The sequence below is a fragment of the Dermacentor variabilis genome, chromosome 8, assembly GCF_050947875.1.
Source record: "Dermacentor variabilis isolate Ectoservices chromosome 8, ASM5094787v1, whole genome shotgun sequence".
Classification (NCBI taxonomy): Eukaryota; Metazoa; Arthropoda; class Arachnida; order Ixodida; family Ixodidae; genus Dermacentor; species Dermacentor variabilis.
The window spans coordinates 131,761,356-132,049,713 of NC_134575.1; the positions used below are offsets into that span (position 1 = coordinate 131,761,356).

Consider the following 288,358-nt stretch of genomic DNA (forward strand, 5'->3'; position numbering starts at 1 on the left):
AACCACCACATGCTTAAAAACATGCTGAACGATTGTTTCTCTGTTTAGGTTCGTATTTTCTGTGTACCATTTGTTTGTGTTAAGGGTGTTGGGAACCAGGAAATGCAACATTTGGGAGCCATACATTGTGCGGAGTCAGGGTAGATGCCAGTTCTTTTTGCGTCTGGTGCTTGTATGAGTGTGCGTTTGAGTCACCGATGAGAGTCGAATTATTTACTTAGCCCGAGGTAAGCTCAAGTTATTCCAGGCGCGAGGAATGGTAAATGACACTAGATGATGAATGGGAGACATTCCATGTTTAATAAACAGTGGTCAGGTAGGAGCTAGGTAATCCGAGCCAGAAACTATGCAGATAGCTTTTTTTGCAGAAGTAGTGGTTGGTTTAGATGCACGCGAGCCGCAGTTCCCCACACAAGACGACAGTAGCTTATTCGAGAACGAAATAATGAATTATATATTAATTTTTTAGCTTTCATGGGAAACAAGTCGCGACCTCGTGAAAGAGCTCCTACAGATTTCGACAAGCTCAGAGAAAGATGACGGAAGCAATCAGCCCATTTAAGATGTTCGTCAAATATAACGCCAAGAGATTTATATTTACTTACGATTTCGATAGCGTAGTCTGCAATAAGCTGTGGGATTAATATGGTTACTTTCCGATTTATCGAACGAAAAATAACCGCCTTTGTTTTATTATAATTATTATTTAAGCTGTTTACATGTGGTCAGTTATGGAGGCTTTCTAATATGATGTTCGCTGCAAATAGGAGTTCATTCGATGAGTTTCCAGATAAAAATAATCTAGTGTCGTCGGCATATATTATAAATTTAGCCTTGGAAATATGGATCAGATGGTTTATATATATACGTTAAAGAGGAACGGACCTAAGATACTGTCCTGTGGTACTCCGCATCTTATATATTCAAAACTGGAGCTACAACCATCGACAAATACAGATTGCTGCCGTTTTTCAAGGTATGACCTTATCAACTTAAGCGGATTGCCTCTTATACCGTATGCATAAAGTTTATCTAAAACAACGTTATGATTAATGCAGTCAAATGCTTTGCTGAAATCGACAAAAATGCCAAGTGTTGGAAGTTTATTTTCAATGTTTTGCGAAATTAGTCCTTTTTGTTTAAGTAGCGCAGATTCCGTACATAGACCTTGTCTAAAACCAAATAGGGAATCTGTGAAAAGGTGATTATCATTAAAGTAAATTTCCAAACGCTTAAGCAAAATTTTTTCTAGTGGTTTCGAGAAAATTGGCAGAATCGATAATGGTCGATAGTTCTCCATGTCTTGTGTCGTCCCAGATTTATGGATAACAATCACTTTGGCTAGTTTTAGTATGTCTGGGAAGGCAGAGGAAGATATCGATAGGTTAAATATATACGATAAGTGAAGTGCAAGAAGGTCAGCTACAAATTTTATTGGTTTTACTGACAGACCCTCTGCGTCAAGGCTGGAGCTATTATTCAAGGCCATTAGTGTAGCAAAAACTTCGAATAGGTGCGTAGGGTGGAGAAAAAAGGAGTCGGGTGTCTGTACAGAAATTAGGCAGGTAGAATCTTTGTTGTAGTCTGTTTTAAGGAGACCAATAAAGTGTTTATTAGTGCTATACGCTAGTTCAGTACCACTATGGTTACACCGGTCATTGTAGGACCTCCTATAGAATTGGAGGGCTTGGGCATGTTAAGGACTGCGTTTATTGTTTTTCAAGCTAATTTTGCATCACAGCGCCCGTCTTTCTTAAATATATTCGTATAATATTCCTTACGCGCCTAGCGCAACTCGCGGTTTAATTTATTTCTGAATTGTTTGAAGGCAGTCAGGTCGGCCAAATCTCGGCTGGATAAAAATTTTTGAAACATCTTCTCTCTTTTTTATCTGTTTATAAAGAGACGACGTAATTCATGGTTTTCTCATTTTTTAGATTGGCGCTTTGTGGACCACGGGAAACATCCAGCATATATTTCACGAAATATATTTATAAATATATTGCACGCTTCATCTGCACTGCTATTTCGGACCAGTCAGCACTGTTTATCATTTCTCTGAATTTATTAAGATTTGTGTCATTAATTGACTGATAGGTAGTAAGGGCTTTTCTAGATAAAGGTGAAAGTTTTTGTACAACCGACAAAAATTCGACATTGGTCGCTAAGGTCGGACGACAACGTACCAGCGCATTCCACAGTAGTGTCTGCATTCACGACATATAAATCTATAGTTGTCTGGCTGGAAGCAGTAATTCTTGTCGGAGACACTATTAAGCTTGAAAAACCATTGGATTCAATTATGTTGGTAAAACTAAGTGACGTGTAATTATCTTCAGTTATATATATATTGAAATCGCCACCCAAGACCACTGTATAATGGTTAATAGAACAGAATTCTAGAAATTTGTTTGCCTAATTGAGAAGCTGGTCACACTTCCCGCTCGGAGGCCTATAGATTACCGATAAGATTTGATGGTTATGACGTAATGTGAGAATTTCATAGTCATTTGTTATAACTGAAAATTCTTCAACAAGCTCGAATGCGTAACAAGATTTAATATAGACTGCCAGGCCGCCCCCGCGGGTCCCTCTGTTCAAGAAAAAGCGCGAGAATGATTCCATCGAAATGAGATAATTTTCTTGTGCGCACCATGTTTCAGTAGACACAAAACAATCAAAAGATACCGGAAGATTATGCATCAGCTGATCTAATTGCTCGTGTTTGTGCCTCATTGAGTGAATGTTTAAATGCAACGCTGAGAACAAGCCTTTCTTTTTCATACTAGATCCCAGTTCACAGGGGCAAACAGGTTCAAAATACCGATTGACTGTCATCAAGAAATGATAAGATGAATAAAGTACCTGACCATACGGAAAATGGTTGGCAAACGCAACATGTGTAGCTGCAACGCCGAGTTCTTGTTGACATATGCAGATATCTCTAGTACAGTAACAATAACCACGTGGGACTGTCAATTTGTACGATATAAACTTGGGCAATCAAACTGGATGCTTCATCACAACTGAAACTTTATAGTGTCATCCTTAAGCACAGGGACAAAGCAACGTAATGTGACGTAATTCGTTTCGGGTACAATATCCTTACAAGTGATGTACGAGGGTATGACAAAACTTCTACAGAATAAACATGTCGCATGGCAAGTTCGCTTGGTTTCAGAAGCATAGACATGCGACATGTTTTCAAACGTTACCATTTCTGAGCAAGTGCCACCTTTTGCTTTAGACACTATCTGATGATGCAGTGAGTTTTGCAATGTCCTCTCTGCATGCAATTCTGATTGTGGGCGTATCGTCGGTTTGACGAGCAAAGATTTTACCATTGCACACCCAAACATGCTTCCATTTGGCTTGGCACTTCTGCGCAGTTGCCTCGCCCAGAATGCGCTTGAGTTCAGGGCAAAGGTGCTCATTAACAAAAATGCGCATGTCAGAATGAAAACCGATGTGGGAGCATACGAATTTTGCAGCGCTTGCTTTCTGAAGAAAAGCGGCACGGACCTGCCTCCAATTGAACTGCACAAGTATATTTTTTACTGCCGAGTTTGCTGGCGAGACGCGGTGGATTACGTCAATGCCAGTAGGCAAGATAGAGGCATTCACTTTTGCTGCAATTCTACCTATTATTTCGGTTAGGTTCTCTGGCATGTTGGAAGGAACCCCTTTAATTTCAACATTTGTGTTTCGAGAGTATTGTTCGGCACGGCATGGAGGAGACGACTATCATGAGCGTTCAACTGCTGTGCCAGGTCACTACACCGACTTTCAAGTTGAATGTTTCCTCTTTCAGTTCTTTGTTCTCCACTTTCATTTTGTCATACTCTTTACTAATGAACGTCAGGCTGTTCTTCCACCTCCCTCATTTCTTCCCCAAAATCTCTCTCAAACGTATCTCTAAAATCTTTAAACTCTGCATGAAGTTCATGTTTCAGTTCCTCGAAGAGCCCTGATTTCTTTAGACATTGCAATGCAAATACACCGTGGCAGCTGCAGCAACAGCAGGAAACCAAACGAAAAAATAAGTTCAGTAGTGCAGAGCAGCCTAGACCTGCGTGGAAGAAGCACACGATTGTGAGTACGTCGTCGCTGTAGCGTTGCCGCTGCTGCCAAAATAAAACCTTGAGCGGGAGCGCTCGCCGATCTTGTGGTAGTCTTCTCTTCGAAGAGCCAATGGAAATTATAGTGCAGGTTACGTCACAGGCCTTCAGCAGCACGTGTCATACCGCCAGGTGACGAAGCTTTGCTGATATGACGAGCTAGGTGATCAGCTATGTTAAGTCGAAGAAACTTGATGTGGAACAGGCCTGTGTGGAAGAAGCACACGATTGTGAGTACGTCGTAAACATGGACAGCAGTTTATAAAAACAACCCTATACATGACAGCGTTCGGGGAGACGCATTCCGCGGCTAAGTATGTCGCAGAATATAGTCTCCAAGGCAGTCTCCTGAAACGCCCGAGCGTCAAAGATGTTAAGGCGATGGAGAGTAAACAGCATTTCTTTTTTGGCCTACTGTTATACTGACAAATCCAATAACTGGCACCGACGAGCCATCGGCTTGCGGCCGTAGAGTATTTCAAAAAAATTAGTTGAAGAAACTGCTCAACTAGCGTCTACGGGAGTAGTAAACATGGCAACTGCGATTTGTTAGTGGAATAGCCATATAGTATAATAGATTTGCCTAAAAGTCGTCCTGAGCCCTCAAATGGCTTTCTGACTTTGAAAACAAATAATTTTTAGCAATATATTTCATCAGAATGCCCCTATTCACAGTGGCTATGAATGCGCACCTACTACTATTGCCTCCTTGCGCGTTTAGATAAATTGGATTGCTGCAACATTTAAGCTAACTAAGCCAGATAAACCAAACTAAACAAAGCCACAAGAGCAGCTCAAGCCAAATGAACGAAAGTCTAACAAATGTGTGCACTAACCGTCATTCCTGTGCTAGCTGAGCGATTGCATGGCCAGAGTTCACTCTAGTAACTTTAGCAAGAAACCCCATGCTCTAATCCTCCCGTTGGGGCCGTCGGATTGCGGCGCGTTGCTTGCGGGATGTATGCTCCGGCGCCGTAGTCGAGCATCACTTACATCCACTGGCGCCTGTTTCCTGTCATTATGTGGACTAAGTCCGGCTGCAATGGCCAAAACCACACCGACGCAGAAGCCGGCTAGTCAGCACCAGGACAAGCCCGCTTGGCACTAATTATCTTCGGCGTTATGTTTATGTTCATGCTCAAGCCACTTCATGCGAAGAGCACACAAGTACGCTCTAAGATCTCCGGTGCAGCCGTACACCTTGCTGCCGCGGGAAGGCTAGTCTCGTTATTTGCTTACAGCGGATGAGCACGCATACTTGCGGCCTGCGACCAAACTTGCAGACACTATGCATAGGCTGTGGGCCCCACAAAATTCACGTATCAAAGTCGTTGAAAATGACGGTATGGCAGTAGTTTTTAATGTCGAAAAAAATTGAGACTGACGGGTGAGAAACACAATGAATAAATATTATTACAATCGGTGTGACACGCGTTTTTTTCCCGCTAATTTACATAAACGTGTGTGCCATTCGCCGAGTGGTTAAAGACGCTACATAAAGTCTGTCGAGCAGATTGGAATTTATGTCACCCAGTATAATCAGCTTGAGATAATGTTGCCTGAATGAAGTTTTCTCCTAAAGTGCTTATTTCTGTATGGAAGATATAAGTGACACATAATTCTCCTGATGAAGGAACCTGTTATACAAGGTTTTTCGGCGCTCATCACAATTCATCACATGATGCTCATCACATCAAGGAAGACGTAATAAAGCGTTAAACATGGGTTGAAGTTCACTGCATAAGCATAACCAGTGAAGACTCGCAAGAAATAGTATCCCCGCGCTGTCTACAACTAGTTAGCCTATTGTCCTTTACGACGAAGGCATGGTGGTATCCTTTTGGTTCTGTCACTATGTTAACAGCGAATCCATGCTCACTCGTGGAAACAAAAGAACCCTTAATTAATACTCACAGGAAGATCTACCTCAATGCAGTTGCATTTGTCTAATGGTGGCATTAGACTGCTGCCTCAAACTAAATTAAACCGGTATGCTTGCTCTTGTATTTCTGTGCATTTTGTGGCAACAAAGTAGCAACATTCGGAATAGTCATGCAATGCAACCGGCTTTTGTACGTCCACTGCGTACATTGTAACAAGCTTCTCCATTTGTGGGGTCCTTACATCTCAACACAAATGAGTAACAATTTATTGCTTCTATAAAGAACAACTGAAGTTATGAAAATGCACCATAATGCATCATCAATACAAATACATGGTTTTCTAAGGATCTTGTGCAGTTTTTTTTTCTTCAAGGAGGTAGCAGCACTCAAATCTTTAGCATCTTAGTTGCTAGTGCAAACTTTTACAGCGGAGGTGTTAAGCTTTTCATAAGTCCGTTTCATGCTGACAGAAAACTCGACCCAGCTATGCTTGGCCGAGCCACGCAACCTCCTCGCATCACACACGTGTGTTTGGCACAGTCTTTCCTCTCTCTTCCCTCTCACGACCTTTGCCCACCCTCTCCCGAGCTTGCTCCCGGCTTTGGGTAGCGCTGCTCTCTTCAAGACTGACGGCCCTTCAGGACGCAGGATCCTCAGTATCTCTGCATTGGCTACCGTCACACGTGGGGATCCCGGGGAACGAAGAGGCGGACGCTCTGGCAAAAAGTGCCCACCACTCAAGCGCCCCCCTCAGCCCTGCTGTAACGGCCGCAGACTTCTCGAGACACAGGCTGCGCCGGCACATCATCGCCTGCCACCCGGACAAACGGGTATCCTCGGCCGGCCTCTATGGCCTCTTCCATAGCACGGCCTCCTACGAAGGGATGCCTCGTTGCTGCTCCGACTGCGAGTTGGCTGATACTGGACGGCAGCCCGCCGGCACCGCCTTGGGAAAGCCACCTCGCCAGCCTGTGCCTCCTGTGGTGAACCAGAAAGTCTGGAGCACCTCCTCCTGGCCTGCCCTGCTCACCCGCAGCACCGCGGTCGACTTCTCCAAGAGTTCCACCGCCTGGGGCTCCCATGTTCACGACAGGAAGATATCCTCTTCCGCTGTCGTAATCAGCTACCAGCCTTCCTAAGTGTCGTCGAGTACCTCGACTCGTCGCGGCTCTCGGCGAGACTATAGGACATTTCCCACCACCTCGGGCTTCCTGATCGGCCACTACTTTGCTTCCATCTCTACGACCCTCTAACTTTCTCCCTCCTACCCTCTCTCTCTTTTAACACCATCCCGTCCACGCTGCTGGCGCTGAGCAGTGTTCCCGCATGGGTTGCAGAAAATAGCGCTAGCCTTTTCTCCTTCCCCACAAGAACCACTTCTCTCTCTCTCTCCCGAGAAAGGAGAAGCATGTGTTCGCTTAGCCGTGACGTCACTGATATGATAGAAAGGTCTGAGCAGCCCGCGCGCTGACAGACGTGGCGCCTCTCTCGTCCAATAAACAAGCGTGAGCAGCTACCATGGGGCGACCGAAGAAACGCAAGACTCTCGAGAAAGGAGTCGCCTACAAGGAAGCGCGGCTCAGCGGGACTACGATCTACGGAGGAGAGTCAATCCTGCTGATAGCGCCGAAACGAACGCTGCCGGCTGAATGTTCGACGCCGCCGGGAAGGGGTTCTGGGCCTCCACGTCACTGAGAATTCCTACGCCAAGCCCGCTAATCCATGGGAGGTGCGAACGGCCGATACCAACGCGAATTCTTTGGCATAGAGTTCCGACACAGTTTCCGCGCCTGTGATTGGCTCTGGTTCGACGTGAATCTCTCTACGGTGAGCTCCGTGCATAACGCAGACGGGGACTTCAAGTTTCACCACGGCTCCGCCAATGCCGATGCCAGCCTCGCCCAGGAATTTGAGCAACTCAAGAAGTACCCGCTTCAGACGATTAGCTGAGCCTGCCGAGCTGAGTAGCACAAGGTCGGCTATGAGGAGTTTACGATCACTTTGCTGAACTTGAAGTCGATGCAGAGCCATGGTTTGGATGTGAACCACGAAGAATTACTACGGAAGGCCACTCTGACCTGCATTGCTGAAACGTAGAATAGCTGCATACAGGTAGATATACGGATACGTGTGCGTTGCCGACGAAGACAACTTGGATCGGATTGCCAGGGGCTTACCATGTATGCCAAAGACGGAGTCGATGTGCCCGTCGAGCGGTTAGAATTTGCCAAGGGAGGTGCATTTGAGAAGGATTGAAGCCTTGGCACTGCGATTGTACGGCTCGATCACACTAGTCCTTAAGTACATATCCCCCAAGGCTACCTAGAATGAGGTCAGGCGATTCGTGAGCACAAAATTTCAGAAAATATACGAGCAAGCACCGGGAGCTCATACGGGTGACTTCATTGTAGACGTCAGTAAGGAGAAGTGGCTTCTCGAGTAAATGTCTAGCTTGTTTTGGATGGTCTGTTTCACGCAGAAGCGTGGCTGCTATCCCCCGACGATTCACAGGACTTGCATAGATTTGATCTTTGCTAACTTTCATACGGAGTGCCTTGCCAAGCTCTGTAGGCCACTTGCGATTTACCACAGGGATCACAAGGCCGCGTTGGCCAAGATCAGCAAGAAGCTGGCTTGGGACGAGGCCACCGTGCGGCGGGGTGACTCGCTAAATGCAATCATGGAGAATTCGGTGCAGGGCTACAAGTGCGCCCTGCCTTGCCTCGATAATGTGCAGCTGCAGCCCGGACGGCTGGTAGAGTAGCTGGATGACGAGGTCGTGGAAATCTACAAAGGGGAAGATGTGCTTGCCGAAGACCTACCGTTTGCCCGTAACCGGTTGGACATCGAGGACGAACACCGTATCGAAGATGATGACCGACTGGTACTGAATCACTGTATGTAAATAATTGTGATACACGTACTGTGGCTTGTATGCGTGCGACTTGCTCGGGCTTGCGTGATTTACCGGCCTGCCCATGTATACCTGGCAAAAACTTGGCGAAACTTAGCAAACCTTGGTGACACATAGTATGACGACAGTTAAGCCAAGCATAACCTCGTAAGACTTAGCAAAACCTAGCAATGCTTGGTATGAGCCTAGCCATGCCATGCATAAGATCGCAAAACTTAGCCAAACCTAGCAACAGTAAGTGTCAACTTAGTCAAGCCATGTATAACCTCATAAAACTTAGAAAAACCTAGGAACACTTACCAAAAGCAGGAACTAGCGCCGCTGTGACCCAGCCTTGCACTACTAGTGCAAACTGCCCCCATTTTTCTTTTCACTGCGAAGCTGTATACCTCTATCTCCATTGCATTTGTTGTATCGATGGGCGAAAATGGGGGCCAATCCAGTATGCACATGTACATTCGTACGCCCATTCAGTCGGTCGACCTCAACGCGCCCCTGCGTTACCAATAGGAACTGCTGGCATAGCTACTTTCTGTGCTAGGGGTTCCTAGGGTCGTGGGAGTGCACCTAGCTCCATTGAGCCCCCTAGCCTCCATCTACAGCGAAACATCACAGACGTCACCTGCATGACCCAGGCAATGCCTAGCACTATTTGGAATCGAAACGAAGCAATACAAGGTGGGACAGTGCGTTTGTGTAAATCGACTTGTGTGTGCGACGCGTTTGGGTGCGTGGATAGCAATACGACCAACGAATCGATACAACGTGGGACAACATGCTTGTCTAAATCAAGTTGAGCGTGTGTAATGCATTTTTGTGCCCGAAGATCATGATGACGACCTCTTTGAAGACGATCGTTTTCCATTGCGGTCGTGCGAGCGGATTTTTGGGTGCTACACGGTTACTAAACGAACGTTAAGTAGAGAAACTCGGGATTGTGGCGTTTTCAGCAAACGTGTGGAACTGTGTTTAAACCCAAACAGTAGACGAAGACCGCGTTGAAGACGATGGTTTTCTACTGCGGTCGTGCGAGTCGACTGTTTGGTTCTACATGGGTATAGAGCGGACACTAACTAGAGAAACACGGGAGTGTATATAGAAGGACTTTATAGAACGAGTGTATACAGGTGTGCTTTTGATTACAAAGACGCGATTGCGACACGATCAGCGACAGTGTATGCCGCCGTCGTCGTACGTATGCTTCTCCCATGTGGTCAATGCCCAAACGACGACAGTATTTGTCAAACCACGTTTGGTGAAAGTACTGGGTAACAATATGTCTGTCAAAACAAGAAAACAGGAGAAAGAGGCGAGGAAAGTTGTCCGCTTTAAAAAGTAACAAAAATCTGCAGAATTTGTCAGTGAGTGAGATAAAAAATGTGCAGTGGCGTTCTTCTTGAGGTCCGCGACGGTCAACAGCGTGGAACACTCTCCAATCTCTTAGCATACCCTAATGTGGCTGTCACTGTTACCCCCCACCAATCATTGAACACGTGTAAAGAAGTCATCTCTGATAAAGATCTCTTCAGCCTGAGCCAGGAAGAGCTCCTGGAAGGCTGGAAAGAACACAACGTGATTCAAGTGCAAAGAATAAAGATCAATCGAGACAACAAAGATATTCCAGCTAAGCATCTCATCCTCACCTTTGCATCAAGCGTGCTACCAGCAACCCGAGCAACGGGATATACCCAAGTTCGAGTCAGGCCTTACATCCCAAATCTCCGAAGATGCTTCAAGTGTCAGGGGTATGGCCATCGTTCACAAAGCTGCTGTGGCCGACTGACCTGTGCAAAATGTGGCAACCACGAACACCAATTCTACAACTGAAGTGGCACACTCCGCTGTTCCAACTGCAACGGTGGACTGCAACTGCAACGGTGGAAAAAAAGAAAAAGAAATATACACAATGAAAATCAAAGATCACATCTCATTTCAAGAAGCACGGAAACCTGTTCCTTTTTTCATACCTCAGGGTGTGCTGACGCGGCTCGCAAGGTGGCAACGTCGCAGCACACTCCGGTTCCGGTCCGGCCCACAAACAGTGTGGTAGCAGCCGTGCCATCAGCCGTGTGTCTTACCAGTACGTCAGTACTGGTAAGACACAGCTGTTATACACTTTTCTCTTGAGGGATAATGGCAACCTGCTGTTCGTGATCTGAGAATGCCTGCCAAATGCTCCCCAGCCCATTCTTATTTTTCTCATTATTTCACTCTCATCATCCGGATCCGCAGTCAATACCTGTCCGAAGTAGATGTATTCCCTTACCACTTCCAGTGCCTTGCTACCTATCGTAAACTGCCGTTCTCTTCCGAGACTGTTAAACATTATTTTAGTTTTCTGAAGATTAATTTCTAGACCCACCCTTCGGCTTTGCCTCTCCAGGTCAGCGAGCATGCATTGCAGTTGATCCCCTGAGTTACTAAGCAAGGCAATATCATCAGCAAATCGCAAGTTACTAAGGTATTCTCCATTAACTGTTATCCCCAATTCCTCCCAATCCAGGTCTCTGAATACCTCCTACGCTGTGAATAGCATTGGAGAGACCGTATCTCCCTGTCTGACGCCTTTCTTTATTGGGATTTTGTTGCTTTCTTTATGGAGGACTACGGTGGCTGTAACGCCGCTATATATATCTTTCAGTATTTTTACATACGGCTCGTCTACACCCTGGTTCCGCAATGCCTCCATGATTGCTGACGTTTCGACTGAATCAAACGCTTTCTCGTAATCAATGAAAGCTATATATAAAGGTTGGTTATATTCCGCACATTTTTCTATCACCTGATTGATAGTGTGAATATTGTCTATTGTTGAGTAGCCTTTACGCAATCCTGCCTGGTCCTTTGGTTGATAGAAGTCTAAGGTGTTCCTGATTCTATTTGCGATTACCTTAGTAACTACTTGTAGGCAGCAGACGGCGGTCGTAGGCAGCGGTCTATAATTTTTGAAGTCTTTGGCGACCGCTTTCTTATGGATCAGGATTATGTTAGCGTTCTTCCAAGATTCCGGCACGCTTGAGCTCATGAGGCATTGTGTATACAGGGTGGCCAATTTTCCTAGAACCACCTGCCCAACCATCATCATCATCACCATCATCATCATCTGCCTGGTTACGCCCACTGCAGGGCAAAGGCCTCTCCCATGTTTTTCCAACTACCCCGGTCACGTACTATTTGTGGCCATGCTGTCCCTGCAAACTTCTTAATCTCATCCGCCCACCTAACTTTCTACCACCCCCTGCTACGCTTTTCTTCCCTTGCAATCCAGTCCGTAACCCTCCTTCTGCACAACCATCGTTCAACAAATATGCTGTTACCTGATGCTCCCCATCTGCATTCCCTTTGTGCATACCATTGCTCCCAAGGCTGTCTTCAATTCTTCGGGTATTACTTGTGGGATGTCAAATTCCTCTAGACTATTCACTCTTTCATTATCGTCGTGGGTGCCACCGGTGCTGCACAAATCTCTATAGAACTCCTCGACCACTTGAACAATCTTATCTATATTAGTAATGATATTGCCAGCTTTGTCTCTTAACGCATACATCTGATTCTTGCCCGTTTCAAGTTTCTTCACTGTTTTGGGCTTCCTCCGTTCCTGAGAGCATGATCAATTCTGTCCATATTACACTTCCTTATGTCAGCTGTCTTACGTTTGTTGATTAACTTGGAATGTTCTGCCCGTTCTATTCTAGTTGTAGGAGTAGAGGCTTTCATACATTCGCGTTTCTTAATCAGATGTTTCGTCTCCTGCGATAACTTACTGGCATCCTTTCTAACTAGGTCACCAGCGACTTCAATTGCACATTCCTCAATGATGCCCATAGATTGTCGTTCATTGCTTCAACACTAAGGTCTAGTTCCTGAGTTAAAGCCGAATACCTGTTCTGTAGCTTTATCTCGAATTCCTCTATTTTCCCTCTTGCCACTAACTCATTGATCGGCTTCTTACGTACCGATTTCTTCCGTTTCATCCTCAAGTCTAGGCTAATTCGAGTTCTTACCATCCTGTGGTCACTGCAGAGCACCTTGCCGAGCACGTCGACATCTTGTATGATGCCAGGGTTAGCGCAGAGTATGAGATGTATGTCATTTCTAGTCTCGTCAATCGGGCTACTCCACGTGCACTGTCGGCTATCCCGCTTGTGAAGAAGGTATTCATTATCCTCAAATCATTCTGTTCTGGAAACTCTGCTAATAACTCTCCCCTGCTATCCCTAAAACCTATGCCACATTCAACCACTGACTTGTCTCCCGGCTGCTTCTTGCCTACCCTGGCATTGAAGTCGTTCTTCAGTATAGTGCATTTTGTTTTGACATTACCCATCGCCCATTCCACGTCTTCATAGAAGCTTTCGACTTCCTGGTCGTCATGACTGGATGTAGGGTAGTAGACCTCTTCGACCTTCAATTTGTACCTAATAAGTTACAGAACAAGACCAGCCACCCTCTTGTTAATGCTACAGAATTCCTCTATGTTACCAGCTATATCCTTATTAATCAGGAATCCGACTCCTAGTCCTCGTCTCTACGCTAAGCCCCGGTAGCACAGGACGTTCCCGCTTTTTAGCACTGCATATGCTTCTTTTGTCCTCCTAACCTAACTGAGCCCTATTATATCCCACTTACTGCCCGCTAATTCCTACAATCGCACTTCTAGACTCGCCTCACCGGATAACGTTCTAGCATTAAATGTTACCTGGTTCTGATTCCAATGGCGGCCTGTCCGGACCGAGAGATTTTTAGCACCCTCTGCTGCGTCACAGTTCTGACCGCCGCCGTGATCAGTTGCTTCGATGCTGCTGGGGACTGAAGGCCGGGGTTTGATTGTGGTATTCATATAGGAGGTTATAGCCAAGTACTGCACCAGGGTAGCCAATTCTGCTCTGGTGATGAAGTGCGCTACCCGTTCTGTTCACCGCAATCAGGCCGCGCTGCAGGCCTGTTTATGCAATTTGATCAACACGCGGATATTTTTTTTATTCCGGTGAAAAATTGCGCGGCACCGGGATTAGAACCACGGTCTTCTTGCGCGCGAGGCGGATGGTCTACCGGTCTACGTCTACGCCACCGCTGCAGACATAAAGTATATCAAGGTGAAATGCTTAAAATCAATGGACTTACTTATAATTTTATCCCACAGAACATGGGGCAGCGGTAGGAAGTGTCTAATGAATCTTTACATGAGCCTGATTCGATCACGATTGGACTAGGTTGCCGTGATCTACCATTCTGCTGCCCATGGCGCGTTAAAAATGCTATATCCGTTCCTCCAACTAGGGATCGGGCTGGCGCATTGAAATATTATATGTAGAATCAAATGAGGGGTCACTTCACCTACAGAGAATGCACATCATCCAAACATGTTGTCTGAAAGTTCTTCTAGTCCTCAATATCCGTGTTATAATACCGTTGACAATATGGCATATGCTACACTCTTTCGTAATTATCCCTCTGTAAGTCAGCCCTTTTCAATGCGTGTGAGGGAGCTTAACGTTGGAATGGATGCCCCATTCCTCAAACATCACTTAATGCCTCCGGCTAAGCTGCTACCTCCTTGGGAGTGGCAGCTGATACAATGTGATATATCTTTCCTACAAGTTAGAAAGCACGCTCAAGAGATGGAAATCCAAATGCATTTCCTGGAACTCCCGTACAAGCACTTCTGCACGGAGTTCTACACAGATGCATCGAAGTCACACGATGGGGCGTCCTATGCAGCCGTCGGTCCATCCTTCTCGGAATCCGATGTACTGCATCCGGAAACAACCATCTTTACGGCTGAGGCCTACGCACTATTGTCGGCTGCGAAGCATATCAGGAAATAATAACTCCAGAAACCAGTTTTATGTACGGACTCCCTAAGTGTTGTGAAGGCCTTGATGTCATTCTGTATGCACCAAAATTCAGTAATAAATGAACTCTATTCCGTCCTGTGTAAAGCGTATATAACTAACCAGCATGTGATTATATGGTGGACGCCTCGCCGTAGGGGCATCTAAGATAACGTTCTAGCGGACCAGATGACCACATCAATTGCACCGCATGCTGTTCATCTTACCGCTGCAGTCCCTATCGTAGATCTGAAGACCTTGTTACGAAGGAAACTGTGAAACTACTGGCAACGCTTGTGGGACGTGGAAACAAATAATAAGCTGCAAGTAATAAAGCCGCAATTAGGGTCGCCTTCTTGTACACGTTCGAAAAGCCGACGTTTGATTTCGCCTTGCGCGATTTTCCAGGCTGCGCCGATATCGCGGCCTAGGCCAATTTATTCCAATCACATGAGGCGAAATCGAACGTCGGCTTTTCGAACGTGTACAAGATGGCGGCCTAGGTTTCTTGCCTTCTGTAACAAGATCACGCCGAACAGATGTCCTATTCTGTCGTCTAAGAATAGGACACACATTTGGCACCCATAACTTTTTACTCACTGGAAATGAGCCTTCAATCTGCAGTAGATGTGGGGAGAGGCTGACCGTCCTCGACGTCCTCTTGGAGTGTCGGGAAGCGGAATCTGAGAGAAAAAAATCATTTTCCCTTAGCGTACCGGCAGCACATCCCCCTTCATCCTGTAATGTTATTCGGCCCAGAACCACTCTTTGGCACCAACGCTGTCCTAGGTTTCCTGAAGGATATGGTGTTACATGTTATTAGCCCCATATATTCCTTGCGCCTCCTCTCTTCAGAGGATGCCGCTGTGATAGTTCTTTCGTATAGTACATGCCTCTAAGCCCTTGTGTTTCAAGGACTCTGGAGAGGCAGTAGAGCTCTAGGCAATTTTATCATCTCACATATTTTGCATATTGAATATTTCTTTCCCATTGCATTTTAGTGTTCATATTACATGTCAATATTCATTTTCATAATTTTATTACGCGTAGATTTTATTCAATTTACACCAACTCATTTAGGCCCCTTTACAGCCACGTCGCATTAACATCACAGAACCCATCACACCACTACGAACTCATTAACACTAGCACGGCGCTCTTTGGCCCTACCTGGCCCTGCGCCATTAAACATGAAACATCAGTCAATCCTATCACAACTATGCAATGCTATTATTGGTATACCGTTACTTGACAGATTAGCGACAACGTGATGCTCACCTCTCCTTTTGAGAGGCATCCTCGCATATTGATCGGTACAATAAGTCCAACAGACATACTAAACTGCACACATTCCCATTTATGCGACTAGGCCTAAATTTTTCTGTGAAAACACGGTGGTAGGAATGGGTAAATGCAGGAGATCCTTGAACCCAGCTCCTTTATCAAAATATGTTCGGAACGAACTTCTCAATACTACAACGCAGAAAATAATCACTTTGTGAGGAGCAGGCGTCTGCCTATTTCTAAATTATGTGGAAGAGGTTCATTACCTCTTGAGAACTTCTCTGTACAAAACTCGTGCTTCTTCATAGGTCTGTCATAGAACTGACAAACACAGAATAGGAAGGGCGCTGCTGATAAATGGCTTCTGCAAAGCCTAAATGTATAACATGAATAGGTGTTTAATTGAATTTTTTCTTGATCTGTGGTCCAGTTCTGTTAAACTTAAGCATTAGTATACTTGAAACATGCCCATATAGCTGAAACTGTTCCATCTGAGTACCAATATTAGATGTGTATTTTGGGACCTTCGCTGATTTGCTAAAGTTAGATAAAAACTGGAACTGTACGTAGAAGACGACTGTAAACTACCTCGTGCATAAGATTTCACATATTTCACTACATATGATCCTAAACACATGAAAATAAATTTTATAGAACAACGAAGAACAGCCACATTCGATCTCGTTGGCATCATTATTATATCTCCCTGGCATGGGACTTACACGCACTGTAGGAACTACCACGACTCAGGACAGATTGTAATCAGGCGACTGTGCTCACTGGGATTTGAAGCGCTCCTTACAATTATAAGGATTTTCAGCCATGTGATTATTCATTTATGACTCGCCAAGAGCCTTGGCTTCTTGGACGGTCGTAAAGGCTCAGTGCTTTGCTACCTGGAAGTACTACAAGCTTCTCTCTGCTGACAATGGTTGCACAAAAAAGGAACAGAAGCTTGTGCGCCAACAGAACATGACGCCAGATGCCAAATTTTTGCCTCACTGCACATGAGAAATATACACATACTGCTGTGATGCAATGTCTTCTCTGGAATGTAGTTACAGTACGTGTATTGCACTCTCTTTATTACGCTACTTATATTTGTCAAAATATGCCTCTGATGATGTGCGCAATTTGGTGCTGGCAAGAAGTTCCACTAGACAAAGCAGCAAGCACGCATTTAAAGCATTGAATTTGGGGTGTAAATACTGACTAAACACTATTTGTCACCTAGCTTATATTTATATTCCTTTGTCATTGACTAAAGAATCACGACAGAAGAAGAGCAGCAATGCTTATTCTTTCTGTCTGTTTATCATGACCATAAATAGGTTCTGAGGCTGCGGCATAATCAGAGAATAAAAGGTAATGTTCATCAGCTCTGACTGCACGCTTTATCAAACGGCTCACCGGTAGTCTTGGCCCCATGTCACAGGGTGTCATGTCATGACCACCAATGTGCATGAAGACTACTACTAGAGGCGGCCGTTTCGGTAGAAGACAAGGGACGTGCAGACTATAATATAATATACTTAAGCAGGTATTGTACAGTTTACTCGAAACTAAGGATCGATTGCCGTGCAGTCGAGTGTGATCAAAGTCCTTTGCTGCCTTGTCCTTTGGCCCGGTATTCTTTCATGCACAAGAGCGGAACAGCAAATATGAGTAAAAAGCTAAATTTAAACACCTTCCATATGTTTTTAGACGTTTCAAAATTAGGCTTAGGAGTTAGTGCACGCAAATCTGACTTGATATAAGACGTCGTTGAGGTTAATTTCTTTATATTTCTTTTTTTCCTACGTGAATCGAAAATGGCTGATGCCAAATGATGCAGAAGGCGGTCATGTATTTAGGCAATACAGCGTAGTTCCTAATTTATGGAGAAGTATTTTGTCCTCCGTAATATATTACCATTGTCTTTGACAATTTAAGCTGCATTTTAACACCAAAAGGCAGGCTTGAGGAAATGATTGCTGAACTATTGTTGTACCTCGCCTTGCTGAATCATGATTTCAAACAAAACACATGTCAACGACGACTAGGATCAGAAAGTCTAGCTGACGACTCCAAAGTTTTTTACCCCTGATCAAGCAAAGTAAAACTGCTGAAATGAACTATAAAAATAGGGGGTGGGTTTTCTCCGGGACGGTAGCCATTTAAACTTTATGCCATGTAGATCCATTTTTCTACAATATAGGACCAGACACGAAGAGCCCACTATAGCTCCTAAGAGATCATCTGATTACTATATGCTCCTCGATTGTGTATGGGCTGAGGCACACGAATACCGCAGTTACCAACGTTGTCGGCAAGTAGCTGGTGAGCTCGTTTGAAATGATTTGCTTACTTTTAAAAATGTAAATGTGAAAAAATAACTTGAAACATTCATGGGGTATCTTTCTCTCTATATATAATATCTCTAGCGCTCATCAAAATCTGAAAACTGGGCTCACAATACCACGAATCTGTAGTTTCATCATTATGAATTGTTAAAAACCGTGCAATCGCGGCATCAAAAAGTGAGTTCTGCGGGGAATAGGCAAAGCACGAAATTGAGACTTGATGCTCGGACAGCAGATAAGCCAGTAAGAAAAGAACAGCTTATTTCGAGAGGGCTTTCTTTAAATAAATAAAGCGGCGCTCTTATCCGCGCTCTACGTGGTCGATACAATAACAGCGCAAGCTTCACTGCTTCACTGGAACGTCACCGCACGACGTCACTAATGCGATGTCACAAGATTCACAATTTCATATCGACGTTACTCTTTATTTGCACAATTTGTAAAGCTTTATAAGAAAAATGATTAACACCCAGCCAAGTACATATATGAAAATATTTATTGCAAGGTATAACTTGCAATGAATAACTGCATACAAACAGGTTAAACGTGGATGTAAAAAAAATTAGAGAACTTCGATATAAACGAACTCTCGATAATTCAACTTCACTGAAACAAAAGTAATGAGAAAATGGTGTTCAAACTCACAAAATGACTAGCAGTCACAATGCCACAATTATATGTAGAAGCATTGAATCTTATGTAATACGGTAATAATATCACATATTAATGAATGACCAAAAGTGCATGACCTGCATGCCAGCACCTGCTTTTAGCGCCACGAGATTCAAGACAGAAAGCCAGCACTTTGTCACTACCTTCAACAATGTATATCAAACTTGTTCCCCACAAGCATAGATAAAATATTCATTTTGATAGGTAAAGCGCTCAGGCTTTGTCACACCACGAAAGTGCCAAACACATAGCGCTGCTAGATCCTTAGAACTAAACACTGCAAATGAGAAATATCCCTGAGATTTCAAAAACCCTCCAGAAACCAAGCGATACAAATATGTCTGAAAATGAACCACCAGCACGTGGCCCTCGGGGCATTTCTATAAGCGCTCCGGAACGCGAACAAACGTACCACAAAAAGCAGTCAGATGCACAGCTCTAAATTTCTGTTAGAAACAGAAGCGTTCTGTCTGATATATACGTACTTGGGCCATTGTCAGCCGAACAAAAGCCGAAGACACACCATTGAAGCGCATTTCATGATGCTGGCGTGCGCTAAAACTTACACTGCACTTGCGTCGAGGTGCGGTGGCTAGAATGGGGAAGTGCCGCCGTCATTTCCGAGCAAGGCCCTACAGCGCGTTCCTGCCACTGGGGGGAAATGCGGTGCTTCCGTTGGAGCCACCGCCAGCATGTCAGCCTCGTAGGCCACGGTGCTGCCCAAGGTAGCTCTCGTGGTCTATGTAGTGCGGCTCTGTTAGGGTATTACAATAATGCATGAGCTTTTACAGCTTGGCAAAGAACCCCAACGAAGGAAATTTGTCCATATGGTTTTGGGAGTCGTTTCTCCCGGAAAATTAAGAAACAACCTTTGACGACACTGTACTACCTGCCGAAGAAGCAGAAGCGGCACAAGTTGCCTTAGACCATGTGGACTATGTGGAGTAGCACAGCGATGCACGCCTGGTTTATTTCGTTGCAGACTACGTAGCCAGAAAGCGCATAATTTTAACTGATTGCAAGGCATGCAGGTATGGCTTCCTTGTTACAAGAGAAAATGTACCGCACCACTGAAAAGCAGAAGCTTGCAAACAGTGGGACATGGTGCATAAGGGGAGGGGGGGTTCTTCGGTATCCATCAGTCTGTCTGTAAGACCTTATGCAGACACCCGAGGACACACTCACACGTGCAATTAGCACTGTACGGCTGCACGGAAAAGTGGTCAAGGATTTCTTGCTTCTAGCGGCCAATGTGCCATAGATTTCCTACCCGGAGCATTCCACTCCTCTAACAGGATCGGTGTCTAGGTTCTACTACATCACAAGTGTTCGCTTTTTGATCATAAGGATAAAGCAGTCTGCTACTCACAACAAAGTCAAGAGGGTTAAGCTTTGTATTTTGCAAAAATATGATACTCTGCAACGACTGGGCTATTTGCACTAAACTCGTATTAGACCATCAGCGTATTGTACCTTTTAAAATTTTTATTACCACATTGCAGATATATTGGATTAACTAGCGCCATTTAAGGTACTGTTACAATCGCAAATATGTGAGCAATGTGTGGAGTACACATTCAAAGCTGTTCGAACGTGCTGCCCTTCCATGGTGATTGTCATGAACTCTGCTTTCGGTAAGGCATAAGCGCGCCAACCCTTCGGCAAGAGGTCGATGCAAAAGCCCTCACCTACCTGTATCGGCTGCGCGGTCGGTAATCGTAGTTTCTACGGGGAATGAGAGCAGTGAAACACTTCACTAAATTTCGCCAGCATCTACAATGCTGAAAAAAAAATACTTCTCAGCATCTAGAGCATTCAAGCGGAAAAACTAAGCACGACCAAAACATTTCACCGCCGGGAGGTATGCGGACGCCGCGAGAAACTACGGCGCCCCTGCTGGCATCGCCTTCAGGTGGCAGGAACGCGTTTTGGGGCCAGGCTCAAGAGGCCGGTCTTCACACGCCCTCATTAGGATCACCCTAGTCGAGGCGCGCGCTGTATTGTGACAGTGGTGGCATGAAGTCAAAAATATTCCGAGTTGATGCTTCTTTGTTTCTTTATAGTCTGTCGTAATATATGGGCAAGTTAAACATTAGATATCGTTGACAGCGTACTAAAAGATGTACATGAGAAAAAATTGTCTGTGTATCAGAAAAAATGATATAACCGAAACCGAAAACTTGTCGCCTTTAACACGTAGTGTCTAGCAGTGCGTTTAGAGGTTGTGCAAAATTTCTGCTCATAACCACGTTGCGAAAATTAAACATGCTCACAACTGAAGCTCTGGGCTGTAATACTTCTAACTGAATCTTTTCCAAATGAACACATGGATATTTTACAACTCAGAACCTCGTAGGATCTCGAACATGCACATCACCATAAAGTGGGAAAAGTCGACCGCACCGCGTTGCTAAAGAACAAGCATAGCAGATCCACTCAGGGTATTCCTGCCCGAGTGTGTTATCTCCCGCTAGAGGCGCCGTAGAAAGCGCTATTTTAATGTACTTTCTCCCGCACTTATCAAAGCGTTTTCATTACATTTCACAGAGTGGAAAATTATTATTTTTGTATATACATTGCACTATAAATACTAACTATGTTTTCTCGCCATAGTAAACGCAAGATATAGTTCAGCTGTTAAGCATCGTCTACCTCCCACGTGACCTCGAGCTGGATTTAACAATTTTACTGGTATGTTCGTGTGCAGAGCAGGCACAAATTCACTGGTTCTTACACTTACGCTGGTTGCTCGTATGGTGCCAAAAGAAGTTTCTTGCGCTTCGATACTTCTCATTATTTAACTTGACCTGAAATGACGTGTTTGCGAGCGCAGGTGTAAGCACAAAAGCTAAGTTTCGGACGTGAGTGATGTGAAATATGTCTGCGTGGAAAAGGGAGCCGGATCCTGCTGCTACTGAAGACGGCAATACCGGTGAGTCATTTAACATGTTTGATTTGTTAGCTAATATTTCTATCTTTAACTTACACGCGGGGACAAATTAACGAACTAGATGCTGCATTACATATCGCCAGTCAGGATCCCCCGTTGCTGTTTTTGAATCAAGCCGACAGCTTCGTTCGTCCACAAAACCGAATAATCCCTTTATAAATTGAACTGAACGTACAGAAGGAATTATATAATTACACGCAAGATAACGTGATTCACCCATATTTCGTTCTGGTTAGTTCCAAATGTTCTTCTGTTTAGTTTTGTTTACCTTAGAGTATCTATTTTTACACTGAAGTGTTCGCGCAGAAAAATAATGCATCCGTTCTAATAGCTTCATGCCATTCATGTCATTTTCTTGTGGAACTAGCAGTCTAAGCTCTTCTAGTATGTAAATAATGGCAAAAATGTTCTCATTTGTAATCCCAATAATACTTAAGCTGTTGATGCGCAATATATGGGCAGACATCACTTTTATGGACCGTAGTAATACTTCTTTAATTAATATGCTGCTTAAGTGCCCTAGAACAAACAGTGTACGTTTGCGTGTTGTGCAGCCGCAAACCATTACAAATTATATGTCACAACTTCTTGCATTTCATATTGCCAAAAATTACTTTTTTCAGTTTCTGATGCAGTAAAACTTCTGCTCCAGACATGCAGTAAGGAGGACGGCAACAGTTCAAAGCAACGAACTCCGCGAACTAAATAGGAGTTACGGTCTGCTACAACAAGGCCATTGTGTGGACTTTGACTGCTACCACGTGGTAAGCAACACCGGGTTTAGAAATAAATATGCTTAGTATATGCTGTATTCGCTTGCTATTCTTGAAAGGTAATTTCTTTGTAGAAGATGATATGAACATTTGTTCAAAATTATAGCTAAGCATAATTGGTTCAAACACAGAGCCACTATAGATGAGTTTGGTTAATCTGTGCTGTATCCTTTCTACTGTTTTGCCTAAAAAAAGTCTGCACCATCTTGAATACCCATCTACTCCAAGAGAAAAGGGCTGGAGCTGAATTCGCAAGGCTTCTACGCTATCATCAAAGAAGGGGATGCAGAAGACTATGGACGAGATACCAAGTCTACGGAGGACTGTGTCAAACTTAATAGAGACAGCCATCATTCCACCAGCACGAATATTGGTCGAGTTGTCGGGGTACCCCAACAACTCTCTGAAAAATTCTTCGTCTTCAGATAAACCTGAAAGCTCCGAACAAGCATGGATAACCCTGTCCAATAGGGTGCTGTCGGTTTACCATTCTTCAATAAGTTTCCTCGCCTTGCCGAATTCTATTTGTACCAAGTATAATTTCTGTGTTTTTCTGTGAATGCGAGCTTTTAAATTCCCCAGAGTTGTTAGAGGTCATTCTTCTTCCGCATCCAAATATAAAGGTCAACCAATTCGTTATTCATTCTTAACACCACTCACTGTCTTGTAGCACAAGAAATCTGTAGCTGTATTTTCTAGTGCACGTTGCCATGTCCAATTCCTTTCCTGAAATAGCTGATGTGGCATCGACATGTGTCTTGCATTAACCATTGCATCGTGTGCTATACAGAATTTGACTTTTCTTTATGTTTTTTGGCCATCACTGCTCTCAGAGCAGAGTGGCTCTTTTCGTGAACACAAGCTTTCTCATTGTCATATTTAATTTCTAGTCTCGTTCGGGATTGTTCTTTGTTCGATAGCCTGAGTTTCTGCACAAGCTATGGTGAAGTTATTGATTTCAGAGTCTGTTTTCGCTGCTGTCCCAACTGGTCTTGGTCGCCATGTTACGTTTCTCGGATGTGGGAACCTGGTCAATTGCACTGGGAAACAATTTCTTGAGGTACGCACCTGCTCCCTCACTCTGCACAGTGACACAGACTCGCAATTTACACGCACCGTAAGTGGTGCTCCCAATTCCAGCTTCCCTCCTTCAGCCGTGAGCAATTGTCCTTGTGACCTTCCCTAGCCCTGATTTGCGGTGAAGTAAGACCAGCATACGCGATTACATGGTCCGAAGTGTATGAACTTGGGAGCCACGTGGGTTGAAAGGCCCGCAAAAGTGGCTGCCGGACGTGATGCCTACAAAACCGACCATGTTCAGATTGAGACAAAGTGGGCACCGAGTGGGAGTGACCCACCAGCGGCTCCAGAAAGAACAAAAAGAAACGTGTAAGTTGGAAAGGAGGTAACGCTAAAATGCCGGGTTGTCCATGTCGCTGTGTTGACTGCGCCAACAGAGTCCTGCATCAGCCGATTGATTCGCAACGCAAGCGGTTCCTCTTCAATTGTGACTGTCTGTGCAAACAGGTGGAACACTCTTTCGAACCTACTTGCACTGCTGGTTGTGTCTTGCTATCACGCCACTATGTGCAACGAGAGGAAGCACTGCGGCTGTAGTCCGGCAGCTGTCCGCGTACGTGAATGCTCACGGTTGCCATGTGGGCCTTAGTCAATGTGTACTGTATTGTTTGAGCGTGATGCATACAGATTATACAGTACCAGTGGCACCCGCGACGAGAAAGGAAGAGAGAATAGTCTAGAGGAACTTCAAATCCCACAAGTAACGCTGTAAGCAGTAAAGAAAGCCTTGGGAGCTATGCAAAGGGGAAAGGCAGCTAGGGAGGATCAGGTAACAGCAGATTTGTTGAAGGACGGTGGGCAGATTGTTGTAGAAAAACTGGCCACCCTTTATACGCAGTGATTAATGACCTCGAGCGTACCGGAATCTTGGAAGAACGCTAACATAATCCTAATCCATAAGAAAGGGGACACCAAAGACTTGAAAACCGATCAGCTTACTGATTATAAATCGATCAGCTTACTGTCAGTTGCCTGCAAACTATTTACTAAGGTAATCGCAAATAGAATCAGGAGCACTTTAGACTTCTGTCAAGCAAAGGATCAGGCGGGATTCCGTAAAGGCTACTCAACAACAGACCATATTCCCACTCTCAATCAGGTGATAGAAAAATGTGCGGAATATAACCAACCCTTGTATATAGCTTTGATTGATTACGAGAAAGCGTTTGATTCAGTCGAAACCTCAGCAGTCACGGAGGCATTGCGGAATCAGGGTGTAGACGAGCCGTATGTAAAAATACTGAAAAATATCTATAGGGGTTCCACAGCCACCGTAGTCCTCCCTAAAGAAAGCAACAAAATCCCAATAAAGCAAGGCGTCAGGCATGGAGATACGATCTCTCCAATGCTATTCACGGCGTGTTTACAGGAGGTATTCAGAGACTTGAATTGGGAAGAACCGGGGATTGGGAACTGGGGAGAATACCTAAGTAACTTGAGATTCGCTGATGACATTGCTTGCTTAGTAACTCAGGAGCCCAGCTGCAATTCATGCTCACTGACCTGGAGAGGCAAAGCAGAAGGGTGGGTCTAAAAAGTAATTGGCAGAAAACTCAATTAAAGTTTAACAGTCTCGGAAGAGAACAGCAGTTTGCGATAGGTAGCGAGGCACTGCAAGTGGTAAGGGAATACATCTACTTAGGACAGGTATTGACTGCGGATCCGGATCATGAGAGTGAAATAATGAGAAGAATAAGAATGGGCTGGGGAGCATTTGGCAGGCATTCTTAGATCATGATCAGCATAATAACAATATTTGGGGTTGTACGTGCCAAAACCACTTTCTGATTATGAGGCACGCCGTAGTGGAGGACTCCGGAAATTTTGACCACCTGGGGTTCTTTAACGTGCACCTAAATCTAAGCACACGGGTGTTTTCGCATATCGCCCCCATCGAAATGCGGCCGCCGTGGCCGGGATTCGATCCCGCGGCCTCGTGCTCAGCAGCCCAACACCAGAGCCACTGAGCAACAACGGCGGGTATAATGAACAGCAGGTTGCCATTATGCCTCAAGAGAAAGTGTATAATAGCTGCGTCTTACCAGTACTCGCCTACGGGGCAGAAACCTGGAGGCTTACGAAAAGGGTTCTACTTAAATTGAGGACGACGCAAGGAGCTATGGAAAGAAGAATGATGGGTGTAACGTTAAGTGGGGGGGGTAGGGAAGAAGAGAGCAGATCGGGTAAGGGAACAAACACGAGTTAATAACATTTTAGTTCAAATCAAGAAAAAGAAATGGGCAGGGGCAGGGCATGTAATGCGGAGGGAAGATAACCGATGGTCATTAAGGGTTACGGACTGGATTGCAAGGGAAGGGAAGCGTAGCACGGGGCGGCAGAAAGTTAGGTGGGTGGTTGAGATTGAGAAGTTTGCAGGGACAACATGGCCACATTTAGTACATGGCCGGGGTAGTCGGATAAGTATTGGAGAGGCCTTTGCCCTCCAGTGGGCGTAACCAGGATGATGCATTGATTGATTGCAGAATGTCGTTTCATTTATGACAATGTTTTCTTTATCTGGCGTGTCGCTGGTTTTATACGTGAGGGAGTAGTGGAGTACGGCTGCAGAGATGAGGAACAGGAGTTAGAAACGACGGAGTAGATCAAGTGAAGAGACGTACAAATAAAACCCCCATGCTCTTAACTGTGCTTCGTGGTTCCACTGTTAGTGGTAACCCGGGGGGTTACCAGGGGGGTTAGGAGTTTCCTCCTAACCCCCCTGAAACCGGTCAGGTACCTTCTACGGATGTTACAGGAGCTCTAGCTACCATTACGCTACCACAGCTATCGCTTACCATTCTCGTGTTACGGTTCAAACAAGCTGAGGAGTTCTGGAGTCATCGCGTCACGTCGGATTTTCACAAACATGACCTGCTGCCTGAAACTTCCCCGCTGCAGGAAACGGTCGAGATACGCGACATCCCCGTCCAGCCACGTCAGGAAACGACATATACGACAATCAAAGAGATTCTCCTTCGCTGTCTCTTAGCGCCGGCGAATCGGCGCATTCAACAGCTCCTGAACGAAGAGTTTGGTGGCCGACGCCCAGCTCAATGTCTATGTCACCTGCAACACCTCATTGGTGACCAACTCGACTCTTTGGAAACGGCCCTATAAAGTGGGATGTTTCTACAACATCTTCCAGCCAACGTACGCATGGCTCTCGTCACAGCTAAGCGCAAGCGCTTGTCGGAACTCGCCGAACTGCCCGACGATACGATGGACGTCACTCGGGCAGTCCTAAATGCTGTGCGTAGCTCTCCAATTCTTCAACTAGATTCCCTTCGGGAAATAGCAAAAAAAGCTTGCATTTCTAGCCGACGACTTGCTTCAGGAATTCTGCAACACTCGCAACTTCAATGAGTGAGCCTATCCAACGTATCAGTCTCTCCCGCCGCCCTCTATGCAACGGTGTTTCAACAACTTGAGCGCAGTTTTTGATCAGCGCGTCTTCTACTTGCACCGATGTTTTCGCGCCACGGCTCTTCGATGTGTCACCCTGTTCGTGTCGTGCCGGAAACGCTGATACCGATCGTCAATAACAATGGCAGGTGATCATGGCCGTACGTAAAGCCGCCTTTTTCATATAACCGAACGAACCACAGGACGGCCTTTGTTTGTAGTCTCTGGTGCGCAGGTCAGCATAATCCTTGGGACCAAAGCTGACCGGCATCTCTGCACAAAGTCAACCCCCTATAAGCTATCAACTCTTCTATCATTGTAACTTAAGGACAGCAGTCTCTTACCCTCTATCTCGCTCTTAAGAGAAAGTTGCCATGGCTATTTTGGTTACCAGACATCCGCTATGCCATCTTAGGTGCTGATTTCTTGAGCCATTTTTATCTGCTCATGGACATTAGCCACTGTCACCTAGAAGATAGCATCACGGGTCTGTCAGACAACAGTTTTTTGTAGCAAACCACTAATTCAACCCTCCTTTCATCAAACTGTCTACCTCTCCATATACAGCTCTCCACAACGAGTTTACAGAGAATACTACACCATCTCCTGTGGATAAAAGCCCTAAACACACTGCAACACATTATTATTTTACCGTAGGCCCACTCATCCCATGCCGCCGCCGCCGACTCGGTTATGATAAACTTCGAGTTGCCGCAATGAACTTGAACATATGTTGCAACTAACAACCATTCGTCCCTCCTCAAGCTCGTGGTCGTCAGCTCTGCATATGGTGCCTAAGAAGAACAATGACTTCCGGCCTTATGATGGATCGGTCATTGTCCAATGTGGTAACCACTCCCGACCAATGCTATCTATCGAATATTCAGAATCGCACTGCCTTTTTAACCGGAGCAACAATATATGCGAAAATCGATTTTGTGAAAGCTTAACACCAGATCGCCGCTGAGTCAGACGACATTCCAAAGACTGCTATAACTACCCTATTTGGCCTTGTGGAGCGCTTACGCTTGCCTGTTGGTTTTGGCAACGCAGCTCAAACTTTTCAGCATCTTATAGACGATTGACTTTGTGTTGTGTTCAGTTTAATGGCACATAAAAAACTAAGGCCATCATGCGCAAAACGCCAAGGTCCGAATTCTTAAAAAGTTGGGTTACCTCAGTGAGTCCTTGTCTGGGAAGCAACCCGCAGGGTCCTAACAAATTAGCTAAAGACTTCGGCGTTCTCATAGATGAGAAGGTGGATGAGGGGTTCTGTAATATGCAGCGAAGGACGCAGTGATGTCCCAAAGTTTTCTGAGAGCCCCTGCTTTTTTTTAAATGCTAAAAACACATGACATATCAACAAGCGCATTTTCACCTAAAATCAATGTTGGTGAAAAGGAATGTGTTCATTGTAAAATGGAGTAAACAACTCCTTTTTTAGTGAACTTGAAGAAGGGGATACCAGCGAAGCACAAAGGACGCGCACACAAGAAAAAGGCGTTAGACACGGACGGACGCTACACTTTCCACTGTACTCTATTGGAATTGAATTGCCGCACATAACCTCCGACGCATGCGCATCTTCAACTCCTCCCATACATGTGCATAGATAACACCTCGAAACTACACTACCGCGCGAAAACAGCCGACGTATGCGCAACTTCTACTCGTCCCAAGACCCGTGCATCAATGTCAATTTTTTTTTATAATCATCACTTACCTACCCAGCATCTTGCTTGTTTGTTCAACACAAAGCAGTATCACTGACACAATTTTATTTCTCATTTCCAATGTGAAAAGCTTGTAAGATTTCACGTTCGTATGTAGTCTTGCCCCTCTGTAATATGGTAACACGACCGAACAATGGCGCACTTTTTCCACTTATTACAGCCGCGGTAATGAACCGCCATATTGCATCCATAGTCCCCGCTTAAGGATGTATTATGTTCTTGCAAGCGCTTATTAACACACCTGCCTTTCTGGCCTATAGAGACTTTACCACGTGCCAGCGGAATGCGGTAAACAACACCAGTGTTGCACGCGATGAAGGGTGTCACGTGTTTACTTTTACAGGCCTCTCTCTTCGTGCCCTCGTTTCCAATTCTCGCGCACATGCTAAACACTTTGCAAAGTGCGTAAAACACAACACTTACACCTTGCATTCTCGCTACCTTCTTAATGCTGTGGGAAATATTATAGATGTATGGTATTACTTCTAGTGGCTTTCTTCGTTCTGATGTCGGCGACTTGTGGCCGGCTAGACCCTTCACTTCTCGCAAACCGACTTCAGCAACATCCCTAATGACCGAGAGAGGGAAACCTGCTGCAAGCAACCTCTCAGCCTGTAGTTTAAGGCTATACGCCATGCCGTGGCAAGCAGCTCTTCTGCACTGGGTCCAGAAGGCGTCCAACCGCTATACACCTTTCGACCAGTGTAGACTGATTAGAATCATACGGCATGGTGCTTTCCCCGCGGACTAAAAAAGCACTAATGCCGCATGATTCTGATCAGTCTAAACTGGTCTAGAGGGGTGTAGCGGTTGGGCGCGTTCTGCACGCAGTGCAGAAGAGCTGCTGCTGCCACCGCATGGCGTGTAGCCTGAAACAGCAGTTTTCTAAGTGGGGCTTCGAACGATATGGTTTGCTTGTGATGATTTGTGCTGACGATGATAAGCCAATATTTACATAAAGGTCATCGCTTCCATAAGGGTTGTGAAGAACACGTAGTTTAAAGTAGTTAAAATTCATGGAGAGCTAAAAGATAAATGTAAGCAGGTCAAGGTCATTTTTACTTGAGCTCGGAGAGCCATATGTGTTTTTGTGTATTGAGCAGGCAGACATTATTACAACGAATAATATAGTCTAGGAGACAGCCCTTAGTGTTCGCTTGGCCACTGCCTGAAAAGACGAGCAGGCATTAAAATCCCCCAACACTAAATATGGCTCTGATAGCTGTTTAAAAAGTGCTTCTAAATCAGGAAGTTCAGCATTTAAATGTGGTTTGAGATACATATTGTAATTGCTTCAATATGAGAGCGGTCACTGCTACAGCTTCATACTTGATGTGAAGCCTGATTTCATGAGTAAGAACGCATTTTTCTATGTGACTCTGACATTTCTAGAGAGCTTACTCGCATGCTCTCTATCACAATGAAAGATCTTGTAGTTATTAAATGTTCTTAATTTGAGATCCTAAATTACTCTCTTGGAAGCATAAAGCAAAGGAGCAAATTTGTAAAAGCATGTTTTATCTCACTGTAGTTTTTAATAAGTCGACGACAATTCCCGTGTATCAGGAAGGCCATATTTAATTATTTTGTGGGGATGTGGCTAAAAACAATTAAGTTCCTCGTTTGGAGGGCCCCTGATTGTTTTTTTTTAGAAAGCTGTGCATTCGCGGTAGGGGGTGAACTGGTACTAGTCTCAATGGCCTCTCCCTAGATATTGGAGATCCACCGAACCGTGGGTTTGCGTGTTTCAAGCGTCTCCCGTTGGGGCAGAACCCTGGGTGCTGCCGACTGACAGGCCGACGGCCCTGTATGCGCAGGTGGCAGGGCAGCCGGCGCTGTCTGTGTCCAGGGAATGGATGGCTCTGCCGGAGGCCCTGTAACCCTGGTCTCACAGGCGCAAAAAGCTAATGTGGCGGTACGCCCCGTCGCACGACATCTACGAAGTTGCTTCTTCCGTTGAAGGAGAATGTGTTTGTCAGCGCGATGTGCTTTCTTGCCTCCTTGAATGAGATGTCCTGTTTGGTTTGGAACGTTTTGGAACCATCTTCTTTCGTCCAGCATCTATGCATTGTCATGCACAAAAAGCGTCCATCGCCAACTTATGCTCACACGAACAAGGATAACATTTTCCTGCCGTCAAACCTGCAGACACACTGACACATTTTTGTCTGTGTTAACACCCCCCGCTACAACGGTCCTTTCCACGTCGCCAAGCGTTGTGAACACCATTTCATAATCGTGTGCAATGGGCGTGAAGACACAGCTGCTATCGCAAGGATAGAGCCGTCTTCGATTATCAACTCCCCCGCCCCCCATCTGACCACCTCTTCAAGTAAGCACAGCCTTTTGTTCATAAGGGGGGGGGGAGGGCAGTCCGTGGCAATCTTTCAACGCGATAGCGTTAATGGCCCCGTGTCGCAAAAAATCCGGCGTCCGCGTCCTGCGTCACGCGTCCCCTATTGGACGTCGGCACGGCAAATGTAATTTCTAACCACGCATGCCCAACCACGGAGGCCCTCAATGTCGCGCAAGGCAATTACTGAACTAATCGAATGTCTCTAGCTAAAATATGTAGAAAAATAATGTACGACTTACAACCTACAGATATGATAGTGTCGGATTGTAATTGAATGTACGAGAAAAGATAATTATGTTGCGCGGAAACTCAAACAGAAACCTCTTTCAATGCGAGAGCGTTTTCCAGCTGTCATTTCAGGTCTGCCTTAGTAAGAGCGGCGCAGCCCCCTTAGTTCCTTGCACGCCATCAAAAAGAGAACCTCAAAGCTGGCCTTCGTGCAGAGGGTTCGCCTTCAGCGCTTGCCGGTGAACATAACGGTAACATAAGCTGCAGTTGCCGGGAAGCGTGGGAAGCACTCAGGGAGCTTTTAATGCTATCGCGTTCCGCTCTTAATGGCGAAGCGATAGCGTCCTGCAATTTTTTATTCTTCTTCTGACACGTCACTGCTTTTACACGTAAGCGTGTAGTGGGGTACGGCTATAGATAAGAGGAAAAGGAGTTAAAAGCGGGGGAGTAGATCAAGGGATGGGACGTACAAGTATATCACCTGTACTTTTAACTGTGCTTGCTGGTTCAACACACTGTTATCTCACTTAGTTATGGTCCCAGTGTTATGTTTCTCGGATGTGGTGACCTGGTCAGTTGTATTCGGAATCAGTCTGTCAAGGTTAGCACCGGCTCCTGCACTTCCAACTGCGACATAGACTCATTCCCCATTCGTACTTTCCTGTTGCAGCCATAGGTAAATTGTGCTTGTGGCCTTCGTGGGCCACGATTTGGCATGAACGGAGACCAACATACAGGCTTGCATAGTAAGAAGTGTATGAAGCTGATAACCGCTTCGGTGGAAAGGCGCGAAAAAGTGGCTGCCGAAGGTGAAGCCCACAAAATCGACTTGTACATATTGAGACAAAATAGGTCACCAAGTGTGAGTCACACATTAGCGGCTCCCGCAAGAAAGCGGCAGGTTGGAAATGAGTAACGCTAAAAATTCCGGGTAGTCCATGTCACTGTGTTGGCTGCAGCAGCTGATGCCTGCCTCAACTGATTGCTTCGCAATGTAATTCGCTTGTCTTCAATGGTGGCTGCTCATGCAAACAGGTGGGACACGTCTCCCAATAAGGTTTTGATGCTGGTTGACGCTGATGACCAGATCGCCATGTGAGACGACGAAGGTGGGCCGTTTACGTGCTAGCGTTAATGGCTTCAGTGTATCTCAACAGGCAAATTCTATTTCTGCTCTTCTAAAAAAAATTCCACTGCTTGGCTTGTGCCAATAAAGTCGCACGTCCTTTACCTCACTTGTGGCTTGTTTGTATGCGTGTCAGTAGAGGCTCTCTGGTTTCCTGTCAATTAGAACGCACCTGCTGCACTGCAATCAAGGTACTGTGGCGTGTCACAGCGCCAGCAGGGTGAACAGAGCGCATGGCAGCGTGCGCTACTGGTAAAAAGCGGCCATAGTAGATATTGCTGTAAAAAGCTTTCATTTTGCTTCCTGTTTGAGCGGTGCCATCTGTCTGATTCCCACGTAAGTTCCATGCGCCTACACTGTTTATTTTCGTACCACTGTAGAATGTACAGTTTCCCTTCTATAAAGCTGCTTCTTGATTCTTTAATAATAACCGCACAAGAGTGCTAGAGCACGCAACAGCATCTCAACATTAGGCATTATAGGCAATATGCTTTAATTTCTGCGGTATGGTGCGCTCATGTAGTCACAATGAAGAACGTACGCTTAGTGCGTGAAAGCTTCACATTTGCAAGAAATGTCCAAATCACAAAGACATTCGACGTCCGTTGGCAGGCCCTTCACTACCATATACTAACAGTGCATTTTATGGATGTGAACTAAATGTAGGTAAATGTATTGAATATTTGGTCTTTTGTGTCCAATGGATATTTGTGGTTTGCCCAGGGCGCAGTTACATTATGATTTGCGAAGCTTAATCACGTCGTAACACTTTTTCGGCGGCGCACAAATGCCGACAAAGTTTTGACTGGTGTTCTAGAAGTCGGGGGGTGCTGTTTTCGGTGCTGGGTGCTTTTTCTGTCGCGACGATGGATTGGATTTTTTACAAGTACTGCTTTAAGAGGATGCGTGCAACCGGCAAACGGAGGGCTCAGGACACCATACTCGTTTTAACACTGACCACGTGATACAAACAAACGTTTGTACAGTTGCATACACTCGCAGATTGCACCAAAATCCGGTGTCTTTCTAGTTAATGTGCGTTCAGTACCCATGTACAACCCAACAATCGCCTCCACGGCCGCAGAAGAAAATAATCGTTTTCAACGTGGTTGTCGTCGTGCTCTCTGGGCACCATATTTGTCTCAAACACACATGCCGATTTACATAAACATGTTGTCCCACCTTCTATTACTTCGTTCGTCGTCATGCTGTTTGCGCAAACAAACGGGTCGCACACAGAACTCAGTATACACAAGCGCGTTGTTGCACTTTGTATCGCTTCGTTTGATCCCACACAATGCATCGGCGCGACAAACGTATCACACGCGCACATAGGTTTACACAAAGACTTTGTTTCTCCTTGTATCGCTTCCTGTGTCATCATGATGTTTATGCACACAAACGCGTTGTCCCACCTTGCACCGCTTCGTTTGAGCCCAAACAGCGCTAGGCGTTGCCTGCACTCTAAAAACAAAGAGAGTTCCGGGCAATCTCTTTGAGGGAGCAGCTGCTTGTCCCATATTTCACTCTCTTTTCGAGAGTAGATCGACCCTCTTTGAGAGAGAGTAGGTCAACTCCTCCTGACAGAGTTTTGTTACTCCACCGCGTAGGATTGCTAGTACTCTTCCACACAGTGATAATACTCTTCCCACAGGGAGTGCTAGTACTCTTCCGCAGAGTGCTAATACTCTCCCCGCAGGGGTAATAGTACTCCGCCAGACCGAGTACTTCTACTCCCCGAAAACAGAGTGCTTGTACTCCCTCAGAAAAGAGTGCTAGTACTGTGCCCAATACCCTCTTAGCCAAGTCCTTGCCACGCATGCAGGCAGGAAATCCGATCAAATTAGGGCCGGTGATATACTGTTCCCCAGCCGGCTCCTCAGAGACAGTGGCGCAATTCCAAGCGGCCTTCAGAATAGGCGTGAGCAAAGTTATGCAGGATTTTTAAGTCATTTTTCCTGGCTATTTGCTGTCTACCATGAGGCGTGACTGCTCTGAAGCGGCCTATGCGTATGCGTCCCGAACGCCACTACGGAGAAAAAGAAAGCTAATTGACATTTAATCCGCAATTACGTTAGCGAATTTCACAATCTGGAGTCACATACTTATGAGGAATCACAATTCTCTATACATCACGTGGATTCGTACCCGCGTACACTCGCATCTATACAATTCAAAGCACACATCCTAACCATTACACCACAGCGCTACCACGCCCAGTTTTGTTCTTTTAGAGGTTATATATATATATATATATGCAGTGTATTTGAGGAATCTGCTGCGGTGGGTAGGGTTTCTCTGTAGAGTGATTTGCTGTTGTGTACTGGAATACGTTTGCGTTTGCATCATTTCCGTTCCTTGCTACGACTAACGAAGGAAGACAACGTAGACGAGAACGTGAGAACTATTCACGGCTTGTCGTCACTGCAGGAGAATAACAAATGTGCCGTTCAGCTCACGATCCAGTGCTTCTCCAGTCCATGCATTATATGTTCTACGAAAGTACGCGGATACAAAGTATCGCGCCAACCATCCACGTATGTGAATTTAATTCGCGCGTATACTGGTGAGCATTTCAGTTTATTTTTTCCGCCAGTTTCATTCATATATGGTCAACTGCGACGCCGGTACCAGGCATTTCGATGTGCCTCACGTGGCAGTGTAGGCGTTCTTTTCAAGTGCATTAGTTTAAAGTTTGGTTCAGTCCGCTGTGAGTTGTTGTCCTGCATTAGCAGCGGATCGTTAGCGTTTTGAAGCGCATGCATTCCAGCATTTGGAGACTGCTTATGCCGATAGCCGCGTCACATGCATTGGCACGCATATTTAAGTGACTAATGTGTCCACTTGTTACGCGTGCACTACTCGTATCCTGTGGCAGTGCTCGTTCTAAAAGCTTCGAAGACCATCTACACTCATGCGTGTGTTCAATATGTATGCACAGGATGGACTAGCCGGCTAGTTGGTTGAGCATTTTAGAAGAATAAACAGCGCAACACAAGGACGCCGCAAAAACATGGACCACACCACGAAGCGCTGGTGTTGTTGATGCCTTTTTTCGTCCTTGTGTTTGCGCTGTTTCTTCTTCCACGATACACGCACACCCCAGGTACGCGAAAGTTTAGGAGCATAAGGGGTTAACTCTGTTTTCCCCGTTTTCTCTCAGTGTCAATGGCACAGTGTGTTGCCCGGAATTGTGCACGCTTACCCCCATATGCAGAAATGCATCATAACTTGAAGCCCATGCTTGACTTGATCTAAATGACTCAAGTCGTGAACGCACTAAAAGAAAGGCAGTGAGCGTCTGGGGGACGTTCGCACCAGGCGTCGTTTATATAAAGTCAAGCATGAGCTTTGTATTAAGATACATTTCTGAATACGGGGGTTAGTCATCTGCTTCTCACAGAAAATGTCGCAGAAACGCCCACCAAAACCAGGCACATTCGTAAACTTAACTAGGCAATACGAAGCTCCATAGAAAAAAAGAAGAGTGGTATTAAAAGCTTTCAGTATTTTTCTTTACTACAAAATGGTTGCGCTCTCGTGGCTTCAATGTACAGAGATAGTGCAGCATTAGCTAAAAAGCATGGATTTCCGAACTCCATACCAAAATAAGCATGTAAAATTACTTAGGTGCTAGAATCCAGGGTTTGTAGCAATTCTTGAAAATCCTTTATTTCTAGAATGCCATTTTCAAGGCATTGAAAACCCTTGAATATTTAGAAGTACTGGAAGTTCCTTAAACTTGTACACTTGGCTAGACTTAGCAGACATTGCCAAGCGTTTTTTTTCCTTCTGTGACACTCTCTCGCATATCACAGAGAATTGTCTGTGGAGGTAATAGAAGGAAAGCGACATCCTTAAAGTTGAAATTACGAAGGAGCTGCATATACCAGTTTTATGCACATGGAACCGGTGACAAATGTACTTGGAGGAGCAGAAGCAGGAAGCTCTACAGTTGAGGCATTCGAAGAGAAGCCGTGAAGAGTAAATCGAGAGCTACAGACACAATAAAAAGAAATTAGAAATGACTATTGCTTATTTGATGGTGAAAAGCTGAGGGAACAGTTGACATCACATACACTGTCAAACGAAAAAGTATTCAAGAACTGCAAATGTTGCAGGTCCAAGTAGTTAATTGTGCTATTGCAGAAAAACTTCGAGCGCTTTCTTGAAATGCTTCCTTGTGTGCGTTTAGTGATGGGCGACGAAAGGCAAATTAGCAGTCTTTCAAATGTTTGAAATGAGTGAAATGCAATTTGTTTTTTGTTTTCTTGTGTTTGCATTAAAGTTAACGATGTTGTTGAACAAGCTATTGCCGGTCCAAACTACTAAACACATCGCATGAGGTCCTTGAAGTTACTGTGTCGGGGCCTCGAAAGTTCTTGAAAACCATTGCATTTTTTTCTTCAATATTGCTACGAACCCAGAAGAACAACTGTCATGGAGTAAAAACCTTGGCTGAGGAGAGGCTTATACGAAGAGCACAGGAAGACTAGAAATGCAGTAGTAGGCATGGAGGGCCCTGAAAAAAATGTGCCACATCTGCTCGTCTGCATTATGTTTCTGCAGTGACTGTCACATTTTTAGTAGAAGTGCACTTCCTGTTCTACTCACATAAACGCAACATTACCAACTCCAGTGTGGGGCAGTCCTTCAGCCAGTGCAGAAATCTTTCTGTACATCCCAGTCAGTTCTGTGATTTTTCCAGCATTGTAGTACAAGATTTGTTAAAGTGGTTTAGCAGAATATGAGCAGTATACTCTTAAATAAGCTGTTTATTTGTATGCACAAGTTAGGGTCCTCAGTTGCCATACCTCAATAGATAGAAGAAACAATTTTATTACAGTTTAATAAAATCCAAAAAGTAATAATCACAACAATATAATGACATACATTTCTTTTGGTACGTATACAGCCCATGTCTTGGCACTGCATAAATTCAACTATACATCGCAAGTACTGTTTCCTGACCACTATTATTCACATGTGTAAAACCATCACAGCAATTCTTCAACAAAAATCACAGTGATTAGTGACATACACTTTGTAACTGCTTTACATGAGTATAATATATACAAATGGTCCCTGTGTACCTACACATGACTAGTGCCACCCGAGTACTATTACTCACAGGTGTAAAATCAACAAAGCAGTTCTTTAAAAAATATCACAGCGCTTAGTGACGTACATGCTGTAACTCCCTTGTAAAAGATTAATACAAACACGTGAGGACACAGAAAGCTAGCATTGCGCCTACATGGGAATACCACCGCCTCAATACTAATTCACAAGTGTAAAACCAACCAAGCAGTTCTTTAAAGAATATCACAATGCTTAGTGACATACATTTTCTAACCAGCTTATATAAGCTTTATACAAACATGAGAACATACACAAAGCTAGCGGTGCACCCGCATAGAAGTGCGGCCATCTGAACACGATTATTTGCAAGTGTAAGCTCAACAGAACAGTTCGTTATAGTGACGCACATTTTGTAACTGCCTTATACAAGCTTAGTGCAAGCACAAGAATGCAGAAAAATATAAATTAAAAACTTATTCTATGCATACACAAACAGATCAACACAAATGGTAAAAACCGCTTTGAAGACAAATGTGACTGTGGCAAAGCGCAGTGCTGTGCCGGTTGAAATTGCCACCCACAAAAGTATTGAGCAATGCTTAAACCACAGGCAATAAAGTGCTGAAAGACTGCGTCTCTAACGTAACTATTTTAATTCAAATTTCTTGAATATAGGGCTCGCTTGCAGATAAGGCATCTGATCCAACTGACCTGATTTTACACCTGCTACATGCATACAATGCACTCAGATATGACTGGTAATAATAATTATAAAAGTCATTTAAACACTTGATAGTATGATGAAGATGCATGACTAGAAAAGTTGTCCCCCTCGTACTTGTTAAAAAGGTGTAATAAGTACGACACATGTTCATTTCTTCCTCAATTTTTGCTTTAATGGTCACCCGGGAACCTCGAACCCCCACAAAAAAAAAAGATACTGCTATGTTAATATTGTTATGAATAATTTTTGTGAAAGCTTTTTTACAGACAAGTTGAAGTCTTGTTTCTGGAGGTTGAGCTATATCATGCAAAATAACATGGAAAGTGGTCACATGGGAGCATGACACTATGTGATAGTGTTCGTTTCAGTTGACTCTCTTGCCCTACAAGTCGCTGCTCACTGTGGGCAGTGATGCAACAGCGGTGTCTGTGTGATTTTCATCACACTTCTGTCCTATGCCATCCTTACCAGAGTTCGCGGCACATAGATGCCCAAATTTTGATAGTGTTGCTTTCTCAGATGGTTGCTTTTGATTTGGTCAATATCAGTTGGCACTTCAGCTGCATCAAACTTCTTTTTTACCTCTTCAACGACATCAAGAACAATCTTATGACACCTGTGTTGTCCTTCTAGTTGCCTTCAAAGACCAGTCAATCTAGCAACAACACTGACAGTCTCTACTATCTTTTAATGGTGGAGAGGTGTGTCCCACCATGTGTTCCACATTGTTGTCGCTATGTGGGCTGGCTGGGGAGGGAACAACTGTAATATGTTTGCATTTGCATATACTAAAGTGATGCTTGTACTCTGTTATAACACCTAACTTAGTCTTGCACTTGCTGCACAAGAACACTGGCTCACAGTCATGGTGAAAAGCTTTTGTATGTTGAGCAAATGAGTTGTATGCACTACAAAAAAAGTCACAGTGATTGCACACATGTTGCTCTACTAGGCCTGGTGCGGTTCTTTCTGACACTGCTGCTGATGCTGACGCGCTGCTGCTTGCCTGGTAGACTGTTGCAGCTGCAGTAGACACGGCCGTCTCTGCATCTATTGCTGCCGTGTCATCTGTCATGGTAACTTCAGCTGGTATCGAGCTCATTTCTGCAACAGAGATGTCATTTGCCCCTTGAGGGCTCTCTCATCAGGACCAATAATTTCGTAGGCATTGTCTCCTAAATCGAAGAACCAATAAGAACAGCCTGAAATAATAAACATAGCTCTAAAAAGTATGGACATCAAGACTTAACCGCAAGCTTTTCACATCAGTGACCAGGCTTAATGAATAACACTTGCAGGAGGAGTTACACAATTGTGTGTATATTACAGTAAAGCCTCATTAGAAGAGATACTCAAGAGGCACTGGAAACATGTCTCTCGAAACCAAAAATTTTAAAACACTGAGGAGCCAGACTAGATCACTTTATTATGCATCATCACTAAAGTATGTTGAGATATATCTGAAGGAATAATTGATCAGGGTGGCTTAAAGGGCCCCTAAACCACTTCGACATTTTTTGAACATTTCAATTAAACACGCGTATCGAAATATTGCCGTCACAATCAACGATGCCAAACGCCACAGTGCGTAGCACTGCGGGAGCACCACAATATGAAGAAAACGATCCCGTGCCCCTCTCTGGACCTATCTTGCACCCCCCAGTTTGTCCGGACGTCACCAGGCTGTCTCTGATGACGTAACCAGTTTCCGGGGCTGTCGATTGGTCGAACGAAAGTGTACGACTGCCGCACGGCCTGCAAGCAAATACACATACTCCTTCCTCGTCGCGTTGCTCGCGGTGCCATTGTGGGCAGCCAATGGGGGCAAGGAACAGAAATGCTAACAGAAGGGTCTCCCTATGAGGCTCTTCAACACGAGTCACCATACAGTTCCATTGTATTGGCGAGGTCATTAGCGTCACCCCTCGCAGGACGGGCCAGCGCGGCAGCAACAGAGCTCGTTGGTGGTGGCCTGTCCCGTAACATTTTAAGGTGTACTATAGGCGAGGAAAAGACGATACTGTCCAGATGGCGTGTACCAGATGAAAGAGTAAAATGAGCGGGGACTACTTTTCGATAATCAAACACACGTAGCTCCCCTATTACTGCACCATTTCGAAAAATTCTCGTGGCCACGTGTTCGTTGCCTTATCGTGTACAACTGCAACACCGCAACTAAATTTCAACCTCGGTGGTTTAGGGGCCCTTTAAAGAAGACATTCACAGATTTTTAATGACTGTAGATTGTGTTAGCTTCCTTCCCAACTTCTGGAAGTTAAACACTTCACTTTGCAAGCCTTGTTGCTCGCAGTGCCTTTGGGGTGCTCTTAGACGCTCGTCAGCTTCAACTGCGGACACTTTCTGCCATGCACTGTCCTCGTTGCCCTCCTTTTCTAGTTCATGCTTAAAGAGACATGCGCAATTGACTTGCGTGAGGATTTCGTGATCTTTACGCCCTTCGGAGCACACAAGGTGCACGAAGTGAATGTGTCAGGGTTGTGTCCCTTGGAAGTAGTGAATAATTAAAAAGTCATTCTTAGTAACAAAGGTGTATCTTGTATACAGTGTTGTTAACGTGGCAAACATCGGAAAACCAACCAAACCATCTTCAGGTGTCTCTTACAACGAAGTGTATCTTGTAATGAGATTCTACTGTACTGAATATTTTTCATGTATGGATCATCTCCATGTACATGTAGTCAAAAAGACATGTTGTGTGGAATGGTGAATCAGGAAACAGCTCGCACTCTTACTTTTTGTCGCTAACATAAGCAGCTGATAACAATATAACGAAAAAGCAGGCAATGAGGCATGGAGGCAAAGCAGGCATGGAACATAATCCTTCAGCTCTAAACAGTTTTATGGGCCCACATCATTCCATCATATGGCATAAGGAAACAACTTGATTGCAGTAATGGCTGCATGTGATCTGATTTGATTGAAAGAAACAATACGCAAGGTTGTCCTGTATGTAATATTATCAAAGTGCTCTTTAGATGTCCTCCTGGTGATCCTGGCTGCACGATGCTTCTCATGCTTTTTGGCATGATTTTTTTCTTTTCCACTCCACTCTTTTTTTTGTTTTTCTCCCCTTTACCTTCCCCCTTGTGTAACATAGCACGCCTGAAGTATCAAATCTGTTGAATTAACGTGTGTAAAACCTGTTAACATGTGTGCTTCTCTGTGGTCTGTGTTGTATTTTGGCGCTGTACAAGTCAATTCAAGATGAAAGATGGAACATCCCTGCCTTTAGTTTATCTGTATATATATATATATATATATATATATATATATATATATATATATATATATATATATATATATATATATATATATATATATATATATATATATCATGTTTTGAAATATATGTACGTTCAGGAGTGCCCGCATGCTCTTCACCCCTGCTCCAGTGACGAAAAAGAGCGTCTTTTTATGTACCATATTAAAACATTCAAAGGTTTTCGCTGTGCCCATTACATCACTTATCATATGGATCTGTCACGATACAGAGTAGCAGTTGTTTATAATACTAGCCCATCGCAACATAACTATAAATTAGCACATACCGACATGCTGTGAAACAGCTTTTGCAAAGCCGCTGGTGCAGGCAATTTCCGCAGCACTGCAGTGGTACAGCCGAGTGCCACCTGTATAGCGACAAATGCATATGCATGTCAGCAACTCAGTAGTTGCTGATTGTTTCATAAGCTTTACACTACACAATAAAGTAATCTAGACAACTTTGATGGAACAAATGCACATAATTAGGACACCATTTAAACACTAACACGATTAACTTCCCCCAATCTCTCACTCACTAAGGGATAATACTACTGAAACATCGGTGGAGAGCTCAGGTTAACACAGCCCATAAAGGACAAGCTTTCTTTGAGGAAAACAGCTATAACAGCGATTAGTTTTCTTGATCATTTTATGTGCTAGCTCTGATTTAAATGCCATGCAGTACTATAAAATATGAAGTGCCGCATTTCTAGCAGCAGAAGGCGTCGTCAGCCTCATGGTACCACTGATTTTTGCACTTTTTGTGTCATTGAGCCGACACATACAAAGAAAACCGAATTTACACATACATATACTGTGCCAAGTGCACTTCTCCTTCTGAAAACGCAGCCACCAGTTCCAATGCTGCTGAAAGGAAAGGTTATATAGAGTGCGAGACTGCATGCAACTACCACTTATGACTGTAAGTGTAGGATCTGCTGATTGGAGAGGTAGTCGCATGCTATTTGTAGTCTCTTTTAGAAGCATTACTAAAGGATGAATTAAAATCTATTCATAAGTCACGAATTTCACGCATCCACAGTTTGGCTAAATAACTTGTGAGAAAAAGACACGTTTGCCTGGAATAGCAACCTTTCTTCCTGCTGCAAAACTTTCCTTCGAATTAATGAAATAACTTTACAGCGTCATAATAAATTGCGTTTCTCGCAACTGCTTGCCCGCAGTGGCTAGTTACAGTGTTTATATCTGACTCATTGGGCGACAATACTGCCAAACACAAATGCTTCACGAACACGAGAACACGTCCCTCGAAGAGAATAGCAACCATATATGCCTCTGTGAGGCATGGTCGCACCTTTGTGGTCAAAATGTACATTAGAACGACACCACCATCTCATTAAAGACAGCCTCAGTACAAGGCAGTAGCCAACTGCATAATGTGAAATTCCAACTGATGTCTACTTACTGGTGGCCTGTGTTTGAGTCACTTCTGGCAGTTGACTGGGTCCTGAGAAATGCACGTCCTGGGTTGTCCCTATAAAACATACAGGGTTATGTCAAATGTTGAAAATATATATACGCCGGCATTTCATAAGTCGCAAAACAAACAAGTAAACTAATAAACAACTGTAATGTAAACAGATTACACATCATAAGATAGGCTGTCAAGTGGTAATGTATTACGCGAAAAACCTAATGCATAGGCAAGACTATATGTATACACACGAAGCTGACACACAATTTAATTCGCTCTAGGTTTTAGGATGCAATATGATATATTCAAATTATTATGTCTCGTAGTTATAGCCAAATTAGTGTAAATTACGCACTAAATTATGTACCCTGGAAAACTTCTTCAAGATGCACCTGCGCGCGTCGAATGAGTAGCATTGTAAAATTTACGTACATGGCATTTAACATAGTTGCTGAACGTGGATTTCCTTTGCCCTGTGTCGTGTACAGTGAGCTACATACATCTGCCCCCCCCTTTTTTTTTGTACTAGCCATACTGCGTGCCACTGCACCTATATGCATGTCAGTAAACCTCACGACACAGAAATAAAAAAAAGAAGCGCCAATCACCCATGCCTGCATGTTGTACTGGGCCTAACGTAACCAAGCATGGGCTGTTGCTTTTTATAGTACACACAGGCACCGTGCTCATACAAGTATGTGTCATGTCACTAAGCAAATATGCGATTTCATTGTACAACTATTTTTTATCACATGGATGTATCTGTTAGGAGGCAAGACAAAAAGCAGTAACTTTTCAGAACTAATCAGATTTTTTAAACACATTTCTAACTTTTCAATGACACTTGCTGCTATGTGTTTGTCTCCAAGAGCATACTTGATTTGACTTTCCAATCAGAGACATTACATAAATATACCGTGTTAACATGACTGCCTAGAGCACGTCATAATTTTCATCTTGGTGTAACGAACTCTGTCTTGATTTTGTTGACATTTGGTGAAATGGTACACCCAATATACCCACATACTAGTTTTTTTTTTGTCCAAATCGCATGCTAATGTATTTTGATTTTTTGGCATTCGCTCCTCTGCACTACGTGAAGCCGCGCTGCACTGGCTCTTTCACATACTCGTGTCCTCGCAGCTGCCTTCTTGCGTTATATAAAGCGAGTGCCTGAAAAATATTGTGTGCAAAAGTCAACACAAGGGCATGGTGCAAAACAACATCAAGACAGTCAAAGCCTTGGTAATAAAAGAAAGTCTTAGCTCTTAGTCTTCCTAGTGAAACGCATGCAAAACATCCAAATGACGGCAACAGTCAACTGCTAAACCAACTTCAATTTCTAGACTTAAACAAAAAACAAATAACCAACAGTTCATCCTTGTTTGTCACCAACGTTAGAATACTCCTGCTAATAAATAGAATATTGGTCATTTTCAGACGTCATAGTCTGTCATAAGTCTAGTGTATCGCAAACACCACTTGTGACACATCATAAGCAGCTGCCCAGTGTGCCCCCTGCGCCATCCCTGGTTGCGCCACTGCTGAAGCCATAATTTGAGGATCATAGCTGCAAACATGATGCTCAGTAGGGATGAAAATATTGTCCTTCAGTTCAATGGATATATGGATGTGCCTATAAAAAAGGGCAACAAGGCTTGTTATGGCAAGCTTACCTACATTTCAGTACTAACAAGAAAGTTCACTGCGGCCTGCATCTAAGCTTACTAAAAGGTACAAACTTATTTTCATTTATGAGGTGCACAATGGAATTCATTTTTGACAGACTCGACTACTGCTGCAGTTTGAAATCTAGCATTTTAGATTCTTTAAGGCATGTAAAAGTGGCAGTTAAACCGCAGGTATTAGTTTATTAGACCTACTCATTGTTCTGTGTACGACAGATGACTGGTAACACGCAATTAAAGTAACATTTTATTTTGATATTTTATTTTTCTATTAAAAATATTCAAGTGATAAACACATTTTGATCTGCCATGCAGTAGCAAAATGCACACATTACGCTTGTAACCCCCAAAGGAAGGCTGATTTAGCTGTTCATATGACATAACTCTGACACGCCAACTCATATTAGCAAATCCACAGGCGTGTCCTAAACAATAAGCGTATGCAAAGCGCCCCTGCAATTGTAATTCCACGCAGCAGCCGTTATATTCGATGCCGATGCATAACTAGTTGCTCGACAATTCACCGAGTTTGTAGACATAAGCATCCTTTCAGTTTCGCACCGTGCTCGAAAACAGCAACAGGAGACAAAACCAGACCTATAATCACACTATTTCAATGCATGAGGAAAAACCGTTGTCTTAGGGATAAACACTGTGAGAGCGATTTAGTGCGCGACGGCGACGAGCGACGGCTTCGAGTGACAAAACAGGCCGTCGCTTGAACAGATGGCTCGGTTCTGGAAATCTAGAAATCGTCGCTCGTCGCCCGGAAGTGCTATGAGCGACTAGCCAATAGCGCGAAGCTGGAACTTGATGTACATCGCTCAAATACTACCGATTGTCGCGCGGAACGAGCAAATGATTCAATTTTTATACGTGCAAGGATAAGAACCTACTGCAAGACTTCCGGAAATATTTCATGCTACTTTTTATTGTAAAATACATCAACGTAAATTACTAAAGCGCGCGTCATGCTAGTTTCTACGCGTATTTGCAGTCCCCAAACCGGCAACACCAGGGAGGCGCCGCTCAATATCGTCGCTCGCACGGAGTACGACTTGTAGGCGACGAGCGAACGCGACAGACATCTCCATCGCGTCGCTTGTAGCTGCCGCGCGCAAGATCGCTTATATGGGGTTTATACTTTTTCCAGTATAAGGCATGGCTTCCTCACGCGTTTTCAGTGGGTTCAAGATTACGCGCCCAATTCACCTCTTGCAGCATGCAGCTGAATGCCTGCGGCAAAGTTTCTAACTAGCACTGGTGCTGCACGTAACTTCTGTGGTCGCAGATTCCCCCTGGGCGAGACATCGTCAAGCGTGTGGCTTATTTATGACAAAATATGCTGCCAGGAAAATGACGCCTTCTGTTATGTTATTCCTTATTTCAACAGCGTTCCATACACAGCAGACTGCCAAACTGAATAAATTCAAACACACAAAACGCACGCTAATCACGCTCCGCATAGGCTCGGAATCACGGCCGGCTGAACAAACCATTTTAAGCGTCCTCTCGCCTGGCGTCTTATTGAACATACCATAGTTCTGGCAGCGTTTGCGATTTTCAAAGCTCTTACGGATAACGGCAAAGTGATAAAATCCCATGCAGTTATCGCGACGACTGGCTTTTTCGATTGACATCGATAGACACAGCGCGTATGCCTAGTCCGTTGTCAATCGCGTTGGCTAAGCGCAACGACGACTTCTTGGCGATAGCATGTCATATACGCAGAATGCGTACCTAAGTTAGAATTCACTTTCCGTGGAGGATTTGTTGTTATATCGAAGGCATGACGAACGACCGTCGTATTTTCGCGGCGACGCGAGATGGCTGACACGCTATCTCCCTTGGATGGCCTTCATTGCTGCTCGCTGGACGGATCACCTTTCTCCGGTGCTGTGTTGTTCCGCGATCTTGAGCGCGCGCGCGCGCCGTGGAGCAACTCCGAGTGAAAAAGTAGAGCGCTCGCTACGCGTTCCTTTGAACTGCGGCGGCCTGTTCTCTCAGAAGCAAAACGATGTGTTCTTTGCTCAGCGTGTAAGAGTGATACATTGCCATGTTCGGGGCCAGCCACCTACAGTTGAAGCAGACGATTACGCTACGTTTTGTTCTCTATTGCCGCAAGAGTAGAACGGGCCTTCTACTCTCTCTCTGAAGGGGAGAGTGAAAAGCACATTTCACTCTCTCCTTGGTGACAGAGTGAACAATGCATTTCACTCTAGTCGACATTTTGCGGGAGTAAAACAACGCTTTGAAGAGTAAATCTGCCGCTTCACTCCTGCGATACCCTTCCTAGTTTTTAGAGTGTGGATCATGCGGGCGACGTCTGCGATGTTTGACTGGGGACGGGGACTAGGGTCCCGAACGGAGCTAGGTGCGTTTTGCGCAACCTAGGCAACCCTCGAAGAAAAAGCACCTGAATGAGCAGTTCCCTTTGGTGCCGCGCACGCGCGCTGCAGTCAACCGGCAGGACGAGTGTGCGAATGCAAATGCGCATCCCGGAGACAGTGCAATATTGAGCCGGGCTGCCACGGAGGTGAAACAGGCTTCAAGTATTCCGCCCTAATATTAATTATGAATATATACATAAACATACAATAATATAAACAAATGAAGATTTTGAATCAAGATAAGAATGAAGATCTTGTTTGTGTATCAATAACGAAAAAAAGAAGGCGAGCGTGGACCGATCTCTGAGTTAGTGCAACACCAGGCCGACCAGCAACGGAGTAGAAGCAGGCTTCAAGCACTCCGCCCCTAATAATAGTAATAATGAGCAATAATAAATGAAATAAATCATTCAAGAAGGAGAGAGATTATCATGCACCTGAATGTAGCACGAAGCCACAAAGGAAACCCATACGGGTTTCTCGGAAAGATACCAAACCATGAGTGCTATGCAGGATGCGCCGAGTTCCTTGTTTGCATGAGTTTACCCGCGTTTGTTTGACGGCATTGAGTGAACGGAGATAGCATGGAATGGGCAAAAAAGCAGTCGAGAAAATAATTCGGGATATAGCAGCGTATGAAAACATCAGGGCACCCTGCGTGACACACAGCTTCCGCGTTTCAAGCACCGAAGGCTGTGAAATGAAACGAGCCAGCGCCGCGTATTGTTATCAACGTATTGTTGCAATTTAGCAATACCGTGACTGCCTGCTGTCAATCTGTACACTTAGCGTCAGCCACTTGCCTCGCCTTTATAGGGCGCGTCAAGGGTGTGCCTCTTCTTTCGGGCATTATCTTTCTATCCTCTGTCGAATGCGAGCATGGCACGTGTGGCGCACTTTTGTCCCTATGCTTTCCCTAAATTGAATGGATTTAAGAACAACAAATGAAGAAACAAACATTTTCTTTTTAAGCTATTTGTTTTTCCTTTTGAATGCTATAAATTTCTCGTGACAAACGGAGGTTGTGCTCATTATTAAATGTTGCAATTTTTGCCGCGACTGGCGGCAGTGAGGCGAAAGCCTACAAGCGGATACATTCTAGAGGGTCGCATGCACGGGAGAGTGCATGCGGTGAGCAGTCGCAAGAGACGCTGCAATGATATTCTCGATAAAGTCATTCTTCACAATAAACTGGCCATTCTTCATTATTCGCATAATGAAACGCAGCGTTTTGGCATGACTGTTTACCGCAGGAGCTTCACTGATGCCATTAAGGTCGCCGCTTTATCTGCTCAAAACGACACTCAAGCCACAGAGATGGAAGCCACGGTGGTCACTAAAGAATGGCAGTGTGGTATTCAAGGTTCCGTAGTGACACAGCTCAGAGAAAATGTACTAGTTTATCTGTGCACGCGAAGCCTCCACAGTACATTGCGAAGAAGAGCGTGCTGCCCAGCAACACAATTCATCGACTGTGATCGCTTGCCTAGTGAAGGTGCCCCTGTGTGCATGTACGCAGAATTGAAGTTTGTTGTGCACTCCAATGTGCTTGCGGATTTCCTCTGCTGGAGCTAACAGCGATCGCAGATGGATATCGTAACGAACCCGCAGCAATCGCATTTTGCCAGTTGAGGGCTCTTGTGTAGAGTTATGAAATGAGACATCGAGCGGAGGCAGGAGTTGCACGTGTAGTGAGTGCACAGTGCTTGTGACGAAGAAATGCCATTGCGCTACGTGAAGAAAAGCGATCGATTCTTGACGCTGACGGTGTTTACGACACTGCGGCTCGGATACATCACCGATGACAGAGCAGCCATAATAAAGCACAGCTGTGATACGTTGTCCACGATGGCGCAACGACGCCTTGCGAGCAGCTACAGTGACGTGCCGATAATTATTTTCTGTGTGCTTCGTCGCCACAATGCTAGCAATGAAAGCGCGTGTTGTGGGGCCATCACAGCCCGGGAAGACATATGCATAAGCCAGCAACAGCCGACGCTTTTTTTATAGTGGTGCTCACTAAAGCAACAATGACAGCGCGTTGTGCGTGTTTTATTTCGGCGGTCAAGATTGCTTATGCCTCTTAGTTCACCACTGTCTCGCTGTTGACGAAAAATAAGTTGGTTGCGACCCAACCGTGGTAGGTGCGCACACAAGAGTTACATGCCTCGAGCAGGGCGTGACCTAAAGTTTAAATTGATTGGCGAACTCGCGCTAACCTCGTACATCGTGACCACCCCCCGAGTTAGACTCGGGAACATGGCGGCGGCAGCCGCAGCCATTGTCATCGCATCCAGCGACAGCACGCGTCAATATGGGTGTCTGGACCCGTTCTATAACGCGAATGACGTAGAGCTTCAGCAACTTTTTCGCTTTTCTAAAACTTCAGTGCGCCGGCTCTGTGACAAGTGAGGTGAGATGCCCCGTCTGTGGAGACAGCGTGGCGGGCAACTTGCGCTTTCCAAGCACAGATTGGTGTGACTGGGCTGCGGATGAAAAGTTCCTGCGATTGCTACGGCCCGCTCCGGCTCCAAGCCCTGTGCGCCCACTGCGGCCCAGCACCAGGCCGTGTCCGGCGGCGTCATTGGAGTACTGGGGCTCCCGCAAATACGAACCGATCTGCGAAGTCGAAGTGGTCATATTACACAGGAAGACTCAGAATGAACGTCGGGTGGCCTTACGGTGCAAAAGATGCTGAAAATATTTGTCGCGGTTACACGGTACCGCTTCGCAGGGGTAGAGAGGCGAAGGAAGTTACTTCGCCAACACGGGCCGCCTCGGTTATACGAAGGTCCACCTCTCCAGACGGCATGTGATTTGGCTCATGTACTGCGTGACCAAAAGAATAGACCGGCGGCTGTTGAAGAAGATGACCGGCGCCTTGTTTCCTCTGTCGGAGCATGCTATCGCCGACTGGAGGAACTACACCTGTGAGGTTGTGCCGGGACAGCTACTGGCGCGACCTCCGCTCCGTAGCCCCGAGAAGATAATGCAAGTTGATGAGTGCCTTCCTCGCGGCAAGCGAAAGTACAGTAGAGGCTGCCTGATGGTGGGCGACAACGTTCCGCCGAGCCACCAAAATTACGGCGCAGTTACAGATCGTGAACTATGAGCCTTCGGCATGGTCTGCGTCACCACAGGGGAGCTGGGACTCTTCCAAGATGAGACGCGCCGGCGTTAGGCCGCATTATTCAAAAAGCAATCGTGAAAAAGTAAAGCGCCACCTCGTCAGCGGCGGGTGCAGGGTAAATGTATTGCTACTCGAGTCCCACCAGACGTGGGTGTTGTGGCTGTCAATTAACGGCTACGTTCCCCGCAAAGCACCTTCCTTGAGTTTGTTACATGTCATGGATTGCTCGGTGCTACCCAGTATGAAAACTCTTGCCTGCGATTTTTAGAAGTAATCGCTCGGTGCTACACAGCATGAGGGTGCATCACAAAATAAAAGAAAATTAAGCGTAGCTTTTTCACCCTTTGCTTGTATGACTGCTTTCCGGCATTCCTTCGTGTTTACACGGTAAATGCGCGCAAACCACTTCTGCACTAGCCGACCCTCACTTCGTCTCTCAGCGTCACATTAGGGCGAGCAACAAGTGAACTGTTTAAAGCCCAGTGCAAAAACCAGACGCACACAAATATGTACTCGGAAATGTGAGCGCAAGCACGTAGCGAGACTGGATACGCCCACTGCAGGGCTAGGCCTCTCCTATACTTCTCCAACTACCCCGTTCATGTGCTAATTGTTGCCATCTTGTTCCTGCAAACTTCTTAATCTCATCCGTCCAACTCACTTTCTGCCGTCCCCTGCTACGCTTCCATTCTCTTGGAATCCAATCCGTAACCCTTAATGACCAACGGTTATCTTCCCGCCTCGTTACATGCCCTGTTCATGCCCATTTCTTTTTCTTGATTTCAACTAAGATGTTATTAACTCGCGTTTGTTCCCTTACCCGATCTGCTCTCTTCTACCCTCCCCCCCCCTTAACGTTACACCTGTCATTCTTCTTTCCATAGCTCGTAGCCTCGTCCTCAATTGAAGCAGAACCCTTTTCGTAAGCCTCCATTTTTCTTCCCTGTAGGTGAGTACTGGTAAGGCACATCGGTTGTGCACATTTCTCTTGAGGCATAATGGCAACCTGCTGTCCATGATCTGAGAATGCCTGCCAAACGCATAGCGAGTCACGCCAGTCCAATTCAGAAGGAAAAAGGTGGTCCTGCTCCCGTGGTATAGCGTGAAAGGTAATAAATTACAAATTAATCTAATGAGCATTTAGTGCAAAATCTTTCCAACTTTAAAATGCGTATAAACCCCATTAAAGTGACTAATGATATTGTACTAAATGCGTTCGCTTTGCAACTTCCTTATACACGTAATGCACTCGGTGCAATGACAAACAAGTCAAAGAAGGCACCAGCCATGCACTGATGGCATGATCACTTGAAGTCCATTTGGGGACTACTCATAAGGTGACGCCCAAGGAATGATAGCCACCCAAAGTGAATGTAGAATAATGAACGAAGCTGTAGACGTGCCGGGGAGTAAACTTTGTCTTCCTACCATTAGTGCTTTCTTCTTGAAGCGTAGCCAGAGCTCATGAAGATTCAGAATTGCGCCAAACTCGGCAAAGGACAATTTTTTCTTCAACTTCGAAACTTCCTTTCCGAGAAACCAGTGTGCTTTTTCTTGGTAGTTTCGTGTTATGTTCAGGTGGATGACAATTTTCCATTTTCGTGCTACTGCCTCTGCCTTGCGGAATACCGGAAAGCTTATTTGCTCAATCAATAAATATATGCATTGTTTCAAGTCGATGCGTATAGTGGAAAGATTGTGAACAGCACATGGACTCACTACCAGGAGACATTGCCCTGTACGCCAAGGACAAAATGTACGTACGGACATACACCTCTGACTCGCAACAGGGCAACGCCAGTGACTGTGTGGATGTTTGTACCGTACAAGCGAAACAAGGCATTGTGGTTTCCACTGGACATACTACAATTCAGGCACATATCAGTGTCATATGGCTTTGGGAATACCACGCACTTTGCATGCGTTAGCCGTGATGACACTATCCTTGTGATCATCATTGCAGACTTCACTGTGGACATTTCAAAGCCACACAAGAAATGGGTCACTCGGTTTGTGCTAGAAGAGTTTGGTGTGAAGTATCACGAATCTATATCAGTCAACTAGTCAACAATGGTCGTGTGCAGGTATATCTTTGGCCGACGTTCTGTCCAAGGTTGTAACCGAACAAATCAATGTACCTCACAGTAATCACAAAGCTATTGCCACTGTCATTACCAAATAATGAAAATACATGCACTCTTGTCTAACCCTGCGTGATGTGTTACAGTTTCGCGGAACATCCACCTTCACAGAGTAGAATGGCTCCTTAATTTTTTTTTGAAGCGTAACCGCAAGCAGCATGCAAGTCTCTCCTTGTAAGCGCAACATTTAAACGTTTAGCGCCAAATAACTTAGTTTAGTTCATGCAGCCGAAAGACTGTGCACAGGTCAGAGTGCTACATGCATACAAATAGAATGCTTAGAGAAAGAAAGAACAACGAAAGAAAGAAAGGGAGGTTACACAAAGCCACGCCCCTTTGGGCAGCATAAGAATGCTGATTCCCTCATACAGACGCAAGGTTCTGCTTCTTGTGTTATTTCCTCAAACATGTGCATCAATGTGCATAGGACCACGGTGAAATCAATAGCCTAAATATAACGCCGGACACAATGCAGCATCGGCCTCTGCCGCAGCCCAACGTAGGGCGATAAAGTTCTTATCCACGGTACTCTACGTAACACCGAATATTCTTCAATACCTCTTGTCGAGCCTAATGTTAACAGATAATATGCTTAGTAAATCTTAAACAAAACATTGGTATACCACAGGTCTGTTCTACCGTACTCACGGCTCGGGGAATTCCCAAAACGGCAATTGGTGTGGAGTGCAAAGAAATAAGTTATTAGAAAACTGGAGAGACAGCCGAAGTCTGATCAAAAATAACGGAAGTACAGAGAATCCTGTTGAAACGAATTTTCACATTTAGACGTCCGCGTTTTCTCGCTCGAGTGTGTCATTAGTGAGAAAAATGTAACTAGTATATTTCGTTTATCGAAGTTCCTTTGAACAATGACCCTTAATTAAATAGTCTCACTACATCGTGACGCCAGATTTTCTTGGAGTGGCTCAATAACTATCACCTAGAATTACACCTGCGGAATCCTTGAAGTGAATTTCAGTGGCAGATAAACAGCTGTACCGGAGCATCGTTTTAAATATTTTTAAAGCGATGCTTCCTTGGCGAACCATTCCGGACTTTCCTCACCTTGGCTCCGTACTTTTCTCCCACCGAACCGTCCATCGCCTTTTACTATTCTTTACTGCGGAAGCGTTTGCTCTCCCCCTAATATCCCTCAATCCCAGAAGTTCAAGGAGGCTGGCGAAAGTTGAGCTGACTGCTAACTAGCCAATCCTCACACCTGAAAAACCGCGAATCTTCACATTCTATTAAACATGTTTCTTCGTTCCCTTACTTTTACCGCAGCAAGTGATTGCCTCTTCTTGGTACCTCGCTTCATAACTACGCGTTGGAAGGCATCCTGATCGCGCTTCGAGAACTGAAACTCTTATCTTTAAGTTATCATAAATTGCTGCTTTCCGGTTCGCGTTCTTTTAACTCTTAGTAATTGCTCACTCTCCATCCAAAGTTTGAGTAAGGGAGTGATTACTAATTCAGTAATTTTCCTTTTCTTGTTTTTTTCCTCCCTTAAACTCGTTCTCTTTACTACACGCAGAAGCAAAGGAACAGCGCTCGCATTCGATACCATAAATGAGACAATATATATATATATATATATATATATATATATATATATATATATATATAGAGAGAGAGAGAGAGAGAGAGAGAGAGAGAGAGAGAAAATTATCAGCCATAGCACTCGTAGTACAGCCCTCTGGGCCGTTCTCTTTTCGAAAGTAGTCATATGGTTATTCTGATTAGACCAAGGTATTTCACTCTCGTGAGCAGCACCCCTTGGGATAGTTACTCGGGCGAGCTTCCCATGCTAAGCGTGCCACGCTCGCCTAACACCTGCTTAAGCTTTTCCTAGTCTCTAGAGCCGCTCGAGTTCCCTCTCATCGACTGGCGGCCATTTTTTCCAAGAAAGTATGCCTTCCCACCACTAGCAAAAATCGACCATGGCGGACAACATCAGTCTCTTTCTACGTAAGTACCAGCCTCTGGATAGGAGCTATGCCGTTTCAATGTAATCTGGGGCCTGATGGACCAACTGCCTGAGCTATCTCTCCGGGCAACATCCAAGGGTCACAGTTTAAAGCCCCTGTTAACTTCCTTTCTTGTTTTCTTTTTTTTACCTCTTTCCTTCTAGTTTATCCCTATACCAGGGAATTGCATATCTTCGCCATGACCGTCCGCACGGGGACCCTCCTAAAAAAAACTTCTTGAAACATTTGCAAATTTCTTTTTTCTCCTGTATTATTTATGGCCACTCATGTGCAGGTCATAAACTACCAGGTTTCTCCAGTTGAGCGCCATCAAATTGGTCGACCTTGACTGATCGAACGCACCACTGTAGGTTAAATGAGGCGTACAACTCCTGCGGTGGCGAAGCGGTAGAGTATCCACCTCGCGTGCAAGAGCACCGTGGTTCGAATCCCGGCGCCGCGCAATTTTCCAACGGAAAAAAAATCTGCGTGTTGGTAAAATTGCATAAACAAACCTGGAGTGCGGCCTGATCCCGGTGACCAGAACCGGTAACGCCTCTCTCATCAGAGCCGGATTGGCCACCCTGGTGCAGTGCTTGGCCACAACCTCCCATATGAATGCAATATTCAAACCCCGGCCCTGAGTCCCCAGCAACCGCGAAGCAACTGACCACGGCGGCGGTGAGACTTGCGACGCCGCAGAGGGTGTTAAGAATCCCTGGCTACGGACAGGCCGCCATGGGAATCTGAACCTGGCAACGTTTAACGTTAGTACTTTATCTAGTGAGGCGAGTCTAGCAGTCTTATTGGAGAAATAAGAGGGAAGTAAATGGGATATAATAGGGCTCAGTGACGTTAGGAGGACAAAAGAAGCATATACAATGCTAAAAAGCGGGCGCGTCCTGTGCTACCGGTGATTAACTGAGAGACGAGAACTAGGAGTCGGATTCCTGATTAATAAGGATGTAGCTGGTAGCATAGAGGAATTCTATAGCATTAACGAGAGGGTGGCAGGTCTTGTTGTGAAACTTAATAAGAGGTACAAATTCAAGGTCGTACATGCCTACATCCAGTCATGATGAACAGGAAGTCGAAAGCTTTTATGAAGACGTGGAATCGGCGATGGGTAAAGTCAAAACAATATACCCTATACTGATGGGCGACTTCAGTGCCAGGGTAGGCAAGAAGCAGGCTGTAGACAAGTCAGTGGGGGAATATGGCATAGGCTCTAGGAATAACAGGGGCGAGGTATTAGTAGAGTTTGCAGAACAGAATAATATGCGGATAATGAATACCTTGTTCCGCAAGCGGGCGAGCCGAAAGTGGACGTGGAGGAGCCCGAATGGCGAGACTGGAAATGAAATAGACCTCATACTCTGCGCTAACCCTGGCATCATACAGAATGTGGACGTGCTCGGCAAGGTGCGCTGCAGTGACCATAGGATGGTAAGAACTCGAATTAGCCTAGACTTGAAGAGGGAACGGAAGAAACTGGTACATAAGAAGCCAATCAATGAGTTAGCGGTAAGAGGGAAACTAGAGGAATTCCGGATCAAGCTAGAGAACATTTATTCGGCTTTAACTCAGGAAAAGGACCTTATTGTTGAAGCAATGAACGGCAATCTTATGGGCATCATTATGGAGTGTGCAATAGAAGTCGGTGGTAACTCCGTTAGAGAGGATACCAGTAAGCTATCGCAGGAGACGAAAGATCTGATCAAGAAACGCCAATGTATCAAAGCCCAACAGCTAGAATAGAACTGGCTGAACTTTCTAAGTTAATCAACAAGCGTAAGACAGCTGACATAGGGAACTATAATATGGATAGATTTGAACGTCCACTGTTAGGGTTGGCGTCTGACACCACGTGGCGACAGGAATTTCCCCCTACCCTCTACTTAGTCGGAGCCCCCGGGCGACAGGTCGTTCCCCCTACCTTCTGCTAGGCCGGAGCCCACGGGCGACAGGTCATTCACCCGACCTTCCCCCGGATTCGTCAAAGAGAGGATCGACTTCTCCTCCCCATGCTCGGTAATGCAGGAGGAGGGGCCCTCTCTCTGTGCCTATCGCGTGCCCTCGATGGAAGCAAGATCCCGCCCACACTTGTAGAGAGCCTACTTAAGGGGCTCCGAAATGTACTTGTGATATACTTCATACTTCCTGCTTCATGCTTTTCTTATTTTCTTTCAACTACCTTTGAATAAACCGTGCAAGTTTCGCACTAGCAAATCGTCTCGCCCCTGCTTGGTTGCCATGGTCTACCGGATGCCTGCAGCCCGCCGACAACGTCACGCTACCCAATTAGTAATGTCGGTGGAGCTTCGATAGGCAGGCGAAGCTACTTCTCGGCAGCAGTACGGTACGCTACCCTGGAGTACGCAACACCACTCGGGAATGGAGGAAGCCTAAAAGCAGTGAAGCCGAAACTAGGAATAGGCAAGAATCAGATGTATGCGTTAAGAGACAATGTCGGCAATATCATTACTAAATACAGATGAAATAGTTGAAGTGGCTGCGGAGTTCTATAGAGATTTATACAGTACCAGTAGCCCCCACGACGATAAAGTGAGAGAAAACAGTCTAGAGGAATTTGAAATCCCACAAGTAACGCCAGAAGAAGTAGAGAACGCCTTGGGAGCTATGCAAAGGGGGAAGGCAGCTGGGGAGGACCAGGTAACAGCAGATTTGTTGAAGGATGGTGGGCACATTGTTCTAGAAAGTCTGGCCACCCTGTATACACAATGCCTCATGAGCTCGAGCGCATCGGAATATTGGAAGAACGCTAACATAATCCTAATCCATAAGAAAGGGGACGCCAAAGACATGAAAAATCATAGACCGATTAGCTTACTGTCCGTTGCTTACAAATTATTTACTAAGGTAATCGCAAATACAATCAGGAACACCTTAGACTACTGTCAACCAAAGGACCACGCAGGATTCCGTAAAGGCTACTCAACAATAGACCATATTCACACTATCAATCAGGTGATAGAGAAATGTGCGGAATATAACCAACCCTTATATATAGCTTTCATTGATCACGAAAAATCGTTTGACTCAGTTGAAACCTCAGCAGTCATGAAGACATTATGGAATCAGGGTGTAGACGAGCCATATGTCAAAATATTGAAAGATATCTATAGCGGCTCCATAGCCACCGTAGTCCTCCATAAAGAAAGCACCAAAATCGCACTAATGAAAGGCGTCAGGCAGGGAGATACGATCTCTCCTATGCTATTCACAGCGTGTTTACAGGATGCATTCAGAGACCAGGAGTGGGAAGAATTGGAAATAAATGTTAATGGAGAATACCTTAGTAACTTGCGATTCGCTGATGATATAGCCGTAACTGAGGGGACCAATTGCAATACATGCTCACTAACCTGGTGAGGCAAAGCAGAAGAGTGCGTCTAAAAATGAACCTGCAGAAAACTAAAGTAACGTTTAGCAGTCTCGGAAGAGAACAGCAATTTACAATAGGTAGCGAAGCACTGGAAGCGGTAAGGGAATACACCTACTTAGGGCAGATAGTGACGGCGGATCCGAATCATGAGCCGGAAATAATCAGACGAATAAGAATGGGCTGGGGTGCGTTTGGCAGGCATTCTCAAATTATGAGAAGCAGGCTGCCATTATCCTTCAAGAGAAAAGTATATAACAGCTGTGTCTTACCAATACTCCCGTATGGGGTAGAAACCTGGATGCTTACGAAAAGGGTTCTGCTTAAATTGAGGACGACACAACGAGCAATGGAAAGAATAATGATGGGCGTGAGGTTAAGGGATAAGAAAGAGCAGACTGGGTGAGGGAACAAACGCTAGCTGATGACATCTTTGTTGAAATCCAGAAAAAGAAATGGGCATGGGCAGGACATGCAATGAGGAGGGAAGATAACCGATGGTCATTAAGGGTTACGGACTGGATTCCAAGGGAAGAGAAGCGTAGCAGGGGGCGGCAGAAAGTTAGGTGGGCGGTTGAGATTAAGAAGTTTGCAGGGACAATATGGCCACAATTAGTACATGACCGGGGTAGTTGGAGAAGCATGGGAGAGGCCTTTGCCCTGGAGTGGGCGTAACCAGGCTGATGATGATAATGATGATTAATTACTCACAGCCGGTTCCTTTTCCACTACCGCCTCCCATGCGATTGTCTCTGACTTTCTAGCTTTGCGTTTCAGGTTCGTTGTTGCCATGTTGCTTACTATACCGGCCGCATACAGGCTGCTAAGTTTCCTAGTTCTTTCCATCTACTGTAGATCGAAATATGTCCCGTACAAACACTTGAACACTCTCGCGAACCATTTAATTCCATATTTCTCGGTCGTTCTTCGAAATCAATTTTACTCTGAGCTTCCCTCCCGTCAAAACTTCTATTGCCCATAAAACCGTGTAGACCATTATTTCTAGTCTTTCTATAGGCGCCCACTGCGGGGCGTCACACCAACCTTTGGTTGCCATTGTGTCCTGATGGTAACCCTCATATCAAAAAAGCGATAGCACTTCCAAATGTAAACCCTGGAGCCAATACGCTTTTTCACATAACCTGGCGCACCTCGTACCTATTGTGTCATCATAACGCTCTATGTTTCATTATGGCTGCCTTTCTCTACGCTTGCCTGTGGGCCGAGCGTCCTATGTGTCATTTTGTTTGTCGCCGTATCCAGTCCTATACGATTTATTTCAAAAATGTACTTGCTTCGCTATCTTTAATCATTTCCGCATCAAACAAATTGATGATATGAACGAGCCCTGAAGCACCTGTCGCTTACTGTAAGCACGCTCTAAATAGAGATAAACATGCTGAATATATGAGTGCATGCTCCTTTTCTTAAGGCAACGAGAAATTGCAACAGTCATTGCTGCAATCGGCCAGCCAAGTAAACGATTTGTTGTTCTCATACCTTGGCTGGGATCGATTGCTTGTATTCAAGCTCCATATTTATTTTATCTCATCGCGCAAAACCTCATCGCAGCTTTCGGAGATAGACTTCTCAATATAAGATTTCCCGTGGAGTAAACAAACTGCAACTGTTCATTATTTTCATAAAAGGCTTCGTCAAAAGAATACTTTAGCGCCGAACATAACAAGTACTTTAAGCAACAATCACCTATTTGGTTTTTACCCCTCTCCAAGCACAATAAAAAATGTTGGACACGAGAATATTGACATATAGAACATTTATATTACTTCTTTTTACAATGTAAACGGTGTAGCGAACTGCAGAAGTAAATCACAGTTAGTGGTGCCTGGAGTCGAAGAACCTAACAATGAAACTTTTGAAGATTTTGACAGAAAATTAGTGGCTACTCTGCATGAGGGTAGACAACGTATATATAAAAAGTCATCAACGTGTCTGCCTTGCCCGAAAGGCTAAGCATAACAATAATGGTCTGGAGGAAAATTTTGCGGACATACGAATAATACTGGTAACCGTGAAGGCATCATTGCCATAAAGCAACGAATAATTTGCTTTTAGCATCCCAACGTTGAGAGATCATACAAAAGCTATTATTTTGCTTGGGATCAGAAGATGTAACCGTTTGCGTTAAAGAAAGAAATGCAATGTCTAACAACGCTTAGTGCATGTGAGCGGTGATTGCAGCGTGTGCCAAGTAAAATAAGAGTGTTTTTTCTTTAGCAACTGGTTGCGAAACGAGACTCTGTTAAAATTAAAGTCGTTGAAAACATGCATTTTCTATGTTGGATTGTACCAAAAAGGTACACTCCATCTATTATTATTTTTATTTGATTTCCAAATCGCGAGCGCTTTCGCTTCGAGCGAAACTTTGTTTACCGATGTAATAGATCAATATGTGATAATTTTGACCAGCACAAGAAACTATAACAACAATTAAGAGTCACTTAGGTATTATACGATCTGAATGCCTAAGCATTATGACTAGGCTAAGTTATAACTTTAAACTTCCACCTTAATCTATCTTGCTCATATTTGTAGCAACCTTAATCAGCCTTAATCTACTTTAATGCAGCCTAATACACTTATTTCCCCTTTAATCGAATTTTGGAAGAGTGCTACGACGTCCACCGGACGCCGTGGCTGCTGACCGTGGGATCTTGCCGTACAAGCCGCAGCAGGTCCAGCGCCGGGAACATGACGTCATCACTCGGTTACTTTTGTTTTCTTACCATCCAATGTTAACTGCAGACGCTAGCATGATTTCTCGATTCATGGGGCATATAAGGCTTCCAACTTAACAGCAATGCTGTCGTGTTTCTGCTTAACAGTTTTTTGCATGTTAACGATTGCAGGCCCTTCTACATGAGTGTATGATCTGAATAGGTTGTGCCACGAGGGTGTAAAAAGCTGACACCAAATGTCTTTTTAGGCGCACACACCATTCCCTACTACTCTTTTGGAGTAATCAGGTGATTATACGCTCAGCTACGCTGTAGTAAAAAACGATTACTAAATTATATAAGTTAAAAATGGAGTTTTAGGCCATGGGCAAGCTGTGAAGCTCTAAAGGTAAAATCATGGCATGTACACTATACTTTTCTTCTATTTAAACCCGGTAGCAACTATTATTAGATATTATAAATTCATAGAAATGTCGCAGCACTGGCTACCCTCCAAATCTTCCTTACGGCGTAGATGCGAGGCGACTGCATGTTGTGATGCTCAGTTATCGTCACCGTGTGGCAATCGAGGACTATTATTGCAACAATCGCGTTCACTGTCTGGAGAATTATGAACAGGAAATATGACTGCGCTTCCACAAATCGACGAAGCCATGGCACCCGTAGTGCTCACGTTGTGGCTCTCGCGTTGCGGTGTCCGTGGACGCCGGATAAGATCCCAGACACAGTGGCTGCATTTCAATGGCGGCGAAATGCAGAAGTACTCGCGCACTGCATACATGCTAAAAAAAGCCTGGTCGCCGCAATTAATCCGGAGTCCCTCACCACGCCGTGCCTATAATGAAACCATAATTTCGGCAGCTAAAACCAAAGAATGTGATTTTTAAGGCAAAAGCCTTATACACCGCATGACGCCGAAAATCCGGCTAGCGTCAGCCGTTAACATCGGATGGCAAAAAAAACAAAACACAGGTGACCAAGTGATGACGTTACGTTCCCGGCGCCAGACATGCTGCAACTCGCACAGTGGAATTCCTTGATGAACCGCTACGGCATCGGACGGACGCCGTGGTATACACACAAAACTGGGTTAAGGTGGAGTAAAGTTTCTATGAATTATAGCAAGGTGGATCAAGGTGCGTTTTGATGGAGTTTTCATTTAACATAGTAACTGTAGACAAGTCATAATGCTTCCGCATGCAAATAACGTAACAATACTTGAGTGACTGTCAGTTTTATTTAACGAAGACATCCTAACAGGTTTTTGCAATCTTCGATGTCTGTGATGACAGCATTTCCATAAGACGTGCGGCTATTGAAGCGAAGTCTGTAAACGTTAAGTCTGTTTCCTCGGCAACGTGGGCTTACAATCTAGGCTGAGAATCATGGACAATTGGCAATTTGCCATCATGTTTTGCGTCAGGCTTCAAAAACGTTCTAGCGTTATTATAAAATGCCCCACATTCTCATCTTTCGTGCGCACATACGCACACCCATGCACACGTGCAAACACACACAGACAAATAAAAGATCAAGATCCACGTTGAAGTTAAAATGATTGACGCTATCATACAAATGTTGTACGTAGAAGGTGATAATGCAGCAGCAGGTCATGTGATTGCTCCGTTCGCCTTCGAATCTCGGTTCGGGTGTCCAAACTGAAAATCTTCAAGTAAGGCCCGCCATGCGTCTCCTGTGAAAGCGGAGGACAACCGCGATAAACCAGTTTATTGACAGGCTCGGGTATATGTGCACCGCTTTCTTCCGTTCGTCGCAGCACGTAACCAGTTTTCGTCGCAGTACGTAACCTGACAGGTCTCGCGCGTTTGTCTAACCAGGCTTTCATACACTGCCCAATTCTCGCACTGCTTTTGTCTTTGAGACGTCTGCAATAGGTTAAGGACTACACTGTTTGTGGGGCCCTCTGTCTGAAAGGGTTGCACAATAAATGTACCACCTTGTAAAATAAAGGTTCAACACACAAGCCTTGCCTCTCCACACATAAGCCGAAAAAGCAAAGCGAAATAAATGTCAAAAGCGTGGTGATTCGTATAATGCGAATAATTTGCCAATTTTCAGATTTCGCTTTTTTCTCGTTTTATGACCATTCCCTTCTAATGAGATTAGTATTCTATGCCCACTTCAGGTGTTTAGGATCTATCTATCTATCTATCTATCTATCTATCTATCTATCTATCTATCTATCTATCTATCTATCTATCTATCTATCTATCTATCTATCTATCTATCTATCTATCTATCTATCTATCTATCTATCTATCCTTTTACACTGAACCAAGTTGTCTACAAGCTTGGACTACTAAATAAGGGTTCATCACTGTGATGCCGTCAGGCTTGGTACGTCGTTTTTCCTGTTTTGTCATCCTACTATAGTCCTGCCGTCATCGTCCCGCCTTCCAAGCATGCCCAATGGACCGACTTGTCTAACAGCTTGGTGCACTACGTACGTGCTCGTGATTGTGATGGCGTCACGGCCGTTGGATCTTCGTAATTCGAGTTTCCTCAATGGTCTCTCGTAATGCCGTCGTCGTCACCCCCTCGTCTCCATACAGGCTTCTTGATTTAGTCATTGTTACGCCACTGTCACCACACTCTCGACGTCATCCGATAATTATCATACCACTGTCATGCCATCATCGTCACTGTGTCGTCGTTATACAGTTGTCGTGATGAATTGGTTGTCATGCCATGTAGAAAGTACCTGATCTATTGCACAAAACAATTTGCTGGCTCTCTTCAAGGAAGAAAGCTACGTGAGGCTATATTTTAAGTTTTCGAGAAGTCCATGTTGGAAAATGGCCGGATGCTAGAGCTGGGCGGCAAAAAGTGAGTGGACACGATGTTGAAATTCTGGAGCGCGAAAATTCTAGCGCAGCGTGATCTCAGTGGCTACAACTTACTTTAATTTCAACTGTAGAAGCAACACCACTTAAAGTAGAAAAAACACATCATACCCAGATATATATATATATATATATATATATATATATATATATATATATATATATATATATATATAACAACGGGGTCTCACCAGTGCTCGCCTACGGGGCAGCAATCTGGAGGCTTACGAAAACGGTTCTACCTAAATTGAGGACGACGCCACGAGCTATGAAAAGAATGATGGGTGTAACATTAACGGATAAAAAGAGAGCAGATTGGTTGAGGGAACAAACGCGAGGTAATGACATCTTAGTTGAAATCAAGAAAAAGAAATGGGCATGGGCAGGGCATGTAGTGAGGAGGCAAGATAACCGATGGTCATTAAGGGTTACGGACTGGATTCCAAGAGTAGGGAAGCGTGGCAGGGGGTGGCAGAAAGGTTAGGTGGACGGAAGAGATAAAGAAGTTTGGAGGGACAACATGGCCACAATTAGCATATGACCGCCGTAGTTGGATAAGCATGGGATAGGCCTTTGCTCTGCAGTGGACCTAGCCAGACTGATAGCGATGATATATAAGACATGAGAAAAGCGGGAGCTTAACTGGAATATAGATATTCCGTTTCCTACCATACACTGGGGAATCGGTAAGGAGGGACAGAAAGATTGAAAACGGATGGGGGCGAAATGTGAAAACACCCATGTACTTAGGTTTCGGTGCACGTTAAAGAACCCCAGCTGGTCGAATTTTCCGGAGTCCTCCACTATGCCGCGCCTCATAATGAGAAAGTGGTTTTGGCATGTAAAAAACGATTAAAAAAAAGAAAGATTGAAAAAGAGAAAGAAGAAAGAAAAGTGCACATGCAGAGAAATAGGCGGGAGTGTAAAAACGAAAAACAGACACAACGGAACACAGGAGTGTCAGAGTCGTTCAAGTAGGCCTCTTGACCAGACGAACCTCAGTAGCGGCTTCATCGCCTTTTGGTGTGAAGATCGCCTCAGCCGGCACTCCAATATTTTCTGTAAGATGTCCCGATCCGCTTTTATGATCTGGTGAATCTCGATGTGACTTGGCGGCTTTGCCGTTGATCGCGTGTCAAATCCTGCATGGTCTGAGGAAGTGCTCCGCAGCGAATTAAACCAAATAGAAACAACAAATTGATGCCGAAGTTCTCAAGTTTATGATATATGCACTCCAGGTGCATTTTTGCCACAGTCGTAGCTGTGTTCTTCTGTACAAAGCCGAAGTGCGATAGCATCGGTGGCCACGCGCCGTATGCTGTTTGTGCGGGCGAAAGCGTACGACGCTGAGCCGAGTAAGGTGGCTCTGTCTCGCACAAGCAAATGAGAAAGGCGATGATGAAACTCACCGTTTTCCATCGCGCTCAAGGCACCGGTGGGAGGGGCTCGTTTTCCTCCGGTGGCGCCTGCGTATGGCGTGGCTGAGCACTGCCGCGCGGCCCCTATTTCGAAAGCAATCAGCGATAGTGACAGAGTCTATGTGCGTGAAAGCTGTTTGTTTCGTGCGCGCGGTGTCCTCACCATTAGCTCGCGTTGAAGCGAGGGGAAGCACGAAGTTCAATTTGCTCGCTGCGGCCACCGCGCATTGTCACGCTAGGGTTTTGACAGCCAGTGCAATACCGGGCCGACCCGCGTCGGAGGTGTAGAAGGCGTTAAGCCCTCACCATACGTGGGCCGATCCCGGAGATGGTGCAATACCGGGCCGACTGACGGCGGAGGTGCAGTTCACGATTAAGGGTCCCACATACACAGCTTCGCTGGTCATCCTTCTTCACAGAGTGGAAGTTTCCATAATGGGTGAATTCTCAGAATCGATCCAAGGCAACAGTATCAAAGCGCCCAAGCGTTCCCTTTTTGATATTCTCCAATGTTTGATTGGTCTTTGGCATGGAAAAGCTCGGTTATGTACAACAGCAACGCTTCAGCATCGTCGTCCTCACTGAAGTGTCCGATGATGTCACGCTCTCTTCATGAATCAGCCATATATACAGGGTGTTTCAGCTAGTTGTAGTGTGAGTATAAAGATATACCGATGCACTTTAGGACGACGCGAACAAATCCAGCGTTCTCACTTTTGTATGTAGTACGTTATTTTTGCGATAATTATTCAAGTATAGTTAGCCAACTTCTGAAGCAACGAAGTTCGACAAAAAATTCCAACGAGAAAGTTGTAGATGCTTTGCAAAATGTCTTATAGACAAGTTCGCCCTCTCTATCTAATAAGTATTAGTGTTTTTCTGCTTACTGCGCATGCCCGCGAAATACAAAAAATATAGTGCGTGGCATACCCGCTTGCGTACCATGGTTGCATCACTCCCAAACTGTCCGTGTACGAACGAACATAGCATGTAGTAGGGCGTGCTAACGCTTAGAAGGCGACAGGGAAGTGACAAAAGCGTTGGCTGTACGATTTGCGCCACCGATGTGCTTCCCTCGCGACGGTTCATGTTAGCGATAAGGAGACGCAGAGGCAGCACGCCCTGCTAGATGCCGTTCCTTTGTACGCTGACAGTTTGGGAGCGCTGTAATCATGGCGCGCAAGCAGGTATGTCCCGTGGTAATTTTTTCTATTTCGCGGGCATCCGCACTAAGCTGAAGAACACTAATACTTGATAGAAAGTTAGAAACATTATAATATGACGTATTGCAAAGCGATGTATAAATTTCTAATTGAAATTTATTGCCTAACTTTGTTGCGCCGGAAGTTTGCTAATAAATGTTTAATAATTATCTAATTAGGCAAAGCATAATGATGATGATGACAAAATGTATTTATTAAAGGATGGCGCGAAGGCCTATAATGGGCAGTAGGAAGAGGAGGGGGGAGGCGTATTCAGAGCCGTCCTAGGAGCTGCGCGTCCTTGGCGAAAGCCAAGAGCGAGTCCAGAATGGCCCTGTCAGAATCCATCGATTCAGTTGCCGGTCTAATCCACTCCTCGTAGGACGACACTCACACCGCCCTCAGGTGGTGGTCCCGCTGTTGAGCGTGTCGCTGGCACTCCCAAAACAGATGGGCTGCGGATGGCCGCGTAGCCATGTCGCAGTCAGGGCACCTGTGTGGCGTATGGAGCGCTTCTTGGTCCGCGGAGGCTGTGGGATGGCCGGGTTCCTGCGATAGAAGGGAGTTGGGAGACGGAGATGGAGGACGTCTTTCCCGGCGTGGCCGGTACTGTCGCCACCGTTCCAGCACATCGGGTGTGAGGACGACGCCGGAACGGAGCCTATGCTAACAGCACCTGCCCTGACCTGGGAAGACCCGCTGGAAGTGGGTCTGGGTCTGAGGGCACACTCGCACGGAGTTCCCTCTTGCGTCGGTTGGCTGCTGCTCTCAGAGCTCTGTCGGGGTCATACAGGGCTCCATTTGTCGTGTTGCCTGTGCTGGTTGTGAGGGCTTCTGAAGGATCCCGGGAGACGACGCGGTTGGAAAGAAGGGCGCGCGCCGCCTCGTGGGCTCTCTCATTTCCCTCGATGCCCTGGTGACCAGGGATCCAATGAAGCGTTGCAGTGACCCCGTGGGCTTCCGTGCGCCTGAAGGCCTGCTTGACGAGGAGTACTTCCGATGATGATGTGTGGCGCGACTTGCAGGCATGCAGCGCATACTGAGAGTCGGTGTATATATCGATATGTTTTGCTTGCGTGGTGCTTGAAACTCTATCTAATGCCCAGACTATTGCGCGGAGTTCAAGTTCCGTTGGGTCGTCAGCATCAGCAGTTGTAAAGGTAGAATGTGTCTCACAAGAACCCACTACGTGGTAGGCGACTGCTCCCTCGTTGGTGCGTGGGTCGAAAGCTGCGTCAGTGTGCACTTGTTCATGGCTTGGCGGTGCGTCTGCCAATGTCTGCACATGACGCGCAGCGAATGCTGCCCGGCGGGGCGCATGTTGGGCACCCATGTTTCGGAGCGTTGGTGTAGTGTCGACGACAGCAATGTCATCCCACGGTGAGATGTCGGATGGCAGTTGTGGCAAAGTTGATATATCCTTTCCCATGTAGGCCAGTAGAGTCCTGCCTTGTCTGGTGTGCTTCAGGCGTTCCTCGTGTCCTGCCTTCGATGCTTCGATGGTTGCACGGAGGGTAGGCAACTTCGCATAGCGATGCAGCTCCTCGACACGTGTGTGTTTCGGGAGCCCTGTGATAACACGGAGAGCTGATCTGTGGAGTACCTCTAGCTGTGTCTAGTGCCGAGCAAGCAGGTCATAACAACGCGCTCCGTATATCGCTCGGTATGTCAGCAAAGCACTAACAAGCTTTCGGCATGCGTCGGTACCAGCACCGCCCATGCGGAAACATATTCGTTTTATGAGGTGCAGAGTGTTGTGCCATGTACGACGAAGGTCTGCGAGCCACGCATCCGCTGTGCCTGTGCGGTCAATAGGTGTCCCGAGAACGCGCACTTATTTTTCTGCTCGCTGCAGCGTTTTGCCTGCGAGAGCGAGCGTGAGGGCTGCTTCGTCCTGCGTAGAAACCTCGGATCACCACATAGGTTGTCTTCTCTGGAGATGGCCACATGCCAGTTTGTGGCAGGTAGTCGTCAATAACGTAAAGTGCCGCCTGCAGGGTCTCCTGCTGCTCATCAATTGGTCGTGATGCAGTCCATAACGTGATGACATCTGCGTAAATTGTGAAGCCCAGTTCGGAAATAGCCTCCAGTCGCTCAGCCAGGCCTATCATAGTCAAACTAAAGAGGAGGGGTGATAGTATGGAGCCTTGTGGGACTCCCACTATGCTTGGGTAAACATTCCCGACGTCTCCGTCGACCCGTATGGAAAAAGTGCGATCTTGAAGGAAGGAAAGCACAAAGTTGAGGGGGCGGCCCGTGATTCCGTGCCTCTCAGCTGCCTCGATTATTAGAGAGTTTTAGCCCAGCGGGTTTACGTTTCGCTCCGCTCGCGGTCTCCACCGTTGCGCCAGCGGAGCGGCTCGCGAAAAAAGAATTTTAGCCCGGCGGATCACTCACCCGCTCGAGCGGGGAGAGCGGGGCGCTCTGCTTCCCCACCAAGTGGTCCGAATAGGAGTTACTGAGAAATGAATTTGAATTACGCTTGCTTTTATAATGCAAGAAATGTTGAATAAAGATATACTACATGTTCTCAGTACATTATTTGTTAATAATATACTGAGTACTAATGTACGGGTCAGCGCCGCAGTCGCCGTCGTCGACGCAGAAGTGCCGGCGTTCATGTTCGCGGCTGCCATCTTGCATTTCCCATACACGCCCGCGCGCGCTTACGCACGCTCGCGCGCTGCGTATACCCTCCGCTGGGGAGTGCTTTCCAGCGGGCGTAAACGCTGCTCCGTAAAACCGCTGGCCGCCTCAGCGTTGTGCGCATGCGCAGTCGTGTCTCCGCTTGCCCGCTCCGCTCCGCTGGCCGTAAACCCGCTGGGCTAAAACTCTCTATTGCCTCATGCGTCACAGTGTCAAAAGCTTTACGGAGGTCCACCGCCACCAGGACGCTCGGGTGTCGCATTGCGCGACCGACTGTCTTTCGACGCAGTACACCTTCCCTCACAAGTAGGAGGCTGTCATGAGTGCCAAGGTTTGGTCTAAACCCTGTCTGGTCTGGATAAAAGCGACCATCTGTTTCTAGAAAGTGAGATATGCGTGTCAAGGCCATTCGCTCCGCCAGCTTACACGTAATAAGTGTGAGAGATACAGGGCGCATGTTCAACAGTACATCTGGCTGTTTGTTCCGTTTCGGTATGGGTGTGACTATCGAATGCTTCCATCCTGCTGGGATTTCACCGTTGATCCACACTTCGTTAATCTCCTCGAGAAGTTGCTTTTTTGCGTATTCTTCCAGATTCCTTAGAGCCGCCCACGTCACGCCCTCATAGCCTGGCGCGCTGCGCGCGTTGATGGAAGAAAGTGCCTGTTCGAGCTCGAAGAGTGAGAATGGAGCCTGGATGCCCTCATCGGTCACTAGCGGCGTTTTCCGGTAAATGTCGACGTTCGGGGGCGTCGCCGGTTGGGGAAAAAACGTTGTTGGCGGCATCATCTTGGAGTTGGCTGACTGACTGGCTAGTTTTGAGCAAGACGTTTGAAATAGCGCTGCGTGTTTTACGCTGACCTGTCATAGCCTTGAACGTGTGCCACACCTTGTGGAGGCCAGTTCTTTCGTTGAACGAGGAGCAGTGCTGGCTCCAACGTTCCCGATACAGGCGCTTGGCGTATCTTCTAGCGATGGCAGTGCGACGTCGAAGTCACACGCGGTCGCGATGTCGTCGGCCATTGGCTTCGTACGTCAACTGTGCTCGCTTGCGCGCATCCCAAAGGTTTAGCATATGTATGTCCGGCGCCGGAGCATCAGCTCCCACCTCAGTCTCAGTAGTGGCCTTGCGCAGGGCGCGTGACGCCAGCTCCCGTACGGATGAAGTCTTGGGTTGCTCCGCAAATGCTCTCCTGTAGGCATCCCATCTGATCGTGCGCACAGTGCGCCCGGCCGCACGCTTTCGTCCCACGTTCAAAGTAATCCACAGTGGATAGTGGTCGCTGCCCCAGGCGTCCGGATCGCATCGCCAGTCTTTCACGTAGGCGGCTGTGGATAACGTCAGGTCTGGGGTCGTGTTACGTTGTCCACTATGCAGGGCGGCGCGGGTGGGGTAGTCGGTGTCATTTGCGAGCACTACGTCAGCTGACTCCGTGGCATCTGCGAGCGCCATTCCGCGGGGCGTGTGATAGTCATAGCCCCACTGCGGATGCTTGGCGTTGAAATCGCCGCCTATCAGGAAGTCGTCATTTGGGTAACGTCTCCGCAAAGCGTGAATCCACGTGAATGAACCGCGTGTACGGGAGCTAACTTCAGGGGCATGTATACCGATACCAGCACTGCATTTCGCTTTGAAATCTTGCAACGGACAGCCACCACCTCCTGCACGGCAGTCGAGTACTGAGAAGTGTCAATCTGCGTTTGCGGAATGTCTGTGCGGACAAAGACAGCCGCTTGTCCCCGTATTACAATTTCTTCGGCTGCACTGGCGATACCATTGTGCTGCGGGTTTCGGTGTCGTTTCCTGTTTCTATGCTCTATTGACGGTTGGTAATAACCATTGAACTGTCGTAGTGTCCGATCTGTGCCATTAGTTTCTTGAAGTAAAAGCGCAAGGGGGCGTCCGACACAGTCAAACAAGAGGTTCAGTTCTGTCGCACAAGTGCCGAGCCCTCGGCAGTTCCACTGTAAAACGTGTGGAGTGGGACTGTCGAGGGCTGTACGCGAAGCCGGGTGACTATTGACGCGAGGCGAAGAGCTGTTGGAGCAAGCCATATTGTCGTTGGAAGTGCTTCTCCTGCGCTTGGAGGAGAGGGAGCAAAAGTTGTTGTACCAGCAGAGCCAGGTCTGTCTGCTGTGTGGTAGTAGAGGTTGTTTCTTGCGTTTTAGTGAGCTCCTGCGGATTGCATGGCTGCTGCTGTCGCTTGGCACGAACACTTTCGAGTAGTGCTGCATGCCTTTTTTCGTTCTCTTCTAGTTTCCGCCACAGTTCGACGTTCTCTCGTGCGAGTTCCGCAATCTCAGCTTCTACACTGTCTTTCGATGTATCAACCAGCTGCGATGGTGAAGGCAGCATAGGTGTGGTATAAGGTAAAGAGTTCGCCGGTTTGTCTCCACTTGGTTGAGTTCGCTTGGGCGCTGCTGCGTAGTTGAGGTTGCAGCCGTTTCCTCCTGTTGTTGGTTGTACGCAGTTCTTTGAAACAATCTCGTTCACGGCTTCCTTTATGGTACGTGGCTGCGGTGAGATGTTTTCACTTTCAAGTAGCTGCTGCGTCAATTTGACGTCATGGCACGGGACAGTTCTAGTGCGGCTTCTCGATCGGTGTGCGCCGTGCCTTCTACGACGAGAGCGGAGCCTTGAGCGGAGTTTCTTAGAAATTTTCGCGTCGGACTTCAGTTTAGCTGGACACTTCGGGTCAGTCGCCGTGTGACCTTCTTCTTCACAGTTGCGGCATCTGGGCGTCGTCTGTTTGCATTCATTGCCAGTAGTACTACCTTCGTGTGTCTTGCCGAATGTAGGATATACCGCTTCGTGCGGGCAGACATCCTTCTTGTGACCCAAGCGATGACAACGATTACACACGATGCTTTTAGGTTCGTAAATTGAAACTCGGGTGATGCGGCCGTAATACACGACTCTGTTAGGAGGGTGGCGTCCCTCAAAAGTCAGTAGACATGCCCCACGCTTTCCCATTGGGCGCGCGTCAAGGATACGTCGGTGCTCACAGGTCAAGGCTGCCCGGAGTTCAGCCTTTGTTTCATTGCAGTCAACGTTGTATATAACACCTCGACACATGTCTCGTCCGGGTGCCTGATACACTTGTACTGGTATCTGTCCGTGGTTCACGTCTAGGTGTGAAAGTTTGAGAAGCCCGTCTGCTTGCCTCTTGTCGTGAACGAGCAATCTTATGGTGCTAGATGCTGGTTGCAACGTGTACGTCAAAGGCTTGGTGTTGACGGCAGCGGGTGTGGCCATCACGAAGTTGCGGTGGAGGTCCTTGCCTGGTACAGTAGTGAGCGCCACTTTTACCCGTGGTTTCACGACTAGCACAAAAGTTTCTGGCGGTGTTTCCTTCTCGGACCGCGTTTGGTTGTGCTTACGGCGTTGCACTTTCCACACTCCTTCGTCACCATAATCTTCAAACGCGTCCTAGGAGAGGGCTCCGGCGTCTCGAATTGTCTCTAGCTTCTCAGTTGAGTTTGATATGAAAACAGTTCTTGAGACGCGTGCAATGCAGTCTCTGCTTGACGTGGCGTTGTCACATCAGACTGTAGGCTTGAGGATGTCGGTGGTGCTTGTGTTTGCATGTCGTCTTCGTCACTGGAAGGGGCGGACGCGTATTCGTAGGTCGATGACGTGAAAGAGTCGTGCCGCGTTAGTTTCGATACCGCACTGGCCGTCGTTGACAGACTTGCAGAGCGGTCTCTATCACGACGGTGGCGGCTGCGGCTGCGTTCGTTCGGTTCCCTATTGTTCTTTCGTCTTTGGCGTTCGCGTCTATGTGGTTGGACAGCGGTAGCATGCCCACAGCGTTCTTCATGCATCCCAGCAGAGCGTTCTGTGGTAGACGCTTCCGGAACGCCTTCGGGACGTGGCGTAGCCGCTTCCTGGCCGCAGTCTTGGGCAGGCGTCATCAAAGCTGATTGTCCCTGGCGTTGTTCATGGTCGTCAGATGGAGGTAGCTGCGATGACCCGGGCTCGGTCATCAACGCAGTCGTGGCCATGCATTAGGCTTAGCAAGGCCGCCCGCTGGCGCGTAAAAGCGGCCGTAAAACGGCCAGAAAGCAACGCACCTTTCCGAGGCTTGTCTCGACGTGTGGCCGAAGCGACACCGATGAAGAGGATGTGCGACAGAAGATGGTGAGACGCGAACAACACGTGTAGCTGTCGAAAAGAAACGGAGCCTCAGGAAAAGACGTGCGCTCGCATCCGAACCGGAAGCATAAAAAATTGCATGACACACGCCATACAAAAGTGAGCAAAATGCATTTGGTCACGTCTTGCATCGGTATATCGGTATATTTTTATACCGATGCCTGAGTGCATCGGTATATTCTTAAACTCAGGCTAAAGGTCGCTGAAACACCCTATATATATATATATATATATATATATATATATATATATATAGGTTGCATAGGGCGGCAGCAGCTTGTGTTCTAGCAGCTGACGCCTTTTTTTCGGTTTAGGTTTCAAGGAGCCTGTCAGGGGGAACTAATTGTTCGCGTAGCTCCTACATAAAATTCGCTATTAAAAATTTCATCGTCGGGATAGGCATTGTCGAAGACGGGCCCCAATATACTCATTTGCTCTAGCCACGTATAGTTGATAATTAGTAAGTATTTACGGTAACTTCGCTAAGTACGCACGTAAGTGCGGCAATTTCTCTTTATCTAGAGGCCGCCAATCTTAACACTGGAATGGTAAACATAAAATTATCGTGATTTATATTTTTCCTATTTTAGAAATTTGGTGCAGCTAAAGAAAATAAAAACTCCCTGTATATATATTGGCAGGTCTGTTTCTTTACCAGAGTGTTCAGACGCTAACGCAACATCATTTTGCTATATTGGGTTTTCCTTGTCGGGTGCTGGTAATATTACATTCGGCATGTGTCTACGCTTTTGATAGGTTGCTTCCGCAACGCCATCATGTTACCGCTAATCGGTTGTCACGCGCTGGTGGTATCACACGGCGCACATGGCTCGTACAATCTTGTTATCTCTGGACAAACGAACTCTTGTGTCATTATGTTACGCGGACGGTTCAAGATGTTTGTGGTTGGTTCGAAAACGAACCTGATCGCCTGCGCGAAGGCTAGAAAAGGGCACAGGCCGTTGTGGCAGAGGCAGCACAGTCACAGCGCAAGCTGGAGGACCGGCTACATAAAAGCTCCATTTTCGGCACCACGCACTACAGCTCTTCGCGGCGAAGTACCTTCGCCTTTTCACGAGAACGATCTGATCTGTCCGGCGTGACTGGCCATCTGCGGTGTCACGATAAATAACGGACACACGAGTGACGTGTGGGCATCCAGCGTCCGCGCTTGTTACCGTTGTCGCTGTGTTGTTTAGGCGCATCGTGTCGGCGTGCAATCTTCTAACCCTTATTCTGTACACTTCTCCTCCTTGCCAGGCTGCCTGTCTGCCTGCCTTCTTATTCACTGAAGTAGGCGTGTCATGACCAAAAATAAATATAATGTTCTAGACAATTTCGTAGTCGCCTACTTCGCCTTCCGCACTTTTGAAGCGAGCAGTTTACAAAAGTTTACAGTGTGCGAGACTTGAAGACCTTATCGGGCAGAAATGCACGCGCAAAAAAAAAAATACAAACGTAAGCGGGTGTTCTGTGATCTAGTGACTGCTTTCAAGTCAGTCGAGACATTACCATATATCATGTCGAACGTGACGTTCCTATGCCAAAGCACTTCTTGAGGCCTCCAACCACAGCATTGACAAATAGACTTGAGGAGCTAGACATTCGAAAAAAATATGACACGATTCAGGAGTTGAAAAGTGGCCGAAGCTGTATTAACTATTTCTGTCGATCAACAAACCGATAAAGTCCGCAGAAGGGCATTCTACTCTTAAACATCAACCATTTGTGTCGCCATGTCTGATAAAGCTCTTGCTTAAATAGAAACAAATAATTTGTAAACCTTTCCAAATAACATATGTTAAGGTAGCGTACACAAGCCACAGAAACATGCCGAATTAGAAAGCGCCCGCAGTGAAGAGAGCATTAATGATGTTTTGGATAAGGCATCAACGTTTGCTTGCGTGCGCAATTTCTTACTTTCAGATGTCGCGTCTCCTGCACAATCTGGATTGCCCCCCCGCCTCCCCCTTCAATATGCATGAAACCTTCGTTTATGCACTTCGTGTGCCTTATGTTTGTAGGCACATTCAGAGAATCCGGCAGCTTAAAAAGTGCTAAATGATCAGTGAAGCTCACCTCGTCATAACTGTTAACCGTAATCCGCATAGCATTGAATCATTATCGCGACACAAGGAAATGCAACCGTGGAAACGAGTTTTGTTTGACGCGTGTACTGCAACGGTATTTCTCCTCCGCGTTTCCTTCAAAAGATCGGCGCTATCTCATGCCGCCGCCGCTGCCAACCATGTGCGGGACCTCCGAAACGCATTTTGAGCCGATTTCGCGCCGACTGCCGAACTCTCGCGCTTCTTTCTGGTCACGCTGCATCATGTAATGGTTCTCTCGAGAAGTCGGCGCGTGGCCTTCGAGAGGAGAAGCATGGCCTGCGAATGCTGAGAATTTTCATCTCGAAAACCAAAGTTGGCGTCATGTTCATTGAAGAACGGCACATCTCTTGTGGATTCTGGGGCAGCTCGCGAAAGTTTTGGCGTGAAATGCCTTCATTGGAAATTCCACATGTATGATGCATTTGTGCCGCAGGCGCCTAAGGATTCGTGCTGCTGTCCTTCAGAATCCGCTGCGAATTGGGTTTGATTGCGCTGAGCACAACATAAATTTATAGGATGTTCTTACTCATTGTAGAGTCGCACATTTCCAGTGACATGTACATAGCCATTCAAGTTGATCTCAGTGACGTTCATTGACAAGCAGCGCGCACTTGCTGGCACATATCCAGTGCTCCAAGTCGTAGTGGAACAGGTTCTTCCGAGCAGCGGAACCTGCCCATTCCGGTACCTACAGTGACCTATGTTGGCTTGGAAGTGGTTCGATGAAGACTAACACATATGGGCAAATTGCAACATTCTAGGTCACTCAAGTTGGCCCGACGGTTAGTTTCGAACACTGTACCTGAAGCACTGCAGCCTGATGCGTTGCCTATTCAACCACGAACTACCCAGTTACACAGGCAGGCGGGAATACAGTTAGATACATAGATACAAATAGGGAGATACCAACAATCATAAATAGAAAGCTCAATAGCCCTCGGGCAGCACGTGAGTTACCCTAAAAACGCTAAGGCATTAAACGCTCATCATAGTCCACGCTGACACCGGCAATTACCACAAGCCACCTTGTTGGATGCTCAGGAAATGTTGATAAAGACTTTTGCTGCTACACAGGCTTTCGGCTAAACATAAAAACCAATTTCCAGTGGCGGTATTCTTTCATAGTATCTTAAGTTCATATTCTTAAAATATCTAAGATGAGAAACGTTATAGGCAGTAAAGCCAGTAAGTGCATATGACCTCTATACAATGTACAATGTGTGAAAGAATGCCGCAGACGGCCGTCTGCAAAATGTGCTTTTATAAGGAACCAAAACGAATGTTATGTCATGGTAACATTATGAAACAGAGCCTCAATTACAAAGGTAACAGAGACGTCATGAATGCAAGGTAACAGTCTGCATCTGTGCTAGAGTACAATTAGACCAGCACATTGTATACCGTGTTTACGAGCTGTCGAAGCAAGGAAACAATATAGTCACATAGACTCTGTAAATGACCTTCCGTTCTTCAAGAAGCGTATTGTTAATTTAGCAATATGCGGCTAAGTAATGCACGTTATTTCTAATACCCTTTGGCACCACCCTTTTCATAATGAGTGCAGATCATAACGTGATCAGCATTCAAGCAATGCAGTGAGAGACATTTATGCTGAAAACACTTTTATTTCATCACAAGGCTGAAATTTTCATAGACTCGGCTAAATGCATTATTCACTGTTGCTGGCATCGACAGACTTTGTAATGGCACTCGCTCAGTAGGGACTGCTATGTGCATGACCGCACGACGAATATATACTGACGTTAATAGAAGGACGAAGAAAGAATGACGTTGGATGGAACGACTAAGATGTTATCATGAAGATGGCATGACAACAATGGAAGGACAATTTTTTAATGATTATATTACAATAACGACAGCGTGACAACGACGGCATAATTACAATGGAAAGACAAGTATATAACGACAACTGCGCGACGACGACTGTATGACGCTTTGATGACGCCAATGGGATGACGAAGCTGGAATGAAAATAATATCATGGCCATGACGGCACCGTTACGTTGGTGTCGTAACGAATGCATGATGAGAATGGAATAACTAATTATGGCATGAGATCGGTTGCATAATCACAGTTGAATTATGACAGCACGATTACAATGTATTGACATAGAGCAATTACCTTCGATGAAAAGAAAGACGGTATGCCAATGACGGGCATGATGAAAATTGGATGACGGCAGTATGGTGACATTAGCAGGAAGATGACTTTGTTTAAGCCAGTGTTTCATCTGAAAAACTAGGACGACAGCGTGTATAGCATTCTTAGAACGGCAGTCTATAGCCTTTTTTGTGCTCAAATAAATAATAATACCATTAGCATACCTGGCTACTTGATGCATTTTGGACTTATTGGATCTATATTTATATCTATCCCCTTACGCTGACCCAGTGAAGCAAGGCGTTTGCTAGCTTGAGCTACAAATTATCTGCTCGTGGTCGTAATGACGTAGTGGTTGTTCCATCGTCGTGCTTGCTCCTTTCTCATCTGACTCTCGTTTTGCCGTCATCGTCATCCCTCCGTGCCAACCCTGTGATCCAAGTTGTCTAACAGCCTGGACCACTTAATATGCGCACATGGTCATGATGTCATCGCAGTCATTGAATCAACGCAATTTAAATTTCGTCAAGGGCCTCTGGCCATGCAGTCTTCATCATCCCATCGTCGTCACGCTGTCTTCGTCATGCATGCTTTACAAATACGTAGTTGTTATATCATGGTCGTAACAAACTCGCCCTCATCCGATTGTCATTATATCGTAGTCATGCATTTGTTGTCATACCACAGTCATGATGCCGTTGCGGTCAGTCGACACTTGTCAATCTAATTTTTATCATGCCGCCATCATCGTCATCCTACAGTGAACATACGAAATGTAATTGTGGTCACTCTCTCGCTTTACAACCGCCATCACTTCACTGATTTGATCAAATTGTCGTCATGGCGTCGTCGTCATACTGCCAGTGTCTCTCCACCGACGTCAGTCTTTTTCGTCACTCTGTAGTAATTAGGCTGTCATCGTTTAATCGTGATTATCCAGCGTAATTATGCAATCGTCATCACTGCACCGTCTACAGACGGACACTATTATGCGTTTGTTGTCCTACCATCGTCATCGTGCCATTGTGGTCCTGCAAACGTCGTCACTCCAGCTTCATTATCCGAATTGACATGCCGCAGTCATCATGCCATCCTTGTCATACAGTCTTCGGATGCAGTCGTTCGGACGCCATTTTACTCAAACACTCACGTACATTTTTATTGTCCTCATACCATTGTCATGTCATCACCGTCATGTAGTCGTCGTCATGCATGCCAACGTCATCATGTTCTTGTCGTCATACGAAATTCAACGTCCAAATCTCCTCCTGCAGTCGTCGTTATACCGTTGTCAGCAGTTCAGTAACGCCATCCTATTGCTGTCCTTCCGTCATCATTATGCCAGCTTCTTAAATCCATTGGCGTCGGTACTACATCATTGTGCTGTATGTCATCATTCAGTGGTTACTGCATGGTTGTCAGAGTCGCCATCATGTACCCGTAGTCCTACCGACGTGATGCCGGCCTGGTTGTGCCATCGTCGTCATTTCAATTTCTCCACCCTGTTATACTGTCATCGTCGCACCATTGTCATCGTCCACTCGTCGTCATCCCCATGTCCCCACCGTCGTCATTATACCATGATTGCCATTTAGGAATCACCTCATCACGGTCATGCCGTCACCGTCATGCCGGTTATAGTGCTTCGTCGACGCCACGCCTTCATCGTCATTCCAGTGTAATCAGTTTGTCAACGGCACATAGTCTGTGTTAAGCCACCGTGTTCATGGGTGACCTTGGCAAGTTATTGCAATGGTAACATGGTAGTATTACGGAATATTTCAAATATAGGTGAAGCAACGTGTCTTGAAGTGACAACTACAGATGATAAATGAACATGAATTCAGAAATATGGTGCATCGCTTGGCTGCTCGAATGCTAATCGCATTACCATCGACAGTCATCTTTAGAAGAGTTCTGCCGCAATATTTAAAGGAATACTTTAAACTTTTCGCACGATATATTTCGGAGACTATGCATTTCTTCGGCAAACGATTTGTGATTAGCGAAACAAGCAAAGTTCCGATTTTAATGCAATTGTCACTCTATGCCTACTTGAGGCGTTTCGAGCATATCCATCCATCTTTCCTGACTGGGAGCTTACGACTGCCGTTGAAAACACAACTACAACTATTGAATTGCATCGGTGCTGATATACGGGGCAGATGCTTGGAGATTAGCAAGAAGCTCGAAAGTAAGTTAAGGACCATGCACGCAAAGGGCGATGGAACGCTAAATGTTAAACGTAAGATTAGGCGACAGGAAGTGAGTGGTGGGAATCAGATAGTAAACGGGGATAGATGATATTTTAGTCGGTGTTAGGAGAAAAAATGTAGCTGCGCGGGCATTGTAATGCGTAGGGTACGTAACTGGTAGACAATTAGGGTTACCAAATGGATGCCAGCGGCAGAGAGGGAAAGAAACAATTTGGCACCAACATATTTTCTAATTTCCTCACCCAACATATTTCTTTGTCGTCAGCGAGTGTGCTTCCACAACCTGAACTCCGTCGATGAATGCAAGGGTAGGGAAGCACAGTCGTAGACGACACAATATTAGGTGGGTGATGAAATTAGGAAATTTGTCGGGGCCAAATTGGAGTCGGCGAAACATAGGGGTAATGAAGATCTCTGACAGAGGCCTTCGTCCTGTCATAAATACAGTCTGATGATGATGATGACAATGATCTATCTATCTATCTATCTATCTATCTATCTATCTATCTATCTATCTATCTATCTATCTATCTATCTATCTATCTATCTATCTATCTTTCTATCTAGTTTTTAGCCGGTCCAGTGACCTGATTTGTGAGCGACAAGACTAACTACTGCGTAAGTGGTCATGGTCACAATGCGCTCGTGGTTGTTGCTTCAGTCATTCCAGCTTTGCAATACTACCCTCGTTGTGCCATCATCGTCACTCCACTATCGTGGTACACTCGCCAGGTATTCGTTACCATACCACAGTTGTAACGTTGTCGTAGTCGCTCTTTCGCTGTCACTCTAGCTTCGTCATCCACCTCACTTGAAGCGGTCGTTCTCACACCGTAATCGTCATATACTAATGCTCCTCCTATTGTCCTTATACCATTGTCATTGTCGTCATACCATCGTCATTGGGAATACGTGCCATAGTGTCGTTGTGATGCGGTCGTGGTCGTTCCATTTTAGTCATTCAAACTTCATCATACCATTCTCGTTGCGTCATCGTCGTCACGCTGCTGTTTTTCTATAGTCATCACTTCATAAATGTAATCTTATTGTCGACATGCCGTCGTTGTCCCCTTGTGATGAGGTCCTTTCGATTATTTAATCCTGGCTGAGAGACTGCTTCAGCCATCAAGTAACGAAGTCGTTCATTATCACGCTGCAAGCCATTCATTTAAGAACATCCAGCAAAAAGAGGAACAGAAACTCTAAAAACTATTCAAACACATGCACAAAAAATTATGCGCCCAATGAAAGTGTCAAACTCAGAAAACACCTACAGTTTCATGGTCTGCAGTGGAGTTCCGAGATGAACATGAGGTGGCGACGGAGGCAGCCCTCGGAGCATAGAAGCGGTGCTGAAGACAGGCACTGTTGAAGAAAAATCCTGGTCACCCTCAGGCGAACAACCGGGATCCAGTGATGAAGTAGTCAGTCCGGTCGCGACAGTGAGAACAAGGGCAGGTGGCCTTGGCACGGTAGAGGTCTCGACGCCGGACACGATGTCAAATGGTGTCACCTCTCCTCACGGCGCATGGACTTCATTTTCCCGACGTCGCTTGGCATCTCCCTGCGTGCGATCGTGAGAACGTGGTTCATGAGAACGCTATGATATGCCCCTGGAAGGTAGCCCTGGTACAGTAGAGGGCACAAAGCATGGGCCTGACGCCCCACGACTTCACTCCTGCGCCTGGAGCACTGGCGAACTCCTTCCTCCACGCAGGCTTGTTTTGCCTTGTCTTGTATCTCAAACAGCGGCGCATACCCACTATTGGGGATTGGCCAAAAAGCAGGCGGTTTCTTGTATGTTTAGAAGTAAAGCGGAACAAATTTGAATAGTGGAGCATGGGACTACAGAACTGTAATTTAGAAGTGTAATAAAGATATTGTAAAGAATTTTGATAAAATAAGTTAACGAAAAGAAAAGAAATAATAGAAATTACTGATAATTTTAGAAATTCAGCAATGTACTCTTTTTGTGTCTCTAATAAAACTGTAAACTGCAAGAAAATCATCCCTGTGGCTGGATCCCAGTGAAGTCGCTCCAAAAGTAAGAATGTTTGGCGCGGTTAGCGATAGCCCAAGTTTAATAAATCAGACACCAGAGAAAATAATGTCCGATAGTTTCAGCTCCAAAGCTATACCTGTGTAAGACTAGACCCCTGTAAGTAAACATTTAGAGGATCTATACGACATCTCAATATTGTAAAAGAAACTTCCATTCGCCTTGAAGATCACCAATTAATACTCCATGGGAAGCCAAGATGGTGGAATTCAGAAGGCGGTGTTAGCATAGATATTGCAGGGTTTTGAGATATAGAGAAATTTCTGTACCTAGCCTCGGTGACATAAGCTAATGTTGGCAATACAAATATGATAGGGCCGTTGAAGGATGCTCGTGCGAGTGAATCAGCCATTTCATTCAAGTGCAACCCACGATGTCTAGGTACCCAAGCAAACATGCTTTCCGTAAGTACGGAGGTACCATCGAACGAAATGTTCTTTGAATTCTTAAATTTAAAGATACAGTAAGTGATGTACTATCGGCCAAAAAAGTAAACGCACCACGGCTTAGGTGGCCGGAGCGGCTGCGCGGCAACACCAGGGCACTGCTATCGCGCTGCGCGCGCTGACGGCGAGAGTGCCTCGAGTGACGCCAGACTTCGCCCTCACTCTCACGCGGGGCCTTATCCCGCTTGATAAATTTCTAGTGCGCCGTTCGGTTACTCTGGTGCTGACGGTCGCGACGAAGAGGACCGTGCATCGCCAGTAATCCAGCACATGGCGCTGTCGCACAGTAACGGACGGCCGTCGGGTATTAAACTGCGGCATTGAGAAGGAACGAAGGCTCGTTCTGATTGTTGTTTTGCTTATATTCACCTTTACCTTCATATTAGTGCATGTCGCCGATGTCCACTGCTGCTCGATTTTAGGCAACATAACGCAAGTAGCCACAACGGCGGCTACGGTGATAGGCGCTCTTTCACGCCGGTGTGATAAGTTTCAGGTGCCAAGCTTTACTGAGGGCACGGATTTTCTGTCGAGATTACTTTACCGGATTTGTCTCCAGCAATGCGTTCAATATTTATATCAGCAACGCCTCTGAAAACTGCTTTAATTAGCTACTACAATGCGTAGGCCATTATGAAACTTTACACAAGTACGGCCAGGAAGAGATAATTGGGACGACGAATCGGAAAAACTAGTCAGTCGTGAAAGTTTATTTACGGAAGCATTCCATGGCTTGAAGGGGTCCTCAGTGCGACGAAAAGTTGCCGCCGACCGCGATGATTTGGCTTAGTAGCCTTGGCATCGAGAGCGCCGCCGCTGTAGCTTCGGACGTCCGTGCGTGCGTGCAGCGCTTCCCGCACTCTATCGCACCTACGTGAAAGAGCGCGCGTTACCGTAGCCGGCGTTGCGGCTACTTGCGCGATGTTGCCTAAAATCGAGCAGTGGTTGACGCCGGCGACATGCACTAATATGAAAGACAAGGTTAATATAAGCAAAACAACAATCAGAATGGGTTTTCGTTCCTTCTCAGTGCCGCGGTTTGATGCCCTGCTGCCGCCCGCTACAGCACGACAGCGCCATGTGCTGGATTACTGGCGATGCATGGTCCGCTTCGTCGCGACCGTCTGCAGCAGTGCAACCGAACGGTGCACTAGAAATTTATCAAGCATGATGAGGCACCCCGTGAGAGTGAGGGCGAAGTCTGGCGTCACTCGGAGCACTCTCGCCGTCAGCGCGGAGCGAGATAGCAGCGCCCTGGTGTGGCCCCGCAGCCGCTCCGGCCGCCTAAGCCGTGGTCCGTTTACTTTTTTGGCCAATAGTACATACAGATGGCGAGTCCGTCACAATAGAAGCTTATGGGTCATTTTGGGGGAGCTTTCGTATTGCTAACATAATCGCTAATAATTCTGCCTGAAATAGGGGCGTGAAGTCGGGAAGGCGAAGGGAGTAAAACCATTGAAGAGATTCAGAGAAGATCCCCACTCCTGCCTTCTCATTGCACACAGGAGCGTCAGTAACTATTACATTGTCAGTGGTTAGCTAGTGCTGGTGGCCCTGTAAGATATTAATTAAATATCGCCTTGCTAATAGTTTGGTATGATTTGGAAATATGTGCTAGAATTCAATTTTGAGGTCTGTTGAGGCATCATTTCAATGGCAAACTTGGCGTATGGACACATCCAATTTTTCTAACTGTGCTTGCACGAATATTATCTGAGGACTGTGGAATCTTGACCACGATACCTGAACAAACTGAGACGGTTCAGTGATAAATGCACAATGCGTACGTCTTTTTAAAAAGTCACATTTTTAAATATGTATGAACCGCTAGCATGCGTAATCTACAGTCTAGGTTGGGTAAATGAGCTTCCTGATATAAAACAACCTTGGCTACAAATCTAGGTATCCCGAGGCATGATCGTAGAGCTTCTATTTCTAAAAGTATGAGAAATTAAATTTTTAGGAGGGGCCACCGGAAAATATTACGCAATCGAATTCTAATATGGGGCCTAACATACATTTTATATATCATCAGTAAGGCATCCCTGCGTAGTAAAGAGCGATGGTGGCTGAGCCGACGGAGCATAGGTACGGCACGTTCTGCCTTTGTTTTAATATGGTCAATGTAGCTACGCCAGATGAGCTTGTCATCGTAAACAACACCAAAGTACTTTCTCCGTGAACTTGAGGAATGATTTCCTTTCGTAATTGTTAAGATATATGCAGCTGGGCAGTTAATAGTAATACTAATGCTCCACTTTTGCTAATATTTAACGACATACATAACCCGTTTAGCCATGTCTCGAGCATTCCTAAGGAATTTTGCAATGACTATTATAGCGAATGCATATCATTTGCGGATGTAAAAGGTACGATGTTATCCACATAAACATAAACATGTACTTCCGGAATGTACTTCCCTAGACAAAAGTATTGTGCTTAGCAAAATGTTAAATAATATAGGGGAAAGAACAGGACCCTGTCATGCACATCTTGTCTGCTTGTGTTCGGACATCGAAATACCATGTTGGTAACAATAAAACATTATATCCCTTATAAATGCATGGTACCAAGCGGTTATATATCTTGGGAAATTCGTAGGCTGAAGCTTATCGAATAGAATACAATGTTCTACAGAATCGTATGCTTTTGATACATCAGTTTCAGTTTCAGTTTCAGTTTCAGTTTATTGAGCGTTTGAAATGTTTTACAGAAGCAACTCTAGGAGGTCCCATAGTCAAAGACTGAGGAGGGACCTCCAACAAAAAATACATAGAAAAAGTTTACTTAATGCGGTTAACAACAGCAGTAGCAATCCTAGGAACAGAAAGTATTAACAAACAAAGTCGAGTCATAGTAATAACAACAAAGTATAAACACGAAAAGCAGATCCAAGGAGTATTATTCGACATACAGAAGCGTAAAAAATATACAGCGCAATCACTTTCCCAAGAAGTGGTGACGAATTTTCTTCTTAAATAAATGAATGGAAGGAGATGATTTAATGGAGGGTGGTAGTGAATTCCATATTGATGTTGCCAAAAAGTTCGCAGTAAGTTTGCCGTAGTTAGTCCTTGGTTTCGGTAGGAGGTAGTTATTATGGTGTGAAAATCGAGTGCCAGTGAAATGGGGGGTTTGGTCTTTTGATATCAACGAAATTGGTAATTCTCCTCGACAAAATTTATACGTCAGTACACTAAGACAACATTTATTTAAATCCACTACGGACAAAATATTATATGTGCGGAGTAATGGCAGAGCACTACATGAAAAATGGCTGTAACTTATTATTCTCAAAGCTTGGTTTTGTGTGTGTTGCAGGGGAGCCAAGTGAGTTGCGTAAGTATTACCCCAAGAAGAAATGCAGTAAGAGATGTGGCTGTGAATAAATGCGTAATAGAGTGAAATTAATATACGTATAGGAAAATAGGGGCGGACTTTGATTAGTATTCTGATACCATATGCTGCTTTACGCGTTAATAAGGATATGTGATTTGTAAATTTCAAATGATTGTCCAGTTCAACTCCAAGAAATTTTGCATGGTCAACAGCCTGAAGCGAAGTCGGACCAATGTTAATGCATGGCTTCTCCTGTACACTTTTTTGCGCGGATGAAAAAATTACAAATTTCGATTTAGTAGCATTAATACTGAGCATATTATCTCTGCACCAATTAACGATTTTAACCACGTCGGCATTAAGGTAAGATATTAGCGATTCCAAGGAAGTGTTAGAAGAATAAATTGTTGTGTCGTCAGCGTATAAAATACAACTGGAATGTGTAATGTATTCTGGAAGGTCATTGATGTACACGAGGAATAAAATTGGTCCTAGTATTGAGCCTTGTGGAACCCCTATGTTAGTCAGTTTGGCACGCGAATGTGTATCAGAAATAGAGACGATATGTTTTCGATCATGTAAATAACTACGAATTAGGGAAAGTGCTGGACCACACACGCCAACAGCGTTTAGTTTAGCAAAAAGTATGTCATGATTTAACGAATCGAATGCTTTAGAAAAATCAATAAACAAGGTACCAGCCAATTCACCTGTGTCAATGGCTGTTTTAAGATGATCGGTTAAAGTTATGAGCGCTAATTCGGTTGAATAACCAGATCGAAAGCCAAATTGATAAGGGGACAAAATACTGAACTTTGTGAAATAGCTAGTTAAACGCACTACGAATAACTTTTCAATTATCTTGCTGAAAAATGATAAAATAGATATAGGGCGGTAGTTTAATAACGAGTTCTTGCTACCCTTTTTGAAAACAGGAATAACTTTGGCGATTTTTAAGCAGCTAGGAAAGACGCCAGTTTTGAATATTAGATTTATTATGTGTGAGAGTGTGTCACTGATAAGATGAGCTATAAACTTTACATGAGATGAGTTGAAGTTATCTAAACCAGCTCCAGTGTTCTTTAAGCTCAGAATGGTCATGCGCACTTCTTCTGGGGAAACTGGACCGAGAAAAACACTGTGTGGCAAACGATGATAAGCCTTGTCGATGTGAACTGAGAGACGTGGCTGGTCGAGGCAAAAAGAATCGACAAAGGCGTTAGCAATGGCTGAAGGATTATTAAGGGTTTGTTCGCCAACTTGAATAGCAGTTATGGCGTGATTTGGCGATGTTCTGTTTAAAAATTCATTGATAATTTTCCACTGTTTCTTAGAATCGTTGCCAGCACGGTCAATTTCCTTTTCATAATACTCTTTTTTAGCGTTTTTAAGAAGCCTGCTCAAAATATTCGAGTAGCACTTGTAACGAGTGAGCAGGGTCACATTAAATGGCTTCTTTTTTGTTTTTTTATAAAGATTATCTTTTCTGCGCACGTATTTGAGAAGATTATCAGTCATCCACGGACAACGAGGAAAAGCGAACCTTTTCTTACTCGTGGTTATTGTGGTTGATTCGGAAGTAGCGTTAGAAATTATATTGCAAAACGATTCGAAGGCGATTTCTGGATTATTTTGCGACATAACGGGGTACCAATTAACTTCGGCGATTTTCCTAACAAATGAAGTTTTGTCAAGATTTTTTCTTTTAACATGCGTATCTGGAATATTTATATTGGAATTTATGCGCACGAATATTGGATAATGATCAGTTAGTGAAACTTCAATGACACCAGATCCAGGAGTAACCATGAGATTCGACAATGCATGGTCAATTAGTGTATCCGGACCATTTATATTCCGCCGAGTAGGTACAGTTACAAGTGATTCAAGGCCATGTCCGTTCAATGTATCTGTATAAGCAGTGTATGATGAACTGTGAACATCTAAAAGATTAATATTGATGTCACCCATAATAATGATGTTTTTACATTCTAGCGATAGCGTGTGCAAAACATGGTTTAGTTCTAAACAAAAATCATTAAAGGATGACGACGGTGATCGATAAATAGAACCAACCACTAAATTTTTGGCGTCAATATCGAGAAATGATGCTTTCAGCTCAATCCACACTGACTCACAATTTACTTGATTAATTGTTAAGTCCCGACGCCTGGAATATTCTAACTCTGATGAAATGAAGACAGCTGCGCCACCATGACAGCTGTCACTCCGGTGACAGTATTCTGCCGTATAAGATGAAAAAGAGTACAAGTTGTTATCGGCTTCGCTGAGCCAGGTTTCACTAACACATATGATCGAGAAGTGGTGCTGACTGGATGATAGGAAATGATAAATGTCATCAAAATGTTTCCGTAAGCTGCGTGCATTAAAATGTACGAGGGATCGGCAAGGAGGCTTAAGGTAAGAATCTAGTTCGGACGGTGTGAAGTATGAAGCCATAAGAGGTCTGTTGGGGACGGATTGACATTATGCACGTGATTCAGGTTAAGAGATAACAGAAAGGTCCGCTTCACAGTTAATGCGGTGAACTCTGCTGTCTTCGGACTTGCGTGCGTTAATACGGCAATTCTTAGTCCATAGGAAGCGCCATCCTTTTTCTTTCTTGAGTGCTAAGGCCTGAGCAAACAGCCTCTTGTTGTCAGGAGTAAGGTGTTCGTTAATGAAGTTGGGCCCTGCGTTCTCTCCAGAGAAACCAAGACTGCCGGTATCCATCCTCGCCTTGCGAGCCTTTGCCAGGAAATCATTTAGCCAGGAAATCTAGTGTCACAAAAGCAGAGCACTCTCGCTTGCAGCCTGCAAGTTTAATGCGGCTCTCTAAATCTACATGAACGCACCATATGGAGTGGCCGGGACGAAATCCAATCCGACAAGGACTGAGAAAGGTACCATCGTGCATCAAATTTCTTATACGGTCGTGAACAACCTTTTCTATTATCTTGACGACATTGGAAGTAAGAGAAATTGGTCTTATGTTGCCCAACTCAAGTCGACCTGATTGTTTTTTCAATAGTGGAATAATTTTACCTACTCTCCACTCTCTTAAAAACCACGAATTCTTCAGAGAGAAATTTATTATATTTAGCAGGTCCTAAGGCGCATAATCAAACAAAACCTTTAGCAATCCTGTTCTAATTCCATCTGGACCTGGAGCTGACGCCGGTAAAGAACTGATAATGGTTTCAAGCTCTGTCGCTGGTGCTATTACAAAGTCGTCTCCCAAGGGAGGTTTCTTTAGTCCTATTAGCAATTTATGTTTGAAACATTGCGCAAGTCCTTGAGCAAATTTATCAAGTGATTTTGATGATTATTTTGAAGATAGAACGACAGAATCGACATTCACGGGCGCTGGTATAACTTTACGAGATAGAAGAAACTTGAACAGGGCTTTTTATTGTTTTAATTGTTACTTACAGCTCATACATAGACGAGAGACAAAAAAGGATGACGGAGACACGCGCTGACCAAAACCACTAATGGCTTCTTCGACAACAACCAGGAGCGCCTGATGCGCAATTGAATAAAACAAATCTTTTATATCTATGGAAACAGCCTTAAATTGGACGTCAGAATGTTGAGAAAGATAGTGTATAACCTCGAAAGATCCTTTAACCAGAAACGGATCATTAACATCTAGCTTCTTAAGCTGAAACTGAAGCCAACATGAAAGAGAATATTTCCACGTGTATATTTCCGAAATAATGACACGGAAGGGCGTTTCTGGCTTGTGGGTATTCGCCTAGAAAAACATCCGAAGGGCCAACGCTTCCTTGCTGTCTACAGATTTTGCAAGAGTGCTTAGATTCAATTCCAATAATATGCGTATTGCTTGCGATTTTATTCGCTTAATAAAGACAGGATGAATGGAAGCTTTCGCTTTTTCCAAGAAATTGTTTCTAGTTGTGACGAAAAGCTCACCTTATTTGTCAGCTGCTGCAAGAGAAAGGCCATTGTCTGTGAGGTAGGAAAACACCCTTTCAACAGGAAAACGAGCAGGTAAAAGGCAAAAAAGAACAGATATTTGTCCAGTGAAGCACAATAAGAACAACAGTTTTACTGACTGTCGTATGGGTGTGGCTTATAATATTCCCCTTAGCTGTGGCCAGTTCTACGTAGGACAAACGGAACGGTGTATCTGTCAGAGTCTAATGGTCGTTAACATAAAAGGGCGTTAACCGGTGGATTGCCTTCTAATCTTACCCTACATTGCCAAGATTGTAACTGCATGCCAGCGTTAGATGAATGCGCGATATTGTACAGCCATAAGAATGAAGATACGCGTCTTATGGTAGAGGCATGGCATATATATAATGGTGGAAGTGCATGCGTGAGTCAGCCTTCGATTACATTACATAAGGAAGAGATTAAGTGTCTTAACAGTTATCTCTCACGTAGACGGGCACATGTACCCGACTGACACGTGGTGATACCATTCCTGAGCTTGTGCAGATGAGTTTTGTGTCTTCTTTCTTTTTTCGCCTCAGTACTCCATTCAGTTGATAGTCGGCGTTCGTGTTGTCCCCTTCTCTACTCTTGTGTCCTGTCTGCACGACTCACCCCTTTTTTACAGGATAGTCATTTTTTTCTAGCCTATCTTACTGAAAAGGTTTTCCTTAAAAGTTTCGGCGCGTGTAAAATTCCTCCGTGAGCTGCGCGGCCTTCTCTAGGCCTGTCCTGCAGCCGAAGTCTAACTTCCTCTCGAAGAACTCGGTAAAACTGCTCCAGTGTTATGCATTCAAGCACCTTGTCCGGGTTGCCATACACTTCTGCACTTTTGAGCCACTCTTTTAGGTTAGACTTTAACTCGTACGCCAACTCAGTGTGCGACTCGCTGCCCATTTTCGCCTGTCTAAACCGCTGTTGAAATGCATCGGTAGAGAGGCCGTATTTGCGAAAATGCGCGGCTTTTACCTTTCCATGGTTCTCGTAGTCTTCGTTAGACAAGCGTGTCAGAATTTCCGCGGCCTCTCCTGGGACAACCGAACGAAGTTTTTGAGACCAAAGGCTTTCGTCCAGCCCTATCTTTTCACACGTGCGTTCGATATTCACGAGAAAAAGTGCGATATCACCGCGTATCCTGTACGGTAACATCAGGTCCTGCATTCTCAGTTTAGGCATATCGTCTCCACCGGACAGGGGATTTGAACGCGCCGAGCTGACTCGAATTCGCTCTATTTCCAGTTCTCTCATTTTAAGAGTATGATCTCATTCTTCGCGTCTTTTTCTCTCCTCTGCCTCGTCGCACCTATTCTGCTCCTCTGCCTCCTCGAGCCTTTTTTTCTCGTTTCTCCTCTCAAGAATTTTTCCCCAAACCTCTTCGACTTCCTCCTCAGTTACCTCTTGTGCCCTCGGAACGTCAAGAATGGCTTTCTTTCGCCTTGCCGCGGCAACCAAGATGCCCATCTCCTGACAAACATCGAGAAAGTTCTGTATCCGGAGCTTCTCCATCGCGACCTGACGGCTCGTCTCCGGTTCTCCTCTAAATTAGCTTTGCTTCCGAAGCCGGAAATCTATGCAAGGTCTGAAGCGAACCAAGGCAACACCACTACAACCCTTTCAGAATACTTGAGCAATGCTGCTTAGCATTTGCGTGTGCGACCAAAGTGCGGCGATGCGAAAGGCAAATGTCGGGAACTCACCCCTTCCAAGGTAGCTAAAGCAGGTGGTCCTCGTGGCTGTCGTTGAGCGGTGTAGCGGGCGTTATCTGGCTTCGAATCCCACAGCTTGCCATCCACTGCTGTGACTTCGTGGTGGAGGGCGAAAGACGGATTTGTTCCGTAGACGAAGGAGAAACTAAAAGATTTCTACAATATTTACAGATAGTGGATGATAGCGTACAGGTAGCAGTAGGAGCGCATCAGACCGACTGGGCCGCTGCAAGCGACTCTCTGTCCCCACAATGGGCCGGATCTCCCTTAAATCCCTTCAGCGATCCCACGTGGACAGGAACCGGTTTGGGTGCGTTCTCGTCGGCAGGAACCAGGCGGGGCAGGGTGATGACCTCGCCAGCGTCGAATTCTCGATTCGTCGCGGAGATGGCAGGGTGCCGAGGAGATGGCTGGGCATTCCTTGAAGTCGCCTCCCGTGTCGAATTCTTGATTCGTCGTGGAAAAGTGAGAGCTCTCGTTGCCTCGCGGTAGCCACGTGGTGCATGTAGTGTGGCAGCGCCCGTCGCCACGTGGTCGTCACGTTGTCCTCGTAGTATGGCACAACACAGGGCATGGACCGCGCCCGTGTTACCATGCGCTACGCCGGACTATACCAACGTCTTTAGTTCCCCCAATCACGCTCTTTATCTCCATTTGGAGACAAAACGCATCAAGGCTCTGTTCGTTGAACGTTGACAACCGTACAACCGGTTCGAGCGGGAAAATTTTTGTCATTAAATGAACATCGCCGGCGCGGGCATAGCGCACAAAGAAGCTAGCATAGTATACTAACTTTGGCTAGCAGACGTGCGCGACCTGTTCAAGGATGCACGGGAAGGGTACGAGCAAGGGAAGCGGACGACAGAAGTGCTATTTCTCAACAATCTAAGTCGTACGCCCCTTCCAGCGAGTAGTAATGGCGGCCTTTCATTTTTAAGTTTCGGCGTTTAACAAAAATCATAAGACATCTAAGCACTTACGAGTTGTGGAAGCGAAAGAATTAATGTCACATTGAACGAGGCTGAGCGGTGCGTCGAATTATGAACTCCTCGCGGGCAAGCGTGTTCACACTCTTGGCCAACGCACTTTGATCCGTGAGGTCATGGTACCTTGCCCGAATGCCATATAATCTTATGGGGACGCTTCTGAGTAAGCAGCGGTGGTTTTCCCGTCACCGATTTCGTCACGCCGGGTTTCACAATGGAAATATTCGTGGAAGTTGCGTGTACAGAGTGCACAGGCCTGCTGTCGAGGAGGTGCTGTTTTAGCCCAGCGGGTAAGGCACTGGCTTTCTGAGCGTGGGACCGTAGGTTCTAACTTAGCAGCCGCAATGTTTCTTTTTTCTTTTCGAATTTATTCTATTGTGTTCACATAATAATTTCTTCATGGCGATTACCGAGGCGCAGTCAGCACGCGGGTGACAGCTGGTACGAATAAAAAATGAGCGCGCAACACAGGCTTGCGAGAGCGAGGGTGATGTGGCATAGCGACGATCCCCTCTCCCCCCAGGCAACACCAGGCGCGCAAAGGCTACAGAAGGTGTTCCCTTTCGCATACTTTGCTCTGTCGAGGCGCACACCTGATGCGAATGCGCCGCCGATGGGAATTTATGTGCCGTTTCGCCGCTACAGATGCCACCTTTTTCGCTAAATGGACTGTCTGATGCTTTCGCATCAAAGCATCGATGTTTGTGAGTGTTTCGCGATGCACGCACTCGCATTACCAGCCTCAAGCTTTCCAGGAAGCTTTTACTTTATGTCTAAATTATTTCAAACTCAGCCCTTTACTTGGTTGAAAATTCCTTTATAGTTCCTTTTATGCGTCCGTTCTGGAATACGCGCTAACTAGGCCAACTTTGATCTCTAATTCCACTTGATCCTATGACGGTATATTCCTCCGGCCTAAAACATGAGGCCGTCCCAGAGGCAGTGCATTCTAACACACTGCCTTGAAGTGCCAACTGTATTTATGAAAGAATTCGAGAAACTAGCGCGCGACGCACGTGCCAGACATTTCAAACAGCGACCAAGGTAAATATACCTGGTAGCGAAGCTTCCATAGGAGCCCATACGTTCAAAACATGGCGGTCCATCGGCGGTTCATGGGGCTTAGCGCCATCTGTATGTGGTGGGAACACTTCCGGCGGAAGAAAAAATAATGTGACGTTAAAAGCAGAAGTGACGTCATTTTGTTTTCGAAGGTGTGAAATTTGTTTTGTTGTCCTGCCTATGGAGCTATATATTCAAATACCCCGCCATTCAACCTGATAGGCGTTTCGAGCTTTCAGCGTGGAAAGCGGTGCAGGAAAAGGCCAGCCGTACAGTTGCCGGATGCGGATCCCTGCACAGAACATACTTTCTCTGGAGGCCGACGAAAGCTTTAAGTGTAGAGGGCTGATATTATTGTCGGATGCCAAGCTCGTCGGCCAGCGCACTCGCACGAAAACAACTACACAATTATCTGACCGTCGTATACCTCACTACTTTTGACTGTACAGATTAAGAAGCGATAAAGCTACGCGCGTCACCAACTTCAGACAAACTTCGACAATCAAGAAAGCACAAACTGTGAAGGGGGCGTATTTCAACAGGTGAACTTTACGAGTGCGCTTTTCTGCCCTTACCAAGACGTGTATTGCATTGCGAGTGATAGTGGCGCCAACGCCCCGTGTGGCGATGGGCGCTGAAAAGAAATGCATTTATTAATAATAATAAAATTAAATAGACTTGTATTTTGTTAACTCGTCACGAACACATAAAATTGACTAGGAATTTCATTTTCGCTGAATGAATCTAACTGTGTCTCGCTTGAATTAAAAAACGCGTTTTTTTCTTTCCCAATGTTTGTTCCCTCCAAACATAGTGGCGCTTCAATCGCTGCTCCCATAACCCCCCATGCTGATGTCGGTGACAGTCTGTACTGAACCGCTTTTCGCCCGAAGCTTCGCGACCTATTTGAATCGACCTTGCAGCGACTATGGCGCGTGAAAATTAAATTATGGGGTTTTACGTGCCAAAGCCACTTTCTGATTATCAGGCACGCCGTACTGGAGGACTCCGGAAATATCGACCACCTGGGGTTCTTTAACGTGCGCCTAAATACACTAGTGTTTTCGCATTTTGCCCCCATCGAAATGCGGCCGCCGTGGCCAGGATTCGATCCCGCGACCTCGTACTCAGCAGCCCAACACCATAGCCACTGAGTAACCACGACGGGTCACGCGTGAAAAGCATCCGTGCGGTTCTGACCCAATGGTCATTGCGCTACAGGCTTCATGTTTGCAGTGGGCTGCTTCTCTGGAAGACAGATGTTCGATCCCACAATTGGTTGCGCAATACTTTATAGCATTATTGGCGGTCTTTTCCGCAGTGTATGCTTTTGGTGCCGAGGTACGGATTTATTAACTTGGTGCGAAAATCTGTGTTACTTACCGACTTCTGCACCATTTTGGAAGGTTTTGAGATGCCAAAATGTTATTAAAAATTCCTACACACGCTCGAATTGAGCTTTCTCAAATACTAATAATTTTGTTGAAATTGGTGAAGAAGAAGTCCCAAGAAATTATTTTTGTTTTTAATTTTGCATGGGACTAGCCGCGTCGCAGGTGGCCGCGAGCTAAGGCTTTCTTCTAATGCTCAGTCTACTATGTTCTGTTCGTGCGACACCGCAGCTCAAAGGCCTTTGACTTCGTGGGGAAACTTTGGGCATACAATACAGTATTACTCACTCATTCTTTTTTTTAATTTTTGAATACCTTGCGGGCCCTCATGAACTAAATGGGTAAGGAGCGATTACGGTTGCATTGACATAAAACAAGCGCTGTTCAAAACAACAAAGAAGGCATCCGCTTAACATAAGAATTATTCGCGGATCGCAATACCACGCAACGTCAAAACAGTCAGAAAAAACTTAAAGTAACGTGAAAGCTAAGAAAAGGAAAGAAATACACGTGCGACGATGCGTGCAAGTATTAAAAGACGATCACCACACTTTACAGTGAGGAAAAAATGCTAATCTATTCCGCTGCTTCAGTCATGGAAAATTGACGTTGTAATGGTAGAGGAAACTGGTCGTTTCTATGTTACATTAAAAGCTTGGCGTTATGGATTCCAAATTGAACCCGTACACACGAAGGATGTACTTATGTGACCGTAGAACAGTAAACAAATTAAGCGATCCGGCGCACTATCAGCTACTGTAGTTTAGAGAAATGCCCATTCAAAAACTTATTGCTCGACACCGTCGCAACGGAGTATACTATTGTAATAATTTCAGGCAATATAAGAGTTACGCTTCTAATATTGCAAGAAGGGGTGGAAATACCATGATAGTTTGATTTTTTCTAAATTTCGCCCAGTTAGTGTCATGAAGTGAGGTGCTCTTAAAGAGCGGTCTTCAGTACTGGAGTAAAATTCACTAAACTTCGCTTTTCGTACCAATTTTCTTAGCCAAAGTGTTTTTACGCTAAGATAACGGCGAAACCAAAGTAACGGTGCATTTACCTTACGGCGTCGTATGAGAACGAGGAGGATGAAAACCTCGAAATAAGCGACAGCAACTGAAACAAGCACGGTCAACTGATAGCATCATCACAGATCATGCATCTGTAGTTGGTGCTCATTCTTACGCCCAAATCAATGCACACCCCCATTTCGCAGCTCTATTTTTCGGTGGCCTTCCACAGCGACGACAAGCGCCACCACGCTCGCCCGTTCACCGCAACATCGTCACAGCATAGCAGTGGAAATGTCGCGGACTCTTCTCATTTCTGCAGGAGACAGAACAGGTGGGCACATGGGGACACATTTAGGGTAGAATGAAACGCCCAGGTGGAGAAATTGGCGCTCAGGTCTCCCAGGTTAATCCCGCGTTCAGCAGCCTCATCACCACCACCACCATCACCATCCCCACCAACGTATTACAAAAAGAATAAGTGCCTTTCTTTTGATATTAATTAGGGAAAAAAGCAAGGAAGCTCCCTAATAAATAATTATTCTGGCCTCCAAAGGAAAAGTCATCAGCACACGTTCATCGATATGGTACGTGATCGCGATGCACATGGTTGGAGGCGAGGTTCTAATATCGCGCATATATAGGCTCAGTATCAGTTCCCTCGGCAGCAAGTACCCCTTGTAAGGTGCTCGTCGACTACGTCATCGAGTGCCAACAAACGACGACAGGCGCGCTCCTTTCGCATGTGACCCCTATCGAGAGCACGGAGAGCTACGGAAGCAGCCGTGAAAGAGAAATGCTGAAAGAGGCCGTGGTTGCTGACACTCTGAAAATTCTGGCAGATAAACTTCATTGCGTAACATCCGCACGCGCAAGTTTTGTTGCCTAACACACTTTGACGTTACCCGCCGTGGTTGCTCAGTGGCTATGGTGTTGGGCTGCTGAGCACGAGGTCGCGGGATCGAATCCCGGCCACGGCGGCCGCATTTCGATGGGGGCGAAATGCGAAAACACCCGTGTGCTTAGATTTAGGCGCACGTTAAACAACCCCAGGTGGTCAAAATTTCCGGAGTCCTCCACTACGGCGTGCCTCATAATCAGAAAGTGGTTTTGGCACGTAAAACCCCAATTATTATTACACTTTGACGTTGTATCAGCGTTCATTGCTCCTTCGTGACTATTACCGCACCTGATAAAAGATTATGCCACCCACCATGTGAAAAGTTCGTTTTGGATATTCAGGCGGCCGCATTCCGACAGAGGCGAAATGCACAATGGCGCGTGCAGTGCAATATTAGAACCCAGCAACAAATCCCTGGTTCGTGACGTCAAGACCTGGAGCCCCTAGCTGCGGTGTCCGTCACAGCCTAAGGGTCACTTCATAGAAGTCAAGGCTAACTGAATATGCCCACGATGCTCAGCGCCAACGTTTCCATACATTTACCAGCTTCATAAGAACACAGGTTCGAGTGCACACCTAGAATAATGCGCAGCACCGTATGCGAAGCACATAGCGATTAAAGATTATAGCTGTTTTGGGTCAAGTGAGTCCCAGTCATCGATCTTGCGACACTGACGCACTTTCTTCGGAGGCACCGCTGCACGTATACCTCGAGGACAAGGTGGGGTTGCTGGTATCGAAGCGTGGATAGACACCGTTTTGTAAACGTTCGCATACGGCCTATAGCAGTGCGAAGTGATCTGCGCCGAAAGAGCAACAGTGCGTTAAAATGTGGCACGAATTTTGGATGTTTTAACACTTCACCGTTGGCGCGTCTTTGTCCACTGCAGAAGGAAGGATGCTCCCAACGACCTATATTTACCGCTTACCTGCGCTAGGTGATTCCAAGTTATGCCTTCCAATTTGCTCATTTCATCACCGCACCCTCCCTCCCCCCCCCTAATAATTTTCTGGCGTTCTCGACAGCGCTTCCTTTTCCTAAGCACCATCTGCCTATTTCAAATGGACCACTTCTGCCTTATCTTGCCTATACAAATAACGCTGCGTATCCACCTCTATCTTTCCTCTTAATCTTAATTACTGCTATACCTGCTTGCTCTCTCACCACGCCGCTTTTTTCTGTCTCCTAACGTTACGCTGAATAGTTTTCGCTCCATGACTTTTTTGCCCGGCGGATAATTTGTTCTCGAGCTTTCAATTAACCTGCAAGTTTCTGCCTCATATGATAGTATTTGAAGAATGGAACGATTCTACCTTTTTATTTTCACCTTCAGCGGTGCGCTCCCGGTCATGATTTGGTAATGCCGGCCGTATGTGTATCGACCCCATTTTTAATGCTTCCGTAAATTTCTTTCTCATGATCAGGGTCTCCTGTGAGTAAGTGACCCATATTAACGTACTCCTGCGCAGATTCTAGAGGGTAACTGTCTTTTATTAATTCTGTTTCGTTCGACAGGTCTTTCAGTATTACATTTGTCTTCCGCATATCATTCTTCAACCATCCCTTACACTTTCTTGGTTGTCAATAAATTACTGCAATTTATCCTCAGCGTTTCGGAACCGTACAATATCATCGGAAAGCAGGAGGATGTTGAGATTTCGACGTTAATCCTCACTCCTAATCCTTCCCAGTCTTAATAGCTTGATTACTTCTTCTTGGCGTTGAGGGAATAGAATGCGAGAGATTTTGTCTGCTTGTCTGATCCCTTTTTGTTAGGTATTTTTCAACTTTCCTTGCGGGTAATTAAAACAAATGAACCCGCATCAATCATTCAGGCAAAGTCGGAGCGAATCTGATAAATTTAGGATGCTGTTCTATGGCTGAGCGAGATTATGCCAGCTCGACACAAGCTAAACCATTCGTTTCTTTTTTTTTACATGTCAGGCGAATGTAGCACTGGGAGTAGTCCTGATGTTCAGTTTGCTCAGAACTTCACCATCATCATCATCTTCCGCTTCATCATTATCATCAGCCTATTTTATGTCCACTGCAGGACGAAGGCCTCTCCCCGCGATCTGCAATTACCCCGTTCCTGCGCCAACTGATTCCAAGTTTTTTTTCGCCGTGAAACCTAGTCTTCTGTCGTCCTCTACTGGGCTTCCCTTCTCTTTGTACGCATTCTGCCACCCTAATGGTACAACGGTTATCTACTCTATGGATAACATGACCTGCCCGGCGCCATTTTTTTTCTCTTCATGTAAATTATAATGTCGTCTATACCCGTTCGCTCTCTAATTCAAACCGCTCTCTTTCTGTATCCGAAAGTTATGCCTAGCATTCTTCATTCGATCGCTTTTCGCGCGGCCCTTAACTTGTTCTCAGGCTTCTTTGTAAGTCTCCAAGTATCTGCCCCATATGTCAGCAACGGTAAAATGCACTGATTGTATACCTTCCTTTTCAATAATAATGGTAAGCTTCCAATCAGGAGCTCGCAATGTCTGCCCTATGCGATCCAACCCATCTTTAGTATAACCCATATGATATGCACTTAAACCACTGAATACACACAACTGGCCACAGCTTCGTCCCAACCCGCTGAATTCAGTGATCGAACTGCGCGCCACCGGGAAAGCACCGAAGGCAACATAACTGGAGCGACGCAAATGCTGATGTTGCCAATGCGACGTGTTTTAGTGAACTTGCGCTTGGCGTTGGGCACGCTTCCCATTGTTCACTTCGCGATACCAGACCAATGCGGCCGAATTTGCTACGCCGTCATGTTGGCTTTACTACACTACAGGGCAGCAGGCGCGGAACATCGTATAGGGTTCTCACCGACTGGAAGGAAATTGTTGCGCTGAATTCACAAATGCCTACGAATGCTTTGTTTTGTGTGAGGTGGAAAAATAAAACGAGCATTGCACGAAGCGACTGAAAAGTGTGAATGATATCATTTCGCCCAGGACTGATCTTAGTCTGGTGTTCAGTATGAGCATTTCCAACGAAAGGCGATGGTGGCTTTCGTTTGCTGTCGCTGCTTTTCTTTGTCGTCTGTTCTTCCCATGGCCTATTGCCTGTGACTAGCTTTCCTCATGCAAAAGAAAGTTGTAGTATCCGCCGTGGCTGCTCAGCGGCTATAGTGTTCGGCTGCTGAACACGAGGTCGCGGGATTGAATCCTGGCTAAGCAGCCGCATTTTTATGGGGGCGAATTGCGAAAACACCTGACCCCAGGTGGTTTGGCTATGAATTAGTAAAGGCAAGGCGTAGAAGAACAGCGCTCAAGAAGAACAAACACGATAGGACCGGCGCGTGTTCTTGCTTGAGTCCTGTTCTTCTGCGCATTGCCTTTACTCATTCAAGCATGAACCAACTAGCCCAAGCAAGAGTTTTACTTGGCTATGGTGTTGGGCTGCTAATCACGAGGTCACGGGATCGAATCCCAGTCACGGTGGTTGCCTTTCGATGGGTGTGAAATTAGCCGTGTATATAGGTGCATGTTAAAGAACCCCGGGTGGTTGAAATTTGCGGAGTCCACCACTACGACGTGCCTCTTAATGAGATCGTGGTTTTGACACGTGAAACCTCATAGTTTTCAGTCTTTCATTCTCCGTACAGCATGCGACTGGCACCACCTTCCCGGACCAACCGCCGCCATTAAAGACAATTGCCTGTTTCACACTACTTAAGCTAATACTGCTACTTCAGGAACCACCTAGATATGTCAAACACTAAGTTTCGCTGCATTTTCTTCTTTTTCAAATTTTTGTACCCACCCCCTTCTGTAATGCCTTGGCCTTGAGGGTAAATAAATTAAACGAAATGAAAAATGAACTTAAGTAAAAAAATCATAGTGGCATATTTATGCTGCCCATTTTTTTTCACCAATACGAGGTGTCTGCAGCGATACGCGTCAATTTGGTCACATATATACATGTGCGCCTGTGCGTGTGTGTGTGTACGGTCGAGTGTGGCTGTGGGTCGAGTGTGTCCTGGTGCCCCTTGGCTCAACGCAACTGAAGCCTCTCTAAACCCATAGCGCTTATTTGTGGACGGTGCGCACCATAAGTGCGCACCATAAGTGCGCACCATCAGTGCTTCAATGAATAAATGGCAATATAGACATACGGAAATATCATAGGTCTCTGACTAGACAGAAATGTTTGCTTCATTTCATTCAGCCTGTAATCATCTAAATAGCGTGCTACCCTCGTTGTTTGGGGTCGGCATGCAACCTCAATTACCGGACGCCATATCGCACTTAGGCTTGCACAACTAGGCACTGCGTAATTGCATGCCAACAATGGCAGTTTCTACGCCGCCAGCAGTCCTTCTGTCGAGGAGACGGTTGCAGGCCAGGATTTCGAAAGGGTGCGTGTTCGAAACTGAACTTCAATTATTACGTAACGGCCCCGAATAGGAGACCCCAAGTAACCCTTATTTTAGATCCGATACATTCGTTGCGTAAATTCAAATAAATCAGGTCAGCCTGTGTCTGCATAAACCAACATCATCATCTGAATGGATGCGTGCGGTATTATGAGACGTTTCGATTGCATGTACTGAACAAAGGAGCTAGCTCTAGTTATAACCCATGGCTTATGGCCAAAAGGCCTACCCGGACTTTTCAATCCTATATTATCAAATCCATCGAATTATGTAGCTGTCTTTGTAGCTTTTTCAAGCTACCTTTCAATTCTCGCCAATATTCGTTCTTCTCTATGCAACCAGCTGCCATTATCACTCAATTTAATCTCCCCCCCCCCCAGTCGTAGCATAATGTATAGACAAAAAAATATGGCAAGCTGAACTTCTTTTTTCTATGTTCCTGATTACTTCGAAAATGTTGGACAAGATAACCGGATGCATGTCTGTATTCCTGGCATTGTTATTTTTGTGGGCGGTCTAATACATCAGTTTGTGTTATCGTACGGTTTCAGAGAGGGAACGCATTTCTTATTTTTGGGTTGTTTGTGGTTCATATACTTTGCTATTGTGTATATTTATGCATTCCTGCTTGGGCCAGCTGTCCTGCAGTTGTTTCAAAAAGTGTAGAAAGAAACAACAGTGCAGCTTCGGTCTTATACCATTTATTGAGCTTTCTCGCACTGTTACAAAATTTTCGTGAGCAATTTTAGGCGCTCGCCTCTTTTCGCCTTCAGCAAGAAACAGCCAATAAACGAAACCCGCTTCTCTTTGATCCTTCACATCCTGGTTCTTTCCGACTGTTAGAAAGAAATCAATTGAAATAACTCCACATCTTTTCGTTGGAATCTTTCATGTCTGATACTTGCCACTTGAAAATTCTTTGTTATTGCTGACTAAGCCCAAGATAAATTTTTCACTCGCTATTAGTTCAGCCACAGCTTGAATGCTGTCTGTTGCTAAAAGAAATATCCACAAAACGTGTCCTAGGCACCTCTTTGCTCACAACCGCGATTTATAAGGCTATTTAAGCAGTTTTATTTATTTAGAATATTACAGCCACAAAAAATACCATAAGTTTGTTGTCTGGCTGCGCAAATGAAGCTTTACTGAACAGTAACGCAAGCTTAGAGCTACATTCTGAGAAAGAATGCTATCTTGTAGTGCTGCGTTCCTTTTTCCAATTCACAGCACTAAAGTTATCGGTGACGTAATAACACTGCAGCAACTTGTCAGTGCAGTTCGTGGTTCAGTCGCTTGTCGACGTCAGCTAGAGAGCCGAAGGATCTCGAATGTGTAATCTCGCCGCGTAAGCACGGTGATTTGTCCGCAGCGGCGATTGGCAGTAGAAGCTGCGTCCTTCTACTGGCTGCTCGCCTCTCCGCACGTTCTGGTATTCGAGCCATAGACATTATAGGGGAGCAGGGCGGTTCTTCTTTGAGCTACACTCATGCTTTGTTCCAGCCGACTCACTTAAACGAATTGGCTCACTATCGTGTTGCTATAAGTAAACTCTATTCTGGCGTTTCAAAAAAAGGCGCGTGACCACAGGAGAGGAAAAGATTCTGTACATTGCATGCCACAAGGGTCCCGCTCCTAGTATGATCCGCCTAGGCATGAACATGAACTTTAGTATAATTTCAAAATGGATGTGCTACGATATAAAAAAAAACTTGACAGTATCAACGTGTCATTATTCATTGTCTTGTGGTCGCCAAAGCGTCACCTACTAAACCGGTTCTTCTCACCCCCACTTAGTAGCATCTCCGTGGCTAAAGGGACACCTTGCTGGGTGGAGAACGCGAAGAATTGGCCCTTGTGGAACATACTGTAGAGAACATTTCACCATACAAAGGGTTGAACTCGTACGTTCCATATCACAGCATCCAGCCTATGGCCATGTTTCTGAGTGCCATACATTTTGTTCAACAAAGTGCAGCATCCACACTTAATGTAATCACCACTTTCAATGAGAAGGCCATGACACGTCTGCGCCGCTATGCTTCTGTAGTAATTCCTTCAGGCTCCGGTAGTGTTTGTCTGCGCAGACAGAGGCTGCAGCTCACCCACAAACTCATTTCTTGTGTACACCTGCAAATCATCTGCATCACTTCACACACTAACCACTGACCACGCACAAAATACGCGTGACGCCGCGACACAGATAAATGCTTACCCGAGAGCTCCTGGAAGAGATCAGCAATAACCACAGAGAAGCTCGCGCAATGCTCTGTACGGTGGCTGCTAGCCTATTACAGGCAGAAACAACAAGCGTCAGCGGGAAACTCATCCGCAAGGCCACTTGTACGGAAAACATTCTATAATTGGGAGAAAAGCAATACCTTGATTGGCGACCTTAGTTCGGCTCCCTGTAATGCTGCCTCAGAGCCCCAGCGTTTAGCAAAGACTTCAAAGCCGCCTGCCGGCTCGGTGAGAACCTGAGGTGGTTTTTGTAGTAGCAGGGCCTGCTCGCTCAACCATACGACAGTACTTCTGCGTCAGCGTGAAAGCGGCCCTATTTCGTGCCATCACTACTTTCCAATTCCATCAATTTGTTTGGTAATTCGACGTTTCCTGTTATTCGATCACATCTAGTTGTCCTAAAAGAGTTAAATTAAGGGTATTCAACTTCTTCGGCGTCAGCCGATGGTATGGTAATACTACCATTGGCGGCTAACGCGCCGTCCTAGTGCGGTTAAATATCTGAGGCGCTGGTTGTCACAGCGGAGGACGTAGTTGGCGTGCCTAGTGTGATTCAATAGGTGATATCAGTGACATGGCGGAGAACGCGATATGGGCCTGTGTCCCAGGAGGGTAGTTTTTCACAAGGGGCCGCTTTGCGAGTTGATGACCAAAGCCCCACGAGGATGTCGGTCGAAAAATGGACATCACGGTGGCGGAGGTCGTAGCGGGGCTTCTGTTTCTCTTGGGACACTTGCGATATCAACGCCACATGCAACGTCACAATTTGAAGGAATTAAATCCCAGCGGAAGGATCAATGTCTCCCTTATGTTGCCGTGTCCTTCACAGTAAGACAGCGATAGTTTAGATACAAAAACGAACATGTCGGGTACCTACTCATAGCATTCTGCAAAAGCTTAAATAGATGGTTTTACTAACAAAGTTTAAGAAGCCGTCAAAGTGCTCTTCAGTTGAACACAGTCTTCACTTAGAATGGACTATCCGTAGATCGGTACATATCGACACATGTACTGGAGCTTAACCAACCTCTGAAGCCGTTTAGAACCCAGCTTGCTCTTGTTATGCAGCAGCCACCTGTTAAGAGAGGTAGAATAAATCATTTGAAGTGTGAACTAGCTTGGAATGCAAGAGATGCCACGTGAACAAACCCTGTGTTCCTCTGGTGGAGGCAGAGGGCAACTTTATTCCCATTTTTCAACAGACTTAATGAGGCAATGAGTTCAATCAATTGGGATACGGCAAAACAATAAACATGCTGTGTTATAGATACCTTCGTGGTAGACAGCAGATAACACTTACTTATATTGTGCCGAGTGGTGTAATATAACAGCACAAGGCCAATAAACTCTGAACATAGCGTTAAAAATGTTGCAATGGAGTCAATGCGTGCTGTCATAGTGTGTATGATGAGATGCGTGAGACCATCATTTAGTGCTCACGTATCATTGATTGGACAGACTTACACTTCAAGGCATAACATGAACGTGATGTACGTACAATATCGGCAAACATCTAGTTGAAATCAAAGCTTCACGAAGTTAACACTGAACAACATAGTACAGCAGAATTTTTGTAGAAGCAGTGACCGACTCCTTTTTACCTGCGTATAGAGTGCCAACGGCACGATGCATCACGCTGGAGGTGAAACAAGAAATAAAGTGACACAACAGCCCATTCGCTTCAATATTATTAGCTTAAGATAAGAGAAACACGACCCTCAAGCTCCAAAAACTGCTTTTTATCTTATATACAATATATCACTCGTAAACGTCATTAAATTGACACGTAAATAAAATAAATGTGCTGTCACTTGCAGTGAAGAGCTTTCCAGGCGTGAGTATAATTGCGAAAACTTTCGCTGCCACGTTTTCAATTCATGTTGCACAAGCGCCGGAAACAATTATAGTGGGACATACATGGGGTGACAGCACTTTCGCACTGAAATCAAAATAGTACAATGTGTAAATAAAAACAAGTAAAGGAAAGGAAATAGGCGTTGAATTTCATGACAGTCTCAACCACAACGCATCGTGCAATCAGCCCCGGAACTAGCAATTCCTTGTGCGGCACTACAGCATGAACACAGCTACCAATATTAACTCTCTTACTCAACCGAGCCTTCCGGTGAAGGAAAATAATCTATGATACATAGAAGTGCAGGTACCGTTGTGCGCGAAAAACAGTAAGGGTTGGCGTGGTCATATTTCTATGAACTCCGCAGCACGTAAAATATACGTCTCCTGATCACTTCATCGCATGTGCAAATCGTTCATGAAACAGGAGACATTGACGGACCAAGAGGAGCATCGTAGAATCTCACGGGCGCGTCAACACGTTCTAGTTAGTGATTGAGTCAGGTACCACGCAGATAGCAGAGTAAGCAAAGTTTAAGAAGAAAACGAAGTTAAATATAGTGACTGTAGTTGAAGACGTAAGCAGTAACAACGGTGGCTTTTCATGGAAAACCGCGAAGACGAATATATATATATAGGGAGACCGCCTCATAATACACCTCGTGACAAAATACCAAACCTGAACCGGTGCACACTGATCTATAAGTGGCTTGTCCGCTTAACAGGGACACTTATATTTCATTGACAGCATTCAGAAGCCTCAAATAGAAGTAATGGGGCCCAAGATGAAGGTTAAGTAACAAGGAAGCTATGATTTCACTAAAGAGTTCACTTGGCGAAAGATAAGTTTTAAAGTTTTTAAACAAGTAAGGAAAGCGATAATGACGAAGAGAATGGGAGGCCAAGTACATAGTTTGTCCACAATCTATGTACACAGAAACCACACAACGGTCATAATATAACGACACTAAATACTGTATTCGCAACCCTGTTTCGAACACTGCAGGCAGGAGTATTCTTAAGCCTACGACTTTCGTATTTGTACATTAAGCTTCATCTTCGCGCTTTCTATACAATGACCAGTTTTCTTGAATGTCAGTGTAAGAACAATAGGTCTTCCGGACAAGCCATCTGTTTATTAGGTTGCACTCACGCGCTTCGTTTTCTAGTCTGGCTGAACCATCTCCTGCCATAACAGAGGCTTCGCACATCAAAGACAAAGTAGTGAATACGGGTGTACCAATATTTTACGCGTAGATGCTGACCCAGGTGAGGTGGCGACGTATTGTGAGAATGCGTGCGACCAAAACACACTATACTCTTACTACAATGTGCAAATGTATGTTAATCATCGCTTAGCGCAAAACTCGACACAGTAACGTGGCCTTAGTGAAACATATTTCGATTCTTAGTTTTTTTCGGGGGCAATTCAATACCCTAACATTCATGGTGGATTACAGTAGCTGGCAGCGGGACAAATGTTCCCATATTCCCGTAGTGAACCCACGACTAATAATCCAGCTGATGGTCCCGGATATAGAGGAACAAGAAGGTTTATGCACTTGCTGTAGAAAATTGACTGGGCTGCGCCGGCCAGTGTCCAGGCTTTTCCGGCAGCTCGCCACGGGCACCTGTTCCAGCGGCTCCAGAGAGTCGGGTGGTGAGACACATACAACTATTCGCCATAACGCCGTAAATGGCAAGTACGTCTACGTTAACAATCTTTGTGCGATTCTGTACCAATATTTTGCAATGACCTTCTATCTCATAGTGCTACAAAAGTCTAATGGCAACTTTATTTCTGACGGCTGACATGTGCATGGCAGTCTGCTGCAAATGCAATGATGTGGAACCACTACAAGATATCATTTGATATGTTGGACGCCTTCGTGATGCACGTAGCTGTTGTCTCCCTCTCCGTTCGTTCCGTGTCGTCTGGCGTCCGTGTGCGCGCCATACACGATCCGGTCCCACCAACGCTTCTGCCGGAAGCCTTCTTGTAGCAGAAGATGGCCTTGCGGAAGCTCCGGCGAAAGTTGTCCGACAGGAAAGCGTACAAGAACGGGTTCACGCACGAGTTAGTGTAAGCGAGCACCTGCGACGCAATCTGCACGACAATGCGGGGAGGATTCATTGGTCTGCCGTAGAGGTCTAGACTCTTGAGCACCAGCACGACGTGCACGGGACACCAGCACACGGCGAACACCAGCACAACCACCACGACTAGTCGGGTGACGCGCTTCTTGGAGCGAACGCTTTCCGCACTCACTCGTCCCCCGGTAGCGACTCCCAGCCAGAGGCGCTTTAGCATGAGGACGTAGAGGACGAAGATGAGGGCCAGCGGAACGACGAAGGAAGACATAAAGAAGGATATTTGGAAGGCGGCTATGTTGTAGCCTTTGTCGACGCGGAAAGTGCACGACGAGTAGGCCTCCTCGATGATCATGCCGTGGGAGTAGAGCGCCGGTATGCAGGCCAGGAGAATCATGATCCACGTGAAAAGAATGGCCAGATATGCATTCCTCTCTGTTCTTATGGTCATGGACGTTATCGGATGAACTACAGCGAGGAACCTGTCCAGGGACATCAGGACGAGCGTGTAAATGCTCGCGTAAGCACAAACGATCACGAGGTACTGTACGATTCTACACCAGGTGTCGCCGAACGGCCAGTAGTTGAGCGTGTAGTCCCAACCTGTAAATGGCACGCAGAAGACGATGAACAGAAGGTCGGCCATGGCTAGATTGATAATAAGAATGTTGGTGGTTGATCTCATCTGAGGGTTACACAGCACCACAAGGACCACGAGGGCGTTACCGAAAAATCCTATGACGGCGATCACCCCGAATAGGATCGGCACAGCAATGGCAAGCACCTCTTCCACTACCTTGATCTCGCTGTAGTCGTCGTAATCATTCCGATCTTGTTCCAGAAACGACGACTTAGAAACGTTGATCGCTTCATGCTCCATACAAAGTTCACTGCTCATGTTACAGGCTGAAGCGGAGCGAATTGCAGTTAGAGTCTTTTGCATTAGTACAGCGGCTGAGGTCGTCAAGGCTACGCTTGGGTCTGATGTAGGCATTGTGGAAATATTCGTCAGATACGCTGAAGCACTTCTGTTCCCAGGATCTTCTGCAGTTGCTGATATTAAACTCGCAGCCGTGGGTGTCATCACTGAAGGAGGGTCGCACTGTGTTGTTTCTCGTCTTCTAAGTTGAAATACTCTTCACAGCACCATCTGCAAAGAAATAATCAATCATTATTGCTTTTGAAAAGGACTCCAAGTTATTGTTAATTTTAGTATTCTTGCATAGGAAAACGTACTCTTGTCTATGCGATGCTTGAATATATCTCTCCATGAAAATCATTTTTTTTTCTATCGCTTAGTAGAAAAACTGCATTGTAATCTGGCAGAAAAGGCGGTATCAAGAAAAGGATGATCACTGCATAGTCCAGGATGTTACTAATGCTTGTTGCACGTTAGAGAATCATTTATAGAAGCCTGCCAATGACTGATTTAGCCAGTGCACACACATATCTGTACGCGACTCTTTTTTTCAGTCTCTGAAATAATGAAAAAAAGCTATAACGTTGCAGCATGGATAAAAGACATGCTTGCATACCTAATGTGGCTACATTTCAGTTCAGCCTATTAGTATTTTTACACGTGGACATTTTCGCGAACGTACTACAATGTCTGAAAGGGTGTTCAATGTCCAGTATTTTGCTCGCGAGAGAGAAATAATTTATTTTTTTCTCAAATAGGGTCTGCAGCCAATCAGTGCATTGGCGTCTTGTGTAAGGCGGTAACCCGGCTCTTTCAATAAAAAAGGAGACCTCTATGATGTGTAATAAATATATACTTATGTGCTTTGTAACAATGTGCATTGAATAAAAATATATAAGACGTCATATCACTGGGTTTCGGGGAGTCTACAATGCCTTGAGGTATATTTACATAACTTGGACACGCTTGTTGGCTGTCCACCATTATCCACGACTGAACAAGTTTGATATATGCGTAATAATGCCGTATACTTTTAACATGGAGATGTCCATTAATGATGGGTAGGAAGGTAAAAAAAACTTGTCAAGTTGTTGTCGACATTCCAAAAAAAAAAATCTGTCTTTGAAGGGATAAAGTCGACGGGCTACGGCGTCTTCTATTCGCTGATGAGTTATATTATCTTTAATAAGCTATGCTCCATCCCCCCTTTTGGCGAAATGAATTAGCCTGGACCGTTTTCAAGTAAATGGTTTAGCCCCAGAGATGAAGATTATTAATTTATTATGGTCATCGCTGCTTCATTCACAGGCTCGCACAGCTAGCAAAGGTTTTTGGAAAGATATGTTACTTTTTTATCATTTTCCTCTAATTCAAATCAGTGGATACCGCTTTACTGTGCAGTTCAATGTTTAGGCAGAATTGGCGGCATAAAAGTTATTCTGCGATTGATTCTTCGACACGTTTTTAATCCTCTATTTTTGCGAGGCCTGTACGTAATTTCTTCGCGACTCAACCAAATGCGGTCACAATTAGGGCGGTTGGGCGTAATACTAAAATGGTGGTAATTGAAGCATCTAATCGAGCACAATCTGAGCCTGAATTCGATGTTTGTTTGGTCGTACGATAGAAGTCCTACGGCGGATCGCAGCAAATCCTACAGTGATGATTCGTTGATCTGCCCCAACCCAAATTGGAAGTTGCCAGGGATAATTGGCTTCGAGGTCTGGCCCCAAGCCACTAATATCGCTACATGGGCCTTCTCAATTAGCGCAAATCGGATATACGCCTCCTTGCGACACCTTTGTGTCTCGTAATGAAGTGTTAGTGACATAAGCCGTTTCCCCCATTTTTCTCCTCGCGTGGTCGTCATTTTTTCTTAGATTGGGAAGCGTAGCTCCCAACGCTCCTCTGCTGGCTGATATTATGGCGTAAGCAACAAATCTAGGCATCACTGACGCAGACATTGAGAGTCTTTCTATTTGTGCTGTTGCAGCCTCTATGACATACGGTAATGAAAAAGTTGCGACGAAAAAGCACTGTAAAGTTTAAAGCTATGTATAAGTTTCTCCTGGTTTGGCGTTGCAAGATTTGGGAGCGCAAGCGTGATTTCTTACACTGCTCTTTTAAATTAATGCTAATTAAGAAATTCATTCTCTGTTAAATAAATAAACTGTCAATTGTGCATGCTAGCGCGCGCGCGCGCGTGTGTGTGTGTATTCGCGCTTGTGCGTGCCTTTTGCATGACCGTGAACATTTATGTGATTAACCATTCCTTAGTATGCCATACCAACGGAGCCAAACGCCCGCTTTTTACATGAAAGTCCATTTAGTACCCACCAGTACAATAGGGACTCAATGCGTGAAACGCCGCGCGGGTTCTCGAAATTCTTCCTCAGGCGACGTTGAGTTTACTCGGATCTATTGTGGACCGAGTAAAGTTGTTTCACTCACTCACTTCACGGGTCTGCATTTCACACGCCTTCTTCTCCTCCCATATCCACTATTTTCAAGCACTACGGTTTGTACAGCGCTAGTATTCTTTCGCCAAATGCGCAGCTTGCACACTTTTCTAAAATTAATAAACTTCCGCATGCATTCATCGTACATGATTCATTATTCTACTATGTCCAAAAGTTGCTAACTTTTGTATTATCCAACAACGACCTGCAATTCTGGATGAGTCATAGCTATGATACAAGCGTATTTAAAAAGAAAACTCTCCACGCTAAACCAAAAATAAACAAAGAGCTTATAAAATGGCATGGTAGCTTTTGATCGCCAGCGGTGTCCATACTCTTATAAGATATATTTTTGGCAGCATCATAAGATGTATAACGATGGGATTATTGTAAGCATCATTTGGAGCCTCGATAGACGCAAACCTCACGAGTAAAATTAGGCTTGACTAGCGTAAACACAAACACACAAACTGTACATATAATCATAGAATAATAATGCTTACTATTACTCCATTATTATATGGATTCTATTACAGAGAGCCCTTACCCTTGAACCCAAAAGGGTGCACGCATTCGCTGGCGAAGTTTTTCATTTGTCGTGGACCGAGGTGTCCCAGTGAAGCGTCAGAACAAGAGGACCCGCGCATGCAGGCTTATAAAATATCAATACGCGTGTCCTCCTTGCTCATTGAGCACAAGAATTTCTCCCCATACGGGGGCCGATCCCGAACATAGCACAATACCGGGCCGACTTGCCGCGCAGGCGAAGCAGGCATTAAGCACTCCAATAATTTACAAAAATACGTTTTGTATCTTAGGTCCAAGTACAACCCGTATCAGATATTAAGCTGATAAGAACAGAGATAAAAACACTTTGACCCACGTCGGCCATGCCCACGTTGGCACCGCCCTCTTTTTGTCGGCCTTCCAAGCGCTTGCGTGTCTCCTTTCCTTGCGCTCTCCCCTGGTGACGGTCCCGTGAGTCTGCTGCCCGGCCGGAGCGCGAGGCGGTAAGAAATGGTAACCGTTCATAAGGCTCCGATCACGCAAATTTGGAAACTTTCACCGGAGCAATGACGAGGTTTCAGACCGAGTTTGTGGGGAACTAATTCGGTGCGGCTTGTGTTGTGTCTGACCGATTGTGGGTTTCCAGTGAGCCCACAACGATTACTGCAGTGCGAGGCGTTGACCAACGCAGGATCGTGTAGCGTGGGGTTGAACATCCTCCGGGTGAAGGCGGTGGATGGTACAGCCCGTATCTTGCTACTTCAGTTTTGCATCACGTCATGGAAGGTTCAATCGGCGCTGGAGCAACACTCCTTCGTCGTTCGCGGTGGTGTTGGTGAGCTTCGAGCGAGAGGCGTTGAAGTGGCGAAGCGTACGTAACACAGTAGAGGGGGTCGACATTGGCGCAGACAAACGGCGGCTAGGGCGTGAGAAGGAGTCGCGTACCGTGCGGTCAGCGTCGGGAGGAATGCGGTAAGTAGCGTCACCAGGTGATCATGACTTTGGCGAAATTACTGGAAACACTAAAGTAGAAAGCGGAAGTAATGACGTCACTAATGACGCCACACACAGGAAGGTGAGATGATATTTAACTGGCTAATTAATAGAAAACAATTGCCTCCGATTTCGGTTCGTGCTTTGCGTTCACCTAAAGTTAAGCTATAGAACACCAACGCCGAAGTGCGAGTGCCACTAAGAGGTACCTTCTTGAAAGGTTAGTGTCGCCTACCATCTATTTTTCTCTTCATTGTAGCCGGCCCCAAGGCGCCGGCTGAGAGCGCCGATCATAGCGTCCCCGCATTGAGGCAGCGGTGAGAGCTACAAATTCTTTAACAAGGCATTTTGTTAACCTTACATAGCGAACTACAAAAAGACCTGCTACAGATTCAGCAGATGCATGCGAAAAAAAAAGTAATTCTCGTGTTTTGCGTTCAAAAAAGCCGTCCTAATTACGAGGCCTGTCACAGTAGTAGTCTGCGTAATATATTTGACCACATCGGGATCTTCAATGTACGCCCACGCACGGCACACATATTTTTGGCATTCCATCACAATGGGAAGACAGCTGCCGCGTCCGGGACAGAATGTGCGACCTGCCGCTAAGTAGAAAATTCCTTAGAAAATGAGCTTCTTGATGGGTCAGGCTTCTTCTGTGGTGCCGAATTTGGGCGAACAGAATATTATAATTCAAGCAACTGACTAAATGAATCACGATATGTAATTTCAGTGCAATGAATAAAGAAATAAAGCATGAGTTCAATGACTGTATAGCGAGAGCAAAGTACTTTTTTTTTTCAAGGTGAAGTCATGCTTTCATTTACATAAACATCTGGTCACTACACTCGCAAAGACACAAGTGCTAAGAAAAAGAGAGACCTTAGTTCTTGGTTTCATACACATGAAGGCTGCTACCCGAAATTTCTCTCCTATCGGCCTGTTACCGCTTCCTTGTGCCAGAGTACACCTGTATATTTTGTAAATATTTCTATCCGTATAACAGATATTGCATAAACAGTTATATCGACAGGAAGCTGCCTGAGTTGGTAAACGTTAAGGTTCAAAAGTGTGGTGGGAAAGAACATGGATGAAGAGGAATGAACGTCTGTGTTCTCTTGCGAGCGGAGTTTTCTACGCCCAACGTTTGAAACCATTCCACTTCTCCTTATACAAAACAAACGAAAGTTTTTTTTTTCATTACAAAAAACACGTGATATGAGACTTTTAAAGCCTTTGCGCACTTCGGGACAAACACACCAGGCTGGCGTGGTCATACGAGGCATGAAACGCTTATTACATGTGGGAGTTCGCTTGCGATTCGGGCGTGACAAAGAGGTTTGCAAGAGGACTAAATTACGCCACCTATATCCTGCTACTCCCCCCCCCCCCCCAAAAAAAAAAGCCTTGCTTCCCACTGAGGCCAGAGGCCAGTTCTCTGTTAAAATTAAAACGTTATTCATTCATTTCGTATGTTTGTTTTCGCAACAACTAAAAGAAAGCTTTATACTTTTGAACGTGCTTCCACTTTTTGATTGACTGAGTGCATATATTTATTCGTTGAAGAAAACAAGAATCACTGGATTTGATGTTTATTTGGGAAATGCCAAAATACAACTTTTCAGGAGCTTGAAGGAAAAAGATAGCAACAATAATTTTCGCAAGTTTTCAAGCACATGCTCCAATTTTACGCTCCTCAAATCAAGACGCTGGTGTCCTACAACCCTAGTGAAGCTTCAACAGTATAATTCGGTTAAGGGAGAGTTGCCAGTGCATATGAATATACTATGTTCTAAAGTAGCTACGTTAACGCAATATTTGCGTATTTATTCTCATTCTTCAAAACACATATGAAGAACCCACCCACCCATTTATGAGGAAAGCATTTGGGATGTTTTCGTGGGCGCTTATTTGTGGCAATATGTCGCACGATGTGCAATGGGAGGCGCCCCTTTACCACCTTTGTATCCCCGTACGCAGGAGCCCATGGGCACTTTCAGCGCCACTTCCTCAAGGATCTGTTTGCAACCCGACACACAGTCTGTGATCCCCCGGCAGCAAATGCTACGGCGCTGTTTCCAGAGGCTCATGGTCTCTAACGACGTTGTCAGCGTCTTAAACCTCGGGAAACGCGTCTCAACGACAAGTTCTTAAAGCGTTACCTGTCAAGCGGGAAGAACGGGAGAACGCTGCTCTTAACACTGGTCAACTGGCGCTACTGCATAGCGGTGGTACTACCGCTAAAACTACCACCTGTACAACTGGTAGCACAGCACGGTAGTACCGTACTACTGTGACGTTTTCTACCGCTGTGTTCGACTGCACTGTGTACAGGATTGGCGTATGGCAGTAGTTACATAGACACAAAAAAAAATTAAGATTGCGAAAGACAGCTAAGCACTTGAATCCATTTTTTTAGTGAATATTCGATCGGCATCAAGTAATATCGAGTATATTCAAGGGCTAAAATGAAGAGTAGGATATGTATGTGTTTGTCGCGATACATTTCGCTCATTGTCTATCGGGTACTGCAAGAAAGACAGAGACATACTGTAGTTTAAAGATAGAGAGGTACGCCTGAGGACGCGCCTCTAACATGCTACATGATGATGAGGGGAAGTGAACTATTAGGTTTAATGATGATGAAAGAAACAAACTTTTCGCTATACAATGCTAAACTACAGATTAGCAAAAATTATTCAGCTTGCTGTGCAGTTCGCGGTTCTTGCAAGAAAAAAACAAAGAGCAATTTATCCGGATCGTGTTACCCAGAAAAATGCGCCAAGAGGAATGCCGCATACTGACAATGCTTCGGAGTAGCTATGACATCAAGTGCACTTTGACAAAACTAAGGAAAATATTACGTCGTTGCAAGAACATACAATGCCTTACCACGGGAAGCTTTTTCACCGCCACAGCAGTTAGCCTTGAATGACTGATCATAACGGTTGCGTTCTGCTTTTTCTACAATGAAAACACGCCTGCTCAGGAGATCGCATTAAGAAGTTATGACGACATCGCAGTGCCGGCGTTTCGCAGCCGCAAACGTCCGAATCAATTTTCTGTCTCGAACGCGCTTAAACGCTATTCTTAACTGTACATGGCATCCCCTTCGTGCAGCAGCTATGCGAAGTACGCCATTACCACCGCAAAGCTCACTTTTGGCTGCACTTTTTAGGGCCACGTCTTGAGACATTTCGAAATATAACAGCACTCATCTGAGATAATTTCTTGAAAAAAGTTACGGGAGCTACACTTACTATATTGCGATCGTATCTGGGCGTAGGAGCCACTTACCATTTATCTCCGCTAATGCGACACATTCGATAGCAACATCGACTGCCATGCATTCCGCAATAATGTAAGCTGACGGTTACATATAGATGGCGTGACTCCTCGGCGAAGGGGCGCCGCGCTCCGTTTAGAAATCACCAAGCCCTTCTACGACTCTTTATCTGATATGCTGCAACTTATGGAAAGCTCATGGTGATTTAGGGATTTCTTTGAATTTATCTTTGCTGATGTACCACTGTGTCAGCATCTTGAGAAGCGAATCAGACGAGAAAATGTGTATGCTGGAGTTTGCTTATAACAAACGCGCAAGCGATATAGGATGCACTAGCGGCACTTCAGCCGTTTAATATTTATAGAAGGTGTTCCTAGCAACCCGGGCCAAGCTAAGTATTTACGTCATACAGGTGTTCCTATCAACCCGGGCCAAGCTAAGTATTTACGTCGTACATGGATATAACTAGCGAAAAGCGGAAACATTCTTCTTGCCGCCTTTCCTCAGAGTGACATACGACAACGTTTTGCTAACAAAACTGCGTTTCATTTTTGTATTCTGTGTTTGTTTTCTGTGAATATCTGCTTGAGAACATATGCATGCACTCTCCCTAATTCTGGGAAGGAGCTTTTGTTTAATTCACTATTTGTTATACTACATGCGCTCACCGGGGTCGAAAGGACGCAAGAACAAAAAAAAACCAAAACAAAAACCAACCGAACTGACCGGAAAGAACGTTTCCGTACATGTCCTCGCGCCTTTCTTCTCTTGAAATAAGAACCCTGTAGCCGAGCAACAAGCAGTAATACTGCGTCCACTGTTTGTTTGGCATTGACATGAAGTGGAAATGTGTCTCGTTGTTTTTCTTATCTACATAAATCAGTGTATCTAGAGCTTTTTTGCTAACTCAACTTGCAAGACGCTTGAATTCTTACATAAGCGGTATGTTATCCTGGGGAAATATATACAGTTTTTCTCCCTCTAAGCTGACTGTTCTTTTTTTAAACAGACATCAGGGAATTAGGCTCTTTAACAGTTTTTTGGCAATATCGAACCCCGAAATTGTCATAAGTAAAGATTTAAAGCTCTTCTAAAACGTTCAAAATCATATTTCAAAGATGATCGGCATGTGCACATTTTGTCGTCTTCGCAATATTCAGTGAACACTCTGTTTTAAACCGAGCGTTGCCAAATACGTTTGCCCAATAGAACAAATGTAGGCTACACACGTAGGATGTAGCACGTAACCTGCAGAATAGGAATTGTTCAATGAGATTTTTTAAGTGAGGTGAGGTCACTGAGTGGATCAAATAGCAGGGATAGCCACAGACTTTAGAAGATGGACATTGACAAAATGCATAACCAAATACATAACATATCTTGCAGTGTTTGCAATTAGACAAATAAAATGCGCTTAGACTAGTTCTTAGGTAAACCATTTTACTACAGAGAAAGTTTGTTATTTTTATAGACAGGTCAAAAGCAACTATGAAGCGGCAGACGGTTTTAGACCCTCGGAAGGCCAGAACAGTGGCAGAAGTGTTTTCATCTTTATGAGTGGACACAGAAAGAGAACAAACATAATTGCACGAACTCTTCCAACCTAACTTCATCAGAATTAACTATGATATTTATTATATTGTTATCAGTTATTACGTGCGGATATACACCCGCATCCATCCTATGCTAACAAAACCACTGGCAGTAAACGGTTGCGTATAAGACGGTTGAGTTACGCTAATTCGACGTTAATAGCAATAAGACTTACCCGCCGCGATGGCTTTCCGCAGCTAATGACAAGACACGGCCGTGGAGGCTGCATTTTGAAGGAGAGGGGGGGGGGGGGAGCTAGTAGGGGGGCACTCAAGAATGAGCATGTACCTAGGTTAATGTGCCCGATAAAGAGCGCATGTACGTCAAGTATAATTCGGATTCTCCCAATATACTGACTGCCCCGTAGCATATCGTGTTCTTGGCTAGTAAAACTCGAGTAAAACTCGAGGATTTAGTTGAATTGTTCTTGAAATTTATTATTATTCACTCACAAAGAGGGATACCGTACGTCGTACAGAACTTTTTGTGAACCTTTTTATTCTAAGTTTAATCAGATTTGCCATGCGTAAATTTAGTTACACTTAACGCTAGCGATGTCTTTAAAAATATCCTGCACATTCGCCTGTGAAAGAACGTAGCATGCGCATATGCAAGTTACCTCGCAGTGTCCACAGAACCAGATAAATTTGCAAACTGCACGCAGCGTACGCCATGGTTGCAAAAAAAGCTACCATTCGTAAATGTTGATATTGCCCTAGCATCGCCGAAATGCCGCGACAGCCTCGAAATGGCTCACTATACATTCGATTCTCGCAGCTCCGCTTCCTTTGCTGGTTCCAACGAAGCGAGGGAAAAGTAAACTTTGCTTGGAAACTGCTGTTAAAATTTTTCATGAAAAGGGGTAATGGTGGCGCTAGCTATTTCTTCCTGCACGCGCCGTTAACGAGAGTCATTTGTGTCTTTGCCTGCAGACCCACGTCTGCAGGCAAAGTCATATTTTTATGGCTTATTACAGACATCAAAGAGGAAAGTGTTTGGGGATGGAAGAGTTTTGGCATGTTTCTATAACTAAGCAAAAAAAATTCTTGCTATATTGAGGCAAAGTGTAACCTAACTATGAAGCAACAAAATAATCCAAAGAACATGCCGCTTTCCCCAGAAGTCATTTTTCATACACTGATGTCGCGCATATCGGTCAGAGCCGCATTTATGTAGGCGACACCAAGAGCGCCACGAACATTCGTGGCCGTCAAATTGGGCAGAATGTCCGTCTGGTTCTATGGTAATGGATCTTTTCCTTTTTTTGTGTGTTTGTGTGGTTACGCGTGAACGGAGTAACGCTCCGGCTTCATTATACGCAGTCGTCATTTTGATGCCTTCTTACGATAACGCTACCGCGTACACTTATAATGAAGGTCATTAGCGGCTTGGTTGCTGACCGAGCACTTATCGCACTTGGCCGGGCTTCTGCGCTCATGCGGCCCGAAAGCGAAATATCATTATTATGCAACGCGGGTCGACCACTTTTCTCATAACGCGCCATGTAGTGCACAATGGTTTCATCGCAGAAAGTTTGATGCTCTTTTGGTGCCCCACCGAGAGAAATAGGATAAAAAGGCGCAGGAAAGCATAATTAAATGTAGTAGAAGATTGTTATGTGAACTTATGAAGCCAACAGACGAGGAAGCCAATGAAATCAGAGGGTGCAAGCGCATCTGCAGCGTAAACATTGTAGTGCACGGAGTGGAGTGCAAACATTGCAGCATAGTGGGAAGGTACTTATGACAGTGGTTGATTTCACAACAAAAGTGAACTATGAAAGCAGATAATTGCAGAACGATATAGGCGATAAACACTAAAACACGATGCGCGCAAAAAGAGGCAGGCTTAGAGAAATGTTAAACATTCTAGCTGAAATAGCTATAGACCAATTTTCGTGTAAGAGTTAAAGATTACTTACCCCGCAAAAATCATATCGAGGTCACGCTCACAGGCACCCGGGATAATTAGTGCGGTGGCGCCAGATAGCGCAAACTCCATCTGGCACGCGGGAAGTTTTATTAACAAGCAATTGCACCGCCTGGGCTCTTCGCTGCACCTTTGCGTTTCACCAGGGCTCCACCGATGCGATCTTACCCTGCTTTCTCAGCTTTGACAGGCGTACACCCTTTCCAAATAATACTGCCTTCGCTATTGAAATAGCTAACAATGCTCCCTCTGATGTCAGTGGTCTCGCAGAAATGAATAGACACCTTTTGTCTGAGTGTCCTCTATACAGTGTTCAGAGGAAAATGCCCGTACTCCAATAGCTAGTATTCGCGACTGGCTGTTTTTAGAACAAGTCACTTTTAGAATGCCTCCTCACAAGCCGTCACCGCAGAGGGGATAGGTTTCAGCATGTTGGTTATTCGTCGCAATGCAAGTAACATGGCGCAGTAAGGAAGGGGGAGAAGTCGACACAGGACAAGCTCATGGGGGCTTTCCTCTCCTCTAGCGCTTGTCCTGTCTCGGCTTCTCCCCCGTCCTTGCTGCGCTATGTAACTTACATTACGCAGCAGAGGGCTGCGATTGCATTGTTACAGCTCTTCCACGCAACAAACGTGCTCGAGCGACTCTAGCGCTTGCAAAAGTTAGCTGTTATCCTATGCTCTGAACAACATTGACTGATTGCATCTGTTGTTTTTCTCTCTTAATGTTTATATAGCTCTCTCTCAGTCACTTTCTCTACCTTTCTATACAGTGTGATCAAAATTAGGTTTTACGGTTTTCTTAGAATTACGCAATTGGAGTTACCTGAGGTTCACCTCTGCAAGTAAGTATATTGGCCACGGGGACACAGAGTGAGATGATAATTATCGCTGCTTGTCGGCCAATAGTCTGAAATCTATTATTTACATTTTTATTGACTGCAATAAGTGGACATGCTTGTATTGAAAAGTTAGAGGCAGTCGTGATTTTACACCGTTCCACTTGGCATAATTCTGGCCTGCCCGTCTACCGCGGCATCCGGCTGCAAATTTTAATTTCCGTTCGCATGATTACATTACGCCTGCAAGACAGTGGGGATCGGCGGAAAGCTCCTCCATGATGTGAAGCGGCCGTTGCGTGCGGAGTTTAGCCTGAAAACGGGGCGGAAGCATACGCAAACATGATACCTAATCCCCTTTCACTCTCGGCTGGCGAAGTTATGGAATGATTGCCCTGTGTAGCGTCCGCAGTACCCCATTATTCTGTTAGGGCGATCACAGAAGATAATTTGTCGGCGTGTTTTTATATGACTTCAGATCGGACCGGAACACTATCTTATCAAGGCGTTAGCGTGACTACCTTCTACGAGACTGCTTCCGCCATAGCCGAACCTCTAGAAGGACAATCAAGAAGAACCACTTTGCTATTCACTGGTGCTGCCATAGCTGCTACCACCGGAATGAGGTATTCTACCGAAAACAAACTACGCGTGAATGTTGCTATGGCTCTGATGAGTGGTAACGCCTCATTAGCGATTCGGCTGTACGTGGCTCGCCCCTAGGCCACCCACTCCCAACTAAGCCGACCTTCATAAACATCTTTCGGCTCTTTCGCACAACAGACCCAGTCCATCATCACAGAAGAAGATAATGATCTACGAAGACTTCGACATTGACGCTCTAACGTGGGTGGCGTTGATACCAGAAATCAGTATCCGACAAATTGCCGATGAGTGCGGACGCAGCTTCCGATCAGTCGAAAATGTAGTAAAGTAGCATTGGTTCCATCCGTACCATGTTTGCCTTCATCAGGATCTCAGTGAGAGCGACTTTGAAAGATGGCTTGACTTCTGCAAATGGAGGCTGATCAAAATTGATGAAGAAAAAGAGTTCCTGCAAACAAAAATTTGGACAGATGAAGCTCAGATTGCTGGAATGGCAGCGGAAATGTTCACAACGCCCATTATTTGTCCCAAGAAATTCCACACTGGCTGCAGCAACGCACGCACCAAGTTCGCTGGAGTGCGAACATGTGGTACGGCATGCCTGGGAACAGTATCATTGGGTCTTACTTTTTCCAGCGGAAGCTGAACGGAAAGTACACGCAACAAATGCTAAGTGTTCTCGTCGTCAACTTAGTCTCCAATCTTCCCCTGAGTGACATTCGCCACGTATGTTTCCATCATGACAGATCACCGTCACATTTCTCCACCTCTGCAAAGAACTGGTTGGACCTTTATTTTTCATGACCGTGTATTGAGTGCGCCGGAGCGACGTTATGGGCGCCGACATCCCCTGACCTTTCTCCGCTCAGCCTTTTACTTTGGGGCTATGTTAAACATCGAATTTGTGCAATAGAGCCCACTGACATTATTACATGATGAAAAGAATATTAGCTGCCTGTGCGAGCATCAATCAGCCCAGAAGTACTGCGCAAATTTTAGCGCGTGAACACGAGAGAGGTGAATGCTTTGCGTTTCTGTGGAAGGAAAGCATTTAGCTTTTAAGCATTTAGCATTTAAAGCTTACAGCACATCTTATCAGTGACACACTCACACATAATAAATCTAATTTTCAAGACTGGCGTCTTTCCTACCTGCTTATCAGTGACACACTCTCACACATAATAAATCTAATTTTCAAAACTGGCCTCTTTCCTAGCTGCTTAAAATCGCCAACGTTATTCCTGTTTTCAAAAAGGTAGCAAGAACTCGTTAATAAACTACCGCCCTATATCTATTTTATCATATTTCAGCAACGTAACTGAAAAATTATTCGTAGTACGTTTAACTAGCTATTTCACAAAGTTCAGTATTTTGTCATCTAATCGATTTGGCTTTCGATCTGGTTAGTCAACTGAATTAGCGCTCATTGCTTTAACTGATCATCTTAAAATAGCCATTTACACCAGCAAATTGGCTGGTACTTTGTTTATTGACTTTTCTAAAGCTTTCGATTCAATAAATCATGACATACTTTTTGCTAAACTAAACGCTGTTGGCGTGTGTGGTCCAACACTTTCCCTAATTCGCAGTTATTTACATTATCGAAAACATGTGGTCTCTATTTCTGATACTCATTCGCGTACCAAACTAACTAACATAGGGTTTCCACAAGGCTCAATACTAGGACCAATTTTATTTCTCTTGTACATCAATGACCTTCCTGAATACATTACACACTCTAGCTATATGCTGACGACACAAGAATTTATTATTCTAACACTTCCTTGTAATCGCTAATATCTTACCTTAATGCTGATGTGACTAAAATCGTTAATTGGTGCCGAGATAAAATGCTCAGTATTAATGCTACTAAATCGAAATTTGTAATTTTTTCATCCCCGCAAAAAACTGTACAGGAGAAGCCATGCATTAACATTGGTCCGACTTCGCTTCAGGCTGTTGACTATGCAACATTTCTTGGAGTTGAAGTCGACAATCATTTGAAATTTACAACTCACATATCTTTATTAACCCGTAAAGCAGCATAAGGTATCATAAATTTAACCAAAGTCCGGCCGCATTTTCCTATACGTATATTAATTTCACTCTACTACGCATTTCTTCACAGCCACATTTCTTACTACATTTCTTCTTGGGGCAATACCTACGCAACTAACTTGGCACCCCTGCAACACACACAAAACGAAGCTTCGAGAATAATCAGTTACAGCCATTTTTTCATGTAGTGCTCTGCCATTACTCCGCACATATAATGTTTTTCAGTAGTGGATTTAAATAAATGTTCTTTAGTGTCCTGACGTATAAATTTTGTCGAGGAGAATTACCAATTTCATTGATAACAAAAAACCAAACCACCCATTTCACTGGCACTCGATTTTCACACCTTAATAACTACCTCCTACGAAACAAAAAAATAACTACGGCAAATTTACTGGGAACTTTTTGGCCACATCCAATATGGAATTCCTTACCACCCTCCATTAAATCATCTCCTTCCATCCATTTATTTCAGAGGAAAATTCGTCACCACTTGTTGGGAAAGTGATTGTGTTGTATATAGTTTTACGCTTCTGTATGTCGAATAACTCTTAGGATCTGCTTTCTGTGTTTATACTTTATTTTATTACTATGACTCGACTTTGTTTGTTAATACTTTCTGTTCCTAAGATTGCTACTGCTGTTGTTAACCGCACTAAGTGTACTTTTTCTATGTATTTATTGTTGGAGGTCCCTCCCAAGTCTTGGACGGTGGGACCTCCTAGAGTTACTTTTTCTGTAAAACTTTTCAACCGCATCAATAAACTGGGCATCCTCAAGACATGGACATCTCGATGGGTGTCGTGTCTCCATGAAAAGTGAGATTTGCGCATTTGCACACCCGTGTTATTCTTGTACAACAAAATATTTAATACTAAAGCTAAATCTCTTTTGTTCTTGATGATTGCAATAGAAATTAACCATATTTAAAAATTACCGGTCACCTTATTCGCGTTACCAAGGCAGGGAACATGGCCGCTCGTCTAGTCGCTGCTACGCACGCGCACTGCCCTCCGGCTTCTGCCCTCGCGCGCCATTGTCTCGGCATGGCAGCTGCCGCCATCGTTACAGGCTGCGCGGTGGCGTGTTTCGGCACATCAGTTCGCCGTTCTCCGATTTCCGATTGTGCCAGGCGACCTTGCAAGCGGAACGGTTATCATCTTTGCCTGTGCCTTCGCCCCATTTTCATACGAACCGCCGCACGCAACAGTTGTGTCACATCAGGGAGGAGCTTTCGCCGACCGTCACTGTCTTGCATGCGTAATGACGCGAACGAAAATTAAAGTTTCCAACCCGTTATCTTTGTGCACGGGCATTTCACAAGAATTCTGCCAAGTGGAACTGCGTAAAACCCCGACCGTCTCCAACTTCTCGATACGAACATGCCCGCTTACTGCACTCACTGAAAAGCTAATTAGTCAATTTTAGTTAATTGGGTGGCAAACACCGATAATTACAATCTTACTTTGTGTCCTAACCACATTGCTTATCTGCATAAGTCACCTTCACGTGCCCCGCAGCGCCTAATTTTAAGGAAAACATAAAAATCTGCTTGCCCTTGTGTGCGTATATATATATGGACTGTTCTCTTTTTTGTGTTATCCTCAGTGAGTGTTGCTGCATATGGGTAGCTGGCGCTTTGTAAGGCATTTATTTGCCCTTTCGCCAACGTCCACGGGAAATCTGTACATGATTGCGCCCAATAATCACACTTCAAACTTCGATAAATATATATATATATATATTAATATATATATATATATATATATATATATATATATATATATATATATATATATATATATATTATATATACATAAATTCTACGTCTCTGGCCGTCTCCCCCCCACCCCCGCCTATCAGTCTGTGGTACCAACCATTTCTTGTTAAAGATTTGTTAAAGATTTCTTGTTAAAATCCCTGCCTTTCCCTTCTTTCATTGCTCTCTCCCTCTCTTTTCACATTACCGTTAACATTGAACTGGTGCGCTGCATCGGTGATGTGCTGCCACTTTCGCGCCATAGTTGACAGAAACAAATACAGAGCAACCTTATACAGACGCGTCAAGGGGTAGAGTTGAATTTTCAGCTATATTGATGAGCCGACGTCATGTTGTGATGCCATATCAAGGTAGGCTGAGGGTTAACGTGCGCCCGAAATCACCACTGAACTGGTTTTTACAAGCTCGTTGGACGGATTGGACATTGTAAGCACGTCCGACATATTCAGTTGGTTTTCTATTTAATTAGTATACAGGGTGTTTAAAATTAAGCTTTATGGTTTTCAGAAACTTAGGCAATGGGACGCACGCGAAGAGCACCTGTGCAAATAAGTTGTGTGGCTAGGGGGTCAGAAAGTGAGGCAATAGTTATCACTGTCAGCAGCTCAATTAACTAAAATTGAATAACTAACTTTTCGCTGACTGCAGTAGTGGGCATGTTTGTATTGAAAAGTTAGAGGCCGTCGTGTTTGCTAGCGTGTCTGCTAGCGTGTCTCTGCTCCGAGATATCGGACTCGAAATTTTAATTGTCGTTCGCATAATTACGCATTCAAGAGAGTGAGGATCGGCGCAAAGCTCCTCGCTGATGTGACGTGGTTGTCGCGTGCGGCGTTTTGTCTGACAACAGGGGCAAGGCATTGGAAAAGGTAACTGTCCCCATTCCCCTTCGATGCATGCAACTGTCGCATCTGCTTCACTGCAGTAACGCGCGCTTTCCCGGCGAAAAAAATAAAGTAGAAAAAACGAAAACGCGTTCCATTCGATTCCCCTTGACAGAGGGGCACGAAAGGAAAAGATCAATGGTATAGATGAAATCAAATATGTCAATAATGCAATGAAGTTTCGCTACCGATCTGTTTAACTCGTGGGTGCAAATGCGTCCGTGTCACAGCATTAGGCAATTAAGAAAATGCGAAATGCGAAACTGTGATCTGAAAATTCACTAGAAACGTTAAGGAAGCGCAGCTGTTCTCTAAACACTTTGCTCCATGCGGCGCTCTTCAAGTCGCCTTCGGTTTCTATTCATGAAAAGGCACGAGAGATCCTTATGGCACCACTTTCTATGTTGCTCGAAGAAGTTTTTTTTTTACGGTTTTGCGGGACACTGCATTATTCATACCAATTTGGAGACCTCTAACAAAAACTGCAGGGCGACTTACAGCATCGCATGAGATCTCGTGGCTCTGCATACCTTTAAAACAATTTCGTGCCTTGTCCATACACACTCCTTCCTACATTGATGTTGCTTCGTCTATATAAAGGAGCGAGGGCTGTATACATGAGGTTCTCGGTAAACAGGACAGAGAATATAGTTGCAGTAGCTCACTTCCATTATACTCAGTACCAACGTAGCTGACGGCTTGGTTCTTTAACGAAACGTGCAGTATATGATTGTGTCTAATACAGGTAAAGAGAGAGAGAGAGAGCAAATGATAAGGAAAGGTAGGGAGGTTAACTAGGACTGAGCCCGGTTGGTTACCCTACACTGGGGAAAGGGAAAAGGGGACGGAAAGATTAAAAGAAGAGAAAGTCCACCGGTGATATCATTCAGTCACTCAGTCCGGATCATAGTCGCTGACTCAATCCAGTAGCTTTCAAATATCGCAGCAGAGCTTTTGTGGCCTTTTGTAGCTGCGATATGCGAGGCCATGGTCCCAAGATCTTCTTCAAGGTGAACGGTGTTCTATCGAGCTGATTGAGAGCTGTGCAGAGGTCATGTCTTTCGTTTTGAAAAGATGGGCAGTAGCACAGTAGATGTTCTATAGTTTCGTCGGCACCGCAGGCATTGCAGTCGGCGCTATCAATCATTCCAATCAAAAACGTATATGCATTGGTGAATGCGACGCGCAAGCGTAAGCGGCACAGCATTGTTTCTTCATTTCGCAGAAGTCCTGGTAACAGCCGCAGTTGCATAGAGGGGTCTAGGGAATGCAATCGTTCTTGGGTGAATTCAGGTGTGTGCCACTTCTGTAATGTCATACGGTGCGCTACCTTGCTTAGGTGTTGGGCTGCGTCGGTCCGCGATAAAGGTACAGAAACAAGGGTTGCTCCTTCGTGCGCTTTCCTGGCAGCTTCGTCAGCGAGGTCGTTGCCGGAGATACCGCAATGGCTAGGCAGCCACTGAAACACGACGTCGTGTCCTTTCTCTATCATATGATGGTGCACTTCTCGTATCTCCGACACTAGTTGTTCACACGACCCGCGACGAAGAGATGACAGAAGACATTGTAAGGCCGCCTTCGAGTCGCAGAATATTGCCCACCGATTAGCGGGTTGGTTGTTAATGTAATCAACGGCACCTCGGAGGGCAACAAGCTCCGATCCGGTCGATGTTGTCATGTGAGAAATCTTGTATTGGACGCTAATTGATCGTGATGGTATAACCACTGCGCCGGTGGAGCTGGTCTGAGTGGAAGAGCCATCCGTATATATGCGGACTCGGTCAAAGTAGAAAGTGTTCAAACAATCCAGAGCTGCTTGCTTTAGGGCAAAGGTAGGCAGGTCGGTCTTCTTTCTTATACCTGGAACCGTGAGACGCACTCGAGGTTGTTCTAAACACCACAAAGCTGAGGTTGAACGTGCTGAGGGTGTGAAGCCCGATGGTAGACAGGCACGATGGATGCTGACCTCGTTGGAGAAGGACGCCTGTGGTCGTCGTTCTGGCAGGCAGAGAGCTTGACTGCATGCGTGAAACATGACGAACATGGGCCCTAAGCGTGTCGATGCTAATGTAAGTCGTGATCGGATGGTCTCGAGCCATTACAATGGTTCCTGTTGTTGAGGCGCTCCACGGAAGTCCTAGGCAAACACGTAGTGCTTGTGCTTGCACGCTCTGTAGTTCTCGAAGATTTGACTTGCATGTTTTAGCAAGCACGGGAGAACTATAACGTAGCAATCCGATAAAAAGTCCTCGATATAACTGCAGCATGGAGCCCACTGACGATCCCCATGTTTTCCCGGCGATAAACCTGAAGACATGAACCATAGATGTGAGCTTCTTCTTCAAGTGGGCAACATGAGGGCTCCAAGAGAGGTCCCGGTCCACAATGACACCCAAAAACCGATGATTTCTCTTGTAGGAGATAGGCTGGCCATTAATGCATACTGGATAACGAGTCATTGGTTTTCGTGTAAAAGCGACTAACGCACATTTTTCTGTTGAGATGGTAAGGCCTTGTGTGTGTGAAAACTCAGAGTTGAATGTAGGTAAAGGGCACAGGAATGTAGATCAAGAAAAACCGAGATCAGCGTAGATTTTGTGGCAGCAACCTTGACAATTTGCAGTCACTGTTTATTATTGCAAATAAAGAAAAGATCGTTAGGTGGCCGTTTTACTAGTGCCGCGATAAGACATTCGACATGTGCGGTGGATACCTTGGTTGGAAACCAATTCACTCGCTTTTCTTTCATTTCTTTTTTTCTCTTATTATAGCAATTTGTTTGACCTGGCGAGGACCTATTTCGCCCCTTGCGTCTCACAAGAAGGCAAGACGAGAGGAAGCAGCGTTTCTTCACCGCTACCGTACAGCCGCACGCGTCGGACAGTCGGAAGTTTATTGTGCCATCCTTGAAAGCGCTACAGCAAATGTAAAAACAGTGCAACAAACGTACTCATGCTCGTGACATGGCTGTGCAACAGATCTGGCTGTCTACCGGGAGTCAGGACGCACTGGCTCGTGCGATTGCCAAGATGAGATCCCAGTGGCGCAATGTTTTTCTTTTTTCCGCACATCAGGAAACTGTGTCAAAGCTGCAAAAAAACAGAAGGTGCCACGGGAAATCTCAGCTTGGACTACAATGCGGTCAGTCAGCTAAACTACCACAAAGCCACGGCTGTACTTTGCGTGAATGCGGCTTTGGTTGTTATATTGACCACGGCCTCAAAATTGTTCGGGACATTGCAGCATCGTTTTAGTCGATTTCGGAATTTTGAAGGCCGATGCCTTTTTACTTGGCGTACCTACATTGTGCTCTAAACGTTTCTGCTAAAACTGTTTCGTTAGAATACCGAGTCCTCCGCCGCGCTATCACCGATTTACGTGGAAGTGCACTACGGCTCGTAGATTCTACTGCATGGTTGGGCATGATTGTACCTAGCACGCTTAATGACGGAAATGAAGGCGTATATGATAAGCAGCTTCTTACGTGTCCTAACCACGGCACTCTGAAAGTTGCGTGAAGTTCGTAGAATGCGGTTGCTTAAAACATTTTTTCTTAATGACTTCACCGCATCTTTAAAACGACCAGCTGGATTGTGGACACGTACGTCTGACGTTGCTTTAAACACTTCTCAAAACAAAGCCTCCAGAAACAGTTACTGTGTAGAAAGACTCGTTTACTGCAACGCTAAAGCTTCGTAGAGGGGCGCGACGTCTTCATAATATACAACTTGTTGCTTTACCATGAAGGGTTCTAGAAAGAAGTTTATTTCAAAAACGGCAATTCTCAAGCCGCGTTATTCCTTCCGGCCCCTTCTGGCATTTGCCGACAGCGATTATGATATATATTGATCAGAATTTAGATGAAAATATTCCAATAAGAATATATACAAACGAAAATTATACGGCCAAACGTGCTGGTAGAATTTATTTCTTATAACCCTTTTAGGCCCTGGTGTCTTATAGAAAGAACACAAAGATAAATTGTTCTAAATTGTGATGCAAATTGTCAGCAAACTCGAAAAACAATTTGAGTTATTATGCATACATATGCGTCAGCATTGGCGACTGTTTGATCGCCCTTGTCTTCCTCAGAAAGTCCTAGTGGTGAAAACAAAAATGGCGGAAGGCAAGTAAGACGACTGCAGGAGTATCCACGTATTTTGATAATGGTTTGCTCAATACCTACTGTCTTGATGGTGATCATAACTTTATGTATTGTTTCTGATACGCTTCGGGCTGTACATATATCGGGAAGTTTTCCCTGTCATTCGCGCATAATCAACAGCACGCCATGATCTGTGTGTGCTTAATATGGGACACCAGGATTCAGTGGTTGTCAAGGCTCCTACGTGAGTTCAATGTGGAGTGACGGTGCTGTTGTTTGTGACTGCTTCCGACTTCTTGTTTTATTATTCCAGAGGCGATAACTCCGTCTGAACAGCTGTACTCAGTGGCAAGGGGACACCTACATCGAAGAGCATATTTAGGCGCACCTTCTGCACGGTGCACAATCGTTTCTGTACTCGTGCATTGAAATGCTGCCGTGTCATTGGATCGAACATGCAACCTGGAGGCCAAAAGTGCAGCGCCACAGCCAATGAGCTACAGCGGCAGGTCTACATATCGTTTCTGGCAGTAAAGCAAGCGCCCTGTGACATGCAGGCATCCACCCAGTGTGCGCTCCAAACCTTAGCTCAGGCTAGGATGAAACACTGACAATGATGACCATAATTACAAAATATTCTTTGCTTGTGAGCGGCATTAGCATGCTTCTTTTTGGGCGAGAATTCGGGGGGGACGGGGGTGCTCTATAAGTGTCCGCCTCGTTGACTGTTCGTTTCGGCTGCCGATGATTTGCATGTGTGTTGCTTACTGACACCCCTACCCGGCCAATCAGCACTTCTGCAGCAGCTAAAATAGCTGTGTCCACTGGCTGGACACTTACAGAATACCCCCTCCCCTCTAAGGATCTCTTTTAACGCACTGACTGATACTTTTCGTAGATGTTTATTAGATGAAGTGATAGCGGCACACTGGCTATTGGATGCAGGGCTCTGAGAGGCACACTTGTCTACTTCAGCTTCATCGTACAATATAATATACAGCATGCCATCCTTTATCGTTCCCCTAAATCAAAGCACACGATCGTCCTTGCGTTTTTCGGTCATATAAATGGGAGCGCTTCTACCGAGAATGAAAACGACGACCCGCCGTATCCGGAAAAACTGTAATGACGCTGAACGGGCATAGATGGGACTGCCGCCAAGCCTCGAGTGACCATTGCACAACTGTAATCGCGCATGCCTCTACGTCTTCCTTGTGACCTTGTGAGCGGGTTGACATAGGCGTATATAATTTTTTTTGTTATGAACCATATTATTTATCTTCCGTTTTCTCAGAATTGCAAACGCACATTTTCAAGGCACAGGCATTAAAGCCAACGCCGTCCTCATTTTTAATGCTGAGTGTGCAATTTTACTTGACCTAAGCAATAGTTCTGTTTATTTTCCACGATATATATAAAGTGGAAGAAAGTGACAGACTATAGGCAAAGAAACTTTTATGCAAGGACAGAGCAGTAAATGCAATTTTCCTTCCATTAATATCAAATGTAGCCGTAGCGACCTTGAACGATGGCAGAGTAATAGGCGACATGAACAGTCGTGTGCAGAACGTCTAAGTCGTGAAAGAAAAAGCAGGAGCCATCTTGTTTTTATTTTTGGCGGCATTTCCGATTAATATTCTTTCTTTATTTCAGCCACCAAGCTCCTTAGCGGCGTGGTAACTATATGAAACGCCCTGGACGAAGAACTGTTCAAACAGCGACCGAACATATTTGTGCACAGTTAATCCATTGGCTTCTGCGCCCTCAGAATAGCGGATGATAGCGAACATCTTCATTCAGTTGATGACTGTTACAAGATTGAGGATTAGCCTCATTTGCATATTGTCCACGAGTGGCGGCATCCAATATCACCAACCGACTTTTCACAAGACCGTACCCGACGGCCGGGAAAATCCGGCCTGCTTCTACGAGGCCTTCACTTTCACACCACGTTTGAAACTACTCACTGTGATGTTTCGTATACAAATACTTACCTACATGAATTTAAGTGAAAGTAGGCGTTAGCGATACATACCACTGCTTAAAAATAATAGATTGAAATATCTAGACATATATTTCAAAATGTATGTTTTCCACCTGATAAAGTTCCTTACGAATTCAGCCACATGCGCGTTTGCCTAGCATTCTGTTATTATGCAAATAATTGCGTCCAGCATAAAGTGCATTATGTGCTACTTCTATTTGCAAGAAAATTTTTGAATATAAGCTGCTACATTAGCGCCTGAGTAATACTTTGAAGATTCCAATTCATTATCTAAAAGCACCAGTTCATATACATTATAGCAAAGTGCGAGGTCCAAAAAGTGATTATGAGATATTTATTTCGAAAAATGTACTTTCTGGAAAGCTGTTACGAACAGACCACGATAGAAAAAATAACGGCTCGCGCTTTTTTTTAAATGCCAGCAAATATCCGGTTGGTCAATATTAGTTTGTGTACAACTCCCTTATAGACAGAGTTCTGAGGAGTTACAACTGGAAGTTAATCCAGATTTCTTTTTGTTGCAGTAGAGATAATGCGAGCCGTAGCAGTCCAGATATTTCTAGACACTTTCGTGGCCTTCAAATGTTTCTCTCTAATTCTTGCTCAGAAAAATGCGCTTGACTTTATTTTCAAGCTGGTCTTACCATCACTAGCAAATTATTTGAGATGGCAGGCTTCTGCAACTCTGTTCCACCCTTCCTTCATAACACATGAGAAGTGTCCCCACTAAGAGCAGTTGCGGTTGCCATTGCTGGGCAGTATAGGAGATACATGTGTCTTAGATACTATCTTAGATACTCTTTGCGAAGCTTGTGTCGGTATCATAATACGTCTGGCAAGACGCGTATAAATATTTGTGTTTGCGATACGTAAAAGAATGTATCGTGTATATTAATATACAAGATACTGATATTGCAACATCACCGTGCGAAACTATAAATGTTGACTGAACTGCGCTTCCCAAGCTGACACTGCTGCCACTAAGCTACGTGAATAAATTTAAAGGCAGCGATAGTCTTTTATCTGTCCGCTAGAGCCTTCAGGGAGGGCAGGCAATGACGTCAGCGTGTCCCTGTTGGTGGAGTAGAGTCACGTGGTGGGCGCTCGCGTAGTCTCGGCAATAACAAGCGCGCGGAACACTGCACGCGGCCGGCCATTTCTTTTCTTCGTTTTTATTTTGTTTTCAGTTACCTCGGTACAGTGACACGTGCTCATGGCCGCCGTACGCCAATGCGTTTGGCATCATTCCCGCAAATTTTCATGCCGCAATAGTGATGTTATCGTAGCTTCTCTTGCGGGGTGCTTTGGTACGAAGCCTGAAGAATGCAAGAATGGGGTTGCCTGGTGTCTTGTGGCTTTCACACATCAGGGATTTGAAGTGTCTCATGGATGTAAGTTTGACTGTTGTGAACGAAAGTGCGGATGGCACAGCTTTCGGGAGATCTGTGCAAAAGGCAGCCATTTTGTATGCGCGACTGTTTCTCGAAGACATCGAAAACATCTTTTGGACCACGTTACATAAGAATTCTGCGAAATAAGAATAAGCTACGAAAGATGAACATTATTCATAAACTATCTCTTCCTTACACCTAATGAATGTTTCATCTACTCGATTTTTCGTAATCTCGCTCCCTACATAAGAAGGCTATTTTTTTCACTCCTAAAGTGCCAAATTTAGGCAGACAATCCTAAAAAATTAGGTATAGAGTCATCAGGTTGGGACAATACAAGCCACGTGCCGATCGCACTACATTTGGCATCGGAGAGGTTGTGTTCTAACGATTCTTCCAGCATTGCTTATATAAGACCTACTCACGCAAATAACCGAGCTAGAACTTGCTCTCTGAAATGGTCGTGACCAGCGGGCGTAAATTATTGTTCACTTCAAACCACGTATGTTATGCAGCGAAAGCAACCCTTAAAATTCTTTCCGAATTAAAACATTATACTTAGTGCAAAAAAGACAAATATACGTTTCATTCAAATGGAATAAGGTTGTTCGGAGTTAAAAATTTTCAAAGCAAACGTTCTTTGTGCTTACGCGTTTGCCACTACGTTATATAGATCTACGATAAGAAACTTGCGAATGTATCGAAGTATGGTATAGGATACAATAATTGCGGTAGTATCTTGTATCTGTATCTGAAAAATTTGTTGCCCCAGTATCTTGTACCGTATCATGATAGAGTGGCAAAGTGCGTTTACCCAGCCCTGGCGGTTGCTAAGATCCCAAGTTTTCTTCAGATGAGTACAATAAGTTTGACGGTGACAGCTTCACAAAATAGTTGGTAGCGAAGTCGTACGTCTAGCACTACATTTTGCTTACAGTGTCCAATTGTATGGCTGTACACCGCTCGCTCATGTAACCATGCAACTCATGTAACCGCGTTTGTAATAGCAGCAAAACTCATGTGTCCACAGGATCAACGTCACTACCTTCTATGGCATTTGGAAGAACAATGTTATGGAAAAGCAGCATCTGGCCTTACTATTGATCGAATCATTCAAGAGTTCAAGTACAAACATGGATTTCGTATCAGCACAAGAAACCTTTAGTTTCTTCGAGTACTACTGGCGGAGTTTGAGATATTCTAGAAAGGATTTTCAGTCCCTAATTCAAAAGCTTTTCAAAGCATGTTTGTCTTGCAATGAAAAGCCCCACATTTCGTCCAAGAAATCGTCCGACAGGCCTATGGCCGAAAATATTACTGAAGAGGCTAAAATTCCTACATGTAAGGCAATTATCGTATTGGTGGCAACATCGTCGGCCTCTCTCATGCAACATTGAACACAGGCGGCTCCACGGCACTGCGGTGCCGCGACAGCGAGATATTTCCAAGCGCGTGTGCTTGATAGATATCTCGGTGAGCAGGCGGTTGCGGCCGCAATATAAAACAATTATTTTTTTTGTGTGTGCAAATATATTCTTTTCAGTTACCTTGAATATTATTTTCTTTCAACCGTCGCACCTAACCACCGATCCACGTGTGACAGCGCCACGACCTAAATCAAGAAAATTATGAAGCACGAGAAAATGGAGCATGAAAACAATCATTACAAATAACGACCATTATACACTTGGAAGGATGCGCTTCTTGCCGCTGGAGAGAATAGTGTCATGTGGTAGTGATGGTCAAGAACACAGTAGTAAAATCACGAATGGCGAGGCTAACTCTTTAATGGGCGAACCTGTGCCCAGAAAAAGCTACACTTAAAGCAGAATAGCGGTGAACACCGCTATCTGCTTTATACAAGCCCATCTGCTTTTATACAAGGGTCATCGAATATTACAGAGTAATCGCTGGTGCCCGCGTGTGTTCCATAAAGTACTACACAATTCGCGTCACGCATAAAATTAAATTACACAGGCGTCGGTGACAACAGACAGCGGATAGAGCCATCGATAACATTTGATAACCTTCCGACACATGGGCACACGTCCTGTGCTGAGTATGAAAAGCGATAAGCCGAGAAAGATAAGCAAATACTCGTGTCAGTAGTTGGGAACACGTTTTTACAGCTGCGTTTAAAGCGATGCAGACGTACATTGCTTTCATACTATTGCTATCAATTTTCCTCGGTTTCTAAATACCCATTCCAAATCATTCAAGTAAGGAGAAGAATTTCAGTGCTACATACAACGTGCGCCATTTTCGCCATTAACAAATACGTCACCTACTATCGATAACTACAAAAGCATTTACGAAAACAGAGACAAATAATGCTGTTCAAAAATATGCAACGCATTATTCAATAAGGATGAAGGTTCGCGAAAGGAGGAAATCGCAAATACAAAAATAAATTAGAGTGTATCACGGACCGATTCCAAGTCTGAATATCTGAGATATCTTATAGCAGGGAAAATTTACACTAATTTCGACTTACCAGTGTTGTGTAACGTATATACCGAAATAACTGTGCGCGCACATGAATCATTGATCAAAAATGCATCACCCTTAAGCTGCTACTGTTGACTGAAATTAGTTTTTGTACATTTCTTGTGCATGCATATCGGCTAAGACATTGCAGTGCGCGTATTTCCCTCCTACGCGTTCTGTTAGCGGCACTTGAAACAAGTTTTTCAAGTGATAGCGACGCAGGATATCTCCTATTTGTGATTCTCTTGTCCCGTTGACGGCATTGTTCTTCTACTTGAACCAAAATTATTTATTCCAGCTTGAGGCCTTCATACATAGCGTGCTTGTTTATATATGTTTTTACCCTTGTTTGTCTGCAGTGAAAGCAGATGTGGTTCTTGTATAAATGCTTGTCTCATTCGGTGCGTTTTCTACGGAGGAAAATGAAGTACGAAAAAATGAATCTAGAAATTATTCTTCGCAGTGCAAGCGTTAGAAGTTTGCCCTACTAATGCTCATCTGTAATTTCGGCGTGCCTTCCTTTCTCAGAGTGCATAATTCGCGCAGGCACAAACGCTGGATTCGCTCTACAGTTTACAAATGATATGCTCTAAGGTGGTGGCCCCACATTTCGTCTGCATACTCGAGAGTGTGCCTGCCCATAGATTTATGCGCATTTAAATTTAACCTAGCGGGTGCTTGAGTTAGCGAAAGCACGTTACTAGAAATATTGTACAGCAAAATTAAACCGAAAACTGCACTTGACAATAATCTACATTAATTCACGTCAGCAAGAAGCCGACGAATGACCAATACCTTCCAATTGTTTCCTTTTATCACTAAGTGCAGTTCTAATGCGTATTGGTAGCGTGTTAGACGTTGTCGCAGTGATTCGAAAGACTGCACTGGATTACACGAATATCTGAATAACAAGAAAACGGTCTCTTATGGGCGAGAAAGTTTGTAATGCACTTTGCCCAGCCTCAATAGTGTACATAGGAGGAATAAAAAGTGCTGCCGCGCATCTTTTTATTTAGTAATCCTTAAGTATGGTGCAATATAGTTATCTCAACTTTTAGTTCGCTGCTTCGAAATTTGCACTAAAATAAGGCAAACCGATCTAGGAGCCGCGATTAATACGATAAATTCTAGAGGCCGCACCAATCAAGTGCACGCCTCTCGTTCTTCGAGATGCGTAGCGTTAACACCCGGGACGTAGCGGTCATCGCTAACCGGAGGCTTTCCCACAAAGTACACCACTCCCGCGAAACGTCAGCGCAGAGCCTATATAGAACTTTATTTCGCTACAGCTCGGATTAATGGAAAAAGTGACATGGTGCTCTTTAGATATATTTATAATAAACCTTTCATTTAGGAAGTTATCCACACTAATGGATAGGGGACTGCAGTGCTGGTAAAGCATGTATAAAATAACAATAATAGTTTGAGGAAAAAAGCAACATAAAGTATTAACCCAGTTTGCATTATGTGGATTGTACGTCAAGACATACGTGATATATTCAGCAACATACCCTTCTTTAGAGCTGAGGAACATGGCGACCCTGCAACCTCATATAGTCCTACTTGTGCACGATAAAAGGTTGGTTTATTTACGAAACATTAGTTATTTATTACGGCTGTGGTAAACCGTCCAGATTTATGCTGCCTGCAAAGAGAGGCAATGGTTTTTGCTTACTATGTTCAATGTGGCCCTCTTTTGTGGTCCACTGAAAGTGGATTAATGCTCCCCATTTCAGCACAACCTCATTCTTTACTTTGGGCTTAAGAGCGCCTTGAATTATATATTCAGCGGGCAATGTAAACCTGTATTACCTTAACGCAGCTGAAAGCTAAAACGAGGGCCATTGCATTTTTTTGTCGCTAGATCCTCCGGAGAAGCTTAATAAATTAAATACGTTATTCAGCGCCGTTCCTTGCCGATAGCGTTTCTGGAATGAGCCTGCTGTTTCCTTGACTCCTTCTTTTTTACATATTTTTGTCTGTTTTTTTATTTTTTTCTCTGTGTAAAAGATGCGACAAAAGAAGTGCCCTATAGAGATGGCTCGAATGCGCTTAACATAAAAAAATTATGTTGGCTTCTGGTGCTTCAAAGAAAAGTACTTGCTAAAGGCTTGTCTAAAGCACCTACAAAGCCTTTATCACAACACAACAAGAAGCATTTTCCGGTGAAGCCAAACCCGGCTATATGGACTTCAAAAAAGAACGAATACTTTGCATACATGTTGCACGGACACCAACGCTATATTTCCACGGAGGGTGATCCTGTAGATGAAAGATCTTATTGCGAGAAAAAGTGGGGCATGATTATACCACACCACTTCAGCAACCCTGGTTTGTTTATCAAGACAATACACGCTAATCTAATGTCTTAAAATGTATTCGCTTTTCATGTTAGGTCATCCCGGGCGCCATAACGTATATCTATTCCAAACTTTTCTATTCCAATTCTGTAACCAGCCCTCCACCATTTGTCTAAAAATCTCCGGGCCACCCCCACATCGCCTGTCTGTCACGCGACTCCACAAAAACCGCGATAGCTCCCCACCTGATATGACGTGCACACACTTATTATGCCTGAATAGACCGTAGAAAAGAAAAATGCTTAATTATGGTTCGATGCCTTTTCGCCATCAGCCTTTTGCTATTGGTCAAAATGTTTCGGGCTGCGCCTACTTCACCAGTCTGCAACGCAAAGTCACATAACCGCCAAAACTAACCGCGTCAATGTGACGTAAACGAGTTAAAGATGCATTAATATGCCGAACAAAGCAGACTTTTTTCTGAATAGCCAGAGACAGCCCCATTCCGGGAGGAACAGAAGATGGCTGCCCGCTAATCGCTCAGGCGCTTGCTACGCGCACCTGCCGGAGAGAACATATTTACCTGCGCATAAGGAGACTTTGTGCACAGCAATGCAGCATTATTAATCCCTTTCGGCAAGTATACGACAAGGCTATGCCAACTTTTCTTTGCTGAAATTCCGTTTAAGCGGCATACTAGGCCTCCCGTAGCACACTGCCGCGATTTTTCGACCAGATATCGCGAGCTAAGTAAGTGGAAACGGACCAGCCGCAGACGCCGGCAGAACCCTCCTCATCCGGCTATATATTTTCACTGCGCTGGCTCGGCCGCATCGAAACTCTCTCCACTTGAACGTGCTCCTATCCTCTTGTCAGCCAATTAGATAAGAAAAATCGCTGAATGCAGGCACTGCCATTCCTTTTGAAAGGAATAAAAGTGGCCTCCTATGGGCGAGGAGTGCGTTTGGTTGGACTGTTAGGACAATGCTGCGGGTCACCGCCCGTTGCTTGCGTCGGCGGTTAAGTAAATTTGACGTCAGAAGATTAGAAAAACACATTGGAATAGATTTACGTTATAGGGCCCCTTCATTGTCGCGCTAGAGCATTCGCCTGAATTATGCTAGAGCGCATAAAAGCGGTTACAGTGCCTAAAGAAATCGATACACAAAGGCTGCCAACTTTGAAAAGTGCCAATGCCACAGAATTCTGGGCGAGCCAAATGTGAAAGTAGAACGATGCATCAAAATAGTATTACAAATTGTGGTTGCTTCACGCTGCAGTGAAAGGCTTACACTTAAGAAGTACACTGCAACGTCAAGCATGACTCATGTTGCTTGAAAATTGTCGACAAAACACAGCTTACAACGTTAATGCGATTAGCACTGAAGCAATGTGGTAAGACACATATAACCAATTTCATTATGTTCTGGATACTTCTTTCCCTACACTGAGATTTTGTTGCCCGCCTTATCACTTCTGTGTAGCAGGCTTCTTCGTTTTCTTGTTTCCGACATGAATGCCTGCGTCTCGTTCAACTTGTCTATCCGAGCACCTACCAGGTTGCACATACGCATTCTGGAGGATTGCACAAGAAGGTTTACATGCCTAGCCTGACATGGCCATTTGCACGTACCCAATAACCCCACGTGTGTATTCGGGTACATATGCAGTTTCACAAGCGCACAGGTGCAGACATCAATTGGCCCAAGTTTTCTATGAGGGCACATACTTAGCGGCAATAACACGTCGGCTCACGTTGGCGTGAAACAGATGATATACTTACGGGAAGCACCGAAATGTACGCGATGTTCCCAAAGAAAGCTAATCACTTGAAGGGCCAGGCACGAACACACTCGTAAAGTCACAACGCGTCACTTTACTAAGACTCCTAGGCAATCCAAAAACATTCGTGCCCTCTTGAGGTCTACCGTTCAAAGAGAAAAAGCGCGCTAAAACAAATGTATGCGGACTCGTTTTCGCAACGTGTAATTTTGCAGGCGCGGGATCTGCTATCGCGGCCTCGCTGTTCTCAGCTGCTGAACGATTCATTCGAGTCGCCCACATCCATTGTCATTCCGATTACCGCAATTAGCATGGCGTCCGATGTCTGCACGCAATCGCGTAATCAACGACCCTAGAACGCCGAACTACTGCACCACGGAAGAACACCTCAGCTATGCCCGCCAATGAACTGCACCAGTTGCAGCAATGGAACAGTTGTAGGAATGGCGCACTCCTAAGGTCGACAAATTATTCACAGTCAGCATCTTCCGTGCCTCTTCATCACTTTAGGAGTCGTGTAGCCTGCTTAGCTGAAATAAAGGTGCAACTGCTGGGGAACAACGAGCTGAGTGGCGTATGACAGCATGCTCTCTATAAAGGTAAGATACTCGCCGAGTACTTCTCGGAACTTAACACACCATTTCCCGAAAGGAGTCTTTCTTACCTCTTATGTAAATGTTTCTGGAATTTTACTGCATTCATATATCAATGGCGTCATAGATAGAAAAGATACAATGTTTTCTGGCTTAGCAATGTAATCAAATTGACTCACAAACCTCTCTGACCTGTTCATTTTAAGCACACAGTTAGTGCTCCATGAGACGAGCCCTGTATTAATCAACGCCAGCAAACAATAAATCAACTCGGGCTTCCCTGTCATCTGAGACGTGGTCTTTTGCCTAGGTAGTATGGTTCACGAACTAGGACAGTTGTATTCAAACAATCACCACCTTTTCCACAAGATGTACCACGTCAACACATTTGCAATTTCTCAAGTGAGCCATTCAACAGTGAGTGCTAAGGCTTAATATAATATATTAATAAATATATTATAATAATTCATTAATATCAATTATTTAGCATGCTAATTCATATAGGATGGTTTAATTAATATAGCATGTTAAATAATAAGTAAGCTACGCTATCCTGCATTTGAATAAACCACGTGGTTTTCTTGCTGTTTACCGCATGTAATTGCAGACCGAGGCGCTTTGGGGTCTGTTTCGTTATAGGATGGTGGTGGTGGGGAATTGAAGCAACAGGCGGGTTTAGCCTGGCGATCAAGGCCGGCAATTGTTCCGCCCGAGCGTCTCTTACAATACGGCTGAAGGGTTTCACCATATGTCCATCAAACCACTCTCTCTTAAGAATTCGATATGGAGACGTGAAGTTTCTTTCCAGGGTATAACTGATTCCTCGGGAAATACAAGGTGTTGCAGGCACGTATGCGGAAGGTCCTTTTTTTTGCAGATTCTTCAGGAAAGCGTCCCTTTCATCCTGGAATTTCTGGCAGGACCCCAAAAAGTGCTCAATGTCTCCTGTCTCGTTGCATGCCACACAGTTCGGAGAATTGATTCGCCCCGTCTTGAATAACCAGGCCGGTGTACGAGCAGACCCTGTCCTTATTCGATATAGAAGTGAGGCTTTATTTCGGTGAAATCTCTTGGTTAGGCAGGGCATATGCGGTGGAACCCAAACCGACCCAATATGATTTCGAATCTCAGATAGGGAACCCTAACAAAGGCGTGAGAAACAACGTTACACTGGAATCAACACAATAACACGAAGCACAACATTAAGTCGCACGGAGTAAATCAACCGCGCTTGAGTAATACGGATAGCACGCAATTTGAACATGGCACCCTGTCCACTGTAGTTTTCTGCGGTATCCTACTTACAACGCAACGGTGCCAACCCGCGCAATGTCGTCACTTATGCAATGGTTTTTCACATTTAAAATAACTCCTTCAAGGCCGAGATGGCATTTGCTGTTACGTCATATTTATGTAATATAACCGATATCATATTGTACTGTGTGCAATATACTGTGTGCAATCAATGATTCAATGCAGCCTGAAGAAGATTTGAATATGGTGAAATCTTTTCAGTACATGTCACTAGAGACTGACCTTACCAAAAGTATATTCGCAGCACGCACCACCACTGCCTTATGAAATGTGCTTCATTGAATAGAATCCTGTTTCTTAAAATATTATGTTTACCTAGGTGTTTGAGGACTTACCATCGAAAAATGATAGAGCCTGATAGTATGAAGGTTCTCAATTATTAGTGGGAATGGTGCTTCTTGAGCCCTTTGACTACGTGGAACCGTATGCGCGCGTGCATGCATTCAACGCGTCTTTCCTATCCCTCTATCTTTTTCGGCCAACTTTTATTCCCTGTTATCTTACCCCGAGTATGAGGCAGACAACCAGGAGCTTTTCCTTCCTGCCATCTTTCTACAGCGTAAGCTCTTAGAGGCTCATTCTAACAGCTGCTTTGGTTAGGGATGTTGTCAGCAACCGCCACCGCCGGTGCCCGTCGCGCATATCACCGAGAATGACAAAAAAAAAATACCCAATTTCCGTCGGATAAAACCCAGGCCAACAGTGCGGGAGTCAGCTACTCTACGGCTGAGCCACCCCAGATTTTCTTTTTTTCTTCTTCTTCATTACATAGGAGCAGAACATTAAGCAAATAAAGAAAAACGCTACAGAAATTTAAGGTGATTGAGAACACATTCAAAACTCAGGGAAGCACGTGCAAGAGTACAATAATGACTTCCAGGCCGGCGATGTTTCCTGTGCAGCGTACAGAATAAGAACGAAGGCGACAGTTTCCTGAAAGAACGACCGAGTGCTTCGCGGTGGTTGAGCGTGCCTCTCACACATTCCACTGCGCCGAAGTTTATGTAGGCCAAGTAGCATGAACATGCTATATGGTGGGTCACAGGGATCTTTGAAAGGAAGGAAACGATTTGTGTATGGTGCGACACCTAAATTCTTTCTAACTGTTCTTTGGAGAATGTCGCAGAAGAACACGGCGGCCTACAATCTGCAAAACAGTGATCAATCCTTTGAGCATGTGGACACAAGCGGCACTTTGTTCACCAGTAATGTGGAAAGTTGGGTAGTTGGTGAATTATCATCATACCTTGCTGGTTAAGCAGTGCACTGACACGGACACAGTGGAGACACACAAGAAAAGATGACACTCGCTGCACTCCCAACTATTTTATTTCAGAGCACTAAAGTAAGAAAAAATTGTGTAATTAAAGATGTTTGTTAGGGGTGCAATAAATAGGAAAGGTTTGCACACAATGATAGATAGGTGCCAAATCTGTGACGCCCGGATATGCGCGGGCAAATTATTTTTAAAAGATGCCTCTAATCTTGCCTTAATTGTCTTTGACGCCTCAGGATGCGCAGGTATATAAATATCAACTATGTGCTCTGAAATAAAATAGTTGCGAGAGCAGCAAGTGTCGTCTTTCCTTGTGTGTCTTCACTGTGTCCATGTCAGTGCACTGCTTCACCAGCAAGGTATGATGACTTTGTTGACCATGGCACGAAACAGCACTTTGTTTCTAACGAGGTTTTGAGAAGAAAGGTGGCAAATGTAAATTAAAAGAAAATTGTTTTCATACCAGGAGGCATCATCGTTCGACAGACACGCTTAAGTACATCTAGGTAGTGACATTCCAAATAAGGGGCACGATAATTGGGAAGAGGAAACAAAATGTCTGTGAGTGCAGCAGAAATTTCTGGGCGGGAGGCAGTGAAATCCATAATGACGCGAGCCTTGAGAAAGTGAAAGCCTTCGACAACCTCCTTCAAGAAGCCCGAAGCAGCCCGTGGTCCATCTCTGACAGGGGACGACATAACTACTTCTGGAAACTAATCGATTAATCCAAGTTGTAACACCTTTCTTTGAAATTGACTGCTCACGTCACGAAAGAAGAATAACCGGGAGCCAAGTCTAAACAAAAGCACAAACTAGGTCAAGACCACCGTTCTCAAGAGGTAAAAAAAGTTTATCGCATCGCATGCTCTCAACAGTGAGCTCCATACCGTGGTAGCAAACACGCGATGGAAAGCTTGCAACCTATGCCGCAGGCACTGTAATGCCTGCAGGACATACATAAGTCGAGCTGCTAGGAACAGATTGCAAGCTTCAGCTCGGCTAAATATGGACAAATCCCGTCCCTGCCTGTTGTCAATTTTACGCTGCACTTCTGCAACTTCCGCTGACTAGTGCGGATTATTATTGCGATTTCGAGAGCGAGGTGCGCCTAAGTACCTCCACTCAATACCGCCGAAGTGGGTTGGCATTGTGCCCCATAGACCGAACTAAAACCCTGAACTCTTCTCAACGTTTACTGCTGCACCAGAGCCCGAGAAGAACTGTTGCGTTATCGCAAGGGCATTATCTATACTTTTTTTTTTGTCAGCACAATAGAAGGCTACGTCATCTGTATAGGGAAGTACGCGGATCTCATTGAATTACGATTTGAACACCTGAAAAGCATGATCTTTCAAAATTCGTGCTAGAAACGGTTCCAAGTACGAAACGAATAATAGAGGGGACAAGGGACGACCTTGCTTTAGCAATGCCTTCAGGCAGATAACTTCGCATAGACAACGGTTAACTAACCTCGTTGTGCCATTGGCATAACAGATAGCGATGCCTTAATAGAGAAGATACCTAATTAACTCTTATGTGTTCCAACACACGAAGCAAATAGTGATTAATTTTATCAAATGATTTTGCCAAATCAACCTGAACGATTGCGACCTGGGGCGCTATAACGTAAGACTATTCCAAGCTTTTCTATTCCAATTCTGCTATCAGCCCTCCACGATTGGTCAAAAACATTTTTCGACCAACCCCACCTCACCTGTCTATCACGCGACGTCACGAAAACCGCGATACCTCCCCATCTGATATGATGTATACACACTGATTATGCATGATTTGACAGAAAAAAGACAAACAATTATTTCTGATTCGACCTCTTTTCGCCATTAGCCCTCGGCTATTGGTAAAAAGTTTTCGGGCTGCACCCACTTCACCTGCCTGTAACGCGACGTCACAAAACCGCAAGAACTCACCCGCGTCAAAGTGACGTGAACGCGATAAAGATGCATTATTATGCCGAACAAAACTGAATTTTCTTCGGAATAGCCGCAGGCTGCCCCGTTCCGAAAGGAATAAAAGATGGCTGCCGCCGATCGCTAAGACGCTGGATACTCACACCTGCCGGAGAGCATGGGTATATTTGCGTATAATAAAGCTTCCTGCGTGGCCGTGTAACGTTTTCGAGCACTTTCGGCACGTTTACCCCCTCATTCTGCCAACTCTTCTTTGCTGAGGGTCCGTTTTAACGTCATTCTTGAGCTTCCGTTGCACGCCGCCGTGATTTTCGACCAGCCACCGCAAGCTAAGTAAGGGAAAGCCGACCAATCGTAGACGCCGGCACCACCCTCTTCATCCGGTTATCGATTTTCAGTGCAGTGGCTCAGCCCCATCGAATCCCTCTCCACTTGAGCGTTCTCCTCGCCTCTTGTCAGCCAATTAGATAAGACAAGCCGCTCAGTATAGGCAATGTTATTCGTTTTTCAAGCAAACAAAAGTGACCTCCTATGAACGAGGAGAGCGTTTGATTGGTCTGTTCAGACAACCCTGCTGGTGACCGCCCGGTGCTTGCGTTGGTAGTTACGCAAATTTGACGTCAGGAGAATGGAATAGAAACATACTGGAATAGTTTTACGTTATAGGGCCCCTGATCTGCACTTTCATCTACACACTCTAGCACAGACCGCGCAACGTGGATACTCGCCTGGATTTATCTTCCTATAATTCGACATGTTTGATGGCCTCCCAACAGTGATTGAATTACTGTCTTGAAGGCGACTGGCTAATATCTTCACAAATACTGTATAATCCACGTTGCAAAGGGATATGGAACATTATGCAATTTAGTTGCATCACTGCTTTTTGGAATAAATACTGTGTGCCCTTGATAGAGGGTGGCGGGTAGGTATCCAATCCGGTAAGCTTCTTCCTGTACATTAAGAAAGGGAGCCAATATAGAGCGAAAGCACTCATAAGATACCGCACTCAAGCCATCGGGCGCAGGAGTTTTGCCTTTAGCTAGTGTAGCAATGGTTTCTTCATCTGTGTTGCATATGTCTCTATCAACATCATCACATTCGTCTTCACCTTAACGATTGTTAACTTGCAGCGGAAATGTGCTCTATAAACGCGTCGTAGCGCCCCAGAAGACACGGAATATGACATGCACGCAGCACATCGTCAATACGTGCATACTTTACATTGTAGTTGCATATTATTCCACCAGGTGGCACACCATGTAGCAGTTGCATAGGTAGCGGTACAAGGTAGATAGAAAATGTTTGAGCAAGAAAAAGAAGGTGAAAGAAATGCAAAAAATTTACTGTGACGAAAAACATACCTGATTAAATGCATGCCTGATTAAATCAAGCAGGCTAGCTTACTGTTTGTGACCGACCCGTTTCAAAGGACATGCCAATAAATCGTCACCACCGCCATGATCATTAGAATCTTATCGTGCCATTTGTCACGCGATATGATATACGGGCCGCGTAGCGTCGATACCTGTAAACTTCGCACTGCAGTTACTTTGTGTTCGACCACTTGTTCGGACATGCAGCAGTTACATGTAGCAGTTGCATGCTGCATGTAGCTGGACCTGGTTTACTCAAGTAGGCTAAGTGACCATTTTTCACCGCCCCATTTCAAAGGGGATGCCAATAAATCATCATCATTATTCTATCGTGCCACGGGTCAAGGGATGTGAAATGTGCGCCGCGCAGTCCGGATACTTGCTTTTACCCTTCGGTGCCCCTTATGGCGCCTCCTCTACGATTCGCAAGAAGCTACACGCGCGACGATGCAATCAGGCAACGTCGGGCTCAGTAGACCACTGTGCAGAGAGCAGCACAAGCCGCACCCCGCCATCGACACCGGACGGACCGCTAGAATCCTTATTGTGAAAAATACGCGAAGAGGCTTCACCGCGAAGAGCCTCTAGTATTTGCTGCCGAAAATGGAGCTCCTGTGCAGCCGCTCCTTAAGCTTACCCTGTGATTGTGCTGCGTGTGCCGACCAGGCCTGCGGCGCTTTTATATATCAAAGAAGAAATAATTCGAATCGATCTAAGGATCTTCGCTTCATGCGTGTACGAATATAGAAGACAGTAAATAATTTTTTTCTTTCGAAAACAAATAGCTGCATTGATTCCAGAAATCCTCCCTTCCTTGTGCGTTGATGTTATCTTGCGGATGTCACAAGACATTCATCCTGTGTGTGGTGACCTTCCTACATGCATTGGCTGTTTTTAGACACATACAATGCTTGTCGCGAGCTATAAGCGGAATGCAATGCAATTGAGTTCCGCAGCATGTTATACTCCTGTAACACGTGAAGGCGAAGCCCAGCTGGGCACACTCCGTAATGCATTAATTTATATGATCGGAGGTGTCATACTTCTTGCAAGACATAGCGAGTCGATGTGTGAAGTAAACGTGTGGCAAGCCGTTGTCTGCAAGCTTCGGCTTCTTTTCTACGCTGCCGTCTCGCGTCGTCACCTTGCTGCTTCTTCAGTTTGGATTCGTCGGCTCGTTTTCGATGCTTAGCTGCGGCTTCAATTGGTCATGTAGCTGGACGAGACTCTGGCCGACGATATTTCTCTTAGACATTACGTTGCGTCCTCTCAGCACAGGACTTAGCCGTATGCTGTTTTGTGTGTACGGGTGATCTTAATTAATATAAGCACTGTTCGCTTCACTTTGTCGAGAGCTTGTAGCCTTTGCTTTAAGGGGGCATTAGCTATTGCACCTTTGCATGCTTACGGGCACGGCCGCTGGATAAAAGAAGAAGGTGCGGCCTGCCGCGTGCATCGAAAATGCTGTCATACGCCGCGGCGTTGCCAGTCTGCAAGTCTGGGACTGCTGTCTCGGATCGGCATAGAAAATGCGTGAGGAATGCGCTTCGAACGCCGTCGCCCCAGCAAACCAACGCATCGCGTCCCCGAGAGCTAGCGCCGTTCGGCCCAGCCAAGCGGCCAAGAATGCAACTACGAAACTTCTTTTTACGAGAAGGCCGAACCTTTCTTTTTTTATCCAGCGGCCGTGTTACGGGGGTACGAACCATTGCTGATGATGACATTATTGTACCACTCGACTTGGCGCGGCGTTTTTACAGCGAAGCTGTTTATGGGCACCCCGTTCCTTCGTTGTCGGACTTCGCTAAAGCTATCATCATCATCAATGGCCGGAGATCTGTAGTCTTGTTCCACAGCTGGCTCCGTTGCCGCTCGTCATTCCAGCGTATAATTGCACTCTTCTTCTGTCGTCGTAATCAGGAGGCTGCGTTTACCGGAACATGAGATATTCATTGTCTTACGTGACGGACAGGTTTAATTTTAAAGCAGTTCAATTTTGAAGAACTGCAAGCGCCAATGCCGGGTGAATGCTGCTAACCACGCAACCAAGCAAATTGGAGACCTCCAACGCAAGCGACAACGGCAGACTGTGGAAATAACGTCCTTCTCTCCTTCGCAGCCAAACGTGTATGTTACCTCATTAGGAAACACAAAGGCGTCAATCGTCAAACAATCCAGCCGGTCGTCAAAACGATTGCAGCGCCCGAATCTCCAGTGGTAGGCTTTGCGCCCAATACACGCAGCTTTGGATTAGTAGTTCTGCACATTCCATCCCAGCTACAACTATAGGAATACCACGAGAAGTGCATACTCCTAAGGAAGAAGCTGCCTACTGCAAGCGTGAGCGATAGATGGGTCATGAACAGGCTCGTTGTCGTATGGCTTGCCTCGTGCGCAAAAAAAAAATAGAAACATTGGTAGAAGTACACAAAAAGGCACTCCTAAAGCGTGCTCACGACAGGAAGCATGCAAAAACGAAAATGAGGTGAAAAAATGGCGGAACAAAAGATATATAACGTAGGCTGCTTGCGAAGTTTGAATTGCATGGTGTAACATTTGGGGTAATTAACACAGCTGCGCCGTTCAACCACCATCACGGACAGGAAGGGGCGGTTATTTTTGGGTATGACCCATTGCAACGAGGGACTTAAGGCTTTCACTTTAAAAATAATGGCGATAGTTCGCTTCGCTCATTTATTGTACTGTCGTGAACTTTGCATAAGCTTAATGCGTCTGTTATGGAAGTGAATGAAGTTCAGTGCGTCTGTAGCATTCTTTTGTTTAGCGCGCACGTGCATTGATTGTTAAAATTTGGACTGTGCGAACTCACCCCTCTTGCAAGGGCCAATATTTACCGCTGACTTCTAAGCAGCTTTTGCGTTGCTCTTACCTCGATATGTCAACCCTCGGCGCTGCAGTTTTTCGTGGGTTAAGTGACGTTTTTGATTCCCATAAGATCTTCATTTTCCAGCCGGGCTGAATTGGCAAAGCTTCTTTTTCGTAAGTGCGTTTGACATTTGGCCAGCCATCTTCGTTAATGATAGGTCCAGCACCAGGATTGGCTGAATTTTTTTTACGGACAATCATTTCAAGCGTAATCTGTTTTTACAGCGGGATTGTTAAGCTTTTCGTAAGTTCGTCTCGTGCCGACAAAAAATTCGGCCGAGCGCTGCGTCAGCGAGTCACGCAACCTCCTCACATCCGTACGTCGTATACGGCGCAGTCTCGCCGCGCCATGCGTGCGCTTCGCCTTCCCTCTCCCCTGCTGAGGAGGAGCAAGTGTTCGCTTATCCGTGACGTCACTGATACGCTAGAAAGCTCTGAGCAGCCGGCGCCCCGACAGACATGTCGCCTCTCTCGTCTAGTGAGCCCGCGCGCACAGCTACCATGGGGAGACCGAAGAAAGGCAACACTCCCGAGGCAGTATACAAAGAAGCTCGGCGCGCGTTTTAAAAGTACTACACCTCCCTCCCCCTCCCCCCATTGACGAAGGAGAGCCGATCCTGCTCATCGCGCCGAGACCGCTGCCGACAAACGCCGTCGCCGAGCCGAGGATCCCGAGTTGCGGGCCAGAGGCAACGAACGCTGCCCACTAATTGCTCGGAAGCCCGATCTAGCTCCGCTGTGATCCAGCCTTGCACCACAAGTGCGAAATGCCCACATCTTTGTTGTGAATAGAAACCAGAGTTCTTAGCAGCGCTACCTTTCAGGCGTTCCATGTTGCGTTGCGCATTGCGTGTCGATTTATTTGACTGAACCCAACTGAAAGTCAAAAGCAAAAGCCTTCCCATCTCAACATACTATCTTTCGTTAAGAGCGCTGAATATGATCCACTCAAGCGCTCAACATACGTTGTGTGCCGGACCTGAGGTACAGCAACGCGACCCTTTTCCATGCTTACGTTATTCCAGTGTACCGACGTCAAATTAGCGTAGATATCGACGTAATCAAAGGTCATTAACTCCAAGGGTGTGTCAACATCCCAATCAAATGCGCTCGTGGTATATAGGAGGTAACATTTGTTTGCTATCAAAGCGAATATAATCGAATATAGCGAACATCTAGAGGCAAGGAACATTCACGAGAGGGGCGGTGGGCTTGAGCTAGCACAGCGAAATTAGATAACAGCATCAATAGAGTAGCGCTGGTGTCTCCGATAGATCTGTTTTCCTCTCCTTGGGTTGGGGTGGCTCGTCAACAACCCTGGTGCCATGCAAAAGGGCGTTAAACATGCCGCAAATAGGGACGCTCAGTGAATATCTGGTAGAGTCGCATAGTATACGTGCCGATAGGTCCCGGCAACTTTCTACTGCCACAGAAACATTTTATTCTTGGGAAGAAAATCCCTTCTTGCCGGATGATCTGAGTACACAGCACCGCAGGGATCAGTGGGCAGTCATCTTCTATCGCTTTCGAAACAAGGCAGTTACCAGTTATTCCATAAAAGCTCTGTATTGTTCGGCAAATGATTTCGTCATTAGTGCATACATGTCCCTTCGACTTGGTGAGTTCCTGAGCTTTTGTCACTTCGCTTGACAGACAGGTGAACAAGGCACGGACCTTAAAATATTTCAACCAATCGCGGAAGGCCATTTGTTACAAAGGCGTAAAATCGAAAAGGAAGCATTTTTTTTTTAATTGGTTCGGCTCATACAAGCATGATAAATGTGCGCATTTAATCTTGAGATGCTTAGTTTTTCTTATTTTCTTTTCGTGACTAACAGCCAGCCGGAGTGGGCGTGGCCCCGAAAAGGGTTGACCAATCACGGAGGAATAAAAAATAAAATGGTATAGAAACAGATTGGAATACTTGACATACAGATCATACTGGTTCTGTGATGTTGTTGCCGCGTTTCGTTTCGTACTTATGGCGTAGCCCGTGCAAGAACGTAATGGTATCAATGGCATTTAATATACACTGCATCACATTCCTAAATCTTTATTTCTCTAATAAATATCTGTTCCTGCGATAGCATCCGAATATCTTACTCAGTGCGGATGTTTCTTAGATTTCTCGCGGCTTAAAATAGACAGAAACAACGCATTAAGAAAAGACAAGGTACCCCAATGCCGCGTAGTCCCAATAATTCTATGGTTACGATACTGCTACATTAGCCCATTTTCTTACGGTTGCGCGCAAGAAAGATAAAATAAAAATTACAGCGCCTCTTAATATCTCTCTTAAGTGGTGAACGGCGAAAGCCTACTATTCCTCCTCCTATCATTCGCCTCTTTTTCTTTCCCTCTTCTCTTTGTCTTGTTTCTTTTATTAATTGCTGCTCACTACTAAGCAATTTTAGTCATTTCTAATCAATTATAGTCGTTACAATTCGTCGTTAGACATATTGGTCATTTCGTATTCATTAGTAGTCATTACAACCCATTTCAGTCATTGTTAGTCATTACTGGTGGTTACTAAGCAATTTTAGTCATTTCTAATCAGTTGTAATCGTTACAATTCGCCGTTAGACATATTGGTCATTTCGTAGTCATTAGTAGTCATTACAAGTCATTTAAGTCATTATTAGTCATTACTGCTCATTACTAAGCATTTCAGTCGTTTGTAATTAGTTGTGCACATTACAAGCTGTCATTAGACATATTGGTCATATCGTAGCCTTTGTGGCCATTACAAGTCATTATTTGTCATTACTGATCTTTATTAGCCTTTGTCAATCTCTATTTAAAGTTATAATTCACTAAATGTCACTATCAATCATTTTCATTCTTTAATCTGTGTTTAATCTGTCTTCATATGGCGTGATGACTCTTCGGCGGTCACTCCGGCGGTCAGGTCTGCTGACAGAATCTCCACCATAAGCCTAGAAAGGCTTTCGCCTTAAAAATAAATGATGTCCTTGCTTTGGCCTGTGTTCCGCTAATGGTCTGTCGGCCTTTCATTTTGTCAGAGCCCGCAAAGTCGCAGGACGCATTTGCTCCTCAGTCACGTAAAGGAAACGTTATAAAAAGACCAGCGTCTTGCGAAAGGACTTAGGAGTCGTTGTACAACTGTGGAACACGAACCGAAGAGAAGTTTCCTCTTTGTTGTCCGAGATCTCAGTTGCGACAGCTTGTAACTAGATAATGCGATCTGACTCTCGGTGTCTCATACTCAGAGACAGTGCTTCTTACCAGTGTTTGAACCGTCGGAAAGGATCTTCTAAAGCACATGCTGTTTACTTTTATATCTGGTATGACTCCAATAAAAGGCACATTTAGCCTTCGTTTTAAAACAATACATTTTTCTTCCCACTTATGTTACGTGTTATCTTCGCTGCGAATTGACTTACGATAACAGATTCATTTACTTTATTGCGAAGTACTGCAAGCGGAATTGTTTCTGTTGCTAAAGTGAGTTAGCTGAGTCACTGTAGTGACAAAAGTGATAAATGATAATTCTTTTATCGCCTAACGAATATGGGATAACACACTAGATTTGAAAAGGCCGTTCGAAGTCAGAACTGTGGAGGTGCAACAAATGTACGGCCCACATTTCATGCTCACGATGGCTCAGCCACCGTATTGGTGGCGTGTGCAACTATTCGAACGCACCTACGCTCACTTGATGTTCCTTGTATGAAAGCAATTTTCTCGTTAGCCTGAAAAGCAGCATAAATTTCGGAAATATATTTCTCACTAATAAATTATTTTCTTTACAATCACATTCTGCCAATGCGAGAGTCATCCGGTTTTAAAAATATGAGTAGACTTTGTTTTAATATAGTGCGACACGGGCTATAATATAAGAGCAATCAAATATTTAACTCGAACATGAGTTCTCAGAGTGAAATTTTGTCCATATAGCAATATAGTATTCTGAATATCTTAAAGAGATGTCGGGGGCGACTGCCATAAGGAGTGCACAGTGTTACATTGCCTTTTCCAGTTTTAGCGTCCACTCTATACATTCTACAGCCTTCAAATGTTCTTTTTACCGAAACTGTGTAATTTAAGAGAAATACAGAGATAGTATTCAGAATGAAATTAGTGAAGGGAAAAGAAAATTGGGCATGTTGCCTTGTAATAATTTTCTCTGGTTGTGCCCACAGGTTTCATTGATTTGTGGCTTTATTCATTGTGTGCGCTGAAGTCATCAAGAAAATAAGAAAAAATTATGGCCCCAGAATTCTTCCTCAGGATAGATGTCAGCTGATTGCTAACAAACCAAGGTGCTTCCCATCGTCATTACAGAAGCCAGCCAGGCCATGGAGAACAGCAGTTACTTACAGAAGGCGTTGGAATTCGAACCGAAACTTTCTTCACCGGTGTCTACTATCAGAAATGGTTGCTGCTCTTATTATCGGTGTGCTAACGTATATCTTAAAAATGCAAGTCGGTTTATTTTTTCAAATGTGTAAGCGTTTACTGATTCTTTTATGACGATTGTGCTACTTACTTCTCGCTAAGTGGTAGCTTGAGGTATACTTTACGTATTTACACTGATGGAGGCGTGAAGATTATCTTGACGGAGGCGCGGAAGTTGTGATTTATTCAGAGATATGCCGCTTACGAAATTGCGTGCTCTAAACTGTCCGGATTATTTTAAATCATTGAAAACGATTCATAAAAACTGCAAGCACATTTATTACGTTTTTATTATCGCAAAGGCGCCTTCTCATAAACACGAGAAACGGGCGTCATTTCAGTGCCAAATTGCGCAGCTGCCTGCTGAAACTAAACACAATCTTCGAAATAAGGATTATATTGATTTAGATCACGTGTCTCCTAACGAGTGCGCTATGTCAAGCATGGCTCGCTGACTTTTCTTCTCTGCCGAACAAAAATAAAAAAATTCACTGGAAAGTTCGCGAACGTCATAGCGGAGCTTAGTTTTTTTTTTTTTTTTTGGCTGAAGACGCTCAACCTCAATTAGGACGGACTGGGGAAGGTTGCAGCCTTGGAGAGAATAAACTAATCAATAATTAAAAGGTTTTGCGCTGCGACGGTCTCCAACGCTTTTCACTAAGTCAAGCTTAGCGCCCAACTTCAGCATCACAAATCAAAACAAAACAAAAAAGTGCTATCAATTTTCTCACAAGAGGGATCGTTCGTAGCAGCAAACAAAAAGATGGAAACCAAGGAAAGAAGCTTTATAATCAGGATTCTCCATCAAGCGGGCTTTCGTGGAAGCAGTACCCGGAGTCCAGCGTTGGTAATATGAGATAAGCTGATGAAAAAGGATTATTCCTCTAATCCGACGCATGCGCGACCTCTCGCGGACTCTTCGGCATTTATAGGGTAGATAACGCCATATCTCGGGAAAGTAGGCGTCGCAGCGACCGCACCCGCCATCGTATAATGATTATTTTTACCCGGCGGATCAAATAAGGAGGTTTACCCCATGTTGGGATTATACGATCAAGAGCTTAATTCTTTTGCGCACAAATGAGCTTGTCTCTATCTTCGTGCTTCGTTGTCGACTAATTTCTGACGACGTTTTCGTATCGAAAGGAACGTTTTTCAGAGAACTAAAATACCACTCTGTAATTTCGGTATTGCTATGCAGAGCTCTGCACCAATTACTTCACTACTGGCCCCAAAAGCTGAACAAGTTTTTTTCGTTTTCCCCCAAAGCAGGCGACTCAGATTTCGTGAGATGGAAAACTAAAAAAAAATGCTGCACTTTAATTACAAAAATTAATTAGCTGCCTGAAGTAAGCATCTACACAATAATTCAATAATTCGAGGAAGCTTAACAGAATATACAACTCATAGAAATGGCAAAATCTCGTAGCAGCTTCAAAATGGTTAAAGCAACTCCATCCTTATTTAATTTAATCATCCCGTAAACTTCATGTACTCCCCCACGAAGTGCAGACACGTTATGTACAAGTTTCCTTTCTGCGTCCGCACTACCCCGCCTTTTATGTTTTGGTGTTAGGCATCGTCGTTTCCGACGTGCGTCCCTATAATTTATCCACTATCCGCATAATCAACGCGGCGCACCATCCCAAACCTTAGTAAAAGATAAGCAACCGGTACATGTACTCTAGAAGCGTAGTTCGAACTAAAATTGTTGTGATGCTGGAAAAACGCTATAAAGAAAGCCACTTTGAAATCCCTTCATCAAACGCACCACTAGCAGGAAAATACGCGTACACCATTGAAGGTGTAGTTGTGTGTGTCGAGGGTAAACCGGGTCTTCACGCAATCAAAATTTAGCAGGGCTAAGTGGTGAAGAGCAGGATATTTCCATCCCAGTAATGAAAACCACCTAGATGGAACACATGCGATGTGCTTTTAATAGTCATTTCTCCGTTGTGAAATTTTTTTTTCTGTGTTGCTCTTTCTTGGCAAATACTAAAGCGCACACAACACAATTGTTAATCTAAATTTACATGCTTCATTATTTTTTTAGACTAAGATAGGTTGAAAGCAATTCTGGATGTCAAAAACAGGTATGTGTATGCGTATGTGTCTTCTTTCAACAACGTAGAAGTAGGATCAATGATAGGACTTACATCAAGCACTGTTATTCTAGCACAGCCCGCTCACCTTTTCAATCGAGAAGAACACCGTTGGCACGTTCACGCGGTCTTCGTAATCCTTCAAATGGTGACTCGTTGGTCTGGTTGTGTTGACGAAACACATTGGTCCTCCCGCATCGACCATTTGGCAGCGCTGGTATCCACCACTCAACAAGTCGTTGATCCTTACATCTCTGAGACTAGGACCAACGTTACTTAGACTGCCTCCCGGTCTAAATCTGTCTGCTTTAACTTATAGGAAGTTTGTATCTTTTTCCCCCATAGTTGCGCTGGGGTAAACAAAGTATTTTTTTTTTCACACTAATTCGCTCGTAGTTCAGTGAAATGGGCAACTCAAAACTAACAGCTAGGCACGTTACGCCAGATAATGCAATAAAGATTCCAAGTGTTCACTGCTGCGCTGCTGTTCTCATGGCTGCCTTGCAAAATTGTCTGTTATAGGAGTGAACTGTCGCATGAAGATATTGGAAAGTCGGACAACCAATACTATTTTTTTTTTTGCGTACCTGGAGGCTAAACTATAGTCGGCGCTTCCACAGCGCCTGCCTGTTGCTTCGCCCGTTTCCGAACCCAAAGTACCCCATGAGGAGGTTCAAGCCAACGGCGGAAATAACGATCAGGTTATTTGCAACGACGCAAGAAAAAATAAATGGCAAGCGACAGAGAGGTAAAAAACTTGAAGCGCACGGGTGCAAGAGAAAGCGCAAGCTATGTCGAATCAGCAGACGCCGAGAGAAGCGCGCCGGGACCGCGCCAGGGAGCAAACTGACGGCTAGGCGGAGACGCGCTCCGATGTTTGACGCGGATCGACCAACGCGGCCGGGGTTTTCCCCTTTCGACTCGGGACGTCGCGGCTAGGGGGAGCAAGCTCCTCTGCGCATGCGCGTGCCCGCACCTCCAGTTTAAAGAAGGCGAACAACCAGCCACATGTGGGTTTCTGGAAGCGCGAGACCTTCCGAGCGCGCTCGGGAGGCTGACGCGGAAAAGGCCGGTGTCGCCATCTGGCGTGCGGGAGGAGTCCCGCGCCGACGGCGCCCCGCGGAGATTTCGGCGCGGCTCAGTGAGCTCGCTCACGCGCTGCCGAATCCGGAGCGGGCAGACGGCTAGGCAGCTCGCGGAGCCAGTCAACTACGCTCGTCGGCTTTGGCTGCTCGCTACTGCCTTCGGTACACGCTTGACTTTACGATAGAGACATGTTTAAAGAGGAACTCGTTTCGCGTCTACCAGCAATCTTGCGGCGGTTACTTCTGGTGGGTCGGTCGGTCGGCGTCTCGGCGAATACGAAGCAACAGGACAAAAAGGACCGTGTCGTTTCGCTTTCTCCTTCCTCTTCTCCACTAAGCGCTGGAAAAGTATTGTTCATGATGTCACCGTTATAGCTAGCTAGCATATCTGCATGTATTAGGTCAGCCGATATATATATATATATATATATATATATATATATATATATATATATATATATATATATATATATATGGTAAAATGCCAAGGTTAAACGTGTGTCGTATGCAAGTACACGAAAAGGGGCTTATGTAATTCCTCTATACAGAGCGACAAAGTAGTGCCTGGAAGCGCCGTTGGTTATAGGTAATAAAATGCTCCTACTTAAATCCTACCGATATAATGTAAAACTTATTCATAAATACACACATAAAATTCATGCATAGATGTGTAAAGCACACCAACGTCTTCATGTAATAGCACTTTGTGTTCAATAGATTCTCCCACTTGCTCATGTTTCCTTGATTTAGCCATTTTCTCTGCGGTACTGGGTGTGTGCCCACTCTTGGCCAATATTTCAGACTAGGTGTGCACCTCTTAACGCAGGGATATTCATAAATAGAACTACTTGTGGGTCGTGCTTCTCGGTGATTACACGTGCCATCACGATTCTTCTCTGGCCCGAAACCATACAGCGCTTTCGTCCTCGTCAAATCGTTGCGTCAGCATCCTGTAATGTAAACTCGAAAGCAAACGTCTGGGGAGCAGAGGTGCCGGTAATCTTTTTGCCTCCGAAGCCTGCCTACAGGCTGAAATCAATTGGCACAACCTAGTGCGCCTGTTTGATCAGCATCATACATTAAGACAACATGCTGCATGACTCTGCTAGAAGAAATGAAGTGCTTTTTGCTGATGCCGCAGTCTCTCGGCTTTTGCTCTCAACTGTACGTTCTCAGAAACTGCTGCTTGTCTCTGGGCACATCTTATGAAAGGTGGAATGCATGAACACATCAATTATATGAGTATGTACGAACACAGCAGGCGACCGGAGGGGCCGATTTTACTTAGCCAGAAAAAAAGGTCGCAGCTCCGCCCCAAACGCGAAACATCGATTGCGATGTCAAACGAGTGGACAGCCATACGAAGTAGCACATTTATCGGCCGTACAAATTTCTAAACATAGGCATGCCATACTAGCGGACAAGTGGCTGTGAAGGGAAAGCTACGGGCGCGTGGCTATTGCACATGCGTGACCGCGCGAAGCAGTGGGGCAGCGTTTGACAGTCAGTATTTTTGGTGGCTCGCAAGGGACGCTGAATTGACGCAGCTTCCCCGTGCCACGCTTTAGCGTTTCCCCAGACGCGGAGGGGAGAAGCCGCAAAATCAGTAAACGTTTAGACTCAGTGGTGTGTTCTGTCTTATAAAACTGCTGCTAATAAGGTGTTCATATTTTGTCTGCCCCGGCGTAAGCTAACGTGCATTAAAAGGCGGGACTCTCATGAGAAGCCCTCTAACTTGTCCGCGCTTTGCCTCCGTAGCTTTCCCTTCGTAGCTACGGAATGATGTCCACACGTATATCTAAGTTGACAAGCGTGTTGTCGCGCGGGCACACGCCAACAAGAACACTTTTAACTGGATGAACGCGGAAAGTCGCTGTCAAAACGCTGCAGTGACGAAACACGGCAGCAGCAGCGAGCGAATTTACCTTCGTGCAGCCGCTCGCATGAACGCGAACTACCACTTGAAAACACAGCACAGCGTGTACTCTGTACCCACGTAGATGACTTTCAACATGCAGCGGCCCGGCAGGGAGCGCGAAATCGCCTGGACCACCCGGTGTAGAACGTGCGACGGAAGGCGGTGCGCTTCCTCTCCGCTTGCTAACGTAGCGTGCGCGAGATTGAGCCGCAATCCCCGGCTCACACTGGCACGCTTTCACTCGCGCATACTGCATACGGCACTTGGCAACGATTTTATCGCATGTTTACTTCATATGGAAAGTCACGGCGACGCGCACGGCGACGCCAGACATGTGCCAGGAGTGACCATATAATTGCTATCGCAACAATATGAATCCAACGTGTAATGAAGCCATCGAAAGAACAGACGAAATATCTGTTTTATATGGATTTAAAAAAAATCATGAGGTATAAGAAATGAAAGTGGACAAACTTGGCACCATTGTGACGAGAATGCACAACCTCTGTATAACGCGTGCTATGCGACACCATTGAACGTTGCCGAGAGCTGTTCTTGCTTGGTTTTGGTGGGAGATGGTAAATTCCTACAGGTAGTGACCTTCTTGGACAATATCGTGTCCCACAAGCTTTTGGGGCCGATGTAGCATAATTCGATGACCTGGGTCACTGTCATCAGCCTTTCTGGCCGACATCTCCACCGTTCTTCGAATAACAATTTTTTCTCTAAGTAGCACGTGTTGCAATTGAGGAATATTAACAAGGACAGTAATCAGATGGCATTTGTTCTTGAGCAATCCTTTATGAACAGCCGTTCAGACTAACACTGCAAATAATTTCCTACGGAACAGGGAACTCACGCTCGTGTTCGTGATAGTAGTTTATTGAATGACCATCTTTTGTACCATGTCACAAAACTGAAACTAGTGCACATTTCCTAGGGAATTTTCGGGACGCCACTCATGACACCTGACCAAATGTTAGGAGGTGGCGTGATGGATTTGGCTTGCTATGCTTTCACATAAATGAGCTTTAGAAAGTATCCCTATAATCTCTACATACTGAGACTGAGAGGAAGACCTAATAGTCGTTTTCAAAGGGACGTTGATTTTGTGGAAAGAAGTGTTATGTTATTCTATGGCCACTAAATTACTCATAGCATGTGGTGCAGTAAACTGCAAATTACTAGGTTATTTTTTTACAACGTCTTGAATTAAGTATTTGAGTCAATCTTTGAATGAATTTGTTCTCTACTTTTTGAAGTAGTTTAGCTTTTTAAAGTAAAATGATGATTTTCGAAGAAGCATTATCAGCGTAAGAAAGTGGAGGAGGGGCTGCGTAAATTGGTGTCTCAAGTTAAACTTCATTTCCTTGCGCCGACGACAGTTTCGCGGTCATGTGGCAACTATTTACAAACTGTTGCTGCAACGAAAATTAGGCAGTCAACGAATCTATTGTAATTGCGATCCACGCAGTGGAGTTGACCTCATTCCTACATCTGCAAGACATGCGACCCGCTCCAATATGATAGACACCACCCTACAAATATTTGTGCTCAAAAAAGCTCAGAGCGTGCATTCCTTTACGAGTGCTGCTGCATAAGAAAGAACAGGCAAGTAGGGTACAATGCTGAAAGTTTGCATATTTCCGTAAAATATTTTATTAAGATAGCACCATTACAAAATAGGGTGCTACATTTAACGCTGTACGCTTTAGTTACTGCAGGTATTCGCGTGTACACGGTCAGTAAAAGGACGCTCATATTAGAGCAATACTAAAATTTGAGTTGAGCCTTATTTACTGTACTGGGTCGTGAAAAAGAACTTTCTTTGTGGACACTGATCTAACAGACTACATATCATTAACTTCCTGTTATAATACCTATATTTGTAACTCAGTATTATTATTGAACTGCTTGCTTTACAATTTGAAGCCAATCAAGAGCATAAGACAGTAAGTAGGCTACATAGTAGCATGACAAAAAAGAAACAGACGACAAATGTGGTATATTATCCAGTGTTTTTCGCTTTTCTGAGTGTGTGTTGCGATATATACTTTCATTTCAACGTAAGAGTCTGTCTTGCATGTCGTGAGATGTAATATTAGAAAACTCACTTTGGCTCACACCCATTCCTTGCTTCTAGTGTTAGAGGATGACTGCGTTCTGTACTGTACAATAATACATACAAATTTTACGGAAAAGATGCCGCAGATTTGGCTCTTGCCTCGCTATTTTATTAATCGCACTTTTGCGTGTGGTAATCAAGCGGAAAATGTAACCTTGGCTGTTTACCTGCTAGAAGCGATAAAATTTGAACGAGCAAACGTAGAAGCATAGCATTGGGCCGGTATACATTTTGCAGTGCGAAAAGAGAATCACAATGGATTTAACCCGAATGAAATAAAAATAATTCGAAAGAGAGCTCTCATTAGGCAAATGAACGAAGTTTTTGTTCTCAAGGAAGCGACAGCGAAAATTCAAAGGGTCTGAGCGTTCATTTTCTTACTTTTCTTCTCTTAAGTTTAACTGTTCTTACAAAATAAGTGGGCATCGTAAAAGAAGAGTAATCGTTGCATGAATGTTCACTACATATGTGTTTAGTTACCTCGATTAAAGCGAAAATTTATTTCATATCAGTACTGTTACGGCAGAAAAATCTTTGCTCCTTTTTTTAGTCACATGCAAATGTAAGACTTACTCGTCCATAGGCCCATTAGTGGTTCTTTGTGTTGTAATCGTGAAGCAGTTGGGCTTAGGCCGTGGTAAGCCATCCAGTTGAAAACTATAGCGCTGAGTTGAGTAACCGAAAGGAATGGAAAGCACAGAAAAATAATAAACGCACCACCAACCCACACTCACACATCAAATTCATTCGCACCGAGGATACCCTTTATATCAGGCTTATCGCGTAGACATGGTTTACTGGTCCCTGCCTCGTTCTTTTTATTCCTTTAGTCAGTGCTTACTCAGAGCGCTAGGACGATTTTTGAAGAGGTCGGTGCCACCAGCATCTGCCCTAATCGGATTATCTCGGCACGCTGCGCCGGCCTTTTCATCACATATGACCTTCTCCAGGCCTGCGCGTGGGACATGAGTGTGGTGGTCGGTGCACACCAAGCGCAAGCTTCCGCGGCTTCCTAGCGCTAAAATTACTTCTGGAATCCCTGACAAATGTTACTTGGAGCAACAAAACTCCTACGCAGAACCTAACGCCTTATTTTCGGAACCTACAAGTTCTCTAATCTGCGTGAGGCTTTCGAATTAGTTCAGAATGATAAAGTAGGTTTTATTCGAACTAGCATAACGTATATAAGTATGCAATAACAGCTCCACACTTATACGGATGCAAGTGTTATCTTAACGTACTTCACCACTGCAGAGATATGGCTTCTGAATAGGCTTCATGCCTTACTTTCAATGCGGAAGCATTATATGGCTGGTGAGGCAGAAATTCCAGTGTTGTCCGCGTTAGCGTCACCACACGTTGAGGCAAAAGAGCTACGAACCCTCGACCTTCTGCGGAAGCCGAACCCACGATATTTGGTATTAATTAAGGCGAAGTTAATTAAGAAAGATAGTTAGGGCACTCGAATCCACGACATTTGTTCTGAGTCAGACGCTCGACCTTAGATGGGAGCCGAACCAAGAACTGGTTACTCGACGACTGAAAGAGGATAGGCGTCGAGAGCGGGTCACAACGCTTTCGCGTTTATCAACGTAGGGACAACTAAGGGCCGCTTGACTTCTTCTCATGCACAGTAAAACACTTATTACGTGAATGCTCATGTCACTCTAGTCGTTCCATAGTCGTAGATTGCGTGCGCTCAACCTCGCCCTAACGCATTTATATTTGCCAATTTATTCCAGAATCCTTCACACATCTAACAACTTCAGCTACATTCCCCCACCACAGTTCCCGTGAAATGGTCTGCTGCGGGAATGAGGCGATCGAGTGCTGCTGCCTGGTACCTACCGCTGAAATGGTTAAACAAGCACGCTCCCGGCCTGGTGCTCGGTAACTACGGGTGTTTGACACACTTGGAAGGACATCCACACATATTGGGAAGTTGGCAGCCTGGGAACGGCAGACTCATTTTTAGAAAAGTTTGGTGTTTCGTTTGTACAATTTTGGTACAGAAAGCATAGTGCTGAACGAACCTATCCCAAGAAAACTGCCACTGGTAAGCCGGACGCCCGCTGCACCCGTCCTATAATTCGGCTGCTGCCCGTCGGTGGGGATGGAACCACGCACCTGCCGAAGCAAGAACGCGCGTGCTACCTAACTGATATCATATTCTGGGACTTTTAGAAAGTGTTTATCCAGTTGCACACCAAACACATGATGAAACTCAAACCGATCCTCAAAAATCGTCCCTTTCCTTATGTGATTCAAACACTTTTTTTTTCAGGACAACTTAATGGAAACACAAGCCTAGCGCATTCACGTTCAAAACCAGTACTATCCGGAATTCCACAGAAATCAGAAATAGGACCCCTATTTTTATATCTTAATAAATGATATGGCGCAGGAAGCACCGATTAAAATGAAATTATTTACTGATGATTGCTTCCTATATAAATAAATCCCCAGGCCTGCTTAGCAGTCATGTTCAAATTCCTCTCTTATGTAGAGTACGGTCATTATGCAGCACATGAAAAAATGTGCCACACCGCGATTGGTTTCGCACTAGCAATGAAAGTTTGAAAAAATATCCGCGATCTGATTGTGAGCCGGGCCATACTAGGGGACTCCGGAAATTTGGAGCAGCTGTGGTTCCGTAACGAGCACCTAAATCTAAGTACAGCAGTGTCATCGCTTTTTGCGCCCATCAAAATGCGGCCGTCGTGCTCAGGATTCGATCCCGAGACCTTGTGCTTCGCAGCTCAACACCATAGCCACTCACTAACCACAGCGGGTGAAAAAATATTCTTAAAGAACAAGGAAAAAATTTGTTAAAAGGGGTGATCTGCAACCTGAGAAAGATAGACGAGACTATTGATAGCATCGAGACTAGACTAGCCACAACTCAAAATGAAATGGTGGGGATGAAAAATTATCATAAGAAGATACCCTGGGCTTGTCAAGTTATGTCATTGCAAAAGACCAAATTCAGGAACTCGCCATGAAGCTGGATGACGTAGAAAATAGGTGTTGACGGAACAACTTATTCATTTACAGTGTGGCGGAGCGGCTGGACGAGGATGTGAAATCGCTTTGAGCACGAAGTGAAACATCATATCTTTAAGGAGATACTGGGCCTTGGAATGAAATCCATCGAAATAACCCACAGGGTAGACGCGCGAAGCGGTGACCGAAAACGCTGGGTAATTATCCAGCTCTTTGAATTAACTGAAAAAACCAGAATTCTAACCTGCTGCTGCAAGCTTCAAGACACATCTTTTGATGTTCGAGAGAATTTTTAGAAAAAGGTAAAAGAACTGAGAGCTCGTTTATAGCATTCTTGCGCAAATGACAATATGAAATGTGCAAAAGTAAAGCCAGCATTCGACAAAGTTAATGTTCACGGGAAAGTGTGTTCTGCGGCCCGATGAATATGCTAGGACAAAATTAAGGCGAAGCGTCAGTTTTTCGCAGCAAACATACTTAGTCAACTAGAACATTTATTCTCTACCTATCATCCTCATGTATTATGAGTATTACCATAAACATGGTTGCATCCTGGATCGCTGGATTGTGAAATTATTCCCTCATCATGTAGGTTGTTTCGCAGATTCAGAGGATGAAGAAGAGTAGCGGTAGCATTAGCTATCAAAAGTAACTTAATATGCTACGTACTGTTCATGGTCAGGTGGGATTCCTTAGCATAAAAGCGCGTGCGGCTAGGTAACATACTTTGAGAAGTACATAACCTTGGGAGGCGTATACAGACCACCCAACGATCCGCCTGAATATCCTCAAATGATGTGTTCCGGTGCGCAGTGACGACCACCAGCATGGATGCAACAAGAAGTACCTTTATTCAGGGATGCTTACAGGTATATATAGCTTTGGCTGACTGTCCGATAACAGACACGGGCTTCGTTGATCAGTCTAATCGGAAGGGGCCATTCCAGGAGCGCATGCGCGACCTGACGATACATCTTCCCCCGGGATAATGGTATAAGTTGAGAGTAAGATACGAGACTTGTTTAAAATCCCGGCCGTAATGCAGACGATTGGGTTGCTGTCTTTGCCGGGTGGATCGCCTTGGCACCGCTTGCGTGGGCAGCATTGTTGACTGTGAAGCAGCTGTCGTTGCTTGAAATGGCGTAGTTGCGGTTGATTCTGATGGCGACGCCCTCCTAGGCATCGTCGCCTGGGAAACGTCCTCGCTCTCAGATTCATCTTCTCCCAAGTCCGTCTGAAAAAGCTCACGTGTGCTAGAAGGTGTTGCCGGTTGCGTCGGAGTATTTGGTTGTCCTCTGTAGCGACGCGATAGGACCTCGGCGCCACCAGGTCCATGACTCGAGCCTTGCGGTCCCACGTGTCTCCCAGTACCTTTACTACTGCATCTTTCTGGAGTTCGGGTAGGGGTTTCCTGCTTGACAATTGGGCAGGTTGGCGCCTAAGTGCTTGTTTCCTGGGGCACGCCCAGAAGTCTGGCAGCCGCGTACGTAACCTTCTGCCCTGAAGCAATTCTCCTGGGGAGCGGCCGTCTGCAAGAGGGGCCGAATGATAGGAGAGGAGACCCAGCCAGAAGTCCTCCCTCGTTTGACTTATTTGCTTCATGATCCTTTTGACAATTTGGACACCGTCCTCGGCGAGACCATTGGACTGCGGGAACCGTGGACTTGACGTCCCGTGTTTGAAGTCTTATCTGGATGCGAACAGGGCAAATTCATGGGAGGAGAACTGCAGACCATTATTGGTGCAGACTTCCATGCGAACTCCGTATCGTGCAAAAACTGCACTAAGTTTACTTATGACAGTTCCTGTTGTTGTGTCAGCTAGTTTCTCGACTTCCGGAAAATTTGAGTATGCATCAAACACGCATAAGTAGTAGTCTGCGCCGTACATGAAGAGATCAACCCCAACACGGTACCAGGCATCTTCTGGGATCTGTCGAGGTAATATCGGTTCTCTGGGCTGCTCATATGCGTATTTCTGACAAACGGCGCACGACTTGACCAAATTTTCGATGTCCCCGCTCAGTACTGGCCAGAACACCAAGCGCCGGGCAGTTGCCTTGCACTTATTTATGCCTAAGTGTCCTTCGTGAATACGAGTGAGCATCTCAGCTCTCATGAGCTTTGGTATAACAACCCATGATCCCTTCATCACCATGCCTTGTACTACTGATAACTCAGGGGAAACCGGTTTCATCGTGCCACTAATTTCTTCGCCGTTCCTAAGGCAGCGCAACACAATTTGCAAGTCTGGGTCAGCGGCTGTTGCTTCTGCTAGTCTGTAACATTTTCTTGCTCACCAATTCTGAAGCCACGCCCACTGCATGTATGTCGATGTCGTCTGTGAAGCTATCCATGCTGCGGGGAGAGACAGGCGCCGATCTGGATAGCATATCTGCCAGGAGCAGTTGTTTCCCTGGGACAAAGTGAAGGACATAATCGTATCTTAATAAGCGCAAGAAAAAACGCTGTAATCTTGGAGGCATGTCTGCAATGGCTTTAGCCGCAATAGCTAGCAATAGTCTGTGGTCGGTTTCAACGATAAATTTGCGACCGTACACGAAGTGAAAAAATTTTTCGCACCCAAATGTTATAGCCATTGTCTCTTTCTATTTGGGCGTATCTTTGTTCCGCCTCGGTCATTGTCCGGGAAGCGTAGGCTACTGGCCGCCAACTGTCACCATACCGCTGAAGTAGGGCCGTGCCGATCCCATTCTGTGATGCGTCAGAAGAGATTTTGGTTTCTCGGGTCGGATCAAATATGGCTAGCAGTGGCGCACTGCTTAGAATACGGCAGATAGCTTGCCACTCGTTGCAATGGTTTTGAGACCACTCAAAGACCGTGTCCTTCATCAGGCTTCGCAGTAGCGTTCTTTCTGCCAAGTGGGGTATGTATTTACCGAAGCCGTTTACGACCCCCAGCATTCTTTGGACGCCTGCTTTGTCGCTTGGCAGAGGCATTTCGCTTAATGCTGACGTCATTGTTGGGTTCGGACTTATTCCGTGTTGGCTGATCACATCGCCCAAAAAGTCAATTTTAGTCACCCCGAATCTACATTTTATTGCATTAAACGTTAGGCTGGCCTTCCTTGCTAAATTCAGGACCGTACGGAGGTGGCTATCATGCTCTTCCCTCGTGCTCCCCAATACGAGTATGTCGTAGATATATATATACGCACACTTGGGGCCTGGTCAAATACTTCATTCATGGTTTTTTGGAATACTTCCGGTGCGGAAGCGATTCCGAAGGGAAGTCTCAAGAAGCGATGACGACCAAACGGCGTTCCAATTGTGCATATCCTTGAAGTGGCATTATCAAGAGGGATTTGATGAAAACCCGAGTACGCGTCGAGGCGCGTAAAGAATGTTGCTCCGGCCATCTCTGCCTCAATATCTTCTCTTTTTGGCAATTGATAGTGCTCTCGCTTTATGCCTGCGTTAATGCGCCTTGGATCAATGCATATGCGAAGTTTGCCATCCTTTTTCCTTGCCGCGACAAAGGGGCTTACCCAATCCGTCGGCTCGCTGACTGACGATAATGCCTGCACGTTCGATGCGGTCCAACTCTTCTCGGAGGGGCTCGCGCAATGCCAGGGGCACCCGTCGCACAGGCTGGACCACCGGCGTTGCTTTCTTCCGCAGGACCATGTACGGGCGTGCCAGGCAGCCGATACCCTGAAACAACTCTGGGAATTCCTTCGTCATTTGGTCAGTACTGTTCATGTGAACAGATCCTACAGTACGCGACACCAGTCCTAAAGTTTTGCTCGCCGACAGCCCAAGGATGGCTTGGTTGCTCTTCCTGAAGATAAAAAAGACAAAGTTCTCGCTCCGGTTGTTCACAGTCACTGGTAGCGTAGCCACGCCGATATGCTTGATGACGTTGCCATTGTATGAGCGCAGAACAGAGGGACTTGTCTTCAAAGATTGATTCACCTTGAGCCTTTGAAAAATGGTGTGAGGCAGCAAGTTGGCTTGCGAGCCCGTGTCTACCTTCAGAGACACCAGTTGGGACGAGACTTGGGCGTCGATAACCCTATCAGCTTTGTTTCCCACGCCAACATCCAGGATTTGAAAATTGGCGTGCTCGTCCCTCACAGCGCTTATTTGAGGACCTTTCCTACAACAAGCCGAAAAGTGGTTAGCGCCACGGCACGAGAAACAATTTTTTCCAAAGGCTAGGCACCTTCCACATTCGTGGATGGGGTTGCACTTGGAACATTTGAATTGCCTCTTTGTTTTGATCTGCGCTACTTCCGTTTCAGGTTCAGCGTAACTTTGCTCGGAGCCTGAGGCAAGTTCCTCGCGCGCCAGACATTTGCACAGCGGACGCTGAACATTCGAACTGCGCATTTCGATTGGTGCCACTTGTTTTTCTGCTTGAACCCATGCGTTGTTTTGCTCGGCACATACTTCCTCCGCCATGCAGATTTCTTCGGCTTTGCGTAATGTAAGGTCCTTAACATTCAGCATTTTCTTTCGCAATTCCGGGTTAACGGTGCCGAAAACAATCTGGTCTCTGACCATAGAATCACTTAGGTCCCCAAAATTGCAACTTTGAGCTAGCTTCCTCAGGTCTCGAGCGAAATGCTGAAAAGGCTCCCCCTCAGCTTGAGTCCTTGTACGGAAGACATACCGTTCATGCACCTCGTTTTGCTGTTGCCGACAATATTCTTCAAACTTTCCCGTCACTGTTCCAGAATCCTCTTTACTTTCGTCGTCCGAAAACGAAAAATTGTTGAATACCTCTAGGGCGTCCTCTCCGGCAATGGTGAGCAGGAGCGTAGTCTTGGCTGGCTCGGACCTCGGTGCTTTCGCCGTTTCCGTTGCTTGCAAGAACAGCTCGAATCTCTGCTTGAACAGGCACCAATTCCTTGCGGTGTTCCCGGACAGCACCAGCGGTTGCGGCGGCTTCACTAAATCCATCTTGTCGGTTCACTGAGACGCCCGCCTTTCGATGCGTTACTGCTTGCGCAATTCGATCCCACTTCTGGCACCATGTTTCGGTGCGCAGTGACGACCATCAGCATGGATGCAACAAGAACAAGAAGTGCCTTAATTCAGGGATGCTTACAGGTATACACAGCTTTGGCTGACTGTCCGATAACAGACACGGGCTTCGTTGATTAGTCTAATCGGAAAGGGCCGTTCCAGAAGCGCATGCGCGACCTGACGATACATGATGCGCGACTATTTTTCGAAGCACACCAACTCAACGTCAAAAATTATCTTTGCGGGAGACTTCAATTTGGCAAGATTAAAGACACTATGACTGGACAGTATGAACGTTGGAATCCCTACTATACACCGTGTTAAGTTTTTTATTTGAATCAACTAGTTACTGAAGGTACCCGCAGAAATTCATCTTTATTGTCTCTCCTTGATCTATGTGTAAGTTGGGCACTTCAAGGATCCACTGACTGCATCGAAAACGGCATTTGACATCATGAAGCAAACATTTTATCCTGCATCGTATTAACGACTGGACAATACAAAAAGAGAGAAAGAAACACTACCCACCTACGTAAAATATTAAGCGTGCGAAGACAATTCTGCCGTCTTCAGCTTCTTGGCGTATAACTTCCCAGTGTTCAATGAAATGAAAGACGTCTGTGAACTGTGGCCATGCTTTCAAGACATCGTTTCCTTTCGCGAACAGAACTTCATCCTACAAAGAAAAAAAGCTTATCAATTGATACTAAGAAACGGTAAGTCAAGCAATATCCTAGATGAAATGAAAAATAAGACAACGGCCGAAAAAGAAGGAAAAGTGACACCAATAAATTTATTGTTACTTTGCAGAAGAAGATTGCAGGAGCCAAAGTGGGTTCCACGGCACTACCTTTGTTCATGGAGCACGACCTTCAGAAATTCCGGCGATGAATTTCTGTTGAACGGAAAGCCACTTCACAATTAAAACTTCGAAATCGCGTCATCACCGAACGTGTGGGTATTGTTAGGGAGCTTAACTTCTTTTTCAAATCTGTCTTCACAAAATTCGCCGCTAACACCCAACTAGAATCATATATGTTAAGAGTGTCCATACCAAAATTGATCATAAATGAAGAGGATGCATTTTCTCCTTTGGAAAAACAAGATTTCGAACCAACCATGGTTGTTAAGTGGCTATCCTGTTCGGCTTCTCAGCACAAAGACGCGGGATCCAATCCCGGCCAGGCCAGCCGCATTTCGATGGGGACGAATTGCGAAAGCACCCGCGTACTTAAATTAAATTTAGGTGCACGTTAGAGAACCCTAGGCTGTCCACTTGTTCCGGAGTCTCCCCTACGGCATGCTTCATAGTCCGATCGTAATTTCGGCACGTAAAACCCCATTATATATATATATATATATATATATATATATATATATATATATATATATATATATATATATATATATATATATATACATATATATATATATATATATATATATATATATATATAAGTATAATTTTTTGGCCTTGACATTATTACTAACCCTCTTCTAATCCGATATGCCTTATGGGTAATCTAAATACTTGCCCGCAATATTTATCGCCTCTTTTGAAACTGCGATGAAACCAGATTATCGGGGCCATGCTAACATAATTCCATTCCACAATTCAGATTCGAAATTAGAAATAAATAACTGTCTTCACGTGTCATTACCATGTGCTTGTTGTAAGCTAATAGAGGACATAATGTTTAAGGCCTAATATCCCATGTAGAAATTAACGATCTAATTTAGAGACGACCATGTGGATTTAGATCAGGCCTTGGAACTAGAACTGCCCTCTCTGAATTAACTGATGAACTAGCCAATGCAATGAAGGATGGAGGTCAAATAGATGCACCGCGATTTAATTACAAAGCTATCAGCATTGCAGTATTGAACGTGAAATAATCTCATGCATTGCCAGCCTTCTAACATACCGAAGACAAAGTGTGGCCGTAGACAAATGGCCTTCGCAGCAACTTGAAGTTCACTTGGGAGTTCCGCGAGAGTCAGTTCGTGACCGTATGTTGTTTCTTATGTATATCAATGATCTCCGGTTACATGTTCAAGGGCATGCCCAGTTGAGACTCTTCGGCCACGACCGTGTAGTATACATAGTAGCACGTAATTTAGGGAGCCCAACTTAACATAATAATTTAATACAATCAATATACTCATGGTGTAATACATGGGGTGTCAGAATAAACGCGTCAAAAATAAATGCTCATAACAATAAGCCATTCAATTTCACATATACGTTCGGGAGCACCACAATCAGCAAATGCAATGAAGTAGAATACTTGGGCCTTATCCTCACCTCCAACCTTATCTGGTGGTGGTGGTGGTGAAAACTTTTAATTGCTGCAAGAGAGTTTGGGAGCCACTGAGTGGCCCCGCTTCATGGTCGGCGTCCCTAGTCCGGGACATCGCATGACAATGCCCCGTCTCTCGCCCGTTTCACCAGAGCCCTTTGGGACTCAAGCGAGGAGCAGTTGAGGAGGGCAGTCTCCCATGCCTCTCTGGAAGGGGTAGGGGAAGGGGGGAGGTGGGGATTTTGAGTACATGCCCACACCATGTGGAAGATATCACAGGTCTCCCCACAGTGCGGGCATCGCCCATCCGTGTTAGGATCGTAATGCTTTAAGATTGCAGGACAGAGCAGAGTACCTGTCTGCAGGCGCCTTAGAGTTCGCTCCTCCGTCTTACTCAGCCCCTTGGCAGGGGCTGGGAAAAGGCGGTGGTTGTCGCTAGAATGCGTTATTATTTCCCTGAATCGCAGCAGCGGCTGGTTAGTCTCCGAGCCAGAAGAGCTGGGATGAGGAGCCCGGTAAATAAGCGCTCGGGCAGCCGCGTCAGCGGCCTCATTACCTCGTACGCCCTGATGGCCAGGAGCCCAAATGATTCTTTTCGGTGTTGGATCCGTGGCAGTCCGTCTTAGAATGCAAGCAGCTAAGGGGGAGATCTCCCCAGCCAAGTAATGATCACATGCTTTTCGGGAGTCCGTAATGATGATTCTCGAATTGGCGTGGGCGGCAGCAAGCGCTATCGCTACTTCCTCGGCTCGCATTGAATTCGGGGCTCGAAAAGAGAGTCCATCGACGTGCATTTTCTGGTGAACAACAGCGGCCATGTAAAATCCCGTGGGCGACGGCGCTGCTACGTCTACATAATATACACCGGGTCGGGAGCCGTGCTGTCTCTCAAGAGCCCGAGCCCGCGCTTGTCGTCTGTTTTCGTGCATGTCGGTGTCCATGTTACGGGGGAGTGGGGAGACCCAGAGCATATGGAACCACAGTACTGGGATACGCTCCGTCTCCTATGGAGTGCAGTCGTGTTGGATGTGTAAGCGGTTTAGCAGGCGGCGCCCATTATCTGGAAGCCTCATATTTCCGCCATATGTGAGAGCGCCGAACGCGAAGTATCATATGGAGGAAGTTGAATGAGGTTCCACATGTCAAACTAAATGCCACGAAACACTTATTACACCATCACAACACTATGCTGAGTTTAGCTACTACTTTCAAATTGAAGAGTAATTACAAAACGAAAATTCAATTACCTTCTGTGCAATGGGCAACTGAAAATTGCAGAGTCTTCCTATTTACTTCTCTGTATCCGGCACTCATCAGAACTAACCACAGTAAAACAATTCGAGAACCTGGAAGCTATGGTAATAAACTATATTACTATATCACTGTATCCCTGAACGATCTCTTGTTGCAACAACTTACCTAACTGCGTTGCATGTTGTAATCGCATGGAATATTTTGTTACGCAAGTTCAAAACATGCAGTTCCGTTGTTTGCCATTTTTTTGCCACCACTGTAACCACTCCTGAAAAGGCCGTTTGGGTCTCCTGTGTTAAATAAATAAATAAGTAAATAAATAAATAAATAAATAAATAAATAAATAAATAAATCTTGAAAGGCTTGCCGTTGCCGTGACGGGGAAAGGACATTCTTTACATTGTCCTCACTAAGCCAGTGGTTAAGTTTAGGATTTAGTAATAACCTGGAAACACTTTGGTGTAGTCATGAGCACGTCCTTAAAGTGGTCCGAGCACGTGCCGTACATAGGAACGGAAGCCATGCATAGGTTCGGTTACTTGAGGCGATGTTTGCCGAATTCTCCAGGTGACATTATGCTGCTAGCTTACGAAGCCCTTGTCCGCCCCATTCCCGTGTACGGGCCGGTCATCTGGGACACGCTTACTGATATGTTAGCATAAAGAGCGTAGAAAGAATGGAGTGAAAAGTGAAAAGGCGGAGGGGATTCGCATTTAATTCCTTTATTGGGTACACGTCACCGAGTGCCACTCTCGAAATAGCAAAATTAGATACCCTACATAAAAGGAGATACAGAGAGCGAATAAAGCACACTTATTACTCTAGCATAAGAAAATAAGCATAAATAAAAACGACCGCACAGAGCCTCTCACTCGTAGATACACCTTGCGAAGCTACGCTAAAAAGCTCAAAGCGTACCACTGTAAAACTGGAGCGTTTATACAGTCACGCTTTTCTCTACCCATTAGAGAATGGAATGCAATGCCTGCCGTGACGGCTGCCAGTGACACGGTAGGCTTACCTAAAAAAAAATGTACCTAAAGAAATTACATGAACGTCCGCGATACTTCGTCTGCAATTATTTCTCCTTCCATCGCTTTTCAACCTGTCGTTCCGCGTCCTCCCAAGCATGTATGTTTAATGCCCCTGCTAATGTTCCGCGTTTCTACCAACACCCGTTTCACTGTACGGTTCCAACAAGGCAACATCGCATGACATTTGTTGCTACATGTCGTATGCAGGCATTCCTAGTTTTCGATTGTTTCTTTATTTTCCAGTTTGCGCGAAGCGAGTGCGACGAGCAGTTTACTCATAGCTCTTAATGTTTCGTTGTTTGCGAATGCCTTTCCTTTCATGTCAACTCTTTTCTTTCCTTAGTTTAATTTATTTACGTGCCAAATGTTGTGTCTTGTTTATATGCACTGTTATAGTGTCACTTTAGGCACATTTCTGTTAGCTACTGCTGGCTAAAGACTGTTCCAATAAGGTGGCGGTAACCTTAAAACAAATATATTACAAATATCATATTCATATATAGCGACATTTGGTAGTTGAAAACATGCCATGATTTCTTTTTTTGGGACGGTTTCGCTTGAAGAAGCATGCCGTTTCTTTTCCGATCTTTTTCCTTTCATTGCGGTGGAAGGGACGCATGTTTTATAGATTTTGTTCCCATTGTAATTTCTTACCACACTTTTTTTTCCTTCTTCAGTGGTATTACATGCCTGAACTAATTTGGCTGCATAAGGCGTACCGTGGCGAGTCCTCTTGTATGTGCACAATTTCCGAAAATATTCATATGAAACTGTGAAGTTTTACGCGCGAATATCGTCATCTGATTACGAGACACACCATAGTGGGTGGCTCGTGCGTCATTTTGAACACATGGGCTTCTTAAAGTGTAACACTAAGCCTAAAAAAAAAAAAACGACCGTGTTTCTTTCTTTTTGCATTGCGCTCACTTGTAAATGCAGCGTCTGCGGCTGGTAATTGAACCTGCAAAGGTGAATTCAGCAGTTCATTCTCATAGCCACTAAGCCATAACATACATCCCTTTCTCTGACCCACATTATATGGTATGAAATCAGATGTTCATTTTTTCCCAGCTTCTATCTGCTTCACGATTTTCGGGGTCGAACTAGGTAAGCGTAACACGAATTATACGCTCAAACATCAGTAATTATCCACAGACCTCAATATTTGTTCAAATGTCCCTTTATCGGTATTTGGTTTAGGGATACCGCGTTCTAATATGCGTTTTCAGAAAGTCCTTGAGTAAATAACCTCGACCATTGCTGCTTGCCCTTATCTTCGATTATTGTTGTTATCATTGTTACTTATATGCAAAAAGAGCCGCGTCAACTATTATGGTATGACTAAATCCAGCTGCTTGATGTTGATTTCAATATAAAGATGTCCCGGTCATGCACAGGAAGTCAGAATGTCGACGATGAAATTTATAGATATGTTGTCGTCAGTTAGTCTTCCATTGCTTTTTTGTCAGTTCACATACTTTGTATCGATCGCTGTGTCAACATATCCCATAAACACGGCTATTCGACTTCAGCGTGCAATCATTGATCTTGTTTGTATAATTTAGAGCCTTTGATTTAAAATATCACTAATCAATACGTTCATCACGTAGCCCAGTCATTACACTCTACAACTACATCGAGTACTATGAATGTGAGACCTTTCCACAAAATTGTTGCTGCCACTTTCTCTCTCAGCCCTCTCTCTCTATCTCCTTAGACAGCAGTCGCTAGATTTAGAGTCCGATTGTCACGAAAAGCGGCCCCAAACCGACGTGGGTCTATACGTGGCGGTGAAAGGGTGGCTAGTGAAGGCGTTTCCCGATCGCCTTTTCACGTGCCCGACAACGCGAGGGCGGAGACGGCACACGTCTACCAACTGTCACAACAGATCAATCCAGGATCGGGCCACTTTCGCGAGATAGGCGGTCTCATCAGACTGAAAGCTGGAAACGTCAACAGCGGAATGAAGGATGTTGAAAGCTTCATGGCTTGAAGCTCTTTTTTTTTTCAGCGTTACCTCTTCTGCGTTCTCCGTCTACATTAAGGTGCTCACTGCTTTCTCGGCGACCTACTTTTGGTAAAGGTTTGCATTAGCGTGGCTGTTTCATTTGTTTTTTGTGGTAGTGGTGATACAAACAGCGTTTTGGGATATAGAAGTGAATCTTATATCAGGTAATGTAATGCGTAGGATAAATAGCCGGTGGATCATCAGGGTTACAGAATGGGTGCCAAGAGAACGTCCAGGGCTGAAGAAGACTAAGTGGGGCGATGAAATCGGTGATTTCGCGGGCGCTAGTTGGAATCGGTTGGTGCGGGAGAGGGGTAATTAGAGATCGCAGGGAGAGGCCTTCGTCCTGCAGCGGACATAAAAGAACCTGATGATGATGATGATTTGTATATCGCTTGAATAGCATTGCGCTGCTTCCGGGAAACGGTAAACACTATTGGGTAAAGAAGAACGCTTAACAAACGCTAAATGCTACTGTGGTAACATTGGTAACATCTGGACTCCCACCCGAAACTACACAAGTTTTCCATTCCCTCAATGACTGCAGACATAATATAATACATACTTCAAAGCAGAAAAAGAAAACAAAATTTAATTTGACATATTTAATGTATAAAATAAGAGGAAAAATTAGCGAAAACACCACCGCATTTATATAGTTCAGTTCTGACAGATTCATATTGCGATCAGAGCGGGGAGGCATAATGATGTCACCCAGTAATCTGGTAAAGAATATATAAAAACTTAATTTTTGTTGTGATATATGATACTGCGGCGGGAATAAGCATAGGTACATTTACATAGGTTTTCTAATGGCTGAGCCAACGCTCGCCGAAATGCGTTTGTTACAAATCTTCCTTGTCGTCTTTCAGACCAGAACCCAAGTCCTCTTCCCCTAACATTACATGACGTAGATTATGCCCGACGGAAAAACCGAATTAATGAATCGACTCACTTGTTCCAGAAAGGTACGGTTCGAGGTGGCTGTCGTCAGAGAAAGGTGCAGGCGAGGTTGCTTCGAGTGGAGCCTCTTCTTATATAACAGGGGTCACCCAGCCGAAAATGCTGTAGAGAACAGAGTATCACGAGGGAAGCTTTTCCGAAAGACCAACACGCCGAGCTAGAGACCAAATTAAGAGAAGGGCACCTGGATTGTGCGCCACGTTGCGGTGGCGTTGGCCGTAACGGAACTTCTGGCGTGTCTGTGAATCGTGGACATGAAGGCGGGCAACACGTCGGGCTTGGGCCGCTGTAGTTATGGGGTCCCGAGCACACACTGTCGGTGACACCAGTGTGGGGGAATGCAGTTTGCAAAGGTAAGGTCAGCTCGCGGCCGAATAGAAGGCAGAAGGGTCAAAGCCAGCTGTGTCGTGGCACGATGAATTATAATAAAATGTGACGAATGGTAGAGCAGTCTGCCAGTCGCGATGATGAGAGAAAACGTTCAAGGCGAGCATTTCAGTGGTACTGTTGAGGCATTAGGTAAGGTCGTTCGTTTGAGGGTGGTAGCCCGTAGCAAGTTCGCCTTTCGTTATACGTGATCAAAGTAAGTCATCAATGAAATAGGCTAGGAAGTATCACTCGCGATCGGTGAAACGTTTACGAGGTGCGCCGCGGTGCAAGATAACGCTTTCTCTGTGTATGTGTTTATTTCTAGGTCCTCGTTGAGCAATGCTCACACATTCTATCGTGGATTCAAACCAGCTAGCCCGCCAACGTGCTTTAACATAGTGAAGCAAGAAGTCAGTGACGTCGGTAGCGCAGCTGGTGGGCAGGGCTCTTGTAATGGCATAGTTGGTTGAATAGAATGTAGCGAAGGCAACAAAATTATTTCGGGCATTGGGTATAGTAAATGGCCAAAAAGATCAACATCAACGCGAAAAAAGACGGTTCTTTGTTATCTGTAGAGGGTCAACGCACTAGCAGGTGGCATAGCCGGTTTTTTGTAGGGTGGGGGGAGGCTTTGATTCTACTCACATGCGGCGACGGAGCGGCGGACAGAGCGGTTGAGACTGGGCCAGAAAAACACAATGCCGAATGCGGTCATACGTCCAACTAGCCAAGGTTCCCAGGGGTGGCAACGTCGTGCAGTAGCTGGAGTACAGCTTCTCGAAGATTAGACGAAATGATGAATATCTGCTCGGGCCCATCCGGTGCATGTTGCGGCTCTGCAGGGTGTCATTCAGGATCGCAAACATGCGAAGAGATGGTACGGACGGTTCAAAAATCAGGCGTTGGATCAGTTTCCGTGGCAAACCATCGCGCCGTTGTTCAGAACCAATGTTAGTCAAGGCGGAGAGCGACAGAACACTGATCGGTGCGGTATCCACTATAGCTTCCGGTGCATCAACGGGATAATGAGACACGCAGTCGGTATCCTCACGTAGAAGACCCGACTTATAGGCCGCAGTGTATGCGTAACCCTGGAGGCGTATGGTCGAGCGACCGAGATGACCAATGGGATCCCTGGCTGAAGAAAGTCAACAAAGGACGTCGTGATCGGTGGTAACTGTGAATAGTCGACCGTATTAGGTCGGAACATGCCCACTAGCCAAACGAGTGCCATATACTCGCCCTCAGTAATACAGTTATTGCGTGCCGGTGAAGAGAGGAGGCGGCTGGCGCAAGGAGCGTAAGTATATTAAATAGTTCTTTAATTACTGAGGTCTCACGCGTCCTGGATCGCTTGTTCCAAATATTCCTTGTCGTCTTTCAGGCCAGAAACCAACTCCTTTTATTCGAAAATTACACTGTTAGAATATGAGAAGAAACCTTTGCTAATCCTTCCGATAAGTGGCATAGTAGATAAAAGCCCTTTATGGAGCTTTGCGACCAATGACTGTTTTGAATTTCGAATAAAAATAAGCTCAGAAACTGAGGCTCCCCGCTGTCTCGCTGAGAGTATGCAAGTCCGGCGATCAAAATAGCTTTAAAAACATGTTTTATATACTAGTTAGCCAATTTTTCATGCGGTTGGATTTTCTCGCCCAGTCTACTACGTCAACTTCAGAAATGCTGCAGTGAACGGGTTAACCTCCCTGCCTTTCTATCCATCTTTTTCTCTCTCTCTCTTTCTCTGTCTGGTGTAATGGGATGTTGGCAGATGCTGGAAATGGCGCAATGAAAATAGCTCTAATTCTCCTGACAACATATTAGTAAACAAGGTCGACCTAGGATATGCTGTAACGTTAGCTGGCCCATCCCTGAGACAGATTAACACAAAAATAGACCGGTGCCGGGGATTGTGTAATAAAATCTCAGTGTATCCTGTATACTGCATAATGGAGAGTGGTGACATTGTGGGCCATTCCTTACACCACTGCGTACAGTCTGTCCCCGCAGGGATATTAAATCTTGTTTGTAATGCGAAGCAATCCTTCAGGTAGCGGAGTGAAACTAACGAATAGAATGATTCTGGTAATGCTGCCACATTCTACTTGTTGAGGTGCAGCATGGGGACTTAGCTTATTTGTGTCAGTGAGCGGACTTAGATGCGGCTCTCCCACACAGCGGAGGGGACGAGAGAAAAACCATAAAAAACAATAACTGTGATGTTGGCGTGTAGGAAGTTGAACAGGCATGGCTTGCGTGTAGGCACTTAACCATAGGTATGTCACAAACGGTGCTCGTATAGGTAATATGGCCCAAAATAATTTCCCATCTTTGGAATTTGGAGCTAGAACTGATGTGGTCTAGCTGCGCTAAATGCCAAGCGTTCAATTTCGCATTTATCATTGCATGCGTGGACTCATACTAGAAATTCTATCGTATACAAAACCAACAGGGTCGGTGCATTGAGGTTGTGATGGAAGCCGTATCAGGTACGCATATGCTTTAATGTGAAGCAGTGATGATCATAGACTTCGGTTCAGTGTTATTGGGCTATGTATGGCACGACCTAAGGGGGGACTGATGGACACTGACTGGGAAAGAAGACACAAACTCCCAAGAAGAAGTCCGCGTTGATCTTGTCCCCGTTAGTATGTGTTCCATACATAGCGGAAAAACAATGAAGGTACGCCAACCAGTTCAGTATATCGCTCTAGTAAATCAGTCACTTTGTTGTATTAGTGAAAAAGCAATTAGGAACTCTGCTACAACCCAACATCGCAGTTTCAGCATAAGTAAATAAATAAATAAATAAATAAATAAATTGACAAATATAGTTAGAAATAGCTAAAAACTAAAGAAACCACTTTACAGAGGTTGTATCTTGATCAATAAGGAAGCCATCTTTATGCACTCTTTTGTATTGTATCAACGCAAGAAATTTTATCACAGTCTAGATATAAACATAGCTATCTTGACAAGGTAAGTATTCGATTTGCATAAAGTTTCCTAATGTGTACGCTATGCTAACATCACGTTACGTCAACAGATTTAGTATATCAGCGTATTATAAACTATTTATGAACTATCATAAACGTATTTAGCATATCATAAACTTAAGGTCCGCCAGTTCCCACAGTGCGTGGCCTCAACATATTTAAAAAAGGAACATGCTACTAAGCCTTCAGGAGATAGCACCACTTTCAATAATACTGATGACAGCAAAGTCAGGGAAAAAAGAAGCAACTATGAATGATTGCGCGCCAGTGCAGTAGGACAGAAGAATGTGGTCGACAGCGAGACACGAACTACGTCGCGAAACACGAACCTTTGGGATTGCCTTCTGACAGTCATCCTTTTCATGCCGTTCTTGGAATTACCTGCATTGTTACGAGTTGCGCGTTTTACGCTTTCTATAGTTCATTGCTTTTCGTCGTTTTGTTCTTCTAGAATATCCCATCACGAAAGACATGGCGTAAAAATACCGCCATAACTCCAAGCAACCCATGCCACCTTTTTTTGAGGCACGCTCCACATGTAGATGAACTGGCTTACAGAATACCGTGATTCGAATATAAACTAGGCGCATTTGAAATGCATTGAATTCAGATTACGGCAGAGAAACTGCTGTCAGCACAGCGCAGCTTTGGCCTACTGGATTGATAGCAAAGTCATACATTGGAAGAAACCTCCTAAAGTTTCTCTCACAGATGTGCAAGTGGGCATCGTGTGACAGTCCAGTTTCGCCCACTTTTCATGCATTCGAATTTGTCTGCGAGTGCTTTTAGTTATTTAACCATTTGTACTCTTTGTATTTTTGCTACGTATTCCTATATCATCCTAGTAAACTCAGACTTTGAAGCACGAACGCTACGAATTGTTAGTATATATGTAAACTACTGCTTAGATCAGGCTTAAAAAAATTTCTTTTCTCAGCCGGAATAAAGTAAGCATAATATTCTGGTATTTTTCTCCTATTCTAGCTAGTCAGTTCTCAGAATGGCGTTTCTCCAGCTTAAACGGCACCATCACAATTTCATGAACAACTCAAAACAAAATAAAACAAAGATTGCATTCAAAATCAAAGTTGGTGATATACTGGGGTATAGTTTTCTTGCAGTGTAACTGCATTCCATTGCTGTCCATGCAAGTATACTTAAAGTTCGCTATTGCTTTTCATATCACCGTGCCATCTTTATAAAAAGCACCATAAACTTTGCGGGATGCAAGTGAGAGCACCATAGTCGAAGGAGGAAATCGGACGCATTTCTTGACTAGTGAATCGGTTGACTGTCGAGCCATTGTTGCTGCAGTACTTTCGGCCGACCGCAACTGCACGTACCCCAGTCATCACCTCTGAGTTATTCCGTCTTTTTTTTTTTGTGGGCGCATTAGCTTTGTGAGTAAAACGTTACTTTCTTTAATTCAGGTAATTGCTTCGTTGTCGCTTTGGTCCTACACCGTTCGACAACACAAGTAGCTTCCTGTGTAACCGTGTGGTTATTAGCGGAGCTCATTTTTTATGACCCCGAGCTAGAGCGTAAAATTTAAAATAGGAAATTGCAACGTACAACATCTGTGACAGTTTTGTCGACAATATTCTTATGTAGTCTGTATACCATAACAAAAAAGAAAGGTACTCGATTGCATGACCTTTCGCTGCCCCTATCGACATTGTTTGTGTCTTTAAATTAGCGCATAATATTTATGCGAACTAGATTATAAAGGAAGAATGTCAATAACCTAGATTTTTGAAAAGAGCGTCTTCAAGTTGCGGGTTTGCAACCAGACAGAGCACAATGCATGTCTTGTTTCTCTCTAAAGTCCTACGTGACTGTTTATCGATCACCGACGCAGAGTATGTAATATCGTGATGTGTCCATTCGAGGCCATTCACGCAGAATAGATGTGCCATAGTGCTCGAAGAGGTGCGTAGCCCTATATGCATTAAAGCGATGGCCGCGGTACCGCAACAGAGACCTCCTTGTCGATCGCCGCAGCTTGAAGGGTGGCCAGTTCAAATAAGTTGCCGCAATTTTACTAAGGATAGTAGGGATTAGAACATAGTTTTTGAATTGGGGCGCAGTGATTACAACAATATGTATCATGTCGAGGTGTCATTCCGCATTGTGACTGGCAGCGAGATTCCCACTTCGTATGTGGGCTGATATGGTCATAAGGATTTGTAATTTTCGTGTGGCATGGGGACAATCCGCGGATCACGGAAGCAAGCTGTGACTGATTTTGACAATCATCTTCGGTGGTTTCTTTCATAATTTCTTTCTGCGTGTGTGTATCACTCTTTATATCTTCGCTAAAGCAATAAATATGTTTGCTCATGTGTAATTTCCAATTTCACTTAAGCATGTACCTGTCACTTCTATTGGGTCCTTCGGAAATCCCCCAAAATTCTTCATGAGAACTCATAAACGAACAACAACAGATCCCGTCATGAGAAGTGGGCGAAGTAGGTAACGAAAGCTATCGCTTCAAAATTTTCTAGCAGCACTTGTTATTTATAGAATACGCCAATCCGTTCATCTTGAGAAACACAATGCCGTATGTTAAAAAATGACACGAAGCAAGTTCAAACTAATCTGGATAGGTATTCGGTGCGACGTCCTTAGCGTAATTAGTGCGATTCGTCAGTTCCCACGAACCGCAATTGGACCCAGTCCTAAAAGGAGGGTGCGCTGCTCAGTTGTAGCCTGGACGACTAGCGACAGCTGGAGAAGTGATCCTGCTTCGCAACCGAAGCCTCAGGAGCTCTACCACTAGCGCACCACTAAACGTTGTCAAAGGAAACTTTGGCATGGCAGATTCTTTCTGCATTGACTAGTGACAACTGAAGATGAAACAATGATTTAATAGGGGGACAAGCATCGCACGGCACCAGCCTAAGTTTATTGACGAAAGAGCACCTCTGCTGCTCTTTCGTCAATAAACCGAATGCGTAAACTTAACATGCTATCCTGCATTCCAAGTGGGCTTGTTTATGAGCTGCTACGCCGGCTCATACGTAACAGCGCACCTTATATATAAATCGCCGTAACAACTGCGGAGACGGGTATCCGTATGCGCTCGTATGCCCAAATGGACTCCCATTCGTCGCCGCCATAAGTCTTAGTGCATGGCCGTTTTTGTTTTCTCAGGCGAATCTCACGCAGAAAACGGCTGATTTGTGCTCGCCGGTTCACGCTTGACACAAGCAAGGACATTGCAGACTGGGCTATACTTTGCGTGTACCGAGCGCTTTTGCGCATGGCTATGTTTCTACATATTTTGGCATCGAAGATGCTGACCGCAAACGGTGCCTCTTACATGCAGCCCGTTCTCGCTGCTCTTTCTGCGCATTTCCCACGTTAATGACGAAGAGCAGCGCCACGCTTCGCAGGCCGTAAGGAAACCATTGATCACAGCGCGTCTTCTCTGCGCTCTCTTCTACCTGTTTCTAACTTCACTTCCCTAGCTCCCATCTACCTCCTCTCGAGTGCCCCACATTGCGACAGATAAGTCAGAATTAACCGCCAACTGGATGCCGACGGAAGGCGTCCGTGTGCGGCAATATGAGTGCCTGTCGGCCAGTGGCTCGGGAGAGAAGATATCTGGGCGGAGACCTGGCGATCCGACAGCACGACGCTGGGTGCTTGCTGTGGTAGATGGTGATGAGCTCGATGAGACGGCTTCGCCAGAAACATGGATGTTTATAGCCGCTCCCCTCATCGATCCGCGGCTGCTATGCTGCTACGCTGGATTCCTGCTCAGTGCGCAGGATTTCGTGCTGCTCGCCACGAGTCAGTCAAGACCTCTATAGAGGTCTTGACTGACTCGTGACTCGTGACCAGTACTATAGTATTGGCCGGAGAGTGTCTTAGTGGCAATTTGACTTGAACTTTGACCTGTAGCCGCGCGTGACATTCCTGTGGAACGTGTCACGCACCAGGTGTCAGGCTAGCACGCGGGACATTTAATTTGCCCAGCCGAAGCTACAATTACCTGGCGAAAAATAAAACAAAAGGAAACCTGGACGTGCGAGTCACCGGATAAACTATTTTAATGCAAATCTTTCTTCGCGATTTAGATGTTCTTAGAAAGCAGCGGATGCTGTGCGCCAACTAAGGTAGAGAAGACATTTTTTATTATGTTTGTTTTGCCCCATATTTTTCTTCCTAATATCTATTTTCAATAGCATTCTAATATTCTGACCCGCCATACCACTAAGTAGGCTGTATTCTCATATTTTAAAAAATATTCTGCAATCTGTTATTATGCAATAAACTTTCCGGAACTTCGTATGGCACGTGCGTTTGAAATATGTAGAGGTACATTCAGCGTCTTTGCCTTCACGCCACGTCGTCTGCACGACGACGACAATTGGAAACCCCTCATGCAAATAAGACTCAATGAAAATATAGCAAGCGCTGCTTGCTCGTTGAACCATTTCCTGTAGTGCAGCTTAGTCACTTCCACAACGCGCATTCGCGGCAACCATCTCCAAGTGCACAAATATTCCGAAGCATCAGACAACACGGAAATTGCCGAGCAGTACAGTCCAAACAAAGCCAGGATGTGGTAGGAAAAACCGTATTTCGATTTATGTTTTTAGAATACCGCCATTTTCGGAAATTGGCAACAATTCAGCACCTGCCACCCTATTTGGGGATAGTTGAACAATTAAAAAAAAAAACAATTTCTTTTTCACGATAGATGTCGTAAGGAAACTTCCATTATTATATTTTATGGTGATTATTTATGTGACATCTTTACTGAAAATTTTGAAATTTAGCAGATTGCGCAAATTTGAACGTATTAGACATGTTTAAACAATTTAATCATCGTTCATTTATATGAAAAATTTATACCCTATCCACGTGGGACTGGCAAATCTAGTAGTGCAAAAATATGTTGCATTATTTCTTTCTCAGTGAGAAAATTTAGCCAAAATTGAGGCCAGTGTATGGTCATCTCAACGCTGTGCGTCTTTTTAGTAACAAAATTAAAGTCACACTCATATTGATACTGAACTCATCCTATTGGTTTCAGTGAAGAAGAGCTACTAATATTGTGCTGAAATGTGTTCAGCTGGAGTTTTCAGGGCTCTTGCATGCGTACTTTTGCTATTGTACTTCGAAGCAGCAAGCACGCAAGAGAGCATGCAGCAATTGTTTTATCACTAGTCAGGGAAACCTATTGCTCGCATTGGCCTCTAATTATACCTGCTATCTGAAGCCCGTGTACATTAACAATGCACCAGCTGGATGAGCCAGCTGGGTGTGTTCAGAAAAGTACCGTTGCAAAACGAGTCGCGAATATCTTTTCTTTATTTTTAGTAAATTTTTGTATAAGGAATAGCAATCCTTCCACACCGCGGAACTGCGAGTACTTTGGCAACGTACATTTTTTTTTTAAAGACAAGAAATGTTTACTTCGGGAAGGTGAAAAAATCTCGTTATCGAGTCGCAAAAAGCTGCAAACTTTGAATGTGCATGATGTAGAGAACACAGTTTCGTACATGTTGACTCTTTTACTCCATATCTATAGCAGCTCTTATATGGAATTAAGCCAAACTAAAATTAATATAATGTTCGCCCGAAAATGCGCGAAAATATAAGAGGCTCTTTTTGGCGTTCTTTTAATTTGCCTTGGAATATGTGTTCGGCATCAAAACTTCTTTTTCTCTGCTATTTGTTAATTGTTACACAATTTAAAAATAGTATATTCACAAATTTCTCGCTTTTTCTTGAAGATGGATGGCAAATTATAAAAATAGCCCATGAAAATTAGGATTTGCGCCTACTTTATTTTAAATAAAAATTCTTAGCTTCTGCAAAGTTATTGAGGGCCATATCTTGATGAACTGCCTGCAAAAATGTGTTGCTATACTATAATAATAATAAATGTATTCGATTAGCACGGAAATTTTTGCCCTCTCGGCTGTTCAACGCAGTAGGTAATTATAATGGTCAATGGCATACTTAGACTGATTTTGCTTATAAAACAACAAACTTCACCGTGGGTGTAAATGATCACAATAATGCACAGGCAGCCCGAGCATTATGGTAATGCGGGTTTATTTAGACGCTGTTATGAGGCAAATAGCGGTTGACTATAATTTATCATTCGCAACATGGGTTTGAAAGGGAGGCTGTGAGGAAGTCATAGGAAAGTACAATAAACCACAGCTTCAGGTATGATTTCTAAAAGAGTTTGCGTTATAGACAATTAGTAATGATCAGTCTGGCAAGCAAGTCTTGCCCGCCTGATTATTAGCCCTGCAGCGTCACGACGCACCAGGTCATGGATAAGGGCCATGTGCGAGAGTGAGGTCTGCGCAACCAGATGCGATAGCTGATGGCGCAATTTTTATGCTTTTATCTCATCATAGCGCTACGGGAGCGTGCCTCGCTTGATGCGCCGAAAGATGCTCTCAAGAACGGTCGAACGGCACGCACCATTCTTTCCTTGTCGGTCTTAAGCTAAACGGCGCAGTTTTCATTTATGCTGCAGGGATTACCAAAAGCGGTGCTCCTGAATATTGCATTCCTGTCCAAACAGGCCGTATTATGAAACGCGTGCCCTACAAGCACGTAAAATACGTATGGTTGCATCATTTATTCGAAAACTACCATCCGGTAGCTTTCAATACCTGCAATTTCCGCCTTCGCTAATAAAAAAGAACATTCGTTGTTATTTTTTTCCGTACCGTTTTAAGATGGCAATAAATACAGTTTTTCTTAGTTCTGTGTGAGAGGTGGTGTAGGTGTAGGTATACAGGGTATTTTTTTTCTGTTGCAGCAATTTTTTTAAACATTGCTTACAGCAGATAGCATACTTCTAACCCTTCATATAAATTATTCGATGAGGCAGCTATTACTTCTTCGAGAAATCACAATGTACAATTGAATAAATAACGTAACCACGCTAATAATCTTTTTAAATAATTACTTTACGTCACATATCTTAATGTTCGAGTTATAGTCGCTGAGTTTGCACGGCGTCCCCACTACGAACGAACTCTCTGGACAGCCCCAGTTCCGAGATAATTTTGAAATTGTAGGACGCAATGCATTGGCGTTGCAGTTCCATATTTAAGGAACCTTTGTTTTATGCATTCAAGTACAAAGTTACATGGAACGCCTATGCATTTGGACAGACTCTTCGAAAGTTAATGTCTCGGAACTGGTGCTTTCCAGAGAATTCGCTCAAACTGGACAGCCGTGCGAACTCAGCGGCTAGCATTCGTAGATTGAAATATGTGGCGTAAAGTAAATAATTAAGAAAAGGTAATTAGCGTAATGACGGTAATTATTCAATTGACCTTTTTGATTTCTCGTAAATGTAATGGCCGCCTCATAGAGTCATTTAGATCAAGGGTTAGACTTATTCTACCTGCTGCCGGCAATCTTTAAAAATTGGTGCAGCTAAAAAAACAATGTAAATTAGTATATCCATATTCCGCTAGGCTGGCGCATCGTAAACGTACAGGGGAGCACTTCAGATAGCAGACACAATTCGATAACAAAGCCACAAATAGTCTTCCTCGGCTTGTCTAAAAAAAATCCTGTGCGCTCTTAGGCTCGCTACCTCAATGAACCATAGCATAAATGCGGATGCAAAAGCCCTGAAAACTCAAGCTCAACTCACTTTATCGCTAAAAAGGTGCAAAAAAGACAATCTGAGACACTGATCTTGCAAAATCGTCATCAGCAGCAACCTGTTTAGGGCCCACTGCAGGATGAAGGCCTTTCCCTGCAATCTCCAATTACCCCTGTCTTGCGCTAGCTGACTCCAAATTGGGCCTGAGAGTTTCCTAATTTTATGCTCTGCTTTACTACTTACAAAACAATGAGTTAAAAATGCAATATGATTGCGGTTTTTATTTCATGATCACAAGGAGACACATTGTTGGGACGACCATACATAGGAAATGTTGGCTCAATTTTCTCACATAGCAAAAAATATTGAAACATGTTTTGGCAGTCTTAGATTTAGCAGTCCAGGGTGGGCAGTCTGTTAAAAGCTCATAAAAATCTGCGATGACTGTCTTTACACGTTTTTAAATGTAGCACTTTTCCTGTTTTTGCAATTGCGGCGTTTCCTGGATTTTATAACGAAATAAATACGCGAGGTAGCTGCACACTTTCTGTTTTCAGTTTGCGAGAAGCCTTTTGACGATTGGTGAGAAATATTTTCCATCTTCATCGCTTTAGCGAAAGTGGCCGATAAGAATCCCTGATGTTGGGATCAGACAGTGGTAGTTGCCCAATAAGCAATGTTTGGGCATTTTTTATAAACATGCTGTTGGCGACATAAATTTAACTTGACTTGGCCAATAGCACTAGGGGACCAATCCACTTGTCAGTTGCAAGGAAGGGGTAGTTTATCAAATTCCGCTCTCATGCAAAAATGTTTACATAGGACAAACGGGGCGGTGTCTAAATGAAAGGCTAAAAGAACACGAAAGGTCACAGGAAAAAGGAACTGGTTCCAAACTGGCCATCCATTGCAAAGAGTGCGGGTGCAAGCCTCGCCTAAGAGAGACCATCATTCTGGACAGAAGTCGAGACAGCGTGGCCCGTGAGCTGAAGGAAGCCTTCCACATTAAAAGGAAGGGCCTTTAATGCGTAAGCGAACCATCACAAAATTCTGTATAAAAGTTAGATGTAATTTTTAGAAGCCCATAGTTAAAACTGAGCACGTTGCTGCGCCGCCTGCGCCTGGTGAATATTCCTAATCTTTTAGTTTTTTATGGGGTACTCCCTTACGGCGGTGTTTGTGTATCGCGTAACCATTATCATTTATAGTCATTTGGCCCTGTACACCACGTGTCATCTTCACGAACGTCACCTTCACAATCGTTCTATCGCCTTTTGCCTAGTTACCATGTGATGTTTTTGACAATGCGCGAGTTGCGCCGCAAAATTTGCGTATATATATTGTGTGTTTCCGTCATTAAAGCACCAGTTGTTAGTAAGCGCTCGTCCGTGTGTCTTGTTCTTGTGTCGTCTGTTTGGCGCTATAGTACTTCAGTAATATGCACCAACTAGCCCAACAAAAAGTTCTGCTGGAGCACTAGGGGAGTAGACCTACAGAAATATTTTGGCGGGATTCAGTGTGCTAATATTAGAGTGACGGGCCTTCGAATTTGTAAAATCCGCAAGCCGTTATAACGATCTTTTCCACCTTCACACCTTGACACCATTCTACTTCACCGCTATTAATTTTTGCTCATCCCTAAGTGTCCCGAGCTCCGCTCCATCCCCATCGCCACGTCACTTGTGAACCGTGGAAAATAAAAAAAAAGATGAATGAAATAAAGCGAAATGTATTCTTATGTTGTACCAGCGTAGCCGTTTTATTTTCGCGGCAAAGTGTTGAACTTCTAGGGCTATGTTACAATTTCGTGGAGGCCGTCTATAGTGAAGGTCAGAGATAAAAAGAAAATACACAATCCCTCACTTCTAGGCGAAACATCTGAAGCTGAAATCACAAAGCTTTCCGTTGATGATTGATTCTCGTAATTGGCCGTTTGCCGTCGCTACTCCTATGCCCAGCATCAGGATTGGCTAGAATTTTTCGTTACGAAGAACTATAGCGTAACAGCTTTCTGTGAATACTGGCTATGATTTCTATTCAGCCGCATACAGCAGCCTAAATATAGCAAGCAGTTCAGCTGACCAGAGTTTCCCTGTTAGATATTCACATCGGTATTCGTATAAAGCACATATTCCCACGAAGTAGGTAAAATGATGATATTACACTGGCGTGAATAACGGTGGTGTGCTTTGCCTAAGAATGGGCGACCCTGAGCAATGGCATAAATCAGGGCCCGTATTCACAAAAACCTCATATGATAAAATTGGTCACAGCAGAAAACTCCAGGCAATCTTGATGCTTGACATATTATTAGTGAACGCGACCTGTGCAGGGCAAACATCACTTACAAACGAAAAATTTGGCCAACTCTGGCAGATTTGTAATATTCAGTGTAATTTTATTTATGTTTTACCCCACAACTTGTGCTCATCCTTTTCTACGCTGTCGGTAATAATTAATCCCTAAAGGCTGCCTAATGTTTTATTTACTGCAATTCTTCCAATCAAAGGCCACGTTCAATTCACAAAGTTGTCCAAAGCCGCTGAAAGGTTACGACAGGAGTTTTTTGATCACAAGAATGAGAAAACTCCGAGTGTTGAACAGAGCAACTGACTCTTCTGGTTAAATTTGATATTTTATGACTTAAAACTTGTGTCTTGCAAAAGAAATAAACATGACAGAAGCGAGAATAAAAAACAAGTGTTTTATGCTTTCTATTAACGTAGGCTGCAATGGTACTGAGAATATTGCTCGATCTGGCTTTTTGTTGCATAGTGCGCTATGTGTCACCAGGGAACATGTTGTGCGGTGCCTTTCAAAGAGCTATAAAGAACGATCAACTGTCCATGTATTATTCCATCCTTTTGCTATGGTTGCCCCCGGAACATAGCAGGTAATGTGATGCTTCTGACTTTGTTTCTCTTATACTTTAGATGATTGGATTGAAAGGCCATCCGGGAGCATTTCATGGTTGCCGTTGTGACGGCCAAAGCGGCATGATTTTAGGCAGAACGCAAACAGAAAATAGCCTTCGTCAGTTGGTCCTAGACGACAGTATGAGCAAAATCATTTTCAGTCTTCCTGGATTATTATCGACCCTGCGTCGCAAGACGAACAGGTCGCAAGCATTCTTTAGCAACGCACGAAATCAGTCAGTGGATGTCCTATCCTCGATCATGAAAGTGAAAGGCGTCCGAATTACACAGATCGATGTGAAATTATTCGTGGTATTTGATAAATCACTGACGATGCTCCAACACCGTGTTACCTTCTTGGCTACAGTTATATGACAAAGCTTCTGGTTGCCACTGTATTGAAGCGTAGCCTAATATACGCAATGCCTTCTTCGTTGCTCTCTAGTGGTCTAATGTGTGCCCACATTTGCTCAGGCTTCACTGTTCGTACCATTTTTCCTGGCCTTTCATTCATATGAACTTATCCTTCAGTACGTTGTATCTAATAGAAATATGAATACAGTTTCATCGGTCTATGAAACCTACAGTAGACGTCTTCATATGCTAAATAGTAAGAATAGTATTAGAGAACGAACGAGCGACAACTACACGTGGACTGGGCATCACTATTTGTCAGCGTTTCCGGCTGCTTTAGTTGCGCCCTGTAGTGAAACCACGCAAAAAATAAGCATTGTCTGTACGATTGAGAGCCAAACGCAACAGTCACTCAGAGGGGAAATACGTTCATCGCCAAACTTAACTGGTCTTTTGTTTCGCCATTTTTTTAAGGAACACTGTTGGACAGTGAAGCAGATGCAAAATACCTATATATGCTGTCTGTAAAATATAACCTATACCTAGAATGATGTTCATCACTTGAAGGCTTGTGCTACAGGTTGGTCTGAAAATTAGTCATATTTATGAAATGTGCAGGCAAGAGTTCTTGTGCATAAAGAATCTTGTTTCCTTTTCAACTAGGTGTGTGGTCAAAGTAATGGAAATCTTGGTGGCTTCAATTATTGAAATCGCCGAAACGGTGTCTGCGCAGGTCTAGATACCAAGTCTTTCCCAAAAGCCAGTTCAATTAATGTCCTTACCTCTGAGTTCTAATAGAGTACTGTATAAAGAAGCAGGGACAGCGAAGGAAAGGGAGGCCAAAAATAATCTTACGACTTTCAAAATCGCGATTTTAATATGTGGCATGCTGTTGTGAAGGAGTCGAGAATATTTTCTCCATCCGTGATTTTTAATATTTAGCCACCCAATTCGCAATACACGGAAAGTTTAATGCATTAACATTGGAGGAGTATTTCACGCAATTTCCGGTATCTATCTGTCCATCTATCTGTCCATCAATCCATCTGTCCATCTATCTGTCCATCAATCCATCTGTCCATCTATCTGTCCATCAATCCATCTGTCCATCTATCTGTCCATCAATCCATCTGTCCATCTATCTGTCCATCAATCCATCTGTCCATCTATCTGTCCATCAATCCATCTGTCCATCTATCTGTCCATCAATCCATCTGTCCATCTATCTGTCCATCAATCCATCTGTCCATCTATCTGTCCATCTATCTGTCCATCAATCCATCCATCCATCAATCCATCCGTCCATCAATCCATCTGTCCATCTGTCCATCTGTCCATCCGTCCATCCGTCCATCCGTCCATCCGTCCATCCGTCCATCTGTCCATCTGTCCATCCGTCCATCTGTCCATCTGTCCATCTGTCCATCTGTCCATCCGTCCATCCATCCATCCATCCATCCATCCATCCATCCATCCATCCATCCATCTATCTATCTATCTATCTATCTATCTATCTATCTATCTATCTATCTATCTATCTGTCTATTTATGCTTGTATATCCCTGTGTTAGACTTTTAATGCACGCGCTTTCCGGGTGCCAAGTATATATCTAGCTATGTATGTTTGTATCTAGGCGACTTCTCACCTACCTCGGTGACTGGATAGTTCGTGGACGAATGGGGGTCGCATCAGGCTCTTGTACTGAGGTATCAGGGTTCCAAACGAAAAATCGGAACTACTTGGGTCACTGAATTTGTGGCGATGTGCACATACGTACCGCTCTTAAACGAACCTCTAATACACCGCAATTGGTGATCGTAGACGCAGGACTGGATAGATACTACGGTTCAAACGAAATCTTTCGCGCCGGCTTGGAGCCCTGAGTATGTGCTACTCTGTCTGTGGTAGTCTTCGTTGAACCTCTTCGATGCCAACTTGTGCTACTAGGTATGTGCCACTGGGAATGTGCGACACTACAATTACAAAAAGATCCCTTCATATTCTTCAATGCGGAGCTGAATTGAGTCTATGTTTCAAGGGTTCATGAAGGATATCAACCGAGCAATTAAGCCGTCTGCGCCGTAAATGCACTGAACATGTGCATCTTTTCAGCGAATGCATTTCACGCTAACGGTTTAGCGAGCCGCGCCATGAAAGCACTGTGTAGGTGCGGCTCTTATTTTTTGAGCTGCCGCCAATTTGGGTTTCTCTGTATATGCCACTTGGTGTGCGGCAAGCGAGGGAACAATTGTCAGCGTTCGCAGGCACTAGCACGATAAGCTTCTTGTCTACGAAGCCAACTGCGGACATCACGGTACTACCGCTAGATCGTGCAGCATATTTAAAAGGAAGCGCGTGAGGAGCGCGGCTGCCGCATGACCCGTTTCTCAGCGTCTTCGCGCGCCGGCGTGCCACGCAACCTTCCCGATGGCGCCGCTGTATGGCGTCATGTGTTGTTAGAGAAATGTCTGGATATACTGTGTACATCCTGATAAAATGGGAAGGTATTCATCAAGTGGTACCTGTAGGCACCGTACTCATCCCAGAAGCTTAGATTTAAAGTTGATACAAGCATCCACTAGTCGGCAGTCTAGATAAGCAAAATACATGTAGAGCATTAGTTGCAAAAGTGAAGGAAACAGACTGATAGGACTAGATTCGTTACAGTCAATGGTAATAGTGCAATGTCGACACGCAAGTTTTAATGAAGTAACAAAACAAAAGGCTTGTGTATGCAATACGATGGAATGAAAGACGTATAGTATAACTGATGAACTCCAGCATGATAGCGAGCTATTCATCACCAACCCGTTTCTAAGAGGACGTGACTAAATAATCATCACCAAACCTCGAAACAGGAGTCCCGTTGCGCTACACACCTTATGCATGAATCGTTTCGACAGTGAGAATACGTTGTGATGATATATTTGCTCTTTGTTAAACGTACGCCCGTCGACAGTCATCCAAGAATGTGTTCTGCGGAATATATATATATATATATATATATATATATATATATATGTATATATCGCCCCCATCTAAAAGTGACCGCAGCAGGCAGGATTTGATGCCGCGTCCTTATGATTAGAACGCGGCGCCATGGCCACTCAGCCATCATTACGGGCGGCGGGAGAACACACAGTGAGGGTGCTCGATGTACTCAGAATCAGAAACATGAGGAAAAAAATTAGAGGGAAGAAGCATTGGACCAATTTCAGCATAAAATGCAGCATGTCAGAATTGTTTTATCTATTTCAGTGACCACACGTTGGCTCGCCGCTTTACGATGCAAGTTATCCGTTTAATTATCAGCGCCTTTTATTTTACGCAGCCCACCCGTCGACATGCATAGAAAGAATGGAAACCCCGAAAACAAAACGCGTTTTCGTTTTTTGAGGTTCCCGAAGACATGTCCTGGAATGGACAGCAGCATGCAAAGAAAATTGCATGCTGCTGCAATTTAACCAAGCCGTAAAGGTCCATAACCTTAACCTAAGAGCAAGGAAAATTCTAAAGACTAAAGCAAGGTAAGAGCAAGGAAAATTCAGTGCGCTCGCTTTTCTTTTAAATGAAGGCATAAGTGCAACTAAAACGCGACCGTATGCAACTAAAGTGCGACAAATATGCCCACCCGTTTACACATGCTGCAAAATATGTGCTTTTTATCGCTTACTGGCTGACAACGTCTTGTTGAGGCATTTACTATTATTCATTCTATTTTCAGAATACTGCGGACATCTGTCCAAGCACAAGAGGGCTACGTGAGCAAAATACAAAAGAAAGAGAACATATAAATATATACAAGGTATACAGTTAACAAGATAGATCAAGTGGGTGGTTGTAACCAGTGGGAATTTCAGGGTAGGGCATTCTAATCATTGATTCTTTTCGGAAAAAATGAGCATTTAAAAAGGTTTGTTCTTGCAAAGATCCGTTTTAAATACTGGCTGTGTTTGTGGCGGAAAATTGGAGATGTCTTCTTAATAATATAGTCGCGCGGTTGTATTCCGAGTTTCCCGTAATAAAGCTGGCGAAAGAAATTTATTCTGACAGTTTTTCTTCCATCATTTAGTAGTTCCAAGTTTGCGGTTTCCAGCATACACGTTGGGGAATCACGTCGTTTGAAGCGCTTCTAAATGAAGGGCGCGGCTAATTTTTGAATTCTTTCTAGTTTTTCATTACCTACCACTGTGTGAGGATACCAAACAATACTCGAATATTCTATGAAAGGTCTAACGTACGTTTTATAGGCTTTTTCTCTTAATGAGGATGTGGAGTCCCCTAATTTAAAATTTAGAAATCCTAATTATTTTTCGGGCTGCACAGGTTATATTGTCTATGTGAGGCACCCAGGATAGACGTAAAGTTAAAGTTATCCTCAAGTATCTGCAGCTTTCTACTTTCCTAATCTTATTATTCTTCATTTCGTACAAGTATTCTAGCTTTCGTATCTTATCTTTAATACACATATGCAATGCTTTGTCATAATTAATGACCATATCCCATTCTATGCACCATTCTGCCAACCTATCGAAGGTTTCTTCCAGAAAAAGCTGATTAGAGACAGTTCAATGCTGCTAAATATAACACAATTGTCTGCAAAAAATTTAACACGAACAGGTGATTCCACAATTTTTACTAGGTCATTAATATAAATCTTAAATAGTACTGGATCCAGCACTGATCCCTGAGGTACGCCTGAAGTTACTCCCCAAAACTGGGAGCATGATCCATTTCTTTCCACATGCTGCTTACGACCAGTCAGGTATGAATTTTCACAATTTATTATCTTTGTGGGTATTCCGAGAAGTTTCATTTTATATATTAGTTTCGAAAGAGGGACTCTATCAAATGCCTTAGAATAACTTAAGAAAATAGAGTCAACTTGACCGCCGCCATCATGCACGGAAGCGAGCTCATGGACAGTGACTACTAACTGTGTGGTTGTGGAGTATCCTCGTCTAAAACCATGCTGTTTAGCCGTGAGTACATTGTTTCTCTCCAAAAAAATATTCAGGTAAGTGACTATAATGTGTTGTCAAGTTCGGCAGCAGCAGCAGGTGAGTGACACAGGTCTGCAATTACTTACAGAAGACCGGAGACCTTTCTTAAAAACTGGCATTACTCGTACCAAACGCCAATCACACGGAACAGCACCACAGGCTAAAGATTTAGTAAAAATAATAACCGAAATCGAGCTAATACTTCCGAATAGAGTTTAACAAAAGCAGGAGGAATGTAATCTGGCCCTGTAGCTTTCTTTTCGTCTAACCGTAAAAGAAGCTCAGTCACACCTTCAACAGTTACGCTGATCACGTCTGGGCTGTCTAATATCTGTCGCTCGGCAACACTAGTGCTTAAACTGGAATAAACACTTTGAAAAAAAAACACATTACACGGTTCAGCTATTTTCTTCGCATCTGTAATTGTTACTTCGCCATCGCATATTTCTGAGGAAAATTGGGAATCCTTGTCAGATAGGAATGGCCAAAATTTTGGCGAGTTCTGAGAGGAAAATCGACCTAGTGTTGCCGTAAAATAATGTTCCCTTGCCTCTTCCAGTTTTACAGTCAAGTCATTTGCCATCGTGCTAACAATCGTCCTGTTATAGTCTTTAGATTTTCGCTAGCGTTTTATCTTACCTTTGAGATGAATGACGTCTCTGTTTATCCAAGGGTTCTGTCTGCCGATCTTTTTTGTTTTATCTGGAATGAATTTTCTGATACAAAAGTGGCACGAGGACTTAAAGTTGTTCCACAAGGAATTCACGCCATTGTCAGTATCAAGCTATACAAGGGCTTCTTCCAAACAATGCACAATTTGAAGGTCGTCAGCAGAATCATAATTTTTAACAGCGATATACTTGGCAGTACGTAACTGTGGTCGAGTAGGAAGCGCATGTGAAGCACACTATTTTGTGATCAGAGATCCCTTCGTTCACTTCAGCTTTATAGTCAGATATGCTAGCAGAGCATAATACAAGATCGAGAGTTGATGTCGCAGAATCTGTTATCCTTGTAGGCAGGTAAACAGTTTCGGTAACGTTGTGCGCTAGTAGTACTTCGAGCAAGGCTTCAGAACTTGTAGTGTCCGTTGAGCCACATGACATTGAATACAAGTCAATATCGAGGTAAGTTGAAGTCCCCGGCAATAATAGCATTTCGATTTTGATAACTGCCTAGGTAATAATACAATTCTAATAAGAAATCTGGAGTTCCGGGTGGCCTGCAAACGCCCTCGACGACATCTTGGTTACCCGACAACATCACCTTACAAAAAAAAAACTTTCATGCTCCTTGCTAACAGCAGGCAAAAGCAAATACATCAAGGTTTTTTTAATAAAATAATCACGCCTCCGCCACGTGCCAAATGGTCCTTGCGATAACAGTTATATGTTCGCAGAAAAACACACTCCTTCGTGATTTCTGGTCGCAGCCAGGTCTCGCTAATTACCGCAACATGAGGATCATACAACAGGAGCACTGCGCTCGACTACTGGCCCTGCATGTAGTCTGGCGTATTCATCAGGTCCTGCATGTGCAAAATTGTATGTACGTGCTTCACAGTTATAAAGCTAGTGGTATCCTTGCTGATAGGTCTCGAACGCTCTGTTGGTCCTTCTTATCTAGATCTAACGACCGAGGTGAAAACTCGCAAGGGCTACCTACAAACCACGCTTCTCTAAATGACATCATCCGCAAGGCCTACGCACTTTATTATTGGTCTTGTCTGCACTGCATGCGTGTACCATCGGGACCACTGGCTATCTCGGAAGGTATTTATTTATTATGTTAGTTCTTTAGGCTAGGCGATTGGTGACCCCAGAACTGGTTACTTGCCAGTTGGCGGATGATAAAATTAGAAGTGCACCTTCTCATGAAACACTGGGCGAAGTAGGGCGATTGCGGGAGCACGAGTGCTGTTCTACGGCTTCCTGACGGACCGGCTGGGCTGCTCCAACAAGGAGAGGTGCCGTCAACTGTGGAAGGGGACCAACACAACGAGTGTAAACAAAACGACAGTTTGAGGATCGCAGAAACCGACAACTCCCGCACCTCTCATTTGATGGCGTCTCAAGAAAGTAAAACCAGTACGCGCCGAAATGAACGCATTATAACGGAAAGGAAATCATCTTATTTACTTTTTATTTTAGGGGTTAGCACTGGCTCCAGGGATGGCCGCCTATTACTAAACCTAACCCTTGCGGCATAGCGAGCCATCCATTAGACGGGGAAGTAAGGAAGATAAGCATATGAATTAACAACTGCGCGAAACATGAAAACTTCATAACTGGACAGCTCTGTTTTAGACCAAAAGACTTAAGAGGTGATCCTGCAGTGACACGCTGTTAGTAAGCCACACTGCCCTCCCAAGCTTCTAGAGCACAGCACCTCGGAAGGCCTGAGCCCGTGCAAGCAGAAATCACATGGCCCATTTGGGCTCCTTGGGCTCTGAACTGCGTCTCAAACGAGGTAGTACTAATCACACCTCCAATGCGCTTACAGTGACTTTGTCGCCGGAGTAGGCAAACTCCTGAGGCGCAATAGTCCCTGCGCGCTGCTTCAGTCGTTAAAACTCGCATTACTGTTCGCACGCCCGCCATTTGAAGTTGAAGTACGTAGCGTGCACATGGGAACTTCAAGTCGGCTGCACCACGAAGCAGTTCCTCCTGGTAGAGCTTTTGTTTATACAGTGCCAAGAAGGAAAAAGAATAAACAACAAATACAAACAAATCTTGAAATGCTGCATGTAATATGTCAACAATACTTGGCATCCGGATGCGCAATGTTGTTCTATACGAGCGAATTCATGGCCTCGTTGCTTGCCTCTAAGGAATAGAGAAATCAGCCGAGCCGCAAAGCTCACCCTATTAATAAAACGTCTAAGTGAAACGACCACGGACCACTCTAAGAGAATTCGGGGGCACAGTTTTTGTTAGTCGTAACCATACCAAGTGTCATATATCATGGCTGTCATGAAAAATATACCTAAGAATGTGGGCCGAAGGATAACCGCCGTGGTAGATTAATTGGTAAAGCAGTTCTCTAGTAATGTGACATCTGGGGTTTGGCTGCCACATTCTGCAAGCTATGTTTTGGTCCGTTTTTATTTCACTTTAGCTTACGATTTCTACATTTCAAACGCAATAATTTTATTCCCCTATGCTTTTTATAGTTTCCATGTCAGTTACTTGGTTTTGACATTAATTTGCGGTAAATAACCCTCACCGTGAAGCCTGTAACCTGCGTTATACAAAGCTGTTGTCACAAAATGTCAGGCCTGACGGGCATAAAAAATTAATCAGAGGTCCCTGCAGTAAGAAAAGAGAGAGGGAAGGTCTCTTATTGAACACAGAGAATTTCGCTGGTTTTGTATGGCTGCTGACACGATAATCTGCATATGTAGATTGAAGTGGAATAAATGATTTTTTGGAACGTGGAAAGGAAGGCAAATAAGAATCAACGTAATATGCGCGAGCAAACTTGAACACATAGATTTACAGGTGAATTCAGGCTTTTTTTATATCACGAATAGAAATTTCTTTAAAGCTTTCGGAGACGGCAATTTCTGCCAGGTATCAGAACAATTAATCCCACGCCCACCGCTGTTTTGAGGGGCACTGACTTAAAGCTAAGATACCACGTAAGCTTAGTAGAGCGTGACAAATGATGTCCATTTCGCAATCAAATCGATATCCCTCGTATTGCTACGCGTGGCATTCAAGTAATATGTGTTTCACGGTATCTACTTTGCAAGGCAACGGCCAAGGGTTTTCTAGCGGCGAGGTAGTACAATCGAAAATAAAGGTGCGCTATTCACCATCTGTGGAGGAATGGCAAGTAGAGCCATGCGTAAGGGGCCGTGTGTTTTTACGAGGAAGGGGCCTGGACGTGGCGGGGGAGGGGGAGTATCTGCTCAGCTGGAGGTCAGTGAGCTATCGTCTCTCTGAAATAGAGATTAAAAGAAGCAGCAGAAAATGGTGCTCGTGGAAAAGAAATACTAAAGTAGAATAAATTTTTAAATAAAAGAGAAAAAAGAACAAAGGGAGGAAAGAAAGAAAGAACGCAAACAAACCCAATGGTAAATGACTAAGTGCTGTTCCCTATAGCTTGAAATTTAGCGCAGCGAATTCAGTGTCCAGGTTGGAATGTTTTGTGGCATACTCTGTGAAAGCTGAACAGGATTCGCGACAGATGTGTTTCAGATGGCATCAGAAATCACGACTAGGCATAGATTGTATAAATATGCTTTTCCATCTGGGCGCTCGCATGAAGGACGTGTTGGAGATGAATCTGAAATATGTCTTGCAAGACAGGACGTCCAGAGGCAGGCACCCAGCTTCTCTTAGTGTTCATTAGGGGCATGTTCCTTCAGAAGGCGAATACATATTAGAAGATCGCTGGTTTGTCCTGCGTAAAGTTTTCTCTTGCTCTTTGGAGGCACGTAGAGCAGGACCGCAAGATAGTAGCGTAGTGTTCTGTCAACGTAATCCTTATGGAAGAGCACCATGGATCAGCAGTTGCTGCCCTGCTGCGATCCGGCTAAGAATGAGAATACATGCGACGGCCAGCAAATTTTTTCACACATTCTCTTCATTTGATCGCCGAGCAGGGAGGATATCAGCTCTTTGCAGTTATCTCCGCCTGCCAGAAAAAAATCTGTTACACTTATAGGAATGAAGTAGGCTGTTAAAAGTGATGGAAAGACACCGTTCTGTTTGTTTTCTTTCAGCGTAAGCTAGTTACTGCGCATGGATGGATGGATGGATCGACGGATACAACTTTCTTGTACGCCCTACAAGGTTTAACGCGACCCGGGCTCAGGTCTCCCACGGGGGAACGTCAAGGCCCTGCCTCAACGCCGCCTCACGGGCTTGCTGGACTGCCCACGTCTGGATTCCGAGGTCTGAGCTGCGCAGAGCGGCGGCCCACCTCGACGACAGGGTCTCCGGAATAACTGCCACCACTCCTATTACTACATTGCACTCCCACAGCATGTGTCTGAGCGTTGCTGGTCCTTCCTGGCACAATTTGCACGTGTCATCCTGATGCTTATCTGGGAGATACGTTTCAGACGGAATGGATTAGGGAAGGTGTTCGTCTGGAGTGGTCTCCAGGCGACGGCCTGCCTCCTGTTCAATTTGAGACTGGGCGGTGGGTATATCCTTCTGGCGCTCAAATATGCACTGGTTATGTCGTTGTATCTGGTGAGCCTGTCCCGTTCTGCTCGAGAAGCGTTCGCTATCGTGCGAGAGGCGTTGCCCTTTTCGGTGCGGCGGGTCATGTCTCGCGCCGTCCGGTGCGCCGTCTCGTTTAGGTTCGGGAGCGCGTCGCCTTCCGGGGTGACGCGCGTGGGGCACCATATGATCCTCGAGCTCGTGGTTTTAGATCTGCCCGCTTTGGCCAGAATGGACAGGGCTTCCTTGAAAATTCAGCCTTTGGCGTAATTCTTTACTGCGTTTGCGAGTCACTTAGTACGACTTCGCATTCCTGTTCTGTGAAGGCCAGCGCAATCGCTACTTCCTCCGCTATTTCCGAGTGTTTGTTGTATACACTGCATGTGATTTTGATTTTGGACTCTGCGTCTATGACTACGGCGGTGTGTTTTTGGCCGTTCGGATATTCGGCTGCGTCGACAAGCGCGTTTCTCTCCCTGCCGAATGAACGGAGCAGAGCCTCGGCTCTTGCCTTTCTTCCACATCGGTTGTAATCGGAGTGCACGTTTCTTGCGATGGTTGCCACCGTAATGGTCTCTCTGATTTTGTTAGGTATTTGCATTTTCTGGTCGTGCTGGTTGTGGTACGTTATGCCGAGCGTGCTCATAATGCACCTTCCCGTCGTGGTGGTCGACAGCCGTTCGAGCTGCAAGATGCGTTGTGCTTCGGCTATTTCTTTTAGGGTGTTGTATATGCCCAGCTGGGCCAGGAGCTTGGTACTCGTAGATTGCGGGAGGCCAAGGGCTATCTTGTACGCTTTCTTATGAGCGCATTCGCTAAACATTACAATGCGTTTTATGTGATGGCTGCAGTTTTGTGATCATTTATTTAGTAATTCGGATATTTTTCGGCCATTATGCAATCGCACAGTGGTTTTGTAGACTGATAGCATAGCTTGCTCATTTACGGCAAGCGAGAACATGAGGAATCAACTACGAGAAACACGACGAAGCTGACGCATTCATGAGAGTAAGTCTCGACGAGTTTGCAAGTTGCGTTTGAAGCACTGTCTCGTTTACTTTAGTTTCCGAAAAAAGCATTTCTTGAGCGCAAATACTTCTGTGTACTAGATACACATTTGCTTTTCTTTTTTTTTTCATGGTACTTCTTCGCAACAGTGTGCACAAAAGTGAAAGAATGCTGCTGGCGTATTTCATTCTCAGGCGGGCCGTGATGGCGCGAGCATTGTTACATCGGTAAACGAAAGTTGAGCACGCTCACCACGTTCTTTTCACACACACAAAAAAAGAAACGGTAAAGTTATGCGCAGTACGCAGAAAGATGTCTCTCCTAAACGCCCAAGGATGATAATTTATGTATTGCTCAAGAAAACTGCGTCAAAGATGCAAAATTACATTCAAAAGCACTAGGGGCCCATGGCAAAGAATTTAACACGGTATAATAAGCACATGTGCGTATTCTAGTATATAGGTGTATTATAGCTACAGAGTAAATAAATTGACAGTTATCTGCAGTGAGTCATCGCAAATTCTTCAATAGGTGAACTGGGTCTCAAGATGAAACTACAGAGACAAAGCAATTATCGGCTGTAGCCACTGTGAGAAAAGACAGTCTGTTCAACCTTCGGAAATTTGCAGTGGCAATTTCTGTATTTCTGCAGCACTGCGAAGAGACAAAAATATGCTCCTTCATCTCTGCTGCCTAAACGTGGTGAATGAAAAATACCGCCAAAAATGGTGATGCATTCGAGCGCTTTCGGTAGAGCAGTCATGTATGCAGCAGACTACAGCGAAAAGAGGCATCATAAAAGCAGTGTGTCAGTTATTTCATGTAACTGAGGCAGCGAAAGAATTATGAAAGTGCTCAACCTTAGAAATATGGTCTTGTAAGAAACGCGAGAACAAAGGCAACACAAAATCACTTTATGAGACCTGCAATTGAAGGGCCTGGAGAGCTCAGGAAAATCATCCATCGTCTCCGAAGGGTACTGTCAAGGATAAAATTGGTGTCAGAACTTATTTGCTGTGTATAAATAGAACGCCAGATCCTCCAGCGATATTCGCACTAACATTTTGGCGCATTTTGGCGCAGCCTGTATACCAACGCCATAGTAAAGGCTCTTTCTCTTAGCTAGGAGATTTGCACAAGGAATTTTGAGAACGACCAGATATGCCGGTGTACAAAATGTTCGACAGTGAGAGAGAAAACCATTTGATACGTTGTCGACTGCTAGGCGGAGCAGCGTGCACTGTTGCACAGAACACAAGGAACCAATCTCATGAATGCAAGATAACGCTGTGCCAGGCTTACATTCGTGCGTTTTACTTAGTATAGTTCAATGCCACTGACAGCAAGGTTATACAATGATCTTCCCTGGCGAAAACTTAAAACAATAATAGAATGAAGCATGAGCGAGCATCGAGAGCACCGTAATACCTGAGGATTTTTTTTTTCAAATGTACATTAGAATGCATATATTGCAGCAATTCTCGACGTTTGAATATTTTGAACCAGTAATGTATTTGGGCATTTGAACCGCAAGAATACAATATGTCATAGATGTCATATGTTAAGCACTGCCAATAATACATGCTCCGTCCATTGCATGGATGAATGAAGAAAAAGTACTACGTAACAGAAGCATATCTCTCACATTTCTAGGTCTTCATAAAGGCAGTCTCCGCACATCTCTCACTCGCCTTCATAACCCCGAACATAAGCGACAATGGGAAAGCCTCCTAAAGCCTAGGTCATTCTCACACTTTTCAGGTAACCTCAACCCCAACCTCCGCACAGTCTTGCGATCTTTGCTTTCCTCAGTGCCACTATTTGCTCGCTGCTGCATTCTGCGTTTCTCGCGGTGCAGCAGGAAGACAAAAAAACACTACATAATTCTGTTGGCGTCATCGTTGTCTTGAGAACTTGTCGTGTCCGATGTAAGACAAAGAAATCCTCTACTGATATCCTTATTATTATAGTGTTCTGCAAGCTGACTCCTAAACTTATGCCTAGACATATACCAACTCTGGCTACAACACATATAAATAAGGGGAAGTTTAAAAACTGGACAGGTAATTGTAAAATACTTAGGATGGAGTGAACGTTTCTTGCGTTATCTGACCTATAGAAACAAACGAATACCACGAGCACTATTGCACATGTAGCGCTGTCGAGCGGTCACCTCAGCTACAAACATGTGCTGTTGTTTTTTAAGCCTGAAGCCACGAGTTGAGAGAAGACCCTTAAATGGCATGCCGCATTTATCTGATACAAGCACGACAACATTAGGAAACTACCAGTAAGGGAACTGCTGTACGGTTTACTATTTCACAGCAAGTGATTCGTGAGCTTTTGACAATAAACATCGCTGAAGAGCAATGCCTGCAGAAACGCAAATATAAATTGGCGAAGCGTGCATCGCATCACATCTACGGATGATGTTGCTCCTGCCCCAAACAAGGAAAGAAAATGAATCTGCAGTCATCTCTCTTCTTTTTTGACCTTACTGACCGGAGAAGGGTTAGTGTAATGTGGAAGTTCACCGAATCACTTTCGAACACACCCGCTTACCAACGAAAGCAGCATTTGCCCCAAAATAACTACGGAAATATATCCGAAGGACACCGCCTTCCCATCCTTGAAGTTATTTCCATGCCTAAGACTTTTTATGGGCGTAAGCATGCTTTGAGAATTTAGTAATATATCGTAAGCAATCGTCAGAGAGATGCGCGAGGCGTTCTTTGAATAGCCAGGCAGACGCAATAAAAGGTATTCTGTGGGCTTATCGTTTAATTTTAGGTCCTCCAGAGTATTAATGAAGACATTAAAACCGCTTCAAACAGGCAAAAACATATTAGCTCTGAAACATAGAGCCACCGATGAAATAGCTGAAACTAATGAGATATTGCTTTTGCTTATAGAGCCGCTTCAGCTTACAATCGTGCACAGCAGCCGTTTGCTTTCTCGTGCTGCTATATTTAGTTCGCAAGCGCCCTTTTAGCAAAACAGCACCATGCTAAATTCTTCCGGGGCGCGAGATTTTACTAGTGACCGCGAATTTGCTAGTTGCCGTAGTTACAACGTGTTTTCAAGACGCAGAGGACAAACGAAATAAGACATCGCAGAAAAAAAAAGCAAGAAACAAACGCGCCAAATGTAGCGCTTTGTCTAACACATCCGTGTTTGTGCTGTTTGCTGCTCGTTCTCGACATCCCCAAACCATCAGCAAAGCATCTTCCCGAAGGCGAACACTCTAGGTATCGCGCGCAATGGAGAAATAAGTTTTGGGCAGTGGCTGCTGCAAATAAGCTGTGAGAAGACAGGAGAGAGGCCCGAACTGCCAAGTTCAATTTTCAGTTCTATTTAATGTGTCCCACACAGGGAAAATAAAGGTGCCGTCTAGCCAGAGGAGCCAATAAGCCTCGATTCAGCTTAACATTTCCGGTGTAAAGACTGCTATAAAATAGTTGCTTTTCTTTCATTCAGATTCCTCTACGCCCTTAGGTGCCTTTACTGCGATAAAAATTAAAATAAAGTTAGCGCAGATTGAATAAACCCGCTTTAATCTACGTGAAACGAAGCTTCCTTATATCGAGAAATGAAATGCTGTGGAAAAAGAAGCATAATGCCTACAGTCTTGTGTTATCATCGACTTGGGTAATTTATTACTTCTATTGCCTAAATTCAAACAAAAGTGTGTCGAGGTAGGCAACGTGGCCTCAGCGATAACTTCAAGAATAATGCGACGTTTTCTGAAGGGTGAAAAAGTATTCCAGCAGAAGTTTTCGGACTGAGATATATTTCACATATAGGGACGGCATGCTTAACGTTTTTGGCAGCCCTCACTGCGACGCAACTGGTCACCACAGTCACTAGCAACACTAAGCTACCCCTGTGGGTTCCTACTTGGCAAGGTAACGGCGCCAAGCTCGGATGCAAATTGAAAAGGAGTGAGGTCCACATGTTACATTAGACAGACTGCATAAAGATAAGATTATCAAATTTATCGGGACGGCACTGGATGCAGGAACAGCTCTCGTTAGAAAAGACATAAAACCATCGCATCCTATACATATCTTGCACTAGTGTATGTATCAGCCCAGGAACTTGCTATTTTTGATCAGACCAGCTCGAAGATGGGTCTCCCTTTCACTGCAAGTCATAAATACATAAAATACAAATTCAAGAAATGCGGGGGGAAGGAGGGAGTGGAATGGCTGGCATTCCGAGGTTTTATATATTAATAGGTACTAGTTTGGAAAGGCGAAGGCTACTAAAAGGAACCCAAAAGTGATGACGCTGCGCCTTTATTTTAAAATCGATCCGATTGCTCAAATGAAAGACAAGACGATATGTAATGTCACGACTGGAAATTCATGTTTTTTTAACACGCTTTCAGAAGCTTAGGCAAGCACGACCGAGTGCATTTGGATCCCGTACGAGTCCCTGGTGTGCAGTGCTTGCCACATAAAAAAATTATTGACAAAGTGGTAAGATTTCTAGCAAAAGTGCTGCAACAAACATTATCCATTTGGCGTTACTCATATATTCAGAGTTCTTATGTAAATATGGCTAGCGAAATTAAAGAAAGGAAAGATAAATCATCCCCCAAGGCCCACTGTGTGTGTTGGCATATTTATTAGATAAAAAGTAACAAATTTACCACAAACACGTTCTTATGCTGTCTTTTTAGTTCGCACATTTATAGTCTCAGAAAAGAATGCACAAATGTCGCTGGCACTACTTCGTTGGAGATCGCGTAGCCTCGCGTTTCTGAATTCCGTTTTGAGTGCTCCGTCATCATAGGGACATTGGTCTTCATAAACTATTTGTGCATTCGTATGTGTGCCGCTGCGCCTGCTCAGTTTCTGGTAACGCAAACGAACGGTTGAAAAGCGCAACGCGTGTCCCTTTGCTGACGTCAACTGGCAGCCGAAGGAAATACTGCTTCAATCACGTAAGGTTCTTTGTTAAGTACTGAAGCAAAACAAAGTAATGCAATGTAAATCACTTTTTTTATTTGAGACTTAGTTACCGCTTTCTGTATGAAGAGCCCCATCGTTCGCTAGCAGGCGGATGTTTATATGCCTGCAAAATAGACCAGTTCGCAACGTGGTTAATGTGTCATTGATTGACATCACTCAGCATTATTTTTGTGCTCTTCGCTGCGGGCCGATTTCCCCATGGTATGAAACCGTTTTCATGAAGGGTTACAAACCAAGCAAACTTCTAACGCAAAGCGCTATTAATTAGAATGCTTGCCCTGCTTCGATAATTACGAAGATGCAGAGTAATTATGTTCGCCAAATGTTCCAATTTTCCGCCACTGTTAAACCATTTATTATTACTAAATAGCTGTACATACACGGTCAAAGTGTAATCCTTTGATTAGGACTGCATTTATTTTATTATTTGGTTCTCTTCACATTTCTCGCAGTAGCATGTCAGTACTTTTAATGACTACGAATATGATGCCTCTTAGAACCCACGTTTTACAAACGTTCCTGCTTCACCAATAAAGCATTAATCAAAAAGTTTATTCTGGCTATAAAAACATGTTTCTACACAGTGCCCATTTTTCAAAGGCACAGCCTAATTAGTTATAACCATACTGATGTATTTATGCTAATGTTTAAAAAAAAACCTCTCGTGCAATTTACATCTCTTCTCTACCAACAGGGGCGCTAAAACTAAGGCTATTACCAGCTGTCTCTATTCCATTCCTGGCACTAGCCCTAAACGATTGGTCAAACATTTTTCGGGCTACGCTTCATTCGCCTGCCTGTCAAGCGACCTGACAACACAGCGAAACCTCACCGCGTCAAAGTTACATACTCAGTCCAGCGTGCAATAATATGCCCAACACAACTGCCGATTTTGTGGAATAGCCGGAGATGATCCTTCTCTGAATGGCATAAAAACTGTCTACCCAACAATCGCTATGGCACTGGCTACTTGGAGCTGTGAAAGACAATGTATTCCTCTGTGCATAATAAGCGCTTGGGTGGCGCTATGACCTCGTCGAGCAGACCTTTCGCCCACGTATACTACTTTGCTCTTCCAACTTTTCTTCACTGAGAATGCGTTTCGGGGTATTTTTCTTCTCTTTGCACGCCGCCGCAATTTTTCAACTAGCAACCGCAAGGTAAGCAAGGGGAAACGGACCAATCGCCCAAGGAAGCACAGCCCTCTTCCTCTGGTTATCTGCTTTCACAGCAATAGCTTGAACTCACCGAACCCTCTTCCCTATGCGCGTTTCTCTTCTTTTGTCAGCCAATTAGGAAAAAAAAGAAACTTCTCAATGTAGCCTATGCTATTTGCCTTCAGGCCGAACAAAAGTGACTGATATAGCTGAGAATAGCATTTTGTTGGACTGTTCAAACAGCGCTGTGAGTAAATCTGCCATCGCAAGATTAGAATAAGCTTAGAATGGGCTGGTTGTACGTATTACGGGCCCTAGAATGCAGTATTTACATTGCAGAGGGGCTTATACACAGAATTTTTCTTGGCTCCACTCATGCTGTCCTATATCAGCATGGCTTTACCATAATTCGCTAATTCCCGTTCTTTCAACTTTAATGAGATCTTGCCAATGCAAATATTCGAAGTGTTGCTGGAAGATGTCATGTTAGCTATGATATATTATGCAACTCAAGTGTGGGGGACGACGCTCAAACCATGTCGTCATTGTGTTCGTTCTATATCTTAATCCCTATTCGGCTGCATACTCTTGCCATGCTGCCACATTAAGAAGTTCAGCGACTTGATATTGTTTCTTAATTAAAAAAAACAGCAGCTGAAAGAAAGGAAAGCCCTATAAAAATACCTATTTTATTTTCAAAATAATATAGTCTATATATACAAGTGTACAGCCCGTGTGCGTAAGCATAATCAAAAGTGCTCCCCCAAGAAGTTCTTGTACATTAATCATCGTGGATTAATTTTTGAACAGGTTGAATAGGATGAATAGGATTTTGAATAGCATGAATAGGTTGAAAATTTGCGCATAAATCACCTGTCTTCTTGATAATATAGCCCAACGCCAACTCATGCAGAACTCAGTGAAAATTTTGTTTGACAATTGGAGTTGTTAGTTTTACATACATACTTGTACACATGGCTGCACATTTGTAGAATAGTCTGTTTCCTTCAGAGAGTAAAATTATTTCAAGTTCACATCAGTTATTGTCGCTTATATCGTCCCCTTTGCATCACGTCGCACACTTTTGATAAAAGTATCGTGCTTCAACCAGCCCAGTAACGAGTTTTATTAAACTTCAAGACGCAATCGCATGAAGGTAAGCATGTAATGTACGTTAATGTGGCAAAAGGTAGTTCCTCATGTGAACCTACCCGTAGCAACAGTAGAATCGTGCGATCACACACACTTTCACCTAGGGACGACCTAAGCTCATTCGATGTTTTGTGGTAGAATGAGAAAAGCAATGACAATAAGACATCCTTAGAAGAGGCAAACTGACGACACAATTGGAGAATGTACCAGACTCTAACATCCCGTTGAAGGTAAATGCAATGAAATGTTTGAATTCCTACATGCGCATGCAAAGGTTTAGGTGGGAAATTCCGCACCTTGTATAACTGTGAGGAAAATGAACGTGTATGTCACGAGGACAAAGAAAGTGGCATGAGGTGGTGGCTGAATATAGAATGATGGCGCACGAATTACTCAATATGGGAAAGAATGACAAGGAAAAATAAAAGGTTTGAATACGTTGACTAGAAAATATTGATATGGTGAATATCTAAAGTTTACATTACTATCTTTTTGGCCAGAAAATGGCATATCACGACACGATATTGAAAAGCGTACGTGTTTATCTTTTACCACTGATCGCGTTTCACCTAATAACAAATGTTGCAGTGGTAGTGCGGCACAGCACGCACGTTTCTCTATCTGAACTTTTTCGAATGTTATGACTGGTTCTATGCGTTGGCTGTTGTCACGGAACATGGCCTAAGGATAATGTATGCGCGACACGAATTGAGTAGTGTTTCTTGAAGGTATGCGCGCACGAGTTAATTATAAAGGCCGACTCGCTCGTCGGGTTGATCAGATTTCGACGACGGCCACCTGTACTCGCAGCTGTCGTCATGCTTCCGTGTTAGCTTTAATGTGAGGCACAAGCTCGCCCAGCGAAAAAGTTAATTTCGAGACTCGCAGTTGGGCCACTGTCTTATTCTTCAACGTCGCTACAACGTGACGATATAAGTTATCGCTCCTATTAGCAGCGCTAAATGTTCTGTGTAGAAATAGAAACCGTGAAATTAAACTATGCCGTTTTGAAGTTTGCGGAAGCCTTGTCCTGGAATGGTCAGGAGGGTGCAAAGAAAACGCTAAACTTAACCAGGCGGTAAAGGTTACGGGAAGGAATATCAGCCATGCTCGTTTTATTTCTCGTGATACCGTAAGCGCGGCGTGACGTTTGCATATCTTGAGCCCCAAGTTTTCACTGGATATATTACCGACCATCAATACCTGAAACGGTTTACTCCAGTTGCAGAATACTTACGCACTCTTGTCGATTATGGACTTACAGTGTCATTGTCGAGGTATTGGCATATGTATGTAAGCCCGCAACATTTATTATATTTATGAAAATTTTGCATTTCTCGCAAACGCTGTCATGGTCCTCGTGATGTAGACTAAGCACTGCCCTCAAAACGGTGCCAAAAAACTGCACTTCTCGTGACACCGCTCGTAAAGCCTACGTTTTTCACTAGTAACTTTGTCAGTGCAATTCTTGAGGCAGGAAATGCTTAAAGCAGCGGGATTACAGCACTCATAGAACTCTGAAACAGAGAGAGAGAGACGAAGAGGGAACGGTAGGGAGGTTATCCAAGGACGTGCCTTGATAGCTACACTACACTTGGCGAGGAGAAACGGGAAGAACAGATGAGGAGAGAAAAGAAAAATAATAGTCAGTCATTCACAGTTAGTCATAGTCACTCATATAACTTCGTGTAGCACTCTGGGCTGTGTAGGGGAGCAGAAAGAGAATTGGTGCTCCTCTATGGGTTCTTAAGGGGCAGGCGGAGCTGCACAGGAAGAAGCAGTGCCATCAACTGCGTTAAAAAGCTAGCACTGCAAAGAGAGAAGCAGACAAGACGCCACCCCTGCGATCGCCTCCTTTCCTCTCCTTCTTCTTTCCTTGAGCCTGACTTGCCAGCGCTCGCACACTGGTGCGTCTCTTTGTCTTCGGGGCACTCCTTTCTCCAATCCTCGCACTGCCTTGTGATTGCCTAATGAGACCAATTCTTACACTCAGCCATGCTGCTAGTCTTAGATTCCGCTGCGACATCACGGCCACTCTAGTCGCCGAACATGGATGTCGCGGGCAGCATTGCATATGTCACGACCGTCAGAAGTCTCGCAAACGATTATGTCGTCGCACTTGGCAAAGCACGGCAGCAGACCTTGTACACTAAACAGCAGCTCACTGCACTGACGCCCTGTGCATACAGCGAAATCATCTGCTCAACCCTCGCTTGCCACTTCGAAACGTCGCCGGTGACGCATCAAAGCTTGCCGGTGCTCTTGAATCTGCCGAACTCGACAAAATGCCGATTACTGCAAGATCGTCTATGTCCGAAGGCTGACTCAAAAGCGATACCTGGTGTGAAGCCACGATATTTTGCCCGGATCGAATCGGGGAACCACTGCATTTGCGCTTGAGTTGGTGGTCTCTAGTCCGCTAGGCACCTTTGGTCAGTAAGACAAAGTATTCAATAATGAAGGCCTCAACGATACTTTGGCTTTAGCTCAGCGTTTTGGCTTCCTTTAGCGAAACGTCCCTCAGTGGGGGGCAAATGGCTGCGCTTCGGCCAACGACAACGAAACGGGTCCAGAAGTATAACGTTTCCTAAATCCGTAGGCAGTTGCCGAGCGGTAGGGGTCCATCATTGCTGCTCGACGGGCCCACAATGTTCAGAGGCATAGAGAGCCGTCGCTCGTGAGCTCGAACTTGGCTTCCGCCAGCAATTGTTATAGATTGAACGGAGCTTCGAGAAAGCGTGAGCTCTAAGACCGCCTGGAGGCAGCAGTTTACCGGTCGATTCACACCGGCTAGAATCAAGCCTGTGGCGTCCCACGATGAACCGGTGATTACATGTGCCCAGGTGAAGAAGACCTTGTAGGTCAACTCGTTGGCTGCTGTGTATGGAAAGTGGGCTCGTCCAGGTGGTGCATCCCGCGAGCCGCGACCGTGGTAAACTGCTGGTCGGAGTCATTGCAGGCAGAAGTTTTTGGGCCGAAAGCAGTTACCAATTAGCATCACTCCATTCTGGCCAGGACCAGTGCCTCATGCCTGCGTACTCGTGCCATGCCTTGGCGCCACAGCCTAGTCATTTTACTTCAACTGCTCATGTCTCGTGGTCTTACCAATCGTGGCGAGTGCCGAGCGCGTTGGCTGTTTTCACCCAAACGATGGCGCCATATCAAAATCCATGGAACTCTATCAATTCGCAAACAGCTGGCAATTGTAAAGCTGCAGGCGAGAACGCGGCGTAGTCTAACTGCTGTGAGAGCAGCGAGATAACTCGCATGACGTCCGCGAGGCTGTTTGGTGAGCCTCTCGAGGAGCCCTGAGTGGCGTCCGCGGAGAATATGGCAGCCCTGGTACTCACGCTACCGAGATCCATGCTCAAAGAAGCGTGTACAGCATGTATGCAGGGAACTATAGGATGAAGCATTACGTCACGCAGCCACATTGGCAAGCGAACGCTCCGTGAAGCAACAGTGGTGGCCCAACACGTGACCTCTTGAGTCGAGATGATAGAGAAAGAATTGAGGTTTGCTGAAACGTTTTGTTCCCAGTAGCTATGCCAGTAGTTTTTGTCCCGTGCATGTCTTTTCGGCTGCCTTGCCGTGGCTCTGCCTGCAGAGCGGGAGTTTGATGTGTATCATATTAAATACGCATGAAACTTCTTGTCGAGAAGCGCGAGAGAAAATAAAAACATTCTGCCATATTTAGCGTGAATTTATATCCCGTCTGGCAACTACACCAGCAGTGGATGCATCTCCAGAATCTATCTTGAACCTCATTTGTATTCAACAACACGTGGAGGAAGCGTCGCGTTCTCTATGCTCCAAACAGGTAAGTGAATGAAATGTTTTTTGTACTTTTCACATGTACTATCTCTTCAAAAAATTATTAGGGTGTTAAATGGCTCCTTGTCTTCATCTTGTGACAATTTTAGTGCCCAACACACTTACAATTAGCTACGAGTACTACATTATGACCCGTATGACATATGATACACTATGTATTTAAAGGTAATTTTTGCGTTCGGAAGCGCGTCGGCGTCGTGATCACAAAAACATGACATTCGCGGTGTAATGCAGCCTTTCTGCGTGCTTTGTTTTTGCTGTAACATGAAGTATCCTTTTTCTCTCCTGGGCAATGGATGTCGGAACTTTTTACGGTGGAGCAAGACGGGGAATTCGGCCCATTCCAGGCGATGGTGACAGAAGCAGCGATAGCTAGCTGTCGGACGGCGATGGGCAGGAACTGCTACCATGCCGGGCTCCATCTGCGCTAGCAGAGGAGTCCTCTGAAAGCGAGGATAGTGAAGATGAAGCTCCACCTGCAGCGTCGACTTCTAGAGGCAAGAAAGGGCCTACAAAATGTACACCGAAGTGGAAAAACAGGCGCCTTGAAAGGGACCCAAAAGAAATTGGGTTCACTGGGAGCACTTTGATGCCATCGACTATCAAGGATCTAGATACTCTCTTCCAGTTCTTCGAATTCCTGTGTCCTGTTGAGGTGTTCAAGATGATTTGCGAGGAGTCGTTACGCTACTCAATTCAGTGTCGTCCTGAAAAAGCTCTCACGGTGAGTGTAGATCAACTCGAAAGTTTGTCGGAGTGGCTCTTTACATTTCGATCATGCAGCTGCCAAGCACCTGAAAGTACCGGAGCTCCAGCATGGGATACCACAAGGTTGCAGATGTGATGTTCCTAAACCGCTGCGACGAACTAAAACGATTTCTTCACTTCAATGATAATCAGAACTTTGTTGCCCGTGGACAAAGTGGCCAGGACAAGCTGCACAAGCTGAGACCTCTCTTGAACAAATTTCTTGAGCTACTGAACCCAGTTCCGCGAGAATAGAAACTGTGCATCGACGAGCAAATTGTTCCTTTCAAGGGACGAAGCTCACTAAATCAGTACAATCCGAAGAAACCGCATCGCTAGGGACACAAAAATTTTGCTCTGAGTGGCGTATCTGGTATCTTCTACGATTTTTGGATCTTCAGTGGTGCCGCAGAAAACAAGCAGCTACCAGGTGAGCCTGACGTAGGCGCAAGCAGCAGTGTTATCGCGACGTTGTCTCCCACCATTACCAGGCAAACAGTCAAATGTTTTTTGACAACTGGTTTTTTTCCATTCCTCAGCAAGTATTTTTAAAGAACGAAGGGATTGACTGCCTTGGCACTGTGCGGCGAAACCGTCTACCTGGCTGCACGCTCCCGAAAGAAAGGGAAAAAGAAAGAAAGAGGAACGTATGAGGAAAGGGTGTGCGAGGTGTCGGCGACCAAGCTCTCTGCAGGAGCGTGGCATGACAACAAAACAGTCACCTTGCTTTGCACTTTCTCAGGTAGTGAACCAGCGGGCGAAGTAAAACGGTACTTCGCAAAAGGAAAAGTGCAGAAAATGGTGTCTGCATAACAAGCCTATTGGCGGTGTGGACTTCCTTTACTCGATGCAGGGCTATTGCTGAATCTAGATTCGGTCAACCAAACGGTATCGCCGTATAATTTTTCACCTGATGGACCTCACTGCGGTGAATTCAGGGCTTCTTTGGCGAAGGCAAAAAAGCGCCAAGACTTCACTGCTCGAGTTCAAGTCTTCTGTCGCAGAAGGACTCTGCAAGGCAGGGAACTTGCACTAAAGGAAGCGCGCTGGGAGACCAAGCTCTGAAATCGAGTCACTCATCCAAGGAAAGAAAAAGGCCCCGCTGGCACCGCTGCCGACTGCTGATGTTCGTCTCGACGAAATGGACCACATGTCGAATTAACTTGGCAAGCGAGTGCGCTGCAAGCTGCCCTCTTGCAACAACCTCACAAATGTATCATTCAACAAGTGCAGTGCGGCCCTTTGTTTCAACAGGGAGCCACACTACTTCGCATCGTTTTACTAGGAGGGCAAGATGTACTAGCCATGCAACCAAGTGACATCATCACCCTTAAGTAGCTTTAACGATGAAATTTCAGGGAACCTGCAGCAACTTTCTGCAATAAATGTTAGTTCACCAACTTTGTATTCGTTTTTCAATCCCGCTTCTTTTTTTCTCTTCGTGTTCTATGTTTTTCTTCATGTACAAAAAGATCATGCGTAACTGCATGGTGTATCATATCTGATATGTGAAGGAAAATCTGTAATAAATCTAAACCGCGCATTCTTTTTAAGAAACTAAGCTTAGTTTGGGGGGGGGGGGGGGGTTGTGCTGCAAATAAAGGCTAGTGAAAGTTTCTCACGCGAAAAAAAAAATGATGCAGTAAGGATTAAAACCAACTTTGAAGTGCGATCACGTGTTGGGCCACCAGGTTGGCTTCACTTGCGTCGCAGTATGCTACTTCCTATCTTTTGCCTTCCTCCAAGGTGTGCGCCATCTTTTGATGACCCAGAGGTGGGTGGTGTCTCGGGGCAGTGATGCAGGGCAAGGGAAGCGTAGATGGCGCTCTCTTGGTGCAGGAGGCCCCCTGGGCAGCGAAATCCCGCGAGGACTGTGCTTAAGACTGGGCCGGCTTCGGTTGCGATTTTTGTAGACTGCGCCATTGTGAAGAGAGAAGCAGACAAAAGACTCTCCCTGCGATCGCTTGCTTTGTTCTGTTTCCGCTTCTTGCCTAGCGCCCGCCGTGAGAGCATCCGCGCCCAAGTGCGTCTCTTTGAATTCGGTGCACTCCATTCTTCATTCGTGCCACTGCCGTGTGATAGCCTAATGATGCCAATTCCTACAGCAGAAAGACCATTAACGATGGAAACGCTGAGGGTGCCAGGAACTAACAACTCCTGCTCCTGGCACCTGATGTGCCTCAAGAAAGCGCAACCAGTACTCGCCGCTAGGAACCTCTGACGGTATAAAGAAAATTGCCTTATTTTCTTTCCGTTCTTGAGGTCAGCACTGCATCTACCATAGGCTGCTTATAAACAAAGTTAACCCTTGCCCGAATGAGCGCGCTGAATTAGGCACGGATGCCTGGAAAGAAATCTTGATTACATTGTGCACATGCGTCTTCGTGCCCATTTTCCTATGCTTGCCTACGAATAAAGAAATAAGCGAAACAGGCAAAAATACAAGACTATACGGCTCTTCGGGAAAGCACAAGACAAGGATGCTCTCCTCTAGCAATAATCTGTTCACAGCCCACATGGCATTTCAATGCTTCAGGGGTTTACTACCTTGGAAAAGCTCAGCCCGTAAGAGTATAAATCCCACTGCGCCTTTATGCCCCCTGCGTTTTAAACTGCATCTCAAAAGAGGCAGTATTGATGACACGTGCAGCGCTATCACGCTCAGTTAGCGCTCGAAGTAGGAAATCTTTTCTGTCACAACATCTATGCACATTTTTTTCTGTTAATTGAAAGTTTTGTTAATATTCGTAAAGCGACATCACTATGTAGAAATGCATGGCGTGCACGTGAAAACGTCAAGTTGGCTCCACCACGACGACTGACCTGCATCCAGATTCTCTGGTCCCCCCCCCCCCATAAACGGAAAAGATAAAAAATAAAACAATACAAAATTGCATAAAAAATATAGGCACTGCGTCACCTGGTACGTTTACTTTGCATACGTTCATATGCACTGTTGTTGGACAGGTGCAGTTTCACTGCAATTAGATTTATTAGAGTAATAGAACATCTGGCTGCTGGATCAGGTAACCGGGTTCAAAAATTTTGAGGACGCTTATGCTTCGCCTTCAAGAGGGGAACGCGTATAATATTCAAAGATCCCTGACTGCTTCTCACTCTTCCCGGCTACTGGAGCGTATGTAACCGTAATCTTTGCCGAGAAACGGTGGCGGCGAAGGCCATGAACGAAGGCTCGCTTTCTGGTAGAAACGTGGCCACTTGCGTAGGCTGCGATGCGGCGGAGGCGAGCGTCATCCGGAGGTGTTGCAAGAAACCGGGCGCGCCATTCCGTGGCTTCTAAGCCTTTCCCGCGCCGGCGCGGGCACATGGCGGTAGAAACGCTGGAAAAGGGGTTTGTTTGAGTTTTTGCGTAAGAGAATTATGTTTGCTGCTATATTGAAATTACAATCCAAGGCTATCACGTCTGTTTGTTGTGTATAAGTCATACTTTACGATTTTTTTTACGTATTTTAGCTTGAGAAATTCAATTCGTTCAGTAACTTCCATGGACGGCTTGGGTATGTGTGATTCGATATTCTTTTTCGAGAAGCGACGTCGAACACCGACTCAAGATGCCGACGTGGGATTTTCTGCCACATGGGGCTCTTAACGCTGTAGCGTTGACACTCATGTGTAGGCAAGCTTGGGTCACGGGTATATGCATTCGGGTATGCGCCGCTCATGAAGTAACCCAGTTTACACCATCTTGTGTCGCTAATTATGTGCCGATCTTCAGTTAACCTCGTCATGCCTCACGGTGTATGGGAAATTAGTGGTGTGCCACACTTCACTTAACCTCTTTGACGCCTGTGGGGGTCATTAGGCATGTGCAACTGACTCAGTGCCCGAATTCAACAAACGTTTCTGACGCCTATATATTTATAGTTGGATAGCTGGGTTTGTGACACTCGGTATTAGCCGCTGTTCGATAAAAATAGCCTAAATTGCTCCGTGATGCGTGTAGTCGAGCCCGTGTCATATATACTCATATAACCTTGTCTGAATATATATTCATAGGCGTGCTACGCGGAGACTTGACTGTGGCGGCCTTACATGGCTCCACGTGCCCAGAGAGAATCGCGAGAGAGTGGCCCTGCTGCAAACACGCTTCATCATAACAGGTTTCGACGGTTCTGATACTGTGTTTCGATACATTGGTTCAATGCTAGGCGAAATAACTTCGTGATTCATCGTGACATGGGTTGAGCGTAATTTTTTATGCTGTCATTCTTTCAAGGGTAGCGGTTTAGGATACTTGGTGTGTCGTGATTACTGGAGAGAGCGGTCGCGAGAAGGAAAACAACATTTGGACTGCAAGACAAACATGGAAAATTCATTTCATTTGTTCTTTCAGCCCAGAAAACAGATAAACCAGCCAAGCCAGACATGGTTTCTTCGATATAAATCGTGTACACGAAGCGATGCCTAAAAGCATAAGAGAATCTTAGGGGCTGATTTTATTCAGTGACAACTGTGAAAATTGCCATATACCTCCCGCATTCGAGCACACATACTCACATACTGAAGCAAATTGGCGGAAGGATGACCGCCATGGTTGCTGAATTGATAAAGCGCCAGACGCGTAGTAGGAATGATGTCGATTCAGCTTCCACCTGCGGCGATGTATCATTCTGTCCGCATTTATTTCGCGTTACTATTGTCTATCTACATTTCAATGAAACAATTTTATTGTATGCTTTGTCAGGTTTAATTGTGAGTTGGTCTTGCCTTGAAGTGATGTCCGCAGAACTACACCGTGAAGCCCGCCACCTTTGTTATATGAAACACTGTCGCAAAAGCTCTAGTCTACTAACATCAAAAATTATAATCAGAGATCACTGCAGAGTAGGGGGGATATGGCTACTGTACATTAATGCCGGCTGCTGGTAAAAAGGCTGCTGGAAGTAACCGAATGACGGCATCATGCGTGTTTAATTTCAGCGTAAGGCTCTTTGTGACAAGACTAAATGTGTTTTCTTTGTTATCTGAGCAAACTACGGGTGTTTTAGGAGCAATTGTGCAATTACACAGTGGTTTTATAGGCCAGTAGCATAGTTTGTTTTTTGCTCACACAAAAAAGCATAGGGAATGTACGACCAGACAGAGGCAAAGTTGTCGCTGCGATAACCGCAGCTGTTTAGAACTTCCTATGCCCCCTTCTATCCACCATCTTATTTAATTTCAGTTCGCAGCTGTAGTATTTCTAGATTGCAAGTAATTCAGCATACCGTAGAGATATTTACTTATCATTCTTTTGTGATGGTAATTATTCTTCCAGGAGCAGGGGGCCATCGATCACAAATGTTGCCAAATAAAGTTTGTGTGCCGTGCCTTTGTACTCGATGGCGATTGCCACTCCGACTTCGGTAAGTGACTCAGCGCGCGCTCACGATGATGGGCGAAAATTCGTTAATGTTTAGTCCACTACAAATCACAATACAAGTTCCATGTCCCGGCCAGTCACAGTTTCCGATGCGCTCGAGGTAAATGGGTCAAAGTTACACAACATTTCGCACTGGAGACTCCATGGAAAGAAATCCATTCCAGTCATTCCAGCAAAATGATATCATGTCCATATTTGAGCAAGAGCATATAACTACACCGCAATGAAATATTCATTCAGGTGTCGTCACTCATCTCAAATTTCCCAAGAAATCAACTGATTTCACCATCCATGATCGGCACTGTTGTAAGATGAATAAGTATTTAGAATAGGTATAATATAACAGAACCCCTTAATAAAGTTGACGGGTCTGCATAAATACTCCACCAGCTTCCGAGCGAGTCTTGGCAGTAACTTTGAGCACAATGTGCTGGCGGATCCGCTTGAAGAAAGCACTCGAAAATGCTGTTCTTGCCAGCAGGATCCTTCAGCCTTCAGCGCGACCTTTATATGGTCTCAAACGACGGACAAATACAAATTTCTCCTCTGAATTCTTCATTTTCATTGTCACTTGAGCAAGCCATTTGCAATAGAACCAGACACGCAAGTCTCCCCAAGGTATGACAGTGATATTGAAACGTGTTTGTAGCGTTGCCGACTGCTTGTCCAGAACAGTACACGCCGTCCTAGAGAACACTAGCGGCCACTCATCAATACACGATATGGTTGTGACAGGCCTACTTTTGCGCATCTGCATTTACCTAGTGCTTCACCACTGAAAGCAATGTTTTAGAATTTACTTCAGTTATAGAAAATAAGAGGTGAACACTCCCTTGTGTCTGAATTCGAACATTTTTTTTAAAGCTTGAAGCATGCGCGCACAGCTAGAGGATCGCAATCTGTTCGGTTCTTCTTTTTTTTTTTGCTTTAGACGGCGCAGTTGACATTGCAGAGATTCCAGGCATTCTCAGTTGTTTTGTTGCGGTTCAAGGGGAATTTACTTCCGTACTCAGACGGCAAAGATACACGATACCTTGGTGGTATCTGATGTTCTCAACATAATGCAAGCTCTGTCTCTTGCATCTTAATATGAAATAAAAATACAATAGTTTAATGCAGAGCGTAAGACACACATATTTCCGACGTATCCCGGTGTTCAAGTAGACAACCTCTGCTTTCAGTCACTGGTCTCCAGGAGATGGATAGCTTAGTGCTGATAATGAAATCTCCCCCGGTATAGGCCATCCTTTCTCTTTTTGTCGCTTCAAGACCCGCCCATTGATGCCGGTGCCGTGTTCGCTTTCATTAGAGCCAGTGTGCGCTCGCTGCTGTCTTCTGTTTAGAATGAGGTGCAACACGAAGGTAAAAGAATAATTAGGTCTGTTAGAATCATCATTTTCATAACAAACTCCATTTACCCTTAACTTGCCAACCTACTGTGCAATATTGCCTAAGAATTCGAAGTGCGCATGCTTAAAAGAGGCTGATGTCAAAAAATTTATCATGCAAAATTAACGGCTGTTGCGCAGAGAGAGTGTGAATTGAAGGCGTAAATTTGAAAAAGCTTACGGTGCCAACATAGTGTTAGTTGGTGTTTCTGACAGGGAATCAAGCAAATTTTGTGAACCCAACCTTGCATGAACTAAAGTCGTGTGCGCACCTCAATTGGAAGCCTGTGATGTGCTTTCATCCTAGAGGCATGTTTTGAAAGATAGCAATAAAATGATGTGCTGGAGAAAAAGAAAGCATTATTTACTTAGAAAATGGCACGTACCGGTAAGGGAGCACTTCTAGCGCTTATCATTTCACAGTGCTTCATTCCCTACCTCGCCACAATAGACATCAATATCTAAGACAGACCTATCAAAACATAAGTATTGGTGGGCATAGCCTGCAACACGTTGTCTCTGCCTCTCGTTCCTCCTGCTTCAAAGCAAGAGAAGAAAATGGATCTTCAGCTATCTCTCATCGTTATTAGCCGGTCTGGTCGTAGAAAAGATAGGCGAAGATAGCCGAGTGTTTTATTTCTGCTGCGTACTTCACAAAATTCCAGAATACTGCCAACATCAATGTTCACCAAGAATAAGTACGGAAGAAATCCAGAAGGACTCCTCTGATCGTGCTTGACGCTGTTTCTAGGTATAAGTGTCTTTTTATAAGCGTAACCGTGCCTTGCACTTTTGGTAAGATATAGTTAGACAATGGCCCAAGACAGGCAATAAAGGTTCGGTAAATAGTCAAAGAGAGAAAGCTTGTATTCTATATGCTCACTGCATAGTTTAAAGCCATGGCTCCAACAAAGACATTAAAGCCACTCTACAGAGGCAAAAACACATTAGCTTTTCAGTACAGACTAACTTATTAGATCGCTGTAATAAATGAAATGTGGCTTTTGCTACTACAGCCTTCTTAACTAGCAATTGTCTAAGGCAGTATTTTACTACTGCTGATGTATACCGTTCACTAGCACCGTTTCAGCAAGAATACAGCGATCGAAATTGTTCAGGGGCTCGCAATTGTTTTTGTAACAAGGAACTCTGCCACACCGCGCAATTAGATAAAGTTTTCACTTCCCAGGAAAAGCTTCCCAGCAGCTAATTCATAAAAACAGCAAAATGCAACATTCAAATTTAGGTCTTCGCTTACATCCACCCTTTGTTTACGCTGCTTTCTGCTCAATTGGGCGACATCACCAAAACGTCGACAATGCGTCTTTCCCGAGGCAATAGCTCTAGGTAACGTTGAAAAGGAGGAAACAAATCTCCTGTAAGGGCATTGAATGAGTCATGCCAGAAGACAAGAGTGACATGGAAACTGGTCCGCTCAAGTTTAAGTTTCCTTGCATGGGCCTCCTACAGCAATGTACAATAATATATGGCCTTTTATTAAATGTTTCATATTTGTACTAAGCAATATAGTGAAAGATATCCTAGGAATATATAATGTTTACTAGTAATGAGCGGCGCTGTTTCATGAGCTCGTCTGGAGAGATATGCTGTTCTCTGTATAGATGCTGTGTTCTGTATATGATGTGTTCTGTCCCAGAAATTTGATTAGTGCTGAACTTATCCGAGCAGCTGGGAACAAACCGCGCTAGGCCTCGTTACGCAAATAGAACAGCCGTGGCTTTTACTTGCGTAAACCAGAGGGATCTCAACATGAGGCACACTGTAGTGGGGAACTGTGAAGTGCTATTTACGAACGGAGGTTCATTTTTGTGCCGGTAAATTAAAAAGGGTACGAGCATAATTGCATTTAGTCCACAAGGAACTTCAGCCGTCATGGCCGTGATCGAACCCGCCACCTTCAGCTCAGTTGTGCAACGCCATTTCCACTAGGCTGAGGCGGCGCGTAAAGCCCGATTAAACAAAGGATATAGGTGCACAATGCTACACACGAGAGACTGTATATTTAAGATAATGGCATCATCAAAATTATCGAGATGACACTGACTCCAGGATCAGCTCGCGTTATAAATCACATACGACTGCGCAAACACATATTTTGTGCTAGTATTGTAATCGGTCCAGCTAAGTGAAATTTTTATCAAAGCATCTCGTGAATCAGCCTCCATTTTGCGGGGAAGAAATGAACCGACAGAATTAAAACTTGGAAGGGGTCAGAATCTTCGACTTAATGAAAGGCGTGAGCTTCGAGCCGTGCAGGCTACTCAAAGGAATGACCATTGCACCTTTGGCATTAAACTCACCTGTTTGCTGAAATAAAAGGGAAACCGAGATGTATTATCATTATTTGAAATTTGTTGCGCTTTTTCTTAGAACACGCCTTCTGCAGCTGAGGTAAACAAGACCGAGCGCACTTGTATGCTCTTACGTGCATTTGCTGTGTAGTCCTTCGGGTAGAAAAAAGAGCAACAAATATCACTGAAATGGGATCACCACAAAATGTGGCGCTGCAAGAATGATCTCTTAGGCGTTACCCAGGGATCCAGTCTATGCGAATCTGAATAGCGAATATAGCGAAAGCAAAGCTTCAGCAGCGCCAAAAGCCCCGTGCATGTCCCGCCATTTCTAATAAAAATTAAATTTGCACATTTACAAGAAGCTAAAAGAAAACGTTGTACCGCTGCTCTTTCTTTAATAACTCGTACTGTTATCGCTTGGGAATTGAAGAAAGCAAATATGCCGCTTACTCAAGTACCTCAAAACTCGTGTCCCCTGGGCAGTGGCGTAGCGACAGGGGGGGCCGGGGGGCCGTGGGCCCCGGGTGCACGGGGCCAGTAGGGGGGGGGGGGGGGTGTCACATACGTCTGAAGACACCCGAAAATTGTCGATATCCGCACCTTCCTCGACTACACCGGGGGGGGGGGGGGGGGGGGTGACAGAAGAGCTAAGGGCCCCGGGTGCCAGACGACCTAGCTACGCCACTGCCCCTGGGTTTCCCAAATTGCGTTTTCAGTGCTGCGTCATCACACCGACGTAAGTTTTCATTAAATATAACTGCGTCAGTAGGCGCTCCACTGCACGTTCCTAAACCTGTCTTGCGCAAAGGAATGGTTGTAAAGTGTATTGCGTGCCCCCATGCTAATGTACACAGCTAGCCGGATGATTTTCGGCTTCTGTAACTGCAGCTAACTCAAATATACTGCTTCTTTTTTTTTACTTTAGTGTTCGTTATTGCTTTTCCACTAAATAACATTATTTCTTTCTTTAGTGTTAGTTATAACCTTTCTACTAAATCATCATATCTACTTTTTTATTTCTTTAGTGTTAGTTATAGCCTTTCTACTAAATAATCATATCTACTTTTTTGCGTCAGTTATTACTCTTCTGCACGGGGACCTTCATTGTTCGCTAACGTTCAGAAGCTTGCACTGAGTGCAAAAGTGAGTGCTTCGCCATTAGGTATTGTCTCATGGTTGGGCCATACAGAGCCCTTGTTTTGCCCTTCGCGCTTGTCTATTTCTCATTGGTATGACGGCGTTTTCATGAAGCGCTTCTGGACCAGCGAAGTTGCAATGGAAAGCAGGTGTTATTTTTGTACGAGTTTGACGTATTTGGCAAGTGACCAAGACGCGAACTAATTATGGTAGCAAATTGTTCGAATTTTTTGTCTGTCTTGAACAGTATATGGTTATAAAACTGCTAATTACTCTTTACACAAGTAAAATTTAGCTATGCAGACACGCAAGAGCAAACAGTGCTTCAACCTTGCGCCAATGATGTTCATTTCATTGGCGATACTGTTTTTTCCTGAGAAATATCAGAACATGTGAGTGACTACGACAACAATCTCTCTAGTGGGTTCAGTCAACAAATGCCAAATCTTCCCACTCGATGGGCGCTCAATCACAAGGATGCTTTTTTTGTTGAAAGAATAAATCCTGAATGTGAACTCACGCTTCAATATAAATCGTGTAATTAACAAAGGCAGAACATGCATTATGATAGCATACTCATGCATTTATAATAAATTTAAAAGGAATCAAGCGCAGCCGTGATTATGTAGACGGTACTGCACGGTAAATGCTTTCCTGGATCTTGCAATTACCTTATTTTTTTTATGCTGCCTAACGTGACTGTATAGCACCATTCACTGATTTACGTTCGTTGAGTCTTAGCGTGGCCATACCGGTATAGATTTACGAATTACTGCTGGACGGAATGGTCTTCTTTTATATATACTGTACATTTCAGGTGGGGGGCAACCGAATTGTACGGTAGACAATGGAAACTCGAATCGGAGACTGCAACACTTCCGTATGGCGTAAAATGCCATGCGTAGAGGTAACAGACTAGAGCTACATCGTACAAATCTACAAAGTTACATCAGAGTAGTATTGGGCGAGGCCTCTAAAATAAAATCTAGACACACAGTGCCATAGCCGAATGCGCTAAATTGTGAAAAAGCCAGATGTCAAGACCAGCTCATCATTCCAAGCGAATACTTTCATAGATCTATTTTTGGCTTCTTGCGTTTGCTACATGTGACGATCGAGTAGCGTGATCAACTTCTATCTTTCTGAAATTTTTGAGGTTAACAGTGCATGAGCCAGTACTTGTACCAGGACCCACAGTTTCAAACATTTTTTCTTCATTCGTTTTTTCTTTCACTTTTTAACTCCATCAGTATGCTGCACGCTCAATAAATTCATAATTTCTATTTAGTCCGCAAAGCGAGAATCTCAGATTCTTTGCGCTCGGCAGAGAGTGACATGGCATGAGTTTAGAGGAATGACGCATGCAGCGTTTAACTCGACTTTCAAGAGTAACGAAACACAAATATAAATAGTCGGCCAAGAAGACGGTCTTGAAGAAGAAAGCAGTTTATCATTTTAAGGCGTACGCAGATTCGTATAATCATTGAATGTTTCATCAATGATAGACAAGGTCGACTGCACTTTGACAGCTGCAAATGTACAAAATGCCTTTGTGCTATATCTATATTATCGTCAAATTTAAACTGAAAGCGGTAAAAAACAGTATAAGGCTTGCCTTCTAGTTGGGTATTCGTCTCAGCCCACTGTGCACCTTGGCGACCTAAAACTCCTGCAAAAATAATTTACTGCCGACATCTCATATCCAATGTCGAGAAAATGTCACCAAAGTAGGAAAAACGAAGTGTTCAAAGCAACGAACATGTGCCAGCCTAAATAAGCATGGTTCGATAAGACCGGAAAAATGTCTACTTAATCAACAACGCACCCTTATATCAGTGTTTTCACGGATTAATTTTGACCGCCTTCGGTTAGTACGTTGCCTTCGATATACCACACAGTCTTCAGCATTCTCAAACCAGCGTAACGTGGCCTACGCGTAACAACGCATACGTCTGTGGCACGACACTTGACGTATGATGCAGTTAGTTGATCGGAGACGCCATTGAAGGTCTTAGAACCTTCAGCGTTGTTTACACGGACATTTACAAGTGCAACAAGTGTCGCATGAAGGCAAGCTCAACAAAGCAGGATGGGAGCACAGCTGGTATTGCAGCCGTGCTGTATGCACATTGCGCAAGGGGACGTGGTCTAGCGCTCTCCCTGCGGTTGGTTTCAAGAGAGCGCAGTCGTCAGTTTGAAGCTGAATGTTGACCACGTTATCGTACTTCGGTCTAAAACATTCGATTCGACATCAAAACGAAACAGGAAATGTTTGTTTTTGCTGAATATATCTCGCAGAGTGCCTAAACATTAGATTGGCGCTCTACACAACTTATAATAATCAACGCTGTTTACTGTAACTTCGTCATTTTATAATACCGTCACGATTGCTCTGCTAGTATTGAGGCGAGAATGGTTGGATGAAATACGAAATTTATTGGCAATAGTGGTCATGTTTTGTTAGGCGGCTGCACCTTGGAATGAGAACAAATGGGTTCATCCGGATATAAACGTTATTCGCAGTCTTTCAAAACTTGTGCAGAAAATTTTCTTTCATTGGCTTCATATACAAATCGCTGATAACGAACGCTTAGACATTTCTAATCAATTTTACCATCTTGACGACTCTAAAAAGCATCTTGCCCCCTGTAAAAGCGTCGCTCTTTCTGCAAAACACCTATGAGCGAGTTCGCAACACTCAGCGAAGGGTAATACTTTCCATTCCTCCTGAATACCATCCACCATACTCTGTCTTTATATTGAACCAGGACAACTTTTTTAATGTTCCAATATTTAAAATCATCAATGAGAGGGACATACAACTAAGATTTTCTTGCGGGCTAGTGTACCACCACACGTTTCCTGCCCAAGCACGGCATCACCAATCTTGTACGCCAACAAACTTGAGAACAAAGTGTTAAGAGCGTTCAAGTTGAAAGGATGTGCGCAGTTTTTAGGTGTAACTCTCGTATTGTTATCATTGTTTCAATTTGCTTTTCTTTTCTGAGTGCGCGGACTTCCTGACATGAGCGCTGACATTTGGGGGATTCGGCATAAACACATGGTACAAAACGACAGCGGAGAGCGTTGCAAGCACAGAGATATAATAGACACACTTTTGTGACTACCGTGTGTCTATTCCTGCTAAAGTGTAAGCAGTTTTTTTTCCACCATGGTCTGACTACAGTAGGCTTTGAATCGTTTGTAACGCATTTCTTTTGAGACCTGTTTTTGTTGATTGTTTGACGACATTATTCGCCTTCGCCTTTCAACGCGCATAAAGCGCATGCTGTCGACGTCGCAATCTTCAAAGAACGCTGCACTATATAACCTTGAATATGAAGATCCACACCTGGGCAGTTTCTTAGGTTGCCTCCACTCTTACGCAGGCACCACGCGATAAATGTATCTCTACGTAGAATTCTTTGTCAGCTTCGGTCCCGTTGAGTTTTTCTGTCGATGTAGCTTTTTATGCTACCGTTTTGCCGTCGTGGCCGTTTCTTTAAGTGGATATATGCACATATATACACGACATAATATGCATCCATGAAAAACTTGAGTGGAATTGTGAGACATGACATTCATCTCATGATCTAGCCTCTTACAACGTCTTCCGTCGCTATCCTTTCTTTACCTAGCTATGTATCAATCTATGAATTGCATGCATGCATGTCATGACCTAAATGACATGAATTAATGATAAGCGTATATGACATGCACCGACATGACATTATATATATATATATATATATATATATTGACATGCATCCCATATGATCGACATGGCTTGTATGTCATGTCATGACATAAGACATCACAAAAATGAATACAGGGATGATATACATGCCTGACATAATTGTGCCGTCACGATTTCTATTTCATTACATTAGGGGGTTTTATGTGCCAAAACCACTTTCTGTTTATGAGGCACGCCGTAGTGGAGGACTCCGGAAATTTCGACCATCTGGTGTTCTTTAACGGGCACCTAAATCTAAGTACACGGGTGTTTTCGCATTTCCTCCCCATCGTAATGTGGCCGCCGCAGCCGGGATTCAATCCCGCGACCTCGTGCTCAGCCGCCCAACGCCATAGCGACTGAGCAACCACGGCGGGTGATTTCTATTTCATTATATAAATGATATATGGCATGCGATAACATATCTGTCATGATTGATGACGTCGCTTGATGCTATGGTTCCGTCGTCACGTCGAGGCGCGCATAACATGCAGAATTTATGACATCACACAAGTATGTTGGCCCATGTCTAAATGTATAAACAGCCCCCAAGCACACCGGATACCCAGGTGCAAGCAAAAATCTTCGCGTAGGATAGATTTTCAAAGTATGCAGAATCTGCCCATTTCTTTGAAACCTGGCCAAACCTTAACCTGAGGAGTTTGAGTTCTTGAATTTATTGTGTATATGAACACCTTCTCTTGTATTCGAATATCCGCTTTCTGCATATTGTGAAGTTTCTATTTTGCGCCGTGTTTTCGAGGGCCGATGGCACGTGCTTCACTATGATTTCTATTTAGTATTTTCGATTTCAAGTTTGTCTCAGTGCACTCACAATGGATCAGCTTACCAAAAATTACTATTTCACGCAATAAAATGCTGATATTTCTTTTAAATGCGGCAAAGGCAGACTAGTGGCTAGTTGCACGCACAAAGAGAAGGTTCCCGTAGTGAGTCACTAGGCAGCTGTAAAGCGCATTGGTCATCAGTGGCGCAGATATGAGAATATCCCCGCATGCGATAAATTTCGTACGCAAACGGAATTCTAGCGCGTAAGCTCACATCAGCAAGCACTGAAATTGAAAGTGCCACAGACTTGTCTGAATGCATGCTCATGACGTGGCACAGTAACACGAGCGCGCACACGTTTTCTACGTCAATCTAGAGGCAGAGGCTTACAGGCGAAGTGCTAGTGCTCCCTTTGTTTCTCTTGAAATGGAAATAAAGAATCGACTGGCGAAGTCCGCAAAAGCACAGTATAAAAAGAAAAGCCTCACCTGCATATGCAAACACAAATGCCGGCATTTCCAAAGCATTTCAAGTTTGGATTGTGATCCCACAGTTGTAGGTGCATCTGTGCACCTTCGTGTGGCGCGTGAGGTGTAGAAATCGAGGTGCTATACAACCATGCAAAAGATAAAGAGTCCCCACGAAGCTAGCCGCGCGTCAACAGGCGATCAAAAGCAACAGTCACAATGGCGAGTCGCCTTCTGCCGACGGCGTCGCGTTTCCGCAATACAATGGGAAGGGCGACGATTGCTTCTCTAATGCACCTGCGGTAAGCGTGTTACAACAGCAGCAGACCCCCTCCCCCCCGCCTTCGGCTTTTGTACTCTAAATGTACAACGTCCACTTCTCTCACTGCGAATGCCATTCGCGTTGCCGCAGACGCTCCGCCTTCCGCTTTGCGCATCACTCGGAGCTCGTACAGCTACCAAGGACGCTGTTTCTTTCCATCAGATTATCATTTGGTTCTGCAAGTTCCATGGCTCTCTAAATGGCCTGGTTGTTTGCGCCACGTAAACTTTTCACTCCAATCATCTAGCGAATTGGAATTGCACCGCAACGGGTGCCCTAATACCACACGTGTCTTGTAGAAATCCCATAGACCCCAAGAACCCCACATCAGATTACATCGAGCCTGCGTGGACGCATCACCAAGCACGCAGCCGAAAAAAAAAACGCGGCACTGTGCGTCGACCTATTTTTGAGGTTTTCCTTCACTAAAGACACAGTATAAAGCACCCATAGCGCGGTAAGCGAAACCAAGCTCAGCGAATGTGGTGCTACCTTGCCTTTGCCTTGACACTCTTCTAGGCCCGCGCAACAGCAGAACATGCTTGCATGTGCGGTTGCTGTACCTACTGTGTCCATAGACCAAACCTAGTTAAACGAATATGCTTTGAGGATACTGACATATGGCCAGAACCGCCTATAGACGGCGGACGGTTTATTATTTGCTCTAAGTTCTGCAGGCTGCTGATGCAGCTTGTTTACAAAGATGGACGTCACCCTACCCTATTAGTTATCCACAATATGCCACATGGCAAACCATATTGTACACCAAAAAATGTACTCTTAGATAACGCGTGCGTTTGCTGCTAAGTACGCCTGTATTCTGAATACATAGTATGAGAATACGGTGCTGATTTATTTATTTATTATTAATTTCAAAGTGTGGCAATACGCAGAATATGTAACCAGCTTCTCGACAACTACAGATAGCAAAACGAATAGACGGTTGTAGATGCGGAAGTGAAATATTTCATCTATTTAGAAGTTATCAGTTTATTATTCTGCGTAAATATATATTTAGCCTAATATAGTGTTTTCTGGTTTTGGTATTGTGCGTAACTCATCAATCCCTAATTTCTCACTTCGTTTTTTTACAATACTGCTGACATATGCCTCTTATCTATTTTCACTGACACATACATTGGATATTTGGTAAAGTTGTCGCTAATCCTTTTTTTGATTTAATAAAAAATAGGCCCAGAAATGACAGTTCAGTCTCTTTCCAGAGAAAGCAACCCAAACAAATGCTCTTTATGCTCTCGTTGTTGAAATTTTTTATGCATATGGCTAGTAGAAATTGATACGTAGTGATTTCTTGATAATTCTCGATGAATTTCTCGATGAACCTACCACTTACCTTAAGTTTTCCGCAATGGATGTGAAATGGAACAAAAGCTATATAATTTTTCTTTTCAGTTGGTAGCATTAGAAAGCAGTGCTTTATAATCAATAACAGCATGAGTGTTCACACAATACCATGTTTACATAGGGAAGCCTCTGTTGTTTGTTTGAGTAAACTAGGATATCTATTCATTGGACATCATTTCGTGGCTACCACAGCAGTAGAAGCTAAACTTGCTGCCAGACAACAGAGCGAAGAAAGGCACGGGCAACACAGTATTAGCTAGAATTGTATAAATATACTAAAAAATGCTCTCTTCCAGGCACAGCAAATATTACGAAAATTTTCATATGAATTAATTGATGGGGTTCGGCAATACACCTTAGCTCACAGTGCGGACAAAAAAACGTCAAATTGGCTTGGGGGATTGAATTTGCAACCATGTTATTGCACTGGAACGCGGGGCTTATACGGTAAACGTAATGAAACTGGAATATATTACATTCTAGGGAAAACTTCACATTTAGGTTAAAAGTGGTACGGTGCAGCTCAGTTAATTCCGCCCCTGAGACGGAATTCACTGAGCTGCGGCGTCCTTGCACAATTAGTGAGCCAAATGGTTCTCAAGCCCAGGCACGCTTGCGGGCACGCGCATGCTCGCGTCCATGCGCCCACGCATGCGCAGACGGTGCGGCACGACTGGTAGGCGTCGAAACGCGGTGCAATATCGGTGAACAGCTCCTCTCTGTTATCGCGCGCTTGGGCTGCCTCGTGTAGATGCGCCTGGCCACACAGCTTCAGCGCGGTAGATTCAAGTCTCAGTGAAGCAGATTTATATCATACAAGAAAGGGCTTCTTCTTTCCATTTTTGTACTGATCTAACAGCTATAGAAATATGACAAATATGTTTAGAGATATCGAAGCATTTTACAAATTACAAGTTACAGCTCGATGTTTGAAATTTCACTGGTATTATTAACATCAATGTACATCCCTAAGTCAGAATAAAATAAGCGTGTACGTATTTTAAAACAAATATTCAAGCCATGACAATAGGAGAACGCACGTAATTCTCTCAACAAGCAACTAAAGCGAGCAAAATACGCTCACTTGCATTATCCACATTCTGCACGAACACATTTCACATATACTTGTCCTCTTCAATATCAACTCAACGTGCTTGGTCTTATGGTTTATTTCACACCAATGTTTCGTCACACTTGAAGATAATAACTAATTACCCACACTGTCACCTGGCACCCCGTTGTACTCATGTATGTCCCTTACAGTTACTCGCATCCAGCTGCGCTTGCGTTCATTTACACTAGCCAGAACACTGACTCAGTGACTTCCGACTCTTGTGACATCAGCAGGAATGAGTGAGAGGGCTCGCGAATGTGTGTAGTGATAGCACAGCGCATGCAAGTGCTTGAATGTCATCCGCACGCGAGCAATATTGCAGACACTTGTCTCTCTCCGCACCTCACCACATTTTTGTACTGGCAGAATATCAGGTTTTTTTACGTCTGCTTCATCATAAGCACACGATCTTTTCGCAGTGCAATGAACGGCCATTCTGGGCCGGACGAGTTTCTCGCTTATCGGTGCAGTGGTCCACTGCATAGTTGCAGTGGAGGGCCGGAGGTTCTGCTTTCTTTGGTGGCGTTGTTTTTAGTGTCGACCTCTCCCGCTTTAATACTGCATAGCAAAAAAAAAAAAAAACTTGAGTTGCGTGAGAATAAAAAAGAAATTGCGGAAATCTGATAAACAGAGAACCAAAAGGAGGTTGGAGGTCCCTGCCCCGTCTTTGAGTAAGGGACCTCCTAGAGTTACTTTTTCTGTGAAACATTTCAATCGCATCAATAAACTGAAACTAAAACTGAAACTAGAAAGTTCATAATTAAAGTGTTATTAAGGCCGATTTATGGGTTAGTGGGTACATCATAGCCGAAAATCAACACTACATAGCAATCACTAGACATAAATAAAATGCACAACTTGTTTACGTTTTTTTTGTCTCTTTCATAGTTTTTAGCAATGCAGCGCTGCTTTCTGACATTATGAAATGACGAAAGTACAAAAATTCACAAATTTTTCAGTCCGCAATAAAACTTGAAACTGCTAGCTCAACGTGAGATATTGCGCCGTTGAAATTTTGCCATTGGCATAGAACTTTGCCCCTTTTGCAAGTAACGAGTGTACAGCTCCTCTACAAGAGATATTGTGGCAAATTCTGCTTCTAGCGCAACCGGATACTTGTTCTCTGCTGCTGCGTCGTCCTAATTAAATGATTACTTTCACGTCAAACAAGCTTCGAGCTAAATTCTGCCTTGAATTCCAGTGAATTCGACGCATTGAACAGGAATGAGAGAATGCCACACCTATCCACACATTACATTGAGGAAAGTGCGAAGCACACCAGAAAACTGTTCAAAATAAAGCTATCGTTCGACAAACTTAACCTACTAAATGCAATAAATTAATTTCGCAAAACCCACGAAGCGGGAAAAAAGACGTAAGACTCTATGGTTAAAAGGCTACACGCTGATTACTAGCGGCGCGATAAAACGCAAACGCTAGTGAAAATCCGCGCATAAAATTTCAACGAAAGGACACCTGGCTACATAAACAAAAAATATCGCCCGCAATGATGCGATTTGCGGAAACCGAAACGCAACTACGCCTGCAGTTATAGGTAGTTCACATGCCAAAACTTCGATGCGGTTCTATCATCGAGATTCGTTATCTGCTGGCTCATGATAATGCAGTGGCAGAAATGAAGCACTTAGTAGTACTGTAAGCAAAAAGCAACCTACAGTTATCAACACGGGTTCGAAGCTGTGCAGCACACACTCCAGGGGCCGATGACCCGGCTGACATGGAGGCTCACCGCTGCGGGTTGTCGCCTGGTGGTCGCACTCACACGAGTTGTCGAAGTTGCACTGGCTTCTCACAATTTCCGGCAACATCGACGGAATTGAACATCACTGAGATCACGTAGAGCATTCATTGACGCGGCCGGATGCCTTCACAACGCCACCACAGTCGCATAACGTCGTCGGTACAAAGAAATGACGATAATCCCCACGCCCGCTCACGCAATGTTTTTACTTCTTCCCGTCCGGCGCGTTTTCGTCCTCCGTCATTGAAGCGACGCGTAGAGGCGACCACTTCTTTCGTAGTCTAGTAGTTCTCTCCTTTTGCCTTTCAATTTTCTGTCCCCCTCACAGCTTGTCTCTCGTCAATCCTTGCACCTTTCGCTTTGCAACGTTCTCTCAACACTTCTGCGCGTTTTTTGGGCGCCAAATTTGCAGGGCTGCACATCAACGTTGCGTTTGCTCATTGGCCGCATACAGCCGTGAGCAGCGGGTGGGCCGCGGTGTGCCACAAATTATCTCGTTTGAAAGAACGCTTATATGCGGTAGTCAGGGATGAACCAAGAACGCACCGCTTATACGTAGGACGCTGTTCAGGACTTGACTGAGAGTGTACGAACATTACATCGGGAATTCAATGATAACTACAGCACACATTCAAAATCTTATTCTTGCGACAATGGGATTTAAACCCCATCCGGCGTATTTTATTGATACGGAATTTTGGTAGAGATTACGGTTCGTTCCCCGACTCATAGGTGCCAAGGCTTTCCGCCCCTAAGAGCGTCGGTGAGAATCCAGGCCCTAGTGCTTAATCCAGTCTATTTGCTTCGTTAGTGCACCATAATTCTACAGGGGCACAGGAAATACTTTGGTAGAAGCTACGACTTAGGGTGGTCTTGATACAGATCCTCGTCGCGGCCTAAGAATCAACAATAGCTGTTTAAAAGGATATGCCTAAGCCCTTCAATTAGTAATTATGACTGACTTCTTGCATAAAATATTTTGCACAGGCACAGACATCGCAGACAAAAACTTGCACGACTAGGATCAAAATTTAGGACACATTGGCCTATTGTTACCTTAAAACATTACCGGTTTTAACTTCTTCTAGATACTGTGGTACATCATAAAACATATAACGTAATTGCTGCAAGTATATGCGCTCGTTATTACTGAGTCAACGGCGTTCGTAAGCAAGGCCGTAATAATAGCAGTGACAGAGGCAACTCATCGAACTTCGTGTCAAGCGTGTCATTGCCCCTCCTAAATTTCTATTGTTTTGCGTTGGCTTTCACAGTAAATTACTTATAATATTGATTAAGTTAGCAGAGTGTTCCACGTAGGTTCAGAAGTGCGCTAAAGATCTTTGTCTTCTGGACACTAACCAAATGTTAAAAAAAAATTGTCGCTCCATATGAAAGCAATGTAAATGAATGGGGCAAAGAGGCCAGCTGTTGTACATGCACCATATCCATGTTCATTTTCGGAGCAATTTACTGGGACCCATTCAATCGTGTTCGCGATTTCTTACAGAAAGACTGAAGCCGTAGGTGCGTGAAAACTGCAATCGTGGGGTGGCATGCAAGTTATCAAAGACGCTTTCGCAGTTCTGGCACACTTCAGAGCAGTTTATTATATTTTTCAACATGAAGCCTTGAGACAAAAAAAGAACGGAGCACGAGATGTGCTTAAGAGTAATGCTATAACTAATGTTTCGCGCTTTCGGAACGGGTATAAACCAAAGCATATATGCGATTTATTCATCCCAACACTACAAATACAAATACTTCAACTGAACTCTCGCTTGCTCATGCACATTTATTGTACTATTTTTCACTGTTACAATGCTACTGGTTCAACAGTATCATGTACTAAGTGCGTGAGTGGGAAAACCTACTGCATGGCGTGAGTTGTGAAATCGCCAACCTAAGGGAAATACTTTTCGTAAGTGAAAGCGTTTGCGTCCAACATGAAAACGCGCATTAATAATACCTCCAACACATCTTGCGATGTTGTTTGGAGGTGCTTCGCGGCTGCAACAGCGAGCGCCCTCCGAGACGCGTATGGAACTATGCTTCCTGCAATATGACTCTCGCACGCGCCGTCATCTATCACGTGCTGTGTGGTGTGTCACGGAGCGTTGCAGTAGCCGGAGTAATTACCTCGAGTGGCATGGATGACCACTCGCAGACGGCATTTGGGTGGCTATCTGGCTTCGTTTCATTTTTTCCCCGCCTTTTTTTTTTTTGTGGTAGTGTGGAGTTTGTTTCGCCAACGCCATTGGCCAAGCGGCGTAATTGTTACTGCCTTTATCGGAATGATATGACATTCAGATCTTGTTTACATTGCTTACATCGTTTCTGTATTGCTGCACGCTGTGTTGCGATTCTGCACATATACTTTTTCGCGTCTTTTGTTGCGAAGGGCGAACAAGCACCGACATGTGATAAACAGACGATGGTTTCTGTAAGGCAACGCGGGGGGAGAGTTGCACGTGTTTTGTGTACGGTCATGCTAAGGCCATCAGACAACACTGAAGCGCGTATAAGGCACCGCTACCCAGTGTAATATGCGCACTCTAGCGAGGAGAGCAGTGTTGCCGACTTCAAGACTTTACGAAAGTCTAATTAATCACTGTTTGCAAGTCCTAGGCGGCTTCTGAGCATCAGTTAACACATTCTAACTGGGAGAAACGAGTGCAGAGCGCAGCGCAAGCACACGTTTTGTCACTCTAGGCACATGGGAACCACAGCGCCTTGAACACAGTGTCCCAAACCCAAACATAATTTTGACAGCAATAGGTATTATCGGTTCACTAACCTGATCGGACACCGCTGGTGTCCGTCAGTATCCATCGCTGATTCCAAATATGAAGAAAGTGAAATTCTCATTGTGTCGCGAGGTTTCCAATTTACGACCAACAAGTTTAACAGTCCAGGGTTGTACCTCTAAGGCATTCTGTTCTTTTTCTTGCCTCATTGTCCTTACAATCACACAAGATGCAGTATACAAATAAGTAAATTCGGCCGCTTATAGACTTTAGTGAAATGACCAGTTCTTTTGTATTCCAAATAACGAAAACACAGAACCACCGACCCACTCAGGTGGCTGAGCAAGTGCGCGTTCCTCTAACCTACAATCTAAACCGATTCACATTCGGTAAATCGGCTTAGTACACCACGTTTTTCATAAAGTTCGCCCAAACTAAGCTCACATTTATATCTGCATGCTGTTCCTTGTACGTGCTTTCCACAAGCTTTCGAGGCCCAGAAGTAATATTAGAATAAACGACACTCCCACCGCGTTCTCAACTAGGAGGGAAAAAAATAGGGGTCGCGTGTAGCGCTTCCGTGATTGTGCGCTGTAAAAAAAGTTCATACGGATAGCGTGACTGCTGTTTTTCCTTTACTTCCTTAGGAATATTCTGTCTTTGGAGTTTGCAGTATCCTGAGTGGTACATGTGTATATGTAACATTTTGCGCACAGCTTTTTGTCTTGACTATACATAGAAAATGCGCGCTAAATGGCACCAGTCTCGTTCTGAAAATCATTACTATTTCCGGTGTTACAGCAGTGTATAATACTGAAAGCATGCGGTTCTCGCAGCCCGGATGCCCGGGTTGAATTCCCGCCTCTACGGAAATTTACCAAATTTCCTTTTCAAGGGCACTAATATAATTTGTTTACAGGGACCTCCCTGAAGTAGCAGACATCAATCCAAGCATTTTTTGATGCGCTTTTACTTTCAGCGCCGTGGGACATTTTTGGTACCATCGCTTCATCACGCCAGATTTTCTGCCTCATGGGACGTCTGATGATTTAACGATTATGAATTGAGCACGTCTGTTTCGTCTTCAATAGTCTACTTCTAGCGCTTTTTGTCATGATCATTGTATGGTGCTTACGTCATGTTTTTTAAGATAGCGTGAGGCATTCATTGGGCAGCAAAAACAAATTTGAAAAAAAAGAAGAAGAAATGAAAAGAAGCTTTTCTTCTTTCTTTGCGGCGAAGCTCTTAGCCTCTCGGTGGGCGGCGTTTTTCTTGTCCGTCCGTGCGCAAAAATTATGATCATCAGCAACGGCTCATAGCCGTCGAAGAAAATGAAATGCTTCACCACTCTCGTAATGCACAGGCTACAAACATTCAGCAAAATGAAGCGAACAGTGGAGACATTCATTGAAATCACGCATACAACGCAAAGGAACGGGGCGTCGAGTCGACTGGTAGAGAAAATAAAATAAAATAAAACGTGCATGTCTTTATGGCTCATACTCCCATAAGTAAGCAAAAAATGTCATGGCTCGTAGCCCTGTAAGGCTACAAGCGTTCAGCAAAGTGAAGCGGACAGTGCATACACTCATTGAAATCGCCCACAAAACACACAGAATAGCATACGTTTTAAACAAAAGATCAAGCTCAAAACAAGCATCCAAACCACCAAGAATGCATTGCGTACGCTCTCAGCAGCTGTAGTGGTAGGTTCGCAACAACGTCTCTCGACATCCACTTTCGCACGGCCGGGATGGCGAGTCAATTTTTTTCTTGAGCGGGGCATAGAGTTCGATACCAGCTTTGCCATTTCAAGAATGCACAACGAATAAGGCATATTACCCGATTTCAGAACATTCGCTCACAGCCAACATGCGACATGATCGACATTCTACTTAAATGACAATTGCGTGCCGCTGTCTAGCTACCTTCACTCAGCAGCAAAGCGTATATTTCCAGAAGATACCAATGCCTTGCCTACACCTTAAACTAAAAAAAAGTGACCGAGTGAATGCCTATTGTGTGTGTCGTACAGGTGAGCTTTATTATATGGCGAGTGCTAGGCCTATGCACACGGGTCAATAAGTGCGTACAAAAACCCAACAGATTAGCCAAAAGAAAGTAGAAGAAGAGCGCACCGTTCCCGAAGATATGTGAGCCTGAACATGCTCTTAAACTTTAGTTTCCGGAACCTAGTATATTACTAATACTTACGGTGTTCACGATATTTGTGTTCTTGAAAATTGAAATATCTAGCATATAGCAAAAATCAAGGATTTGTACATGAAATGAACGACATTCACTATTATAATAATGAAGCAGTCAGGATTGTGAGGCTGAGGTCATCCAGACACACAGCACGTAAAATTATTCGCATGCAATGTAGATCACGTCGAAAAAACTAATTTGTGGAGGCACGACTCTAAACTCGGCTAGAATGGTTATGCAATTCATCGGAGAAAGAAAGGGCAAACATAAGTTGCGGTCGCATGTCTTATAAAGGTTATAAACCGGCATAAGGGGCCTCAAAAAGGCTGTCCAACGCTTCCATAGGAGGGCCTATCTTCGTCAAGGATGACCTGATGATCCTAGGCAGGTTAGTTTTAAGACGTTAGTAGAGTGATCTCACGTACGGTCGTTGTCGGTGGCGGCTGGCTATAAAGGGAGAGACTGAAAAGACAATGAACACTCGCTTGACGTCTATAGGCATGGTTTTTTATGACGAGGGGGAAAGAGCAGGAGAATTGGAAGGTGGTGGAAAGAAAAGTACAAAAAAGATATAGGGTCTTGGTGAAGCGAGAGGTTAGGAAACCTTCAGAGAACTGAACAGAAGCCGTGGCTGTCGTAGGCAGCGTGCTTTTTATGGTAAGAACCCGTCCGTCCGTCCGTCCGTCTGTCCGTCCGTCTGTCCGTCCGTCTGTCCGTCCGTCTGTCCGTCCATCCGTCTGTCCGTCTGTCTGTCCGTCTGTCTGTCTGTCTGTCTGTCTGTCTGTCTGTCTGTCTAGCCACTTTGCAACCACACTGAGTCACTGGGTAACCCATGGTCGAATGGCTAAGGAATCGGGCTGCAGTGTGAGGAAAGAGGGTTTTAAACCAAACATTCCACTAACTGGGTCAGCGGCTATGTGGCGTGTGTTCCAATGTGCCGCTCTTCAACGAATTTCTTTCACGCCATGATGGGTGACGGCGGATACGGAGCTCTTTGTGCGGCATTGGGAATATCGTACTCTGCAATCAATCTCTTTGACGGCGCCTTGGAGCACTCGTTGTGCGTCATGCGATAAGCGCCGCTTTCCAATGTGCCTCTTTCGCGCCGACCCGGGCCACGTGGTGTGGCCCAGAAGGTGTGCGCCACCCTACGGTGAATTCCTTCGACGCCTGCTTGGGTCGCCGGTTATGCGCCACCGAATATACGCTACTCTTCAGTGAGCCTCTGTGATGCCAACTTCGTTCACCGGGTATGCACCGCTGGGTATGTGCCGCTCTTAAATGAAATGCCGGCAAAGCTGCCCGCAAGCCACATGACGAGTGTGAAAGCCCTCGATACCGTTGTCGAGAATGGATGCTGCGCGGCACCTTAGTGGCCTTGCCCATATTATTACTCTATCAAAATGGAACCCATAGGAGGTCACCAACTGGCGCCTATATGCCATGGACCCGCATATGACATTGCAACTTTCACCTGGTTGTTACCGACGGGAAGAGACACTACAGTGGCGCTTGCGAGTAGGAGTTTCTTTCACAAGCGTCTACTCATTCCTTATTGAAATGGCGGACAGTGTAAATTTTGGGCCCATGTAGGGTCAAAGAAACGACCAAACACCTCCTGTGTGACTGCCGCAAATATGAAGACGAAAGGAGCGCCCGTCGGGCGGCTCTGCGGCACTTAAACGACCTGCCTTTCAAAGAGGTCTTGGGCCGTGGCCTCGTGAGTCTGCTATGTGCAAGGCCACAAAGGCGCTGGTGCGCTTCTTGAAATGCACCAGCCTGTATGACCGCTTGTGACTGAATCAGTGATGAATGTTCGTGTGCATAACAGTGCGACAGGTGAACTTCTGTCTTCCTTCTCTTCTATCAATCTCCTTTTCCCCTTCCCTAGTGTAGGGTAGCCTACCGGACTCAGCCTGGTTAACTTTCCTGTCTTTCCCTTATGACGTTTCTGTCTCTCAAAATATGGTAAAAGTCATTTTAAGATTCTCCGTTGCTTGGACGGAATAGAACACGAGTCACATATATTCACACAAAACGTGTCAGAGTGTTCTCTCACATAATTTAGCTGAAGCGCGAAGCAGGAATCTGGCTTTATTCATACACGTACGCCTCGTACCTAACACGTCTCCGTGGTGGCAATACCGTGTATCGATACACTGCTTCAGTGCTATTCGCAATAAGGCCGACATTCACCTTAAATTCTCTTGAATTGGACAAACTTATTTAATGTCCTCCAGGACGCACATCAGCGCGCAGTGAGCGTCTCCCACGCAGGGACCAACAGGGAGTACCTGGCGGCCTCAGCGCGAGCCTGCTTGACGGCCCATTGCTGGTCTTCTAGAAGCGGGCTTCGTATGGTCTTCTCCCACTTGTCGGAGGTAGAGTCGGGCGGAGCGTTTCCACACTCCCAGAGAACGTGTGCGAGTGTCGCCGGGACCCCGCACGAAGGGCATGCATCTTCGGGGTAGACATCCGGGTAGATGATAAGGTGGCGGGATTTGTATAGGTATGTGTTTGTAATAAGCGTAGCGTCAGCACCTGCGGCCTGTTTAATTTGGGGTGCGGGGGCGGAAAGAGACGTCGTCCCAAGTAAAAGTGTTTAGTAATTTCGTCGTACGCTAGTGGGGCGTCCCTGTTCGCCTCCAATTCGTCGAGATTCGGTAGCCCGGGGGTGACAGCGCGGTCGGTAAGCGTGCGCGCAGCCTCGTGGGCTGTCTCGTTGAGGTTGGCCGGGCCAACCTGGATTATGACACAGGTGGGCAGGAAACCAGATGACAGTGTGGGGCGGAGGACGCGTAACGCCTGGTCGTAGACGACTCATCTCTCGAACGCTTTGCAGCCGGAGATCGGTCCGTCCCATTTTTTTTCCAGATTGTTAAAATAGTTCTGATTTCATACATGATATATTTCATTGTCTATTCTAGTCTCTGTTGTTATACAAATTTTATTGCCTTTGTTGAAGAGTTATGCAACATATTAAAAGAAGGATCCCGTGGGGGAGCCGGAACGTGAATATATATTTTAAACCGTTTTGGTCGGTATCCGGACCTCTTCCTTTGAAATACATATCATTCCAACCAGACGGGCTTCCGTCATGCTCTCGGCTTCATGTGGAACATTGAATGGGAGTGATTATTTTCCACCAGTCTATAGGGCCACTGCGGTAGCAACCATCGCTCGTGGCCTCTAGTCTTGGCCTCTGTCTGTTTTCGCAGGATAATGACAGACAGGTTGACGAAAATTTTCAATAGCACTCTTTTTTAATCGCAAAGGAAACACGAGTGCCGTAAGGGTTATCCAAATATCAGCGTACCATTTGTACCTTGATAGCGGAAATAAATCTTTCTGGTAAAATGGGTTTACGAAACGTTTGCAATACATCCTATTGCATGCTTATGCATCAAAAACAAAATTGGGCACAGATTTCTCAGAGTTGTTGTACTCCATACGAGTAGTTCTGGCCAGTGGTCATGACGGCGTTATATAGTGCATTTGCGGTTTGACGCTGCTAAGGAAGAAATGGCGGCAACGCGATTGCGCTCCCGTAAACGAAAACAAGGATTACGCAAGAAATCTTATGTGATCCGTGAACGCCACATCATCCGAAAAGCCTACGCCTAGTGATTGATGCTTACAGAAAACCTCGCTTACAGAACTGTCAAGACACTGACCCGCTGGTCGAACGTCGTGTTTATGTGTACCTCTAGATAACATAGATTTAGTTTTCCCAAGAAGTAATATTGTCGAACTTGATTGTTTATTTTGAGAAATATTATTTGAAGAGAGGCAAGTATTTAAAATGCCATTTGAACCATCATGAAGACTTCAATGTCCTCACGGGCAATTACGAACAGATTGGAGTCATTTGCGTACATCCCTAAGGACGCGTGAATATTTACTTGAGCAAAATCTTTGCGTACATGTTTAAAGACTTCGTTCCATGCGACTTCCCTGCAGAACTCCAGAGGTAACATTTGTAAAAGCAGACATATAATTGATTACCGTAACATATAATGACCGACATGAATCAAGTAGGTCTCAAGTAACGAATGAACTACGCCACTTACATCGCGCAGTATGTATCCTTTGAAAGACTACTGCGATTGAAATAATCGAATAATTTTCTGTAGTCTATAAAAACGCCAATGGTTAAATTGATTTCTTTTTCATATTGCAAAGAACAATGTGCTTAATGGCACTGTTTGCATTAATATTCCTTAACGAAATCTACGCTGGTAATTGGAAAAGGTGTTGTGGTTGGTAAAGAAATAAACGATAACTACTTACTTTCAAGATCCTTCAATAATAGTGGGAGTATTGATATTGCTCAATACTTAGTAAGCCGGTTCTTTTCTCTGCACTTATACGCATGAAGACAGGAGGAAGAGAGAAAGTTTAACTGTATATGCCGAGAATATGCTAGTCACTGGCGAAGCATGCTAGGCATGCATCGTGAACACCGCTGGAGAGGCAGCATGACGTTTTCAATGAACTTCCTAGCACGGTGAAGGTTAGCACATATGCGGACGACATATACATATGGGCATCTGCAGCCACCTATCCCCAAATGCGTGCTTGGCTTCAATGTGCAGTGACAATCACTGATAAGTATCTGCGGCGTCAAGGCCTTCAACTCTCAACACAAAAAATGTTCCGTGATTAAATTCACGCTAAAACAAATGACCAGGCATCCGATAATCGTTAACGGAGTAGCGACACCTACGGTTACACACCACAGATTCCTTGGCGATTATCTTGCTCAAGACACGTCGCCGCACTGAAGTGAAAGCTGAAGAGTTTTGTTAATGTCCTTCGCGTCGTTGCAGGAACAAGATGGGGCCCCTCGCAGTCGTCATTACTCCAATTGTACCAAGCACTATTCGTAGGGTATATGCGGTACAGCATGCCGGCGCTCTCAAGCATGGGACTTAGCTGTGTGCGAGCGCTGGAGAACATTCAAGCTCAAGCATTGCGCACATGTTTGGGCCTCCCATGATGCACGTCAACCAATGGAACAACAGCGGAAGCTCGTGCTTGTCCTATTGGGGTATACTTGCTCTGCGAGCCTCTTCGATTGTACCTTCGCCTGTTGACCCGACACAAACACCAACCTCTGTCATCGCTCCCTGCCACCCACCCAGGTTCTAGCTTTTCAAGGATTATATCGCGCCATCAGAGTATTCTGCCGTCAAGATTTTCTCCCGCCTGTATTCTGAGAATACCTCCGTGGGTCCTGCCTAAACCTGTCGTTAGATCCCTGGAATTACTAAAATGTCATTCTTTGCATCTCTTGGCCTCAGGCAACTCACCCTATTGCACATCTCTGCAGAGTACGGAGATACTGTATACGTGTAATCCGATGGCTCCGTCACACCATACGCCTCCACTGCAGCTTTCGTCATTCCACATGTGATCATCGCTCGGTGGATTAAACTAGACCATAGCTCAGCATCAACGGCCGCAGAACTTGTTGCTATCCGGGAGGCACTCCGATTTCTCTCCGAGAAGCCTCCTCACGCATGGACGATATTCTGCGATTGCAAGCCAGCTCGTCAAACGATTGACTGTGCCCTCAGACGGGGCCCGTATTATTCCATGACTATAGAAATTACCGAGCGTCTCAACCACGCAACTAGAAAACGGCCACAATGTCACCTTTCAGTGGATAACCTCACTCTGTGGTGTGATCGGGCACGAACAGGCAGCCGCTGAAGCGAAAACTGTTTTAGATAATGCTTGTGAAGTAAGGATTATGTTCTCACGAACAGACACAAACGCCCTACTTCGTAGCGTAAAACGCAACTCTACGTTGGAACACTGGACGCAACCAGATCGACGACACAAGCGATTGGACAAATTGGGCCAAGAAATGAAATTTCTTATGCCTCACAAGTTCAAAACAAGCCACACGAGCATGGTGCACCTGATTCACTTGGTGTCGTATTCACCAACCGTTATAGACATACGATAGGCGCCAGTGATACAAGTCCAAACTGTGAATACTGTGAGCTGCCAGAAACACTTGAACATATAGTTTAAATGTGGCCCGCGTACGCGCAAGAACGACAGCAACTTGTCTCTTCCATTGCAAGGATCCACAAGAGACAGCTATCAGAGAAGATTCTTTTAGGTCCTTAACCTAATGCAAACAGCGCAGCCCTGGTAGTAAGTGCCGCTATAGCTTTTCTCCTAGCCACTGGGCTGGACGCATGGCTTTAGAGATGCCACAACTCTGTGAATTTGTATGTAGGCATCTCTTCCTTATACCATCATCATTCATCAGGCCTTTCCCTCCCTGTCCCTTTTTCCCTATGTAGAGTAGCAGGCCAGAGCAAGTTATAGCTCAGGCCGAACTTTCTGCCTTTCTGTAAATAAATTTCTCTCTCTCTCTCTCTTTCTAGATAAAGAATTTTAATCAATACTAAAATGCTAGATTAGATTAGAGCGCGAACAAACAAATAGGGATATGAGTAACAGAATATGCGACTACATTTACGTGATGAACTGTGGCCCTGGTGACGGATTTGCTGGATAAGTTACTTTAATTAGCAAAATGAGTGACGGAAGGAATTAGCTAAGGAATTAATTACTAGAATAATGCGATCAACAAAACATGACTTACGGGCCATGCACAAAATTTTGGCAGTATTAATTAAATTAATGTTCATCATTTAATTAATTCAGTGTTCACCATCATCAGCCGGATGTTCGCGCTTATAAGAGAACTTCCTAACCAAGCTATATTGACCAAAAAACGCCCCAGACATGCGCAGCTTGATAACTTGAGCCACTAATTAGCTACGTTTAAAGCACTTAGTAAAACCAGCCATCTGGAATCGTTCAAAAAAATGAAAATTTCCTTGCATGCCTTTCGTTTATACTTTGTTCTGTGATGGGAAATGCGTTTAGTTTTTTCTTCAGTCTCATAATAATGCTTTATTCCTTAGTTCCTCGGGTCACTCTGTAAGAGTACGAACTCATCGTTTATATATCAAGAAACAACACATAATTTTTTGCCTCTGTGGAGAAGCCATATATGTAGCTTGAACAGCGTGGACGTCGTCGACATCCAGGTAGTGCGATAAAGAATGTTACCGCAACGTAGTTGGCGTACTGCGCTGAGAGGAAAATCTATCTTTCTGGGAAAATTTCCCTAATCTGGAACATGCAACAGGTCACTTCGGTGGAATCTGTGGTGCCTCTTCTATCTGATGGCTCTTTCTTGGAGAAATATGATGCCTTGTGATTTTCGGGCACTCCCTTCGAAGGAGGTGATGTCATCAAATAGAAAGGGCTGCAGTGTTCACCATCAAAAGAATTCTGATCGGGGTAGCGAAGAGGAACTAATATGAGCATTTATTTGTCTCACTAAAGATGCCGCTTGATGGTGACATAATCGTCCTGTATTCTGATGATGATGATATCACTTCATTTAATGCCATCCTAAATAGAAAAATTCCAAGAGAGTAAAAACGAAATGAGCTTAACGTATGGGCATAAGCGTATATATTTTTTAATGTCACCAGGCATGCGTTAGTTTTGAAGTTGAACAAACATGATTGACGGGATGAACGCAGAAAAACTGAGGCTGCCTATTTGGCATGTCACAGGCACATTAGGTCACCAACTTTTGCTCCCTGTTTCTGTCATTTTACATGTGTACAATGCTATTTACGCTAATAACCAACCTGCAGGATTCTACTTCAACTAAAAGTGACGTTGTCCCTCCTGTCCTTCGTGAGCTTCCGCTATGGCTTCATATGCGTAAGGACACCGCTTGACCAAACTAAAAGATTTCACAAACAGGATTTCAAAATCAATGTTGGTTCCTTTTTTTTTCACCCCACGAAAGGGAAGTTAACTTCAGGCTTATTGGAGCGGGCCTGGTGCTACCTACTTGGTATGTTCAAGAGCACTGCTTTTATATTTTGACACTACTCTTACCCTTGGGTTACTAAGAGACCACAGCAAGGATAATAACTCCAACGTAGGAGACTTGCACACAAGGACGGTATGAAACTGATGATCCGCAGGTTGCTGCTATGTAGGGTTCACCTGTACGTTATACATAATTTTTTAACACGATTATTAGCTTAGCAAACGTGCAGTTCTTGCAAAAGAGTTGTAAGGCGAGAAGGACATACTGTGCATCTCATAAGTAGACTTATAAACGACTAATTATTTAACATATGGGCATACCCTTATATTTATTGGAAGATTGGGGCAAGCCGAAGAAAAAAAAATTGAACGCCATCACACATTAAGGAACTCATCTTTTAAACTTAACCCCCTCAATTCGGTATATTCTGAATTGAATTTTAATGCTCAGCGAAGGCAATAATGAAACCGAGCGCTCCGGTAGTGCAGAAAAGCCAACACCATTATTACTTTATACGGAAACGCCTCGTGACGTAGTGCATTACACGTTTGAAGTAGTGGCAAAAACTGATACGCCACGTTACGCTACAGAAATCCAGGTGCAGCTCTTGAACGGTACAGGTCACGAGTCTAAAAGCTGCACTAAAATGCAGTTGCCGTCCTTTTGGCGCGTAGAGATAACGATTGCCTAATGTTATATCTTGCATAGAACGAAAGCAAACCAATTTTTTCTCGTCCCCCATACTTCTAGTATTGTTGATTTAGCTGTTTCAATTTTCATCACTTGCGAAGCCGGCAATCCAGGAGCCTCAAGAACAAACGTTGCACAACATTTGTTTTTTCAATTCACTTAAGCTTTTACGGAATGCGCAATTTACAAGAAATTTATTGCTGCATCTATTATATGTCCGCTAGTCTGCCACAAGTAATTTTTTTTTTTTACCGCGGTCAATATCACTGAAATCTGTTCAGTGATCGCATCGATGCCGAAAACCTTTCAAGCACAGCCTGCTTGCGCGTTCGGGTAGCATGCATGCAGGAAATATTATTAATAATATTTGGGGTTTTACGTGCCAAAACCACTTTCTGATTATAAGGCACGCCGTAGTGGAGGACTCTGGAAATTTTGACCACCTGGGGTTCTTTAACGTGCACCTAAATCTAAGCGCACGGGTGTTTTCGCATTTCGCCCCCATCGAAATGCGGCCGCCGTGGCCGGGATTCGATCCCGTGGCCTCGTGCTCAGCAGCCCAACACCATAGCACTGAGCACATGCAGGAAAGACATTTAGACCGAGTGCATTGCTCTGCTCTTTTTCGCAGCCGGCACGTAAGCTTCCAGTCAATTTTGGTGGCATGCTTAACTGTGGTAAATTCGTTGGGAAGCAGTGGCTCTAAGATGCAGTCCCAGTACAGCAGTTCAGCACTGCCTCACAATATTTCCTAATGGCTATGTGGTGGGGTCCATCTACGAAGAGCTTATTCAGAGTTTTGAAAGTAGATACTCCAAAAATGTAAGATTTTTTCTTTACTTTATCGATCCTTCATGCTTGTCTTTTGGCTGTGACATTTTCCTGCTGCAATCGGCGTCGTTGCTTGAATATCCGGCAATCGCAGCCATATTTTAATGAAGCCGAGCGTGGAAATTCTTGTACTCTTCTTACGTTTGCACTAAGCAACCCCGCTTGATCGAAATTGACCCCGGGACCCCCCCCCCCCCCCCTGTCACGTGGTTCACGACTTGTACGTAGCGCTGTGATTATTACGCTAATAAATTCCGACGTATTTCCAATGCAATTCATTGTTTTCAAAGGAATTATTGTTGTTTGTTTCAAGAATTGTGTTCGGCCTACCTCCTGGTTTGGAAGGTGCAAAATGTGGAAGCAGTTGAATAAAAAGCTATTTCTGATTTAATGAAAAAAGTTTAAATGACACTCATAATTACAGCTGCTAGACTACAAAAACTACACAACGACTGCTTTAAAGACGAGGTTGGCTGTACGGTCCCAAGCAATAAAGCATTATGCATCCGTGATCGAATAACGGCCAGAACTAGTAGTATTTTTGTTTATGTTGATTTGTTCTAGTGCGATAATTATATTAATGGAATATGACATTATAATATATATGAAATGTGACATTATAAAAAGGAGGTTTAGAGGTCTTTACTTCCATGTGCATCGCTGGTTACTCTTTCTCTCAGAAAGATGAGGTGGTTTACTTATATAAAAAAGATGCCTTTAAAAAATCACCTTGTGTTGCGTTTGGCTGCCGCAATAGAGTCCAGCAGTATTAATTTGTTAAAGAGCTTATTTTTCTTTTAAATACTACATCAGATGTATACTTCACCCTTAGCGTAGATGCGACACTTCGATAAGCATTATCTTACTCAAACCTCTCACTGATGCCCAAAGTTCGAGCACGCATTAGTGTATAAGGCGCAAAAATGAGCGACGACGTCAGTTTTAATTCTCGGGGTATTAATATTGCTCATTTTGCTGGCAAAACAAGAACAACGTTGCGGAATTTTTTTTTTTTTTTTTTGCTTTGTTCTCGAGTGATTGCAGTAACCGTAATTTCCCTGAAGGAACGTTGTGCAGCTAAAACCAGGGGAAAAACGCTGAACAGCAGAGACCCTATTGGCAGCCATAAAAGTATGTGCTGGACGTGGCGGTCTACACGGACAAGACGTAGGCGTAAGTACTGCAGTGAAGCTCGGTGATAAGGCGCGGTAATAAAGCGGAGTCTACGCTCGTCGGTCGTAAAGAGAGTTGTGATAAACGTTGGCGCATTCAGCTCGTGGTGGTATGCCCTTGGTGGTTCCCGGCTGCCAGCAGTCATTATTGTCGGCAAGGAAGAGAAAAACTAGATGCGTGCTCGACGGACAATAGCTGCGACAGCGCACGCTTCCTTTGGTGGCGTAAGCACTGGTTGTGTGTGCCAAGGCGGCCCGCTGCACACAGCTCAATCTAAGCGAGAGTAATCGTTAAATAAACATTCAGAATTCGACTCAGCGAATATTTTAAATGCGAATATTCGAACTTAAGAGGACGCTTCAGCTCAGCACCAACTCCGATTTCGCCTGCTCAAATGGTACATGTGAAGCGCAAAAACGCTTTTATCCGACAGCCTTACGGCAGATTTAAATAATGTCTTTTTTTGTATTTGAGCGAGGAAAGCTTGTTTTAGCAAATGCCGAAAATAGAACTTTTGTTTAGAGCGTGAATTGTTTTACACACGTTCTCGGAGATTACTTGCTTAGCGCGAATATGAAGCATGAAGTTAATAACTCGGTAACCCTGCGCCAAAAAGAGATGTGGCCTTTTCTAAACAACAAAGCTAGGACATATAAGGCGGTCAAAATTTATATATGAATGTGCAGCGTACATGGAATCACTACTGTGTGTGAGAGGGTTGTGCAAGTGTCCTCCTCATAAATCTTTGGTATAGCTTGAAGTGGTTTGTAGGCTTTATATGGTGTTACTAGATGCACTTTACAGAATATTTCGCATTGTTTATGATTGATAAAGAATTGTAAACTCTGCACTCCTCATTTTTGTAGTTTTGCGATTTTCAACTATTACTAAAAAAAGGTTGACGGCTTGAGTAAAAGACCGCTTCACCCACTCGCTAGACTAATTTTGCTTTTCAAGTGCAACACGCGTAATCGAAATGGGTACAGTGGTTCCAGAAAAAAATACATTCACCGTTGTAATTTTTTTTGTGTGTAGAAGGCTTAGAGCAGGAGTGGAACTTGGTTACGCGCTTGAAAAACACTAAGATGGTTCATTCTAATGATGCATACTTACAAAATTCAGTGTGCACCAATTTGGCGGTAAAAGGAAGATTGTTAGCGTAAAAAATAAAGCGGAAAGTCTAGGCTTTAGAATTTGGCTTATAAGCTGAGAGAGAGAGAGAGAGAGAAGGACATAGAGAGAAAGAAGCTCTTTATTGACATGCTGCTCTGCATAAGTAGTTAGAAGGGGATTAAAAGATTACAAACTGCACCGCCGGTTCGTTGCTGTTCTCGCATGCATGGTCTCTTCGCTTTGTTAGAAAAAACAGAAAGATCTCGAAACTCATTAGCCTGACCCTTTCTTTTCTGTGGAAATCCGTATAATCGTTATCATTCATGATGTAGCAGCGCAAATAGCATACCCGAACGTAATCCAACTCGCCCGGTTCTCAACTTTTTTATGCAGTATTTGTCGTTAACTGTTAACCAGCACTGAAAACACACTGATTAGTACCGCCTTGTCGCAATGGGTTAGCGTGGAAATGCAAAGCCGGTGTTTTGTAGAGGCAAAGTTTCTGAGCTTAGCAAGGCACATTTCGTGGTTGCTGATTTTCAAAAAGTAGTTTATCATGGCGGCCAAATATTTATCTTGAAGGTCTTTTATCCACTTGGAAAGTTTTATATCAGCCTTCATAGGTGAGTGCTGCTGACAAGACATGCTTGAATATTTTTTGTAGACAGCTTGATAAAGGCGTAGAAACAGTATCGAAAATACCACCAAGACCGATAGCACCCAACGTAGACTACTATTACGTCCTTCATCAAGAACAGCATTCGTTTCCGCTGGCGAGACGGTAAATTCATCACGACGGCAAGGTGAATTTGTTATATTCTAGAGACAGAGCTCGGATGACCTTCGGTGGCTGCGTTTTAAAAAATTCACATTTTGAGACCATTTCGGGTTCTCAGTTTTTTCGCTCGTATGAGCTTTTGTCTAGTCAATCTTAAGCAAGTAGCAAAGCTCTCAGAGCAACTATATCCCGATCAGCTGGAAGCACTTTCATCTGCAGTATCTGCATATTTGTTTTGGCCCACTTACAAAGGCTACTGCGACTTCCTGTACTTTAGATTATGTTCTTTCTGTTTACTGTTCCTTCGACAAGAATTTTAATAATCAAAGATGGCCTTCTATTGCTTCCACTTGCAAATACAGTAGATGGCTTTGTTTTCAAAGGAAGGTTGGGGAACTGCGCTGGCTTGCTAACGGATCCACAGACATGCCAGGAGTCCCTGAGTAATAATGCCCTCGAAAGTAGCTGCCACCGTCAGATGACTAGAACTAGGGTAGTGAAGCCAATAACAATGCTGGCGTGATTCAGGAACACAGTGTGTCATCTCTCGTGAAAAAACGCTGGGCTTGAACAAGATAATCATTGCCAGTTGTGACATAGCCTAGGGTAGAGAGCAACTGCGGATAACTTGTGATTGAACGCCCACGCTTTATAAGGAAGTATAGATGTTTTATTGTGGCTAGATAAAACAGGCCAGTTAGAATAAAATTTCATTTAACAGTCATCTAGATGGCATGTTGCTAGAACTTAGAATAGTCAAAATCAGTTGCAGGAACGTTCTAGGTTATAATAGGACGTTTGTGGGCAACGCTAGCATCACCGTTCGAAGGAGCGGGAGATAACGACGGCCGCACGGAGTAAAAGTTGAGGGGGAGCATCGCGGCTTGAGCGGAGGGTAGTGTTTAACCAACCGTACCTGTTTTACTATTAAAATGATGTAACGCTGCACACAACCGCAAAGAAGAGGCACACCAAACACGTCATGGGGGCTACTAACAACTTTGTTGAAAGGCATTGAGCTGCACTACATATAACACTTTAAATGCACTTGTTTTTTTATTATTATTGTTCCTCGATTTTCCCGTTTTGTCTTAGCGCCCGTGCCGGAACGCTGCAGCGGAAGTTAAAAGCGGCCACATATATTCAATAAATTGAATATATGTGAAGTTGTGCCCTATGCGTGCACAAGATGAAGCACAGCTTGAAACAAGTGGCCAACAGCTACGGAGTGCCAGTCCGTTTCTCCGATCGCAACAAATTGGCCAAACTGTGTCGCTGCATCATGCGCACCTCTATGCCAGGCTGCCAAGTGAAGCACTCAAAGCACTGTGCACAATGCGCCCCGGGGTTGGTATGTGAAATGTCCATGACTTGTGGAAAGCTTTATGTAGGGCAAACGGCCACTGCGTTAATGATCGAGTGATGGAGCACGCTAAAAGCTTGAAGAAAGACGACTGCGCGTCTTTTTTTCGAATCTTGTAAATTGTTTTGTGGGCTTTCATAAATGCCCTTCGTAGCATGCCGATTGTGGCTGACACGTGCACCCATTGCAAAAGGTCTACATGTCGTCGCCGAGTTCCTTTTAACAATAATAATATTTGGGGTTTTACGTGCCAAAACCACTTTCTGATTATGAGGCACGCCGTAGTGGAGGACTCCGGAAATTTCGACCACCTGGGGTTCTTTAACGTGCACCTAAATCTAAGCACACGGGTGTTTTCGCATTTCGCCCCCATCGAAATGCGGCCGCCGTGGCCGGGATTCGATCCCGCGACCTCGTGCTCAGCAGCCCAACACCATAGCCACTGAGCAACCACGGCGGGTTCCTTTTAACAAGGGTGTTAGTAACGCCTCTGACGTGTTCTGTGTGTCTATGGCCCATGGTTGCATTCTTGCGCTACACCATGCATTAGATAAGCACCAACTAGCCTAGCAGCATGTCCTGCTGTGTTTTTATAGCGCGATGACATGAAAGTCGCCTTTCGATGACCAGAAAAGTTGAAGCCTTGATTACAATAGCAAATTAGCAGACAGCCATACGAAGTAAGGGTAGTACGTTTGTCGGCCATATCAACTTGTAAACATTCGCTCGCTACCTAAGGTAACTAGCAAGGTGTCAGTGCGCACAGCAAAATATGAACACAAGACAGTTGAATCGCAGACACAAGCTGTCAATGCGCTGGCGTGAAGAAGCGCAGCAGCAGCAGCGAGCGAAGTGACTATCTGTCGCTCTAACGCAAACTGAGCGCCGAGAACACTCAGCACGGACAAAGGTACGTGTCCTTAACGCACCTAGACCATGGCGAAAGTCATTCAACAAGAGCGGACACTCCCTTAGAACCCTGAATCTACTGTAGCGCACGAAGCGGAAGGGATAAACTCCTTCCAGTTTCGGTTTTGGGCCCGCGCATTTTGAACGCTCGGTGGCGCGGGCAACGCCGGCTGCGCTACTTTTTTTTCTTTTCTTCTACGTCTGCTACTCAATCGCGCCCATTCTTAGTGCGGAATCGTTTCAGTTAAAATGATTGCGAACGATCTTGCCAAGCCTCCATCTAAGCTGTGCATCGTGCAATTTAATAAAGTAGACGCAAGTCGCGTTATAAATGAAGGAATATTTATTTCGCTCTGTATAAATGCTCGTTCCGGTCATTTTGTGCGTGCATCCGACGTAGTGACATCAGGTATGCAACACTAGTTCCCGTATGAACCTCCTCCTGGCGGCATCAACTGAAAGAAGTAAATTTCAAGAATGTGTCATTTTGGTATTTAGACATTATAACATAGTGCGTGTAAAGAGTAAAAGTGTGAAAGTGGTGAATAGGCGACATTCCAAACAAAATCAGTTGGCTTTTACAAACATGGCGATAGTACGCTACATACACAGGTGTGGCTACAACACAGGCTCTTAGCCAGACTATGCTAGACGGTCGCAGAATGCTTTCTACTAGCACTCAAGAAAAATGCTTGGGTGCAAAGACTGTTTTCAGTCGTCCAGAAGACAGCATTTTCGGGTTTTGGGTTTTTGAGCCCCTTCGCGTTGTCTTTTGCGAGTTCCGCCGGCGCAAGAAACACAATCGCGTTATCACTCGTGGCAATCGCTAACCGCGTATTGGACAAGCGTGAGTATCGAAAGAAGGTCTATGTTGCGGGGTCATAGAAAACATCACACATTTGTCTAAGATTCAGTACACGCCAAACTAACTGTCACCACGACTGCCTTGCTTATTTTGCTGCGTCACAACCCCATGCGCGGCGAGTGTGCCTCAAAGCTATCCCAAAAAGTAACGAAATTAATTACAATGATTTTGGGAGAATGCGTCACAAACTAGACCCAGTAAGATACAACACACGCGAAAGTGCGGCACACGGTCGATCTGCTTTTCACTAACTGCGTCACGAAGCCGGGAGCGGCGAGCGCATCCAAAAACTACCGAAACAACTTGTAATAATGTTGGGGCTCAAATAAAGCGTCGCAAACATCTCCCAGTACGAGTCATCACCTCAAATTAAACACGCCAGGACGGCCGAGCTGTTTTTCGCGAACTGCGTCACAAGTCTCGGTTGCGTGCGTAAAAGCCAAAGTTGCTTGAAATGCGTCGCAGACTGTCAAACAAGATTCCTCACCTTGCTGTAGTCCAGTAGTGCAGCGGTGCCGTGTCGAAGTGCAGAAGGAAGGCCAGAAAACACCGGGAGCCCAACAAACACGCTACATCCAAAGGAGACGGGTCGCCGAACAAGCGAATTTCACAGGCGCGCACCGGTCTCGCTGGCTTCGGTGAATTGACTGTCACATGACAAATACATCTGTCGCGCCTGGCGTGCGGTTAGCTTGTTGCTAGGTGACGCAAGAAGAATAAGCTGCAATGTATCAGTTCATTTATACCCAAAACTTTTTAGTTTTAGCGAGAAGAAAGAATAAAAAAAAAACGTTGTCTGCACCTTTATTTGACATTCTTTTTTTTCCGATGCTCGCGTCAACTAACGGATGGGATTAACACTAGCCGTGACGCGTTTCCTGTTGTCAGTTTTCGCCGAGTGTCCGCTACTGTTTGAATTTCTTTCTCTATGCCTAGATTCTGTTCCCAACGTACACCGCGCTGAAGATATGGCAGCGCAACCGCGGCCTACCACCACACACGCAGCTGCAGCCGGAGTAGAACGACGCCCCTTTCCTACACCCTCTTTCCCCCTTCCTTCCACTCGCGCTTCGTCTCCGCTTTCCTCCGTTTTGCGCGGGCGAGATTCAGCCGCGATCGTGGGCTCCCCTTGCACGCTTTCACTCGCACTTACGGCGTAGGGCGCGCGGCGATGCTGCTATCGCCCTCGAACTTTAACGGAATATGACAGCGACAGCAGAACTGCGCCTGGAGTGTCTATATAATTGTTATCGCAATAAAAGTATTCATTGAGCGTTACCTTCCGTGTCTAGGCGTACGACAAAAACCGTTCGGGGACCAAGTACCGTCTATGTTGCAGTATCCAAGGTAGTATGCCGCTGAAACAGCGAGCTGCGTTAAATTTTTGTTATCGATGCAGACATCGCTCCCTACGGGCGCACGCAGCGATGCCGCTATGTGACTAAGTTCAATGCTTACCCACAGGAAGCTTATGAAAGTTGGATGCGTTAAGCCGTGATAATGTCATTACAAATACGATTTGACGCGTCGTAACGTTGATGCTCGAGCGAGCAGAGCATACTCTTGTACGGTGCCGTATGCATGATGCTTGAAGCAACACCAATCCAACGCAGTGGTGAATGCGTGCCGGAAGCCACGATACTACCTATAAATTGTTCAGTAGAAGTCAACTTGACGTTCTTTTCTGGGAAGAAGCTGTGTATAAAAACTTGAAAACCAGTTTGACAAAGAATTCCGACTACCTAGAAGGTAATGTTCCACCACAGTGCAGAGGTCACAGCGCTGATAAATAAAACAGCGTGAGCACTCTTAATTAAATTGAAGAAATAAATATAAAAATAAAACGCCTAATATTTCTTGAATTCCACTCCCACACTGGCTTGTGTGATTGAAGATACGGATACGAAAATGAATATTACCAGGCAAACGCGTAAAGAACTCCTGTGCAGATTGGGAGTTATAAGGCACCACAGCAAGTCTTCAACCACCTGCGACAGGCACGAATAGAGGTAACGTAACCGCACAGTACAGATCACAGCACCGGCAACTTGCAGCGTAAAGACTGCCAACTGTAATATGCTCTGTATATGAGGGTCATTTCTTTGTGCTCTGATCTGTCAGATAGTAGTACTTTCATGTAACTGTGACAAACACATCATTACATTAATAATACAGTGAACTCTCACTTGAATAAACTTCAAGGGACCGAAGGATGTAGTTCACTTAACTGAAAGTTCACTAAACTGAATGTTCCCTAGACCAACGTTAGACATGGCATACAGAGTCAAAAGTTTGAAGTGCAGTTCATGGAGCAAAAGACATGTCATCCATAGGGTTAAAAATGTGTGAAATGGAATTTGTACATATCAACAAGTACAAGGTTGAGAATAGTTATAATGCTGTCTTTGTGTGCACACGCGCAACCGACGAGACTGGAAAGAAAGAGATGACGACCATGCCAGGACTAGCTGGTCGGGAAAAAACACACCACGTGGTTTGTGGTGTGACATATCGCCGATTTGCTCTGGCGGATTTGTAAGTGCCAGCGATGTTACTTTGTTCATGGCCTCCGAAATTACATGCTTGCTCGTGTTGTGCGGGCAATCTCGGAGGCCATGTCTCATTGCCGTTCGTTTTCTGCGCCGCCGCTTTGCCCCAGGGGCGCTGTAGCGCCAGCGACGTTACATTGTCGCTGGAGCGGTGGTTTGATGAGCGCGGGCATCGGTTTCGCCTGCAGTGCGGGGCCCAAATCTTCGTTAAAAATAAGCCTTGGTCCTTTGAGCGAGTTCGTTAAACTGAAATATTGACTGTTCCGAAAATCGTTTAAGTGAAACATTTTTGCATAGAATCTATAAGAAAACTGCCGGAGATTTTTAAAAAACTCGTTATTCTGAAATATTCGATAAACCGACGTTCGTACAACTGAGGGTTTACTGTATAATGCACGTGACAGACGTAATTAAATGAGAGCCTCTAATATGTTAAAAAGATCAATAGGATACAACATTTGTTAACAAATAATTCAATTGCATGGTACAAAGGTAAGTAATAAACAACAAACAATTTGTTTTTTAGTTGAATGCAACTTTGACACTCTTTATTCCATTTGTGGCTTTCAGTACCGCGGCTATAGAGAAATGAATGAATTTTAAAGGAATATCTTAGCTTTTTTCTTGGCAAAATACGTGTTAGTCGGATTGCAGTGCGAACAACGGACCCCGAGTCCACGGCTGAAGTACTCGCTTTGCTGACTCGGGTATATGCTTAAAAAAACCAAGCTAACTATTTTTAAACTGGCAACAAATAGTATTACGTTAGTGCCGAAACTTCTGGTGAACTTTGTAGCCCCGTGCTGCAGTTTGGGTGTATTAGTGTTTTTCCCTTTTGAGTGATTGGAAAGTAATATAATGCAAATAGCCCGGATAACACCTCAACTTTCGTACCTAGGTGAGACAACACGCAGCAGAACTGTGCTTGATTCACTTCCCGTGAAGAGGGAAAACGGTCAAGTAACCGCCACCTGGTTGGCCAGGAGCGAGCCCGATAGGTGCAGTGCCATGCAAAGCCAAGGCCGAACTCCCGTTGCATTCGAGCAACGGCACCGCGACAAAAGTCGATTTCGCTGTATAACACTCTCTGTAGTTTACAAAGGGCGCAGCTATGGCTTTATATATATATATATATATATATATATATATATATATATATATATATATATATATATATATATATATATATATATATATATATATATATATATATATATATATATATATATTTGCACGGATGCAACGGGAGTTCGTCCTTGGCTTTGCATGGCACGGCACCTGTATAACACTCTCTGTAGTGTACAAAGGGCGCAGCTATGGCTTTATATATATATATATATATATATATATATATATATATATATATATACTTGCACCCTACGTAAATGAAACCCAAAGCGCTGACTTGAAGCGGTCCGCTGCATCGTGACTGGCAACGGGGAAGCGGCAGGGTGTTCTGTATCTCCTCGGCAGCGCTCGACCAGCAGCACGCGTTTGCGCCGTCATCCGACGGCAGCCGCCGGCCCAAGTGCGTACAGCAATCATAGCACCCTGGCGCCTCCCTGCCTTCAGTCACGATGCAGCCGACCTTGTGCACCGAACGCACGCTTAAGAGTAGCCCGACACCACTGCGCAAGCGCCCCATCATGTGGCCTTATTCATATTTCGGGGGCTTTATTTGTAACCAGGGAAAAATAAAGGACTGCGTGAGACGTATCTTACAGGGAATAATTCGATCAGAGGTTTCTGAAAGTGCTCTGCAAGTCTGCTTATCGTACTTCGGGTCCTCAGACAATAATGAAAGAAAATGCTAAATTAAACTTACTTAGTGTGTTATGTGGAAAACCAAAAATTTCCTGAGTTACTATAGGCTATTGTGAATAGTATGCATTCGGTTATATTCGCGTCTGATGCTCCTTTCATTTTTCAATTCTTGGCTCAAGTTACGTGGCACATCATCTATTTGAGCGATACGGGTAACCCGCAATATCCGCATGCATTGTTTTGTCTGTAAATGTGTCCGTGTTTTTTTTTTTTTGACGTTCGAATAGCTTGCCATATAATGCATGAACAGGTATTAATAACCGGTTAGGCATCTCTAAAACACAGACATTTGCTAGTGTAGGACGGCAATAATTTAGCCGTTTCATTTCAGAGCTCCAGTTCTACATTAGCGCATGTCACTATCGCGCGAGCTTATAGGGTACCCGCTCCAGTGCGGGAGCGCTTTTTATATTTCGAGTGGCGTTGTGTGCCAAAAAAGAAAAACATTTCCAGATTAATTAAATAATTGCCGATCAATAAATGTGTCATTCAAGGAAACACTGCATCCAATTCAGTGAGCGCTTCTTGAATATATAGGTCATTTACTAACAGGGGACATCTCATCATGAGAAGGAAATTTACAGAGCAATAACAAATGTTGGAGTGCACACTACGGCCGTCATCAAACATTGGCTTGCATTTTACCTCCGTTTTTGAAGAGAAAAGAGCAAAGTCACTGAATTCTGCATGGGCTAACATGTTGGGCCGAACCTTGGAGGTTAACAAAAGTAGGAGAACAACTGAAGGAACGCGCAAAGAGCGCTGGAACGAACAATGTTAGCCGTAACGTTAAGAGACAGGAAAAGATCGGAGTGGATCCGAGAGCAAACGGGGATATCCGATATTGAAGTTGACATTAGGGGGGAAAATATTGAACTGTGGACACCAAGCTATGCGCAGGGTAAATAAGCAATGATCCATTGGAGTTGCAGAGTGGGTGCCAAGGGAAGGGAAGCGCAGTCGAAGACGCCAGAAGAATACACGGGTTAATGAAATTAAGAAATTGGGGCAGGCGCTAGTTGTAATAGCTATCCAAAACAAAGATAATAGGAGTTCGCTGGAAGAGGCCTTCGTCATGCAGTGAGCTAAAGCATAGGCCGATGATGACGATGAAAGAGGCCCTCTCCACTTGTTCCTGGAATATAGAAGAGCATGTCGTAAGACAACAGAATGACAATGCCTAAGTTGAATTTAAACGAGGGCGCAGTGGGCTGTGCTTCGACCCGAGCGGCTCACACTCAGCCACACCCAATGCCAATCCAAGCGCATCACCGCTCACACTGAAATCCTATATCACGCATTTACTTGATGAGACTCCGATGTATCTCTGTCCAAAATATCCAGTACGTTCGCGGAAACTTAAATCCTTTTGCATTAGTCCAACTACCAACACTTCACGTTCTGCTTGAAATTCATGGAAGTCTCACACATAATTAACGATGTAATGAGGTGCTTGGCATTCCGATCCCGACGATGACGCTCAAAGTCATGTATTCGACAACCACCCTCGTGTTTGAGCTGAGCCTTTGCGAATGTGATCAAGGAGAGCGACCTCACTTTCGTGCACCCTTGGCACGTGATAAGCGGTGCTCGCGAGTTGGCATCGGCACGTAAAATAAACGCGAATCGAGCCTACCTACCCCATAGCACCTGGGCGAGCCAACAAAATGCATAGTTTTACTTGCGCGTAGGTGGAATGGAATCACAGTCTTTCTGCACAAGAAGGATGTTCTACTTTGCAGGTCCCCACCACTGTATTTTATTGTTATTAGGCGACAACGGCTGGCATTCGTCTCTTGTGAAAACGCCAAGTTCTTTCAGATGATGGTCACGTATGTGACGTGGAGCAGCATGTGTCGACGAAAGCATGTGGGTGCAAAAGGCGCGTGTATGAATTTGCATTTTGACACATACACTGGAAGGAAATGAAAGAAATAATCGTCAACCTCACCACTGCCGTTTGCGCCCTACTTCTCTCGGCGAACACCTCGGTTCATCATTTTTATTACGAGAAACGCCAAAGGTCGTGACGTTTTTGTCTAACCTAGGCCTGGTTGCAAGGCTGGTGGCAAATGTAAAAAAATTAAAAAATAAATAACACTCTTTCTTAATCGTGTCACATTGTGTATTTGCATGAGCTGCTGGCAGCATTTCGGCAGAACTCGTGAACGGCAGGTGTAGTAGATAAACAAACTTATTCCATGGCATTAGGGTTTTGACTTTTGTAAGGCCAAAGCAAGTTGATTGGACCCATACAAAAATGCTTCCTTACTTTCTTTAGAACTTTTATCAACATCCTATCAACTTTAGTAACATCCTATTGACTTTTACTTTTTAGTAACGTTTGTCAAAAGAAAGTTGGTTACTTCTTTTCTAACTTCAGTATGTAAAAAGAAAGTTACTAGAAAGTTAAGACACACTATCTTAACTTTTTAGAAACACGATTCAATAGGAAGTCAATAAAAATAATTATGTTCTTAAAGTACATAACCCAAGTTACAAAACATGCATGAATATTATTCAATAAGGTTATAATTATTCAGTGAACATGGCTGGTGCAAGACAGTCTTGTTTCATGGACAGGTGTAAATTTCCACAATTTTCAATCAACTTTCTAGTAACACTGGTTACTAGAAAGTTGTTAAAAATGATTTAGTGAAAAATGAACATATAACAGCATCTGAACTATAAATGAATATGCAAAGACTGGCTGCTTTTAAAAAAATGTTTTTTTGCAGAGTAACTGTTTTTCTAATTTTTAATCAACTTCCTAGTAACAGATGATAGTAGAATGTTCATAGAAAAAAATTGCTTCTAATACCGGACGCTAAGAGGAAATATGGTCTCACCAATTCAAGATGAGGGCACGTATTCTCGAAAACACGACAGCTAGTGCCATGGGAAGCGTGTATATGAGCGGTGATCATGAATTTGTGCTCAGTAGGTGTCAAAGAAGCCCGTAGGCCATGCACCATAGCACTAGATGGAGCTGCACGGACGGCGCGCTGATCGGCTCGTGTTCGCCAACTAAAGCGGGAGACACACGGTCCGATTCGGTGTCCGATCCGGCGTCCGACGCGCCGAAACTGCAGCCCGAATCGAGGTGTTTTGCCGTGCCGAAGCGCCGGATCGGACGTCCGGCGTGCGACAAACCGGGCAGATTTTCATCGTCCGACGCGTCCGACAACTGCACCGTCGTCTGGTCGCAGCCAATGGCAGCGCGGCTGGCATGTGACGTTCTCTGACGTTCCCTCCACGGAGGCGATGCTGGCTGGCCGGTTTCTCGCAGTTATTCTTTTTCCTTGCCTGCTGCAGTTTGTTTCTGACATGAAATAGTTACCAGTTCAGTAAAATTATCTCGAACGTGTGCCTGTTATGCAAACCAGCGCCTTGTACAGTAGCACTAAGCTACTGGTGAGATCGGGAGCCGCGACGCGAGGGCATTTCGCGAGCAGACATGACACACCGACCATCTGAGCGAGGCCGCTCGCTTCGCTTGCACGTTTGCCCTTCGCAACGACTGCGTCAAGTAAACCAATTGTATTTAATTACGGCCGACCTAAGTGTACAGTGTTAATTGTTTTGGCAAAAATAAGCACTCTTCGACGAGCTCGGGCTGGATCGCAAGCGCCGTCGGCTGCAACGTCCGCCTAGCTATGCCTACCGGCCCTATCGCTGGCTTTAGCGGAGCCGTCAGTGGACAACGCGCCGTCATGAAGTGTTCTGTCACTCACAGGGGCATAATTTTATCGACAGCGTTCGCGTAAAGCGAAGCAGTGTTGTGCACAGTTGTTTATATAGCGTTTCTCGACGTGGATATGAACTCAAGCTGGGGAGCTGGATGTGGGCGGAGCTTACGCGCCGCTCATGCCGTAGCATGCAGCGCCGCACATCGGATCGGACACCGAATCGTACCGCGTGTGTCTGTATAGCTCGCTCATGGTTCGGCTGAAGTCCCCGTATGTTCTTTATAAATAAGGAAGCCTACCTAGGTACTGTAAACCCAACGATTTGGGCCTAATGCCTCTCCGCCTCCCACTACGGCTTCCTTTGAGTGACAATGTCTGATCTCGAAGGCCGTGCTTTTGCAACCTGCATGCGCCTGAAGCAATTGCGAATCTTGAAGGCAACATCCGCTTAGTTTTTATTATATATACATTTCCTTAAACTTCGTATCAAAAAGTACAAAGTACACACTTTTGGACCAAACAAATATATTAAAGGACTCTATCAAATGTCATTAGGAAAAAAACACGCAATTTTTTCATTTAAGATACATTTTTCTAAAAAACCGCAGAGTGGCGCTACTGCAGTATCTGTTTGGTCGACACACCACGTTGGTTGTAGTGAATGCTCCTTGCAGTAAGGTGGTATTTGAGTTATATTTTAGAAGTGCCTAGACAAAACGTGCTCCTTGTCGTGTGCAGTAACCATCCCGAACCCTCCGGACTCGTGTAACGCCATTAGTTCGCCGTGTGTTTCGAGCGATCCACCAGTGTCGTCAGTGAGTGCCCTAGTACAGCGCCCGTCCGAGCTGCCTTTGTTCTGCCAAGCTGCCTGCCCGCGCTCTCGTGAAAAGTCTGGTACTGGGGCTTCGAATCGTAGTGTTTGGAAGACTGTTAAAGGTTGTGCTTTTGTAGAGCTGGAGTTCATCGGAAGTTCTACAGTGCTTGCGCCAGAGAAACGTCGGTGCCTCTCTACCTGTTAGACGAAGGAGCGTTTGCCAAGTCTTGAAAGGTAAGCAAGTTTGGCGCTTGCGCGCATTCTTGAAGCTTATGATTTACGTAATGAGCATTGTGTAACTAGCTAGAGCAAAGCGCTTTCCTATCGTATGTTAGCCATGTTGCTGTGCACATTTAGCAAGCAATTTCACGAAAGCTTCCTCTGATGTTACAGCGTACTTACATTCTGCTACCCGCCTTGATTGCTATGCCTGAATGGGCACACAATTATGAAAACACATTGAAAGTTGGTGTTCGTTCGGTAGTTTCCTGGCAAGAAGTTATTCGCTATATAGGCATTCCCGCAAGTATAGTACATGTGTAATGTATGCGTCGATGTATCATGGGCTTCGCGCGTTGACACACGATTGCTATGTTTGACGCTTAAGCACATAGAAGCTTGTATGAAGATTTTTGTATGTATATAGTTCGGTTTGGAGGTCCGCGTCGCGAGAACCTGTGTGTATTGTTTATGTTCTTGAGTGTCTTCGCGTATTTGTCTTCTATGTTGCAGAGCGGATATAGGCCGATAATACAATAACGAGGTGCATTTTTAATCTAGACATTTCAATCAGACGCCGGCCTTTAAGAAAGACAGACCAACCAAATCTTAATAACGAGATGTCAGCTCTTGCAATCGTAGGTTACGGCAGTGCGTAATAATTTAAAGACTGCGATTTTGTAGCGATACTTACCCCACGATTCTATATCACTCTTCTCGCCCACCGCTAACGGCCGGCAGCTGCAGTACGTAGCACGGGCCGGGGCGTCGGTCAGCCCACTAACGAATAGCGAAAAGGAATACCATCGCTACAAAATCGCGGTCTTTAAATTATTACGTAAATTTTGTGCACAATGAGATGTTATAAACACACCTTGCATGTACATGAAAAAAAGGTTTACAACAGAGATGACATATATGCATGGGCACATATATGTGTCAATAAAATACTCGAGCATCTTTCTGCCTACAGAAAAAGAAGTTATGTCTCCTCGAGGGCATGGCGGCTTGTACTAAATAACCTCTAAAGGAAGGTTTTCTCTAATGCCTATTTTTGATATCTAAATGCTTATGTGGCATGTACAAACTGCTTGCATCAATTTCTCATTGGGATGAGCAGTCTAAAATTTAATTTTCAGTAATAATTGCAATAATTAACTCATTTCACCTGTCTTCTAATGACTAAAGTTCTATGCTTCTACCTTGACAAACCTTTTGTGAAATTAGTTTGATGAGGCCCAATATACAGGGCTTTCTAAATTGAAGGTATCAGTACCTATTAAAGACTATGCTAACTATGAAAATGCTGCTTGTGTATGTGGTTTATTCACTCTGTCAGACAAAATCTTTACACCCAAGTGCAGTCAGTAAATTGAAAACTGCATGTCTGCAAGGGGAAGTCAGAATTGTATTTGAAGACAATTGCATCTTGTTTGATAGTTCTCGAGCACTTGTGCGTCACTAATCGAGCACAGCTTGGCCCAATACTCGATGAGGCTTGAAGCTTTCAATGTCTGCTAATCACTAAAACAGCACCAGATCTCACTCTGTGTCAAAGGGTGGCACACATTTGCTTAGTTCTAGGCAGATGCATGTCTTTCTTTCGCATTGAAGTTCCCAATACTTTCTAGTCTTACGTAAAAGTACACAGCTCAGTACAATGCATGTATGGTATACGTAAGGCTGCTTTGTTCTTTAAACCGAATCAACGAGAAGCAGCGACTTTCGTTTTTGCAAACCTTACCCTACTTCCTAACCATTCCTTGATCAAACGTGTATAAAATGAATCTGTGGTTGTTGTATTCTTTCACAGGTAAACATCGGTGACGGTGTATACGTTGAAAAGGACATGCTGAAGAGGCTGTGCCTGGTTGCTAACAACTCAGGCTTTCACTTCGCGGAGGACCTCCTTAAAGCTCCTTTTTCAATAGAAGACGTTGAAGGGAGGTCCTTTTTTGGGCGGCTGTCAAATGCCTTCCACAGAAGGATCCGTTGGATTCCAAGAAGGTCAACACCATAGTAGGTATGTGTGTCACAAAGAAGCATCTTAATATTCTTTGTGCAGTTTTCAACAAAACTCCTTTCATGGCAATTTCAGTGCTATCTTAGGGCATACTCCTTTCTTTCCTGCTAATATAGCTATTAACCTGATTATAATAGCATATTATAATGCAAGCTCTGTCACCATAACTAGAAAATTGTCATTACTGTTGGCATATGTATTTTTGTGATAGAGGCCCTGGTCATATGAATGCACTGATAATATAATATCCTGTCTTGTGGAAAGCTAACATGTTTAGTAACAAGCTCATTTTGACAATGTCTGCCTGCACAGCAAAGGCATTTTCTAATCTTGCTGTAGAACGTCCGTAATGCCTGTTCAACTGCTTACATGTTGCTTGTATCATTTCGTGGTTTTAAGTGCAACACAAAAGTCAACTCTTCTATGTACCTGTGCCCAAGCAAAGCTGCAGCACAGTTATGACTGGCACCTTGCCTTTCCTAAGATAATTCACACATGAAACTTCCATGTACTGGTCACAATACGAATATCGAAGTTCATTAAACTGAAGTTGATTTACAGCTTTTGTTTGTAGATGACAATTGGTATGATAGAGTTTATGTGTCATGCATCTGTTGGTGTTACGCACATCCTCACGCTCCCAGCTTTAATGCACTAATTCAGTCATTTCATGCATTTTTAGGACTTTGCACAAAACAAGTGGAGATGTTTAGAGCTCACAGGGTCGAAAGCTTGTCTCTTGTGCACTTCCTTTTTAAGAAACAGATGCATGGTGTGTTGCAATGTCACTGTAGCAAAACTAATATATTGCCTTTTTTCTTCTCTTTTCTAGACTACACAACGCAACATTTCAGCCTACTTCCAGGGCAGCTGGAGAACTCGTCCTCCTTACTAGCCTGGGGATATTAAATGGATGTGTTCAAGCACAAATGGAAACCTGTCTTCTTCTGTTGCATGCCACACCTAGCCACTTGGCAATCACTATTCGCCACAGACAGATAGTTGACAGGATGTTACTAGCAAGTCGTTAGGATATATAAAGATGGTTAATAAGTAGTCGCAGCACAGTTTTTAGGAAGCAAATAAAAATTTTATTCAGAGATAATCAAAGCTTATTTTTGCAATACATAATTGCAAAAGTAGTTACCTCTGAATAAAATTTTTATGTACTTCCTAAAAACTATGAAGCGACTATTTATTAACCACCTTTATACATCCTAATGACTTCCTAGTAACATCCTGTCAACTATCTGTGGCGAATAGTCGACAGGATGTTACTAGCAAGTTGTTAGAATGTATAAAGGTGGTCAATAAATAGTCGCTTCACAGTTGACACTTTCTAACGACATAAGATAATAAGCAGTCGGTAAGAATTCTATCGACATTTTATATCTATACTTTCAATTCAATATCGGTGGCCAATAGTCGGTAGGAGGTTACTAGGAAGTTGTTACGGTGTCTAAAGACGGTTTATAGAATGTCGATAGGTTCTAGTAACATTTGTCTAAAGACGGTTTATAAAATGTTACTAAAAATTTTTGTAAGGGGATGATACTTGCCCATTGCATAGGATAAAGTGTTCCAGCATTGTATTTAGTTTTAAAACATATAAATACCACATTTACAAAATCTTTAACTTATGCGTATTTCTTCGTGTATTTGACATCTTCATATATTTATTTAATCATCCTATTCACGTGAAAAACACCCTCACACGATTTCTCTATTAACGATCTCACCAATGAGGACAAGTGCTGTGCTCGCGCTTCCAGCGGAATATTCGGAAAGCATACATTTGTCGTACTGACAGCACAGGCCTTTGGAAACTCTGCTAGCGCGAAAGATGCTGGCCGTTTGCATTATAATTTGTTAACATTACATACATTACACCCGACTAATCAAGCTAGATGGTGAGTAGCGAGTGATATCCCTGCCATCTGGGAGACCACCATCTCAAACAGAGGTATGAGCGCCGAGCCCGGACGTACACTGAAAAGACAATGGAATCCGATACTCCGCTACGGCAGGCAAAGCTGCACTGCTCTTCATAAGACGCATCGCATCTGCCGACCAGCTGTTACCCTAAAGATGGTTGTCGAAAGTTCTATGCCAGAAGACTGCGACGCTCGTTCGCTACGCATGTCTGGATCAGATGTGAAAGTATCCTCATTCTGAATAAAAACATTAAGCAAAATCTATCGACGAAGCTGGTCAATGTAAGCGAAAGGCGGAGCACTTCTAGGAACCTATTTACTTGATCAAATGAATTAGGTGCTTGAAGAAGTCTTACTCTTGGATGGTCAGGATATTTAGGTAGTATTTGTCGTTTCATTGCGTAATGCCGTAGCGGCAACAGCAGTAAACTAGCACATCTAGGGCGCTATTTTTGGTGGCGTTATATTTCAGCACACTCGTTATATGGTTGATTTGCCAGCGATGCGAAGAAGAAAGACACTTCATTACAAAGTGAAAGGAGTGATGCTGTTGGGGCTCTTAGTAATCGGCCGCCGCGTCCGCCGCAACCAGTCGTGCTCGCCCAGTAAGGCTCAGTCGCACTTGAGGCTCGGACTGACTACTAATCGCCTCCCACTGCAGTTATCTTCGTCGGGGGGGGGGGGGATTTCAGAATTGGTGTGTTCGTTGGTGGCTTGCGGCACTCAATATGAAACGGCCGCAAGAGCGCCGACGTGGAGGAAGAGTGCCACGCTTTCCTAAAAAAATCGCCACATGGGGACAAGCCAGCAGAAGAAGAAGATGGCTGTATTTCCCGAACACACAAAATTACTGCACCTATATGATATCTTTAGAAACACAGACCTGCCTGTGTTCTTGCGCGAGAGCATAGGTGTTTCATACAGTGAATAGTTGGCGTTCAGTGATGAACATAATCCACAATTACGTTGCTCGAGAGCACGGGTCTTTTACATTGACGCGTTTGAATCGCCCTCAAAAGTCTGCCCAGTGATCTCCTTGAAAACGGGCGAAAGCGACAAAGAAAGCTATTCGCGTTTGTATCGTTATCCGACGGTGATATTAAAGCAAATAGCTGCCTTTGCCTGTTTCGCTCGCCTTCATGTTTGGTGGTCGACGGTGGTCGGACCTTCACCGCTGACCTGCATCAATAACGCACAGGGCCTTTTTGTCGCTGAACGCGGACCAGCACTTTAAGGCAGACGTGCTGTCACGCGAAAGCTTAGCGGCCTTATCTAGATGGTGTTGAGGAGTGCTCTAAAATGACAGCTCTCCCGTTCTCTTACCAAGCTCTCCCTCTGTGGTGGCTGCGGGAGAGTGATGCACCGACGGAAGAGCAGGATGGCGGTCGCATTCCATGCCGGCGTTCGTGCCGGTGGCGACAGCACGCATATGACGATTCAGCTTATACGATATAGCCCCCTATACTACCACAGAAGACTTATTCATTGACAGCTATGTTCTCTGCCGTAACTACGCGACGAAACAACATACCTTTTATTAACATTTTCCTGCAACATGCATACGCATCCCAGTGGATGGTTCCTCTATTAACGCAAGTAGCTTTCTAAAAGCGTTAACCTATTCGTTTTATCGATAATTATCGTCGTTTGCTAATGCACAATTTTTGGCGATTTATACATTCGCGTGTGATTTTCCTGGGAAACGAAACAAACGATGGGAACTATATCGCATACGCCAAACATAGTCAAGGCATTGGTAAAACATGTATGCGACCTGTGGTGTGTACTCAAGGAATGCACCTGATGGAGCCTCTGACAGAGAATGCAGAATGCAAAATCATAGCTTTGCATGTACTACGTGGGCACGCGTATTATTAGATGGGCTTTTATGGACCATAGAGACTTTCTAATAGAATACCGCAAAAATCCTGCTGCTTCATTAGAGAAGACTATGTTTAGATAAGCGTTTGAAACCTAATGCGATATCTCCTTGCTGCAGGCGTGCACGGCACACAGGCTCGTGGTAAATACGGCAGGGAGCTTTCAAACACTCTAGTGGCGCGCTTTTTGTTAGGCTGACAGAAATCGAGTGCTCTGAACATGGGGCGCTTAGATGTGCTGCCTAATGGGTTGCAGCAAATAGCGGAAATTCCTCTAAACAACCTCTCTCTCTGGGAACATAATCGCCTAGTTCATTAGGGCGCTCTGCAACTCCGAACGCTCTGACGTCAACAAGCCAAAGATCCTCTAGTGACCTTTTAACGCTTGGCGCTTTCGTAAACAGAAAGTTGCTTCATGGCGGTCAGCGTGCGACAATCCTGAAAGCTGTTCTTGTCCCATAGTATCACCTTTACATTAAACCAAGTGTGCGAATCGTGGCAGATATGGGCACCCAAAGCACGTCAAATGTATAGCCTTCTTTCTCCTGGCTCTTGAAACCACGGAATGCCGCAATTGTGGAAGATAGCAGAATAAATTATGGGAGTGCAGAACCTTGTCGTCGTATTATGAAGCGAACGCCCTGAATAATATGAGTGTGTATCACTTTTTACCTGTTTTCTCGCAACAAGAAACAATCGGGTGAAGCACATCAATTTACATTTATAGTTACTTTACCTTCGCCTTGACGTAACGTCCTGCTAGTGCCCTTTACAGTGGAACAGCCGTCAGCAGGAGGACAAAAAAAAAGAAAGAAAATGCGCTATGTTTTAATACAGCAAGAGTAATTTCACATCTACTCTTACAGAATAAGTTAACGCAAAGCCGGCACTTGAAACCAGTTCAGCTCTTTTCGGTGTTAGACCTGTGCAGTTTCTCAGGTCATCACTCCACAGGAGCTGTATTTTGCAGCTGTTTGATTGCTTTAGGGGCAAAGTTCCTGCTCTTTGTGGTAGTGAGTTTTCGCTCGTATTCTTCATGACGTAGACCATAACACTACTGTGCAGACATGTGCCAGATGAGGGCGTACAATTTATATCGCAGGGTGTACGCTCCTGCTTACGTCCTTACAAAGCTTGTTGGTGCCCTTGTATCAGTACGTGGTAAGGCTATGCTAAAGCGGTGCAAATGATCAATTGAGTGCATGGCCTGCATAGTACTCCGCTATCATCAGATCGTTTCTTCCATGTAGAATACGCTAATTTTCTTGAACGGTGCTGACATCACCGCAGGCTCAGCCAGTCCAGTTGTAATTTTAAACATTTTAGTTTGATTGACAGTTCACTAACATATTTGTTTAGGCATATTAATAACATTTCGTGCCTAACAATAACAATAACATTGCCTCAGAACATGGACTTGAAACATATTCATGTATACAAAGAAAGCAGTAGTGGAACAACCATGAAGTGTGTTTGGAAGCAGCATTAAGATGTGTGAGAAGTTGCCTGTTAGGGAAGTTATTTATCATTCCACATCAGCTGACAATGATTTAGGAAAACTATTTCAAGTGAGACCTTATGTTTCCTAGAAATGGCCTTACAAAAATTAGTGACTGACCAATCGGGTCCCATTGCAAACCGGCTTTCGGGCAAAATACTAGTGTTAGTTGCATTATATTGAAATGTGTGTTCCGAAAAAAGTATAAAGTGTGACTATTTCTTTTAAATTGAAAATTTTTTTACGTCCTAATGGAAACTAGAATTATTAAAAAGTAACTTCAATTTCTAAAGACAACCTTTAAGGAATAACTTTACAAAAAGTAATTTAAATTTACAAACATGTTGTAGAAAACGTTCTTCAGAAAAAAGTAAGGAGACTGTCTTTTGCCATTGTGCAAACAAGTTTTGCTATTGTAACAGTGAGATGTAAACGTAAGCTGTCAAAATGTCAATAAATTCACTAGGAAGTTCTGGGAAATTGTGACGAATGTTAAGAGGCATTTTCTTAACGGTGTGGCAGTTTTAATAAGCGTGATGACACGGTTGTTATTTTCTCGCAGTGTTTAGTAGCAGTTTGGTAGCAGACAATGGCCTCCTTGCAAAAATATCGCTCCTGTAGTCATCAAGCTCTTCTGTATTTCTGTTTCTGTAATGAAACCCGTAAGAAAAGCATACAACTGACAAACATTTTAATGTGTCAATACCAACAAGTTGTTTGAGACGACTGGCCAGCTCGTCGCTTGCGTTAAAGAAAAAATTAGTTCCCACGCCGTTGCCGCCGTCGTGACATCGTCGCTGTCGTCGCCTTAGTGCGGTCGTCGCACACGTGATTGGCGTATTTCCGCAAACACACTGCTTCATCTGACAGCGCTTCGCAGAACCCGAAGCAGTTTTGCATAGCCAGCTTCGTGTAAAATACTTTCCATAACATTGATTACCGCAGTGCATGAGACTGGAATATTTCTTTTTCTGAAACCGTATCGTCTGCTTCATTCAAGAACATGTAGGAATATAAATAAAAACGGGGGGAATTGTGACATCAAGCAAGCAATCAGCATCTCGACAAGACACATGCAGCAGAATTAGGCAACGAAGGCACCCCGCAACCGTGTCAAATCAGGTGGCGCCGAAACTATACATGTCGCCACCAGCGCCTGCCGCTTTGGATCCATTAGACACCCCAAAGCTCTCAAGTGAACCGACGTGCGCCGGAGTGACTTGACATTCCGAGATGAAGGCAGCCCAGCTTTCCCCAGCTGAGTTGCTTGAAAGCGTGGGCCTTTTGCATTGGCTGAAAAGGTCCGGTGAAATAGACAGAGAAAGGTATGCAATCCTAAAGCAAAAAAAGAAAGTATTAGCAACGGTGTGTTTGTGGCGCCACCCTTGAGAGGAGATGCGACGCCGTCGTGGAGAGAAATCCGCCGGAATAAGGCGATTGCGACAGCAGAATGCAGTCTACCAAACTATCCTCGTGTTTTTGAAACCGGGAGCTCTACGTCCTAAACTGGGGCACTGAGCTTTCGGAGTGTCCATGACGTACAGGACGCAACCTCGCTAGTTACGTTTTGCCTTCCTGCGTGTTCTATTCTGTGCATCCAGCCTTCAGATGGCCGACAGCAGACACTCACCGCCTGTGTCACTTCAAGAGACATTCCCAAAATTCGTATGAGTCGTGAGAATGTATTATTTTTGATTATGTAGTGTGAATAAAAAATGCCCACTTTTTGGTTCATAATACGTTTTACTGTATCTGTTGTTAGTACTTCTTTTATTATCGAAAGAAATTTCATGAAGTTTGAATAACTATGTAAGCACGTCAGCGTGCGTAAGAACTCGAACGTCTTCATCGCATCGTATGTCTCTTCGCACTGAACAAATTTAAAAACGTGTCATAGTAAAGACGCCATAAACGTGGCGAAGACGCGTTCTATTAATTTTTGAATGGCATTATAGCCATGCCAACAAAGTACGCTAAACAGCTCAAGGACTGGACTAAGAAAGGAAAAATGAACAAAACTGGTGCTGACTTCTAAGTATGCTTGATTGAGCAGTGAACAACTTCATTAGTTTACATAAAGATAAGCAAACTATACCGATTTGGCCGCACCTCTAACCACGTTAGTACGAAAAGCTGCCCTTAGCACTGTTTTTCGTGCTTCGCTTTGCTTTCTGGTAAAATTTTCGTACGCAGCTAGCATGGCGCAGCCCGCCGCCGACCCACCAAACAGTGTGTGCTTTCTCAGCCAGCTCTTTGAATTGCTATGCCGCACAAGTTTGCATAACGGCGGCGCAACGACAGTAAACAAAAAAAGCAGGAGCTTCACTTTGCCCAGTTGGACGGAATACGTCCGTGACTGTCAGTGTCAGCCAACTCTACCCAGTGTAGCCTCGCATTGTGCGCACCACGTCCATGGTAAATGCAGCCATTACAACAACAAAAAAGCGTGCTTCTCTCTCAACGTCGCATTTGCCAGGAGGCGTCACCAAATAGCGTCCGCACATTTCTGCGAAGCCCGAAGCCACGATGCCAGGGGCTCCGCGCCCTCTTCTGACCGGCGCCCCTCCCATTGTGAACCGTGTGTACATGCGACTGTGCGCGACTCGGCTCTTTGCCGCACCTTCCACAAACTTGGAGCTGCGTTTATACCGTCAACGCTGCCGTGCATGCGTTAGCGTTGCATTTGATGTTGTGCCGCCCCTGTATTGCCCGCGTCTCTAGCGTGACCAGTGCTATATTGGAACTTCGTGCACTTCATTCCTGATGCACCAGCCCAATCGTGGTGACACCTTATGACACCGTTTCCTTGTTTACTTGCGCATATAGTATCGGTCTCAGCAGCTCTTTCCACATTTCTAATGTCGTCTTGCTATTCACATTGTTGCATTAATCGACACAGGGTGAGTCAATGGTTCTGATCTTGTGTTTTCCATAACTATCTATTATTATTACAGTTAGACACTCACTATTGTAAGGCGAAAGCCTCAGGCATGATATTTACAACTATTAATTCGTTAAAGGTGATCGGAAACATTCGTATATGGCGAACCATACGGAAAAGGTGTGTATGCATATGTGTTTTCAGCCCATACGAAAAAACAGCAATAATATTTGCAGTAATCTTGACAATACAAAAAGGTATCCCCCGTGCCAAAACACATTGGCGATGATGTACAACTACACCTAGAGAATTGCACTTTGAAATTCCTGCAAAGCAGAGTTCGAGACAAAGCGTTTGCGAATGCTGCTGGACTCAAATGAAATGAAATCAAGTCAGTTTATTTCAGCACTACAGGAGACAATAGAACAGTCACAACAGTGATGCTGTGGGTTAAAGCAAAAACCATAAAGGCTTCACGAAGGCTTTCCCACCATTTAACACATAGCAAACAACAACATGAAATCATGAGTATATACAATGGCAAAACATGTCTTTGAGTATTGTATTGGTTCTATTGTAAACGCTTATAAAAAAAGGGATGTTTGGAGAAAAAGAACGGTATCATTCATTTATTATGTAAAACCTGTTTAATATTAGCGGCAGTAAATGCTTCATTATTTGGCAACCATAGTTGGTACGTGTGTAAGGGGTTTTCCAATCATCAGTGGCTCGCGTGCTACATGGGCAAGTGCGTGGCATTGAATGCGCTAAGTTCATAAGAAAGGATCATGATTTTTTCGACAAGTACGATATCGCTTACGTAAACTCGAATTGTAAATGTTAGGCATTGGTCGTAAATTTAGGGCTTCGAAGATGGGTTTAAAGTGTGCATCGCGTGGAGCACCTGTAAGTATACGCAGAGCTTTTGCCTGTAGTCTGTATATTCTGCCTAAGTTCTTTTCAGTTGTGGGGTCCCATACTAGATAGCAATAACTTAGTGGAGATAAAGATAGATAAACATATAATAAATCTTTAATTCTTTGCGGCAAAAGAACACTCATACGTGAGACGACACCTACGATACAAGAAAGTTGAATGTGAACAAGCTCAGCCAGATTGTTCTGTAGCATATTTTCGTGAAAGATCATTCCAAGGATTTTTACTACAGGTGCAATTTGAATTGTTTCTCGTCCAATCGTTAAGGTGACATTGCGTTTTCTGGGATAATTTTTGAACGAAAGAGTAATGATTTTGTTTTAGAGGTGTTTATAATTAACAAATTGCTTATGCTCCATGTGTTCTGTAATTCCAAAACTCTGTTCGCTTTATCTACAAATTTATGCAAATCGCAGTCCTTAAAAGTGAAGCTTGTATCATTTGCATAAACAATAAAGGTTGTGCTATTATCGATGTTCACCAAGTCATTTACATAGATATTGAAAAGTAGCCGACCAAGGATGCGGCCTTGGGGCACGCCATTTGATGATTCTTCAAAACTACGCGCATAGCCATTAATTACAACTTTTTGCTGTCGGTATTCCAAGTGTGATTTTATGACATTTAAAAAGTTACCTGGGAAACCATTCTGGTCTAGTTTTTTAATTAGTGTAATATGGTTAATTCTATAGAAGGCTTTTGAGAAGTCGACGATAATTACAATTGCATCTGTTTCCTTTTCGAATGCATCTAGTATGATTTCTTTTAGCGTTAGTAGTGCAGTTCCGCATGGACGCTGCTTTGGGAAACCGAGAGAAAAATTCGCCATAATGTGGTGCTCGGTTAAGAGTGAAACATCAGTTAATGAATTAGTTTTTAATTACCTTAGAAAAAAAACTGGCGGTATGGAAATGGGTCTTTAAATTTGATATGTTATTGTTCCCACCCTTGAAAATAACAGAAACATTGGCTATCTGAAGACGACTAGGAAAAGTGCCTAATGAGAACATTAAGTTCAGGGTATATTTTAAGACAGGAACAATATAAATAACAAGATTAATTGGCCGAATTTCTAGGCAGTCAGGGTGACAACAACTGCTGTTCTTTAGGGACCTGAAATGAGCCGCAGCCTCCTGTGTAGTTACCGGAAACAGAAATGCACTTTCGCTTATTTGCGTGCCCATGAAACGGGTGAAATTATTTTCATGTAAGCTCTCTCTCTCATGGAGGTAAAGTATTTATTAAAAGCTTCGGCAAGGTCGGCCCCAGTGAGGACCTGGTTGTTCACGGTAAGTTTCATCGGGAATGTGCTGCAGTCCGAGCAGAGATTAAGCAAAATGTTTAACTTTTTTCAGATGACTTCAAATGCGTTGCTTTCTTCAAGGTCAAGGAGGTTTCTAAAATATTGAAGTTTTCTTTTCCTTAAGAGAGAATTTGCAGTAATCCTGTGTTCTCTAAACGTCTTAAAGTGTTCTTTGTCCCTAGATATTAAAAAGCGCCCGTGAAGTGCATTTTTTCATTTTATATATTTAAGGCATTCTGAAGTAATACAAGGCTTTCTTGCCTTTCGTGGCCACTTTTTTTTGTTTGGATAGAAAGCGCTTGTTATTGGCTTTTATAAAAGTTTCAATAAATACATTATATGCTGTGTCTGCATCGTTTTCACAGAAGACGGCGTCCCATTTTATATTGGATATACGTGCAGTATACATATCAATAGTGCTTGCGCATATGCAACGCAATTGCGGGGCGATGACTTTGCATCCCTAAATTGAAGTTTATTTGGGCTTAAAATTATGTATATAGGCAGATGATCAACAATATGCGTTTTAAGGAAACCACAAGAAATAGGCGCAATTGCCCTATTTGTTATAAAGCCGTCAATGAGCGTGCATCAGTGTGTGGGAAACAGGTATCCCACACATTTATCTCCACTACAGCATACCCAAAATCAAGCAATTCGCATCATTACACGTAGCAGCTACACATCGGAAGCATCTCCTTTGCTCAGATCTAACGTCATTTTATCGTTACAGAAACTAAATAAATACTCACTTGGAATACTTGTTTATAAATCTGTTAACGGAAAGCTCCCATTCCCTATATTTACTATTAGCCAGTATCCATATTCCACGTCTACCCGTTTCGCTTGTACCAACAGCTATTTACTACCAAAACCTAGAACTAATTATGGTAAATTTACTACTAATTTTTCAGCCACACTACTTTGGAACTCATTACCGTGTCTTATTAAGATATCCTCTCATTTTTACACATTCAAATCAAACCTTCGTAAATTTTTGCACTCAATATAACAATTTGATCGTTATCCCTTTATTAATAAGTGCTTTGTGTCGTTAAATATTTCACAGCGTAAGCTAGTGACTAACTTAATATGGTGTCTTTTGCGTTTTCATATAGCTGCTTTGTATTTATATATCCTACTCATTTGTAAAGGGAGGTGCCCTGTATAGTCTGTTGACTATGGACCTCCCTCTGCATGTATGTATAATCCCCCCCATTTGTAACCTTATTATTATTATTATGCAAAATCAATGTGCATGGAATCGAGTAGTTTCGTTTTTAACATTTGTAAATGCGTTAGATTCCAAGATATCACGAAGGTCAAGGCGTTGGGGGCTGGAAGTTAGCCTGTCAATATTTACATCACCGCCGATAGTAAGGTCGTAATCATTTTCATTGGCATACGACACGAACGTGCTCACAACCATAAGAAAGGTTAACGCGTTGAATTTAGGAGGGCGGTATGTCACAGAAAAAATTCCAGACTAGATTTCACAGTGAAAATCTCGTAATCGTCAGTATTAATAGAAAAAGCCTCAACAATTTCACACTCAAACACATTCTTTACTAAGAGCTGAACCCCACCACCCATCTTATCGCCCCTGTACTAGAAATAGGTAGCACAACTAGCTAAACTAAGAACTTCAGACTCGTGGCGATACCAGGATTTGGTAATGAAGATGACGTCGAAGAAAAATTCAAACGATTTCAGGAATATCGTTACGTCTGCCTTGTTTCTGGCTTATTGTGCATTTACATGAAGGAAACAAATGTGGCAATTTTTTCCGGATAACGATAGAAAACTCATGTGCCATTTGGCAACCTGCAGCCATATAGGCACTTTTTTGTTTTTATATGAAACTCAACGAGTATAGGCCATCTTTTCCAGATCGCTTTCATTTGTTATCTGAAGCACCCGCAACTTCTCATCCTTCCGCGCAAAAACTTTGCCGCCCTTTGGCCAGGCAAATCTCCATTCTGCTTCCTCCTTGCGAGCAACAGTTTGTCCAAGTAACTTTCCTAACTGCGGGAGTAGGTGTTCATTTACGTAGAGAAAAGTCTTTTCTGGGCAACCAACATCAGCTGACTTCAAACGCAATCTTCTTCGCCTCCTCTAACACAGCGTCGCGCTTCGAGCCGCTCTTGAACTGCACAACAATACGGGGGCGAGAGCCGCCTTTAGTGGTCACGCGGTGGCACATTTCGACGCCATCTCCCTTCACGGATTCGCCAAGCTCCTTGTATTGACCTCCCAGATTTTTTTTTGGAAAAGTAGCTTTTGCAGGCGTCCCAGGAAATTTTTGACACCGATAGCGCTTCGTGCTCAACGCCTCAGTGCTCGGCCCAGCAGAGCAGCTGTTACGCTGGCACCTACGTTCTAGAAAGCTGGATGGCTGACAGTTCACGCTCAACTGCAAACACTTGAAAGCTCAATAAGATACCTTCAGTGGTCAGTGCCAACCATGGATGGTTTTCTGCGTACGTGCGCAAGGTTTTATACAGAACTGTCGAGTTTGTTACCTCAAGGAGCAATTATAGAATTTAATCTGGTGTTCGAAAAAGCGTTTCAACAGTCTAAGTGCAATTTGGAAATTTTACAGGGTGATCTTCCCCCAAATCTTTCTACAATTGTTCTAGAAATTTCGTTCTACAAACACGTCATTCCGGCTGAACTATTGTTTACCTCCGTCCAGCCTGCTATAGTAAAAGTCAATCCACTGAGTGGAACTGACCAAGCGTGCCTTTATCACGCCAGAACACCTCTTCATACTCATTCTCGTTCATTGGTACTACCTCTTCGACAAGACTAGACACAAGGTAAGAAAGTGAAGAGACTGCGCTCGTCTGTTTTCATTCTTAAAAGGAAGCTTTAGATTGAGCGCTCCTATATGAATAGGTTTAAAAGGAGGAATCGTTTTTGTCAACAACCACTACACCAAGTTTGACGAGGTTTAATGCATTTCAAAAAGAAACTTAATATCTAGTGACTGTCTGTCTAGAATTTTTTTATGTATGTCGCCCATTTTTTATTAAACTTGGCAAAATTGCAAATTTTGTGAGAACGAAGCTATCACGTTTACAACACTGTAGCTCAGCAATAAAAAATAATAGCATAATTCTCTGAGTGGCATATAATAGTACATGAAAAGCAGACAAATTGATGGGTTACGCATGAATGACAAAACAAATTAATAATATGGAAATACAGCTTCTGCAGAACCCTTGTACACAACGTACAAATTCACGTAAAAAATAAATTGACATATAGAATTTGTCTGCGTTGAATGGTCTGATGGATGCCGTTTACAGAACGAACCGCAATATCTCTTCTTGATGCAGAGCTATTTATTTGTAAACTTCGTGCTTCTATGTTTTTTAACTTTCAAAGTTTTAAAAATTTGTTAACCATTTTCAGGCCCTTAATTGAAATGCCACAGCCAGCAATCACCAGAATTCGACCTTTTCCTTCAAATGCAATAACTTTCATTAAAACTGGGCCAGGAGTGATCTCCAAAAAGCGTTTCAACATTTCACATGTATTTGAATAGGCCGCGTTGGAGTTGGGTCTGAGCTAGAGCTTTCTGTTAGGTTCTGTTCCGTCTTGTCGCGAAACTGATACGAATGTATCTGTGCCACCTCGTCCAGTTATGAACCGTATTAGTCCAGTTATCAACTGTATTACTCTTTCTTAATTTGTTTGGCCTGTAACAGTGCGGAATAAAGTCATGGTCATGTAATTCGGTATTTCCTCCGTACATGCAGCGTTCAATTTGGCGCGTTATGAATGCTTCGTTGACAGGCTTGAAGTGGCAAAACTGTGTGGTCTACTTCGATGACGTCTCAATGTTCACATCAAACTGCAGCGATTCCTTCCCAACCGTGTCCTCCAAAAGATCTTGTCCTCTCCAACTGTCTGCTTGTAGTGACTGCAGCCCAGAGCAAGAAAATATGTGCGCTCTCGTTGATTATCTGGCGGTTGGACTACTCGGATTTTTTTGTTTACTGTCGTGAACACGAGACAGATATTACGGGCTGTTCCAGACCTTTAATGTGTTCCACTACGTTAGGACATGATGAGACTGTTAACAACGCAGCACATTAACTGCTCAGTAGTACCTATCGGTGGATAACGCAGCCGCAAGACCACCGTGCACAACAAGAATTGGCCTATTCAGTGTGACTTAAATACGTAATGCACAAGCGCAGTTCCACATCAAGGAAAATAAGGTAACTTTTCTGTGACCAGGAAAAGTACATCAGCAAAAAAAATAAAATAAAACTAGAATGTAAATTTGAGTAAATACATATTAGCTACACTGCCTCTTCATTCAATTAGGAATCGCTTTCCATAATATTCTCAAATAAATATAACTAGAGCTCATCAAAGACGATACTGTAGGCTATGAATTAGAACCTAGTGCCTAAATGAAAATTGTTTTCGTTATCGCGATAGGGGTTTAGAAGGACCACCGTCAAGCACGGCACAGGCGTCTGTTACGAGAAAGAATGTTAAAAAAGCACGATACGGACACACGAAACAAGGGACATATACACTAAAGAAATCTAAAACGATTAAAAAGGCACCCCGGACACAGCACTCAGCCGTGAAACCGACAAAACACTGCGCGCGGTAATTGTGCTTGGAGAGCGGCAGCACTTCACGAGTTTGCAAACATGGCGCACATTTTCCGCAATAAACCAAACACCAATAACATATGCAGCAACTAACTGCAATCCTCACTCTGAGATAAGTCTTTTCGAAAACAATTTCCAAGTAGCCACACTATCAAACATGTCCTCGGGTGAAAAACAATCTACCTTCTACAACAGCCCTGAGCGGTAATCATTCTGATAAACATTGCATGATTTAACTTCAATACAACCGTGGCGAGGTGAAAACCTCGTACTTTAAGAAAAAAATCAACATCATTTCTGCGTGGAGCAACGTGGAGTAACAGTTCAACATTCGCGAAAGAACGCATAAAATATATTAGAAAAGAATAACTGCGTCAGAGCTGATGGAACGATTTAACGGGCCGTAAAATATCAACGAAGTCGGCACGTCCGAGCCGCAGCAGCTTTAACAAACAACACTCTGCACTCGTGCAGCCGTGCATCCTAGCTAGCGCAACACACGAACCAAAATAAACCAAAATATGCGTACGCCGTGATCGGCTATGTTGCTTACCTGTGTAAACACTACCGAACGCCACAAAAACCAAGGTGAAATAAATAAAGTTTCAGAACAATTAGTTTCCCGCCCAGCGGCAGCGATCCATTGTTGGCGTCGTTTCCGCACACGAGGCCTCGCGGGTCACGAGTAGAGCCACATTGCTGGCGAGGTTTCATAGGTATTTGCGCACCCCTTCTCAATACAATTGCTTTATGGCACACCATGAAGCGTCGGCTGCCAGATGTATGTGATGAATGTTGCTTATTTCACTACAAAAAGGTGAATTAATGGGAGACGCACAATAGCGACGCATAAATCTATGGTTGAGGGCTGCCTCCTTCGCGCGCTCACTTCGCAAGGCCGGCACCAGTAGCGCCCCCGGCGGCGCGCTCTACCCGTGTACAGAACTGGCATAACCTTAATTTTTACGAAATCAGCGCGCACAACCGCATAAACGCGGAAATCCTTCGCAAATTACAATTCTAAGTATTCCGTGCTTGAACAAACGGGAAATCAACAGATATGTAGTGTCGTGCTGCCCGTTTGTGTGTGGTGTGCTGGGCTTTTGAGGGCTGTGTTACTCCGACCCAAGGAATGCGTTTACGGCAGAAGCAGAAGAACAGCAGGAAACCAGCCCTTTCTTCCGCCTAAGCTGATGCAGAACCAGGGATCGAGTACGGTCGGCCTAGGATCGATTATTTTGCCACGGCAAAAGCGGAAGTTCCTTCCGCTTAACCGGAAGCTGCAGTGGTGCGTAAAGATCGGGTCGTAAAATGAACATTGCGGCCTAAATGAACGCAGCGATGCCAAAGGACGCAATCAAAAATTACCCTGTGTCATGCGATACAACTCATTGCCCCTACAACCAAAAAGTGCAGCAGCAAAACGTGCCTCAGCTTCTCAAGTTGTTGCATAGCAAGGCGAAACCATCGCGGCTGCTTCCGGTAAATTTGTTTATTTAGCTGCTCCTTGTACATGTCGAGGAAAAGACAGCCTAAATAGACAAAAAACTATTTATACGCCTTCCACATGAATCAATATACCTCAGTGCAGGTCAATTTGCACGCATTCACACTTTTCATAAAAATAACCGACGCCTTAAGTAGACATTGCTGTACCTTGATTCGGTTTTATAGGTTCATTATTAAGCGACAGGCAATAATAAAAAACTAATATTACTAAAGCCTAATAATATTTTATTATTAATGTCTTGTTGTGTGATCCTTCAATATTGCGATCAGGATTTAGGTTGGCTGCTGAACGGCAATGGCAAATAAACATTCGCCTGTGCCGGAATTCAGTCGGAGAACTTATCGTTACGTAATAGTACCATTCAAGCTGCTTTAAAAGAGGTTCTCTGCGCATGAACTGATAATATCATTCACGGGTTGTGCAAGTATTTCTATCCCAGTATTACATTATAGCGCTTGTAAAATTGCTACCGTGGTGTTTTATGTGGCAGTCGCTGCAGTTTCGAAAGCAAAATGTAGCCATAATTAAGCCACAATGAAGTCGTATTTTTTTGTTAACGTCGCTGCGGAAAGCTGGTTCTTATGTATAAAGACAGCTGGAAGTTATCACTGTATCTCGGGTCACGAAAAGGTTATTTATCAAAATGGAAAGGTACTAAAGAACAGAAACTGTGTCGCCAAGAGCCCTTCATTAAATAGCCATTGTTCACTATATCGCTGGATGGCTTGATCTCCGTTTCTGTTTGGTCTTTTTCTGAAGTGCATTCCTTAATTTTACTATTCCTTGTATGCATAATTACCACCTATATTTATTTGATGGTATGTTGCATACAACAAAATAAGATAAATACAGGCGTTTTCGTTTATAATATTGAGACATTTTACATGCACAAATCGCAAACCACGATTTGAAATTCCCTTCTCTCGCAAACATTATGGTGCAGAAAGGGCTCGACACACAATGACACTTACTATAAACACATACTATGCACGAAGTATAAATATACTAACACTAACGAAGAAATCCAGAGAAAAGACGGGGAATGCGGGAGATGTAAATTCAAGACGATGAGCAAAACGTGAAGAAGGTGAATGCAGGAGCCAACGTTTGACAAGTGGACTTGTCTTCTTCAAGGCGCCTTGAAGAAGGCAAGTCCACTTGTCGAAACGTTGGCTCCTGCATTCACCTTGTTCACGTTTTGCTCATCGTCACTAACGAGGAAAGAAATATTCGATCTCTGTGTAGCCTAAAGAAAAACTTTGTACCGTAAATATATCCTCTTGATCTAATGATGCTAAGATGTTTGATTAGTACTTATGGCAGTGTGCTAAAATGTTGGATTAGTGCTTATGGTAATTAGCTAATACACGTAACGAAGCAGTTTATTTTTGTATTTTGTGTATTTATTGCGTAAATGTTTCATATTATGTTACACACATATTCTGTGTACTTTTAAAACTGCAAAAGAAGAAAAATAATTCTCTTTATGCTCATTTCATGCCTATCTATTTTGCTGCATAGTGCCTGTGTACGAGTGGCAGGAGCTCAGTCCAGCTGCGACGAAGCAACGTTTTCTCTTGCCACCTTTTTCGTTATGTCGCGTATACGAAAGACGAAAATAAAAACGCTGATTGTTATACAAATTTCACTTATGTAACCTAAAAATAGAAACACGAAATTATACCAGTGGATGGCAGATATCAAATCACGAGTACTCGAATGCTAACATAACGCAGCTTCAATAGTAACGACTATTTCATGCTTAAGTCGGCAACTGTGGTGCGTTTGTAATGGTTACGACCTTTGATATCTACTAAATCGTACTAGCGCAATTGTTACCAGCTGAATTTACTAACACACTAAGAGGTGTTACGAAAACAAGGTGATTAACATAGAGTAGCTTAATACAAGGCCTTTTTTTTCATCGCAGGATATTTCACGCCTTCACATAAGAGAATACACGACGGCTCTGGCGCTCAAAATATATCCGGAATTTTCAACAGATGCGTGATTTCTTAAAGAACGCCAGCCCATGACTACAGACGCAAATAAATAAGGGTAACTGTTAGAAGTGGCACCAGTGTTGACTTTCTGCGTTTTGCACAAAAAACGAAAAATGAAACCTGTTACTGTAGCAATACATGGCTGCCTCCTTGCTTGTATAAAGTTGAAAAACATATTATTGCTTGACAACGTTCGACAGGAAAGCACTGCATAAGCAATGAGTGAAGCATTTGTTGTGTATATAAAATGCGCGGTACTTCACTAGCTACTTCACTCAGCAAGAAAACGAACGAGTCCTAACTTAGAACTAGACAAGCGCCACCCCATATACAGCCCGGCTTTTTAAGCAGCTGTTTGTTCAATAGGAAGGATAAGAAGAATGCAAGTAAACGTTGTTTGTGTAACTGCTGTGTCTGCCGGTTGCGTATTGCATTTATACTTTTCGCCTTGATTTGCACACATTCAATGTACAATAATATTTCCATCGCGCAGCGCCCATCAGCGTGCAAGGGTTAATTTTATAGTACCCAGGTCATCACCATCAGCCTAGTTACGCCCACTGCAGGGCACAGGCCTCTCCCATACTTCTCCAACAACCCCGGTCATGTACTAATTGTGCTCATGTTGTCCCTGCAAACGTCTTAATGTCATCCGCCCACGTAACTTTCTGCCGCCCCCTACTAGGCTTCCCTTCCCTTGGAATCCAGTCCGTAACCCTTTATGACCATCGGTTATTTTCCCTCCTCATTACATGTCCGGCCCATGCCCATTTCTTTTTCTTGATTTCAACTAAGATGTCATTTACCCTGCGTTTGTTCCCTCACCCAATCTGCTCTTTTCTTATCCCTTAACGTTACACCCATCATTCTTCTGTCCATAGCTCGTTGCGTCGTCCTCAATTTCAGCAGAACCCTTTTCGTAAGCCTCCAGGTTTCTGCCCCATACGTGAGTACTGGTAACACAGAGCTGTTATACACTTTCCTCTTGATGGATAGTGGCAACCTGCTGTTCATAATTTGAGAATGCCTGCCAAACGCACCCAAGCCCATTCTTATTCTTCTGGTTATTTCACTCTCATGATCCGGATCCGTGGTCACTACCTGCCCTAAGTAGATGTATTCCCTTACCACTTCCAGTGCCTCGCTACCTATCGTAAACTGCTGTTCTCTTCCCAGACTGTTAAACATTACTTTAGTTTTCCGCAGATTAATTTTCAGACCCACCCTTCTGCATTGCCTCTCCAGGTCAGTGAGCATGCATTGCAATTGGTCTCCTGAGTTACTAAGCAAGGCAATATCATCAGCGAATCGCAAGTTGCTAAGGTATTCCTCCATCAACTTTTATCCCCAATTCTTCCCACTCCAGGTCTCTGAATACCTCCTGTAAACATGCTGTGAATAGCATTGGAGAGATCGTGTCTCCCTGTCTGACGCCTTTCTTTATTGGGATTTTGTTGCTTTCTTTGTGGAAGACTACGGTGGCTGTGGAACCGCTATAGATATTTTCCAGTATCTTTACATATGGCTCATCTACACCCTGATTCCGTAGTGCCTTCATGACTGCTGAGGTTTCGACTGGATCAAATGCTTTTTCGTAATCAATGAAGGCTATATATAAGGGTTGGTTATATTCCGCACATTTCTGTATCACCTGATTGATAGTGTGAATATGGTCTATTGTTGAGTAGCCTTTACAGAATCCTGCCTGCTCCTTTGGTTGACAGAAGTCTAAGGTATTCCTGATTCTATTTGCGATTACATTACACGTTCAATTCTATACATATTATACTTCCTTACGTCCGCTGTCTTAGGCTTGTTGATTAACTTAGAAAGTTCTGCCAGTTCTATTCTAGCTGTAGGGTTAGAGGCTTTCATACATTGGCGTTTCTCAATAAGATCTTTCGTCTCCTGCGATAGCCTACTGGTATCCTCTCTAACGAACTTAAAACCGACTTCCATTGCGCACTCCTTAATGATGCCCATAAGATTGTCGTTCATTCATTCAACACTATGGTCCTCTTCCTGGGTTAAAGCCGAATACCCGGTAGCACAGTACGTGCCCGCTTTTTAGCACTGTATATGCTTCTTTTGTCTTCCTAACCTCACTGAGCCCTATTATATCCCATTTACTACCCTCTAATTCCTCGAATAACACTGCTAGACTCGCCTCACTAGATGACGTTCTAACGTTCAACGTTGCCAGGTTCAGATTCCAATGGCGGCCTGTCCGGAGCCAGGTATTCTTAGCACCCTCTGCTGCGTCACAGATCTGACCGCCGCCGTGGTCAGTTGCTTCGCGGCTGCTGGAAACTGAGGGCGGGGGTTTGATTGTTGTATTCATATAGGAGGTTGTGGCCAAGTACTGCACCAGGGTGGCCTATCCTGCTCATGTGAGAGAGTGCGTTACCGGTTCTGGTCACCGGGATCAGGCTGCACTCCAGGCCTGTTTGTGCAATTTTCTCAACACAAGGTTTTTTGGTATTTTTCGCTGGAGAATTGTGCGGCACCGGGATTTGAATCACGGTCCTCTTGCACGGGAGGCCGATACTCTACCGTCCCCGCAGGAGTTAAATTAAAAATTAAATTATGGGGTTTTACGTGACAAAACCACTTTCTGATTATAAGGCACGCCGTAGTGGAGGACTCCGGAAATTTCGACCCCCTGGGGTTCTTTAACGTGCACCTAAATCTAAGTACACGGGTGTTTTCGCATTTCGCCCCCATCGAAATGCGGCCGCCGTGGCCGTGATCCGATCCCGCTACCTCGTGCTCAGCAGTCTAACACCATAGCCACTGAGTAACCACGGCGGGTCCTGCAGGAGTTGTACGCCTCATTTAACCTACAGTGGTGCCTTATTTGATCAGTCAAGGTGGACCAATCTGAGCTCGGTTATACCGCACGGATGGCACTCGGCTAGAGAACCTGGTATTTATGACCTGCACATGTGTGGCCATACATAATTGAGGATATATATCTTTCTTTTTTTAGAAGGGTTCCCGTACAGTGATAAAATAAAAGAAAAGACATTAAAGAAAGGGGGGGAAAAGGAACTTAAAAGGTGATTTGAACTCATGACCCTTGGATGATGCCCGGAAAGATAGCTCAGTCGGTTGGTTCGTCAGGCCCCAGGTTACTTTCAAGCGCGATAGCTCCTGCTCCGAGCCTCCTACTTACGTGGAAAGGGACTGATGTTGTCCGCGATAGTCGATTCCTGCTTTTCCGAGTGGTTGGAAGGCATACTTTCTTGGAAAAAATTGGAGGACGCTTAAGCTTCGCCTTCAAGAGTGGAACGCGACAGCGTTCCCGTCGACCCGCCAAGGGGTATTGGGCTACGGCGCAGCGACGACGCGCCCCGCATCGGACGCGGTGAGCGTCAAGCAACGCAGCGTTCGGCGCGACAACGAAATGTGCGCCTCAGCAAGCGACGCACGCCTGAGCCTTCTAAGGTAACACCGCGTTCACTAGAGGCGCTTTTGTACCGCTTTGAAGCATCGAACTCGTGGCTCAGTGGTAACGTCTCCGTCTCACACTCCGGAGACCCTGGTTCGATTCCCACCCAGCCCATCTTGGAAGTTGCTTTTTATTTATGAAGTGCCTGCCGTGATTTATCGCTCACGGCCAACGCCGCGGACGCCGACGCCGACACCGACGCCGACGACACCGGCTTTTCTGCGACACGAGCTCCTTAACGCTATCGCGTTAAAATGCCCGCCCGAGGGGAAGAGCGAACTCGAGCGGCTTTAGAGACTAGGAAAAGCTTGATCACGTGCACGGCGAGCGCGTGATCGAATGCGCGCGCTGTTGCTTTGTCTCTGCGTGTAGTAGTTAAGAGAGCCAGTTTAAGGGAGGAGAAGAAGGAAGGAAAGGAAAGTCTCTGAATCAAAATTGCAGCGCCGTGGTTTTGAAGCACACTCGGGGTAGAGAAACGGAAGACGATATAAGCGTGCGTGGCCATGATACGCACACGACAAACTGCCTTAAGATATTTAGACTTGAGGGAAAGCTTCCTTAACAAACTATAACACGCCAATCAGCACTCGAATACGACGAGAGAAATTATTAATATATAAATATACTTAAACCTCCTCTATGAATACAACAATCAAACCCCGGCCCACAGTCCCCTGCAACTGCGAAGCAACGGACCACGGCTGCGGTCAGACTTGTGACGCAGCGGAAGGTGCTAATAATCTCGGGATTCGGAGAGGCCGCCATTGGAATCTGAAACGGGCTACGTTTAACGCTAGAATGTTATCTAGTGAGGCGAGTCCATCAGTGCTATTGGACGAATTAGCGGGCAGTAAATGGGATATAATAGGGCTCAGTGAGGTTGGGCGGACAAAAGAGGCATATGCAGTGCTAAAATGCAGGCACGTCCAGTGCAACCGGGGCTTAGCGGAGACACGAGAACTAGGAGTCGGATTCCTGATTCATAAGGATATAGTTGGTAACATACAGGAATATTGTAGCATAAACGAGAGGGGGGCAGGTACTGTGAAACTTAATAAAAAGTACAAATTGAAGGTCGTACAGGTCTACGCCCCTACATCCAGTCATGATGACCAGGAAGTCGAAAGTTTCTATGAAGATGTGGAATCGGTGATGGGTAAAGTCAAAACAAAACACACTGTACCGATGAGCGACTTCAATGACAGGGTAAGCAAGATGCTGGCTGGAGAGAAGTCAGTGAGAGAATATGGCGTAGGTGTTAGGAACAGCAGGGGAGGGTTATTAGTGGAGTTTGCAGAGCGGAATAATTTGTGGATAATGAATACCTTCTTCCGCAAGCGGGATCATCGAAAGTGGACGTGGAAGATCCCGAATGGCGAGACTAGAAATAAAAAAATTGGAGGACGCTTAAGCTTCGCCTTCAAGAGTGGAACGCGACAGCGTTCCCGTCGACCCGCCAAGGGGTGGAAGACAATGGGCTACGGCGCAGCGACTACGCGCCCCGCATCGGACGCGGTGAGCGTCGAGCAACGCAGCGTTCGGCGCGACAACGAAATGTGCGCCTGAGCAAGCGACGCACGCCTGAGCCTTAGAAACAGCTCGTTTCTAAGGCAACAATGCGTTCACTAGAGGCGCTTTTGTACCGCTTTGAAGCATGGAACTCGTGGCTCAGTGGTAACGTCTCCGTCTCACACTCCGGAGACCCTGGTTCGATTCCCACCCAGCCCATCTTGGAAGTTGCTTTTTATTTATGAAGTGCCTGCCGTGATTTATCGCTCACGGCCAACGCCGCGGACGCCGGCGCCGACACCGACGCCGACGACACCGGCTTTTCTGCGACACGAGCTCCTTAACGCTATCGCGTTAATAGACGAGGCAACCTAAAGTTTGCCCGCGCGGCACCAGCGCCGAATGCTTCCCTAGCGGACCGATAGAAGTTCCGAGGGTCGTCGCTGCGCTAGCACGCGCCCGTGTTCTGTACGGCCGGAGCGCTCGTGCGTGTGGTTTTTGCGGTGCCGAGTGCGACCTCATCAGCCAGGAAAGGTGGCACGCAATACTGATGTGTTGTTGATTGCCACAGCAGCCTCGAAAACACGAAATGTCGTACGCCGCCCGTGAAGTTCTACAGATTTCCTGGGAAGTGGTACGAGAAGGACAGACGACAAGCATGGATAACTGCAGTGCGCCGAGTCAAGTAAGTCTCATACTTTCGCATTCGCGTGTAATATCTTAAAAGCGGAATAGTCATATGCCTGTTTTTAGTGCACGGCCGTTTGTTTAGTCG

At 44.6% G+C, this 288,358-nt stretch overlaps 1 long non-coding RNA gene, 1 other non-coding gene and 1 pseudogene across 2 annotated transcripts; 1 reads left to right on the forward strand and 2 right to left on the reverse strand.

The window, feature by feature from the left end:
* Positions 1–104,010: 104,010 nt before the first annotated feature.
* Positions 104,011–227,990, reverse strand: LOC142590592 (allatostatin-A receptor pseudogene; annotated as a pseudogene).
* On the reverse strand, positions 110,897–111,079 carry LOC142591800 (U2 spliceosomal RNA). Its single transcript, XR_012830533.1, has one exon. It is a non-coding gene; the product is annotated as a U2 spliceosomal RNA (small nuclear RNA).
* A 35,136-nt stretch (positions 227,991–263,126) lies between the features above and the next one.
* On the forward strand, positions 263,127–264,971 carry LOC142591279 (uncharacterized). Its single transcript, XR_012830433.1, has 2 exons — positions 263,127–264,041; positions 264,874–264,971. It is a non-coding gene; the product is annotated as an uncharacterized LOC142591279 (long non-coding RNA).
* The last annotated feature ends 23,387 nt before the right edge of the window (positions 264,972–288,358 follow it).